A 288,358-nucleotide genomic window follows, 5' to 3' on the forward strand; every position below is an offset into this window, starting at 1 on the left:
CTAGGGGAGCAAATGAAGCCTGATACAGTGGCTTGTTAACTAATCACAGGGAGTTCTGATTATCTGGGAGAAACTGGTATCAGAAAAAGGCACTGAAAGTGAATGTATATGAAATAAGGGACATTTCATGATGAATAGCGGAAAAATAAAAGGTTTTATTGGGATTTTAGTTTAAAAGTGAAACAATTATGAAAAGAAGTTTATCTTACATTTAACTTAATTCAGATTCAAATTAAACTATTTTCCAATTCTTAAAACAAAGAATAAATTTTTCCTTTTTAGGGTATAATTTTCTGACGAAATTATGTAATAGTATTATCATAATATCCTTCAATTCACATTTGACTTTCATTAAAGGGTCATTTTTGCAAAAAATGCAGTTTGAGAGCTGCATCATTTTTTCCAGGGAACTCTCTTAAGCTTTTGTTATTCAAATAATTCTCTTTTGAAATGTCAATGCTATCATCATCCTTGTCCATTTTTTTCTCTTCAGTTGTTAACTGATCTAACTTTGCTAGGTCATCATTTGCCAATGACTTTGTGAATTATTTGAGTAGTTCACCAACATCATTTATCTATTTTGTATTTCTACATCTTTTGCAAATTTCTCGATTTCACTTTGAAATTTGGACTGTGCATTGTTTAATATTTGTAATAAATAAACACCTTTGCTGCAATTGTCAGGGATAGATGCTAAAATTAGTCAAGGAGGATGCTTAAACGGGGCCTAATTTTACTATGGTTAGTTCATTTAAGAATATTTTTTGTGTTATGGCAACTTTTGTCCCTACTGTATAAATCTGATAATGAATACTTGGAAAATAATCAGATCTCTGCATGTCCCAATAATTTCCATCTTTATTTAATTAGGACTCTTTTACTGTAGGCAACAGTCAATGATTTCAGTGCCCCAGTGTTACTGATGATATTTTCAACCAGAGAAAGTCAATATTCTGGTTTTAATAATATGCAAGAAAGAAAATTTGTAGTATTGGTGAACCAGATTGACCAAAGACTTTAACCTGAACTGAATCAAACTGTGCCCCATTCAGAACCATTGCAACTGGGCTTGCACTGATTGATTAATAAAGAAAAGGCATTCAGGAAAACACTGTAAGGTTGTTATATCAGGCTGTATAATGTGTCAAGGACTGTGAATGATCTGAGACTTTACTTGCATGCTATTTTCATGGATACTTGTAGAAGATAGGAGAATCCTGGGTCAGAGATGAAGGACATCACTATTCATTGCACAGCAAGCAGCATGAACTTCATGTTCATATCAGATCCCCCTTGTCTTCCCTACCCCTCCCTTCCCACAGAGTGATATAGAGGGGCCTGGATTAAAGCTGTGTGCAAAGTGGGTTTGCATCACAGCTGAGGAATCCTGCATTTAGGGAACCTGAATCTTTTATATTAAACCATTCAGCTTTTGCTTTAGATGGAAACATTTTTATTATATTAGTGGTTTTAATCACCTTCTCTTCACCCCTATTGGTGAGTGAGGGAGTCCTACTCTAGGATTCTGGGATGGTCAAACACATGACACGTGACACTGGATAGATGAGATTGACAACACTTTATTAGTCACATATACTCACAGCCAAGAGGAAGAGAATCCTACATGCCTTGGAAGGCACATAAAGTTGCATACAGGTGCTGAGTTAACAACCAGAGGTGTGGAAGGCAAGTTTTGTAGAATCTACAGGGTGAAGTGCCCCTTGGTTCCTCTGGGAAGATGTGATTGGTTTGTTTGAATAATTCTTCAGGATGGCAGATTACTGATACCCACTATGCAGGGATAAGCAGGAACTGGGTTTCAACCCCTTGATAAGGAGGGTAGTATGGCTAGGGGAGCTTATCTATGAGAGCAGAGTGGGAGGAAAACTTATACTACACCAGACAATAAACAAATCCACCCTTTACTTCAGAAGACACTATTTATATCATTCATGGTTATTTCCTTTATAAACATTCTTGAAAATATGGTCAGTGCCCCTGCTTGCAAGAGATGCAGAAATGGATAATTATCTACCAGCAAAATGTTGACAGCATGGAAGAACAAGTACATTTTGATCATGATAGTAATAAAACTAGGATCAGAAGAAATAAAAACATCTAATGAATCAAAGTCAATAATTTTTTTAAAGATTTTATTTATTTATTTGATAGATCACAAGTAGTCAGAGAGGCAGGCAGAGAGTGGGGTGGGAAGCAGGCTCCCTGCTGAGCAGAGAGCCCGATGCAGGGCTCGATCCCAGTACCCTGAGACCATGACCTGAGCCGAAGGCAGAGGCTTTAACCCACTGAGCCACCCAGGTGCCCCTCAAAGTCAATAATTTTGACAGTTCCTAATATGTGGGATGAGGCTGAACTATGCAAATAAATTTTTCCATTGTATAAAAAACTAGAGTAAAAATGCTGGCGAAGTCATACCCAAATCTCTGTATTCTATTTGACTGTCAACAAATGTCTTTATTTTTTATTTTTTGAAAAGATATTTATTTATTTATTTATTTGAGAGAAAAAGAAAACACATGTGGGGTGGGGGGGAGAGAGAGGGAGAAGCAGACTCCCCACTGAGCAGGAACCCAGGACATGGCTGGATCACAGGACACAGAATCATGACCTGAGCTGAAGTCAGATGCTTAACTGACTGAGCCCCCAGGTGCACCTCGATAGGTGTCTTTAACCATTCCAGGGCTGATACAGTAACCCTAACTTTCTAATTAGTTGAATAAAATCTTAACTCAGGGAAAAATAATAAGTAAAACATATCAGAAACAAATTTAGAAAAGAAAGGACATGAGAAAATTCTGTTATTTTCTCTAAAGCATGAGAATGCAACATGATAATCCACAACAAATTTCCATTCCTAGCTCAAATACTACCTCTTTTGAGAAGTATTTCTCATGTCCCCCATGTAAAATTATTTTTTTAAAGATTTGATTTATTTATTTGACAGAGAGAGAGAGAGATCATAAGTAGGCAGCAGAGAGCCTGATGAGGGGCTTGATCCAAGGACCCATGGATCCAAGGATCATGACCCAAGCCAAAGACAGAGGCCCAACTCACTGATCTACTCAGGTGCCCCTGTAAAATTAATCTTGTCATCTTATGTGAATTGAAAGGATTTTGTTTATAATAATTATTATAACAGCTATTACATTCCCTTGTACTATATGTTTTTTTAAAATATTTATTAACATATAATGTAGTATTAGCCCCAGGGGTACAGGTCTGTGAATTGTCAGACTTACACACTTCACAGCACTCACCATAACACATGCCCTCCCCAATGTCCATAACTTAACCACTCTCTCCCTACCCCTGCCCCCCGGCAAGCCTCAGTTTGTTTTGTGAGATTTAGAGACTCTTATGGTTTGTCTCCCTCCTGGTCCCATCTTGTTTCATTTTTTTTTCCTTTCCTACCCCCCAAGCCCCCCACTTTGCCTCTCAAATTCCTCATATCAGGGAGATCGTATAATAATTGTCTTTCTCTGACTGAGTTATTTTGCTCAACATAATACCCTCTAGTTCCATCCACGTCATTGCAAATGTCAAAATTTCATTTCTTTTGATGGCTGCATAGTATTCCATTATATATATATATATATATATATATATATATATATATATATACCCCACTTCTTCTTTATCCATTCATCTGTTGATGGACATCTAGGTACTTTGCATAGTTTGGCTATTGTGGACATTGCTGCTATAAAGATTTGGGTGCATGTGCCCCTTTGGAACACTACATTTGTATCTTTAGGGTATACACCCAGTAGTGCGATTGCTGGGTCATAGAGTAGCTCTATTTTCAACTTTTTGAGGAATTTCCATGCTGTTTTCCAGAGTGGCTGAACCAGCTTGCATTCCCACCAACAGTGTAGGAGGGTTTCCCTTTCTCCACATCTTCGTCAGCATCTGTCATTTCCTGACTAGTTAATTTTAGCCATTCTGACTGGTGTGAGGTGGTATCTCATTGTGGTTTTGATTTGTATTTTCCTGATACTGAGTGATGTGGAGCACTTTTTCATGTGTCTGTTGGCTATCTGGATGTCTTCTTTGCAGAAATGTCTGTTCATGTCCTCTGCCCATTTCTTGATTGGATTATTTGCTCTTTGAGTGTTAAGTTTGATAGGTTCTTTATAGATTTTGGATACTAACCCTTTATCTGATATGTTGTTTGCAAATATCTTCTCCCATTCTGTAAGTTGTCTTTCGGTTTTGTTGACTGCTGTGCAGAAACTTTTTTTAAAAATATTTTATTTCTTTTCAGCGTAACAGTATTCATTGTTTTTGCACCTCACCCAGTGTTCCATGCAATCCGTGCCCTCTCTAATACCCACCACCTGGTTCCCCCAACCTCCCACCCCCCGCCCCTTCAAAACCCTCAGATTGTTTTTCAGAGTCCATAGTCTCTCATGGTTTACCTCCCCTTCCAATTTCCCTCAATTCCCTTCTCCTCTACATCTCCTCTTGTCCTCCATGCTATTTGTTTTGCTCCACAAATAAGTGAAACTATATGATAATTGATTCTCTGCTTGACTTATTTCACTCAGCATAATCTCTTCCAGTCCCGTCCATGTTGCTACAAAAGTTGGGTATTCATCCTTTCTGATGGAGGCATAATACTCCATAGTGTATATGGACCACATCTTCCTTATCCATTCGTCCGTTGAAGGGCATCTTGGTTCTTTCACAGTTTGGTGACTGCGGCCATTGCTGCTATAAACATTGAGGGTACAGATGGCCTTTCTTTTCACTACATCTGTATCTTTGGGGTAAATCCCCAGTAGTGCAATTGCAGGGTCACAGGGAAGCTCTATTTTTAATTTCTTGAGGAATCACTACACTGTTTTCCAAAGTAGCTGTGCAGAAGCTTTTGATCTTGATGAAGTCCAATAGTTCATTTTTTCCCTTGCTTCCCCTGCCTTTGGCGATGTTTCTAGGAAGATGTTGCTGCGGCTGAGGACGAAGAGGTTGCTGCCTGTGTTCTCCTCAAGGATGTCGATGGATTCCGTTCTCACATTTAGGTCTTTCATCCATTTTGAGTCTATTTTTGTGTGTGGTGAAAGGAAATGGTCCAGTTTCATTCTTCTGTATGTGGCTGTCCAATTTTCCCAACACCATTTGTTGAAGAGACTGTCTTTTTCCATTGGAATTTCTTTCCTGCTTTGTCGAAGATTAGTTGACCATAGAGTTGAGGGTCTATTTCTGGGCTCTGTATTCTGTTCCTCTGATCTATATGTCTGTTTTTGTGCCAGTACCATACTGTCTTGATGATGACAGCTTTGTAATAGAGCTCAAAGTCTGGAATTGTGATGCCACCAACTTTGGCTTTCTTTTTTCAACATTCCTCTGGCTATTCGAAGTCTTTCCTGGTTCCATATACATTTTAGGATTATTTGTTCCATTTCTTTGAAAAAAAAAAAAACGGATGGTATTTTGATAGAGATTGCATTAAATGTGTAAATTGCTTTAGGTAGCGTAGACATTTTCACAATATTTGTTCTTCCAATCCATGAACATGGAACATTTTTCCATTTCTTTGTGTCTTCCTTAATTTCTTTCATGAGTACTTTATAGTTTTCCGAGTACAGATTCTTTTCCTCTTTGGTTAGATTTATTGCTAGGTGTCTTATGGTTTTGGGTGCAATTGTGAATGGGTTTGACTCCTTAATTTCTCTTTCTTCTGTCTTATTGTTAGTGTATAGAAATGCAACTGATTTCTGTGCATTGATTTTATATCCTGACACTTTAGTGAATTCCTGTACAAGTTCTATCAGTTTTGGAGTGGAGTCTTTTGGGTTTTCCACATAAAGTATCATATCTTCTGCAAAGAGTGATAATTTGACTTCTTCTTTTCCTGATTTGGCAGCCTTTAATTTTGTTGTTGTTGTTGTTGTTGTCTGATTGCTGAGGCTAGGACTTCTAGTACTATTTTCAATAGCAGTGGTGATAGTGGACATCCCTGCCGTGTTCCTGACCTTAGTGGAAAAGCTCTCAGTTTTTCTCCATTGAGAATGATATTTGCTGTGGGTTTTTCATAGATGTCTTTGATGATATTGAAGTATGTACCCTCTATCCCTACACTTTGAAGAGTTTTGATCAAGAAAGGATGCTGTACTTTGTCAAATGCTTTTTCAGCATCTATGGAGAGTATCATATGGTTCTTGTTCTTTCTTTTATTAATGTATTGTATCACATTGATTGATTTGCAGATGTTGAGCCAACCTTGCAGCCCTGGAATAAATCCCAGTTGATCATGGAGAATAATCCTTTTAATGTACTGTTGAATCTTATTGGCTAGTATTTTGGTGAGATTTTTCACATCTGTGTTCATCAAGGATAATGGTCTGTAATTCTCTTTTTTGATGGTGTCTTTGTCTGGGTTTTGGATCAAAGTAATGCTGGCCTCATAAAATGAGTTTGGAAGTTTTTCTTCCATTTGTATTTTTTGGAACAGTTTCAGGACAATAGGTATTCATTCTTCTTTAAATGTTTGGTAGAATTCTCCTGGGAAGCCGTCTGGTCCTGGGCTCTTGTTTGTTGGGAGATTTTGGATGACTGCTTCACTATCCTTACCAGTTATGGGTCTGTTCAGGTTTTCTATTTCTTCCTGGTTCAGTTTTGATAGTTTATACATCTCTAGGAATGCATTCATTTCTTTCAGATTGTCAAATTTGCTGGCATATAGTTGTTCATAATATGTTCTTATAATTATTTGCATTTCTTTGGTGCTGGTTGTGATCTCTCCTCTTTCATTCATTATTTTATTTATTTTGGTCCTTTCTCTTTTAATTTGAGAAGTCTGGCCAGGGGTTTATCAATATTATTAACTCTTGCAAAGAACCATTCCTAGTTTCATTGATTTGTTCTCCTGTTGTTTTGTTTTGTTTCTATTTCATTGATTTTTGCTCTGCTCCTCACTATTTCTCTTCTCTTGCTGGGTTTAGGCTTTCTTTGCTGTTCTTTCTCCAGCTGTTTTAGGTGTAGGGTTAGGTTGTGTATTTGAGACCTTTCTTGTTTCTTGAGAAAGGCTTGTATGGCTATATACTTTCTTCTCAGGACCACCTTTGCTGTGTCCCACAGATTTTGAGCAGTTGTGTTTATATTATCATTTGTTTCCATGAATTTTTTCAATCCTTCTTTAATTTCCTGATTGACCCATTCATTCTTTAGTAGGATGTTCTTTAGCCTCCATGTATTTGAGTTCTTTCCAACTTTCCTCTTGTGATTGAGTTCTAGCTTCAGAGCATTGTGGTCTGAAAATATGCAGGGAATGATCCCAATCTTTTGGTACCGATTGAAACCTGATTTGTGACCCAGGATATGATCTATTCTGGAGAATGTTCCATGTGCACTAGAGAAGAATGTGTATTCTGTTGCTTTGGGATGGAATGTTCTGAATATATCTGTGATGTCCACCTGTTCCAGTATGTCATTTAACCCCTTTATTTCCTTGTTGATCTTTTTCTTGGATGATCTGTCCATTTCAGTGATGGGGGTGTTAAAGTCCCCTACCATTATTATATTATTATTGATGTGTTTCTTTGATTTTGTTATTAATTGGTTTATATAGTTGGCTGCTGCCATGTTAGAGGCATAGATACTTAAAATTGTTAGACCTTCTTGTTGGACAGACCTTTTGAGTATGATATAGTGTTCTTCCTCATCTCTTATTATAGTCTTTGTCATAAAATCTAATTTATCTGATATAAGGATTGCCACCCCATCTTTCTTTTGATGTCCATTATCATGGCAAATTGTTTTCCACCCTGTCACTTTAAATCTGGAGGTGTCTTTGGGTCTAAAATGAGTTTCTTGTAGACAGCATATTGATGGGTTTTGTTTTTTTATCCATTCTGATACCCTGTGTCTTTTGATTGGGGCATTTAGCCCATTTACATTCAGGGTAACTATTGAGAGATATGAATTTAGTGCCATTGTATTGCCTGTAAGTTGACTGTTACTGTATATTGTCTCTGTTCCTTTCTGGTCTACTACTTTTAGGCTCTCTCTTTGCTTAGAGGACCCCTTTCAATATTTCCAGTAGGGCTGGTTTGGTGTTTACAAATTCTTTTAGTTTTTGTTTGTCCTGGAAGCTTTTTATCTCTCCTTCTGTTTTCAATGATAGCCTAGCTAGATATAGTATTCTCGGCTGCATGTTTTTCTCATTTAGGGCTCTGAATATATCATGCCAGTTCTTTCTAGCCTGCCAGGTCTCTGTGGATAAGTCTGCTGCCAATCTCATATTTTTACCATTGTATGTTACAGACGTTTCATCCCAGGCTGCTTTCAGGATTTTCTCTTTGTCACTAAGATTAGTAAGTTTTACTATTAGATGACGGGGTGTGGACCTACTTTTATTGATTTTGAGGGGGATTCTCTGTGCCACCTGGATTTTGATGCTTGTTCCCTTTGCCTTATTAGGGAAATTCTCTACAGTAATTCACTCTAATATAACTTCTGCCCCCCCTTCTTCTTCTGGAATCCCAGTTGTTTCATCTTATGGTATCACTTATCTCTCGAATTCTCCCTTCATGGTCCAGTAGTTGTTTGTCTCTCTTTTGATCTGCTTCTTTATTCTCCATCATTTGGCCTTCTATATCACTAATTCTCTCTTCTGCCTCATTTATCCTATCAGTAAGAGCCTCCTTTTTTGATTGCACTTCATTAATAGCTTTTTTAAATTTCAACTTGTTTAGATTTTAGTTCTTCTTATTTCTCCAGAAAGGGCTTTCATTTCTCCAGACAGGTTTCTCTAATATCTTCCATGCCTTTTTCAAGCACAGCTAGCACCTTAAGAATTGTCATTCTGAACTCTAGGGCTGACATATTATGAATATCCGTATTGATTAGGTCCCTAGCTTTCGGTAGTGCCTCTTGTTCTTTTTTTTTTGTGGTGAGTTTTTCTGCCTTGTCATTTTATCCAGATAAGAATATATGAATGAGAGAATAAAATCCTAAAAGGGTGGCAAAGACCCCAGAAAAATGTATGCTAACCAAATCAGAAGAGACCCTTAATCACAGGGTGAAGGACGGGGGTAAAAAGATGTTTAAAAACTTTTTAAAAAAAATTTAAAAGAATATATATATTAGACTGGTGAATAGAGCCACCCACTTGATTTTGGGTGTATTTTGGTCTCTTAGAAGAACCTACCTCCCAAAATTTTAAAGACGGAAAAACTTTTATATATATATATATATATATATATATATATATATATAATGGTAAACATGATGAAGGCATGGAATATGACTGTAAAGATGGAAATTTTATAAAAATTCTAAAAAAGGAATTGATAAGATAAGTTGGTTGGAAAAAGGAAAAAAAAAGTGGAGAGAATTTGCTCAGGCTGGAGACTAGAACAAAGCCCTGTGCTAGATTTAGGGTATATATTGATCTATTAGAAGAAATTATATCCCCAAAATTTTTAGGTGAAAAAACACTATATGTATACAAAAAATAAAGTTAGATACAATGAAGGATAAAATATGATTATAATAATGAAGGTTTATAAAGTTTTTTTAAAGAAAGGTATTGTTAAAATAAACTAGTTAAAAAACATTAAAAGAGGAAAGAGGAAAAGTGAAAAAAATAAGAAAAAAATAAAATTAAAAAAATTTAACTTTACAAGACTAAAGAATCATGGGGAAAAAGCCATGAATTTCATGCTTTGCTTTCCCTTCCTCTGTAATTCCGCTATTCTCCTTGATCAGTGAGCTTGGTCTTGGCTGGATGTTCTTGCTGATCTTCTGGGGGAGGGGCCTGTTGTAGTGATTCTCAAATGTCTTTGCCTGAGGTGGAATTCCACTGCCCTTGCCCAGGGCAACGCCAAGTAATCTGCACAGTTTTGGTCTCTGGAGCTTTTGTTCCCTGAACACTTTTCGTAGAGCTCTGGAGGATGGGAATGAAAATGGTGGCATCCTAATCTCCAGCCGGGAGGAGGCCGGAGCTCGGGGCCCCACTCTTCAGTGCACCCTTGGAGAAAAGCGGTCAATCACTCCTGTCTCCCTGGTCTCTAGCCACGCTCTGGGCTCACCTGGCCTGTGACTGAGTGTTGCTGTCTCTGGCACACAACCCCATTTGGAGTCTCCAAACCCAGCAGATTCTTGCCATGCTGCTCTTCCAGTGGAGAAAGATGTGTCTCCCCAAATCTTCCACTTGTGGAGTCCCTGCTCAATGAGCAGTGATCTGACTGTGCTGTGGGTCACTGTTTAAGGCAACCTCGAGCTGAGAGATCACTCCTCCACTCCGTCTCTGTAGTCCGCTTCCCTGCTCTGATACCTGCAAGTTCTGCTATACTCAGACACCCCCGATTCTTCTGTGACCCTGTGGGACTTGGGACTACACTGTCCCCACGAGGGCTCCACCCCCACTTAGCCTCTGGAGCAATGTCCCTCAGTGGAGCAGACTTCTAAATGTTTGGATTTTGTACTCTGTTGCTCTGCTGCTTGCTGGGAGCTGGCCCCTCCCTACCGTGGTCTATTTTCCTGTTGCTTTGGATTCACTTCTCCGCCAGTCCTACCTTTCAGAAAGTGGTCTATTTTCTGTTTCCGGAATTGTTGCTCTTCTTCTCTCCAATCTCCTATTGGGTTTGCAAGTGTTCGGAATTGTTTGATAACTATCTAGCTGAACTCCTGCGACCTGATGTCATCTCAGTCTGCTACTACTCCACCATCTTGACTCTCCCATTCTGTACTACAAGTTTTTTTCTTTTTTTAATATCTTTTACCAGCTATGGTTTCTGCCTCTAATCTGGTCAATAAATTTCTATTTCCAAAATGGATTTTTTCCCCACTTTTAAATGTATTTTTATTTTTTTCATTTTTGTATTTCTCATAGTTCTCTATAGGAAGTAGGTGTTCAATAAATGCTTGTTGAATATATTTGGACAAAATAAGCAGAAATATTTATATCCTATGTGTCTGTAGCACTTTTAAAATTGTTAAAGCTCTTTTTATTAAGGATTTCATTTGATTCTCACTGCATTTTTTTTAACAAAGGAGGGCTGGCTTTGTTAACCTCATTTGACAGATGAGAAACCCAAGGCACAGAGAAGGTAAATGAGTTGCTCCAAGTAACACATTTTATTGGGAATATAAATGAACACAGCTATTATGTAATTTCACCATGTTTATTTCTTACCTTTCTTCCTCCCTATTTTCTTTCCTTCATTCTTCTCTATCTAGAATCTTAAAAATATTATTACTTTTGTCTCAGTGAGTCCAATGATAGGAGTCCACCCTAAGGAAGTAATATGAAATAGAGTAGTTTTTTGGAGGGATGCTCATCACAATGTTACTTGTAATAGTGAAAATGTGGAAACAGCTTAAAATATCCAACTATAGGGAAGTAGTTAAGTACATATGGTACAGCTGTATAATAGAATATTTTATTTTTAATAATTTGATGTATTTTTTCAGATTGTTTTTCTCTTCATATGTATATATGGTTAACAATAGTAACTCAATATTGTGCCAGCACAGGATAGCGATTTAGATCAATGGAATAGAATTGAGAGTTCATAAAATTATCTTAATATTTATAATGAATTGATATTTGACAAGGGAGCCATGACAATTTTCTGGTAAAGAATATTCTTTTCAACCAATAGTGATAAACAACTGTATATCCACATACAAAAGAATGAACTTAGACCCCCTACATTACACCGTTCATAAAAGCTAACTCATAATGGATCATAGATTTAAATGTAAGAGCTAAAAGTATGAAACTCTTAGAAGACATAGGAGTAAATGTTTGTGACCCTTGGTTAGGCAGTGTTTTGTTAGATATGATACCAAAAGCACCAGCCATAAGAGGAAAAGACAATCCACAGACTGGAAGAAAATATTTGTGGAGTCATATATATTATAAGGAACTTATATATAGGACATACAGAGAACTCTTAAAATTCAATGATAAAAAAGATGAATACTGCATATAAAAATGGCTAATAAACACATGAAAATATGTTCAATGTTCAATATCATTAGTAAAAAAAAAGAAATGCAAATCAAAGTCACAAAGTTGCTTCATACATAGCGGAATGGCTATAATAAGAAAGATAGACAAACAAATATCGGTGAAGATGTGAAAAAATTGGAAACCTTATACATTGCTGGTACATAGGTAGGATGGTGCAGCCTCTATGGAAAACACTTTGATAGCTTTTCAAAACGTTAAGCATAGTTTAAACATAGGATTTAGCAATTCTCTCCCTGTTATCTACTCAAGATAGATGAAAGCCTATGTCCACACAAAATCTTGCACATGACCATGTTATTCATAATAACTAAGAAATGTAAAGAAGTCAAATGTCCATCAACTGATGAATGGATAAACAAAGTGGTATATCCATTCAATGGAATATTATTCAGTCATAAAAGGAATAAATTACTGGTGATAAAAGTGTTCCAAAATTAGAATATGGTGATAGTTGCACAACTCTGAAAATATACCAAAACCTATGGAACTGTACTTCAAATGGGTGAACTTTATGGTATGTAAATTGTATCTTATTAAAGTTGTTAATGATAGCATCATACATGCTTTCTATAAATGACTTTATTCAACTACCAGTTTATTGTTGATATATTTCATGTTAATAAATATATTTCTACATTTAAAAAATCTTTATTCCCTAGTAATTATAGAAATAACACACATTCATTGGGAAAAAAAGCTTCAAAGAATACAGAAATGTCAAACACAGAAAATCAAAATTTTCACATAGTCTTATTATTTCCTTAGAATTCTATTAATAGTTAATACAACAGTGTAGCTAGTCACTGCTTACTATTCTGTTGTATGGCTGTACCATAATTTACTGAGTTAATCCCATGTTATATTTATTTAGCTGTAAATTGGAAATAATTTCTTATAAATCACCCTGCTATTGAACATCTTTGTGCATACATGGTGGTGCAATTACTGTTATCTTTAGAATAAATTCCTACAAGTGTATTTGCTGTTTAAAGTGCATGTGTATTTTTTTTTAAAGATTTTATTTATTTATTTGACACAAAGAGAGAGATCACAAGTAGACAGAGGCGCAAGCAGAGAGAGAGGGGAGAAGCAGGCTCCCTGCTGAGCAGAGAGCTCAGCAGAGCAGAAAGCAGAGAGCTCTAGGGCTCGATTCCAGGACCCTGAGACCAAAAACTGAGCTGAAGGCAGAGGCTTAACCCTCTGAGCCACCCAGGCGCCCCATGTATATGTATTTTTAAGGTTTTAAAAATATATACTACTAAATTTTACCCCCCGCATTATACTAATTTGCACGTTAATCATCAATGTTTGTGGATTATCTTTTCTCTTGTATTTTTTCCCAGCCTTGGTTGTTATTTTTTTCTTAAAACATTTTTATTAATTTCGTATGTGAAAATGGAGTGTTATTTAATTTGAAATTATTTTTGATTTCTAGTTAATTTGTATCCTTTTATGAATTATCTGTTTAACCCTTTGTTCACTTAAAAAATGAAAGTGTTTGTGTTTCTTTAAGATTATATCCAATACAACAATATGCAGCCAATAAAAATGTTTTATGAAGAATTTTAATTCTTTTCAATGTTAAATAAAAAAGGATAGAGTATTATATGCATTTTATCAGCTCAATTATATAAAATATACTACACATTGGACATACTAAAAAATGAAATCATCTCTAGATGGTAAGTTTAGATACTTTTTATTTTCTTTAAATCTTGTATTATTCTTATTTTCTACAATGAGCATATATTACTTTGATAATTAAAGAAAATGTTTTTCTTTTTTCTTTCAAAGCAGAGCTAGTTTGTGGCAGAACCAGGACCAGACTTTTCATGTCCCCTTGCCCTCTGCCTTGTGCATCTAGAAAGGTATGGTCAGGGTAGATGGAGAACCAAGGGAGGGGAAGGAGAGCTAGGAGTTTCATGGAGAGTGTCAAAGGAAGATAATCTTATTCTTAGGAGATGCATGTTTAAAAACCTAGAATTCAAATGGAATGATATCTGCAACTTAGAAAACATATGCTGGAGTATTTGGAGTGTCATGATGTCTGGAGAGAAACCAGGAGGGGTAGAAGTTGACAGGGGGAGGCAGAAGGGGGAGATGAAGGAGGGATGATGAAAAGGTAGTTAAATGTTAATCTGTGAAGCTAAGTAAAAGCTATATGGCTGCTTATTGTAGTAGTCTTTAAAGTTATGTATTTTAAATTTTGAAATTTTTCAAAGTAAGGAACTTGGGGAAATAGTGAGGAAAAATAGGAGGAGGTAATTACCTTGTAAATGTTTCAGAGAAATAAGTTAGGATGAGCCCTGAGAAGTATCATTTGAATGTAGGGACCAGGAGGCCACAGGATATCTTAAAGAAATAATGATTTCAGAAGGGTTGAGTGGGGAGGGGACAAAGTCAGACTGCAAAGGTTGGCAAATTGAGTGAGAGGTAAGATAAGGCAGTAGAGTCTATGGTTGGGACTGCAATTCTGAGAAATTAGACAATGAAAAAAGAGAGATGTGAAACTGGCTTGAGAAGCAATAGAATTATGGAAATTTTCTAATATCGCTATTAATTTTCACTTTGCATGGTTACCTATTAATATATGACCTTTTATATCCCCTCTGCACATAGGCCTTTCCTGATGTATTAAATGATGAATTAGGGAACCAATAAAAATAAGTAAAATAATAATATGCACAATGCTACCATCTAGAGTATTCACGGAAAATTACACCCAGTGTTTGTTATTCATTCGGGAGGCTTGTTTAGAGTCTCTGGGTTCACGCATATGTTTGTGTGTTTTTTGCTTTGTGTAAGACATGTAGAAGGGTGCAAAGTACTCTTAGTCTAGTCCGTTGTTTGTGGACTGATAGTTTGATCCCTGAGTGAAACATATAAAATTTCTATGAAGTCTTAAAATTTGATTCAAACTAGGAGAGATATTTTGGTAATACTTTACCTCAGTAGTGTTTTGGAAATGAAATAAAACATTTAGAAGGAGAAGAGGAGGTCAAAAACAACCTTAAGTTCAAGAATTAAGGGGGTTGGGGCACCTGGGTGGCTCAGTGGGCTAAGGCCTCTGCTTTTGGCTCAGGTCACGATCCCAGGGTCCTGGGATTGAGCCCCACATCAGGCTCTCTGCTCGGTGGGGAGCCTGCTTCCTCCTCTCTCTCTGCCTATTTCTCTGCCTACTTGTGATCTCTGTCTGTCAAATAAATAAATAAAATCTTTAAAAAAAAAAGAATTAAGGGGGTTATTGTGTTTAGCTGGGAGAAAGTTGAAATTGCACTTGAAATTTCTTTTATTCTTCAGAAGGCTTCATCAATCTTTACAGCTAGTCTGAAGCCAAGTGTTACTGGATAATGGTGAAGGAGCACATATGGGAAAGCACTCTTGGGGAATGGTAGACAAGAGTAATTTAGGGTAGGCAGGCCTGGGCTCTTGACGTGTGTGTAGGATTTCAACTATCGAAGATGTGGGTGGACAGCAAAAGTTCCAGGCAGAGGGAATAGGGACAATACAAAGACACAAAAGCACAAGGCACATTTAGAGAACAGAGGTCAGTCCTAGAGTAGAGCTGTACTCTAACCTAGAGTAGAGAGCAGGCTAGAGTATGAAATGCATTAGGGAAAGGAGATGGATTGGCACTTATATGCATCTCCTCTCTCTTCAACCAGAGGATTTACTCCTAAGAATATGGTGGGGGTGTCCTTGTTTTCTGTTCCTTTCTAAGGGCCTGACACTTGGCTAGGTACACAGTAAGGGTGCACTTATAGCTCCTTAGAGTTTGGCTGTCAGAACTAAGAATGAGGGTGGATGCTGAAATTTAGCTACTAGAAACATGATTCTGGTGCTTGAAATTGGGCAAGTCAAACTCCCAACTAACAACCAGAGCAGCACTCCTCAGGCTTTAATATGAATCACCTAAGGATCTTGCTTATGTGCACAGTTTGACTCCATTCAGCAGGCTGACATGGGGCCTGTGAGCTTGCATTTCTAATAATCTCCCAATGATGTCTATGTTGCTAGTCTGGCGACCAAACATTGAGTAGTGAGGATTTGAAGACTTTCCACCCCCAATTCCTTGACCTTTGCAGACTCCACACTCCTAAATGATTGGGCACAACTAAGGATTCTTCACTTAGTATAGCTGATGGAAAAGCTCAAATTTAAAGTACCGTGTGAAGATTTTCTGCCACTAGAGTTGTTGAGGTGTATTGGTACTGGTATCATCTACTTCATGCCATTAAAAACAATTTTTTTAGATGAGTATGATTCTGGGCACTGGGGTGGCTAATCAGTTAAGCGTTTATCTCCTGATTTCCACTCTGGTCATGATCTCAGGCTTGTGAGATTGAGCCCTGCCTTGGGCTCCATGCTTTGTGAGTGGGGAGTCTGCTAGAGATTCTCTCTCTCCTCCCTTTGCCCCTCTCCCCTGCTTGCATGTGCAGGTGCTCTTTCTCTCTCAAATAAATAAATCTTTAAAAAATAGATGAAGGAGAGGAGAAGTGAGTTGGGGGGAAATCAGAGGGGGAGTTGAGCCATGAGAGACTGTGGACTCTGAGAAACAAACTGAGGGTTATGGAGGGGAGGGACGTGGGGGAATGGGTGAGCCTTGTGGTGGGTTTTAAGGAGGGCACGTATTGCATGCATCACTGGGTGTGGTGCATAAACAATGAATCTTGGAACATTGACACAATTAAATTAAATTAAAAATAAATAGATGCATATGGTTCTACGTGGTTGGACTCAGAGTGTAATTTAGTCTGTTTTTGAAAAGGATAAGCCGTTTTTCTCCAAGTACACTTATTTATTGATTGAACATCCCTTCTGTCTATATTTCACGTCTGTTTCCCCCTTAATAATTACAAGCCTATGTTTCTCAGTCTAATAACTCACACAGGGACAAACTCTAGTCACTGCTATTTTGAAAATGATTATTGTTATATATATATATATATATTATATGTATAAATATGGCTGCAACAATGTAAGTTGTGCTTTTTCTTGGTGCTTTTTATTTTTATTTTCCTCATCCTTTGAGCAGGCTAAGCTGTACAAGCTTAATATTGACTCTTATTGAGTCTTCTTTCCCATCCTGCAAGATGGCCAGTGAAAAAGCTGAGAAGCCAGATACTAAGGAGAAGAAACCTGAAGCCAAGAAGCCTATGCTGGTGGCAAGGTTAAGGAGGGTAAGCTCAAGGCTAAAATGCCAAAGAAGGGGAAGCCCCACTGCAGCAGAAACCCTGTCTATTCAGAGGAATTAGCAGATAATCCCCATCAATTATGCACTCTAGAAAGACCATGTACAAGAGGAAGTATTCAACAGCTAAATCCAGGGTTGAAAAGAAGAAAGAGAAGGTTCTTGTTACTATCACAAAACCAGTTCATTGTGATAAGAAATGGCATTAGCGTAGTTAAACTTCCCCTAAATGCCTACGTATTACCCTACTGAAGATGTACCCTGAAACTGTTGAGCCATGGCAAAAAACCTTTCAGTCAGCATGTGAGAAAACTTTGAACTAGCCTCACTCCTGGCCATTTTGATAGTCCTCACTGGGTGCCACAAAGGCAAGATTGTGCTTTTCCTGAAGCAACGGAGCCATGGCTTGTTACTTGTGACTGGATGTCTGGCCCTCAATTGAGTTCCTCTACATAGAATACTCCAAAATTTCATCATTGCCACCTCCACCAAAATTGATACCAGCAATATGAAAAATCCCAAAACATCTCACTGATACTTATTTCAAGAAGAAGAGGACTTGTAAACCCAGACACCAGGAAGGTGAGATCTTCAACACTGAAAAGGAGAAATATGAGAGTACAGAACAGTGCAAGGTTGATCAGGAAGCTGTGAACTTACAAATTCTGTCAGTAGTCAAAGCTGTTCTTCAGCTATAGGGCTACCTCTGCTCTGTGTTTTCTTCCACAAATGGAATTAATCCTCACAAATTAGTGTTCTAAATTTCTTACAAGAAACCACAATTTGTATGGAGTCACAAAAAACCCCAAATAGCTAAAGCAATTCTGAAAAAAGAAAAACAAAACTGGAGGCATCATGATTCCAGATTTCAAGCTCTATTATAAAACTGCAGTCATCAAGACAGTATGGTATGGTATTGGCAAAAAGAGACACAAAGATCAGTGGAATAGAAAAAAGAATCCAGAAATGAACCCACAACTATATGGCCAACTAATCTTCAACAAAGCAGAAAAGAATTTCCAATGGAAAAATGACAGTCTCTTCAACAAATGGTGTTGGGAAAACTGGAGAGCCACATGCAGAAGACTGAAGCTGAACCACTTTCTTACACCATGCAAAAAAAGAAATAAAAAATGGATGACAGACCTAAATGTGAGACAGGAAACCATCAAATCCAGGAGGAGATCACAGGCGCAAACCTCTTTGACCTTGGCTATAGCACTTCTTACTAGACACATCTCTAGAGGCAAGGGAAACAGAAGCAAAAATGAACTATTGGGACTTCATCAAGATAAAAAGCTTCTGCACAGTGAAGAAACAATCAATAAAACTAAAAGGGAGACTACGGAATGGGAGAACATATTTGCAAACAACCTATCTGGTAAAAGGTTAATATCCAAAGTCAATAAAGAACACTTCAAACTCAACACCCAAAAAAACCAAATAATCCAGTTAAGAAATGGGCAGCAAACATGAAGAGACACCTTCCAAAGAAGACACCCAGATGACTAACAGACAAATAAAAAGATGCTCAACATCACTGAAATACCAATCAAAATCACAATGAGATACTACCCCACACCGTCAGAATGGCTAAAAATAACAACACAAGAAACAACAGGTGTTGGTGAGGTTGCAGAGAAAAGGGAAACCTTGTGAAGTGTTAGTGCAGCCACTCTGGAGAACAGTATGGAGGTGTCTCAAAAAGTTCAAAATAGAACTACTGTATAATCTAGCAATTGTACTACTAGGTATTTACCCAAAGGATACAAAAATACAGATTCAAAGGGGTACATGCATCCTGATGTTTATAGCAGCAAGGTCAACAATAGCCAAACTAGAGAGAGCCCACATGTCCATCAACTGATGAATGAATAAAGAAGATGTGATATATACATATATATGTATATATGTAACATTATATATTTATTAATAATATATATATGTATTACTCAGTCAACAAAAAATTGAAATCTTGCCATTTGCAATGACATGGATGGAGCTAAAGTGTATTATATTAAGTGAGATAGTCAAAGACAAATACCATATGATCTCACTCATATGTGGAATTTTTAAAAAAAGATTTATTTGTTTATTTATTTGACAGACATAGATCACAAGTAGGCAGAGAGGCAGGCAGAGAGAGACGAGGAAGCAGGCTCCCTGCTGAGCAGAGAGCCCAATGTGGGGCTCGATCCCAGGACCCTGGGATCATGACCCGAGCCAAAGGCAGAGGCTTTAACACACTGAGCCACCCAGGTGCCCCTCATATGTGGAATTTAAGGAACAATACAGATGAACATGTGGGAAGTGGGAAAATAAAAAAGAGAGGGAAACAAACCATAAGAGACCCTCTTAACAATAGAGAACAAACTGAGGGTTGTTGGAGGGAGGTGGATAGGGGATGGGCTAAATGGGTGATAGGTATTAAACAGGGCACTTGTGAAGAGCACTGGGTGTTGTATGTAAGTGATGAATCACTGAATTCTTTTTTTATAAAAGATTTTATTTATTTATTTGAGAGAGAGAGAGAGAGCACAAGAATGGGGAGTGCCAGAGGGAAGAGCAGATTCCCTACTGAGCAGGGAACCTGATGCGGGACTCAATCCTGGGACTCCAGGATCATGACCTGAGCTGAAGGCAGTCATTTAACTGACTGAGTGACCCGGGTGCCCCAAATCACTGAATTTTAGTCCAGAAACCAATATTGCACTGTATGTCAACTAACTAACATTTAAAATAAATAAATATTTTTCAAAGAACCTAATTAAATAACTGACCCATTAAAAATATTGATTCTTAAAAAAATATTTAAAAATATTGATTCTTATCACTGAGAATGTCAGGATTAGTAAGAGTGGTCTACATGATGAAAATGAAAGTCATGGTAAATTGTTGCACATATCAATTGACTTCCAGTTAACTATACAACACCACATAGCCACATTTTAGCTGTGCCGAAGGGAGAAAAGCCTAAGTACATGATTATAGTCTTATTGAGAAAGATACCAGTCTTTAGGGTAAGATCAGAATTTTTTCTCCAAAACATATATATATGGGAAACTTAGGCCTAACAGTGAGATATTCATACAGTCTGAAATCTGCAAGCAAACAGAGGCTATCAATTTGACCTTCTACCTGAACCCTTGTCTATTCTCTTCTCTCAGTGTTTGGGATACCAATCTGCTGAGATATTCAGTATGACTTTACAATTCCTCATCCACCTAAATTTAATCTCTGAGGACAGCAAGATCTGTTCAGCAACCTTTAACCACCTGGAGGTCCACTTTCAAGTGTAGCTGAGGGAAGAGATTTTCTGCTGATATATACATGTATGTAGTTTTATATATTAAAATAAAAAGCATAGGAGAAAATGAGGGAACTTTGCTTTTGCATTTAAATCAATTTTTCCTTAAAGGCTAGAGCAATTGTCACACTTTCTTTTCTACCTAAAGGGTGTAGACTGCCCTAATCACTAACACAACCACCTAAAACCACACCAGTTTTCTGTGAGGAGGAATGAGCTTTTACTAAGAAGTTTCCCAAAGTGTCCTAGTGTGCTTTCTCTATAAGCTCAAGTCTAGAGGAAGTCAACTAAAACAAGGACCTTCTGATTCCTGGCTATTTTTAAATTCCATTTTCAGTTGAATGAGGATTCAAGTGAATGTTAATCCTCCTTTCCTCTCTTTCTGCCTTCCTTTTTTCTTTTTTTAAAAATTTTTAGACTTTTATTTATTTTTTCAGTTTTTTTCTTATTTTCACCTCTTTATTTATTTATTTATTTTTCAGCGTAACAGTATTCATTGTTTTTGCACCACACCCAGTGCTCCATGCAATCCATGCCCTCTCCAATACCCACCACCTGGTTCCCCCAACCACCCACCCCCCCACCCCTTCAAAACCCTCAGATTGTTTTTCAGAGTCCATAGTCTCTCGTGGTTCCCCTCCCCTTCCAATTTCCCTCAATTCCCTTCTCCTCTCTAACTCCCCTTGTCCTCCATGCTATTTGTTATGCTCCACAAATCAGTGAAACCATATGATAATTGACTCTCTCTGCTTGACTTATTTCACTCAGCATAATTTCTTCCAGTCCTGTGCATGTTGCTACAAAAGTTGGGTATTCCTCCTTTCTGATGGAGGCATAATACTCCATAGTGTATATGGACCACATCTTCCTTATCCATTCGTCCATGAAGGGCATCTTGGTTCTTTCCACAGTTTGGTGACCGTGGCCATTGCTGCTATAAACATTCCACCCCCAAACTACTAGAACTCATACAGCAATTCAGTAACGTGGCAGGATACAAAGTCAACGTACAGAAATCACTGGCTTTCTTATACACTAACAATGAAAATACAGAAAGGGAAATTAGAGAATTGATTCCATTTACTTATAGCACAAAGAACCATAAGATACCTGGGAATAACCCAACCAAAGAGGTAAAGGAACTGTACTCGAGGAACTACAGAACACTCATTAAAGAAATTGAAGAAGACACAAAAAGATGGAAGACCATTCCATGCTCTTGGATCGGAAGAATAAACATTGTTAAAATGTCTATACTGCCTAGAGCAATCTATACTTTTAATGCCATTCCAATCAAAATTCCACCGGTATTTTTCAAAGAGCTAGAGCAAATAATCCTAAAATTTGTATGGAATCAGAAGAGACCCTGAATCACTAAGGAAATGTTGAAAAACAAAAATAAAACTGGGGGCATCACGTTACCTGATTTCAAGCTTTACTCCAAAGCTGTGATCACCAAGACAGCATGGTACTGGCATCAAAACAGACACATAGACCAGTGGAACAGAGTAGAGAGCCCAGACATGGACCCTCAACTCTATGGTCCGTTAATCTTCGACAAAACAGGAAAAAATATACAGTGGAAAAAAGACAGTCTCTTCAATAAATGGTGCTGGGAATACTGGACAGCTATATGCAGAAGAATGAAACTTGACCATTCTCTTACACCATACACAAGGATAAACTCAAAATGGATAAAAGATCTCAACGTGAGACAGGAATCCATCAGAATCCTAGAGGAGAATATAGGCAGTAACCTCTTCGATATCAGCCACAGCAACTTCTTGCAAGATATGTCTCCAAAGGCAAAGGAAACAAAAGCAAAGATGAACTTCTGGGATTTCATCAAGATCAAAAGTTTCTGCACAGCAAAGGAAACAGTCAAAAAAACAAAGAGGCAACCCATGGAATGGGAGAAGATATTTGCAAATGACAGTACAGACAAAAGGTTGATATCCAGGATCTATAAAGAACTCCTCAAACTCAACACACACAAAACAGACAATCATATAAAAAAATGGGCAGAAGATATGAACAGACACTTCTCCGATGAAGACATACAAATGGCTAGCAGACCCATGAAAAATGTTCATCATCACTAGCCATCAGGGAAATTCAAATTAAAACCACATTGAGATATCACCTTACACCACTTAGAATGGCCAAAATTAGCAAGACAGGAAACAACAAGTGTTGGAGAGGATGTGGAGAAAGGGGAACCCTCTTACACTGTTGGTGGGAATGCAAGTTGGTACAGCCAATTTGGAGAACAGTGTGGAGATTCCTTAAGAAATTAAAAATAGAACTTCCCTATGACCCTGCCATTGCACTACTGGGTATTTACCCCAAAGATACAGATGTAGTGAAAAGAAGGGCCTTTTTTCTTTTTTGATTCCACATACACACGTCTAAAAATTACAAAAGAGCTTCTATGTTGAAAAATATTCAAATGTTATAGAAGCGAAGTTTCACCATCCCCCCTATTTTTGATTGCCACAATAAGTTTGGTTAATATCCATCACATCACACAGTTACATTTTTGTGTGTGTCTGTGATGAGAACTTTTAAGATGTACTCTGTTAGCAACTTTCAAATATACAATACAGTGTTAACTATAGTCTTCATGCTATACATGACATTCCCAAAACTTATTTATCTTATAACTGGAAGTTTGTACCCTTTGACTCCCTTCACCCATTTCCCCCACCCTTATCCCCCACTTCTGGCAACCACCAATCTGTTCTCTATTTAATCCCACTCTTCAGAGGTAACAGTTGTTAACAGATTGGTATAAATTAAGAATTTTAATATGCATACATAAACATATACAATCAGATCTATAAATTATATTGATTCATAAAAATTGTATGATATTTTGTATACTTTTCTATGTTTTCTTATTTATCAATATGTCATGACTACTTTTCTACATAAATACTTATAGATTTCCCTCATTGCATGATTCTGTAGTATCCCATTGTCAATCTATTTAACCAGTACCCATTAACAGAAATTTCATTTATTCTAGTTTTTTTCTCTATGAATTTATGCCACAACAAATATACTTGTACAACACAAAGGTTTTTTGGTAGCATAAATTATTAGAAATGGTAATCCTGGGTCAAAATGTCTACATATTTAAATGTTGATAGATTTTGTCAAATTTCCTTTTAAAAAGACTGCTCCAGTTTAAACTCTCACTACCAACATATAAGACAGCCCATTTCCTAGAACCCTTACCAATACCGTGTATTTTAATTCTTTAATTTTTTGCTGGTTTGAAAATTTCTTTTGCCCATTCCTTGTTGATTTAATGTATATTTCATTTACAGTTGGTGAGAGCTTCTTCCCATATTTTTGATGGCCATTTATGTCCTTTTGCAGGACCTATTTCCACCAGAAATTACAGAGGGAAAATAAGACAGCTTTTGTGGCAGGGCTCTGATAATGAGAAAGGTATGTCACCTATACTTACGCAGAAAAATAAAAAGATATGTTTCTTTTTATTAGAAGGACAAATATACTTTTTTAAATAATAAAGGTTGAAAGGAAAGTAGAATGCCTCACTCTGTAAAAGATACACAGATAGGCTTCATAGTATATTTCAGAGACACTAGAGAAATTGAACAGAGGAAAACATAGAAGAAATAAGGCTGCTGAGGAAACTGGCAGTATACTTCTAACCATTCATCTATTTGTTCATTAATTGAAAAACATTCAATAAATATTTTTGAGTACCTACAATATGCTAATCCCTGGTGGTGAAAAAGATCCTAGTCTCTGGAGTAAGATTGACTGGGTTTGAATTTTGACTCCATCTCTTACACTGTGATCTTAAGGACACAACTTAATGTCCTTGTGCTGCAGTTTCCTGATTGGTAAAATTGTTTATAATAAAAGTATGTACTATGTAGGAATGTTGAAAGGATTAAATGAGATTAATGCAAGTAAGGTTCTATGCACAGAGTGGGTACCTAACAAGAGTTATAGTTCCTGACAAATGGATTTTTGCTTCCAACCCAAAATCAACTCTGGAGATAGAAGCCAGAGGGAAGCATAGACTGCAGGGAAAATAACAACCACTACAACAATACCACTGTGAAAAGCCCTGGAGGTACTGAAAGTGGCCTTGTACTGATGTGTGTAAAAGGTAGATGGTTGTAGCCTGGTGCAAGGAACGGCCAGAGGCATTGGTGATGGGATAGGGCATAACACAACTTCTATATTATGCAACCATCAGAAAGGATGAATACCCAACTTTTGTATCAACATGAATGGGACTGGAGGAGATTATGCTGAGTGAAATAAGTCAAGCAGAGAAAGTCAATTATCATATGGTTTAGCTTACTTGTGGAGCATAAGGAATAACATGGAAGACGTTAGGAGAAGGAAAGAAAAAGTGAAATCAGGGGAAATTGGAGGGGGACATGAAAGATGAGAGACTGTGGATTCTAGGAAACATACTGAGGGTTATGGAGGGGAGGGATGTGGGGGTAATGGGTGAGCCTGGTGGTGGGTTTTAAGGAGGGCACGTATTGCATGGAGCACTGGCTGTGGTGCATAAACAATGAATCTTGGAACACTGAAAAAAATAAAGTTAAGATGTTAAAAAAAAATGAACACAACTTCTAGAGCCCTATTTCTTCTGCTCCCTTGTGTAACCTTAGTATAATTACTGCTTATCTCATTCATTGCAGAAACCCAAGGCAATAGCCCAAATAGCCTGTGTCAACAGGCTATGAGTAGATGGGCAATGCAAAAGTCTTAACTGGTGTGAGTTGATGAGCATAAGGATGGACTAACAGGTTGTCCTCTGACATTCATTCCTCCACTTGCCCACCCCCCCACCACAAACTTAGATCTGTTGGTTTGCAACTCAAGGTGACTGACCAGACAAGTTGCCTCATAAGATGTGAAGGATATAGGAGTAACAGTAGTTCTGTGGTATCTGGGACTCTTGCCTGGACTAGACTAGGGCCTGGTCTTTGGCCCTTTTTTGATATACATTTATTAGATACAGTAGATGATACCCCCAGGAAACAAGAATAAGCATACCTAGACTTCTAAGAAGGATGAATGAAAACTATAGAAAAGGACAACAATTTGAAAATATATACCATTCAATGCAGAATTATTGGAATGGATGGGCTAATAATTTAAAATATACAAAGTAAATATAGTTAAAGATTTAAGGTAATAAGTAATATGAAATAAAATAAGATAATTTAAAGGATCAATGAAAAATATTAGCCATAAAATATATATTGATCTACATATTTACCATTTCTGACACTCTTTATTCCTTTGTATGACCTCATTCTCCATTTCATAACATTTTACTTCAGCCTAAAAATATTCCCTTATCATTTCTTTTCAAATATATTTTTATTTAGAATAGATTCAGATTTATAAAAAGTTGCAAAGAGAGTATGGAGAATTTACATATACCTTGCATTCTGTTTCCCCTACTGTTAACATTTTATATCAGTTTGGTACATTTGTCACAACTAATAAACTAATATTGATACATTATTGATAATTAAAGTTTATACTTTTTTTATTTCCTTAGTTTTTAATCTAATGCTTTTTTTTCATTCCCAGAAACACATCCAAGCTACCACATTACATTTAGCTATCATGTCTTTTAGGTCCCTCTTGGTTGTGATTGTTTCTCAGACTTCATTTTTTTGTTTGTTTGTCAAATGACTTTGACAGTTTTGAGGAATATTGGTCAGGTATTTTGTAGATTGTCCCCCATTTGAATTTGTATGGTGTTTTTCTCATGATTAGACTGGGTTATGTATTTTTGGGAGGAAGTCACAAAGTGCCCTTCTCGTCACATCATATCATGGGTACATGCTATCAGCATGATTTATCACTGATGATATGAACCTTGATTATCTGTCTCAGGTTGTGTTTGTTAGGTTTCTCCACTATAAAGTTATTCTTTCTCCTTTTTCCATACTGTTATCTTTAGAAGGAAGTTATTTTCTGCAGCCCAGCTTTGAAGAGTGGGGAATTATGCTTCACCTCTTTGATGGGAGACTACATAAATTACTTGGAATTCTTTTATATGCGAGGTTTATTATGGGTATATCATCATATATTTATTTATTTACTATATCTTTTACTTACACCAATATGGACTTATAGATATTTATTTTTTGTTTTGGGTTATAATCTAATACTACTTTATTTTCTTTCTCACATCACTTCAACTTTGGCCACTGGGAGCTCTTTCAATTGATTGCTGTGTCTCTTTGACATGACCTCATCATTTTTTTTAACACTTCCTTACTTTCTGGTATTACAAGATGCTCCAGGCTCATTCTGTCTATTTCCATTTTCAGCCTTAGAGTCTGTCATTTCTCCAAGGAGCCCTGGTTCCTTTTATTGCAGAATGATATTAGAAACCAAGAGTCTGGGTACTGGGTGTAGCATTTCTTTTTGTGCAGGTTTCCTGGTGACAAATTCTCTCAGCTTTTTTTTTTTTTTTTTTTGCCTGATAAAGTATTTATTTGGTCTTCATTTTTGGAGTCCCCCTGCCTTCGATATAGAATTCTTCTCTGGCCTATATTTATTCTGACAAGAAGTACTCATTTTTATCTTTATTCCTGAATATATAAGGTATTCTTTTACTTCCTCCAGCTGCATTTAGGAAACTTTTTTTTTCCTGTATCAATTATAGCATCTTGATTATTATGTGGCTATACATGGCTTTCTTTGGGCTTATGCTGCTTGGGTTTGTGGAATTTTTTTGAATCTGTGAACTCACAGTTATTATCAAATCAGAAAACTTTCAGCCATTATTTATTCAAATATTTTCTCTGAACCTCCATCTTGGGACTCTAATTACTTCTAGGTTAGACTACTTGATATTGACTCACATGTCACTGAGGCCTTGTTCATCTTTTTTCACTTTCCACCCCCTTCTTGTGCTTCAATTTGGATAGTTTCCACTGCTGCATCTAAAAATGTACTCATTTTCTATGGCATCTAATTTGCTGTCAATCCTACAGCAAATTTCCATTTCAAATATTATATTTTCACCTCTAATGCTTTCATTTGTTCTTTCTTATAGTTTCCATTTCTTTCCTCATTATGACAATATTTTCTTTAAACTTTGACCTTTCCTTTAACTTTTAATCTTACTACTTTAATAAATATTCTAAATTTTTTGTCTGCTAATTCCATCCTCTCTGTAATTTCTGTGTCTTTTTATGTAGTCTGATATTTCTCCTGGTTATGGGTCATATTTTCTTATGTCTTCACATGTATAATAGTTGCTTATTAGATGCTGGATATTGTGAATGTTTTGTTGTTGAGTGAGTGCGTGGATTTTACTGTTTTACTTTAAAGAATGTTGAGTTTTGTTTTGGGAGGTAGTTAAATCACTTCCAGATCAGCTTTAAGCTTTCAGGGCTTGTTTGTAAGTTTTGTTATGGCAGGCCTAGGATATCCTTACTATAGGGCTAGGTTAGCTCTACTACTAATATGTGATCATTCTGGGGTGTCTACTTATATGTCTGGGTACTCTACAACATTTCTCTGCTCTGGCTGGCTGGAGAGCAAACACTTAGACCTATATGAGCTCTGGGAATTGTCTACCTTACAGCTCCCCAGCAGTTGTTCTTTGCCTATTCTTACTGGAATTTCACACTCTGCATGCACAACTCAGCATATATCAAAGACTAAAGGGAATCCCTGTGCCAATTTCTATAGTTCTTCTTTGTATAGCTCTCCTCTCTAGTACTCTGCTCCACTAATTATAGCTGCCTCAGCCTCGTTGAATTTTGATCTCTGACCAAATCAGCAAGATCACTCTGTTCTGCTTAGGCTTCCCATCCCTATATTGTTGTCCAGAAATTGCTTCTAGGCAGCAAGCTGAGACAATCATAAAGATTACCTCATTTGTTTCTCTTTCAAAAATCACAGTCCTGCATTGCCTGTTGTCTATTGTCTGAAAAAAAATTGTCTCCTATATTTTGTTTAGTTTTCTAGTTATTTGTGGTAGGAGGGCAAGTCCAGTGATAGTTACTCTATCATGAATGTAAGTGGAAATTCTATTAATAAAAATGTAATAATTGAAATAAAAAATATGACTGATGGAATCAATACCAAGATAAATTTAGCTAAAGAACAAATTAGTGAGTTAAAGATAAAATTGAAGAACTTTCCCAGAAGGTAGTAGGAAAGGATAAAGAAATAGAAAATGTAAAAGAAAAGCTATAGGATATGGGAGATGAAAGTAAAATACCAACATCAAATAAAAGGAGTCCAAGAAATAGACAAAATAAAAAATAGGAAGAAGTAGCTACTTTAAGAAATAATGGAGATAAATTTTCTAGAATTGAAAAATAATGAAAGACTTCATGTAGTAGAGTCATGGAGTGTCAAATAGGAGAGAAAAGGAAAACCTATACTAGATACTCTATAATGAGCATTAAGAGCATCACAGAGAAAATTCCGAGTGTCCTGAAAGAACAAATAGTGCATCTACAAAGGATCAAAAATCAGGCTGATCTCAGGCTTTTCAATAACAGCATTCGTTGTAAGAAGAAAATGAAGTGTCATTGGGAAGATTAATAGGTGAGCGTCACAGAGAAAAAGCCTGGGAGGGAGGGGAAACCAGAAGAAGAACTAAATTAATTGGTAATTGATTAAAAGCCTTCACAGCTATAGTTTAATGGTACAAAAGTTCTTGTGCATGTCTTCCAGGACAGAAAATTAGGCATGACTTTCCCGCACTGGGTGATCTTTCTTCTCTGGAGTTGAAAAGAATAATTTCATCTTCCATTTGTATTACATTTTACACATTTAAAATTATATTAGTATTTACTACCACATTTGAACTTTTTTGGAACAGAAAGCTCAAGTGGTACTGTGTTCAAATAGCATTGTTTGCCTTATTGTATAGACTAGTAAGGGAAAACCCATTAAAGTCATGCCATGGATTGCTCAAAGAGCCAAACCTAAACCCCTACATCTCTAACTCCCATATTTATGCTGTTCCTTCAGCATAGTGAAGGAGCATGAAATCTCAGTTGAGCTTGGTGGATTGTGAACTAATTTGTCAAATGGAACTTGCTTGGCCCTTTTGGGAAGGAGTGGGCATTCTTAAATGAAAAGGTAATTGTGCCATCCATGAGAAGCCTGTATTTGGCTTGTGTACCATGATTGTCCTCAGCCCTGAGATATGATCCAATAATGAAAAAACATCTCTTTTCCCACTTGGAGTTCTTGTTAGTCATTTATGTGGATAAGGTTTTATTGGGATAATTATTGTGAATGCAGCACACATGAAGAGTGCTTCCAATTGCATTTTTAGAGCACAAATGTATGATAATGAATTTCATGGCCACTCATACAAATCTTGTCTTGAAAGCTACCAGTAGGAAAACATTACTGTCTTGTCAGAGAAATGACAGAGAGGAAGAAACCCTTCTTCTAATTTTTCCTTCCTAAATATGAAGTGTCTCTTTCCCATGGAGCTCATAGAGGCCTTTCATGTTGTCAGCTATACATAAGCATTCTTTTTACCAACTATGCTAAGGTTCTAAAAGTTCCAGTGAAGGAACAAAGAGATCATAATTTCTCAGAAGCTGACCGAAAACTACAATCTCAACACCTCCTAATTAGGAGGGGAATGGAATCATGAATGCAACAGTGTGTCAGCTCTGTAGCTAGTGTCCTCTTTGGTAGGGTGATGAGCTTCAGAGAGCCTGTTTCATCGATGTAGAATGTGGTCTCCTGCTTTGTGCTTATGCTTTCATTTGTGTCTCCATTTGAAAGATGTGCTCTGTGAGAATCTGGAAACCCCTGTCTTCACTAGACACACATACTCATACACATACACACACTCCCTCTCTAGCAGAACCCTCATGCTATGAAAGCACAGCCCTTGCATAGACCATTGAAAATTAAAGCAGAAATAAGGACGGATGGGGTCTGAACTGTATGTTAGGAAATTTCAGAGTCCTATGTATCAAAATTGTAAACAAAACAAATACAAAACCTGATCTAATAGGGAAATCTAAAATGGGAGTTCCAGAGTGCCCTTCCAAAGATTAGGAGCCACTCAACTTGCCCCTAGAAGAAGGGGCCCCAGAAGAACCCTACTCAGAAGAATGTTCCCACATAACTCCACCCAATCTCATTCAGAGAATAAATGCTCCAGAACATCCCAGAAGATGCCAAGGAAGATGGTGGCAATCAACTGTGAGATAGTGGGCACAAGACCCAAGGGGCATGTCAGTTCCTTGGCTTGACGTAGCATTGTCAGCTACCATGGAGATATGCTTTATGATGAGTACATTCTCCCCCTGCCCCCCACCCATTATTTTAGACTATGGACCAGATAGAGGGTCATCTGGAAGTAGTACATGATGAATGCCCTGAGCCAAATCTTAAAGATACTCACAGGGAAGACAGTGGGGGCATGCCACCCACAACTTCAAAGCCCTTCTTCAATACTTCCACTCCAAGTCTCTGACCCACAACTCCTTCCATATCTGCCCCCACCCCAACCAGAAGGCTGACTGCTTGAAGAATGTCATCATGCCTCTGTAATGTCTCACCAAGAAGCTTCTGAACCAGGACATGCAGACTGGGAAAAAGTGGACATTCTTCTGTGGAAGATGCTCAAGCCACCATGGAGCTGTACAGGTTGGCTGAAGTGAAATGGGAACAGCACCTGGCCCACAATTCCCCAAAAGACTAGCAGCAGTGGGGACACTGGTGATGTGGGGAGGCAGAGGGAGCATTGCACCCAGGAGAAACAGGGCTGTGGACCAGTGAACAGCTCTAACAGCTCCACTTCTTTGCAAGCTTGAGGTGTGAGGGAGAGATTGGCTCCACCCTAGACTTAATATCTGTTGAGATTTCACCTCAGGTATTGTTTTCTGTGTCTGATTAAGTATCCTATGGAAGCAGTAAGCCTCTATGTCAGACTCAGCCCTATACTGTTTACCTCTTAAATGGTGCCAAACACAGATCCCAGGGTGCTATGCTCCAGTCAGGCCTTTTGACTCTCAAGGGGCAGGGCATACTGGGAAATGTAGTTTCTCAAACTGCCTTATCAGTAGGGTGCCTGATGACTCATTTTATGCCTTTTGTTCTAAGTAATTAGCAGCATCTTTTCAGTCTCAAAAGTACCCTGGTTGGTTGATCACACTCTGCATCACAGACACTGCTTTTGCTCAGAGTCTCCACCTAATCTGTTTTGGGATATCACCTATTCTTCCCACCTTGACTTACAGAAGAACCATCCCTGGTAAGGTTCAGTTCTCCTTCAGGTTACAGTAAGGCAGTAAAGGTAAGAGAGCATGACTTGGAAATCAGCTTCTCTGGTTTAGGAAAACAGTCTGTTTCCTAAAGTAACAGAGGATTTATTTAATTTACATCCTACTTGGTAGGTTAAAAAAGAATTTAAAGTGTTTTCATGGTTTTTGGTCTTTTATTTTGCTAAACCAAACCTCTAAAAACTCAAATTATTCCCTTGATAAATTTTTATAATGGAAAATAAAGTGAAATAAAATAAAATAAAATGGAGCTCCTAATTTAAAAGGTAATTAAAGTAGACCAAAGAAAATGAGTCATATGCACAGGTGAGTCTGAAATTCTTTTAGGAATAACTAATTTATATGTTAATACCCTTTGCAATTTTAAGATTTGAATTTTATTCTGCTTTACACTTGCAGCAGTGTTTTTTATTTCAATCAGGACCCTTTGAGTATATATTTATTACTGGGGGATTTAGAAGAAAATGTAAAACTCTTGCAGAGTCTGGCTAGCACCAGCTGAATTTTGTACTCTTCTTTTTAAACTCCAGAGTTGCTTACTTGAGTTACATGCTGGATTGCATTTGGTAAGACACTGTAGTGGCAAAGTTAGTTTTTGGGCCCCCTCCCCCAGCTTTCTTACTGTCTCTAATTTTCTCTTTGTGTTATCTGCCCTCCTCCTTCCCTGCCTTCACCCCAACCTTCCCCTCACATCTGGTACTGCCTGTTCTCTTTCTTCCTTCCTATTAAAATCTGTTCTGAGGAGTCACTCTAATATCAATCATTTATTGATTGATCGAATCAACTTTCCTCCCTTTCATACAAAGCATCCTGCTAAGCTTATCTCCACTTATGGAATTAAAGACTTTGTCTCTTATTTAAGAGGTTTCACATTTCATCCAGCTTGTAGGGAAGGTAGATTTTTGGTTATCAGACCTTAGGTATTTCAGGAATTGTTGGGTGATTGTACCACTTCAAATACTTTACAGTGGCTAGTACACCTAGTAGCAGTTCAGTGAAAATTTGCTAATTGGATAAGTGGTTACCTACCCCTCCTACCAATGAGGCTTTGGCCATTAGGTCTTTTCTTTGGATTTTCAATGTGTCCAGATTGGTATTGTGGGGCTTGGGCACATTGTGCATCCTGATATTATGCTGGAGTTTGATACTGAAGAAGGTTACAATATTTGAGAAGATTGAATCTTGAAGGATAATTCAAATGAGCAGTCACAGGACAGAATCAGAAAGTTAAACAGACATATATGAACCTTTGAGAATTGAAAACTGTTGAAATTGCTGGAAGATTAGATCATACTAGTCATTTGCTGTAAACCTGCTTGGCCTGTACCTTGAAAGAACAATTTATTTCCTGACTGTCAGTCAACTGTGCCTTGATTAGAGGGAGCAGGATCTGAGGAGGTCAGAGTCTGGGCTCTGGAATCATTTTTGATGATTTTTTTTTTTTTTTTTTTTTTGCCTAAAACACAGCAGGAAAACAAATGCAAGGTAGAGAAGAGATTTACATGTTTTTCCTTATTGCTCACATTAAGCTTATACTTCCATTTAAAATCTTTTCTCAGAAAGCTCTTGGAAAAATTGGCCCCTGAAGCATGCATTATTTAGAGTTTGGAATGTGGCTTTCTGGCAAGGTGTAGGTTTGAATGTGATTAGCAGACAAGCCCTGTGCTGGGCCTCTTGGCTTCTGCTGGCTGGCATTCATCCATACACCACCCAGCCTTCTCTGTGCTACTGCTAGAAATGTCCCTGCTACCGTTCAGACATTCTCCAGTACATTCCCAAATCTTCTTTAATTGTCATCTCAGAGTGGCCCACTTTCTATGCATACAAATCAATCACTGTAATTTTCCCTAAGAAATCCTGGGAAGAGGAAGTGTGGTTGAGCTGGATGAGAATATTTCTGCTCCAATCACCAAGCCTATCTTACTGATGTAGGGACAATTTCTACCAGATTTGGGGGAGGAAATGAGAAGAAAAAAAGGAATACTTTGCTCTCCCCTTGACAGAGGTAATTTCCTTAACTGCTATGCAACTTTTCATTCTCAACCTCTTACACTCCCATTCCTAAGAAAACCCCGAGTTGCTCTCTTTTTTGGCCTCATATTGTTTTTTAATAGAGTAAGGTTACAACTGTTAATAAGCTAGGGCTTTTGCTCCAGGGCTGTCAAACTAGCCCTTTTCAAGTCTGTAAAATTGTGGTATTGGAAACTGATCTAGAGTGTTTGTTGTTACTTACTATATGCTGCCGCCCACACCAGTCAGTGACAGTAACATGGTAAATGCTTTAAAATAATTTTTTTAACAATTGTTTAACAATTAAAAGAGATATGAAATCCCATATATTCATGTAAGTAGCTCTTCCTTTCATGTTTATGCCCAGCTGTAACTGGAGATGCTTTTAAACTACAAGCTTTTCATTAAGTAGAAAATATAATTATTGAGGGGAAGGGCAAGATGCTCCTAGTGACCTGTCTAAAGAATCCCCTTAACTAATGACAGCTTCTGTCAAATGAGAGCAAGAATTATACTGATTCTGAACAATATGAGGGTGGGACAATAAAATCAGGAAAAATTTTAGAGTAACATCACTGCCCTAATAAGTAGTTTTCTGCTGTGAAAGCTTGTAAGCCCTTTATTTAAGGCTTATTTGGAACTATAAAAGCCATTGCATTCTAGGCTCAGTAAGGCAAAATGATAATGGTGAACAATCTTAAAGATCTTTCTGTAAGAAGAAAGCTTACTGGAATGTCTAAGAATTTTGCAACATCATTTGAAATAAAATTTCATTTAATATAGTTCAAAATCTCATTCCAATGAGCTTCAAATAAGTATCCAAGAGAGTAATACAACTTTCTTTAGTATATGTCCTGCTGAAGCAAGCACTAATACAACTTTCTTTAACCATACTCTAAATTATCTGAACGTTTTTCTAAATTATATTTTTGCAGAAAGAGGTGTATCAATAGATAATCGTGTTCTAGTCTTTTAAAAAATAGTATTTCTAGTACATTGTGGGTTCACTATAAGCTAAACACAATCTCTAAGTCTTTTATAGCTACATCACTAGTCTGGGCTGATGCCATTGATAGTTGGAAAGATGACTCCGAGACCCAGCAATATCTTCAATCTTCAAATATTAAATTTTGTTCACTAATGTAACTTACTATACTCTACTCAGTAAGGTAGGGAATTGAACTCATAGGATTTCCAGATGTAAATTGTGAAGAATAATGGGGTTTCAGTTTAACCCCCAGGTACCCAGACAAAAAATAGCCACAATATTCTATTCTCAGACCCAATGAAAAAAGGATTGGACATGATGATGCATTATTGCATTGGAAGTTGCAAAAAATGATTGTCCATGGTTTGGAAATGGTTTTGTTTTATCGTAAATTTGTGGTATTAGAAACTGATCTAGAGTGTTTGTTGTTACTTACTATATGCTGCCGCCCACACCAGTCAGTGACAGTAACATGGTAAATGCTTTAAAATAATTTTTTGTCTAAATAGAAGAGTTAGCTATATCCTATATATTTTCTTAGAGATATATTTAGGGAGTGATGTACTTATTCTTAAGATGCTGATCCCACACTCTGGGCCACAGAAAGGGCTGGTATTGCTTTTCTTGTTCATAAGTCTTGGAAGGGATCACATGGTGCCTTGTATCAACACACAGTAGCCATGGCTGAGTAGAAATGGCACCATGGCATGATAAAACAAAGAGGTCTGGAGATAGTGTACGTGGTCTTCAAGGGATGTAAAATAGATCTTAAGTTCTCATGTGCCCTGGTGGAGAACACTAGAGTAAAGAAATTATAGGTGGCTCAGAAGAGAACTGGGGTTAAAAGAAGTGGATGCTGCGTGTAAGAATCTTACCATCAGAGTAATGGCAAGGTTCATGGTCATTAGCAGTAGCTCCTATCATGATTCCTCAAAAGCCAGATGGCCCTGAGACACTACACAGTAGTCACTTAAGCAAGACACACAATGATCAGGTATGGTTAGAGGCAAACTCAGTAGAAGTCAGAAAGGAACAAGGATCAACATGCAATACTGAGGTTCCTGCTCCAGCGCAAAGAGGTTATATAAGCTTTCCTCTGCACCCCAATGCCATCTTGAGGAAGGGGAAGAGAAGATATTTTGAAAAAATAAAGGCAGCCCTAATGGGAAGTTTGAACTTTAAATTGATTGAATATTAACTTGACAGATACTGGGAGAATTTGGGCTCCAAAACAAAATGAAGTCAGATATAGAACATTAGGTTGATTTTTTTTTTGTACTTGAGTCATTGTGTAAATTTATACTTCCTGTGACAAATGCATTCTCTAACTCTTTATTGACTAAGGCAAGACTCATCTGACTCTCCAACTCAGCAGTAAGTCTGTACTTTATTTTCCAGGTTTTCCTTTATATTTATTTTTTCCAGCTCTATTGAGGTGTAACTGGCAAATAAAAATATATATACATTTAAGGGGTACAATGTAATGGTTTGATATATGTATACATTGTGAAATGATTACCACAATCAAACTAATTAACACATCCATCACCTCACATAATTACTGTTTTGTGTGAAAACACTTAAGATCTACCTTCTTAGCAAATTTCAGGCATACAATACCATATTATTAACCAAGCTGTGTATATACAGTCACCATGCTATATATTAGATCTCCAGAACTAATTAACCTTATAGCTGAAATTTTTACCCGTTGACCAAGATCTCCTATTTACCATGTTCCCCCTAGTCTTTGGCAACCACCATTCTTCTGTGTGCTTCTGTGAGTTCAAAAGTCTTCCTTCTTATATAGTTACTCTGGGGGAAGTATGAAGGGAAATGAAATGACAAGAGGTAAGTTCTTTTTTTTTAAGATTTTATTTATTTATTTGACAGAGAGAGAGAGAGATCACAAGTAGACAGAGAGGTAGGCAGAGAGAGAGGGGGAAGCAAGCTCCCTGCTGAGCAGAAAGCCCGATGTGGGGCTTGATTCCAGCACCCTGAGATCATGACCTGAGCTGAAGGCAGAGGCTTAATCCACTGAGCCACCCAGGTGCCCTGAGAGAAGTTCTTTATTAAAATGCAGATTCCTCTGGAAGTAGTTACACCTTAAAATTGTGTCAATCAATATTAAATTATTAGTTAATAAAATAGTTGTCCATTAACTTCAGTAGAGGTTGCAGGGATAATAAGGACTAGGCAGTTTATAGAAGGTGGTTAAGAAGGAATTAAGAAGTGGGGTGCCTGGATGGCTCAGTTGGTTAAGTGTTTGCCTTTGCTCAGGTCCTGATCCCAGGGTCCTGGGATGGAGCCCCACCTTGGGCTCCCTGCTCAGTGGGGAGTCTGCTTCTCCCTCTGCCCCTCCCCCTACTCATGCTGTCTCCTGTACTTTCTCTCTCAAACAAAGTCTTTTTAAAAAGAAGGAATTAAGAAGTAGGTATAGGTTTCTTTATATCTCTGAGGTTGCTTGGATAGTATTTATCACTTGGTTCTTAATACACAGGAGAAGACTTGTTATCAAGGCAATACTATGAAGTAGTTAGGAGCACAGGCTTTGGAGTGAGACAAACCTGGGTTCAAATACTAGCTGCATCATCTTGAACAAGTGACCTAACCCATTTTAGCGTCAGTTTTCTCATCTGTAAAATGGGGAAAATATTACATACGACAAAGTTTTGTTGTTAGGAATAAGTGCAATCTGAATACTTCTAAGAATAATATCTGCAATGTAATAGTTGCTCGGTAAGTGTTTGTTCCCAGATATCCCTGGTCAAACTGTGTTGGACATCTTCCCTTTGCCTCTTTATCTTTTTCTGTCCTACTCTGTGTTCTGGAAGACTGACCTGTATAGATTCCATCACTGGATTTCCTTGTTCTCTGCCTTCCTGGTGGGTTAGAGCAATAGAGAATACTAGTAGGAGATCAGAGGGAGGAAAGTGAAGTTGGGGGTATTTTTTCATTTAGCTTCCATCCTTCAGGATGCCATGGGCTGATTAGGTTCTTCAAGGAGGGGTCACAACTCCAGTCAGAAAGCCCTCTCCATGGAAACCTTTCTTTTTCCTTCTGTTGCTTTTTCAGGCCTGAGGAGATAACTCCCCTCTAATATCTCCCAATATTTTGTTATCTCTTTTTGTGGTTTACCACACCTTTGTAAATAGTTCCTTTACTAAACTTCCCTCAAATGATTTAGTTTTAGCGTGCCTGCTTCTTTCTTGCTGAGACCCTGACTGGTACATTCTCTTACCATTTCTAAATATCTATGACAAATAGAAGGAAGACACATATACTGAGTCTGTCTATAAAGGCCTGAATTACCTGCCCCAGTCCTTCCTTTTAGATGCTGAACTCCAGTGAGGGTACAGTTTTGTCTAGTGAAAGAACACAAAGCAAAGGGTCAGAAGACTTAGAGCTTTGCTTTGATTCTGCCCTCAATTCTCTGAGCTTGGGCAAGCGACAGGGATCCTCTGTAAGTCTCAATTCTTCTGTAAAATGAAGGGATTGAATCAGATGACTTCTACAGTACTTCTGGTGCTTACTCCACAATGACTGAAGCTTTACATGGCAGAATTGTAGCAGACATTTTTTTTGTTCAAAGATTTTTTTTCATTTATTAGAGAGAGAGAGAGAGCAAGCACAAGTTGAGGGGGAGGGGTAGAAGAAGAGGGAGAGGCAGGCTTCCCACTGAGCAGGGAGCCCAACAGGACTTGATCCCAGGACCCTGGAAAGGAGACTGATGCGTCTCCCAATATTCCCTAGGAAAGAAAAGAAGAACAAAACAAACAAAACTAAACTAAAATTTAAAAAAAAAGGGAGAAGAAAGAGCGGGGGATGAGGGGAGAAAGGAGAACGAACAAAGTTTTACAAATGATAAGTGAAGGTTTTAAGCCTTCTAATCAATCTCCCTGCCCTCAGATTGGCAGATTAGGACTCTTGACATCTGAATGATTTATTATGACTTAAAGTCCATACTTCCAGCACTTCAGCTTGATTTCTTCACAACAGGAGGCAGTGGAAGGAGACAGATGATAGGCAGGAAACAAGACCAGTCACTGCAGAAATGGGAACTTAAATGGTGATTCTTCTATGTGGTCTTGGCAGACATCAGAATTTTTTATTGTTGCTATGGTTGTTTGGTTTGGACAGTTTGTGAGAGTAAGGGGAGGAGAGAGGGAGGTGAATATTTATATACACTTAGACAAAAAGAATAATCAGGGCATATGGAGAGGCATATAACAGCAAGGAGTGGTTTGGGAGAAAGCAGGGAGACTGTACATTGAGATCTATCATGTTCTAGCTCACTGTGCTGTGGGCTTTATATATGTTATAGCATTTAACCACTACAACAGCTATGTGAGGCAGAGATTATGATAATTTTAAAGAAGAGGAAACAGGCTCAGAAAGGCTAAGAATCTTGCTCAAGTTCACTCAGGTTTATCAGTAAAGGGAAAAACCAGTAACATTTGAACCTAGGTTTGGCTGGTTTCAAAGTCTCTACTTTTCAGAGACTGCTAAAAAATAATGTCACAAATTATATCTCATGATTTCAGGGCATACAGAGAGTTTAAAACAATTCATGCATTCATTCAAGAAATATTGTATATTTACTATATTCCAAGCAATGTTCTATATACTGGGATACAGTGGTGAACAAGTCAGATGAAATCCCTACTCTTACCTCCTAGGAACCTATCTCCTAGTGAGGGAGATAGATAATTAACAAGTATAAAAGTAGCAAGATATAATTTTCTGGTCACCATGAGTGTTTTGAAGAAAATTAAAGAGAAGAAATTGATTGGGAGGTGGTCATTTGTGTTTTCTCTGAGAAAGTGACACTGAAGTTAATTCTAGAATGACTCAGGAACTGGCCTGCAAAGACCAGGTAATAAGGAAATTTCAGACAGAGGTATAGCAAAAAATAGAAGGGGAGCCGGTTTAACTGGAGAGGGAAAGAAAGAGAGAGGGTGGTATAGATAACTGTAGATCATAATGAAGGATTTGGTTTTTATTCTAAGAATGATGGTGAACCACTAGGATCCTCAACTACTTTCTCCACCCAGGTCTTAATGGAGGGATTTCCTGAGAATAAACCTGATGACTTAGGATTCCTAATGTAAATCTTAGCTACCTCTCAGATAGAATTAATCAATATCCTTCATGACAAAAACACTTATTAATTGTCAATTTGTATATGGCACAAGTTTCTGGTTCAGTGGCTGCCACCCCATCTCTCTCTCTCTGTGTGTGTGTGTGTGTGTGTGTGTGTGTGTGTGTGTAGAGTGTGGAGGTAAGGGTGGTATGCATGACTACAAGATCTGGAAGGTCAAGGAGGTGGGTGGGAGTACCCACAGACCTCAGCAGTCCTCAGCCCATCTCCAAGGAAAATAACCTCTTTTCCTTAGTGCTTGTGCCTATTTCTTGGTCTACCTGCCTGAGTCCCTCCTGAATGAAACACAGCTTCCAATGAAAATGAAAGGAAGATGTTTGCATGGCTTTGAATCTTGCATTGACAATTGCAGCAAATGCATAGGATGTATTTACATGATGCTGGAAACAAATTACATAGGTTGTGGAGAGGAGATTGTTTACTCTAACAAAGATTGAGAGGCCTGATTTGATTTCTTAATTCAACCCAAGACTATGTGATGGTAAGATATGTAAATAATTTGCGCAGTGATGGAAGATTTCATCTTTCTATTAAAAAAATAGAAGGAAATAAGGGGGTGGTACCTAGAAGGGGCAGTAAGAGGGCTTCTACTACAGTAGTTATTGATCTGGGTGCTGGTTACATGAATATGTTCAATTTGTGAAAATTCAGTGAGCTGTACACTCATGATTTGTGCTTTTTATGTATATTTTATACCTCAGTAAAATTCTACAAAATGCGAACTAAGTGAAATGCAACTCTGAAGGCATTTTCAATATAATAAATCCAGGATAATTAATAAATACTGGAGTAGGAGTTTAGAGACTTAGGTTCAGTATAAGCTCTTCCACTAACTCACCTGAATAAGTAATAAAAATGCAGAGGTTTGAGGTAGCCCAATAAATGACATCTTTTCTTTTCTTCCTCTAGTTCTAAAGTGTTAGAGACAAAGAAGTAAAGCAGGCAGAGCTCAAAGAGCTTTATTTCTGATGGAAGTGCTAGACGAAGTGATTTAGATATGCTTACCAAGTAGCCTTCTTAATTCTGAACTTCAGAATTTGGCAGAGGTACCCATCTAGGATCAAGAAATTCAAGAAAACTGTAGGTCTTGCCCAGAAAGGGGATTTTATGGCAGCAAATAGAAGAGAGTTCATCCCCTCTAAGAGCAGATAGATTTCTACTGGCTACACATGGCCTGTTCCTGCTCCCAAATTCCCCAATCAGAATTCCCTCCTCCTGAGAGAGAAAAAAATGAGAGGCTGAAGAGAAGTCATCTGTGTTATGCTAGATATTTCTCCACTTGGGAACATGAAACCAAAAGAAAGGGTGTCCCTAGCCTTCCTTAACTGGCAACAAAAACAACTCCAGCCATGAAGATGATAGCAACTGCCATTTATTGAGCACTTACTATGGTGAGGCACAGGGCAAAATGTTCACCCACGTGCATTTTTACACATAGTATCTAATTGCACTCTCACAATAATCTCAGGAAATGGGTATGATTACTATCTCCATTTAATATATGGAGTAAGCTATCTGAAGTCATATAGCTAGGAAATGGTAGAGCCAAGATTCAAACATAGACTCCAAAAGCCATAACCTTAGACATAGCAGTAGCATAATGAAATGTAGAGACTAGCATTGGGCTGCCACATTTTAAGTCAGTACCACTTCCTAGTTGTGTATCCTTGGGCAGGTAACTTAATTGCCCATAGTTTTCCCATCAGTAAAGTGAAGATGTTCTTTCCCTTCTCTGGGACTCAGTGTCCTTACCTGTGACATGTATAGAGTAGATGAATACCATAGTTCTCAAAGTTTGACTTCTGGACTAGGAGCATCAACATCATTAGGAAACTTGTTCAAAATGATGATTGTGCTGAATCTGAAACTTTAGTTTGGGGCCCAGAAATTTGTGTTTCGGTGAGTCTTCCAGGTGATTCTGATACATGCCAAGGTTTAAGATCTGCTGATCTAGATGATCTCAAAATTTTCTTCTAGTTCTGCCCTTCTGACTTCTAACATCAATGTTACTTGTTACCCTTTCTTCTTGTTAGGTGTCCACCCACTAGAGAAGGCATTGCTTTACCCTGAAGAAGCTCTCACTGTCAGACTGGTGTTGGTGGTGTTGGGGAAGGGGCATAGAGATGCCTTGAGGAATGCCCTTTTTGATGGGGGAAAACACACTATTTTAGTGTCTTGGGAAGGCCCGACGGTAGGGCTTCGGTTAGGTCTGCCTCTTTGCCTCAGACTGTGCTAGTGATAGGAGAGGGGATACAGATTAAAGCCAAGTCCTTTGCCTGAGGTAGGAGTTGGTATGGGCTGTAGCAGCTGCCAGGGTGGCTGGGCTAGAGATATGGCACGAGGTTCAGACCCTTACAGAATTAAACTGTGGGACATGGTTAGGAGACCATGTTTTTAGCATTTCTTCTGACTTTCCTGGGCTTCTTACTGCCTTTGCTCTCCTCCCCAACCCCCAGACCCTAGGTGGCCTGAGCATTCTGACTTTCAATGTCAGTGAGGCAGAATTTGTCAGAACAGAACCAGGACCTCAGAAGAAACAGCAGGTAATTTGGAATAGTTAAAGGGCAGCTTTTAACTAAAAACATGCCTTTGTATTATATGGCAGTGGATAAAGTCCTCATTATCACCTCAACATAGCTAAGGGATAATATTTGGTAATTATGTGAAAGGTCTTTGACAAGCTTTAGAAATAGAGGATATTATTATTATGAAGAACACTGAATTGGACTCTTGGGCAAACCATAGTTTTCCAATAAAGCCAATACAGGGGTTTAGAAATGTCTACATAGTGTGCTTCTAGGGGTGTCATTTAACATCTTAGCACAAATTTATTTGTCAGATAAGTAAGCTGTTACTTTGGCAATTCAAGCAATGCCCTGACAGCATGGAACATGGGATAGGAAAGTTTTGCCTGGATGCTGAGGTAGAGGGCAAGAATCCTAGAGGGAATTGCAGGGATTAAGTGATATACGATGTACAAAGTACCTGGCATGGAAAAAGTACTTAATAAAATAAATTAAAGTAGGAATGTTTGGAATAGTTGGGAGCAGGGGGTACTGTCTAGGGAGAGCAGTTTGGAGGAAGGCGGGGGCACTGAGCAAGTGGTGACCTGAGGAATATTGGAAAGGAGAGGAAATGAGAATGGAGTACAAAGGGGAAAGGAGGAAACTAGTCAATTTGGCTGACTTGTTGAGGACTGTAAGGGCTATTCGAAAGCCCTTGGCGTCCTCAGGCTGAAAGGCCTCGGAAGGCAATTAAAAAAGGACAGGTTTGTTTTGCAGCTGAGAGGGTTATTTTAAATCTTTTGAATTTTACTCTAAGCCACCTTTGAAATGTCTATGCCACACAGGTCAGTAACCTGTTGGCATGAGAAATTACATTCTTTTCTCTGGAGCCTCCTGACAGAATAATAATATATTATAGCAAAATCAAGAGAATTAACATGAATCATGCAGCTTCCTTCTTAAAAGTTGTGCTTAGCTGTCTTAATGAAGCCAATTTTCAGTCCAATGCTTCCCTCAGGTGGAACAAAACACTGGTTGAAATCGGATCAGGGGTCTGTCACTAACTGTGTAACTTTGGGAACTCACATGGCCATTCCAGGTGTACCTTCCTTCCTTAAATACCAAATGGCTTCTAAGATCCTGTTTTGGATTTTCAAATCTTTGGTTCTCAGTAAGCTTGCATGCTTCCTCCTTCCTCCACATCATGGCTCACAGCTCCTCTATCTGCTTTCAGACAGTGAGGGAATGCTATAAAGTTTGCATACAGACAGTAATCATGAATGCATAAAAAGCAAGACAGGCCCTAAACACCAGTTGTCATCACCACCAAACCCTGTCACATCCCAGGGAAATAGAGCAAAGACTCCAGGAAGAAATTATGTCCTGATTCTAGATACCAAAATGTCACATTGTGTTGGCCAATTCCTGCAGATGTTGTCAAGCAAGAGGCATCATGAGACATTAAAAATTCTCTTTGTGATCTTAGACTGCCAAACATCAGACTTGGCTCTCTTCAGTTACAAACTGGGCTGCAGGCTGGTCCCTTCCTTTTTCCCTTCAACTCTCTGATGTGGGCTGAGGCCAAGGGCAGGGATCCTTGGCCCACTGGCAGTCTTTCATCTGGCCCATTCACAGGACTCTTCCAGAAATGTCTCTACAAAAGTTACAGCCACAACACAGTGGATTGTTTTCAGCAGGCTGCCTGCATGGCAAATGCGATTTAAAGGAACTCTTCAAATGATTGCTAGGACTTTGTCTGGGAAACTGTATAAAGCTGGTTTAATTGGGAATGCATACTTTGAAGAGTTTTAAATTCACTTTATGTTTGTTCTGTTTCTACCTCTCTTCATCTTTTCTCCATCAGCCCCAACTGTTTTAACTCAGTAGTGGTTCTCTCCCTCCCTTGGGACTCTGGTTTCCTCTCTGGCTCTCTCCTTGTCCTCCTGAGCCACCTTCCCAGCTGCAAGGCACTTGGAAAGAGACCAATGTGTATAGGATATGCTTCTTTATGCCCTGTCTTTTTTCTATGCCCACCAGCCTATCCAGAGCTCCCACTTCTGCCTCTCCCTTCGGTCTCATTTTGTATATCTTTGGGATTCTGGATCCACATGATTTATATGAAAGCCATTTTAGCTTAAAGGAAGAACAGAGTTCACAATGTCACATTTCTGAATAAATTGTGATTGGGCTGAGAAGCCTGAAATAGGCTGGCAGGAAAAGTGCCTTTGAATGTGTTTTCCTCTACCTGGAGTGCCTTTCCTAGCCTTCTAAACCTAGCTGACCACTATATCTAGTATTTCTGCAAAGCTCGGCTCAGATTTTACCTTTTCTGGGAAGGTTTCATTGAACCCTGCTTTACTGGTCTTGTCCCCCCTCTTATACACATCTAACAACAGCTAACATTTATTAAGTAGCTCTTATGTGCCAGGCATTTACATGTATTAACTCATGTAATCCTCATAATCATTTTTTAAGATAGGTATTCTATTATTATTCCCATTTTGCTGATAAAGAAACTGAGGCATTGGATTAAAAAAACCTGTCAAAAGCAACAAAGAAAGTGGCAGAACTGGAATTCAAACCCAGACCTCTGGGCTCCAAATCCTTTACTTTATTATCTCTCCCTTCCCTAGTATAGCTAATGTAGCATTTATTGCTACTAGTATAACTATCTGGTTACTTATCTATATCCACAACTAGATTGAAAATTCTGTACAAGGTGGTGTTTCATTCATTTCTGTATCCCCAGAACCTGGCACAGTGTTTAGTGCAAAATAGATGTTCAGTAACCGTTGAATGAATGAATGAATAAACAAATTTTGCTCAAAGAGAAAGCACAAAGCTTTAAGAATTAGAAAACTTGGATTGGTATCCTGGCTCTGCCTAGCTGTGTGATCCTGGGAGTTATACAATTTTCTTGAGTCTTAGTTTCTTCTTTTGTGCAGTAAAAATAAGAGATATTTCAAAGTCTTATCTTGACCATTGAATAAAATTATGTTTTTAAAGTACCTATAACAGTAAAGGCACTCAATACATGGTTTCATTCATTCATTCATCTATCCATTCATTCACTCAGGAAGTAATTGTTGTACAACTGATATGTGGCAGACACTACAATATTTGTTGGGTATACATAGTGAACAAAACAAAGTTCTCACCTTGTGTAGTTATATTCTAGTGTTGAAGAGGAATGAAATAAAGGAATAAACAAGTTAAAAATATGTATATAACATTTATACAGTGAATAAATAGAGTAACTGGAAGGCTGTTTAATATAGAAAGGATAGTCCAGAGAGGCATCTGAGGACTGCTGCTGATGTTGAGGCTTGAAAGATGAGGAGGAGCTAGCCCTGTGAAGAGCCAAAGATGGCTATTCCAGGATGAAGGAAAATATAAGTGCCTTGAGTTTAGAAAGAGATGAAATTATTCAAAGAAGAGAAAGGTGGGCAAGATGGTTGGCATCTAGAGAGTGAGGAGCAGAGAGGTAGAAAATGAGGTTGGACAAACAGGCACAGACAGATCCTTAAAGGTCTTGCTGTCCCTGTTGAGGATTTTGGATTAATCCAAATGCAAGGGGAAGCTTATAACTAGGTTGTAAGTGAGGGAGTGGCTTAGTGTGATTTATATTTTTAACAGCCCACTTTGGCTGTTGTGTGGCATGTAGATTAGCATCCTATTGAAGTAGTCTAGGTCAAAAGTTCAAGTACTGGAACTAGGGTGGTAGCAGTGGAAATGGAGAGGAATGGTCATATTTGAGATATCTTCCAGAGGTAGGACCATTATAACTGGCTAACGGATTGGATATTAGGGACAATGAAAATGGAGGAATTAAGGATGATTCTTATCTTTGGATTTGAGCAACTGGGTAGATGGTGACATAGGAATGTCTGGGAAAGGAGCACATCTGGGAGGAAAAACAAGAGTTATACTTTAGCCATGATATGAACTGAATGTTTGTATCCCTTCAAATTTATACATTGAAGCATTAGCCCCCAATATGATGGTATTTGGATTTAGGGTCTTTGGGAGGTGATTAACTTTAGCTGAAGTCATCAGGGTGGGGCCTAAGAAAAGGAAGAGAAGCCAGAGCTCTCTTTCATGCTCTTTTTCTCTGCCATGTGAGAACAAAGTGAGGAGGCAGCCAACTGCAAGCTAGGAAAAAAATCTTTGCCAGGAGCAGAATCTGCTGGCATCTTGATCTTAGACTTCCCAGTATGTGGATTTCTCCAGAACTGTGAGATACAAATGTTGTTTAAACCATCAGTCTATAGTATTTTGTTATAGCAGCCTGAGCTAAGACACATGTTAAATTTAAAATGCCTATTATATATCAGAAGAAATGTCAAATACAAAGACTTATGAGTTTGGATGTCATAGGAGAGGTCAGAGTTGTGGGATATGAATTTAAGAGTCATTTGCCTTGTATAGCATTTAAGATAATGAGAATGGGTGAGATTACTGAAGGAAGAGTATATAAGGACAATAACAAATAATAGTAATGGTGATGATGATAATAACAAATATGTATATAGGGTTTATTATGTTTTAGAAACTATTCTAAGTGTTTTATATACATATATATGTATATATACACACACACACACACACATATATATATTCATTTGATCTTTAAAACACCATGAAATAGGTGCTGTGATTATTCCTACTTTGCAGATGAAGATGGATTAGGCCAATTGCATAATTTCACACTAAGTAATAACAGATAGGATTCAAAACCAGGAAGTTTAGCTTCCAAATCCATTGTCTTAACTACTATGCTATTATTGTCTCTCAAAAGATGAGAACCAGAATTCAGCACCAGGGCTCAATCACATTTAGAGGGTAGGGAGAGGAGTACCCAGTGAAGGAGACTGATGAGGAATAACTAGAGAGTATGGTGTCAAAGAAGAGAAGAGAAAGAAGGTTATCAACAAGAAGGAAGTGTTAAAGCATGTTGAATATTTTTGAGCAGTTCAGAAGAGAATAGAGAAGTTTCCACTGGATTTGTCAATATAGAAGTCACTGGTGCCCCGAAAAGAGCTATTCCTTCCTTATTTTATTTTCCAGTTTCTGAAAGATTCCCCTCTTCAGTTACTACTCTGTTTGTCAACATTTATGATACCCTTTAATACTATTACTGACCTCTAGCCATGAATTTCATCTGCTACTAGGTATGTGCAATTGGAACATTTCATTTCCTATGAGACAATTCTAAGTGATGTTTTATACTCAGACTTTTATTCCACTGTCTTATTTTGGGGTGAAATGGTCTATTTCCTTGATTTTTTTGTTTAATTTCTTCTGGAGATATTTTCCCATGTCATCAAAAGAATTACATAAGAGGCTCTCTCCTTAGTCCCACTGTTCCCACTTGCTCAGCTAGTTCACTCAGAGTGAAAAAGGGGACAAGATTCCTGGCTGTTTCTGAATGGCAAACTGAGAGCTGTGTCACTAGGCAATTCTGTTGTATAGCACTCCCTCCCTACTGTTCCTATGCTTGAGTAATCAAGGGACAGTATCTGAAGGCTAAATCTCCCTCCAGCAAGGATAATGATTCCTGCTAGGCAGTTCAGAGTAAGGACAGGTCACATGACCAGTGCCTCTAATTAGCCTCTTGGCAGGCTCTAGTCTAGATTTCTTATTTAGGGCACAATGGTACTTACATAGGGTGTGATTCATTTCTGCTGGTGTGTCTGAACACATCTGAATACATCAAAAGGAAACATTTCCAGATGGAGTCCTCTTGAACACTGCTGCCTGGGGAGGGTGAGCAATGCCACACCTCAGCCTCAACAGGACAAAGCACTTGGAGAGAGAGCTTCCCCTTGCTCTCTGATGAGAAAAAGCAGTGCCCTAAATAGGATGTCATAAACCTGTGATTTCTCCCTCAAGCTCAGGAGAGCAGATGGCAGGAGAACAGCAGGGGATTGACAAATGCTTATCACTACTTTGCATTAACTTTCTCAAAACATGTCAACACTGGCTTTCCCTGGAGATCTCAGTCAAGGCATTGTTTTAAAAGGGAGCATTCATGAAGTTAAGTTCCTCAGTGAGCAAGTGCCCCATTGCCATTCCACACAGATTTGGAGCTCTTAGGGGTCAACAGGTCAAGGCACTTAGCTTTCCTTCACAAAAAATATCTTCTTCCTGTAGAAATGATTCATCCTAAGTAGTTACCCCAAAGCACTGATATATTTAATTTTCTTTGTACTTTGTTTAATTTTCTTTGTACTTCTTTGATCCTTCAGAATCATGGAAACCCCAGAGTATAGATGGAGGAAGGATTATCATTGGTGTTAAATATGCCAGAGAAAAAGAACGAATTATAGGAGAACCTATGATCCTAGAATAGTAGAATTGACTTACAGCCTGGTGGGAGGGTCAAGAGGATGGGAAAGGAGAGATTGTAAAAGCAACTTGAAAAAGGGAAATTGAAATGCTGAGAGGAAATGTGTGACAAAAGTACCTTCTAGGACTAGAGATGAGGCAGAGGGAAGATGGCGTGTGAGATGATGAAGGCCCACATGATTAAGAACAAGTAAGACACTCTCTACCACCATCCCTCCTATAGATCTAAAGATGGACAAGGAGAGATCTTCTGTAATTTTATTCCACCCACAACTAAAAGCAAAGGAGTGCATGAAGGGAACAAAAGGAAGGCGAAGGAGCCTTGCCATTAGATCAGAAATAGAAACATCTGAAACTTTCCACTGGAAAAACTTGGCAAGATCAGACCCTCGTGGGACCTTAAAGGAATCTCAGTTTAACTCTTATTGGCCTACATAGTGCAAGGGTGTGGTGTGCTTGGAAGAGCTTGTAGTCCCGGGAGAGAAACGTGACCATGAAAAGTTTCCTATGTGGGAGTTTAAGATGGAATATTCCTTTTTGTAAACTACTTCAGACTGGCTGGAAACTTGCGATCACAGTGAAACCTGTCTCGAGGTCCGCTCTTCACCTCTACCAAGTCCCACACTGTCAATGATGACTTTACCTTCTTTTGAGTTTCCAGGGAGAATATCTTTTTAAGGCCAAGCAATCAATTTTTATGGGCATCTGCCTGGAATTTAAGTTTAGAGTTAGGTTCTTTACAATAAGGACAGTTTATTGGCCAAAGTTAGACCCAACTCATCACCAACAGATTAGCCAATGTAACAGTTTCAGACTGATAAACACAAGGAGTAATCGACCATTATTTTCCAGAACTCCATCAGTGGGTCTTAGCCTCACCCAAAAGGAAGTAGGAGATGAAATACTGCTGGAAAATTTTGTCTAGGACCTGGCAGCTTTGTGCCTGCAAAATTAGTCAAGCCTCAAAATTTGCTCTAGACAGAAAAGTAGAAACCCAAGGAGTAGGGTTTCAGGGGTCACATTCCTAAAAATATATCACTTCTCCCACCTACTGGCAGATGAGTAAAATTATTTTAGAAGGTGACAGAGCCTTTCATTCCATAATCCAATCTTCTCAACAGAGGCCATGGCCACAGTTACACAGTTACACCTTTTTGAGAGCAGATTTTCTCAGTAGAAAGGACAGAGTCCAAGAGTTTTGCCTGCTTGAAAGTAAGAGTGGTGGGCACTGGCAGGGTGAGAAAGGAAAGTCTGGAAATGTGGAAGCCAAATTACTGACTTTACAGTTTTGCTAAGGATGACTAGCCCTTTTCAAGTGGGAATTTTAGGAAAATTCACCCCAAGGTGATGGCAAGATTCTTCTTCAAGTAGCTAATGCTCTCAGTTATTTGACATGTCATTACTGTGCCTTTGGAAAGTACTAGAAGGACCTCAGATATTTTACGTGCAAGTTATAACACTTCTGACTTAGCAGTTCTTTGAATTTCCCCGCAAGCTTCATGAACCCTAGAATATTTTTCTTCTTTCAAAAATGCCAATTTCTGATCAGCCTGTTTTGATCAGATGTTCTTTTTCCAAATTATTGTATTACTTCAAATAACCCATAGCTTATTCCCCCAAAATCAACCTATTTGGAGTAATTGCTAGTAGGGACATTGCTAGAGCTCTACACAGAAGCACTTTCTATTAAAGAGACATCTTTGCCTTTCCTTTGAGGGGGGAAAGAATTATAGCAAAGGATGGCTAATCTCCAGCTCCAGGATCTAGCACACGCTGGATCTCTTGGGCTGCCATCCATCTGAGCTCCTCCTCAGCCTCAGCAGAGAAGATTTACTGTTGCAGCTGGGCAGTGTCCTTGCTTTGCAGCAGAACAGCAGTCACACAATGAAGATGCAAACAAGAAAGATATCTGAAGTTCCTTTTGTTCAAGTAGACACCACAGACACCTCTATTATTATCTTTCCAGCTTGTTTCATGCAAGAAGGTTTTGTCAATTTTCATTTCAGATGAGCTGGGATGTACCAATACCAGAGGTAGAGGAAGAACAGATGGTTGGTCAGAGTTCACATGGGTTCAGGGAAAATTAGGGTGTGTTTGCAGCATTTTACAGTGTATGGGATGCTTGTGTGGAGGAACATATGTTGCCAGGAGTGAGACTTATGTACTCTTCTCCAAGTAAAACACTCGTCTATTGCGCATCCTGCTAATAGGCTTTAAGTGGCCAACAGTGCAAAAGAATATGCCAATGACAAAATCCCATCACCAGCTCCCAGAGGACACTTAGCAACCCTGCATCATCTCTTTTATTAACTTCTAAACAGCCCTGAGCTGTTAGCTGTACTGTAGTAGTAAGAAGAAAAGGAGATAGATGAAGATGGCCGGGTTACTGAAAAGACAGTTTGTACAGTATTTAACTCATCACTGGCAATGCTTCTTCCTGTCCTTTGAGTAACCCTTCCATTAACCTGATAGAGTGATAGGTTCAAGAATAAACTGAGTTGGAGAATGAACTCAAAACATTTTCAATTGTAGGCCATGACCTAGCTGATCCAGAAAAATCTCATACACAGTTGAGGCATAAATTGCAGTGTAATAAACACTGGAAAGTATAAATATTTGAAGATAAGGTATTAGATTAAAAATTACATGTCATGGGGGCGCCTGGGTGGCTCAGTGGGTTAAAGCCTCTGCCTTCAGCTCAGGTCGTGATCCCAGGGTCCTGGGATCGAGCCCCACATAGGGCTCTCCGCTCAGCAGGGAGCCTGATTCCCCCTTTCTCTATGCCTGCCTCTCTGCCTCCTTGTGATCTCTGTCTGTCAAATAAATAAATAAAATCTTTTCAAAAAATTACATGTCATGTTTTTATTGGAGTAAAACACTATTATGATTACATTGAAGGAAAAGTTTTAAAACAAACACGTCATCCACAAGCCCTCTAACACAGCAGCTATTTTCATTTCTGCATTTCCCTCTCTAGTCTGCATCCAATTTAATTATTTATTTTTTAAAAATTTATATTTTAAATGAAATTGTGTATATTTAAGGTGTACAACATTATGATTTGATATAGCTATGCACAGTGAAATGATTAATACAGTTAAACTTACCAATATATTATCTCCTCACATAGCTACCATGTTTTTGTGATGAGAACACCTGAAATCTGTTCTCTTAGCAGATGTCTGGTATTTAATTCAGTATTATTTAATTCAGCATTATTAACTAGAGTCATCATATGGTACATTAAGTCTTAGACTTATTTGTCCTACATACTGTAACTTGCCTTCACATTTTTATATAGTTGCAATCCAAATGAACATAATTTTATATTCTGCTCTTTTCTCATAACATCATATCGTAAACATTTTCAGTGTCTTCACCTAATCTTCACAGTCTTTTTCAAGTTTTTTGAATTTTTGTGACTATGAGAGTAGTGCATGATGATTATAGAAAATCTGGAAAGTATCACAAAGAATAAATTGGGGGAAAAAGCACAATTTCACTATAAAAAGGCAACTGCTAAAAACATATTGGCCTATTTTCTTCTAGTCTTTTTATAATTGATGTATTTCCTTTACATAATTGAAATTATAATATATATATTACTTTGTTTTATTAATATTATGTAACAAGCCTTTAACTATGCCCTGTGACTTAATATACATATATTTTCTAAGGAGTGCATAATTTTCCATCGTTTGGAAGTTCCCTAGTGTTAGATTGTTTTTGATATTTTCCTAATATCAGTGATGCTACAATGAGCACTGTATTAGTATAGTATAATACTAGTACTGAATTAATATAATACATGAGCATAGTATTCTTTAAGATAATGCCAACTGCTATAATAAATAGACCGACTAACATGTGATGGCTTAAATCAGAGAGAAATTTATTTCAAGCAATAGCATGGATTCTGAGTCAGGTCATGGTTCTACTTAATGCAGTCATTCAAGAATTCAGAGTTCTTCTGTCTTTTTCATTCTACCAGTCCTGCTAAAAACTGTGTCACTTGAACACCTATGCTCAGACTCACAGGAAAAGGAAATAGAGCAGGGCAGAAGTATGCCTAATTTTTAAGAGCTTTGGTCCAGAAGTAGCACACACTTTTGTTTGTTTTTTAGTCATACAGCCACACACAAGGAAATGAAGCTTGAACACGTAGCATAGCTGGGCAATCACATGCTTGGCACGTCTATTGCTATAGAGGAAAGAGAAAAGAGATTTGGGGAGATGGCGGCCTCTGCCACAAACATATTTATACATAAATATTTATATGTATTTCAGTATTTTTTTCTTAGGATATATTCTTAGAAAGAGAGACTAAGTATTATTCCATTTAAGCCACAACTACTTTACTCCTGCCCTCTTATTTTAACTCATTTTTTGGCCAACCCAAATGTCATTTCTTTTAGAAAAGATCTATGACTGATGTATCTCCTGAGCCCTTGCATACATGAAAATTTTTTATGTTTTCAAATATGAAAGACAACTTTCCTAAGGACAGAATTCCTGGGTTACAAATTTTTCCTCTTAATATTTCATAGCTGTGGTTCCAATGTCCTTTCAACTTTCATTCATTCAAAATATTTAAAAATTTTCCCCAATTTTATTGAGATATAATTAATATATAACATCGTATGAATTTAGGATGATTTGATGTGTGTGTATATATTGTGAAATAATGATACAATGTATGTATATATTGTGAAATAATTACCACAGGTTTAGTTAACATCCTATCACCTCACCATTAAAAAGATTTTTTTTCAGGGCGCCTGGGTGGCTCAGTGGGTTAAAGCCTCTGCCTTCGGCTCAAGTCATGGTCTCAGGGTCCTGGGATAGAGCCCCGCATCGGGCTCTCTGCTCAGCAGAGAGCCTGCTTCCTCCTCTCTCTCTGCCTGCCTCTCTGCTTACTTGTGATCTCTTGTCTGTCAAATAAGTAAATAAAAAATCTTAAAAAAAAAAGATTTTTTTCCTGTGATGAGAAATTTTAAGATCTCATCTTTTAGTAACTTGCAAATATACAACACAGTATTGTTAACTATAGTCACTGTAGTGTACATTACATCCCCATTACTTATTTATTTTATAACTGGAAGTTTATAATTTTTGACCACCTTTACCCATTTCTTCCACCACCGCCACCCTATTCTTGTCCCCCAACCCCTGCCTCTGGCAATAACAAATCTGGTCTCTATTTCTATGAATTTTTTTTATATTCCTCATATGGTAGGAGATTGGAAGGCAGGATAGAGAAGCCAGGGCATTGAGGATCTGTTTCCTTCTTGCCTCTGAATCTTATCTTTGATAATAGCTGCATCCCTTTAGAAATTTAACCCCTTTCAGGAGGCCTTTCTTCCACACTTCCACTTTTCTCATTGAAATAATCTCAAGCTACTTCTGACCTTTTCCTAGTTCCTGCCATGAATGTGATGATCAGAGTCACTGTGGGAAAGAGATAGAATTCTCAAATGGTTCAGCTAGGGATATAGTTTAATGATGAGACTATTTACAGAATTATGGGTGGAGTTAAAGAACCTGCAAAGGGTAGTGAGACACCAAAGTGTAGCAACAGCAGGAAGCTGTTACTATTGGTAGGCCTGAAAGCACAGAGAAAGAATGGTAACTAGAACCAGGTGAGACCAGTAACTTTGAGAGGGGGCTTCCAGATAAGATTGTCACAGGTAGAAAAACATAAACATTATTAATCTGTATGTCTGGGGAGAGGAAAGAGTTGGAGAAGAGTAAGTAGCTTGACCTTACTCTCATTCTACCCTCAGATGTCCTGCCATTTCCTCCCATTTTCAAAACCTAACTGAAAATTGGAAATCACAGAAGCACAGGTGATACAGTCTATGTAGGTCACCCTCCCACAATGCTGCTGGGAAGATAGGAGATAGATGTGGAGAGACAGATGGAGATTATCAAGCAAAATGGGTTACTATATACATTTAATGTTGTTAAGTCTGAGGTTTGTTCCTTTGAAATTAACTCATTTTTCTGCTTTGATGCTTATGGGATTTCTTTTTCTTGAAAATTAAAAACTTTGCTAAGTCTTTGCTAAGTTTAGAAGTGAGGATCTCTCAAATACAGGAAACTTTCAATACTTGACTTGAGTTTTTTTTTTTAGTTCAGCCTAATGGGCACTTAGATAGACATATCAAGATGCATAGAGTTTTAGAGTACTTTTTAGAATTAGAACATAAACTGGAGGTGTGGCCAGAGATCCAGGAGCTGGATAGTCTGTGGTAGCAAAATGTGTCTCTACTCTCTGGTATAATGATAGCAATTGTAAACATGTTTGAACACTTAAGGGCCAAGAACTTGGGTAATTGGGTTTTTGTTTGTTTGTTTGTTTGTTTGTTTGTATTGGCTTATTTAATGCTCATAAAACCCTCAGGAAGTAGGCATTATTATTTTTCTTATTTCACAGGTTGAGCAACTGATTTTCAGGAATCTAAGTAATTTATTCAAGGTCCAACAGTTGGGAAGTGATAAACAACATCAAGTTGGTGATCTTCTCAAAGTAGTATTTCTACTACTTAAAGGTGGTCTCAATATATAGCAATTCCCATTCCTAAGCAAAATAGTTGAATTTGACTGGATCCAGCTTTGAGAAGAAGTTGTAAAGGTGGAAGTAAACTATACTGTGGAACTCTCTGATTCAGGATAGCTCTCATTATGTTATTGGAGGGCAGTATAGTGGTTAATAGCATAGGCTTTTTAAATCAGACTGATCTAATTCAGAAATTCGGCTTTGCTACTTATTAGTTCTCTAAACTTGGGAAAGTTGCTTAATCTTTTTGCCCCTGAATTTTCTTGTATGTAAAATTGTGGTTTTACATAGTGTTGCTTTGAAGATTAAAGGAGTGCTCATATGTAATAAGCATTTAAGAATTATTGTTATTAATTCTGTATGGCTGTGATGATCCAGGATAAACCAGTGTGGGAATAGAATTGAAATCTTTAACATTTGGAATGTCGCTGCAACAGCAGGGAACCAGATACATTTTTTCCCCCCAAGGAGGATGCTTACTGGAATAGTCTGGAAGGAAAAACTAGATGTAATTTACTGGGATCCTTCTAGTTCAGAACAACTGTTAACTTTTTTGATGTCATGAGAATCCATTAGATGGACAAAATATGACTTAGACATTTCAGCTCGGGGTTCAGAAAATCAATTTCTCAAGGTTAACCTAACAAACTACTTGAGACAGGGACTTATTTAAAGAATTTTTGATATGGTATGATTTTTGAATTTGATATGAAGAACTTATCCAAGTGAAGAGTGATGACATAGAGGTCAATCTTATTTATTACTATAGATACAAAAAGCCCCAAGTGAAATATTAATAAACTAAATGTAGTAGTGTATTAAAAAAAAGAAAGCATTGTTATTAGTAGACTTAACTCTGGGAAGGGAAGAATGGTTCAACATTGCAATATCTATAAATGTAATTCACAATATTAACATATTAAAGGAGAGAAAACATGATAATTGCAATAGGTGTTTAAAAAAAAGCCTTAGATAAAATTCAATACTCATTCTACATTAAAAAAAAAAAAAACATGATGGAAAGAAATTTCCTTAACTTTCAAATAGGGTTTCTACTAAAAATATGTAGCACATATGATACTTAATGATCAAATATTAGACACATTCTCATTAAAGTCAGGAAGAACCCAGAGATGCTTGCTTTCACCTCTACTAATCAATGCTACTCTGGAGAACTTAGCCAATACAATATGGAGAAAAAAGAGAAGGAAGAGGTGGGGAAGAGGAGAAAAGAAAGATAATTAGGAAGTATTAATATTAGAAAGAATGGAAGAGTTGGTCATTAATTGCTTATAATAAGATCACATATTTAGAAAAATCCATGAGAATCAATGGGCAAACTCTAAGAGTTTAGCACAGTGGCTAGATATAATATCAATATACAAATGTCACTATCTTTCCAGTAAAAACCAATTAGAAAATGTCATGGATAACTGTCCAATGCACATTAGCAATAAGACTAAAATAACACAGAGTGACCTAGGAAAATATGAAATAATTCTATATAGTAATATTTATTAAGGATTATTAAATTACATAATAGCATATAAATAAATGGGGAAGAATGTCATTGGATTGGAAGGTGCAGAATTTTAAAGATGTAAATATTCTCCAAATTAATGGAATTCAAACAGAATTTCAAAAGGATATTAGAAGAAACTTGAATGAAATTCTTTTGGAAAAGAAAATGAGTAATGACTCTATCTCCCTACTTGATATTAAAATACTGTATAAATTTATAATAATCAAAACAGTGTGGATGTAGTTTAAGAAAGCAGTAACAGACTAATAGAATTCCCAAATAGCCTGTATTTTAAAATTGGAATTTAGCATTTGATAAAATGTGACATTTAAAATAAGGGGAACATGATGGACTCTTTAGTAAAAAATTTTTTGGGACAAAAATAATAATCTTTTCTTTTTAAAAAAGATTTTATTTATTTATTTGACAGAGAGAGAAATCACAAGCAGACAGAGAGGCAGGCGGAGAGGGGGGAAGCAGGCTCCCTGCTGAGCAGAGAGCCTGGTGCAGGGCTCCATCCCAGGACCCTGAGGTCATGAACGGAGCCGAAGGCAGAGGCTTAACCCAATGAGCCACCCAGGTGTCCCCAAAAAAAAGCTTTTATGAGCAAAATACTAAAGTTAACCTAAAACCCACAGTGGAAAACACCGACAAATTCAAAAACATAAAATAAATTAAAAATGAAAAGGTAAAAAGAAAAAAACCAAAAACCTCTGAACATCTCAACAACAACAAAACAATAATAATAAAATCTCACTGAAATCTAGGTCTCAAACTCATGGCTCATACATTCAAAGTACTTTCCTGCACAGAATTTCAAATAATTTTTTGGAATGTTACTTTAAATACTTTTTGTAGAATGTTAATACTTCTAGGTGGTCATTGTTGCTTTGTTCCTTAATGTCTTACACTTGGTAAGCATCATACAATTACACTACCTTCCTGGCTTTGTAATTGTTTCAGTTTGTGACCTGTGAAATAAAATGAAAAGAAAAAGAAAAAAAAAAAAAAACACTGGAGAAAAAAAAAAGACCGGAAAAAAAATTTACAACATATGTAAAAGACAACTGATTAATACCCATAATATACCAACTGGTTTACAAATCAGTAAGAAAACAAATCGTTAGGAAATTAACAAGGCTATGAATAGGCAATTCACCGAAGAGATACTAATGGCCAAAAAGCATATGAAGAGGTGTTCTTTCTCACTAGTAATCAGGATAATGAAAAATGGAACAAAAATCAGATTTTCTTTGCTCATTATGTTGGCAAAAAAATTAAAAAGATTGATAATGTGTAGTGTGATTAGGGTGTGGGAAACTGATACTCTCACACACTATTGGTGGGATCCATATGGCCATTCTGTTGGATAATTTAGCACTTATATATCAAACTTTAAAATGCAAATATACTTTGATGCACCAAATTCACTTATAAAAATGCTTGCACATCTGTACAAGGAGACTTATACAAGGATGTTTATAGTTTTAAAGGACTGTAAACTATCTAATGGTCCATCTGTAGTGGAAAGATTAAATAAATTATTGTACCTCCTTGCTCTGAGCTACTATTGTGCAGCTGTAAACAAAATGGAACAGACCTATCTGTACTGACATAGAGGGATCATCAAGGCATATTTTAAGATGAAAGAAATAGGTAGCATAAAAATGTATACAGTATGATCCAATTTTTGTGAAAAAAAAAAATCCCAAATTCTATGCATGTGTTTGCACATGCATAGGAAAAATTCTGGGAGGATATACACAGCGCTGTTAGCACTGAGATTATCTCTAGGGGAGTGATATAGAATGGAGAGTTGTGGTGAAAACAGGCTTTTATTTTTACTTTATATACTTCTGTATGGTTAACATTTTGAAAATTTTTATTGAGACATAGTTTGTGGACATTTTATGATGAGAATGCATTCTATTTTTGGGTTACCTGAGTAATTAAAAATATTTTCAAAAAGAGTAAAGGTAAAGGGATGGATTTGAAAGCTTTTCATATTCCTTTCCATTGGGAGATGAGAAAGTACAGATGGAAGATTCAGGAAGTATAGGAAGTGAAAGTAAGACAAAGTGAGATCACTCTAATTCTACTTTGGCACCATATATTTTTTAAAAGCCAATGATACTTCGATTCAGTAGTTTGTTTAGGATCTTTTATCAGCCAGAATTCAATCAGGAGTGCAGTTCTGTAGTATAAGAAATTAATGGTAATAATTAGAACTCAAAAAAATTAAAAGGAATTAAAGTGCTTACAATTGTGGGAGGAACATATTGCCAGACAGAAATAAAGGTTCGAAAAGAATAGTTCAAAGATCACTGTAAAGGCCACTAATCAGTTCCAGTGCAGGTGCAAGAGTTGGAACTTGGGGGGAAATCTGAAAGGTAGGCGTGTCAGGCTGTGAGAGTTGGGCTGTGAAGGGGGATGATGCAGAAGACTATGGAAGGTTGTTGGCTTTGTTTGGTTATACTGTCTCGGTGAGGTTGCAGTGAAGCATCTGGTGGTGAGCCTTGTGTAGGGAAGAAAAACTGGAGCTGGAGCAGGAAAACATGAGGACAAATTGGAACTTACTTATACCTCTGTTTCTTACTGCTTATAACCAAAGATGACATTTTTAGTGTAATGGCTATTGCTTTATTTCTATCTCTGAAATCTCTCACAATCTCACTTTTTGCCCACTCTAAGCAAACACTATCCAAGGAAAAGGATTCTGGGAAACATATCCAAGTTGACAAGAGAACAAACTGCCATAGACCTTATTCAATAATCACTAAAAGATAATAGGGGCATTACATAAACTGAAAGAAGGGCTGTGTATTCATACTTAAGTTGGATCAGAAAGATGTCTCTATTTTGTAGCCCTCTTTGAATTGGTCCATGCTGTAAAGCCCTTTTGGTTTTGCTTTGTGAATATATGGGCTGCAGTGTTCTTTCCAGAGGTCCAAGTTTAGCAGGAAGTGATCCATATTAATAATTCACTCATGGGGGCGTCTGGGTGGATCAGTGGGTTAAAGCTTCTGCCTTCGGCTCAGGTCATGATCCCAGAGTCCTGGGATCCAGCCCCACATCAGGCTCTCTGCTTGGCAGGTAGCCTGCTTCCTCCTCTCTCTCTGCCTGCTTCTCTGCCTGCTTGTGATCTCCGTCTGTCAAATAAATAAATAAAATCTTTAAAAAAATAATTCAGGGGCACCTGGGTGGCTCAGTGGGTTAAGGCCTCTGCCTTCGGCTCAGGTCATGATCCCAGGGTCCTGGGATCGAGCCCCACATTGGGCTCTCTGCTCTGCAGGGAGCCTGCTTCCTCCTCTCTCTCTCTCTGCCTGCCTCTCTGCCTACTTGTTATCTCTGTCTGTCGAATAAACAAAAAAATCTTTAAAAAAAAATAAAAAAATAATTCACTCATGTCATTCATTCAGTGAATACTTATCAGATACCTAATATGCAGTTGGTGCTGTGCTGGTATTGGGGATATAGAGTGAGCAAAACTAGATATGGTCTGCCTCTGTATAGTTCCCATCCATGTGGTTGAATCACAAACAGGTGGGTGTATAAGTGCAAGATATAAAAATTATAAGTTTTTTAAATGTTATTATGAATGAGTGTATTATGGTGGGGTAAAGAGGAGATTTAACTGGTCAAGGAAGATTTGAGCTACAATTGAATGACAAGTAAGAGTTAAGTAGGTGATAGACAATGCTGGTGGTCACAGTGGGGAATAAAGTTCAGAGTGTATGTAATTTTCTATGCAAGAGAAGGCATGGATATTCACTGAATAGAAGCTGAGAATGAAGAGAAACTGTGAGATTTTTTCTTTTTTCTTTTCTTTTTTTTTTAAAGTAGGCTCCATGCCCAGCATGGAACCCAATGTGGGGCTTGAACTCATGACCCTGAGATCAAAAACTGAGCCGAAATAAAAAATAGAGGCACTTAACTGACTGAGCCACCCAGGTACCCGCTGAGGAGAAAGTGGAAGATTTTGATGGCCAATGACTGCAGTTCTGTGGGAGGTGGTACTCAATGGGTTTCTAGGCTTCCCATTCACTTGGCAGATAGTTTGGTTGGATTTGCAACAGCTTTTTGGATCAGGAATAAACTGGAGGTTAGAGACTCCTACCTACAGTTCCATGGGAACTTAGAATGTCTCCCTCTCCTGTAATTGGGGTTGAAATGTAGGTCAAACCCCAATCATTTCTACAATTTCAAGCAGACCAAGCAGTTTCAGTGGGTGTCATGTAGCTGCCTCCTTGGTGGAACACATTCAAAGTGTATGTTAGCAAAGCTTCTTTTTAAATATTAACTTGAGGAGGTGTTAGGTTGCAGGTAGAGCAGGGTCCCCAGCTGCATCCTTAACTTGACACACAAATCTGCAGGTCCTTGACTCTGTGTGGGTGAGAGGGGGTCAGGGAAATCATGGGCTCTAGGTAAGATCCTATTAAACCCTCAATCTCTGATAGGGAGTCTGGATGAGGTATAGATTGGGATCCATGGTGCCAGGACAGGAGTGGAGTTGCCAAAACCAAAAATATGAACAGAGCTAAAAATTGTGCAGCAAAGTCAAGTTTCCAGAGCTAGGAGGGGAGTAGTCTGGAGGGTCACCAAATGCTCATAGCCAGGTATGCAGTTCTGTGCACAGATACAGGGACCTGGGGCCTATGTGGTGATAGTATCAGAAATAGTGGCTAAGGATAGTAGTAGTGATGGTGGTGGGCGTGTCTGTGACACTTGTCTAGAAAGACAGATGTTGTCTGCTAGGTGTTTTTTCTTTACTGATGGGAATATCAGGTGTTTACGGAATATCCACTTAGAAATGTCTTTGCAACTCCATGTGTGTCTGCAAACCCTTTGTTAGTTGTTGGTGTATGAAGAGATAAGGAACTTGAACTAGACTGTAATCAACTATTTTACTGTGCATACTTTTATTTAGTTCAACTGATTTTTTTTAGTAGAAAGACTTTCTCAAGGAAGGAAGTGGTATGTTTATATGTGTGCTTCTGGAAATGCTCCTTATCTTATAGCTGACTAGCATTTTGAATCACTCCAGCGATAACTCTGGGCTAGAGCAAAATCTAGGAGTCATCAATATATTTGCAGTATTTGAAAGTATGGAGTAGATAAGACTTCCCAGGGAGCATACAAAAAATGTGAATACAGCCAAGAACAAGACCCAGAAGGATATTAATATTTTTTATTGTTCATTTATTGAACATATACTGTGCTAAGCACTCTACATGCATTATTTCATTCAATCTTTATGATAACCCTAGAAGGTAAGGTAAGTATGATAATTCCTATTAAATATAGGAGTAAACTAAGGTTTATGGTTACTAATATTCTGTACCCAATGTCAATGTATGTGGGTTTCTCCACACCACCAAGCAATTCTGTGACACCAGCTGGGTGTCCTACAAATCAGCTCAATTCTGACCCTATCTACCTGGAGATAGCATCAGATCAGGTTAAGAGCCCAGTCCCACAAGACATCCCCCTTACCACATTCAGATGCCAATTGAAAGTCCAGGTTGTCACCTGTGCTTCTAAACCACTGACTATAGATTGGAGACTCCAATGGCTGAGGGCTCTCCTTGGGCTTAATTTGCTAGGGCTTCTCATAGAACATAGAGAAACATTTTACTTACTAGATTATTACCAGTTTATTATAAAAGTATATAGGAATACTTTAGGAATAGCCAGATAGAAGGTATGGGGAAGGGGCATGGAGCTTCCATACCTTCTCCCAGCCCACCACTCTTTTAGTACTTTCATATGTCCATCAACCCAGAACTTTGAACCTGTCCTTTTGGTTTTTTATGGAGGTTTGATTACATAGGCATGATTGATGAAATCATTGGCCATTGGTGATTGATTCAACCTCATCCCCACCCCTCCCCAAAGGTCAGAGGAGTGGGACGGAAATTTACACCTCTAACCCACTGAGCCACCCAGGTGCCCCTGAAATTTACACCTCTAATCACATGGTTGGTTCTCCTGGCAACCAGGCCCCTTCCTTAGGTATGGTCCAAAAGTCACCTTGTTAATGTAGCAAATGACACCTTTATTGGTCTTATCACTTAGGAAATTCCAAGGGTTTTAGGAGCTCTGTGTCAGAAACAGAACAAATACCAAATCTGTATTTCTTATTTTATTTATTTATTTATTTATTTTTTAAATTATTATTATTTTTTTTGTATTTCTTATTTTAAATCACAGTTTCACAACTACAGAGCCAGGAAGTGGCAGGACTGGGAATCTAACCCAAGCTCTCTGATTCTAGAACCTACACTCCTAATTGCTCGAACCTACCAGGAAGCTGGCTGGAAGGGGAGACCTCCCCAGAGCCTTTTACCAGCAGCAGTTTATGAGAGGGAAGGTGTTTGAGGGTAGAATCAGATGGGGGTCCAAAATGGTTCCCTGGATCAAGGTCTGAAAACAACAAAAAGGGAGTTGAAATGGGCTCATGGGAATTAGTGTCTGGGCACCCACCAGTTCCTAATACCAGAAGTGGGCTATTTAGTTTGTTTGATGAGGTGGGTTTGTTGCACAAATTCTCTTGATTTGTTATTATGGGTATTATGTGACTGAATAAGGATACCTCATTTAGAATGGAGCTGGTAGGCCAGAAGGGAAAACTTTGAAAACTCTCATGCTTTACTGAGACAGGGAAACTAAAGGGACCCCATGAAATATTGTTTTTTTTTTTGCTCCTTTTCCTGTTTCTGCTGCTAGTACCTACATGCATGCCTTAAGCACACATTATAGGACAGATGATGTATGTCCTACTTACAGAAGTGAAGGACTTAATGATCTCTTTGGAGTCTCACAGCACAATAGATAATATCTAAGGAGTCACCAGGTGGTGTCATCATTTTCCAAGATCACTGACTCAGCAAGACCCCTGGCCCAAGGGCATAAGTGACTTATGGAGAAACTCATCTTTGTTTCTGGGTTACTGAGAAGAAGCATGCACTGACCATCATCCTTAATAAAAACCCCAGGGCCCAAGCAAAGAAGGAAACTCCCTCTTCTTTCCTGAGCCTCCTAGATGCTCTGTCCACATCTACACTCTCTATGTCTTCAATTGCAATTCCTCTGTTATTCCTGAATAAACCCATTTTGCTGGTAAAATAGCCAGCTGATTTACTTTTAAGCTTGGCATTATGATGCATGGTGCCTGGCAGAGTGCCCTGCCTTAAAGGGCCAGAAGTGGAACAGATGGTTATTGGATGCTGGAAATATTTTGGTCATGTCAGACTGGCTTGGTTGGAATGTTGCAAGATCATCCACTTGTGGTAGGGCTGGGAAGAGAGTTTCTAAGACCTGGGAAGAGCTGAGAACCTGAGCTAGGAGAGACCTGAGCTTTCTCCAGCTTCAGAGTATCTTTGTTCTGTAAATGGACTGAGAAAGATTGGGGCCCTATGAAATAGGAATAAGTGGGCAGGCTCATTGGGTGTTTGGGCTTCTGAAAGACAATAAACTGCACCTTTCTGCTCTCTCAGCAGGCAAGAGGGAATGAGATGAGGAAAAAGCTGTCATAGAAGCCACATGCCTGGGGCGCCTGGGTGGCTCAGTGGGTTAAAGCCTCTGCCTTTGACTCAGGTCATGATCTCAGGGTCCTGGGATCAAGCCCAGCATCGGGCTCTCTGCTCAGTGGGGAGCCTGCTTCCTCCTCTCTCTTTGCCTGCCACTCTGCCTACTTGTGATCTCTGTCTGTCAAATAAATAAATAAAATATTAAAAAAAAGAAGCCACATGCCTTCCTGTGAGCCCAGAACAATAGGCAGCAAACCTGACTTTCTTCAAAGAGAAGAAACTGCCTTAATTTGCAACTAGCAACTGGTTCAAAGTGAATAAAACTCATCTCTACTGGGACGCCTGGGTGGCTCAGTTGGTTGGACGACTGCCTTCGGCTCAGGTCATGATCCTGGAGTCCTGGGTTCGAGTCCCGCATTGGGCTCCCAGCTCCATGGGGAGTCTGCTTCTCCCTCTGACCTTCTCCTCGCTCATGCTCTCTCTTACTGTCTCTCTCTCAAATAAATAAAATAAAAATCTTTAAAAAAACTCATCTCTACTTTATTTACTTCACACTTGTAAAACTACATGATACTGTATTATAGAGTGATTTTCTCTTACTACTCTTCACATGCTGTACCCCACTAGATACTTTATTGTTATAGCATTATGCTTAGAATAGTGCCTAGCACATTGTAGGTCTTCAATAAGTATCTGTTGAATGAATGAAGAAACAGAGAAATGGATCTTAGAGGAAGGAGGACATAAAGATACTTATGAGAAACAAAGAAGAGTTAGAAACACAGAATTGCACTAAACTATTTTGTCTCAAATCCCATCTCTGCCACTTATTCACTATGTGATCTTGGGCAAATTGTTTAACTTGTGCCTTAAATTCCTAATCTGGAGATTGGGGGAAAATTAGTATCTATTCCATAGGGTTTTTTGTAAGATTGAATCAGCTTGTAGGTGTAAAACACTTAGAATAGTGTGCCCAACACATAATAAAAGCAATATAAATATTTGCTGTAATAACTATTATTATTTTGAAAAGGTTAGTACAGGAAATACTGAGTACATGGAAGGAGACAGGTTAACATTCTCCAAGTAGTTGCTATATTGCAGAAAATCTGTTCCATGAATTACTTGTACTACTTTGTTGATTCTTCACTATAACTTTGTGAGCTCGGTAGCATTATTATTATCGTGTTAAAGATGAGGACACTGCATCCCAAGTCAGGCAAAGCTGAAACTGAATCCTTGTACTGTGTCTAAACTCTTCCCACTTTAGAGTACTAACTACAAGCTCCAGATCATAAGAAAGGGCTGTATCTGTTTTTATTTATAATTTTATTGTCATCTGCTAGCAAATAGTGGGTACTCAAAAATGGTTCATGGATTTGAATGAATGTTAGAGAAATAAATGCTTTGAGGAGCAGCAGAAAGGGAAATTCTAATTAAAAACTGAGGAAGAAACTAGGAAAGCTGTGGAGGCTGCTGGTCAGAAGTAGGACCAGAACAGACCAGAGTGGGCAATCTGAGCCTTTCCACACTGTAATGAAGACAGCTCTTGGCTGTTACAGTGTCCATAGGGAGCCACTTTGGGTTCTTGATCTGTGGCTAGAGATTACAATTATTTTTTAAAATTAAAAAGAAAAATATAGGGAGCCTGGGTGGTTCAGTGGGTTAAGCCTCTGCCTTCAGCTCAGGTCATGATCTCAGGGTCCTGGGATCGAATCCCACATCGGGCTCTGCTCAGCAGGGAGTCTGCTTCCCTCTCTCTCTCTCTCTCTGACTGCCTCTCCGTCTACTTGTGATCTCTCTCTGTCAAATAAATAAATAAAATCTTTTAAAAAAAAGAAAAATATAAATATTGAAATACATTGTCATTTTAAAAATACACACAAGAAGATTCAGGGGAAATGGCAGAGTAGGAGGATCCTATGCTCACCTCATCCCACAGACACAACTATATAACACATCAGTGTAAATAACCCAGAAAACAACCCAAAGACTGGCAGAACAAACTCCATAACTAAAGGTAGATAAGAGGCCACATAGAAGAAGTTATGAAGGGTGGAGATACAGTTTGGGAGAAAAATGGACTGTACCCAACTGAGGTCAGGAGAGAGCTGGGGGTATGGTGAAGGTCAAGAAATAGACTATCACATGGGCAGCCTGCTCAGGGAAGACAAATCCTCATAATATTTGGCTTTGAAAGCAAGAGGGGCCGAATTTTGTGAGTTCTTACAAGCACCATGATTTAAAGCCTGGAATTTAAAAAAATCAGCAGGCTCAGCTCCAGGAGAGCCAAGAGAGTGTTAGGAAGCTGAGTCTTCACCCTTAAAAAGAGATCATGACAAACAGTGCAGATGCAGCATAGATGCAGCAGATTGAAAATGCCTAGGGCACACTGGAGGGAGAGTTATTTGCTCACCTCAGAGCAGGGCCCAGAGAGGCAAGAATCACACGGAGATGCCACCAGGAACAAAGGAGCTGACAGGTGCCATTTCCCTCCCAGAACCCCCAGCATAAATACATGGTCACCTGTGGGAACCAACCGGGACAGTTCTGACACTTGCTACCTAACTTGTTTGCACCAAGTCCTGCCCCACATGCTTCAGTGGATCCACACTTTCTAGTCATGCTTGACTTAGTCTCAGCACTGCAGGTCTCCTCCTCCAGAAGACTGGCATGTACCCTGCCAACATCTTGTCTCCCAACCCAAGGCCTCAATTCTGGCAGTGGGGGTGGGGTGTCAGGTCTCATTTTGCAAGCAGAACAGGGCACACATTGTTAAAATGAAACCCACCTGGCCAGGGACCAAACACTGCCCACAAGAGACAAAGAGCCTCTCCAGGTATCTGGATTAAAGGAAAAAGTGGCCAGGACACAACAGCAAAACACATACCACACATATAGGAGATACTCCCTGAAGCACCAGGTCCTGGAGAATAGGGAACACTGCACTGCTGGGCACTACAGGACCTCTCCTTCATAAGGCCATTACCTTCAAGAGCTGGAGAGGTAGCTGACTTTCCTAATACACAGAAACAGACACAGAGAGTTAAGCAAAATGAGGAGACTAAGAAATATATCTGAAATTAAAAAAAAGAGGCTAAAATCACAGCAAGAGAACTAAATAAATCAGAGAGATAGTAGTATGTCTGATAGAAAATTTAAAATAATTATCATAAAGATACTCACTGGACTGGATAAAAAAGTGGAAGACAGTACTGAGACCCTAACCACAGAGAATAAAAGAACCAATTAGACATGAAGAACATAATATTAAAATTAAAAATACACTAGATGGAATAAATAGTAGGCTAGAAGGATCAGAAGACCAACTCAATGACCTGAAGTACAGAATAATGGAAAGTAATCAAACTTAGTAGGTGAGAGATAAAAAGTTATGCAAAATGAAAATAAACCTTGGGAACTCAGGGACTCCATCAAGTGTAATAATATTCACATTATAGGGATCCCAAAAGAAGAAGAAGAGAGAAAAGGGGGCAGGAAATTTATTAAAGAAATAATAGCTGAAAATATTCCTAATCTTTGGAAGGAAACAGATATCCATATCCAGGAGGCACAGATATCCCCCAACAAAATCAACCCAAGGAAGTCCACACCAAGACACTCAAAAAGTGGAGATAAAGAAAAAAATTTTAAAAGCATCAAGAGAAAGAAGACAGTTACATACAAGGGAAATCCCATAAGGCCGTCAGGGGATATTTCAGCAGAAACTTTGCAGGCCAAAAGGTAGTGGCATGATATATTCAAAGTGCTGAAAGGTAAAAATCTGCAGCCAAAAGTACTCTATCCAGCAAGGTTATCATTCAGAATAGGAGAGAGAAAAATTTTCTCAGATTAAAAAAAAAAAAAATCAACAAAAACTAAAGGAGTTCATGACCAGTAACCCTATAAACAATACTACAGAGGACTCTGAGTAGAAAGGAAAGAACACAAGTCAGAGTATGAAAAGTAAGAAACACAAAAGCAGTAAAAAATAAGTATTTCTGGGGCGCCTGGGTGGCTCAGTGGGTTAAGCCGCTGCCTTCGGCTCAGGTCATGATCTCAGGGTCCTGGGATCGAGTCCCACATCGGGCTCTCTGCTCAGTAGGGGGCCTGCTTCCCTCTCTCTCTCTGCCTGCCTCTCTGCCTACTTGTGATCTCTGTCTGTCAAATAAATAAATAAAATCTTTTAAAAAAATAAGTATTTCTGTAAAAATCAGTCAAGGGATTCACAAAATAAAATGATGTAAAACATGGCATCATTTACCTAAAACTTCTGTGGGAGGGAGAGGAACAAAGAATAGGTTCAAACTTATTTGATGATCAGGTTAATATAGACTGCTATATGCAGAAGATGTTAGGTACAAAACTAATGGTAACCACAAATCAAAAACCAGTAATAGATGCAAAGAATAAAGAGAGTGGAATCCAGGTATATCACTGAAGAAAGCCAACATACAATAAAAGAAAGCAAGAGAAGAAAGGATTAGAGAAACACTACAAAAGCAACCACAAAACAAGTAACAAAGTGTCAATAAATTCATATCAGTCAACAATCGCTTTGACTGTAAATGGACTAAAAGTGAAAGAGTGGATGAAAAAATAAGAAAAAATAAGACTCATCTATATGCTGACTGCAAGAGATTCATTTTAAACCGAAAAACATCTGCAGATTCAAAGTGGGGAGATAGAGACATTTATCATGCAAATAGATATCAAAGAATGCTGGGGTAGCAATACTTATGTTGGTCAAAATAGTCTTTAAAGCAAAGACTGTAATAAGAGATAAGAAGGACACTATATATAATAATTATAAAGGGGACAATCAAATAAGAAGTTATAACAATTGTAAATATTTATGCACCCAAAAAGGGAGCACCCAAATAGATGAAAAATTTAATAACAAACATAAAGGTACTAATCAATAATAATACAATAATACTAGGGGACTTTATCACACCATTAGGTCAATGGGCAGAGCATCCAAACAGAAAATCAATAAGAAACAGAGGCTTTGAATGACACACTGGACTAGTTCGATTTAATAGATAATATAGAGAGCATTCCATCCTAAAACAATAGAATACACATTGTCTTCAAATGCACATGGAACATTTTCCAGAAGAGATGACATATTAGGCCACAAAATAAGTCTCAACGAATTGAAAGAAACAAAGTCATAGAGTGCATCTTTTCTGACCACAATGTTATTAAACTAGAAATCAATCACAAGAAAACATCTGGAAAGACCACAAATACATGGAGGCTAAATAAAATGCTATTGAACAATGAATGAGTCAACTAAGAAATTAAAAAAAATTACATGGAAACAAATGAAAATGAAAACACAACAGTCCAAAACTTTTGGGATACAGCAAAAGTGGTTTTAAGAGGGAAGTTTATGGCAATACAGACTTACCTCAAAGGGGAAGAAAAATCTCAAATGGACAACCTAACCTTACACCTAAAGGAATTAGAAAAAGTAGGACAAACAAAACCCAAAACCAGCAGAAGGAAGGCAATAATATAGAATAGAGCAAAAATACATGATATAATAGAAACTAAAAAAAAAAAAAAAAAAGATAGAACAGATCAATGAAACCAGGAGCTGGTTCTTTGAAGAGATACAACAAAATTGATAAACTTCTAACCAGATTCACTTAAAAAAAAGAGGAGTTAAATAAACAAAATCACTAATGCAAGAGGAGAAATAACAAATAACAACCAATACCAAAGAAATAAAAAGGATTCTAAGAGAATATTATGAAAAATTATATGCCAACAAATTGAACAACCTAGAAGAAATGGATAAATTCCTAGAAAAATACAAATTACTGAAACCGAAGCAGGAAGAAATTGAAAATTTGAACAGACTGATTACCAGTAATGAAATGAAATCAGTAATTAAAACACTCTCAACAAAGAAAAGTCAAGGACCATAGGCTTCACAGGTGAATTGTACCAAACATTTAAAGAAGAGTTAATACTCTTCTCAAACTATTGCAAAAAATAGAAAAGGAAAGAAAGCTTCCAAATTTGTTCTAGGAGACCAGTATCACCCTGATACCAAAACCAAATAAAGACACCACAAAAAAGAGAACTACACACCAATATCTCTGATGAACATAAATGCAAAAATCTGCAACAAAATACTAGCAAACTGAATTCAATAATACATTAAAAATCATTCTCCACAATCAAGTTGGGTTTATTTCTGGGTTGCCACGGTGGTAGTATATTTACAAGCCAATCAACGTGATACAGCATGGAACCTGCTTCTCCCTCTCGCTCTGCCAATGGAAGCAAGAATATGAAATGGGAAAAAGATAGTCTCTCTTGCAAATGATTTTGGGGAAACTGGACAGATGTGTGAAAAGAATGAAACTGGACCACTTTCTTATACCATACACAAAAATAAACTCAAAATGGATTGAAGACCTAAATGTGAGACCTGGAACTATAAAAATCCTAGAAGAGAGCACAAGCAGTAATTTTTCTGATATTGGCCATAACTATATTTTTTCTAGATATGTCTCCTAAGACAAGGGAAATAAAGGCAAAAATAAACTACGGGGACTACATCAAGATAAAAACCTCTTCACAGTAAAGGAAACAATTAAGAAAACCAGAAGGCAACCAGTGGAATGGGAGAAGATATTTGCAAATGACATATCTGATAAAGGGTTAGTATCCACAGTGTATTAAGAACTGATATAACTCAACCCCCAAAGAAGAGCTAATCCAAGTAAAAAATGGGCAGAAGATATGAACAGATTTTTTTCTCTAAGGAAGACATCCAGATGGCCAACAGACACATGAAAAGATGCTCAACATCACTCATCATCAGGGAAGTGCAAATCAAAACTACAATGAGGTTTCACCTCATACCTGTCAGAATGGCTAAAATAAAAACACAAGAAATGACAATTGTTAGCGAGGACGTGGAGAAAAAAGAATGCTTGTGTACTGGTGGAGGGAATGCATACTGATGCAGCCACTGTGGAAAACAGTATGGAGGTTCCTCAAAAAGTTAAATAACTACCCTAGGATCCAGGAATTGCACCACTAGGTATTTACTCCCATAATACAAAAACACTAATTCATAGGGATATATGTAGCCATATGTTTATTGCACTATTATTCACAATATCCAAATTATGGAAACAACCCAAGTGTCCACCAATTGATGAATGGATAAAGAAGTGATGTATATATACAATGGAATATTTTTTAGCTCTAAAAAATGATATCTTGTCATCTGCAACCATATGGATGGAGCTAGAGAGTTTAATGCTAACTGAAATAAGTCAGTCAGAGAAAGAAATATACCCTATGATTTCACTCATATGTGGAATTTAAGAAACAAAGCAAATGAACAAGGGGGAAAAAAAGAGAGATACAAACCAAGAAACAGACTCTTAATTATGGAAAACAAACTGATGGTTACCTGAGGGGAGGTGGGTGAAATAGGTGATGGGGATTAAGGAGTATACGCACCATGATGAACATCCAATAATGTATAGAATTGTTGAATCACTGTATTGTACACCTTAAACTAATATAAAACTGTATGTTAAGTATACTAGAAGCAAAATAAGAAAAAAAACTCACACAGTAAAGACAAAGTGAAAATTCTTTGACCATCCTTTAACCGTTAGTTTGATGTGCATCCTCTTAGAAATTTTTCTATGACTTTCATTACATATGCAGAAATATAAATAAGTTTGGTTTTCTGGGTTTTTTTCTACATAAATAGTATCCTACTGTATGCATTGCTGGAGAACTTGCTTCTTTTTCATTCAACAACTTGTTAACATTTTTTTTTGTGTTAGTCTAGACAGATCTATCTCATTTTAAAGGGTTGCTCAGTATTTTATGTTGTTTGGATAAACCATAGTTGATACAAATGTTTCTCTTTTTCTTTCCTTATTTTCCTTTCTTTTTTCTTTTTCTTTCTTTGTCTGTCTTCCTCTCTCTTTGTCTGTCTTCTTCTCTCTTTGTCTCTCTTTTACTCCTTCCTTCCTCCCTACCTTCCTTCCTTTCTCTTTCTTTCTTTCTTCCTCCCTCCCTCCCTTCTTTCTTTCTTTCCTTCCTCATTCTTTCTTTCTTTCTGTCCCTATCTCTTTCCCTTTATTCTCTCCCTCCTTTGCTCTCCCCCACCCCTCTTTTCTTTCTTCATTATAAGCAGTTCTAAACTGAACAAACTTGCAAATTCCTATTTCTGCTCATGTGCAAGAATTTCTCTGAATAGAGATTTGAAAGTGGAATTTTTTAGCTGAAGAATACTTTCATTTCAAATTTAGTAGATAACTGCCAAGTTATGTAATTAGAGTTAATACAAATAGATACAAAAAATTGGTGCTCTCTGAACTCATTGGTCTCTCTACTATTGAATTTTTTTTTTGCCTTTTTCTGTATTGTTTTTCCTTAGCTTCTCTCTGAAGTCACTTTTCAAAATTTAACCCTATCTCAGCAAAGGTAGGAAGAAAAGTTGCTCAGCTTACACAAATCTCCGGGAAACTGAAGGCACAGGAGATGGCCCTAGGGACTGTATGATAACTGTGCAGTCCTGACTGCATGGGCTCTGCTTGGGAGAGGGTTTGTGAGACCTAACAATGGGATTTGTTTGGGGAGCGTCAAATGTCTGCAGTATTTGTCCCTTCCAGCTTAGAATGTACCTACATACACTTCTTTTGGAAGTCTTGGAGAACCCTTCACCATGGGTAATCCTTTATCACCCAACCCCCAAATCAAGAAAAAGGGAAACTATACATTTTACAGAGAATCGAGACATTATGAAGAACTTGTACCATCTTCAGCCCTAAAAGCTGCCCACAGGGTTTCTTCAAAACTTCTCCACAGATCTCTATTTATCCCTTTTATTGCTTCAAATTATACTTGTATTTTCTAGAACTTTGGCAGTCAAAATGATTGTAATAATAAATAAGTAATACATAATTTATAATTCATTGGTGGTATTTTTCTGTTAGAATTTTAAACAGCCTTATAGCAACTTTTATTTCTAGTATTTTTATTTGCATATGCCTGACTACATTAGCATACTTACCATTCATATACCTCTTAGTGTTTGCAAAGCACTTTCACATCCAACATTTCATTTACTATTTGCAGCAACTACTACTGTCCTTCATTTTATAGAAAATGAGGCTCAGGGAAGGTAAGTTAACTTGCAGAAGGTCCCATAGCCTGTGAGTGACAGAGCCATACTTAAACTCAGATCTACCTAGATCTATTTTCCTTGGTCATTATATTACAATATATGGTCCTCCTTTGAGTTAATTTGATTTTTTTGGCCTGGGAATATAAATGTAATTTTAGTTATCTCCTTTTGATCCTCTAAAGATGAAGCAACTGAGGCTTGCATCTTGAATTTCCTAAGCATGATAAACAAATTTTTGGTGAATAAGAGAAACAAATGGAAGGCAAAGAGTGTCTGGTAGCTTGGTACCTGGATTTTGAAGGGAAGTCTCCTCAGGTGTGACTGAGAAGACTGAACTACTGTCTAGTAGCACAGTCTGCCACTCACACTGCTGTCAGCATACAAACAGTGCTGCCGGGCAATGTTGCAGCTGTCATTTGTTGAGGCCGGCTCTGGAGGTGGCTGCTGCCTGGCTTTCTTGCTCAGAAGGCCTCCCTTTTGAACGGTGGCACACTTGGGACTGCTGCCTGTGTCTTTTCTTTGCCACTCAGAATAATGTCAAACTGAGGCTAAACCATAGAGTGTCCCTAAAGTCTTCTTTTCCACCTTTATAATACGTATAAGTAATATTTACTGAGTTCTTGCTACATTCTAGGTACTGTAATAAAATTATTACACTTATTAATTCATGTAATCTTCACAATAGCCCTACAAGGTAAGGATTATTACTATCAAATCCATTTTATAGATAAAGATGAGGATTCTCAGAAATGTGAAGTAATGCTGAAATTCACAGAGCTAGTGTGTGGTAGAGTTGGGACAAAATTCCAAGTCCATCTGATTTTAAGGCTTACACTCCTAACAACCTTTGTAAGCTTCTTTAAAAGCTCCCCCCTCATTTAAACAACTCCTGAAAGGACAATCAAACTATGACACAAAAGCTAAAATGGAATAGTAACAATGACTCTTTGGCATGAATGTTACGTTTTTGACAATGTACAAATGGCTTCCCAGTATGATTATAATATTAATTTTGGATTAACCTCAATTTGTGTCCAAATCTCAGTTCTGCATCTTCTCTCTCCCTTGCTTCCTTTAGCTGTAAAATTAAGATAAAAATAGTAGCTACCTTTTTAGTGTGGTTGTGAAATATAAATGAGTTAATACATGGAAAGCATTTAGAATTCTCCCTGGCCCATAGACAGAGCTCTGTGAGAAAGCTTTGTTAAGAAGATATAAGAGAAATCTAGATATTTTGTTTCCTTAGGTGAAGATGGGTCTTATCTAGGTCAAAGGGAGTAGTGGAAATGGCAAAACTTTTTGTCTCCTAGAAAAAGAACTGTTACTCGCTTGTGTCTATTGAAGCACCATGGGGTGTATTTGCAGCTATGGCTTGTCAGTTATGACCTGGAGCAGATTTATGGACCAATTATGTTTGTCCTCAGGCACTCTGTACATCGAACTCTCTTCTTCTCCCCATGCCTCATCTACACCTGTGCCTGTGAGGGAACCAAATATCCCTTAGTTTCACTGAGGAATCTGACTAGAAAATTTCCTCCATGAAGTTGCTTCCATTTGAACTGAGCCCTAGATGTTCAGTCTAAACTCCTGGTGGTATTTCAGGCATTAATCCCTGGGCACAAAAGGATTGTTTGAACCTCAGGGCTTCCAGGTACCTCTCAAACCATAACAAATGTTCAGTAAGTTGATTCTTTCTTTACTCCAGGCCTGTACACGGTGCAGAATGGACACACTGTATGAGGTCCCCAAGGGCCCCTTCTTCTTGAATAGTAAAAAGAGATTTTTCCCCTTGCTTGTAGATGTGCTTCAGGGAAGTCAGGGTTTGGAAACCCAGCCTAATCCATACTATCAGACTGTCAGGAGAATGGGATTACACTTGGCTTTGTAATTGTTATCTTTTATTAACTTTTTAGTGAAAATTTTCCCTTCATGGTAATTAGACCTAGTGATTAGAATCTCTGGAGTTTGCTGTTTAAGTACCAGCAAGTGTTAAAGTGTCTAGGATTGTGAAGAAAGCTGCAGTTTGAGTTGTTTGTGGAAAGGGAAGGTTTAGGCAGGCCCTCAGCTTCTAGGGCTGTTGATTTAGAACAGGCAATAGGTGCCCAGAGAGACTTGGGAGAAAAGGTGTTTATAGAGGCCATTAATGAATCCATAGGGGAGACTGAATTATTTCTCTAATAATGTGGTCCATTTATTTTTAAGATCATTTGTGAGTTCCTTATATCTTCTACTTTGTGGTGGAAAGAAAAGAAAAGGAATATTTCTGCTCTTTGGATTTTGGAAAATTTTGCCCTGAGGAAGACAGAAAGGCTCCAAAATACAGTAGGACTATAGGTATGGAAATTCCTTTAAAGACAAATACTTATTAATATATAAGGAGCTCTTAGAGATTCATAAGAAAAATATGAACATCACAATAGACAAAAAGACAAAGGGAATGGACAGTTTACACACACATGCACATGCACACACGCAAAGAGAGAAAATAATGAAGAAATAAACATGGCCAATAGTCGTAATGTGAAGAACAATGAACTCACATACTCTAATGATACCTAACACATTAACAACAATTAAAAAATTAAAAACAAATTGTCATAGCCAGCATTGGACAATTTAAAGGAGAAAGAGTTCTAGAGGAGTTATAAATTGATCTGACCTTTCTGAAGGGCAATTTGAGAATACATAACAAAAACTTTAATATATGCATATCTTTCACTGTTAGGTATTTATCTTAAGGAAATAATTAAGAATCTTCAAAAAGATTAAGCCACAAAAACAGTTGCGGAAGCAAAAATTGGAAGCAACTAAATATCTAAAAATTGGAAACTGGATAAATGAATTATGGTATAGGCATAGAATAGAAAATTACATAGCTCTCTCAAATCAAGTTTTTGAAATGAGAAAATGCTCATGATATCATATTAAAAAAAGAAAGGAATATACAAAGCTGTAGATATAGAATGTAATCCCAATTTCATGAACAAAAGTATATTAAAAGACAAGAATAAAATACACTTAAATGTGAACAATGATTATCTCCGGGTGGTGGGATGACAGATAATCTTTACTTTCTTCTTTTTAAGCTTTTATGTCTTTTCCAAATTTCATACAGTGAGTATGTGCTACTTTTATAATTAGAAAAAATGAGAACAACACAGAAACAGTATTTAAAAAAAGACATTTAAGCTTGTCTCTGAAAGCTAATCTTTGATTTAATTTTTTCTCTTCAAATTTAAAGAGAGTCATTTCCTTTTGGAAATGAGGAAAACATTTTAACTGGTGGGAAAAATTATATAAAGGCAAATTTTTTTCCGAGGTATGTGGGAAATATCCCAAGATAAAAGTATTCCAGTGGAGTGTATGTATTCCAGACTGACCCTTCTTTGAAAGGCTTTACGTTACTTTTAAAAACTGCTTTATTGAGATGTAATTCACATGCCATAAAATTTACCCATTTAAAGGGTATAATTCAGTGTTTTCTTAGTATATTGGCAGGATTATATAGCCATGACCATCTAATTCCCAAACATTTGTATCACCCTAAGAAGAAAACTTATACCTATTAGCAGTCACTCTCCTTTCCTTCCTCTCCCCACCAACTGGCAACCACCAATCTACTTTCAGTCTTTACAAATTTGCCTAATGTGCATATTTTATATAAGTGGAATCACACAATATGTAGGTTTTCATGAGCTCTCATTTAATATAATGTTTTCAAGATTCATCCATGTTTTAGCATGCATCAGTACCTTGTTCCTTTTATGGCTGAATACTATGTAATTTTATGGCAATACCTGCCAGCTTTTGTTTATCCACTCATCAGTTAATAAACATTTGAGTTTGTTTTCAGTTTTTGGCTCTTATGAGTAATGCTGCTGTGTACATTTGTATACAAGGTTTTGAATTAAAATATGTTTCCATTTCTCTTGGGTAGATAACTAGGTGTGAAATTGTTGCATCTTATGGTAACTCTATGTTTAAACTTTTGAGGAACTATCAAACTATTTTCCAAAGCAGCTGCACCATTTAGTATTCCCATGTGTTACCTCCCATCCAACAATTCTTACACATGCCCTAAGAAATACATTCAAAGATGATCATGTGTGATAGCATGCACTAAACAACCAAATATCAAATAAATGAGGGATCAGTTAAATCAGTAATGGTACATTTAGATTATGAAATACTATGTAGCCACTAAAAAGGATAAGGTTAGATAGATAGATAGATAGATATTCTTACTAGAAAAGATACTCAAGATATATTAAGTTGAAAAAACAAGTTGTAATATGGTATTATTGACTTGTGTAAAATTCAATTATTACACATGTACTTATATGTATATAGAGACTTTCTGGAAGTATACCTAGAAATTTGTTAACAGTAGTTATTGCTGGAGAGTGGGACTGGGTATATTGGTAGTGATGTGAAGTGTGGTGTGGAAAAGAACTTACTTTTCAACTTAAGGCCAACTTAAGGCCACTTCTGTACATTAAAATTTCAAGTAATGTGTATTATTTTATAAAAAGAAGAAAGTCTGCAATAGTAAAATTTAGTGTTTTCATTGGAAGAGATGGTTCCTGCAAGTGTACTGGGGAGGAAGTGCATACTTAGTAGTCCCAATAGCAGCTGATTATAGGGCAAAACCTCCCTATATCAGTAGCCCAGAGTTATTTAATCTCTTACAGGATATTAGGCCAATGTTTAGGAACTAACCATTTTTGTTTTTCCAATTACATCCAGATGCATAAATTTATGTTATCATGAAACGTATTTCCAGGCAAAATTTATGCCATAAACATTTCAGTAAAAGCAGAGCCCTCAAAATTAAAGTAGGAAAGATTGAGGAGACAACATTGGGATATATTGGTTGGTGACCATTTTTTTTTTGGTAAATTGCATTTTATAAAAAAGAGGCAGAACTATTTGTTGTATGACAAAAACTTAGAAATTTCTAAAGCCATTTCTGGGTTAGAAAAGAATCACTTGAACAATGCTAGACCATGGGACTATACACAGAATTTGATCATTTATTTTTTATTTATTTATTTTTAAAGATTTTATTTATTTATTTGACAGAGAGAGGTCACAAGTAGGCAGAGAGGCAGGCAGAGAGAGGAGGAAGCAGGCTTCCCGCTGAGCAGAGAGCCCGATGCAGGGCTCGATCCCAGGACCCTGAGATCATGACCTGAGCTGAAGGCAGAGGCTTTAACCCACTGAGCCACCCAGGCGCCCCGAATTTGATCATTTAAAATGAGCCAGCTGTTGACAGAAAACACAGATTTCTGTTTTTTAGAAGTCGTTGCATTAAAATCCCCTTGGTGTGAACCCCTGTGATGGGAGAGAGTAGGCACTAGTGCTTGGAGTAGTTGCCCATTCTTTCAATTGGAAAAAGTGGGTGGCCTTGGCTCTCAAATTAAGAGAGCCACATGAGATCTATAGCTTGGTGTCATAGGTAGAGTAAGGATGAAACTTGCTCTGTTAAATATCCTTTACAGTGGATTGCCTTCATTAATTCCTTTCATTTTTGTTTACACTTCCTTTTCAATTCAATTATGAGAAAATCGAGTACCTATGGGTGTGTCAGGTATTATGTTAATCTCTGTGGTGGATACAGTTATGAAGGAAACCAAGTTCCCATTCCAAAGGAACTCATTTTGGGGGTATTTACAGCTAATTTATTAAAGTTTGCCTTTTTTATTTTAATGCATATTTTATATGCACAAAACTTGTTATGTATTTGTTGAGCTTCTAAAGGCCTAAGATGCAAATGGAACACTAATTAAGTGGTCTAATTCGTGCCACGCAAACTGTTGAATTCACCTGGGAAATGGTACAATGCAGAGCTGAGGCATGTATTGTTACATTGTAGGCAAGAAATTTAAATCTGTGTTCCTCTGTCTCTGGCTTTCCTATCGTAAGACCTGGAATTCTCCATACCTTAGAAGAGCTGTGTTTCAATAAGGTCTTCTAAACATGAAGTTTTATTATGGAGATCCTATAATCCATTGACTTCTTATAGCAAAAAAAAAAAAAAAAAAAAAAAGAAGAAGAAGAAGGAGAAAGAAAGAAAAGAAATATGTGCATTTTGACTGAAAAAAAATGGCCTTCATCTCTAATATTACAAAAATTAAATAAACCTATGCCAAGGATTGCTATTCCTCCCACACCATGCTGGTGCTTCTACTAGCTCTACCTAAAATCAATTTTGTTTTATAAACAGCAACAATAGCAACAGTGGCAAACCCACTGGTAAAAGTTACTTACAGCCAAGAAGAGCACTAGTGCTTTTCTACCCTCCTTTACTTCATACACTATTCCTGCTGTAGGAGTACCAATTCCTAAAACTTTAACACATATGCTGTTTTTCACCAGCTTTGAACATCTTCAGCATTTCTAAATATATAGCCAAGATGATTCTATTATTATTTCTGGCACCTTTCGCATCACTTGAATTTACAGGCCTCTTTTCAGATGGTTTCTGGTGACACCTGTACAGTTAATTACAGTATTCTTGAGTGAGAGAAACTAACAGCATCCACGGGGTGGGACTGCAGTGTCCCTTCCTTATTTGGCAGTGGTTGCTCAGTTGCAGTTTCTGCTGGGAGAGGGTTCCACATTCTATAGCTAATACTGTTAATAAGCTGCTTTATGAGGAGCTGCAAATGCAGCACCTCCAGGTCATGATTTTTAAATTGCATAGTTCGAGAGACTTAAGGATGGATTTGGCCATTATACAAGGAGCTTGGTTTGCTGGGGGACATAGCCAGCTTAAATCAAAATGGAAGAATTATTCTTGGTGAGCACATTTGACTTGTAACTCTGAGAAAGTAACAATGGCAGCAATTCTCTGGATCTTGTGTATCTTACAGAAGTAATTTTGGGTTAAGAGTCTTGGCCAATAGCAACATGATTTCTGGTAATCAAATCCGTATGAAAGTTGGTGGGGGAAGGGAATGTTGAAAGGGGAAACAATTTTCCTGCCAAGAATTGCTTTCTCTAGGAGTGACACTTCTTCGGTATATAAACTTGAGTAACTTACCTGTCCCCTCTAAGCTCCAGTTTCCTTTTTGTACAGGGAAGATAATAATCCTATCTTGTAGATAAGACTGGGAAACTGAAAGGACCCCATGAAAAACTTTTTTTGTTGTTATTACCTCTATTCTTGCTAGCCTTATGCATACCTTATAGAACAGATAATGTATGTCCTCCTTGTCAAGGAGTTAATGACTTCTTTGGAGTCTTCCAGCACAATAGATAACATTTAAAGAGTAACCAGGTGAGATTGCTATGAATGTTTTCCTAACCCACTGACTCCAGACACCTTGACGCCAAGATCCCTGCCTTAAGTGACTTTGGAATACACCCAAATACTTACTTGCCTTTGTTTTAACCAGTTCCTGGATGCCCAAGAAGACATGCACACCAGGTCACTGTCCTCAATAAAAACTCCAAACCCCAAAGACAAGACTCACTCTTTGTTCTTTTTTGAGTCTCCCAGATGCTCTGTCTGTATCTGCACTAATTCTATGCCTTCAATAAACTCTTCTCTCACTTTCTCTTGGCTCATGTTAGATTTCTATCCTGCACAAAGCCAAGGATCCTCCTGTCATGTCCTGCGGAACCCACTCTGGGTCTTCAGACCCAGACAGCCTGCATTAGTATCACTTTCACTGATAGCTGTTCAACCTTCTCTATGTATTTTTCCTTATAAATTCTTTATAGTGAGACACCATATTCTAAGCAAGAAAAGGAGGTTTGAAGCCTTAATATTTGCTGTTCCCTTTGTCTAGAATGCAATCCTTTGATCCTCCCTCCCATGCCTGTGAAATAACCATGAAGAAAATGAAACTATAGTTTCTTTCCTAATCCTTATTTCACTTTCTTTAAAAAAATCATTTTCATTGCTTTTCTTAGGAAAATATTCTTTAAATGCCAAGCTTCTTAACTTGCCACTCAATGGTCTCTATAATCTGCCCACAACTTGCCTTTGTACATTTCCAGCTTCTGTTTCCCACTAACTTCCTGCAGACTGAACTCACCTCTGTTTCTGGGACAAGGCATGTTCACTCCTCCACTCACCCTTTCCTGATGCCATCCATCCTGCCCTCTTGGCTGCCCTTTCCTCATTCAAATGCTCCCAATTCCTCAAGGAGGAGCTCAAGTGCATGCCCATCTGATGTTTTACGATCTATCCTAGCTCAGAGTAGTTGCTCTATCTTTTGAATTTCTGGTTTTTATGTTCAGACCTATTCATGTTATAAATCCTTGTAAAGCTTCTTGTTTCACTGCCATGCATTGTTATTACATTTACTATGCAGATATGTTTTGAGCATATTCTGTGTTCCTGACCTTGTTCAAGGAACTGAGGATACATGAGTGAGCAAAGAGAGGCAAATTGCTGTGCTTAAGGGGAAATATTCTAGTAGGTGGAGATCAACAGATAATTATAAAAGAATAAATGAAATAATTTTAGGTAGTGTTGAGTACCATGAAAAAAATAAAACAGTGAAATAAGGGATCTCCATGGTTATTACTGTAGGCATGGGGGTATCTAGGGAAAGAGCATTTCAGGCAGAGGAAATAGCCAGTGTTAAGGCCCCAAGCCTCCTGTTTTTGATTAGCGTATGGGGTCTTAATAGTAAAGGGGTTAAAAGGAAAAATATACAGAGAAGGCCACCTAGGTATCTGGCTGTTGGAATAGCTGAACTTTATTTGCAGTGATTACTGCACACATTCCTTCTTTTATTTGCTTTATAAATTACAAAATTCTAGGCAACATGTTTCCAAAACATTCCACTTGATTATCATAATGACCCTTCAATTTCAGTAAGTTAGGTCTTATTATCCCCCCCTTTTTTTTAAATGAGAAAACTGAGAGGTTAGATGACTTGCTGACAATTGTATATTTAACATGTTTGTTGGGTGTGTTTCATTTTCCCCACCATAACAGAAACACCTGAAGTCAGGGATCTTAAAGGGAAGGTAATGAAAAGAGCTCTGGAGGCAACCAGATGAGAGTTCCAGTCCTGGCTCTGCCTTTTACTAGCTATGGAGTCTTGGGCAAGTTATTTTACCCTTTGTGCCTCAGTTTCCTTCTTTGTAAAATAAGGATAAGAATACCTCATGGGGTTGTGCAGAATGAAAAAGGTAATGCAGGGAAAGCCACTAGCACAGCATTTGGCACATTAATAAATGATCCCACCTGTTATTATCATTACAATGAATGTAATAGACAATGGTAAAATAGTAGTGTTTCCTAAGATCATAGTTCTCAGGAAGCTCTCTGTTCCACTTACATTACATGTATGGTACCATTAACTATTGACTGGTATTTTCCCCTGAACCTAATACCTTTATACATCAGTACATACCAGATCATTTAAGTTGTAGTGATTTGGTGTGAGTGATGCAAAAGAACCTGTAAAAGCAGAGCTTGGTATATAGTTGTTCTTTTATTAGTGGTTGCTATTATTATATAAGCCATTATTTTTATATTCCTAGGTTGCCTAGCACTATGATGAGTGCACAGGTGTTCAAATAATATCAAGTGAGTGAATTAATAAGTTAATTTAAAGTACAAAATGGCTTTGTTTAGTTGCAGCTAAAACAGAGACAAATAAGTTAAAACTAGACTTTGTCTATTGTTTCCTTGTGTTCTCACTGTGGTTTTGACTAACCCAAGAGGATAAAGCATGCCTCCCTTTCCTTTTTGTCCCACTCCCACTCTCAATTCCATTGGTCACTATGGTTAGTTCAGTTTTTTTGTACAAAGTGAGCAATTGATAACTACATGTTGAATGTATTACCAGTTCACGTTGTCTAGAAGTTCGTTTCTTTTTTTAAGGATTTTATTTATTTATTTATTTATTTATTTATTTATTTATTTATTTGCAAGAGAAAGAGCATAAGTGACGGGGTGTGGGGAGGAATAGAGGGAGAGGAACAGGCAGACTCTGTGCTGAGGGAGAAGCTTATTTCTAATTGATCAAATTCCACAGCATCTCAATGACTCACACCTGCATTACTGTCATTGTTTGAAGGGAAAACGGAGTCTGAGGGTTCTGGAAATTTGATGATGGGTCTTCATGATTTGGGTTTAAATTCAATACCTGATATATAGCAGGTACTCAACACAAAGCTAATGAAAAAAATGAGTGACTATTAAATTAATACATCTTTCTCTCTTGTCACTAGATGCTTCTTCTGTCACCATGACAGAGCAGGAAAGTCCAAGATTTTCATTTCTTTGTATTTCCAGTGCTTAGAGCCAAGGCATTGCTTAGAGGCTCCCTTGGGCAATGACATCCTAGTTGAATGCCATTAGGCAAGTCTCTCAACAGAAGCAATTTGGCCTTTAGGTCATCTGATGCCTTATTTTCCAATGACTGTTCTGCCCAAGGCAGTAAGCAACAATCTGCTCAGCCTTGGTTGAGTGGGCTTTTGTGCCTGTGATGCAGCCTACTAGACATCCAGCTGGGTGGGGCCACACTTCCACCTCCAGAGACAGTAGGCTCTGAAAGTGTGCTGTGATTGAAACTGAGATCTTTCTTGAACTAGCAGTGGAACCTGGTTAACCCCATTAGGTCTGCAGCTTGAGAACTATAAATAGAATTTGGGTCCCTCCATCTAAAAGAAAAGCAGCCATTTGTTGTCAGAATAACTATGTGCTAGTGGCCTAAGTAAGGAGGAGGCAATTCTGTTTAAGGATGTTATGCATGATTTAAAGGGTTTTCTATTGCTTATAATAGGTTTTCATTTTTTGCTGATTAAATTTATTTACTTATGAAGCTGGTGTGCAAGTTCCTGGTTGGGAGGGTGTGTGTGTGTGTGTGTGTGTGTGTGTGTGACCTTTTTAACTATATAGCACTTTAATGCAAATGAAATTTTGAGTGTGGGGGAGAAAGCAAAACCAACCTAATGACAATGAAATCATTTTCTAAATATGTTTACAATCAAATATCTCTCTCAATAATTTGATTTGTAGGAAATGGCAGAGTGCAGCATTTTATACAGAAGCTTTTCAATAATTCATTCTCATCTCATTGATGTTCAGGACTTTGGCTATGTTGGTAAGTGAAATAGGTGCTCTGGCATGGTGGAGAAATTCATTTGAGCCCTGAAATGTACCCACTGTTTGTACTGCCCATCTAATGTTGCATTGTCCCTGGGACTAAAGGCTTTTCAACCTTATGAGGTACTTGCAATTCCCCTTTCCAAGGTACTGAGAATATTTGGAAATTGTGGTTTTTCCTCATTTAATTTTTTGGTGGAATTTATATTTGTATAATAGTTATTAAGCTACCCAAATGATTAAACCTCTTCCGGAACTTTTGGAAAATTAATACTCTCAAGTATTAGCTTTTGGGAACCTGGGAATATAGGAAAGAGTGGGAAGTAGCAATTTAGGGTCTTCTACTAGTGAAAAGATAAGCCTCTCACAGGTCCACTGCACTTGAATACATAGGGAGTAAAGAGTCCAGGAGGCATTTGAAATCTCCAAGCTTGAGCTAGTTTCAAAAATAGTCTTTGCCCTGGGAACTTACATTCTTGTGGTGAGGCCGCACAGAATGTCTATAATATGGACTCTCTCTGGTTCTTGCGGGGGGAGGGGAAATCCTTATCAAGCTAGTTCCTGTTTTTTTCCTGGAGAATGGATAAGGAGGTGGTAGGATAGAGGGAGTGAGTAGGTGAGGAGAAAATGGCATGGCATACCCAGTCATCTCAGTTAGAATTCCAGAGACTATAGGCAATAGTGTGCTGAAGCTTTGGCACTGAAAGAAGCCAGACAATGATTACCTCCTTTGTAATAATAGACAGGAAACATGGAGTTTGCTATTGTGCTGCTGCTGCTGCCTGCTCTGAAACTTTGTGAAACCATTGATCTGCCTTCAATGAACCATAATACTATTGATTTGGTGTCAGATCACTGGTAGGCACTTGAGTGACAGCTTGAGTGGATGTGATGTTACATTTAAATTGTCCTTTTGTTGGCTTTCTAGTTGTCAAAATCTCTTGATAGAATGTGTACTGCCAAATGCCTGTACAGTTCTTATTAAAGTTCAAGTACCAAGAACATGTGCTGCATCATTAAACAAAATGGATGGCTCTTGGCCAAATTCTCTTCATAAAAAATGTATAATATTTGGTTATCCTGGTTTTCTCTGACTAGCTCAGAAAGGCACAGGATTGTACCCTTTTAAGTCAGAGAGGGTCAAAGCAAGTCATCCTTCACACCTGCCTACCTCCAATCTTATTCATAGCTGGAATTCATGCCATCTCAGCCACATTCTTGGCTGTGCCAGGACCAAGAAAAGGTTTTACTAGGCATGAAAATCCAGCAGGTTCAAAGTATCTTGGGCAATCACAAAGGAAGTGGGGAAAGAATCAGTGGTATTTCTTTGACACATTTTCTACAGGTTATAGTTCCAAACCAGGACTCCTATAAGCACAATATGTGAAGTAGTGCCCCAGTGAGAATGAGGTGGGAAAAATAGAGACGTGTGAACTTGTGGAGAACATTCCTTGGTCAATTTCAACCTGTCATTATTTGTATTTAGTGGTTACATATTGAGCACCTGCTAGATGCCAGGCATGTTGCTTAGTGCTAGAGATACATTAGTGAACCAGAATGACAAAACACAGTTTAAGAAGGAGAGAGGGACCGAATAAGTATAATGAAGAATCCTAGATGCAATGATGGAAAAATGGAAGCAGTGTGGTGGAAAGGACATGGGCTTTGAGTCTGGTAGCTCCACCACTGAATTTAAATGAGCTGTTTGCTATTGAACGAATTACTTCTTTCCTTTGAGCCTTAGTTTCCTCCTCTGTAAAATGGTGAAAATAATAGTTGGAACTGTTGCCAAAATTAAATAGGAATAAATATGCATGTAGAGTTCTGGCCCTGGGTTTGACATTACTAGGTACTTAATTGCAGTGAGAAGGAGGAATGGAATAGTGGTGGTGGAGGAAAACACAGTGACAAGTATACCAAGGCTCATGGGAAAAGGTGAAGGTTCATGGCTGGTTTAGAAACTGTTGCAATGGGGTGTGTAGATGGCTCAGTCAATTAAGTGTCTGACTCTTGATTTTGGCTGGGGTCATGATCTGAGGGTCCTTTTATCGAGCCCCTGTCAGGCTCTGTGCTCAGTAGGGAGTCTGCTTATCCTTCTCCCTCCTCTCCTCCCCTCACTCTCTCTCTCTCCCTGAAGTGAATGAATAAAATCTTTAAAAGAGAGAGAGAGAGACTGTTGCAGTAACACAAGTGAGAAATTATTATGTCCAAGACTAGAATGGTGGCAATGGGAATGGAAAGGAAGGGACAAATGCTTACAGTATAAAGGTCGAATGGATGGAGATAAATGTAAGGAAGATGCTAATCTCCATGTTTTTAGCAATGATAATTGGATAGAAAATGATTCTCTTTATGGAATAGAGAATAAAAGAAGAGGGGATTTGAAATAAATGAAATATGAAATGTCTGTCGGACATCCACGTGTGTATGAAATGTCCTGTAAATATGTCATTAAGTACATAAGTGGAGAGGTCATGTCCAGAGATCCAGGATTTGGAAATTTTACATAGATTGAAACTTCAGCTTCATGAAGAGAGTATGAAGTGATAAGGGAAGAGAATCAGGGACAGATTCATGGGGAACAATTTGGTAGCCTCCTTCTCCTATGTGGAATACCCTTCCTACTTTTCCAGAGAGGGTTTTATGGGGGTCTTTATGCCTTTTGAGAATTTTTCTTTTGTGTATCTGATTTATCAATCTCCCACAAAAGGAACAGGGAGCTGGCACTTAATTACATCTATTTTGTTGTTGTTTTAGCAGATGGGAACAGAGAAGTGTAGGGAACTATCATGAAATTGTCACAGTCACCCACCTAGCACCAAACTCAGGACCCTTCTTGTCCACCTGCCCATGTCATTTCCTTCTTTCCAATCCTTTTTGAAATGTTGTCCAGTCCTTTAAGTCTAGAGATGGCATTGTGAATTACTCATGCCTTGATTTCCTCATCTATAATGACATGGGTTATTATTTAAGGCTGTTTGTGTTGGAAGGAAGGCAAATGTTAGGGAATTGGAAGCTCTATTTTGAACATGAATTGCCGCTATAGACAGAAGAAACGAAAAGAAGTCTGTGGGAGATGATAACACTCTGCAGTTGGGAAACAAAGAAAGAGGGATTGAAGATAGTAGAGCTAAGAGAAGCGGACATGTTGTAAAAGACAGAGGAAAATACTGTTCATAGAACTCAGCATGAAGTAAGAATGCCAGAAGTCAAGAGTTGAAAGTGGAGGAGGCTGTGAGTACATGTGTGCATGGCAAGAAGCTTGTTTATTTCCCCTTCAGTTTATTCAGTTTGTTAATGAAGGCCCAGCAGCAGGAGATGTGCAGTCCATTTAGGACTGATGAGGACTCCTAATATAGGATTTACCTATACTTGCTGGAGGTGAAAGCCCCTGGTACTAAATTATTTCAAGCGAATGCAGGGATCTAGTTGTCTGGCTGGGCCAAGTCTTTGAATTAATGCTTCAGCCCCTGACAGTGGAAGTAAAATCCTGAACTGGATTTCCATATTTGTCTAATATAGACTCAGACAAGAGCCCAGGATGAAGATTGAAGCTTCTGTTTGTTTAAGGAGGCATGCAGAATTTCAAGGAACTTCATTTCCATGAATCAGTGGCTGAAATGTGACCCTTAATCACACTGTGAGCTTGAGTACGCTTTGCACTGGCTAGTGTCGGAGGGGGAACTTTAACCTCTTTGCCATTAACCTATAGAGAAATCATGCCTTACTGCTCTGGTACTTTTTTCCATCATCCCCAGTGAATCAAGAATAGCAACAAGAGGTTAAATACTGGTTGATGAGATTGTTTGCTTGGTTTCTTCTCCTAATCTCAATGCTGGGAACAGGTGCCTGTTGGGCAGCTCTGGAGTCCCCAGCCCACAGCCTCTCCACAGGGTCTTTCTGCTTGGCAGACCTGATATGGTCTGATAAACAAGGTTCACCAGCTAGCATCTGCTCTTTGGAAACTAGTCTGAGAGTCTCCCCTCAGTATCCCAACTAACTTGCTGCAGACAGATAGGAAGCTTCTGATAGGATCTATGGGTAAGGGTTTTTGTATATAGAAGAATCATTTAGCTCCAGACCCCCAGATTCTGAAGCTCATACCCTCCTCCTTAAATCTTTTTAACAATACTCCCATTGTTCACATGGTAAACAATTTCATTACCAGGTGCCTCAGTCCTGGCCAGATTAACACCTAGTAGCTCTAAGTGCTGAAATGCTCTTGATTTTCCCCATATGTAATTCAAATGTGAAAAATACCAAACTATAAAATAAGTGTAGAAAGTCTAAAAATCTTCTGATTTTGGCATAATGACTATTTTGTTTCTAAATAGCCAACATAATAATCTTTTTGAAATTTGGGGTAGGGCGCCTGGGTGGCTCAGTGGGTTAGGCCGCTGCCTTCGGCTCGGGTCATGATCTCAGGGTCCTGGGATCATCAAGTCCCGCATCAGGCTCTCTGCTCGACGGGGAGCCTGCTTCCCTCTCTCTCTCTCTCTCTCTGCCTGCCTGCCTCTCTGTCTACTTGTGATCTCTCTCTGTCAAATAAATAATAAATAAAATCTTAAAAAAAAAAGAAATTTGGGGTAAATTCAGATAATCTGGTAGTGGCTCCAGGCTGATTCTATCAGAATCAGGGTGGATAGGCTACTCCTGCAGAGAGAACACTTGAAGTCTATATGTAGATGATGTGGAAATGTTGGGGTTCGGAGCTGATGGCCAAGAAAGAATTCTTGAGACATCTTTGGTGTAAGAAAGGTGGCTTTAATAAAGCATGGAGATAGGACCCGTGGGCAGAAAGGATTGCACTGGGGTTGTGAGAAATGGCTGATTGTATACTTTGGAGGTGGGGGATGTAAACACAAAGGGAAATTTCCAAAAGGACTTTCATATACTAAGGAAGACTTACCAGGATCCTGGAGGCCTAGCTATTGTCAAGCTAAGGCTGTTTTTCCCTCTAGCAAAGCATAATGCTTTAAGACATTAGACATTTAATGTCTTAATTTAAGACATTAAGACATTTGGGAGTTTCCTGGAGGAATGTTATGTTATACTCTGCCTGCCTCAGGTATTTGTCAATGGGCTGCAGGTTATAAGGAAATTTAATTTTATCTACATTTCCTTCTGCCTTTGTTTCCCACAGAATTCCTGCTGAACAATGTTGACCCTTTAATCTTTAACGCTGCTAAGGGTGGAAGATTTCCTCTCTTGAGACTTCTTGAGACTTCTTCCTGCTGAATAGGGGTAAAGAGATGTCCCTATTGTTGGGTCGCAGGGCTCCTGGAGTGCAGGAGGAACAATAAAAATGACCTCCGGGGCCCTCATCTTCCAGCCTCCTCCCACCCCCTTTCCTTAACCCTTGACTCTCCCCCCAAAAGGATGTATGCCCAGGTCACGTCTCCATAGGTAACTTGATACCTATGCAGAAAACAGAAGTATCAGGACCCTCCCCCGCATACCCTCCGCTCACCAAATACCCTACCATATATGGATGTGAGCCCATTCCCTGCCTTGGCCTGATAAAAGACCCCCACTAACTCCTTCCCAGTGCGACTTCCCCAACTCGGCTTTCCAGAGTCGGGGAACCTCTCCGGAGGGTGCCCACCCTCCTTCCGGCACGACTTTCCTGGCTCCCCTTCTCCTGAGCCCTGAAACTTCACCAGAGAGTGTCTTTAATAAATCTTGCCTTGTGCCTACCTCGCCTGGTGTCATGTTTATCTCACCTATAAAACCTTACACCTATGATGTAGGAAATGAAGGCAGAAGAAAAATTTTTAAATTTCCTTACTACTTACAGCCCATTGACAAGTCCTTGAAACAGGCACAGTGACATTCCCCTGGGGACTCAACTGCCCGGATACTGACACTTTGCTAAGGGCAAAGGCAATCTTAGCCTGACCCCCAGGATCCCAAAAGTCTACTTTAACATATGAAAATTCCTTCAGAAACTCCTTTTATCTCTACCTTCCCAAGATACATGTTGGCAATCATCCCCCAAGTATATGACCCACTACCTTCCCAAGATACATGTTGCCAATCATCCCCCAAGTATATGACCCACCAACATATGTCCAAAAGGCTCATTGAGTACAGGGACAGGTGGGGCTAGCTAGGGAAAGATAGGTAGGGGACTATGTGATCACGCTCACAGAAATCTCAGAAATGCCGAGGCATAACAAAACCAGAGATAAGGGGAAAAACCAGACCATCCTGCACTGGGTGTCAGAGGTGGGGTCTTTTTATGGCCGTCACACTGTGACCAATAAAGAATAACCAGACCCCAAAGAAGAAGTAAGACATTGAAGATGTTATCACCAGTCCTTGCTCAAACCAAGATGTCACAAGAATGTTAAGGCCATGAGATCCCTGGTCAGTTCTGAATAAAAGACTATTGGTGGAAGCCCACATTGGCAACCCTTTGGGGACCCCTCTCACTCCTGAGGACTTTTTCTGAATCCTTGCTTAATAAAACTCTTATTGTTTTACTCACTCTCCTTTGTCCGTGAGAGTCATTCTTCCACTCCGTAAGTCAAGAACCTCGCTCTTCTGCTTCACCTACCTATGGGTCAACGCTGGTCAGTTGGGTAACTTATATATAGGAGTTACCAAAAGCATAGGCAGCCAATCCAACATATATGAACCTCCTTGAGCAGAAGGGATCGTCTGTCAGCTGGAAGTTATGGCAGTGAAGGAGTCTTGGCACCAGGCAGGGAGACAGCAGAAAAGACAACAAAATAAGGTTAATATTATAATGAGAAAGTGAAACCCAATAAAGACAGCCTTTGATAGTTGCCTAAAGTCTTTATCCAGTCTAGGAGTTTAACCAACCCCTAAAGGAAAGAGAGTTCATTTAAAAGCATCAGTTTAAGTATGTATATATTTTTTTAGCAATCTTGTTACATTTTTGTGATATCTGTAATATATATACAACATTCTGTGTTTATGCTAGCACATTTCTACCTTGTTCAGTTAAAATACCTAATGCAGTTTTGAAAATTATTTATTTATTTTTATTTATTTATTTTTTTATTAATTTTATTTTTTATAAACATATAATATATTTTTATCCCCAGGGGTACAGGTCTGTGAATCACCAGGTTTACACACTTCACAGCACTCACCATAGCACATACCCTCCCCAGTGTCCATAATCCCACCTCCCTCCCAACCCCCCCTCCCCCCATCAACCCTCAGTTTGTTTTGTGAGATTAAGAGTCTATACACAGAAAACTATAAAGTACTCATGAAAGAAATTGAGGAAGACACAAAGAAATGGAAAAATGTTCCATGCTCCTGGATTGGAAGAATAAATATTGTGAAAATGTCTATGCTACCTAAAGCAATCTACACATTTAATGCAATTCCTATCAAAGTACCATCCTTTTTTTTCAAAGAAATGGAACAAATAATCCTCAAATTTATATGGAACCAGAAAAGACCTCGAATAGCCAAAGGAATATTGAAAAAGAAAGCCAAAGTTGGTGGCATCACAATTCCGGACTTCAAGCTCTATTACAAAGCTGTCATCATCAAGACAGCATGGTACTGGCACAAAAACAGACACATAGATCAATGGAACAGAATAGAGAGCCCAGAAATAGACCCTCAATTCTATGGTCAACTCATCTTCGACAAAGCAGGAATGAATGTCCAATGGAAAAAAGACAGCCTCTTCAATAAATGGTGTTGGGAAAATTGGACAGCCACATGCAGAAAAATGAAATTGGACCATTTCCTTACACCAAACATGAAAATAGACTCAAAATGGATGAAGGGCCTCAATGTGAGAAAGGAATCCATCCAAATCCATGAGGAGAACACAGGCAACAACCTCTTCGACCTCAGCTGCAGCAACATCTTCCTAGGAACATCGCCAAAGGAAAGGGAAGCAAGGGCAAAAATGAACTATTGGGATTTTATCAAGATCAAAAAAGCTTTTGCACAGCAAAGGAAACAGTTAACAAAACCAAGACAACTGATGGAATGGGAGAAGATATTTGCAAATGACATATCAGATAAAGGGCTAGTGTCCAAAATCTATAAAGAACTTAGCAAACTCAACACCCAAAGAACAAATAATCCAATCAAGAAATGAGCAGAAGACATGAACAGACATTTCTGTAAAGAAGACATCCAGATGGCCAACAGACACATGAAAAAGTGCTCCACATCACTCGACATCAGGGAAATACAAATCAAAACCACCATGAGATATCACCTCACACCAGTCAGAATGGCTAAAATTAACAAGTCAGGAAATGACAGATGCTGGCGAGGATGTGGAGAAAGGGGAACCCTCCTACACTGTTGGTGGGAACGCAAGCTGGTGCAACCACTCTGGAAAACAGCATGGAGGTTCCTCAAAATGTTGAAAATAGAACTACCCTATGACCCAGCAATTGCACTACTGGGTATTTACCCTAAAGATACAAACGTAGTGATCTGAAGGGGCACGTGCACCCGAATGTTTATAGCAGCAACGTCTACAATAGCCAAACTATGGAAAGAACCTAGATGTCCATCAACAGACGAATGGATAAAGAAGATGTGGTATATATACACAATGGAATACTATGCAGCCATCAAAAGAAATGAAATCTTGCCATTTGCGACGACGTGGATGGAACTAGAGGGTATCATGCTTAGCGAAATAAGTCAATCGGAGAAAGACAACTATCATATGATCTCCCTGATATGAGGGATAGGAGATGCAACATGGGGGTTAAGGGGGTAGGAGAAGAGTAAATGAAACAAGATGGAATTGGGAGGGAGACAAACCATAAGTGACTCTTTGAAAGTTATTTAAAGCCTTAATGGTATAGTGAGTGGTGGTAGCCATCACAGACTCTATTTTGATTAGTAAGCAATCAAGTGTAATAAGAGGCATCTGTATGGAAACAAAAGAAAATATGTAAGTTAATGATTAGAGCAAATTATAAACCCAGTGTCTGAGTCTCAGGTGCTTGCCAGTGAGATTTTTAGATGTCAGGCTTGAAGCATCCTCAGATGGAGTGGGAACAGGCAGCAGGAATCAGATGGGTTTTTCTGGTTTGTAATTCAAATGTCTCTGGTGATCCTTGTGAATGGCCCATTTTAAGAAGGAATTATCAGCTAAGATAGGTGAACAGAAAACAAAGGGAAAATATGTAAACTTCATTGTTGTTTGAAGAGGAATTTGAGATCTTCTACAGATTCACAGGATTAAGAAGGCATGTTATTTGCTCATTGGTTTCCTGTGAAGGAAATACAGGTTTTATTCTAGATATATGAGCCCATGAAGAGTACCCCTCTGATTTTATTGCAATGGAAGTATATAATATGACCTGATATGGACCTTACCATTTTAGACTTAAGATTGATAAGCCCCTAACCAGACTTATTACAAAAAAAAAAAAAAAAAGAGAGAGAGAGAAAGGACCCAAATGAATAAAACCATGAATGAAACAGAAAAGATCACAACCAACACTGAAGAAATACAAACAATTATAAGAGAATATTATGAGCAATTATATTGCCAAAAATATTGCCAAAAAATTGGACAATCTGGAAGAAATGAATGCATTCCTAGAATTATATAAACTACCAAAACTGAAACAGGAAAAAAGTAGAAAACCTGAACAGATCCATAACCAGTAATAAAATAACAGTAATCAAAAATTTCCCAACAAACTGAAGTCCAGGGCTGGATGTCCTCCCAACAGAATTCTACCACATTTAAAGAAGAATTAGTACCTCTTCTTCTGAAGCTGTTTTTTAAAAAATAGAAATGGAAGGAAAACTTCCCAACTAATTCTGAGGCCAGCATTACCTTGATCCCCAAACCAGACAAGGACCCCACTAAAAAAGGAGAATTACAGACCAATATCCCTGATGAACATGGATGCAAAAATTATCACCAAGATACTAGCTTATAAGATACCACAGTACAGTAAAAGAATTATTCACTATGACTAAGTGGGATTTATTCCTGGGTTGTAAGGGTGGTTCAACATCTGCAAATCAATGTGATACACCACATTAATAAAAGAGAGGACAAGAACCATATGATCCTCTCAATTCATGCAGGAAAAGCATTTGATAATATACAAGCTGCTTTCTTGATAAAAACTCTGCCACATAGGTATAGAAGGAACATAACTCAATATCATAAAAACCATTTATGAAAAACCCACAGCATATATCATTCTCAATGGGGAAAAACCGAGAACATTTCCCCTAAGGTCAGGAGCACAACATGGATGGCTACTCTCACCACTCTTGTTCAACATAGTACTGGGAGTCCCAGCCTCAGCAACAGACAACAAAAAGAAATGAAATGCATCCAAATCAGCAAAGAAGTCAAGCTTTCACTCTTTGCAGATGACATGATAATCTATGTAGAAAACCTGAAAGACTCCAGCAAAAAATAGCTAGAACTGATACAGGAATTCAGCACAGTGGCTGTATATAAAATCACTGTGCATAAGTCAATTGTATTTCTCTACATTAACAATGAAACAGAAGAAAGAGAAATCAAGGAATCAATTCCATTGATAACTGCACTGAAAACCATAAAATACCTAGGAATAAACCTAACCGAAGAGGTAAAGGATCTGTACTCTGAAAACTATAGAACACTTACAAAAGAAACTGAGGAAGATACAAAGAAATGGGAAAACATTCCGTGCTCATGGATTGGAAGAACAAATATTATTAAAATGTCTATGCTACCTAGAGCAATCTACACATTCAATGTAATCCCTATCAAAATACCATCAACATTTTTCACAGAGCTGGAACAAATAATCCTAAAATTTGTATGGAACCAGAAAAGACCCCAAATAGCCAAAAGAATGTTGAATAAGAAAACCAAAACTGGTGGCATCACAATTCCAGACTTTAAGTTATATTACAAAGCTGTAATCCTCAAGACAATATGGTACTGGCACAAGAAAAGAACCCAGAAATAGACCTTCAACTCTATGGTCAAATAATCTTCGACAAAGCAGGAAAGAATACCCAATGTGTAAAAGACAGTTTTTTTCCAAAAAATGGTGTTGGGAAAATTAGACAGTCACATGCAGAAGAATGAAACTGGACCACTTTCTCACACCACACACAAAAATAAACTCAAAATGGATGAAAGACCTAAATGTGATACAGGAATCCATAAGAATCCTGGAGTAGAACACAGGCAGCAACCTCTTTGACCTCAGCTGCAGCAAGGTTTTGCTAGACAAGTCTCCAAAGGCAAGAGAAACAAAAGCAAAAATAAACTATTGAGCTTTCATCAAGATAAAAACTTTTGCACAACAAAGGAGATAATCAATAAAACCAAAAGTCAGCCTATAGAATGGGAGAAGACATTTGCAAATATCTTATCAGATCTAAAGGGCAGTATCCAAAATCTATAAAGAACTTATCAAACTTAACAACCCCCCTCCCCCAAATAAATCCATTCAAGAAATGGGCAGAAGACATAAACAGACATTTCTCCAAAAAAGACATACAAATGGCCAACAGACACATGAAAAAGTGCTCAATACCACTCAGCATCAGAGAAATACAAATGAAAACCACAATGAGAATACCACTGCATACCAGTCAGAATGGCTAAAATTAATAACTCAGGAAACAACAGATCGCTGGTAAAGATGCAGAGAAAGGGGAACTTTCTTACACTTTCATCCTAAAGTTGGTGTGACTGCAAACTGGTACACGCACTCTGGGAAACCATATGGAGGTTCCTCAAAAGTTAAAAATAGAGCTATCCTATGACCCAGCAATTGCACTAGTAGGTATTTATCCAAAGGATACAAACATAGTGATTCAAAGGGGCACAGTTGCACCCCAATGTTTATAGCAGCAGTGTCCTCAATAGCCAAAATATGGAAAGAGCCCAGATATCCATCAACAGATGAATGGATAAAGAAGATGGGGTGTGTATATGTGTGTGTATATATGGAATATTACTCTATCAAAAAGAATGAAATCTTGCCATTTGCAATGACGTGGATAGAACTAGAGGGTGTTATGCCAAGTGAGATAAGTCTGTCCAAAAAGATAAATACCATATGATTTCACTCATATGTGGAATTTACAAAACAAAACAGATGATCATAGGGGAAGGGAAGGAAAAATAAAATAAGATGAAAAGAGAGAGAGAGGTAAACCATAAGAGACCCTGAACTATAGGTAACAAACTGAGGGTTGCTGGAGGGGAGGTGGGTGTGGGAATGGGGTTAATTGGGTGATGGGCATTAAGGAGGGCAGTCAATGTAATAAGCTCTGGGTGTTATATACAACTGATGAATCACTGAATTCTGAAACCTCTGAAACTAATAATACAGTATGTTAATTAAATTGATTTTAAATAAAAAGTTTAAAGGCAAAAATAAAATGTTTCATTAATGAAAAAAGAAATCCATCATGGTCTAAGTGACAATTCAATACATGAAGTCTCTACAGCCATCTTCTCAAGGAAATGGTCCCTGTTTGGGTTTTAATTCAATTGGATACTGGTTTTGGCTGGCTCCAATGGAGGTCTTGCAGCCAGAAGTGACTAGACCAGGGATATGGATGGGATCACATTAGACCAGTGAGGAGGAAACCTCACATAGGAGTCTTAAGATTGGTAGCCATGACAGTCACTTAGGTGGCTGTCCCCTGCTCAACACAGACTTTGTGTAAGGACAGGAATAAGGAGAGGGTATCAAGTTTCTGGGTCTTATTACCATTCCAGCCATGATACTAACTTCCGGCCAAAATGCGGGCTTACTCCTCCCTATGGAGTAGCCACAGATTAAAGGATTGCGGCCTGCCATATAAAAAGTACTGCAATAAGACTGTACTCCTTGAAAAGCCCCTGAAATGAAAGTAAAGGAAGAGAAGAGGAATTACTCACCAAGTTTGCACTGAGGCTCAGAGTCCAGATGAAAAGACTCAAAGCCCCATGTAAGATGCTAAAATGATGTGGAAATGTTGAGATTCAGAGCTGATGGCCAAGAAGGAATTCTTGAGATGACTTTGGTTAAAAAAAAAAAAGTGGTTTTATTAAAGCATGGGGACAGGACCTGTGGGCAAAAAGGACTACACTGGGGTTGTGAGAAATGGCTGATTATATACTTGAGTTGGGGGAGGCAAACGCAAAAGGGAAGTTTCCAAAAAGACTTTCATATACTAAGGAAGGCTAACAGGATCCTGGAGGCCTACCTATTGTCAAGCTAAGACTGTTTTTCCCTCTAGCAAAGGATTAGGATAGTTGGGAGTTTCCTGGAGGAATGTTATACTCTGCTTGCCTCAAGTATTTGTCAGTGGGCTGCTGGTTATAAGGAAATTTAATTTTATCTACATTTCCTTCTGCATTTGTTCCCCACATCACAGAGATTCCATATTCCATATTCCAATGGCTACTACAACCTCCTGCCCCAACTCATTTTAGAGACTGTTCCCAAGAAATATGTCTTTGTAAGGTGCTTTGGACTGATCCTAGTGAGCCTATGTCATCACTCAAATAGGTTGTGCTTCTATTTAGGAAAGTATCAAAGAAATCTCAATTGCACAGACTGATCCAAATCTGAGCCACCTGATTCTTTCTTAATGCTCGATTAGAAAAAATCAATCTGGTTAATCAAATATGAGGATCATTCTGGCAATCCCCCAAATCTTCAAATTCACATCTTTCCTTGAATGCATTGCGTGACACCAGCTGTTGTTTGCAGGAACTTCTACCAGAATTTTTGCTTGGATGCCCAATTTTCATATGAAACAATTCTTCCTTTCCTTTGAGCAAAGCTATTACTGAGGTAGGTGTAGGTGGTTTGGGCTGAAAGAAAGGATGGATTTTCTCAGTTCTGCAGTGTGGCAGAACAATCCATCATTAAGCACACAGATGGCCCAAGGGAAACAACTCAAAAGATTAGCCCAAAGGGGTATTCCTTGATTTGTTCTCTGTGTTGTTTTTCTTTTCTTTCATTTTACTTGAGACAAAAGTATTGCTAATGGGAGATACACCTTTTTCCACAGGAGCACATGGAACACTGACAACCAACTTTGATGAACCAAGTAGAGAGATATAAAAGCCTCTAGCAGAAGGAAATTATAATCAAGAACATTCTGTTTATTCAACTTAACCTTAAAGTTCATTGTTGATTAGCCCTAAATAATGATACACCTATTGGTATACTTCCACTTATGTAAGATTTGAAGAAATTGAACAGGGCTCACTGTACTCTGTGTTCAGTTGCTAAACAAGTCTTGAATACATACAGAAGTACTTGAAGTAGCCCGAGACTGATCCCCCTTTCTCTGGCCTTGGATTTATGCCTATGCTAGGGAAAACAAGGGCTGGAGGTGTTTGGATGAATTCTTATTCTGGAAAACACTTCAAAGTCTTTGTTTCACTCACTGTGGCTCAATAAGCTTATTTCTATGTAAAGTACAGCACATTTTATTTTTCAAAAGTGATTACCTCTGAAGCATCTATTATTTATATTAAAGAATGCAATGTATATGTTGGGTTGGTTTATAGAAATCCAAACTCTAGTTTTGTAACATGTAATATTTTGCTTCCTTACAACTTTTCTTCTTGCAGGGAGCAACCAACCAGAAATATTATTAGTGAACTTGACTTGCATTTTGGAATGGGGAAAAAAAAAACTACTTGGATAAGTAGGTCTTCCAAACTGGTTCTGGAATCATAAATGTGGATCTGTAATTCCACAATATTTCCCCAAAAGGAGTATCTTATAGTTGTGTGATAGATATGGCCAGAGAAATGATCACTGATTTACTGATAAGAAAACTGAGCTATGGGCTGGTTAAGTGACATTCCTAGGTGGGTGGGTTGAATATTGCTCCTGCAAATTCATTTCCACCTAAAACCTGTGAATATGGCCTTATTTGGAAACAGGTTCTTCTCAAATGTAATCAAGTTAAAATGAAGCCATACTGAATTAGGGTGTGCCCTAAATCCAATGATTGGTGTCCTTATAAGGAGAGGGAGTTTTGGTGACAGAGACCTAGAGACCATAGGGAAGAAGACCATGTGATGGCAAGCAAAGTTTGGAGTCATGCAGCTACAAGTCAAAGAACTCAAAGAACCAGAAGGCAGAAGAGAAGCATGGAAGAGATTCTTCCATAGAGCCTTCAGAGAGAGCATGGTTTTGCCAGCACCTTGATTTTAGACTTCTAGCCTCCTGGACTATAAAAAAATAAATTTCCGTTGTTCTCAGTCTCCAGTCTGTGGTAATTTGTTACAATAGCCCTAGGAAACTAAAATATGAGTTGCATAGGTAGCAAGTAGTAGATCCATGGACAGGGTTTGGCTTTTTTGAACTCTAGTGAAGTTTTTGTTTTTTTTTCCAAGACATCTCAGTGCTTCCCTATGAGTGCCTCTTCCCCATCCACTCTCACTGTCCACAGTAAAAATAAGTTAGGGAAATCATTATCTTTGGGATTTATGGCATTTTGTGTTTTAGGGTATTCTAATTATAAGGATGTAGGTGACTCATTTGAATTTTGAGGACAGCCGTGTAAAAATCCCATTGCTGTCCAGAGACAAAACTTGCTATACTGGGCAATTTATGTCATGTGGAGAATATATTTCTCCTTTCTGGTTTCTCCCACTGAGACTATCTCAAAACAGAGCAGTAATGAGCACTCTCTATCTCTGCTGGTAACCTATGATACAATTATGATAATGATAATGATAAACATTTATTAAGCACCCACAGTGCAAGGTGTTACTTGTTCAAAATGCGTAAAAGACCTGGTCCCCACTATCACAGTGTTCACCGTAGTACTGTAGTATCGGCACAGTGTGGGAATTGATATTTTGTGGTCAGTTAATGCTTTGAACTGATGAGCTTAGAAAACAGACCACAATCCCTCATGCTTCTGGATTTCTTTTATGGGTTCTCCTGCTGTCTAATGTTCTTATAAGTACACTGTGGTTGGAGACCATAAAAATGAGACTCTGGAAAATTTGTAATTTCCATAATCATCAAAATACTTTGAGTCCACTTTTCTCACGAATTTACTGATGAGGAAACAGGTGATGACAGATGAAATGACATTCCCAGGAGTAGTGGGTTGAGTAGTACTTCTTTCCTCAAATTCATGTCTACCTGAAACCTGTGAATGTGACCTTATTTGGAGATAAGATCTTGGCAGATGTAATCAAGTTAAGATGAGATTATTAGTTATGTTGCTTTGGTTTTTGTTCTGAATAAAAGGAGTTTTCATAGGTCTCTCTGCTTCTAGAGTTCCTTGCTATGGCTCCTTTAAACTAGCAGTAGTTCTGTTCTAAGAAAGAGCTGATGATGGTCTCAGAACCATATATCTTAGAGCTGGAAAAGACCCCAAGATATCATGGCGTGCCACCTGCTTTAGGGTGACTTAGCATTCGCAGTTCCATTTTATAGATGAAATAATCAATAATAATTTCAACAGGTTGATAAAAGTAACACTTTTGATTAGTAGAAGATAAAATCCAACATTTTTTAGTAATTTCTTTGTGTCAGGCATTGTGCTAAGAATTTTATGTGCATAATCTCATTTAATTTATACAACAACCTTATAAGGTAGGTATCATTATTATCCTATTTTAAAGAAGAGAAAACTTAGACACAGAATGATTAAGTAAGCTTTTCAAGGCAGTAGTGTTATTATCAAAATCATGTATCAGCATCTATGTAGCATAGATACCATTGTGACCCAAGAAAGTCTGATTCCAGAGCCTAAGCATTTAAACACCACATTATACTATTTAATGGTTAGAGTAAGAATCAAGTTCTCTTGCTTTAGAGATTTAGTGAAGTGACTCCCAATCATTGTGCAAGATCTATGAATCTATATATACTCCAGACATTATCTGTAGACTAAAAAATAATGCAACCATCTAATATTTTTTTAAAGATTTTATTTATTTGAGAGAGACAGCATGAGTGGAGAAAGGTCAGTGGGAGAAGCAGACTCCCTGCTGAGCAGGGAGGGGATGTGGGACTCGATCCTAGGACTCCAGGATCATGACCTGAGCCAAAAGCAATCACTTAACCAACTGAGACACCCAGGCGCCCCAACCATCTAATATTTTTAAATGAATATTGGTTTTGTTTGGGTAAGTTGTGAATTCATTAAAAGCATTATTGAATTAAGAGTGGTTTCTTGTCACAATTCATTTGATTCAATTAGTGACTACTAAAAGAACAACCTTCTTTTGTGGTAGTCTAAAACATTTGATCTGGAAAGGAGTCCTTATATTTATGGAGAACATTATGAACCACAGGTAGAGTAATTTGGAATCAGACAAATCTCGGTTTGAGTCTTGTTTTCTGCTTACTTCCTAGCTGAGTGAACTTGGGCAAGTCCCTTAATTATCTTGGCTTCAGTTTCCTCATTTGTAAAATGATATTCTATAACTTATCTCAAAATATTGTTGGGAATCTCAGATGCAACACTTTACATGAAAGTATTTTATAAGATAATAGAGTTCTGTAGGAATATGGGAATATAGGGTAAACATTATTATTCCTCTGTGATGCTCAAGGAATCAGGTTTAGTCCTAAATACTGCCTTATTTCAATTTTACCCATAGCCATTCTGTATAGCTTTTTTTTTTGAAATAGAATTGCTGATTGAAAGGACATGTTTATTTTTATTTTTTCTTATTAAGACATTTCATTTTATTTTATTTTATGAAGGAAATTCTCTCTCTCTCTTTCTTGTCACTACCATGATGATAAGCTAGGGAACAAGTCAATTTCCAAGAAAATAATATTCATTCCTGATATGAGTTATCTTTACTTTCTAGTCATGCCTAGAATAATACATCCTTTGTGAGATAAAGATTTAGGGTGGTGAAGAGGAAAAGAAGATGGTATGCCAGCTCTTCTGTGGGTCACTATGAGTAGGTCACAGCCATTCTGGGAGACCCTACACCAATTTTTTTTTAGGTTGAGAACTAGGAATGGAGGAATGGAGTCCAGCCAAAGAGATGAAGAATTCTTTCTGTTTCTCCCATGTTTCTTCTTTCCCAGCTTTCTAATCAATTTGAGAGGCATTATTTATTGAAGCAGAAGTCCAGAAGTACAAAGTAGATCCATCCGTAGCCTTTTTGAGTGACTTGAAAACACAGTTGGGCCTACTTAGTAAATGCCATTATGAAGTGGCCAGCCAAGGTACTCCTGTCAATGAATCCAAGAACCTTGGAGTTGGGTCTGGTGATATCAGAGCTTGAAGGAACCTCATTTATAGCCCTGCATATATTTTAGTAAGACTTGGTCACTGCTGTGACTTTTCATTTCCCCTTTGATCTTACTTGTAACTGCTGAGCTGCTTCAAGGTTTTGCATGAAAAGTTTAGCCTAAGCTTCTGGAGCTAGAGCTGTGCTGCCACCACATGGAATTGTGGGGGATTTCAATAGCACTTGTCAACCTTCCTTCTAACAGCCAGTCATCCACAGACAGGTTTTGAATTCTGTCTGAAAAAAGTCCTCTTCTCTGGAAGGTTTCTAATACTTTGGGAGGTACTTGATTATGGAAGGGAGTTTGGTTTCTGAACTGTCAAATGAAATTTACAAGACTGACAGTAATGAATTTTTAAACAAACATCTTATATGCTTTACCAACCACAACTATCCATTATTATTAATAAAATGGTGCATTAGTAATCTAGGTCTGACCAGTGCTAGGGCATGATTAATCTTGTGGCCCAACTGTACTGCAACTCTTTTTGCTAACCTCTTGCCTGAAAACATATAGGTCTCAAGAGAGACTTAGGGCCTCCTTGTCAATTACACTAGGAGCACACAGTTAGTGCTTTATAAGACCTAGGAAGTACAGGGAAACTGGTTGGCTGCTCCATCCTTCTATTAACCTACACGGAGAGTCTTGAAACTCATGTCCTTGGTTCCATCTACATTGCTGTCTGAGTGCCACCATAGTCCATCCTTAGCAGACTTCAGCTGTGAGTCTTGGCAGACGATAAAGATAAGCTTAAGTGCTTGGTGTGCTGCATTCTTTATGGTAAAGGAAAGAGTAGGGGTTACCTTTTTACAGACCTAAAGCAATCATGTGGTAGCATCAACAGAGCTGTCGTTTGCTGGGTCCACTCTCAATGAGGCTTGCTTTATGTTCACATAGAAGAGGTCGGTTATTTGCACTGATCATCTGATTGCTCTTAGACACATTTAATTTCCATCATGCCAAGGCAAGTCCCAAAGAGAAATGTCATAGGCTTGGAACACACCACACTTCTAGTGCAGTCATGAGATCTGACAGAGGTAGAAATTGTGGAAGTACACAGGAGAGTTCCAGGACCTTCTGTCCTAAAGAGCATGCAAACCATAGCAATACATGGTTTTACAGATACACTGACAGTGTCGCCAGAATTAATCATTTCCTTTTCTACCACTAGATCTTATACTAACCTCTACCTCCTGATCTTTTCCTTATACTGTGTAATCTTTTGACAAAGCTCTTACTGCTTTTACTGAAACTTTTCTGGTCTAATTGGTAGCAAATATCTTGAAGAAAATCAGGTTTGCTCAACAGACCATCTCTTGGTGTTTAGTGAATTCTTATCAATGTAGACTGCCTTAGATGGTCTTTAGATTTCAAATTAAATGTTACTTTCTCAGAGAGGCCTTTTCTGATTATCTGTTCTAAAGTCGGTTTCTCCAACCTCTTTGGTACAATAGTTAAGAAAATATGCTCTAGAGGTAGACAAAGCCATTCCTGGTTCCTATGTTACCCAAGTTACTTAGCCTCTCTGTGTCTCAGTTTCCTCATAAAATAGGCATAATAATAGTACATACTTCAGAGGGTTGTTATGATTAGTTATGGTGTATAAAGCATTTAGAACAGTGCCTGACTATCATCATCATTATTTTAGCCCACGTTTGTGTCTTTCATGCCACTTATTTTAACTTGAAATTGTTGTAGGTGTCAGTTTGTCTTCTTTTTTCAGTCTCTCCCTCACTGTTACAAAATTTTCATGAAGGCAGAAACCGTGTTTGTGTATGTCTTGCTCATTCTCCTTTCCCCAGCACTTAGCACACAGTAGGAACTCAATAAACACTTACCAAGTAAATGAATGATAATTTAAGAAAAATTTCCTAACCTCAAATATCTCTTTCCTCCAAGTTCCTATTACAATAAAATCTCCTTACAGCAAAAAAGATTCTCAGATCTTCATCAATGGAATATTTTATTTCAGGGAACATTTGCTACAAACAAAATGTCAAGGCAACACATTCTGAACAGTCTTTTGTGTCAGTCTTTTCCTTTTCACTATTGCCTTTTCTTTCTCCAGGTACTTACAACTACATCTACTAATAGGATCCACCTCTAGGTCCAGGCCCAGAGCCTAAGGAAATCATCCCAAACATAACTAAGGTAAAGTGATTGAGGGTTTAGTATAGGGTATGATAATTATGAAGGTACAAGCACATTAAATTACTTAAATGTGTTGTGTAAACTGTAAAAACCTTTACCCTGGCATGAAAATGAAATGTGTTAGAGATGTATCCTGGGTGACTGTGTCCAACTCTTATTCACTCTACCCTCTGTCACAAACAGATAAACCTCTATCTAACAAACTCCACTTATGCTTGTTTTCTGGAATCTTCTTCAGGTATATCCTGCCTTCTTCTTTCCTGAAACATTTTGGAACTTCATGAATTCCCTGGACACAATCCAAGGAAAACACCCAATCACATCCAACATTCCATTATTGATACCAGCCTCCTCTGATTTCCATTACCTCAGGTCTCAGTGTTGCTGCCCATTCTCAGCAACTCTAAGTCCTGAACTCACTCTGTTTATATAATTCTGGTATATGTTGTACTGGAATTTGATTTGTGTAAAAAATTAGAGGAAGGTAGAGGAAGCTATCCTAATTTGTCATTTCCAAGTAAACCACAAATTGTAAAAATGTGATTTAGTTATTAATCTGTTCAAAAAACTTTGATGACACCACTGAACTCCAGCATAAAATTCTAAATATTTGTTCTAGTAACCAAGGCTTTGCACCATAGTGTCTACCTACATTTCAACATTGACTGCCATTACTCCACTATACAAAGCTTTTGTGAGATCTAAGGGTAGAGGTTTTCTCTTTGTTACTAGCAGCCTGGCACTTTGAATTGTATCTGGCACATTGTGGTGTTCAGTAAGTGTAAGAGGTAAAAATCACTGAGTTCTTTGTCCGAAACATGTACAACATGAAGTGCTTTAAGATATCAACTCACTTTACAGGTATCATCTTAGGTAATTCTCCAACTTTATGAAATAGATATTATATTAATTTGTCCAAGTTCAATCAACAAGGATAATGGTAAAATCAGGACTTGAACCCATATCCAATTTAGCATCAGAGCTTATGTCATTAGAAACTACACCACATCAGGGAGCCTGGGTGGCTCAGTGGGTTAAGCCTCTGCCTTCAGTTCAGGTCATGGTCCCAGGGTCCTGGGATTGAGCCCTGCATTGGGCTCTCTGCTTCCCTTCCTCTCTCTGCCTGCCTCTCTGCCTACTTGTGATCTGTCTCTCAAATAGAGAAATAAAATCTTAAAAAAAAAAAAAAAACAACACTACACCACATCATTTCAATGTTGTTTGTAGAATAAATACTCAAGCCAAACTACTCTTCATTGTTTCCCTAAAGCGATGAAGTCAATGCAGTTTATGTGTCTCTACAAACACCCTTTCTCTCACCTGAAAGACTTGCCCACAGCTTTTAGGTGCTCAGTCATCCTTTGGACTTAGTCTATACTAGTGATGAGCACTGCTTCTCTCATACCTGATAAGTGCTTCCTTGTATTTGTAGTTCTCCGTTTATATCCGCAACTAGACTCTAAACCCTGGGAGGGCAAAATTCACATCTTACACTGCTATTGAGTCTCAGTCTCAAGCATCAAGTGTAGACCTTTAGATCCATTAAGTAATATTTTCTGAGGGTGATGGCTTAAATGGGGACAAAAAATAAACCAAAGTTAAGTTCATTTTTAATTACAATTGGTAAGAAACCTAAATTACATAAGTGTGTATTAAAACATAAAACCCTTTCATGTGCAAATATTAGTTACTGGGATGAGAAATCGAAGGAGCAAGGAAGAAATAGTCATCATCATAACCATCATCCTTACAAGTAAATTTGCTTCCGAGGTTGAATTATCTTGTTATGTCTGCCATCTATTTCAGACTGATCTATTGGAAGTTCCAGAAATCAGAAATTAGTTGCCTAGACTGGATATAGTTATCGTGTATCTATGGAGTAATTTATATTTATAAAACTGTTTTATGATAATTATAATGTTCACTGGAGATCAAACAAGACTGAACAGGAAACCTGGGAGGACCTTCAAAGGCATCCTGATGACCAGGAACTGCCTCTGGTAGGAAATCTTTGGTTAAATTCTATGTAGATCTCTTTTTCTCAAAAGAGGATCAGATTTCATTGAGCTCCATGTTCCAAAGCTGTTCACGAACACTGCTGTTCTGGATCTGTGACAGCTATTTATTTCTCATGGAAAAGGGAATTAAATTAAGCATCTTTATTTTACTCTCCTTGGCTTGAAAAGTATAATTCTATATTGGAATGGATTAATGGTCCACTAAGTAATATTTAGAGCCCTGAGTTATAAAGGAAGGGAGGCCCATGTGTGAATCTTCTGTAATGTACAAGATGCAAAATTCAGAGTTGTGAATTCTCTTCTGACTCTTGTAGGTGATTACCTTTTGCTAGGATTTTGATCTGGTGGTTTCATAGAGCATGAGATCAAGTATGGTGCTCTGTTAAAAAAATATATATATGAAATGACATAATTATCTATTCTCTTCACATTGGGAAGAGGGGTCTGTAGAAGATGTCTTCATATACACTGACATTAAAGAAAGACTATCTAATTCCCGCCCTCCCCCGATAGCCCTGATCTCTGCTATGGAACATGCAATTTGATTACCTTGCTAGTGTTCATTTATATTGCATGACTAACAAAATTATTAATAGCTATAAAATTATTCAGGTCCTTAAAGATGCAGTCACTATGCTTCTTTCAATGGTCTCTCATAGCAGCAAATTCTAGGCTGATTAAAATTGGTCATCAATTTTCATTTTAAATATGTTTCCATTGATTTACTTAAGCCCATTCTTGCTCTCCTGAAATGGCATCAAGCATCAGAAGGGATTTACTGTCTCTCCCACCACATCCTCCATGGCTGGAAGAAGGAAGGCCCAGCTTTTCTTATTTCTCATCTTTGGTCTGAGTCTGTCTTTTTCACTTTACCTTTTCTTTCTGAATGACCCTGCTCTTGACCCGGAGCATGCAATCTGAGAGCTGGATGGGAGTGGAGTGTGGGGAGGATGTTCTGGAGCTCAGCAGATGGATCCCAAGAGCACAATGGCTTAGCAGCCCTCCTGTGATTGTTGCCAAAACGCCTTCCTGTTTTCAAAAGTGTCTCGTCCCCTGCTCCTTTGTTTTGCTTTGCTAGGAGACTGCAGTTCTGATTTTGCTAGGAACCAAATCTGCTGTTTCAAGGAAATGCAGCTGCTTGCTTTGGTGGGTGGCTTGAAAGAGAGAATTTTTCTACCCTCCCTCCCCAACCTCCTTTCCACCCCACCCTCATGTGAACTCTGCTGGCTGGCTCGTCATCTCACAAAGCATTGATTTCAGAAGCTGACTATTTGCTTTTGACTGTTTGGCTGGGGCTGCAACGAAATCATTGATGGATCTCATTTTGAGCTATCATCCTGTCTACTCTTTTTGGTCAGCCTTCCAGAACTGATTGCCTGCTCCCCCAAATGAAACTGCACAGTCAGACAGTGAGGCTTTCTCAAGTTCCACCTTTTCCCAGGGCAGAGAACACACAGAGCTACATGGGCCTCAAGCTGGGTCTGCTCCTCTCTAAGACTGTTAGTTCTCTTACCGACCCATCATTAGGCACCAGACTTAATTTGATCACTGCTGCTTAGGCTGTTACCCCTGAGCAGATATTTCTTGGTACCGATGTCACTGCACTTTGTGATCTTTCCTAACAGAGACCAATGAGACTCAGCCCAGCTGGTGTCTCCTGTGATACAGGACACTCTCTTTTCCTACTCTTCCTAATTCCCAGCTTTTGAGAGAAAGGTCATTGGTTCTCTAAGGCTATGCTGGCTCCAGCTGCAGGCAACAGACACAAATTAATATGCTTTTCCTCTCCACGTCCCCTGATAGGCACTGATAGGCAAACCGTTGGACCCCAAATCAGGATGCTTTCCCAGGTGGCAAGCAATTGTTTCCTTCTCATTCAAAAAAGATGCATAACTTCTCTGCTGCTAAAATGATTTTTCTGTCACTTCTGCTTTATCTGTTCCCTTTGTGGTGCTCTCTCTGCCTGCTTCTGGGATCTCCCTCTTTCGGTTTACTCTCCACTCCTCCAGGGCCTGTCAACCTGAACAAATATTATGCATTATGCTGTTAGTGGCATACGTGACATGCCTTTGGTTCTTACACTGCTAGCCCAGGTAATGTAACTGCGTCTGTCAAACTGGCAGTTCTTCATGCTTAATAGTTTTGTCTCTTTTTTAAGTTGACATTAACCAACTAGTAAGTTTCCTAGTTCAGTGAAAAATCAAAGCAGCTAGAACTCCCAGGGAGCTACACATGGCCTCTCCCGAGTTATGGGAGAAGTTTTAGAGGAACCAAGAATAAGCTTAGGGCTAGCTTGGTTACCTAGAACTAAAGAGTATACAACAGGTCTGGTGTCCTCACTGAGATCATCTTTGGCCTAAGATAGCTAGAGAAGCCCAGGAAGTTGGGTCCTCAGATTGACTTTTGTGTTCCTCCTCTTAATGGTTCTTTGGCTATTATTCTCTATTCGAATTTAAACGCAACAAGGTGTTAGAGCACAGAGTTCATACACTCCCTCCAGCTCCATCACCATATATCTCTAAGTCTTGAAAGATCTGGTTTGTTTTTACAGTCCTGTGGACATCTCCAAAAAGAACTCAGCTTCCAGTAAGACAGATAACAACTTAGATTTTTTTTTTTCCAATTTGGAAAGCTGATCTTCAAGACCTATAGAGTAGGGCTGATATTTTGGTCAGAGGTCTTTCAGCACCTTCAGAAGCCCTTCCTTCCAGTGATATGTATGCCTCTTTTTCTGTCTTTTTTGCTTCAACCATTCCAGAAATAGCAGAAGAGACTGTGAGAAAAGTCTAGTCTGAGAGTCAAAAGCCAAGCCCCTGTCTGGAGCTCTAAACTGAGGGAGTTACACATGGTACAGGGGTTCCTAGGACCTACCTACTAGGTTGCAGCTAGAGTTTGGGGGTAACAGTGCAAAAAATTTGGCTTGCCCTAAACGAGGGCATCCCTAATCTGTATATTTCTAATTCTCTTTCTCTCTCTTTTTTAGCATTCAGTTCATATTTCAGTTGGTTTTTGAGGTTCCTTATTTGGTGAGAGGTTTTTTTCCCCCAAGTTGTCAAGAAGTCTTTTTACTCTAGGGGTATGTGTGGAATGTCATTCTTGCCCAACTTCTTGGGATGAGAGAGGCAGCAGTGGGAAGGCTGGGCACAATCTGATCAGAGTGCTTTGAAGGGAGAGCTTTCTGTTTTCGAAGGTGGTGGTGGGGAAAATAACAGTTGGTATGAGTTTGCACCTAGGAAGATAGTGTTTGGGATCCACTTGGAGAGAATTCACATGAAAAGGTTGAGGCAATAATGCTGTGAGTCCAAATGGTGCTGTCAAAACATCACAAGTAGTCACTGCAGGGTAGTAAAGAAGGTGTTAGAGAGTGGTGTCATTTATTGAAATGTCTGCTGATTGAGCTTTTGCTAATTAAATAGTCCCCATGATGTGTGTTTATTTAGGGACAGTTACAAGTTTTGCAGCAGCGGGGGTTTAGCCCTGTGGGAAGTGCCTTTTCAAGACAGGAGATAAACATGGAGGGGGCTTGGACATTAATTGTTCAGGGATGCTGGCCTTGTCAAAATGGGAAGACTGGGAGTGATTAATAGCTTTCTGTCCCCCTTTCATCACTGTTCCTCATGTCTCTTGTGTTTCTTGGAAAAGGCAGGCGAATGGGCTGTGGTGGTGAACAATTTTAGCACTTAAGGAGTACTTTCTCTTTGTTTTTCTGCCACAGCTCTCAGGGTGTCACTGTTATCCTCTGTGCAGGGCGGGAGTGGGCTTGGGAGGAAGAGGGAAGAAAAAGTGTAAGAGACCTCAAAGACTTTTCTTGGCCCCCTTCCCTAGTTTTCATGGTATTTCAGAAGGGTCAGAAATAGCATCCAAGATGGTGGGAATTGCGCCCCACTCATGCCCTGCATGTCTACATCCCTGACTGCTGCTTTTAATGCCTATCTTTGTGACACCTGGGACAGTGTGTGTGTGTGTGTGTGTGTGTGTGTGTGTGTGTGGTGTAGTAGGGTGGGGGGACTAACCAGAAATTGGGCAATCATTTTGGGCAGAAGGGAACAGAATTTTAAGAAGCCACCAACATGATATACCTCATTCTATTTCCTCTTCTAGAAAAATCCATAGCATATAGAATTATATGCTGCTATTAAATTAATCAACTGAAATTTAAAACTTTACAAGGGCTAGGACCACTTAAAAAAATTCTCAGTCCCTAACACAATGCTGGGCACACAGCCAGCATTTGTTGATTTCACAAGGGAAGTGGTTAAGTTTTGTGTAGTGAGGTCATCTTGGCAAATCATTGAACTACTCTGCAGCTCTGCTTCCACATCTGCAAAGTCTCTTTACCTCCCAGAGATATTGTAAAGATTAAATAAGATGATGACTTTAATAAGGACACTTTCCAGTTTTGTGCTGTTTCATCCACTGTCATTTTTTATTTTCTCTACTCTAGGCATTATAACCCAAGTAAGGAGACCAGATATGCAGGCTGGAAAAAGCTTGACTTTGGTTATTATTATTATTATTTTTAAAGATTTTATTTATTTATTTGTCAGAGAGAGAGAGGGAGAGAGAGCGAGCACAGGCAGACAGAGTGGCAGGCAGAGGGAGAGGGAGAAGCAGGCTCCCTGCCGAGCAAGGAGCCTGATGTGGGACTCGATCCCAGGACGCTGGGATCATGACCTAAGCCGAAGGCAGCTGCTTAACCAACTGAGCCACCCAGGCGTCCCGGTTATTATTTTTTTAATAAAACTTTTCTTCCTAAGAGAACTTCATCAGGCATCTCTTCAAATTGGTTGGGTAGACAATGGGATGCCCATGAGATGCAATGAAAGCCAAGCTAGGAGATAATCCACATTTTTGCAGCAAAGGCAAAGGGATGGGATGAGGGGGTTGGGGGAGACAGAGAAAATGCAGTAATTTGAAGGCTAATCTCTTTGTAGCTTGAAGCAAACATTTTAAAAACACATCTCAGAAAGCTCCCTTAAACTTGTCAGTGCTACAGTCTTCATATCTTGGTACCTTAATACTTACCATAATTTTTACCTTTTTGAACAAAACCTTTTTACCCTATCCTTACTAATATCAGAACAGTAAGAATTATCTTCACATACTGGCTCAATTTAAATGTAAGGATATACCCATTTTGGTCTTCTTCCATTGCCCTTAAGCACTGTTTCGTGGTGTGGCTGAAATTTTAAAGATAAAAGAAGTCTTACTAGTTTTGACTCTGGCCTCAGTGACCCAGAGAGCTGGCCCAGGCTGCACAGCCCTGTAGTTTGTATCTAGCACCCCAGTGTATCTCAGCAAAAGTTGGAGCAAAAATACTGAGGACGGTCACTAGATGTCCCTCTTGTGTCTCTAAAGAGGCTGAGGAGGCGGGGATCCCTTAAGGATTGAAGTAAAGCTAGGACTGAGAGAACTTTCTTTTTTTATTTTTACTCTCCTTACCCAGAACAGCTCCCCCCGCCCCAAAAACGGTTTTATTAAGTTAATTAATAAATTCCTGATTGTGAAGGTGTTTTCTGCCACTCGTTTAGTCAATAGCATTGTTGGAGTATAATGATCAAGTGTGCCAAGTAGGGGGAAAAAAAAAAAAACCCACATTCTGGGAGCAAAGGGTGTTAGGATTATCTGTAGCAATAGACTGGGAGGATGGAAGAGCTAATTTTTAGAGGGGAGGTATAGCTATCACTTTGAGCTTGGGGGTGATGTGAAAGAAGGAAAGCAAAGGCACACTCTTCTGCCTCCCTCAGAGCCTGGCTTCCATAAAAGTGGTTTAGTATAGCTAGAAGTACTTGGGGTGCTCTGCCTGGAAAGGAGGAGCACCTCGGGTGTGAACAGTGGGCTGGAAGCAGGGAAACCGATGTCATATCCTTAGAGAAGAGCCCGTTTGTCTTTGCAAATGCAGAACATGTCTTTACAATGTGATTGCAATTACAAAGGTAATGACATTGTACGTGAATTGAATTCTCCTATTTATCTTTAAAAGACAGCAGAATATAGACATTCTATTAGCACTCCCCAAGGTAAGAGGTCCGCAGCCTTCTTATCTTATTGTGTGCATCTTTACAGATGCCACAGCAATGTTAATCATTTCACCTGAGTAATTCTTCCATTTCTCGTTACCTAGGGGATTGTTAATGGCCAAGACTACTTCTCAGACTCTTTGCTCCCGCTCAATCAAGCTGTGGAGGCGCCAGTTTACTTTTATTGATCAGCGGGTTCCTGACAGCCTTCACCACAAGGAAGCAGCATCATCCTTTTTTAACTTAAAGGGGAACAGATCGCCTTAGAGTTTACAGCTAAAAGCTTCTAAGCATAGCATGCAAACATTTTAGCATGCTGCTAATTGTTCTGTTTAAATAGTCCAAGCAATATTTTAGAAAGCTGCCAAACACCAAACTCACATCCCGTGATCAGATAGCAAACCCATTTCAAATGCCTTTCTAGGCCTTTTTAATTAGACTAAGATGCACTTCATTCCCACTCTACTTGCTGACATCAAAGGTAAATAACTGTGATAAATCAAATGAAGCTCATCTCTTTGCAGAGCTCTGAGATGCGCCCACGCTGCCTGCCATGTTGTAATTCTCCTCCACTACTTGCCCATTTTTACAACCGGGTCTGCAGAAAACAGGGAGGGCCACTGGGTTCCCTTGAGCCATAACTCTGCTGTCCACATCTAAGTGACCAAAATTAAATGATACTTATTGAAGATGCCCCAATTTTCTCCTTTGCTGTTTTGGTCTGAATTGCATCATAATTCGAAAGAGTGAAAGGATCCTCAAGCCGAAAGCGGATCAGGTTGCCAGCGCCCTCCCCTTGGTTTCAGATGCACGTTCATGGGGTTGTAACGTCACTCCTGAAATAATTCCTTTTTTAAGGAGGAAGCTGTCTTCTCCTTCACCCCCACCAAAGTAAAGGCTGCTAAACTAGCTCCTCTTGAAAGGAGAAATATATATATATATTTTAAAGAAGCTCGGTTGCTTTCTGCAAGAAGGTGGCATTTTTTGAGAAAACCTATTGTGTTTCCAAATGCCATTTCCCCTTTCCTTGTTTAATGTTTTTAAAAAGCAAAAGTGAGTCTCATTTTAGGCCCACAAGCTTGGACCAATGTCGCTGTGGCTAATTATGAGTTTGCTCACCCAAGACTCCCAAATATCCGAGACGACTCACTCAGAAGGTAGGTTTACTCTTCCAAGTATTGTGAATTCAGGAGCCGGTCCCCGCCACCCCCAATCTACGATGAAAAAAAAAAAACCCAAATACCCAACTTGTTCAGCCGGGTGTTTTTGATTCTTCCTGCTGGTGACCTTAATTAAGAGCCACAGAACAGAGCAGGGAGGACTCCCCCTCTGTCCTCAGGGCGCCTTAGTCCGGAGGCAAGCTGAATTTGATGTCAGCCCCAGCCACGCCGGCCTCCAGCTTCCCAGCACTGGCACAGGCCGCAGCTGTCGCCACCACCGCCTGAGAGGAGCTGGCAGTCCCCTGAGACGGAGACCTCGCGGGAAGGCTAGGGTGCCCCACACAAGGGCGCCAGCTCCAGCTGCCGGCCACCTACGGGGACTGCGCGCCTGCCTCGAAGCTCCCGCAGGGCTGGGGGCTCACCCGGCATGGCGCGGCACCGCGGCGTCCGCTCCACCCGCTCTTCTCCTGCGAACAGTTTATTTATAGGGAGCTAAATTCTCCAACAGGGTGGGGTGAGGGGCTACGCAATTTGTCCAGCCCTCTCCGCGGTTCAATCCCTGCGACACGGACCCCATCTGACCAAGAAGGAACAGATAAGAGCGAACCGAACCGGGCCAAAGGCCCTGCTCTGAAAGAATAAGTGCAGCGTTCGCCAGAGAAGGAGGGATGGAGGTGACTGTCCAGGAGGATGGCTGCCGCGGTTCTCAGCTGAGGCGAAGACTCACTGGCCAAGAGCCGGACGAATGACCACCTCGGGGGCGCTTTCTCCTTTCCTTTTTCCTTCCAGTACCCGAGAAGGAGAGGAGAGGAAGGTAGAGAAGCTGACAGACAAAACCCAGGGTGAAGAGACAAAGAGGGAGGGGGAGGGGGGTGAAGAGAAAGAATATGAATATGAATATGTGATGAACACATCGAATCACATCCTCATCTTTTCTGCAATCTACAAACATGAGAGGCGCGCAGTTCCCGTGGATGCTCAGCCTCATCGCCAGCACCCTCCCTCTCCACTCCACCGAGTCCTCTTGCCCCCGCCTGCCCTCCCCTCCAGGCCTCCTCACGCTCCCGGCCCCGGCCGGCCGAGTACCACTCGGTCTCGCCGGTGTGTAAGTTTCCTGCTGGCCCCGCCCCGCCCCCGCGCCTTGGCTCCGCCCCAAGCCCGGAGCCCGCTCGCGGCGCGCTGATTGGCCAGCGCCTGGCGTAGCCCGGCTCGGCTGCTCGGGCTCTCTCCGGCTCTCTCCAGACTCCACCGCCAGTAGTTTGCGGCATCGGGAGGAGCAGCAGCAGCAATAGCGGTGGTGGAGGGCTCAGGGGGAGACGGACCAGCGGGCGCGGACGGCAGCACAGCTCCAGCACACCATGCCGGACTTGCCCAGAGGGCAGTGGCACTCGCGTCCCTAGCCTGGTGCAGGCCCTTGGCGCGTTGCGCTCGGCGGCATTCCGGCTGAGCTCATTCATCGGAGATTCGAAACCTCCCACCCCTGCACGCTCCCACTCCACACTCACACTCCCCGCACCACACACTCACTCTTAGTCTCTCACACATTCACACACAGCCTGACAGAAAGCGAGCAAGACAGACCTCCCGAGTGCAAGAGCGTCCGGGAGGGAGGGAGCCCAAACGCAGCGCGGCCAGCGCCTTGTTGGGAGGATGGAATCAGGACGCTCCAGCAAGTAAACTTTGGCGGCGACATAACTGTCGACCGTGGCAGCTGCTGAGGAGGACCTTAGCGACATTCGACTGAGCTAGGAGGATTTCTTCCCGCGGCGGCGGCGGCGGCGGCGGCGGCGGCGGCGGCACGGCAGCGGCGGCCCTCAGAGCGACATCCCAGCCTAGACCGAGGGAGGAGGTGAAGCCCCGGGTACCCGCGGCAGCGGCCCCGCCTTTCCTGGCCGGTACTGTTGTCGCTTTCCCTCCCCTCTTCCCCATTCCCCACCCCCCACCCCGGGCCATTGGAAAGAACTGGACTTTGATAAATCGCCATCGCCCCGTTTTCGCAAACTTGACGTGGAGGTTTGGGCTGCGTTGGTAACTTTGATTTCCAAGACGCAAACACCCGCAGTCCAGCTGCTCTGTGGAGGGGACTCCACGCCCACCTCCAATCCTGGGCAGACGCACCCCCCAAGCCTTCGGAAGCCAACCTTGGCGCGAGGGAGCGTGCTCTTGTCTCAGCAGCCTCCCTGTCTCCCCTCCCCCTTCCTTCGCCGGCCACCGGCAGCCATCCGGCTCAGCTGGATACCCGGGAGCTGCGGCGTTTGACAGCAACTCAGAGTCCCACCTTTGATCATCATTTCTCCCCAACAGACCTTGAAAAGGCCAGCGTGGCCCCCCCGGACCTCGGAGGGCGCGTTCCAGGCGGGTTCTCTCTCCGCAGTGAGCCAGGAGAGCTGGGGGGAGGTCCTTGCGCATGCCAGGTGCACAGACAAGGCGTTCGCCAGCCCCAGTACTGGGGCGCTGCGGCGGGCCGGGCAGTGCCTGAGAGGCTGCACCCCCACGGCCCTCCGGGTCTTCGCCCCAAGTGCGGTCCAGACTCAGCCTTCCGTCGACCAGGCAGCTCAGACGGCGTCCAACCCGCAGCCCTGCGCCGCTGCGGCCGGTCGCGCCTGGCTAACTTTGAAGGGGGAAAACTGAGTAGCCGGGCTGGAGGGAGGGGGCTCGGGGCCGCGTGGCGCTTCCTTGGCCCCCCGGAACCCCCGGGCCCCCCGCCAACCTCCTCCGAGTGTGCTGCAACCTCAGCATTGGAGCCGGCGCGGGTGCCTTCCCCGCGCCGCCGGGCCGCCCTGGGCGGGACTCCTCCCGCGGCCTCCGGGGCCCCGGGGCGCGCGCAACAGGCGGCCCGAGTCAGCGGGAAGCTGGAGCGCCGGCGGCGTCGGCCTCGGAGGGGTGTGGAGAGGCGAGGCCAGGCAGAGCCCCGCGCAGCCATGGAGTCGCTCCTGCTGCCGGTGCTGCTGCTGTTGGCGGTACTGTGGACGCAGGCAGCTGCCCTCATTAACCTCAAATACTCGGTAGAAGAGGAGCAGCGCGCCGGGACGGTGATCGCTAACGTGGCCAAGGATGCGCGCGAGGCGGGCTTTGCTCTGGATCCACGGCAGGCCTCTGCCTTCCGTGTGGTGTCCAACTCAGCTCCGCACCTGGTAGACATTAATCCCAGTTCGGGCCTGCTTGTCACCAAGCAGAAGATCGACCGCGACCTGCTGTGCCGCCAGAGCCCCAAGTGCATCATCTCGCTGGAGGTCATGTCCAGCTCAATGGAGATATGCGTGATTAAGGTGGAGATCAAGGACCTGAATGACAATGCGCCCAGCTTCCCAGCGGCACAGATCGAGCTGGAGATCTCCGAGGCAGCTAGTCCCGGCACGCGCATCCCGCTGGACAGCGCCTATGACCCGGACTCAGGCAGCTTCGGCGTGCAGACATACGAGCTCACGCCTAATGAGCTGTTTGGCCTGGAGATCAAAACGCGCGGCGATGGCTCACGGTTTGCGGAACTTGTGGTGGAGAAAAGTCTGGATCGCGAGACACAGTCGCATTACAGCTTTCGCATCACCGCACTCGATGGCGGCGACCCACCGCATCTGGGCACTGTTGGCCTCAGCATCAAAGTGACCGATTCCAATGACAACAACCCAGTGTTTGGCGAGTCCACCTATGCAGTGAGCGTGCCAGAAAACTCACCTCCCAATACACCTGTCATCCGCCTCAATGCCAGCGACCCAGACGAAGGCACCAATGGCCAGGTGGTCTACTCCTTCTATGGCTATGTCAACGACCGCACACGTGAGCTCTTCCAGATTGACCCACACAGTGGCCTGGTCACAGTCACCGGTGCCCTAGACTATGAAGAGGGGCACGTGTACGAACTGGATGTGCAGGCCAAGGACCTGGGGCCCAACTCCATCCCAGCACACTGCAAGGTGACCGTCAGCGTTCTCGATACCAATGACAACCCGCCGGTCATCAACTTGCTGTCAGTTAACAGTGAGCTGGTGGAGGTAAGCGAGAGCGCCCCCCCGGGCTACGTGATTGCACTGGTGCGGGTGTCTGATCGGGACTCCGGTCTTAATGGGCGCGTGCAATGCCGTTTGCTGGGCAACGTGCCCTTTCGGCTGCAGGAGTATGAGAGCTTCTCCACTATCCTAGTGGACGGACGGTTGGACCGCGAGCAGCATGACCAGTACAACCTCACGATCCAGGCGCGCGACGGCGGTGTGCCCATGCTGCAGAGTGCCAAATCCTTTACAGTTCGCATAACGGACGAGAATGACAACCACCCGCATTTTTCCAAGCCTTACTACCAGGTCATTGTGCAGGAGAACAACACACCTGGCGCCTACCTGCTTTCCGTGTCCGCCCGAGACCCCGACCTGGGTCTCAATGGCAGTGTCTCCTACCAGATTGTGCCGTCGCAGGTGCGGGACATGCCTGTCTTCACCTATGTCTCCATCAACCCCAACTCGGGCGACATCTACGCGCTTCGATCCTTCAACCACGAGCAGACCAAGGCATTCGAATTCAAGGTACTGGCCAAGGATGGCGGCCTGCCTTCGCTGCAGAGCAACGCCACAGTTCGGGTCATAATCCTCGACGTCAATGATAATACCCCGGTCATTACGGCCCCACCCTTGATCAATGGCACTGCGGAAGTCTACATCCCCCGCAACTCTGGCATAGGCTATCTGGTGACCGTGGTCAAAGCGGACGACTACGACGAGGGTGAGAATGGCCGGGTCACCTACGACATGACGGAGGGTGACCGGGGCTTCTTTGAAATAGATCAGGTCAATGGCGAAGTCAGAACCACTCGCACCTTTGGCGAGAGCTCAAAGGCTTCTTATGAGCTTATTGTGGTGGCCCACGACCATGGCAAGACGTCTCTCTCCGCCTCTGCACTAGTCCTAATCTACCTGTCCCCTGCTCTTGACGCCCAAGAGTCAATGGGCTCCGTGAACTTGTCCCTGATTTTCATTATCGCCCTGGGCTCCATTGCCGGCATCCTCTTTGTCACTATGATCTTTGTGGCAATCAAGTGCAAGCGAGACAACAAAGAGATCCGGACCTACAACTGCAGGTAGAGCCAACTTTTTATCTTTCCTTTGTTTTGGGTGAATAAGTTGTATCTGTGTCTCTGTATGAAAATCCCATTGCTTTTGTTTCCTATTTAAATGCATGCTGTGTACACACTGCGCTTGTTTTTGAAGGGGGAAAAGTTTGTGGCAATCCAAGTTGATCAATTCTTTTGATCTGACAATTTGCTGGAAGACAATCATTCACTGTTTGAGTGGTGGATTCTGTCACACAATGATGATGAGCAGGAAAGCAATTATTTTAAAATTTGTGCAGCTGTCTCCATGAAGTTATGGCAGGAAAAGAATGAGAGAGAGAGAGAGAGAGAGAGAGAGAGTGTCAATTTTCAGCAGAACCACCAACACCCAAGTCCCACAACTTGATTTCAGGGACACAGGGCTTTGGGGACAGATACTGAAAGGAGAGGGAGTGCTGGTACTCGCCCAGTCTTGTAAGTAAACTGAAGAGAGCCTGTGAGTGGGTGTCTAAGGTAGGAAACAGAGTTGAGGGAAGAGAAAACAGGAATGTGTGGGAAAGCAGGTGATTAGTATTTTTTTTTTAAAGTGCGTTCTTGGCTTGTTTTCATCCATTACCCAAACATCTGGTTATGTAAGGTGAAATTCTACCGGTCATTCATATTTTCACGTATCTGGTTGATTGATGAGGTAGAGACCAAACATCTCAATGAGGGATAGGACTTTGCCTCCCAGATGTTGCAGTAAAAATAGCAATCTTCTGGAGCTGATGGTGTTTTTCTGTAATGTGGGATTCAGCTGTGGCATTAAGATCTGGTCCCTACCAGTGGATGTCACTATGGGCTATTGTGTTACAGTTTCTCCTGGAGTATATGCAGGGTGCATGTGTATGTGGGGAGGAGTGGCGGGATGAGAATAGAAACGCAAAAACTGGAAATGACAAGTAGTATTTAAAAAAAAATCCTGATAAACACATTAAAGGGTCTTGTTGAAGCCCTTCCTTACAATTGGCCAGAACAAATAAGAATAAGTATTTCTGGAGTCCAAGTTAGGATAAATACATGTAATTTTTTCCAGCAGCGTCTCATCGAAACAGTTGAAAAAAAAAAAAAGAAGTTGTTTCTTTAGTTTGCTGAAATTGAATGATGCTGCTGTTTCCAACCAAGGTGTGTGTGGTGTGTGCTTTCAACACACCTACACATCCAGCGTGTCTTTTGTGCCATCTGTGCTTGCATGTTAATCAGTCAAAATATGTTCCTGTAGGTCCAGTTTGTATTTGACACCATCTGAAATGCACACTTCTGTGAATCAGAGCCCCCTGAATATGTAACAGCCATGCAATTATTGTTTCCCTTTTACTATTCTCTGCGTTACACAAGTTAGTAGACAAACGCTAACCACACATGAATATCAATCAGGTGCCATAAAAGAGCAGCTGCAATGCCTCATAAATGCTTTAATCCTGTTACTAGTGAAATGGCCGTGACTTTTCTTTCCTTCAGCTCTGAGTCATTTCAGATGGGAGAAATGGAAATTAATATTGCTCTTACCTTTGAAACCTGTGACTGCCAGTGGCGATTTTTATAGGAGAAAAAATGAGGGGTCTGTAAAATTTTATTTATATGGAGATAATGATAGAGTGGACTCTTTTTAAGCCATTTCCGTAGTGTAAAGTAAATGTATAAGACCCTTTTCTTGATGAAAAAGAAATCATCTTGAAATAAAGATAGTGAAGGCTTTGCCACTTCTTGGTGATATATGACTAGAAGTGAGAGCTCTTTCTGAGAGCTTGCCAGGGAGATCATTAAACATGGAAGAGAGCATTTGAAATTTAAAAAAAAAAAAAGAAAAAAGAAAATCTCAGTGCTCTCCAACTTCACTCACATGTGTATTTTGTAAAGAGCTCTGTTCCCCATGATGGTTTGGGATTAATGAAGTACAGTTTAATTAAATAATTGGTCAATACAGAAAGGGCTGCTCAGTGAATGCCTCAGCCAAGTAATTGGACGGGGCATTGCCAAACTTATCCATCATGGGTAAACAAAATCATTAAAACTTCCCATTGATTCTATAAACAGATTAGAGAAGAAAATAAACCCTAGTCCTGGGGTCTTTGGGATTTTATCTGCTCTTAAACTCCAGTAGCATCAGCTGCAAGTATGCCTGAACACAGCGAAAGGGCGAGGGGAATGTAACTGCTCAGCCCTAGGAACATCCCTGGGATAGAGTAAGAATTTGCCTCGGGAAATATGCAATCTCCCTGTACGCTTAGACCTTTTAGAAAGCCTGTCTTTCCATGTATTAGACAAGAGGTTTTCTTTTCTCAGCCCCTCCTGAGCCTCTTCCTCAAGTGCATTCATTTATGAGACTTGTGAGGTGATCTGCAATTGCTGCTGAATTCGGCTCCCTTTTTGTATTCAGACAATTAGCTTTGTTGAGCAGGAAGACAGTCACAGTCTTTCCCTTGTAAAGATCAACCTGTATTATTTATTAACCCTATTGTTTTGCTGATTATTGACCAGAAAGTGAATTTTCAAACAATAAGGTGAATCATTATGCAAAGGAATAAATGACTTTTAGAATCTAGCTACAATTCAATGTATTTCTTTTGACAAGTCTCTTAATGCTTGGTGTCTTCGGTGTACGTTGCTGGCTCTGTGTCAGTGTTAATTAAATTGAGCTCTTTATGTTCCAGTTGCAGCACAGCTGCTTGTAGGTGCACCTGAAAGGAGAAGGATGCTGAATGCACTAACCTTTAAATTCCTTTGCAGTAATTGTTTAACCATCACTTGTCTCCTCGGCTGTTTTATAAAAGGACAAAACAGCAAGTGTCCGCACTGCATCTCGGTTTCTCCCATTAGCAAGGAGCAAGACAAAAAGGCAGAGGAGAAAGTGAGCCTAAGGGGAAAGAGGTAAAAAGCACTTCCCCTCATCCAAATGGGTTTGGCTCTCCACTTTCTCCAGGAGAGGAGGGGGTAGGGTGGGGAGTAGAAGGGAGCAGGGGTAGGGCAGGGGGAAGGAGGGTGTGGAGGAGAGAAGCTGAGGGTATATCAAAGGGTGGGGTTTGATCTACCCCACTGCAAAACTGATCAGGTCAAAGAGGTATCTGACTGAGAGTGTTTGCTACATAGGCAAATGCCTGGAGGAACTGGAAAGGAGATTATTTTTTAATTCCTTCTGTCTCCCCTTCTTTTAAATTAATACTTGCTTCTTATTTCACCCAGAGGTTCCGTTGGGTTCCAGGGGAGCTCCAGACTTGACCATTTTCATGCTTTCTCTCCCATAGGCTCAACTTTCCCTGTCCTCCCCACTCTTGCTAAGTAGCCACTGGCAATGAGAAATTGCACATCCAGAGTATAGAAACATTTTGGGGGGGGGTGGAGGAATGGGAGGTTTGTATGTTTTATATGAGAACTGTATGGCCCTTAGCTTGTTTTCACATGTACAAAGCACAGGAGAAACCTGATGATGTAATGCACCAGAATAAGAAGCTGGAGCAGAGAAGGGGTGCAACCCTCTGGGGTGCTTAATATTTATTAACCAATGCATAGTTTGGGAGAGCATTAGCAATACATGTTGCCTTTTTTTTTCTTTTTCTTTCTTTTTTTTTTGTGTATGTGTCACGTAGAATCGCCGAGTACTCCTATGGGCATCAAAAGAAATCAAGCAAGAAGAAAAAAATCAGTAAGAATGACATCCGTCTGGTACCCCGGGATGTGGAGGAGACAGACAAGATGAACGTTGTCAGTTGCTCCTCCCTGACTTCCTCCCTCAACTATTTCGACTACCACCAGCAGACACTGCCCCTGGGCTGCCGCCGCTCAGAGAGCACTTTCCTGAATGTGGAAAACCAGAATACCCGCAATACCAGTGCCAACCACATCTACCATCACTCTTTCAACAGCCAGGGCCCCCAGCAGCCAGACTTGATCATCAACGGTGTGCCTCTGCCTGAGGTGAGTGCAGCTAAGGGGTTCTAAGAGGTCCTCCCGGCTGGGTCTCTTTCCCATGTTGCTCCCCCAGACCCACTTAGGCCTCTAGGCTGCAGAATTCCCCTGCAGGGGTGGGGAGGACTTCTTTGCCTAAGCCCATTTCTGTAGTCAGTGTTTGCCAGCAGGGTCTCTTGGGGCAAAGGATAGCCCAAAATATTGGGTCTTTGTAGGGGTGGATGTTAAGGGTGGGAGCTCAAGGGGTCTGTACCTTGGAAGTCTCTGTATGGTGTTCTGGCATAATATGAATTTGCTCCACCTGTTGCAAATTCGGTATGCTTGCCAGCCAGCGGTACCAGTGTTCCAGTTAAAGTGGCTGAGAAAGAGTGGATCGACAAGCAGTGTTAAAGATGGGTGAACCCTAGAATGCTCAGGGGCCAATTCTCCAGTGCAAGAGTGATTTAGCTTCCTGAAGCCCCCTTTTGCTTTTTCTTTGGCCATATATGTGCTTTCCCAAGAATATGGGTGGGCTGGTTAAAGGGATGCAAACAAAAAAATTTTAAAAACCACGTTGCCATTTCTTAGTAGTTCTTTTGGTTTGGTGATGTTTGACAAACAAGGAGGTGGAGACTGTCACTAATAACAAACATTTCAGAAATTAACTATGATCTGAGTTGGCTCTGTTTCCCTTTACCAGGTATGAAGATTTTCAAATGGAAGCTTTTTTTTTTTAACACTGTGTGGTCTGATGTTTGTTGGCTCTTGAACAATTTCAGGGTAGTAGGGTGATAACATGGATGATGGTGGGTGGATGGGTGGAACGCTATAAGTAACAGTTCTTAAGCTGGTTTCATGTTCCATGAATTGCTTAAGTTCCTCTTTGGTTGGAAATTTGATGCACTGGGAGGCATATGCCCTCTTCCAGGCCACTAATGAAAGGAATACTGTAGATTTGAAAGGCACTTCCACAGGTTTTGAAGCACGTGCCCAATCATTGTCTCCTTTGAGCCTTGCAATAGTTATCTTGATAGATTACCCTTCAGTAGATGAAACAGAGTCCAGAGATGGTAAGGGAGTTGTTCAGACTCACAGAGCAGGACATGGAGAGACACACAGAGAGAGGAATGGGGTAGGGAGGGAGAGGAAGAGGGAAGTGCAGAGGCAGAGAAAGAAAGAGAGGAGAGACTAGATCACAGGGCTCTATAACTTTCCGGCAAGTGCCGTTTCAGTGCCACCTTCCTGCCTTGGAAATAATTCAGCCTGACCTACCTAGGCTATGATGCATATAAAATGGTCTCATAGTATTTGTATCAATTTCAGAGGGCAATTGAATCAATTGCTTTCCCTAGTTTCCTGAAAAATCATTCTCACCAGAAGTAATTGGACCAAACAACAGTGCTTTTAATGAGAAACTGATGATCTTCAGCCAGCAACAAAAGCACCAGTATTTTCAATCTATTAATCTATATATAAGGATTTATTGAAAATCCAATATCATGCCACGGAGGCACTGTTACAATTATGGACATCAGTATATACTACTAGAAACTAGATCATAGACTTTTTGGAGGACTACTTGTGGACTAATAAGAGTTTAGCCACGGAAAAGAAGAGGTAGTGCTATGTGGTGGAATCAAGTAGACCATGATTTTGAATCTGGGGGACATCTCTTGGTACGGAATCCTTCTGAGTCTCTGTTTCCTCATCTACAAAATGGGCACATCTGCCATGCAAGTTCGGTCCAAGAAATAGTATGGCATTGTGTAATGTAAAGGGTGTGACACATACGTGTTCCCTGAATCATAGATCTCCTCACTAGACAATAATTGGAGAATCATTTATAATGGCCTACACACCTGAGTGTGACCCCATAGACACTGTAACTAAAGAGGAATTTAAGTTGGTTTTGTATAGGTAACACCTACAAAGTGGTGTGCTTGGAGTATTCATATTGGATATTAAATAATGGAGGTAGAAGATGGCAACGTTGTGGGTTCAGGTGCTGACTGCTCTTGTTTTTGGAGGTAGACAAAATAATCATCATCTGAGGATGTGGTGATTATTTCTGTGATCAATTCAAGGCACTAGAGAAATGTGAGCCCCAGTGCTTATGAGATACTTACAGTGGGCAAGAGACATATGAGTGTGTGTGTCTTCATGGTTTACCAAAGATCTTGGTGTTCTTTTTTATTCTCCTATAGGCAGAATGAAATAAAATATTGCTTCAATTATTTAGAAAAGCCATTGAAAGTCTGAATTCTGATCTTCTCCCCAACTCACAAAGCCACATGCTCTCCTTATTTAACAAAATCACAGAGATATGTAGTGTCTAGGGCTAGTCAAGGGCCAAGGCAATGTGTCCTAGACACAGTGAGACCAAGTGTGTATTTCTAATATGCAGTCCTGTAGAGTTCAACTGAGAAACCCATTCAGAAAGAGGAGGTCATTTTAACCTGCATCTGTCACAAAGTTATGCATGGGGAAAATGACACTTCTCCTTTTCTTTCCATATCAGAAGTCCCTGAATGAGGACTAGGTAGAATACTTAGGTACAGTGAAATCTATAGAAGAGCAAGAATGGTTGATTCATACCTTCAGCTCATATTCATTGAAGGTCTACTTTTTTTCTGCTCTAGGGTTTGGTGTTACAGAAATAAAAAAGATCTTCTGTCATCTCAAGGAATGTACATTCTAACAGGGGAGACAAGCAAACAAATAGGTGATTTGCAGGAATGATTTATGCTGCTGTTGCATTCAATAGGATATTCTCCATTCCTAGGATAGTAATATCCTGATATATTTCCTACCTTCTCTTTATATTTTCCTATTAATTAATTAATCCATCCAAGAAACCACCATTTATTAAGAAGTTATAACAGAGTGGTAAGTGCTATGATGTGATAAAAATGAGATTCTATGGAGACTCCTGTATTAAATCTTATGTTACTTACATTCTTCTTTACATTATTTCATCAAACCATTCTTTTATCTGTTCATTAACCCCAATAGCATTTGTCGCACATTTAGAATGTGCTAGATACTGCACTACTTGCCCAGGATCCAAAAATAAAACACTTGATCCTTGACCCTAGGGAGTTTACAAGGAGGCAGACAAGTAAACAGGTCAATTCAATTCAGGATAACTTTTCTTTTCTGAGCATATGTTACATTATTACTCTCCAGATTGAGACCAAAGCACTGCACATTAGGTTTCTCTGCTGGGCTACCTTGTGACAAACCCACTCCCTCCCTTATCTGCAGAGTCAGTTACAGGGCTTTACAGTGGCTCCATAAAGGAGTGGGGAACTTCTTCCCTTGGAGCACTCCATCATACCTTATCACCATGGCATTAGATATCAGTAAGCATTATTAGAGAATCCAATGTGCTCAGCTGTGTGGCAGGTACCATGGGGATCCCAAATAAATATGAGATGCAGCAGCAGCCCACAGAGAGTTCAATCTGGTTGGGGAGCTAAGATCACCCAATGATTTCCCTGCAAGTAATATAAGAGAGTTTCTTTTTTTTTTAAATTTTTTATTTCTATTCAGCGTAATAGTATTCATTGTTTTTGCACCACACCCAGTGCTCCATGCAATCCATGCCCTCTCCAATACCCACCACCTGGTTCCCCCAACCTCCCACCCCCCCACCCCTTCAAAACCCTCAGATTGTTTTTCAGATTCCATAGTCTCTCATGGTTCACCTCCCCTTCTAATTTCCCTCAACTCCCTTCCCCTCTCTAACTCCCCTTGTCCTCCATGCTATTTGTTATGCTCCACAAATCAGTGAAACCATATGATAATTGACTCTCTCTGCTTGACTTATTTCACTCAGCATAATCTCTTCCAGTCCTGTCCATGTTGCTACAAAAGTTGGGTATTCCTCCTTTCTGATGGAGGCATAATACTCCATAGTGTATATGGACCACATCTTCCTTATCCATTTGTCCATTGAAGGGCATCTTGGTTCTTTCCACAGTTTGGTGACCGTGGCCATTGCTGCTATAAACATTGGGGTACAGATGGCCCTTCTTTTCACTACATCTGTATCTTTGGGGTAAATCCCCAGTAGTGCAATGGCAGGGTCATAGGGAAGCTCTATTTTTAATTTCTTAAGGAATCTCCACACTGTTCTCCAAAGTGGCTGCACCAACTTGCATTCCCACCAACAGTGTAAGAGGGTTCCCCTTTCTCCACATGCTCTCCAACACATGTTGTTTCCTGTCTTGCTAATTTTGGCCATTCTAAGTGGTGTAAGGTGGTATCTTAATGTGGTTTTAATTTGAATCTCCCTGATGGCTAGTGAGAGTTTCTAACCACATGTTACTTTGTAGACTTTGTAGTGCTCCCCTTCTGCTTCTTTCTTGGCAACTCTGCTATCATTTATATGTAGCCTTAACTGTTTAACTCCTAAGGTTTGGTGCTGCTTGCAAAAGTGTAGGTCTCTTCTGCATCAGTGTGCAAACCTAGCCACATCTGAATATTGTTGGCCCTAGAAACCAAAGGGAATGTGATGTTCAATGCAGTTAAGTAGGTAAGGTAAAGGGAAAGGAGTCTAGGGAATTGGAACTCAGCCTTTAGTATCACAGAGACTGTCATGCCTAGAATAACATATCATTATTTGCAGGTCTTCTGATGTTGGTCTGGAAATTGGCTATGTGGATTTTGTGGTTTTGTACACAGATTTGGAGAGGAAAAGTGGAGGATGTCTTTGCTGTTTACAGAAGACTTCTGTAGAATTAGTGAAGTCAGGTATCCCTTAAATATTTTAAATTGAAGGGTGAGAGTTGCATTTCTTGGCATCCTGGTATATTTAGTCCATAGATTTAGTATATGCATGAGTGAATCTATGTGTGGTGGGAGGAGAGTGAAAAGAGGGAAAAAGAGATTGAAAAGGAAGGGGAATGGAGAAGAGAGAATAATAATAGGTTTTCCAGTTTGCTAAGATTTTTCTAAAAATATTCCAACATTTTTAGAGTCTCCTTATTATGGCAAATACTTTTTCTTCCAATCTTATGAAATTGAGGCATGCCTACTGGGCCCCCTGGATGCTGGAACATGTTATTTGTACATCAGCATCTCTGTTTTACCCTTTTTGTCATCCAAGCTGTGAACATTGCTGGAGGAAGATGAAATTCATTTCTTCTACTGCTATTGGAGACGTGGGTGGGACCTCTTCCAGCTTTCGCGAGAGGTCAAATGGCTTAGACACCCAGTCTCTTTGGTGAGGCATTTTAAAATTTTAGTTTTCTAATGTTGAATGATTCTGAGCTGATACTCTGAGGGAATCATAGTGGTCAAAACTTTCCGAATTTTAGATTTAGATTTAGATTTTAGATTTAGGATTTAGATTTTGGTTTCAAACTCAATCTTGAGTTCTGTTTTTCTACCTTTTGCTAGCAAACTGTGGCATCTTCAGTATGAGACATTCTAAGGCTGTGTGTGCTCTGCTATGGAACTGAGTGGCAGAAGAGTTTGCAGACTAGGAATGTATGTGGCAAACCAAACTGAATGCTTCCAGTTATCTTACAGGAAGTCCCTATGCATGTTATCTTAGTGCAAATAATGAAACTGAAACATCAGTTAGGCTTTGAAGAAAAATAGGAAGAAAGAAACAGTTCAACATGCTTTGGTCCCTAAAACAGAGTTTTAAAGCTAGGGATTTGCAGGGATTTGAGTGAAATGGTGGGTTAAGGAAATAGAAAAGCAGCCCCAAACCTATCAGATGTCAGTTTCAGAAATCACTAGGAAATTGATATGTATTATGAGGCTGGTTTGAATAGCAAGGAAATGACACTGCCTCCAATGAAAACAAACCAACAAACAGTTAAGTGAGCGTTTTTAATTTTATTTTTCTTTTACTTTTCTTGTTATGACAGCATTTTGGAACTACCTAGGTCTTATCCCTAAGAGTCAAAAGTAACCCTCAGGCAGCAGAAGGAAGCAATGGGAACAGTGCAACCCGCATCTTTTCAGGTGCACGCACTCCACTTTTCTCTAAAAATCAAAGGCTTCACTTCTACTAGGAGACATTCTAGGGCCACCCATTGCCTACATTGTATCTTATTGGGCCATTCACATCTAGGGGAGGCAGTGTGTTTCCCAGTGGGGATGGGGTTGCAAGATGTGTTCCAGAATAAACCGTTCCTCTGTCGTCTCCATGCAACTGCTGCAGAACTGAGTTAGTTTACATTAGTATTTGCTAATTTATTATTATCATTCCTTATTGGCAATTAACTGGTTACCTTAGAGATCACCTCTCTCCCCATACACCTTCACTAAAGTTGAGCTCAGCCAGAGTGCTTGCTAATGATCCCGAGATTTCTCTCCCTGGGGGATTGGAGGCAGGACATTTTCCATAGAGGGCTCTGAGGCTTTGGAATTCTTCTTATTAGAAGACCACTTGTTTTGGGGTCCTGGTGGCCCTACCTGGTTTTTCTTTGATTGTCCATCAGACTTACAAGGTGGGAGGAGCTGCAGACCTCACCTTCCCTATCCTTGCCCTAGTCTTGGTTGTGGTTTTGGTATTTTGTAACCAGAGGCTGAAGCTAGGGTTGTGGGGAATTGCTTGTTAGGAATTAGAGGGCTAAGAAAAGGATGAATCCACCTCGTGGCAAAGCTGGAGTCTTTGAATTATGGCACTGCAGAGGATCTGAGGCAGCTGCTTGGAGTTTCAGATATTGACCCCTCTGCTTGTGTATCTCAGGTTTCAGGGCTTAGGGGAGACCAAGCTTGGCTGGATCGAGTGTCTCAGATGTGGGTAAATGAAGCCATTTGTACAAGAGGCCTGTGTGTGAGAGGCAGGATGCTGGCTCAGGAGCAGCCATTTTCTCCTACTGAGAGGAGGCTTAATTTCTTGATGTGTGACTGGCTGGCCTTTAATGTGAGCCTCATTTACTTCGAACAATTGAGCGGCTTGAAGTGAAAGTCCCAGAGGATCAGTTGTTTGTAGAGGGAAATGCTCTTCAAGTTACATTTCCTTTTTGGCTGTTGTGTAGTTAGGAGTGGTTTTTGTGTGGGCTGCGTGCTGAGGGTAACTCTGCTTCCAGTGGTTATACCCAGGCTGCGAGCGCCTCCCTGTGTCACCCCAGGGAATGGTGTGGAAAGTACTGCAGCTTCCTGGAGCACAGCTCTGCCAGTGTCAGGAACTGGGGCTCCCATGCAGACATCTCATTTGTTATATCATTCAGCATTTTGCTTAAAAAATATTGGCTGGGACCACACAGCTCCACATCATCCCTGGAAAAGATGTGAGAAGGAACCAGTATTTATACTCAATAATCATGAAAATGGAGTTACAGAGCGGACAGATGGCTCAACTAGGCACATAACATTTGGGGCCAAACCAGACTCCATTTTGCTTGATAGCAGTTCCTCTGGTGCAGCTTCAAAGTGATTTCTGTTCCAGAACTGAAAACCTGATTGGGTGACACAAGGGGACCTGTGGATATACCTTTGAACGGCCATTGCGTTCCTGAAAATCCTTGCTGCAAGTGAGTGTTTTGTAAATCAGACCCTGTTTTAACTGCAGTGATGGCATTCCATACTTAACCAAAACCCTGTGGTGGATTTGTTCGTAAAAGAAAGAGCCCCACATAATGTGAATAAACAACTCCTGACCAATGTCCTTTGTTAAGTCTGGATTTTTCACATGTCTTGTTTTTCTTAAAGTGAGATGCCTCACATGGGTGAGATTTACAAAACCTTTGAAAGGTGGGCCAATTCATTATTCTCTTGAATTCTCACTGGTTGGCTTACTTGGTTGAAGTTCACTTACTTAAAAAAATGTAATTATGTAATATTTAAAATACATGGAGTCCAGAGAAGACAGGTACATGTCACCTGGATTTAACAAATGCCACATATCATATTTGTTCTAAAAAAAAAAAAAAATTAACGGTTACAGCTACCCCCTTCCCATCCTCTTCATCTTCCCCCACTCTTTGTAAGTCTGTGGCTGGAAGCACTGAAGCCTATTGGGAATGTGTTTGGTGCTTTTTGTTTCAGCCTCCTGAGCTTACTTCTGAAAGACATGGCTCTCACTTTGCTGCTCCAGGTTCTAAATGCTCCCCAAGTCAATAAGCAGTTCTCGGATTCAGAAGAGCCTGGGAATTACTTTGCAAAATGAAAGGGCTCTCTTCTACTTCCTTTGAATTCAGCTTTTGGGGAGGTAGAGTATTACTTTTCAGAAAGAAAAAAAAATGAGAGTGAGAGTTAGACGGATGGACAGACAGGTGTTGGGATAGCTATCTTGAGTTTCGAGCAGACAGTTGGTGATCGAAGGAGGCGAGAAGCTTGATGGGAATTCTGCATTCTCCTTGAGCTACGTGTTCATGGACGAGCACCAGGCCTTCTTCATGTCAGATGCTTAAGCACGGCCTTGATGTGTGTAGGCTTTGGATGCTCCATTAAATCTCTGAGTGCCAGGGTGACCAGTTTTCAGCTTTTCCCACTGGGCCCCATCTGGCTGCTGTTCCGTGGCAAGCTGCTCTCCCTCACTGCCACCAGCACTGGCCTTGGTGGTCTCTGCTTTCTGGATTATTTTCATTTCTAAATCTGATTTCCAGAGCATGAAGGGCACCTCTTCTCAGATTGTGTAGTTTGCTCTTCTCAACAAAATGGATTCTCTGTGTAAGCTGGCAGGAAGATAAATTCAATCCAAAGGTCAGATTCCTCTCCCTTTAGAGGAGTGTGTGTGTGTGTGTGTGTGTGTGTGTGTGTGTGATAGAGAGAGAGAGAGAGAGAGAGAGAGAGAGAAAATTATATGCTTCTCTCACCTGCTTATTCTGCCTCTGTGGTGATGGAGCCTTTATGGGCTGGGCTGGCCTGATTATACACATGTCTATGAGCTTAGGCGCTCAGAGTCCTGCTCCCCCCACCCTTTGACACTCTGCTGGTTAACTTCCTGAGGAAAAGCTTCTAAGTCTAGTCACAATAGGGTGTTATTCCCCCACATGTGAGACCAGGGCACCCCAATTTGAAATAGCCCAGGAACAGAGTTCCTGGAGACTATTTTTAATGGAGAGTTCTGAGTAGGAAGCAGCCAAATAATCATTGCTATGTGTGCAACCCAGCTTAAGAAAACTTTATAGGGAATTTCAGCTCCTTGGAAATTGTTTTCTGAGGCTCAGTTCCTCTTTTTGTACCTTTTGGACATAATTCTGTTTCAAACTCTCCTCTAACCCTTTAATTCACTTGGCTTGAGGAAATCCTATTTGGGCTGCTGATGCATCCAGGTACTTAGCTATAAAACCTTATCTTTTCTAGGTGAGATGTATGAGCAAGGATCAGTCTGCATTCAGGGGGATTGATTTAACCTTTAAGCAACTTTTTTTTTTTTTTACAACCAAAGATGTCTATGATCTAGCATTCATATTTGAAACTTGACATGTTTGAGGGATGCAGGACTCTGAAAATGCAGGTCTGAGCAGAGGCATCTAGCTATAGGTAATGGTGAATGGCTTATTGGAAGATTGTTTTCTTCCTCTTTGCTGCCAGGCACCGTGGCCTATGGTGAGGACACAGGCACACAGCACTCTGAAGGTTGGCATTGACTCTGACCACGCCATACTGGTCATTTCTTTAGTGCATTTCTGTTTGCTCAAGTATAGACTCTCAAGTGATGGGGTATGCTAATGGTAATGTTTGTTCCTTAAAGCTTAGGGGAGAGAACATGATGGCATTAGCGTTAAATAAAAGCTTTTCCACGGGACTTTGCCTGATTAAAATTGCAAGACAATTTATGGTAGTTATGGCTCTTTAGTAACAATCTCAAATGCCACATAAGAAACACCAATTTTCTTTCTTTTTTTTTTTAACGATTTTTTATTTGTTTATTTGACAGACAGAAATCACAAGTAGGCAGAGAGGTAGGCAGAGAGAGAGAGAGTGGGGGAAGCAAGTTCCCTGGCGAGCAGAGAGCCCGACGTGGGGCTCGATCCCAGGACCCTGGGATCATGACCTGAGCCGAAGGCAGAGGCTTTAACCCACTGAGCCACCCAGGTGCCCCAAGAAACACCAATTTTCTGTATGGCTTCTGAGCTTGCTACTGGGGTGTATGTCTTTATGTCTCCAGGTCACTCTTTGAATTTTGCCTCTACTAAGGAATTTTATTTTCAAGGTGGAAAAATACAGGTGTCTTGTTGCAGTAAAAAAAATACAATAAGGAAAATGTCTGAAATGGAAAAAAGTTAAACTGTCTTTGCACAAAGTATACTTAAATTTTAACTGTCTTTGCACAAGCTATACTTTGTAGAGTGTTCTGACAGGTCAAAACTTTATAAAACTAGTAAGCCATAATACTATGGTACTGGCCATTGTTGGAATGGCATGAGGGGACTCAGTCTTTGCACTTCTGATCATCTGGTATCCTCAGGAAGAGATCATGGGAGGTGGAGAAAAACCCGCACCTGCCAAGGTTTGTGGCTGTGCACAGTGCCATATTTGGAGAATTAGGAATCCAAGAATGTGTGACATTTACATTACCTTGCTCTCCTCACCCTCTGAGTCTAGCAAACTCCATCAAGACAGTTATCTCTAATGTGTGAGCCACCCCAAGTCACTGTATTCCCAAAGATAACAATTGAGAACTGTAATTCTGGGATCAGGGAGGAGGTCACTAGCAAAACCGATGACACAGAATTAAAAACCTCGTAAAAGAAGAGCTTTAGTTCATTGAAATCTATTATCACTAAGGAAACCACTCCAAGACATCGAGAGTTCTGAAAAATCCAAACAAATGCCAAAATATATCAACCCTGAAACAATTACATGAGGAGATTGGGTATCTCCAAGTTCTTTTGCAGCTCTGACTGTAATTTTGTGAATTTTATAGGATTGGTTTGAAGGGCTTCCTGTAGCTGAGTGCATTCAGGTTTGAGCCCATGTGACCACAACAGCTGCTCCATAGGTGGTGCTGAGGTAAGGGACTGATCTATGATAGGTGATGAAATAGGTACCAGCCTTTAGCTTTTACATGAGGGCAACATATTCTGTGTCTAATGTAGGTTGTATGTTCAAAACTCAGTAGCCTCAAAAACAACAACAACAACAACAACAACAACAACAACTCAGTAGCCTCTCCATGCAAATAGGTTTTCTTTTAAATGAGGGCAACATATTCTGGGTCTAATGTAGTTTGTAGTCAAAACTCAGTAGCCTCCCCATTCAAATAGGTTTTCCTGTCCAGTGTTAAGTTCTGTCATAAAGGTAGCAGTAAGTATACTAACCTTGCTTCAGTTGGTTGGTGTTTGCTGTAGGTACGTGTAGCAGATACACCCTTCTTGCCTGGTAAACTAGACTTTTCAGAAGAACACAAATTCACTTAAACATAAATTATGTTGATTATCTTGCTACCTAAAATTTCACAGAGCTGGAAGTCACCGAGATCTCCTTTTTAAGTTAGGCATTCTTGAGGACTATTTCGTATATCATGATAAATTATCTAACCTTTCATACTGTAGAAGGCCAGCATTATGGAAATAAGCAGCTTTTTATTACATTCTAAGGTCAATCTAACCAAATTATGCAACTTTTAATGCAATTGCTTTGAAGCTTCCACTTTGAAAGTTTTCTCATTTTAATACCTCACACGTGATAAATATTTTAGCTACTATTCATGCTTAACAATATATTTCACTGATCATCATTCTCTGGCATGAGGGGCAGTTAGTTCCCCATGGCTTTGCTTGTTTGCTGTTTGCTAAAGATAATCACCAACGAGCCAGAATTCCGTAAAAACATGTATTTTTGTTGTTGTTATTTTTAATTTCAGGCCATGGGAGGTTCACTAAGCCCTACAGAATCTATAGATGTAGGGCACATGATGGTATTGCTTGTGAGCCAAAAGCGAGGTAGATTTTCTTCTAAAGTAGATTTGATTCCAGAATTATTAAACCATTAAACTCAATGCATGTTGGAACCTGGCGGATGGCATTGAGCAGGATTTGGGGCACTATCTGTAACAAAGCAATCTATTTTTTGCAGGGAGTAAACTGCTATTTTAGGGTCAGGGGAGGTCAGCTGGGGAGCCCTTGGGAAAGGTGTTTTACTTTTGAGCCCCCTAAAGAATATTTTTCAGGGGCTCCTTGAAGTCAGGGACCAATGCTACACAATTCCTTTTGTATAGTATCAGGCATTTTTAAGTTTTGTTACTTAGGAGTTTCGATAGTGCTTGTTAAACCCTGAACCTGCAGGGTGCTCATTTATTCTAGGTGAACCCTGCCCCTCTGGATATGATGATTTGCCCTCAGACTTTAGTGAATGGACTTTCTGTTTAGTAGTTAGGCTCTTAAAAAAATATTTTGGCTTGAAAATATTCACCCATTCATCCATCTACCAATTATTTGTAGATCATCCTTTGCTGACCAGCTCCATGCTCAGCTCTGAGGGATAGAAAAAGTATAAGGTACCAACCCTCATAGCTTATGTTATTACTGAGAAGACAAGATGAGAGGTTAAATACATTAAAAAAAATGGAGAAAGTAAGGATTATTTACTAAATGGTGCTCTGTGATTATATTATTGGAAAAAATAGGTTTTTATTTCTCACTGTATGACAACATAAATTCCACAGATTAAAGAGTTAAAATTTTAAGATGAAAATGCAAATAATAAAACCAATTGAAAAGGACTTCAGACACATAGAAGCAATGAATTGAACACAAAGAAAAAGACCAGCAGCTCTCTATGGTGAGTGCTCTGAAATGTGTAAGCCTGACGATTTACAGACTTATACCTTGGGGCAAATAATACATTATAGGTTAATAAAAATAATTAATAAAAAATTTAGAAACGTCTGATAAGCTAAACTAAAAATAAACTCTAAGCTGGGGAAATATTTTAAATTTATATAGCAAAGAACCTGTATTTATTAATTTTATAAATATTTATATAGTACTAACTATGTGCTAGTCAGTATTCAAGGTGCTGGGGATATGAGATTGAACAAAACAAAGTCCCTATCTTTGTTATGCACACAGACAAACAAGAAACAAATAAGTATATAATACGTTAGGTGATGATATGGAGAAAAATAAAGAAGGGTAAAGTTATATGTTCTGCCAGGAATGAGAGCTCTCTAGAAAGGTCAGGGAAGAGATCTTGGATAAGGGGACATTTAAGCAATGCCTTTAATATATAAAGAGCTCTTACAAGTCAATAAATAAGACAAATACCACAATATAAAAATTATGCAAAAGACACAAATAAATAATTCATAAAGAGTCTCTACAAATTACCAGTAGATACAAAAATATTTCAATCTTAGTAACTTAAAAATAACAATGGAATGCCATTATTAATTTTGAACTACAAACATTATATGTACCTATTAAAAAGTCTAACAATATAGGAACATATAAAATAGAAGCTAAAGTCTCCACAACTCTCTCCTTATTAATATGTTACCTTAGGGGAACCACCGACAGCAATTTGATATGCAAGATGTCTTATTTTTACTTATAGAATTAGGAAAAATTTAAAAATATATTAAGCATTGGCAAGGGTATGGTTCTCATATATTGCTTCATGTAGTATAATTGATAGAACTGAAATCAACATAATCTTTCTTGGGGACAGTTTGTCAATACATGTTAATATCCCTGAGATATCTACTTTCTTCTTCTGGAAGTTATCATAAGGAAATTATTTTAAATTTGCCTAGAAATTCATGTTCATGGGTGTTAAATTCAGTATAATTTATAGCACTGAAATATTAAAAATGTGCTTAATATCATCAGTAGGTGAATGTCTAAATACATTGTGATATGTACATTGCTAGAATACTATGAAGACATTAAAATAACATTTTTTTAAAGATTTTTATTTATTTATTTGCAGACAGAGAACACAAGTAGGCAGAGAGGCAGGCAGAGAGAGAGGAGGAAGCAGGCTCCCTGCTGAGCAGAGAGCCCGATGCGGGACTCGATTCCAGGACCCTGGGATCATGACCTGAGCCGAAGGCAGAGGCTTTAATCCACTGAGCCACCCAGGCGCCCCTAAAATAACATTTTGAGGAATATTTAATGATGTAAGAAAACTCTCTTTATATAACATACATTAATTGAAAAAAATCAGCAAACGAAACTGTGTATAGATTGATTCCAATCATTTAAAAATACATATGCATAGAAAAAAATACTGGAAGGAAAATTACCAAAGCATTAATAGTTATCACAGGTTGCAGGAAATCAGGCAATTTTTACTTTTGAAGTATACTTTTCTAATTTCCCAAATTTTCTATATTGAACTTGCAGTATTTTTGAGATCAGAAAAGCAATTACTTAAAAGAGATAACTACTGGGGCGCCTGGGTGGCTCAGTGGGTTAAAGCCTCTGCCTTCAGCTCAGGTCATGATCCCAGGGTCCTGGGATCCAGCCCTGCATTGGGCTCTCTGCTCAGCGGGGAGCCTGCTTCCCTCTCTCTGCCTGCCTCTCTGCCTACTTGTGATCTCTGTCTGTCAAATAAATAAATAAAAAAAATCTTAAAAAGAGATAACTACTATACTATACAGTAAATATTAAGGACCAAAAAGGTTGCACAAAATTATGAATTATTCTGAGGCAGGACATATCATTTATGTTCTTTATTTTCATTTTCAATCAGATCACACCTTTAAAATTTTTCTTTTTTTTCCTTTTTTGGAGGTCTCTGTCAGATGAGGTTTCACATTAAAAAATAATCCTTTTCTTTACAATTCATGTTTTAAATATGAGAAATAATATTATGAAAAATGTTTTTTCCTTCTTCACTTCTCTTGCCCATATGTATACTCTTGTGAAAGTAGATTTATCTCACCAGTGTTAGACATCTGGTTCACAAATTTCATTTTTAGAATGTGAGATTTTATAATAGTAACATTAAACTGTAATCTGTACAGAGTTTTAATAGTATGAAAATGATACAGGCTTTGTCTAAAGGTCGCTTTTAGCAAAATATATTTTTTCAGTGTCCTTTTTAGGACCAAGTAGCCAGTTTGAGGGAGAACATTTTTAATATTTCTCAATATTTGATTTCATATTTCGGCTTCTCCAATCTGAGGCATACAATAGCCCCCAACAATTTGGAACAAAAAAAGGAGGGAGTTAATGAGTTGGCTGTCACTGAGATGCTCAAAATTTCAAATCCAGCCTTGGCTAAATGCGCTGTTTTTTTACGCAAAATGGAATGAATTTAATCTTTTTTTTCATTCTTTCTTTTTTTTTTTTTTTTTGCTTTTTAATGCTTTACTGAATTCGACCTTTTAAGAAAGACACATTTATTTGATTGACTCCCATTAGTAGCCTAACTTTGTACAGCATAAATAAATTTTAAAAAGGCATCCTTTGAGACACCTCTTTAATTGATGGCTGTATAAACTTCTCATATAGTAAGTACTGCACTTAAATGCAAAATGTTTATTCAGTGGCCCGTGTAGATACCAGAAATATTTAGATATTGTAAAGAAAATTCTTATTAAAAAACAAACAAACAGATGCTTCACCCCCCTGCATAGCTAATAGAAGAGAATGTCATCTGTACAATGTCATCTTGATTGTAGGTGAAGTGTTTGCCTGCTACAGGAAAACATCTGCGGCCTAATTCTGTAGTCTGTCTCTTGGATAAATAAAGGGAGACCATGGCCTTTGGTAGAATTGTATTTCTTATAGGTGTAATCATTTAACTAAATGAGTTTCAGTTCAAATTACATGTTTTTTTGTGTTATAACATGGACTATTTGATAAAAATAAATATCTGCTTCTTTTGTGTGTTTGTGGGAGCACAGGAAGAAGGGACTAAAAAGTAAGGGAAATGAAGGAAAACACCACTACCTTCTTCCCAACCTCCCTCCTTTCTATCTTAGTTCTTTAATGTAAAAGTCCTCATATAAAGAAATATTGAGGATGCTTAAAACTTGGTTATGAAGCAACTTAAGAAAAGATTCACATTGTCCCTTTGTATATAGCTTACAGATGACATTGTTTGTATTAGGAAAGAATTTTCAGGAAATTAAAATATTTAATTGATCTTAAGCCAGAATTTGAAAGAAGTTAGTGTGATGAAGCAGAGTGTTCTGGCTGAAGAAAAGTAAAATGTAATACTATGCAAATTCATATCACCGCTTAAGTGAGTATAAAACTCCAGAAGGTGGTAAGGAGATTGAAAACAAGGAATTTTGTTTATTGAAAATCAATATTGGCAGCTGACAGTCAGTGGGGTTTTGTACTGGCTCTGAGGAAGGCCCCACTAAACACATGCTGCTGCATGGGATGTATGTGAAGGTCTGATTCTGAACTTGCTTATGGGCCCTGAACGGGCCTAAAGACCTCGGAGTTCTCCCCACCCTCCACTCTCCATGGCTGCTGTTGCTTAGGACCAGAGAACAGAATTGATGTTGTGGCTGAGATGTTCTTGTTTACTAGTGCCATTATGAGGGAGACTGAGCCACCTAGGGAGACGCAGATACCCAAAAGCCCCCTGCAACAAATGATAATCTCAATGGGTTGGCATGTTTGAAGACACATCTGTAAATGTCCTGACTGTGGGAATGTGGTATTCTATCTGACTTTTACTTTACAGTTATAAAGAAACCTGTTGCTCTAGGGGGCAAAAGTAAGTTGGATCCTATTATCTTTTATTATTGCTTTTATTGGTTACTTATTATGAAATAAATTTGTTTCCATTGTGAAAAAATGGAAAAGTACAGAAATATTTGAAGAAGTTGGAAAATCATCCATAATTCTACTGCTCAGGGGCAACTACCATTAACTTTCTTGTATGTGACTGGCACGAAATAAATGCCTAATAAAAGTTATTGTATTAATTTAAAAAACATTCATATTTTTACTCTTTTAAGGGTATTTTATTTGGGATGATTCTGTTTTTTCCCCATCTTAAAGGCTGTATCATAAGAGTTTTCTCTGTATCATTAGAAAATATTTCTAAGCAAGCTGTTTTTTTGGTGGTTGAATTGTATTCTGTTCCATGGATAAAATTTATTTTATTCAATCTCTAGTGTTTACCTTTTAAATTCTAATTCTTTAGATGTTGTCCTATTGTAATATCCTGTGATATCCTTATAAATAAATCTTATTGTGATCTCTGATTGTTTCCTTAGAATAAATTCCCTAGAAGTGATATTATTTTATCTGAAGGATTACATGTTTTAAGACTTCTGATATATAATTCCTCAAAAAAGTACCAATGTGCAGTTCTACCAACAGTATATAAGAGCCCATTTCACTATACTCAGAAAGCCATTATTATAATGCAAATATAGTCTGGTGAAGTCATAGGGAAGCAGGCACTCTCATATATTGTTCGTGGCTGTATAAATTGGTACCCAGTCCCATAGAGGGAAATTAAATAATGTCCTTAAAAACTGCAAAAGCATCTACCCTTTGACCCAGGAATTCCATTTTTAGGGTATTCATCCTATAGATATGCCTGACTATGTACAGAATGATGTAAATACAAGGTTATTCATTGATGTATTATTTGAAATGGCAAAAATAGAAACAATATATATGTTATTTTTAAAAATGAATATAATGTTTTGGAGTGCCTGGGTGGCTCAATCGGTTAAGTGTCTGCCTTGGGTTAGGTCATGATCCTGGGATCCTGGGATCGAGCCTGGTGTCAGACTCCCTGCTCAGCGGGAGCCTGCTTCTACCTCTCGTCTCCACTCCTGCTCTCTCTCACTATCTCTGTCTCTGTCTCTCTCTCAAATAAATAAAATCTTAAATAAATAAATAAATAAATAAACAAATAAAATGACTATATTTTTAAAAACGAATGTTTTACATATTGGTATGGAAGACTCTCTATATTGTTAACTAAACAAAAGGAAGATTCAGAAAAATATGTAGGCATAGTATCGCTTGGGTGAGAAAGAAGATAAAAGAGAATATATGTTTTATTGGTTTATATATGCATGAAATTGTATGAAAAGATAAGCAGGAATGCATACCTGTTGGGAAAATGGCAAATGAGAGGATAGGGAACAGGAGTGAGAGAGAGAATTGTTAGTTCCATAGATGAAAATGGATTATCTAATTTTAGTTTAAACTTGTGTTTTTTGAAAAAAAATCTCCTTTGTTGCAAAGACTTTTTTTTTTCAGGGTGTTGTATGAGTTTTAATTCAATTTATGCTTATTTTTTTACTTAGAGTGTTTTGCAAGAAATCATTATACACAAAAATTTAAAAATTTTATGTATGTATATATACATATTTACCAATCTCACATTTTTTCCACTCTTTATGAACTTTTTTATTATGTTTTTAATTCCTTAGGAATTCACTTTGGTATATGATGAGAAATGACAATGTAAAAAATATTTTTCTACATGGTTAATTGGCTGACTTTGTACCATTTATTGTTTATTTCTCTTCTTCACTGCTTTCTGATGCTGCTTCTTATTTATTTATTTATTTATTTATTTATTTATTTATTTAGAGGCAGAGAGAGAGAGAGAGAGCCCACACACACATGCACGCACACATGTACATGAGTTGGGGGAGGGGCACAGGGAGAGGGGAGAGGAATCTCAAGCAGACTCCAAGCTGAGCCCGGAGCCGGACACAGGGCTTGGTCCAAAACCCGGGGATCATGACCTGAGCCGGAGGCAGATGATTGAGCCGCTCAGGCGCCCCACCTCCCATTTTTTGTTTTTGTTTTGTTTTAAAGATTTTATTTATTTATTTGACAGATAGAGAGTACAAGTAGGGGGAGTGGCAGGGAAAGGGAAAAGCAGTCTCCCGCTGAGCAGAGAGAGGAATGTGGGGCTTGATCCCAGGACCCTGGGATAATAACCTGAGCTGAAGGCAGATACTTAACCGACTAAGCCCCCCAGGTGCCCCCTACTCCCCGTCTTTTTTGTTTTTGTTTTTGTTTGTTTGTTTTAAAGGTTTTATTTATTTATTTGACAGAGAGAGAGAAGTCACAAGTAGGCAGAGAGGCAGGCAGAGGGGGAGGGGGAAAGGAGGCTCCCCGCCAAACAGAGAGCCCGATGGGGGCCTCCATCCCAGGACCCTGGGATCATGACCTGAGCTGAAAGCAGAGGCTTAACCCACTGAGCCACCCAGGCGCCCTGTTTGTTTGTTTTTTAAGTAGGCTCCATGCCAAGCATGGAGTCCAATGTGGGGCTGGAACTCAGGACCCTGAGATCAAGACCTTAGCTGAGATCAAGAATCAGATGCTTAACGGACTGAGCCACCCAGGCTACCCCTCTGGTGCTTCTTAAAATCATAATATGTAAGTTTTTATATACACTAGGATATACTCTTTTTCTGAGCGACTCTTTAATTTTTTATTTAAATTCAATTTAATTAACATATACTGTATTATTAGTTTTAGGGGTAGACTGTCATGATTCATCAGTTGCATATAATACTCAGTGCTCATTTCATTGAGGGTCCTCCTTAATGCCCATGACCCAGTTACCCCATCCCCGCAGCCACCTTCCCTCCAGCAACCCTCAGTTTGTTCCCTAGAGTTAAGAGTCTCTATGGTTTGCTTCCCTCTCTTTTTATCTTATTTTTCCTTCCCTTCCCCTGTGCTCATCTGTTTTGCTTCTTAAATTCCACATAGGAGTAAAATCACATGGTATTTGTCTTTCTCTGACTGACTTCTTTCTCTTGCACAATACCCTCTAGTTCCACCCACGTTGTTGCAAATGACAAGATGTCATTCTTTTTGATGGCTGAGCTGTTTATTTTTTCCTACTGATCTGTTTGTCTACTTTTATACCAATATCACACTGATTAATCATTGATGGTATATAATCGATTTTAAAGGTGGTAGGGTTAGTTTCTCCTCATTCTTTGTCTTTTCACAACAAGTTTTTCTGTATTCTTTTAGATAAATTTTGGCATCATGTTAAGTTTTAAACACATTGGGATTTTTTTTTTTTAAAGTAGGCTCCACACCCAGCATGGAGCCCAATGCAGGGCTTGAACTCACAACCCTGAGATCAAGACCTAAGTTGAGATCAAGAGTCAGATGCTTCACTGACTGAGCAACCCAAGCCCCCCACCCCCCACAAATGTTGGGATTTTGACTGGAGATATGTCAAACTGATACCTAAATTTAGGAAGGCTTGACATGCATATAATATTTAGCCTTTTTTAAAAAGATTTTATTTATTTATTTGACAGACAGAGAACACAAGTAGGCAGAGAGGCAGGCAGAGAGAGAGAGAGAAGCAGGCTCTGCACTGAGCAGAGAGCCCGATGTGGGGCTCGATCCCAGGACCCTGGGATCATGACCTGAGCCGAAGGCAGAGGCTTTAACCCACTGAGCCACCCAGGCGCCCCATATTTAGCCTTTTTATCTAGGAGAATGACATCTTTCCATTTAGTCCCGTTTCATTCTAATGTCTTCAGTAAATTTCTATAGTTCTCCTTATAGTTCTTGTTAACCTTATTTCCAGCTATTTCATGGTTTTGCTGTTATTTTGATTGGGCTCTTTTTTTCCACTACATTTTCTAACTGGATAATGCTGGTAGAATATGTAGGAGAGCTCTTAGCATTTGCAGCTATATTTTAAAAGTAGCTCTTCTTGTTTTCTTAGACATGGTTTTCACTTGTGTGGCTATGCAAAAAAAAAAGGCAAGATGTGGACTTACACAACTGGTCATAGAAAGGACATCCTGGTAAGAACTTAGATTCTGGATGCAGACTGTCTTTTAGAACTCTAAGTATACTAGTCTTTAGCTGAGTGACTTTAGGGCAGTTATTCTCTGTGCCCTAGCTTCCTCATTTAAAAATGAGAATAACAGTACCTACCTTGTAGATGTTTGTAAAGATTCAATGTGAGTATTAAAGTGCCTAACACAAAATAAGCTGTCAGTAGATATTAAGTAGCTGTTATTATTATCATCCCTTTATGCCAAGGAAGACATAGAATTTGTACTCTCAATCCAGAAGGAGGCAATCAGATTCTTGTCTCTCTTAACAATGTGCTATAGAGGGCAACTCAATCCAACTTTGAAATTAAGGAAAATTTCCATTTGCTTCTATTTAATTATTACACATAAATTCCATGCCAGCACACTTTTTTGCTTTTAGTTATCTGAAGTTCCTTTACATGACAGTGTTTGTTCTTTTTCTTAGTGGTTCCTTCAAGGTTTCTCATTGTTCTTTACTATGATACTCATCAGTAGTTCGGTTATGAAGTTGGAGGAGGTCCTACATGAATCAGAGTTAGTTAGATGTGCTGGCAGGGGAGCAAAAAGCCCTTCTCTGATGTTATCCCTTTGTGTTTTCTTTCTAGAGTCAGTGGATATCAATTTAGGCCTTAATCTGGCATTTTTCAACCTTTCTCCTTCGTGACTCTGTGCTGGGCATCTCCATTAGCTGGGAAGCTCTGGAGATGGCAATTTCATGGCCCACTGGCTTAGGGTTGTGACCTGCACTTTAATAAATATTGCCCCAAGCCTTTCTTCTCCTGTGACCTGCTGCTTCTGCAGACCTGGGCTTTGTTTCAGGGCCACTGCTTTTTCTCCTTTCTTTCGTGCAAGTGACTTACAGATGCATTTTAAATAGCTGATTCATGGTGAGGAACTTTGGAGCTCAGGTTCCCAGGCCTGTGCCCTGTCTCAGACACGCCTGTCTCCCACCCAGGAAATCAGTTCTTGGTGTCTCTTACCTAGAGGTATTTTACCTCTTTTTTTTTTTTCTTTTCAATTTTGGGATGGCGTATAGTGGCCTAGGGCAAAGCTTCCAATTTCACTTTTGGCTCTTGGGGACCAATTTATACTGTTGGGGGTTTTAGGGCACTGCCAGGAGGCTGGTGAGAGGTGGTAAGGGAAAACAAAAACTTGATTCTCTATTATAATATTTAACTTGAATAAAATGTGTGAACCCTGGCAAATTGGTCTCACTGTAAGCAAATCGTTACTGCCAACAAAATAATAGGTAACTGGGTGCCACTATTTCCTAATCAGGTTTGTTTTTATGAGTGACTAGATATTGTTCCCTGTAGAGTTAGCAGTTGAGTAGCAATCACTCTGTGTTCATTTAAGTACAAGCTGATCCCCCCTCCTGCTTTTAGCTTATAAAGTTGTAATCCATGCACGTACAATTAAAAATGATACCCAAATGCAGTCCAGGGTTTCCTTTGAATTTGTAGCAGCTTTTGTGCTTTTGTGTGGAGGGAAGGTTGTTGCTCTGCTAGAAACCACAGACCCAGAGTAAACCTCAGCTGAGCTGTAGCTATTTTGGAAGACAAGTTTCTGGTTGCTTGTGTGTAATTGCCCATATTACATCATCCTAACCATTGTGAAATGTGCAAAATACGAAGCTTATTTAATGATTCATTTCAGGTGGACAGTTCCTTTGAAAGTAATTTTAGAAGGGTTCCCTGCATGAAACAGATTCCCTGCTTTGTTCTTGCTTTCTTGTTCAGGTTGAGGGTAATTCAGTGATTGATAACAATGTAGCAGAGAGAAGTATATCATAATACATTGAGCCTCATAAGCTTGACAGTCTACCTAAAACCTTCCATGGATTGTAGTTTCTCTTGGTGCAAGTGAGGAAAAGGGGAGAAAATTTCCCTCCACGTGAAATCAAATCAGCATTAATCGCCAATGAAATTTAATTTCTCTGTCACTGAGCAGCAGCAAAAAAAAAAAAAAAAATCTATTTTCAATGACCACAAGAAGCTTGGCTGCATATCACTCACTGGTCTTAGCCAGTCCCGGTTTGCCAGATTTTGCTGTCTTTTGTGAAGGTAGCTGTATGCCATACCGAAGACTTTAAAAAAAGTCTCTGTTGATGGATTGCATTAATCCATCTTTAATTCAGATACGTGAAATTCCACTAAGCTAAGACCTTTTGGCATTTGCAGATTAGGTAGTAGGTCCTGTTTACTCACATATTAGTAGAAAGAGGAATTTTAAAATAACATTTATCTTTGGCCATGGACCTTATATATTGCCCACAGACAGCAGTTTGGTAAAAGGCCTTATAGATAATATTTCAAAGTGAAAAAAAGATTGTTTAGAATCTGAAAGGTCAGACATGGATCAAATAATTCTGGGCCCTTTTATTGCTGAATAATGGACTTTGTAAATACCATATGCGACTATTAGATCAAATGAAAATACATAGAGTTCAATATTAATTGGTTCAGTATCAGCTGGTGGCCTGCTTGCAGAATATAATGAAATTATGTTATCAATATAATGTTTTATCGACTCCTTGGTTTGCAAAATTAAATAAACATAGCATAAACACTTGCTGTGTAAGTTGTAGCAGGGAACAGGGCTTTGATTTGGAATTTGAAAAGAGAATTAAAGGTGATTGAAGCAGAAAGCAGGCTCTGACATAAGATTTTTGCCAGCGTTTCTTGAAGTAACCATGTATATCTGGGTGTTCGGGAGGAATAAAAACCAAAGAACAGAGACTTTGCGGACTGTGTTCCAAAATGCTTTCTTAAAGCTTCTGCCAATATTAGCAAATCCTTTTGTTGAATAGTTTAACTTGTTTTGGTATGGATATTCACTTATTTCATTATATACTTTTTCTTTCCCGTGTCTTCTTGGTGTATTGCTCTAGATACAGGTTAAATAGTGGTGAGCAGGACTGACATAGTCCCTGACTCCATGGAGTGGGGAGACAAAACCCTAATATAAAATTATAGTCTTGTGAAAGAAATGGTCATCTCATCATGCAAGGGACAAATGGGGAACTTGATCTAGTCTAGGGGATTATGGAAGTCATATCTGAGTTGACACTTGGAGGGTGAGCTTGAGTTAGTGATGCAAAAAGCTGTGGCATGGGTACTGGGTCAGAGCTGACGAGTACCACGTGTGAAACCCTGCAGTGGGAAAGAACTTCAGTGGAGCCACAGGGAGAGGACCAGTGGAATCAGAGCAGGTGGGCAAGTGGAAAAATCTTCCATGCTGGGGATGGTGAGGCATGGATCTGAAATTAAACCATTGATCTAATCTCAGGGAGATTTTCCTCCGTCCCCCAGGCGGTTTGAATCTGAGGGCTGAAGTCCTGAACCTAGCCATTGGTTAGAAAAGTGGAAGGGGCTGGGACAGGTAGGGGTAATAGTTCACAGAGTCTGCTGTGAGTCCCGTGGGAAGCAAATTCGTTTCAGAAAAGCAGCCACGGATAGAGCTGATTTCAAAGGAAAGAAAGAAGCAGCCTGCAGCCAGCTTCAGACGGATGGTTTGTGGCTCAAGTCCATGCTTACATGTACACACGGGATAGTGGTGGTAAGCAGAGGAGCTCTGTCAGAGGGTGTTTGTGGTGCAGGCCCAGCATAACTAGTCACATTCACGGTGTGCAGTCAGTAGTTTCAAGGCGGTATTTATGATATTATCGTCTTTCTTGGCTGCTTTTGATAGAGAGGAAGACAAGGAGTTTTTCCTCTTCCCCATGCCTCTGAAGAAACAGACAGCAGGCCCCCCCGAAGAAAGGACTCGTTTCTTCCCTATTTCCTGCTTCCAATCTCTGCTTTTTCCCTCTTCCCTTTTGCTCCGTTTTCTTTTTCTGTGAAGTTCTGCTTGATCGTCAGCAGAGGGCGCACAGATGCACCAAAATCCAGCCTTTATTCCTCTGGCCACAGAAATTTAATTGTCTTTCTTTTCATCCTCACATTCCTCAAAGACAGGGATGCATCTTGGCCTTTTATCTTTGTAATATTTCTATCAAGGGCAACCATTCCCCACCGATTTTTAAAAGGTGGGCAAAAGCTACTGTCCAGATGAAAAAGAGAAAGATTGTGTTCCTGAGATCTGGGAGGAAAGTGTGTGTGTGTGTGTGTGTGTGTGTGTGTGTGTGTGTGTGTGTGTGTGAGAGAGAGAGAGAGAGAGAGAGAGAGATGGAGAAAGAGAGAGAGAGAACTATATAGAGGGAGACTGTGATAGAGCAGAGTTGCTAGTACCCTGCGTGACTTGTTCGGGAAGGACTCGTTTTGCCAATAGCAAGGTAGGCGGTCTGGGCTCCTCTTTTTTGCTTTCCCTGGGCTGTTGCTCTCAAAGCAGCTGCCCTGCTTCTTGACATGTCCTAATAATGAGGATGATGTGGCCAGGGGGAGATTCATCTTCTTCCCCAATCTGACTTCTTTATTGAATTTGCTCTTTGCTGAAGTCCAAAGAGGATTGTTTCCTCTTAACTGTGTGCTCTCTTCACTCTGCCCAAGGTCAGAGAATCCAGCTGCTGCTTGTCTGCCTCCCACATCACTGGCCATACAGAGCAATCCGCATGTCTGTGACAGTTCTATGCCTGATGTGTGAGAGGCAGACGAGCGCTAGTTTAAGCTCTTCCAAAGATGTCTTGTCATGGCAGTGCCGATGAAAGTGGAGACTTGTTTGTGTCAGTGACATAATCAGAAAAGACAACCAGGACCCAGCTGCAGGGAGTGAGGAGGTGTGCTGTTTGGTGTATGGTTTTCTGATGAAGGCCCACATACTTCACATTTGTCTGCCCCTAGTGCCAATCTCCTTCTGATGTCTTAACCTGACTTTTGTTCTGGTTTGCGCAAAGAATTCTGGTGCCACAAAGAACTGCTTGGCTGGTGGTAGTTATCCCGCTAGCATATTAATACAGATACAGGGCGCTTTCTAACCAACTGGCCTCATAATAACTACACAGGGAGACCAGGCCGGGTTTAGCATATTCCGCCTGTTGTAAAGCATCAGGCACAGTTAAAGCTCCTCATAAATACTAGTGATGGTTTTAAAAGGCCATTTTTCATGTAAATTTCCTTACTGTTAGCAAGTTTGGAAAAGAGCTGTATTGAAGAACAGGTTTTGTAGAAAGCAGAATGATTTCCCGGTAAAATGCTTTCTAGCTTTCCCCTTGGGGCTCTGGGGAGCCCCAGAGATCCACGTGGGTAGATTGCATGTTAACTGGCAAACCCAGTAGCTGTGTTCTTACTTTCCATGCCAGCAAAGTGCTAATACTCAGCACAAAGGACATTTAACACAGTAATTGTTTCTGATGGATCAAGTGGAGCTGCCAGCGTGCTGTCTCTTGGATGGCTTCTTTATGATGGGAACAAGCTTGGGAGTCAGGCCCAGGCCACTCCTTGGTCTGTGTAGTACAAATGAACAACTTAAAAAAAGTGTTTGTATAGCCAAGGTCATTCCTGCCCTTTCTCAATAGACTTGCAGTCCTGGGCTGAATGCTTATCTGGCTTGGTTTTGTGTCTTTGGAACAAAGGAAGCTTCCAGTGACCAGTCTGGTTAATCACCACTGCTTATTCCCTCTTCCCTACTATTTTGTATCAGGTTTCCTTCTACTCCGGTACATTGGATTTCCAATCACATCAAACCCTATTAGGCTGCTTTCCATTCATAGCAGATTAGAGTCCCTTACACCTCACTGCCTAGCGGGATTTTCTTCTCCACAATGTGTAGAGTATTAGGTTCCCTTACATGGGTTGTTGCTTGTTAAGTTGTGTTTGCTGCTGCGTAGTATTGAATTCTGTTTCTCATCAGCAGTCACTGGGTTGTTAATTACACACTTGCAGATTCGCTTCTTCTGCACGTTCTGTAATGTACAGCTCTCCACACTTCAGTGCTTTGGACAGCCATATCTGCTCACGGGTTTGGTTTCATTCTGCTGTGTGTTACTGAGCACCTGCCTGTACCCCAGATACTGTGCTAGATACTGCAGGGTTTACAGAAGTGAGTGGGGGATAATGCTCGCCCTCAATGAGTTTATATCGACTGGAGTGGGGATAGGGAAGGGCAGTGTCTATGAGGAACCATGTGCGTGAAGGCTAAGTGTTGGTTATACTGCCTTCCTAGTAATGGTTTATTTGGCATATTTAAAAAACCTTCGAAGGCATCTTGTTGCTTATAATCACTTGTAACTTGGTTATAAGTGCTTGGTTATAAGTATAAGTTGGTTATAAGTTGGTTACTTAGAACCAGCCATTATTATCAGCACTCTGTTCTGCGATGAAAAAAACATTAGGAAGCACAATCATGTGGAAAGTGGATATTTTACCTGTTTGACTAAAGATATTGGAAGAATTCTGATAAAACTTTGGTGTCTTTTAACACATTCAGTCCTGCTTTCATATGTACCTAGCATAATATTAGAAATCATGTGATTCTAAGAGATACCCATCAAGCATGGATAAAGTAATAAAAATTCATATGTACCCTAGTCTATAATGCGCATGTTACACACAGACTAGGGCCTAGCTCTATTTTTTTTCTTATGACACCAAAATATTGTGCAATTTTACTCCTCCTGGGAGAGGAGGGAGCCAAAAGTAATGCGAAAGGGTGTGAGTTATGGCTTCCCACAAGCGACAGAAGGGCATTACCAGTTGTGATCTTAATGCTCAAGAATCTCAACTTGGTGGTAGAATCACAGTCTTGTGTCTCACACTAGTGTATATATTGCCTAACTTCTTCTTCACAGAGCTTCTCATTCCTTGAACACTTACCATGCGGCAGGCAGTGTTCCAGGTGATTTATTATAGCATCTCAGTAATTGCTCACCATAAGCGAACTTTCTCTGTATTTGCTGTCATAAAAAAAAAATCTAAGTTTATTGGCAACAAAGGGATGTGTTTTGTATCTCTTCCTGCCAGCTCAACCAGAGTGCTTCGTTAATGCCAAATTTCTAATTGGCTGTGAACAGTACTTATAGCATAGTCTGAAGCTTGGAGTGACAAATAGTCATCTCAAAAGAAATGTAGTTTAGAAAAAAGACCTAGGTAATAAACGAAGTTATTTGATATAGGAATTAAATAAACACCAAGAATTTGGTTTAAGGCCTTTTTTTTCTTCAACACCAAAATATTGTGCCATTTTCCTTAAATCCCTGGAAGGGGAGAGAACCAAAATTAAGGCCAAATAGAAAGAAGGGACAGACTGGTCCCCTTTGCAATTTACACAGTCTTTTCTTTTTTCTTTTTTTTTTTTTTTTAAAGATTTTTTATTTATTTATTTGACAGACAGAGATCACAAGGAGGCAGAGAGGCAGGCAGAGAGAGAGGAGGAAGCAGGGTCCCTGCTGAGCAGAGAGCCCGATGCGGGGCTCTCCCAGGACCCCGGGATCATGACCTGAGCCGAAGGCAGAGGCTTTAACCCACTGAGCCACCCAGGCGCCCCTACACGGTCTTTTCTAAGTAGTCAAATATACAATGTTTTTAGAACCCAGAGTAACAATGCCTGTATTTCTTATTCTCCTTGTGTAAGGAGATTTTACTGGTATGGAACTGTGGAGCAACATTCAGAACTCATTTTTCAAAAGTGTGTTACTATTCCAACATGTGGACCATAACACTGCTGCATTAGAATAATGAAACATTGATCTTTCAACTGAGATGCCCTGCCCACTTACTTGCCCAAGGTCATCACCACTTGCCAGGGGGCTGTTTCTTTTCTGAAGTTTGTTCTTACTGCATAGGGCTTAACATGCACGTCTGGATACAGACTTATTTCTCCTTAGCATTGTCCCCTACTGTGTGTAATGCAGCATCCTCCTATTCTCACAAAGTATAGTACTTTCATAACTCAACTATTCCATATTTCATCTTCTTTTGAATCCAAGACTTGTCATAGCTTATGGATTATAGTTTCAGAGAAATAGTCAATTACAATGAACCCTGTTATTCCTTACATGTCTTATTTCATAGTACAGTTTCCACTTTCCCCTGTTGCTCATTTGTAGCTGTAAAGACTACAGATCAGTCACTTCCTCAAATCTAGCTACCCTCTTTCACATTAATAGCATAATGGTGAACATTCGGTACGTTGTCTGTGACTCACATAATCACCATGCAAAATGCATCATTCATAAATTGTTTAGTGCGACCTTTTGCACAGTAGCACTGATTATTATTATCACAGAAGCCCAGTAAACTAGACTGGTAATTATCAGGGATTTATTTGAATGGACAGCTAAGCTATTCTTGGCAAGTTAGTCAAAGCAGTTGTCATGACAGCTATACAAATATGTCTTATGAATTGGGTTAATTAGGGTAATTAATAACTGTTATTCGGGCCCCTTTCCCCAAGGTATTGCCTAAGCAGTATCAAAAGGGGAGAGGTGAAGTTTAAAAAAAAAGTTTGCCTCCCTCTTCTAAGAAGGCTACTTTTTAAACCAGTGCAAGCTACCCAACCTCCAAAGGTGGCTTTTATGGGGTTTTTGCCTACTTGTGAGGGTTTCAGAGTCAGTGAGCACAAGCCACACTGAAAAAAATTTAGTTAAAAAGAGGAGCTAAGTAATTTCCTAAGGCTGCTGATTTCTTTTTAGTCACCTCTGAGTGCTCCCGAGGGACCACCCCCCTGGCTTTGTCTTTTGGCAGAGTCTTGCTTTGTTTTTGCTCATCTACAACTTTCTTGCCTTGCACTCTAGCCTGCTCATTGTATTGGTTTTCTTTTCTTATTTTTCTCTCACAAGGAAGTTCTGAGTTTTCCTCACCCAGGGCTTCTGCTCCTCTGAAGTTTTCCAAGCTTTAATTCTGTTTGAGGACCTTTTTTTTTTTTTTTTTAATGCCTTGGGGGACCATCTAACATTGCCTGGTGGCGTAGTTTTGCTCTTTTTTTTTAAAAGAAAGAAAAAGGGGCTAGCTTTGAAGAGCTCTTTGTCTTTCTCTTCCCTGAAAAAAAAAAGTAAAGGTTAAAAGTCCAAGTTACTTCACTGTGCATTGCAGCGTACTAAGATGTTTTCTTTCTTTCTTTTTTTTTTTTCTTTCTGCTGGGACAAAATTCTTTTTTTAAATTAACATAAAATGTACTATTTGAAGATGTTTTCTTTATTATAGTGCAGGGAAAGGGAGAGGCTAAAAATGAAACTGGTTTTCTTCAATGAGATCGTCTTTTAAGAGGATACCATCATTCATACAAAGAATTCCAATATTTTCATAATGGCTTTGAGTACCAAATCGATTTTTCCCTGTTTCTTCCATAAAACAGGGGAAGTGATAGAAAGAGGGTAGGGGACTGAGGATGTTATTTGGACTCTGAATTTATGTCAGTTCTTGGGCTCAGTGCTTTTCATGTATTAGCTAACTTAATCCTCACAACAGCCCTATGAGAATGGAAACAGTATTACCCAGTTCTATAGATGAAGAAAGTAAAGTATATAAATGTTAAGTAATTTCCACAAGGTCACACAGAATCAGGGCGTGAACCTAAGTCTCTCTGATCCAGAGTCTGTCTTCTGTACCATCTAGCACAGAATTTCACAGAAGAGTGCTAGGCTTCTAGGACTTTACAAATTCCAGATACCTTGTTCACACTCCAAAGGCACATTGACTAGAAATACCCATTCTTTCTTGCTTCTCTGCCTCTTTGGCAACTGAGAATTCTGTCAGGGACTAGCATTCTGGCTGACCCATAATATTTAAGTTTGTGGACAATTCTGGTAAAAAGCTTTCAGTAGAGGACCGTAAGCTAATACCTTAGAAATGTCCATAGAACTTTCTTCCCTTGTCACAGTGGAGTGTCATGATCAGGAAAAGGCAGCTTTCTTCTCTGTTTTATATGAAGTTGCCTTGTTAGGGAAGAAAGGCTTTGTGCTGTCTGAAGCAGCTTGGTTATATTTTGAGGCTACACAGGACACACGGGAGATGGAGGTGGCTGGGGTCTTCTGGGTATCCCTGTCCTAGTATAACGGGACCAAGTCCTGATATCTACTTGGGCTACTTTAGGCCCATTTTTTTCTAGTATGCCTTTGTACAGTTTAGGATGAGTATTGTACTTGTGGTATTTAATTTTTGTGTGTGTGTAGTTTACCTAGTCCATAAAAAAAACCCATTCATTCAGTCAACAAATAGTTACTGAATACCCACTTCATTTCAGGGATTGTTTTCATGGTTCCAGGAAGAGTAGTGAACAAGACAGACAGAAATTTCTAATGTCATGGAATTAACATTCTAGTAGGGGGAGAGAAATAATGAAAAAAATTAGTGAAACATATGGTATTTTGGGAGATAAGTGTTGTAGAGAAAAATAAGGCAGCAAAGGGGGGTTGTGAGTACTGGAAAAATTTTGCAAGTTTAAGTAGGATGGTTAGGTAAGGCTTCAGTGAGATCTAATTACATTCCTTATCATTTCACACACAGACTCTTCTCCAGCCAGGCTGATAGTTCATTCATTCATTAGTGCCTACCCTACCTACCTTTGTATCATACCAGGCACAGGATACACATTTAAGAACAAAACAGACATTGCTCAAATCTTTATGGAGCCCAGAGTATAGTGCAAGGGACAGACAGAAAAAAAAATATTAACACAGATAATGACTTGCAATCATGATAAGTGTGGTGAAAAGCAGTACAAGGTATAACATGTACCATGCATAGAGGACAGTACACACATACTAATCCTAGCAGAAGAAAAACCACAGAGAAAAGCCCTGAACAAAATTTATTTTACTTTTTAAATTTTTTTGAAGATTTAATTTATTTCTTTGACAGAGATAGAGAGAGAGAAAACAAGCAGGGGGAGCAGCAGGCAGAGGGAGAGAGAGAAGCAGACTCCCTTGCAAGCAGGCAGCCTGATGGGGGGGGCTCGATGCCAGGACCCGGGGATCATCACCTGAGCCAAAGGCAGATGCTTTACTGACTGAGCCACCCAGGCGTCCTGACCCCTGAACAAAATTGTCTCATTGGTTTATACTGGGAAGGACCATGATAACATGATTACAAAACAAGTCTCGTTTGGTTGGGGTTGTGCCTAGGGATCCCTGAATTTGTTGGGGTATATTTGATTGCCATAATTGCATATAGATACCTTTAGCTCCAGCCCAGCTAATTACTGGCAGTTGATTTTAAACACACGGACATATATGACTCTATTTTCTGGGAAAACAAATAAATGTTTGATGTGGTGAATTGTAGGCCTGCTAGAAAACTGACTTAAAAGGAGGGAAAGCATTAATGAAGATAATGGCTGATTTTTAGAGCAGAGTACCTATTTGTTTGTTCTCCTTTCATTGTGCCTCCAAAGCTTCAAAACCCCCTAAAATGAGAGATTATAGGATAAAATGCATCCTTTTTATTTTTAAGCCATGGAGAGCAAAGTATTTTAATGAGGAAATATATTATATTACTCTCCTATAAACCCAGGGCTAATAGCCTGGCACTGGTACTTTGGGTCCCTAAAAAGTCCAACAAGACAAGCCAATTACAGATTCTGAAACATTTTTATTTTTAGTTTCTCGGAATAGTGATTCATTCTCTGCTATGGTACATTAACTGGGAAACAAGTTGAAATGAGATTTTCCGCATCTTTAGAATAATTGACTATATTTACCAAACTCTTAATAGAGGCAGAGAGGTTGGTGAGGGGAGGGATAGAAGAGCAAAAGATTCGGTAAGGGGAAAGTGCCTCCAAGAAGGCATGACTTCCAATAAAATCATGACTTTCAAATTGACATCTGTGGAATACAGTTTAGCTTCACCTTTTTTTTCCCTTTCAGTTTATTCTTCAGGTAGACAATAGTTTGGCTATTTATGCAGATTTCTGCCTTTATGTATGCTATGGTGTTACTTTGGAGAGCAAGAATAATTGTTTATAAACAAAGAGTGCCATAGGTCCTGCTGTGGTATTCTTCTCCATATCAGGATCTCTAACAGTCCCCAGTTGTCCTCTGTATCAGGGTACACTGGTAATGCTATTGGCCAGCCTGTTTGCTTTCCTTTTAGGTGGAGTTTCTTTTGTTTTGGGCTCTGCTTGCCTATCTGGTGGTCTTTTTGGAACTTCCAACCCAGTGCCAATCTGGAGCTGGTAATGCCAAAAGGAAGGAAACTTTGGGAAGGATAGAAATGTAATGAGGGAAGAAAGTTGAAGTTAAATGAACTGCTAAAGCAAATATAGTCTTAAGCCTCCTTAATGAAGTATAGTTCCCTGATTACAGGATGCATTAACCCCTCTGAACTCTCAGCTGCTTGGATACATCTGGAGTCTTAAATTCATTTCTGAATGTCTTATTTCAAGTAGCACACTGACAGACTAGAGTAAGCTTCAAAGAAGGTTAAGAAATGGGTAAAGGGCCAGGAGACCACATCACTTTTGGAACAACGTTTATATTGCTTAATTCTGATGGAGGCAAAAAGTCAGTTGCAGGAAGCCAGCATTATCATTGGGCTGCGCTGGGCAAATGTGTTGAAATGAAGAGACTAAAATGAAAACATCACAAAACTGAAAACATTCTTCTTTTTCATGTTTGGATTGTTAGTTAGTTTGAATAAAACTATGCAGGCATACCCTGGAGGTATGGCACGTTACGTTGCAGACCGTCCCAGTAAAGCAAATAGCGCAAGAAAATGAATCAAATGGATTTTTCTGTTTTCCTAGTGCATATAAAAGTTATGTTTTCCGGGACGCCTGGGTGGCTCAGTTGGTTAAGCAGCTGCCTTCGGCTCAGGTCATGATCCCAGCGTCCTGGAATCGAGTCCCACATCGGGCTCCTTTCTCGTCAGGGAGCCTGCTTCTCCCTCTGCCTCTGCCTGCCATTCTGTCTGCCTGTGCTTGCTCTCTCTCTCTCTCTCTCTGACAAATAAATAAAATCTTTAAAAAAAAGTTATGTTTTCCATTATACTGTAATCTATGAAGTGTGTAATCATATTAGGTATTAAAATGTATATACCTCAATTAAAAATACCTCATTGCTAAAAAATGCAAATCATCATCTGACCTTTCAGTGAGTCATAAATTTTTTTGCTGGTCAAAGGTCTTGCCTCCATGTTGATGGCTGTGGACTGATCAGGGTGGTGATTCCTGAAGGTTAGGGTGGCTGTGGCAATTTCTTAAAACAAGACAACAAGGGAGTTTGCCACATTAATTAACTTGTCCTTTCACAAATGATTTCTCTGTAGCATGTGATGCTGTTTGATGCATTTTACCCACAGTAGAACCTCTTTCAAAATTGCTTCACTTCTCTCAAACTCTGCTGCTGCTTTACCTACTAAGTTTATGTTGTATTCTAAGTCCTTTGTTGTCCTTTCAACAATCTTCATAGCATCTTTACCAGGAGTAGATTCCATCTCAAGAAACCACATTCTTTGCTTATTCATAAGCGGCTACTCTCCTAATCCATAAAAAAGCAAGTTTTGTCATGAGATTGCAGCAGTTCAGTCCCATCTTCAGGTACTACCTCTAATTCTCGTTCTCTTGCTATTTCTACCGCATCTGTAGTTACTTCCTTCACTGAAGTCTTGAACCTCCCCAAAGCCATCCATGAGGACTGGAATGAACTTCTTTGAATCGTCTGTTAATGTTGATATTTTGATCTATTCCCATGAATCATGAATGTTCTTAATGACATTAAGAATGGTGAATCCTTTCCAGAACATTTTCAGTTTTCATCGCCTGGATCCATCAGAGGAATCACTCACTATCTGTGGCAGCTATAACCTTACAAAATATATTTCTTAAATAATAGGATTTGAAAGTTGAAATGAATCCTTGATCCATGCACTGCGGAATGGATGTTGTGTTAGCAGGCATGAAAACCTCATGAATCTCATTATACATCTCCATTAGAGCTCTTGGGTGACTAGATGCATTGTCAATGAGCAGTAGTATTTTGGAAGGAATCTCTTTTTCTGAGCAGTAGGTCTCAGCAATAGGCTTTAGATATTCAGTAAACCATATTGTAATCAGGTGTGCTGCCGTCCAGGCTTTGTTGTCCCATTGACAGAGCACAGACAGCGTAGATCTGGCATATTTCATAAGGACCTTAGGATTTTCAGAATGGTAAATGAGCACTGGCTTAAACTTAAAGTCATCAGCTGTATTGGTCCCTAACAAGTGCGTCAGCCTAAGCTTGAAGCTTTGAGCCAGGCACTGACTTGTCTCTAGCTATGAAAGTCTTGGGTGGCATCTTCTTCCAATAGAAGGCTATTTTGTCTACATTGAAAATCTGTTGTTTAGTGGAGCCATCTTCATGAATTATGTTAGCTAGATCTTCTGGAGAACTTACTGCAGCTTCTACATCAGCACTCGCTGCTTCATTTTGCATTTTTATGTTATGGAAAAAGCTTCTTCCCTTAAACCTCATGAACCAACCTCTGCTAGCTTCAAACTTTCTTCTGTAGCTTCCTCACCTCTCCTAGCCTTCACAGAAGTGAAGAGACTTAGGGCCTTGCACTGGTTTAGGCTTTGGCTTAAGGGAATGTTGTGGCTGGGTTGAGCTATCCAGACCACTAAAATTTTCTGTTTCAGTGATAAGGGTCTTCTACTTTCTTATTATTTGTGTGTTCACTAGAATAGCACTTTCAGTTTCCTTGGCTAAATGACATAAGAGGCTAAGCTTTCAGCCTATCTCAGATTTTTATGTGTCTTCCTTACTAAACGTAATCATTTCTCGGTTTTGATTTGAAGTGAGAGACATGTGACTCTTCCTTTCACTTGAACACTTAAAGACCATTGTACGGTTATTAATTGGTCTAATTTCAGTTTTGTTGTGTCTCAGGAAATAGGGAGGCCTGAGGAGAGGGAGAGAGATGGGGAAACAGATTGGTGGAGCAGTCAGAACACACAAATGTATCAGTTAAGTTTGCTATCTTATATGGGTGCAGTTCATGGTGTCCTAGAACAATTACAATAGTAATATCCGAGATCACTGAACAACCATAACAAATACAATAATAATGAAAAAGTTTGAAGTACTGTGAGAATTAATCAAAATGTAACACAGAGACATTCAGTTACAGAATGCTGTTGTAAAAATGGCACTGATAGACTAGCTTGATACAGGTTTGCCACAAACCTTCAATTCATAGAAACTGTAGTGTCTGCAAAGGGTAATAAAGTGAAGAAAAATAAAAAGAGGTATGCCTGTATACTGTTTGAACCCAGGACCAGCTAATTATTTGACCATTACAAGAGCTTTCATATACACAGCACGGAAATTCAGTTCTCAGGTGTAAGGCCAAGACCTGATAGATCATTAGGTGGTCAGGGACATTTCCCTTCCCCTTCTAGAATGCTCTGTATTTAATCTTCTCATCATTAATGAACAGATAATCACCACTGCCAAAGTCAGGGTTGTAGAAAGGATGGATGGATAACTACTGTGCTGTCTTCCATCTTCTTGACCCCCTTTGCAGCTTTGCAGTGGTTTGCTTTTAGTGGAGTTGGAAGGAGTTGATATCTTCAAAAAACCTTGGATATGGCTTGTTTTCCTCCTAGGAATATTGAAAAGATGAACATGTGGTAGGAAATTTTGAGATTTTCCTGGTATATAGACTCCTTTTCCAAAAAAAGCACTTCCAGTAAAATAAGCCCAAATGACAGAAGAAATAATAACTTAGGAAAATAAAATTTCAGAAGGCAAATTTTATGACATGGTTGACTGCCATTGTACCCTCATTACTTTTAGAACGCAGGGAGAGGTCATTCATACCTTTATTTATTCTCTATCTTCTCTTGCCTTATTCATTTATATTTTCAAGCATAGTGAAGAAAACTCTGTGAGGCAAGAGATAAAAGTCGTCTTTGTTTACACAGAAACACGATGTGTACATTGTTGGCTCAGGTCTTGCAGTAGACAGTAAGCGTCTGCTTCAGAGTCATCCGTGCCCTGTTATGCAGGAAGAGAAGACACAGAAACATTGTTCTCAGAGCAGAGACGATGTTTCTGAGCAAGTCAAGATTTCACTTGTTTCTTCTCGTGACCTTCCCTCACCTTGGGCTCTGGATGGGATCAAGCTTCCAGGGATGGCTTGGAGTTAGTTGGTAAGTGATGGGGAGGGACTAGGCAGCTCCTGGAAGGCAGGATGGCTGCCCAAGAACTTTCAGCTGCTGGAGAAAAAGCAAGGTGTCAGGTAATCAGAAGAAGAATGGAACAAGCCTAAAATCCACATCTTCAGACTCCATAAAAAGAGAAAAAGTGCTTGCTTTGCTCCCTACCAAGCACATACATTTTATGGTGATCTCTTTTTGTAGGGCTGAGAGTGAGTAGGTCTGATGTGCTGAGGAAAATGAAGGTCTCCACCTACAGGCTGCTGCTGGAAAGAGCTGTATCTTCCTTTTCTACCTCTGACAAGTGGACTAGGGGAAGTTTTAAGAGGCTATCCAAGCTAGGGTCGGACTTGCTCAGGATTCATCTTTATGCAAAGGCTGCAAAAGGAATTTGGAAGTCATGAACATCTGACCACTGGAGAAAACCTTTACCGGCTCAAAAATCAGTCTCTGTGGTTTAATTAGCTACCCATCTGGACATTGATTTTTCTAGCACTTGTGCTGAATGTAACTTGTCTTCCAAACTTTACAGAAGAACCAACCCAAATCCAGCTGGATTTGTGGCTGTAGGGAAGTTGCTTGATTTTATTAAGCATGGCTTATGCTCTCTCTCTCTCTCCCCTGACACTCATACATAACTTGCAAAATCAAGAATTAGAGCTAGAGAGAAGCAAACTCTTCCCGGCAAACAAATGTTTTCTTCCATTTCTTCCAGTTCCATCTCTCGCTTAGATCTTATGTGTCTGAAGGCAGTTCTGATGGTGTTACCCCAAGGGACCTTCTAGGTTGCTCTCTCACCTATGCTCCACATGTATATACATTATACACATTACGTAAATACATTATCCACATGATAATTGTGCCTTCACTTACTTGTCCCCAACACTAGAAATGTGAGCTCCTTGAAGGCAGGACTAGAAATCTAATTCATCTCCATATTCCTAGCATCTGTCTACCCTAGGGCCTAGCACATAGTCTTAATGGTATTTGTTGAATTGAATTAGATTATTTCGGCCCTGAGCTGTGCTAGCTTCCATTTGTTCAGCAATAGTCAGCCATGGACAGCCGGGGAGCATGAGGCAAATCTTTTCAATTGTGGGGAGGGCTCTGAATGATCTCTTTTTGCTTTATATTCTAATCCTTCTATTGCTCCCATCTACCAGTTTCCACTACTGGTTGCCTACAGTTTGTGCAAGGAAAGGTCTTAAACATAGTGCAGGGTTTTCTGTGACTTTTATGCCTTTTGACCTGGGACTGATGGCTTTGTCATTTTACTCAGCCTTTACATAGTATGGTCAAATTTGGTTAATTGAGACTAACTTGGGGGCAGGCCATTGGGAATTCTAGATAAAAAAGGAATGCAGTTTTATCACTTTGGAGTTCTTAGAGTAATAAGAAGTAGACTAACAAAGCCCTTGCCAGGAAGTTTTGCCAAGTAGAAGTCCGTGGTCCTGCTTTAATGAATAAATAAGAATAATGTGCAATTAACATATTTATTGTTTGTAAATTGTTTCTAAAGTGCTTACAAATAATTTATGCTCTTGAGTAGTTTAAACACTTGCCTTGTAATCTTGTTTACACCATAATTTGCCTAGCAAGCTTCTAAAAAATAGATACAGCAGCCTAGCTCTATCTGAATGATCACAAAATATGAATCAGTGATGTCCAAACTACAGAGGTTTGACTCCAACACGAAAAAACAAGTAAACTTGAGAATGATGCTTTGAGGAAGTGGGCAGAGCAGATTCCTTCTTTTTTATTTAGATGTTGTTAGTGATAGAGGTAGGAGCTTAGATTTAGTTCCTTGGTCCTATTGAGAGAAGAGAAAACCTCTCTCAGAAGGAAGCAATAGTTGCCGTCATTCTAACCCCCTCTCAGTTGTCTAATGCCAATTTCCACTGAGGCAGTAAAATGTGCAAATTTACCTTTTAGATAATTTGCCTATGATCAAACAATCCCCAGTGGGCAAGACTAATAGAAGGTACTGGATTTTGATTGCAGTTTATCTCTAGCAATTATAGATGAGCAATTTAAGTGGCAACAAAGCAAGTCATTTGCGAGAATGGGGCCATATTTCACAGAGCTTTATCATTCGACTTTCTCTGGATCACTCAGTTGAAGACAGTCAGTTTCCTAGGGTGGATCACACATTCTCTTTCTACAGTATCCTGAGGAGCGTTATTTTTCTTAATGATAGGATATTGGTAAAAAATGATTTACAAACATCATTTGCACTAAGTTTCACTTTTTCTTCCCGTGAGAAATCTAGTTCACAGAGTATAAAACATTTAGTTTTATTCTTTGGGGACTTTTCAGGAGAAATAACAAGGAGGAGGAACTGGGCAAGTGGAAAAAGATGAGACCTGGCTTGGGGGTCAAAAGATCGGAGTTATAAACCCATGCCTGTGTTTCTGTTAACCAGCTGTGTTGTTTGGGGGTAATTGTGAGGTTCCCTGGGCTTATTTCCCAGTCTTCAGAATAGTGTGTGTGTGTGTGTGTGTGTGTGTGTGTGTGTGTGTGAGAGAGAGAGAGAGAGAGAGAGAGAGGAGAGAGAGAGAGGGTGGGCGGGGAGAGAGAGGCGCACGGGGGAAAGAGACTCCCAAAGATTTTTTCTTTTAATGTTCTATGGGTATATGGTTTTGCAATGGTCATCAGTTCAAAAAGAAACTTTTCAAAGCCTGCAGTAGACAGCATAGCATTGTCAGATCACACTAATGATGTGAAGAAACTGCAAATGACCATTTTCCACTAAAGCAACTGAAGGCTCTATCCTGATCTGAAGAAGTAATTAATATTGTATAAAAGGATTTTTTTTTTTAATTTATGAAGGATAGATCTCAGAAGGGACTATACGGATTGAAATCAAAAGCAGTAAGTCAGCCAATTGGGTCTCCATTTCCTGACTCCTCTAAAGTTAAACTGGGTGGAAGGTCCCCTGGTCCAAGAAGCAGGAGTCTTAGTTTCTTGCACTGACCCTGCCAATCCTAGGCTATTTGATCTTGAATTCAAAAACTCTCTGAGCCTCACTTTTTCCGTCTGTTAAAAAGGGGAAATGATAGTTTGCCTATATACTTCTGAAGTCTGTTGGGGTAGTTGGAAAAGGTTATAGGTGAGGGCTGTGATAAATAATTGCCACATCAGTACAAGATACTATTTAAGAAAATAACATTATAAGTTGGGCCATTGAGATACACAGCACTATAGGTATTTCTCATTCTGTTAGATTGTAAACATCCCCTTTAAAGTTGTGGATTGCATCATGTTTGATATAATGTATATTACGTAACAGTGTCTTAATATTAATAAACATGGATTCTAAATCTTTAGGGTTTTAAGTTGTACTTTGAAGGAATGAAAGAAATGGGAATAGAAAGTTGGCAAGACAGAAAGTTAGTTTTTTACTTAAGCCAGTTCTCCCCACTGTTTAAATTCTTTTTTTTTTTTTGCAGTGGAAATTGAAGTTTATTTATTTCTTATTTTTTTAAAGGTTTTATTTATTTATTTATTTATTTTAAATTTTTTAAATTTCTTTTCAGGGTAACAGTATTCATTGTTTTTGCACCACACCCAGTGCTCCATGCAATCCGTGCCCTTTCCAATACCCACCACCTGGTTCCCCCAACCTCCCACCCCCCCACCCCTTCAAAACCCTCAGATTGTTTTTCAGAGTCCATAGTCTCTCATGGTTCACCTCCCCTTCCAATTTCCCTCAACTCCCTTCTCCTCTCCATCTCCCCTTGTCCTCCATGCTACTTGTTATGCTCCACAAATAAGTGAAACCATATGATAATTGACTCTCTCTGCTTGACTTATTTCACTCAGCATAATCTCCTCCAGTCCCATCCATGTTGCTACAAAAGTTGGGTATTCATCCTTTCTGATGGAGGCATAATACTCCATAGTGTATATGGACCACATCTTCCTTACCCATTCATCCATTGAAGGGCATCTTGGTTCTTTCCACAGTTTGGTGACCGTGGCCATTGCTGCTATAAACATTGGGGTACAGATGGCCCTTCTTTTCACTACAACTGTATCTTTGGGGATAAATCCCCAGTAGTGCAATGGCAGGGTCATAGGGAAGCTCTATTTTTAATTTCTTAAGGAATCTCCACACTGTTCTCCAAAGAGCCTGCACCAACTTGCATTCCCACCAACAGTGTAAGAGGGTTCCCCTTTCTCCACATCCTCTCCAACACATGTTGTTTCCTGTCTTGCTAATTTTGGCCATTCCAAGTGGTGTAAGGTGGTATTTCAATGTGGTTTTAATTTGAATCTCCCTGATGGCTAGTGATGATGAACATTTTTTCATGTGTCTGATAGCCATTTGTATGTCTTCATTGGAGAAGTGTTTGTTCATATCTTCTGCCCATTTTTTATATGATTGTCTGTTTTGTGTGTGTTGAGTTTGAGGAGTTCTTTATAGATCCTGGATATCAACCTTTTGTCTGTACTGTCATTTGCAAATATCTTCTCCCATTCCGTGGGTTGTCTCTTTGTTTTGTTGACTGTTTCCTTTGCTGTGCAGAAGCTTTTGATCTTGATGAAGTCCCCAAAGTTCATCTTCGCTTTTGTTTCCTTTGCCTTTGGAGACATATCTCGCAAGAAGTTGCTGTGGCTGATATCGAAGAGGTTACTGTTTATGTTCTCCTCTAGGATTCTGATGGATTCCTGTCTCACATTCAGGTCTTTTATCCATTTTGAGTTTATCTTTGTGTACGGTGTAAGAGAATGGTCGAGTTTCATTCTTCTACATATAGCTGCCCAGTTTTCCCAGCACCATTTATATAATTTTTTTTAATTTAAAATTTATTATTATTATTTTTAAACATATAATATATTTTTATCCCCAGGGGTACAGGTCTGTGAATCGCCAGGTTTACACATTTCACAGCACTCACCATAGCACATACCCTCCCCAATGTCCATAACCCCACCCCCCTCTCCCAACCCTCCTCCCCCCATCAACCCTAAGTTTGTTTTGTGAGATTAAGAGTTACTTATGGTTTGTCTCCCTCCCAATCCCATCTTGTTTCATTTACTCTTCTCCTACCCCCTTAACCCCCCATGTTGCATCTCCTCTCCCTCATATCAGGGAGATCATATGATAGTTGTCTTTTTCCGATTGACTTATTTCGCTAAGCATGATATCCTCTAGTTCCATCCACATCGTCGCAAATGGCAAGATTTCATTTCTTTTGATGGCTGCATAGTATTCCATTGTGTATATATACCTGGATATCTTCTTTATCCATTCATCTGTTGATGGACATCTAGGTTCTTTCCACAGTTTGGCTATTGTAGACATTGCTGCTATAAACATTCGGGTGCACGTGCCCCTTCGGATCACTACGTTTGTATCTTTAGGATAAATACCCAGCAGTGCAATTGCTGGGTCATAGGGTAGTTCTATTTTCAACATTTTGAGGAACCTCCATGCTGTTTTCCAGAGTGGTTGCACCAGCTTGCATTCCCACCAACAGTGTAGGAGGGTTCCCCTTTCTCCGCATCCTCGCCAGCATCTGTCATTTCCTGACTTGTTAATTTTAGCCATTCTGACTGGTGTGAGGTGATATCTCATGGTGGTTTTGATTTGTATTTCCCTGATGCCGAGTGATATGGAGCACTTTTTCATGTGTCTGTTGGCCATCTGGATGTCTTCTTTGCAGAAATGTCTGTTCATGTCCTCTGCCCATTTCTTGATTGGATTATTTGTTCTTTGGGTGTTGAGTTTGCTAAGTTCTTTATAGATTTTGGACACTAGCCCTTTTTCTGATATGTCATTTGCAAATATCTTCTCCCATTCTGTCAGTTGTCTTTTGGTTTTGTTAACTGTTTCCTTTGCTGTGCAAAAGCTTTTGATCTTGATAAAATCCCAATAGTTCATTTTTGCCCTTGCTTCCCTTGCCTTTGGCGATGTTCCTAGGAAGATGTTGCTGCGGCTGAGGTCGAAGAGGTTGCTGCCTGTGTTCTCCTCAAGGATTTTGATGGATTCCTTTCTCACATTGAGGTCCTTCATCCACTTTGAGTCTATTTTCGTGTGTGGTGTAAGGAAATGATCCAATTTCATTTTTCTGCATGTGGCTGTCCAATTTTCCCAACACCATTTGTTGAAGAGGCTGTCTTTTTTCCATTGGACATTCTTTCCTGCTTTGTCAAAGATTAGTTGACCATAGAGTTAAGGGTCTATTTCTGGGCTCTCTAATCTGTTCCATTGATCTATGTGTCTGTTTTTGTGCCAGTACCATGCTGTCTTGATGATGACAGCTTTGTAATAGAGCTTGAAGTCCGGAATTGTGATGCCACCAACTTTGGCTTTCTTTTTCAATATTCCTTTGGCTATTCGAGGTCTTTTCTGGTTCCATATAAATTTTAGGATTATTTGTTCCATTTCTTTGAAAAAAATGGATGGTACTTTGATAGCAATTGCATTAAATGTGTAGATTGCTTTAGGTAGCACAGACATTTTCACAATATTTATTCTTCCAATCCAGGAGCATGGAACATTTTTCCATTTCTTTGTGTCTTCCTCAAATTCTTTCCTGAGTACTTTATAGTTTTCTGAGTATAGATTCTTAGTCTCTTTGGTTAGGTTTTTTCCTAGGTATCTTATGGTTTTGGGTGCAATTGTAAATGGGATTGACTCCTTAATTTCCCTTTCTTCTGTCTTGTTGTTGGTGTATAGAAATGCAACTGATTTCTGTGCATTGATTTTATATCCTGACACTTTACTGAATTCCTGTACAAGTTCTAGCAGTTTTGGAGTGGAGTCTTTTGGGTTTTCCACATAGAGTATCATATCATCTGCAAAGAGTGATAGTTTGACTTCTTCTTTGCCGATTTGGATGCCTTTAATTTCCTTTTGTTGTCTGATTGCTGAGGCTAGGACTTCTAGTACTATGTTGAATAGCAGTGGTGATAACGGACATCCCTGCTGTGTTCCTGACCTTAGTGGAAAAGCTTTCAGCTTTTCTCCATTGAGAATGATATTTGTGGTGGGTTTTTCATAGATGGCTTTGGTAATATTGAGGTATGTGCCGTCTATCCCTACACTTTGAAGAGTTTTGATCAGGAAGGGATGCTGTACTTTGTCAAATGCTTTTTCAGCATCTATGGAGAGTATCATATGGTTTTGGTCTTTCTTTTATTAATGTGTTGTATCACATTGATTGATTTGCGGATGTTGAACCAGCCTTGCAGCCCTGGAATAAATCCCACTTGTTCGTGGTGAATAATCCTTTTAATGTACTGTTGAATCCTATTGGCTAGTATTTTGGTGAGAATTTTTGCATCTGTGTTCATCAAGGATATTGGTCTGTAGTTCTCTTTTTTGATGGGATCCTTGTCTGGTTTTAGGATCAAGGTGATGCTGGCCTCATAAAATGAGTTTGGAAGTTTTCCTTCCATTTCTATTTTTTGGAACAGTTTCAGGAGAATAGGAATTAGTTCTTCTTTAAATGTTTGGTAGAATTCCCCCGGGAAGCCGTCTGGCCCTGGGCTTTTGTTTGTTTGGAGTTTTTTGATGACTGTTTCAATCTCCTTACTGGTTATGGGTCTGTTCAGGTTTTCTATTTCTTCCTGGTTCAGTTGTGGTAGTTTATATGTCTCTAGGAATGCATCCATCTTTTCCAGATTGTCAAATTTTTTGTGTAGAGTTGCTCATAGTATGTTCTTATAATTGTCTGTACTTCTTTGGTGTTAGTTGTGATCTCTCCTCTTTCATTCATGATTTTATTTATTTGGGTCCTTTCTCTTTTCTTTTGATAAGTCTGGCCAGGGGTTTAGCAATCTTATTAATTCTTTCAAAGAACCAGCTCCTAGTTTCATTGATTTGTTCTATTATTTTTTTGGTTTCTATTTCATTGATTTCTGCTCTGATTTTTATGATTTCTCTTCTCCTGCTGGGTTTAGGGTTTCTTTCTTGTTCTTTCTCCAGCTCCTTTAGGTGTGTAGGGTTAGGTTGTGTACCTGAGACCTTTCTTGTTTCTTGAGAAAGGCTTGTACTGCTATATATTTTCCTCTCAGAACTGCCTTTGTTGTGTCCCACAGATTTTGAACCGTTGTGTTTTCATTATCATTTGTTTCCATGAATCTTTTCAATTCTTCTTTAATTTCCTGGTTGACCCATTCATTCTTTAGAAGGATGCTGTTTAGTCTCCATGTATTTGGGTTCTTTCCAAATTTCCTCTTGTGATTGAGTTCTAGCTTCAGAGCGTTGTTGTCTGAAAATATGCAGGGAATGATTCCAATCTTTTGATACCAGTTGAGACCTGATTTAGGACCGAGGATGTGATCTATTCTGGAGAATGTTCCATGAGCACTAGAGAAGAATGTGTATTCTGTTGCTTTGGGATGAAATGTTCTGAATATATCTGTGATGTCCATCTGGTCCAGTGTTTCATTTAAGGCCTTGATTTCCTTGTTGATCTTTTGCTTGGATGATCTGTCCATTTCAGTGAGGGGAGTGTTAAAGTCCCCTACTATTATTGTATTACTGTTGATGTGTTTCTTTGATTTTGTTATTAATTGGTTTATATAGTTGGCTGCTCCCACATTAGGGGCATAGATATTTAAAATTGTTGTATCTTCTTGTTGGACAGATCCTTTGAGTATGATATAGTGTCCTTCCTCATCTCTTTTTACAGTCTTTGGCTTAAAATCTAATTGATCTGATATAAGGATTGCCACTCCTGCTTTCTTCTGATGTCCATTAGCATGGTAAATTCTTTTCCACCCCCTCACTTTAAATCTCGAGGTGTCTTCGGGTTTAAAATGAGTTTCTTGGGACGCCTGGGTGGCTCAGTTGGTTAAGCAGCTGCCTTCGGCTCAGGTCATGATCCCAGCGTCCTGGGATCGAGTCCCACATCGGGCTCCTTGCTCATCAGGGAACCTGCTTCTCCCTCTGCCTCTGCCTGCCATTCTGTCTGACTGTGCTTGCTCTCTCTCCCTCTCTCTGACAAATAAATAAATAAAATCTTAAAAAAAAATAAAATGAGTTTCTTGTAGGCAACATATAGATGGGTTTTGTTTTTTTATCCATTCTGATACCCTGTGTCTTTTGATTGGGGCATTTAGCCCATTAACATTCAGGGTAAGTATTGAGAGATATGAATTTAGTGCCATTGTATTGCCTGTAAGGTGACTGTTATTGTATATTGTCTCTGTTCCTTTCTGATCTACTACTTTGAGGGTCTCTCTTTGCTTAGAGGACCCCTTTCAATATTTCCTGTAGGGCTGGTTTGGTGTTTGCAAATTCTTTCAGTTTTTGTTTGTCCTGGAAGCTTTTAATCTCTCCTTCTATTTTCAATGATAGCCTAGCTGGATATAGTATTCTTGGCTGCATATTTTTCTCGTTTAGTACTCTGAATATATCATGCCAGCTCTTTCTGGCCTGCCAGGTCTCTGTGGATAAGTCTGCTGCCAATCTAATATTTTTACCATTGTATGTTACAAACTTATTTTCCCGGGCTGCTTTCAGGATTTTCTCTTTGTCACTAAGACTTGTAAATTTTACTATTAGGTGACGGGGTGTGGACCTATTCTTATTGATTTTGAGGGGGGTTCTCTGAACTTCCTGGATTTTGATGCTTGTTCCCTTTGCCATATTGGGGAAATTCTCTCCAATATACCTTCTGCTCCCCTCTCTGTTTCCTCTTCTTCTGGAATCCCAATTATTCTAATGTTGTTTCGTCTTATGGTGTCACTTATCTCTCGAATTCTCCCCTCATGGTCCAGTAGCTGTTTGTCCCTCTTTTGCTCAGCTTCTTTATTCTCTGTCATTTGGCCTTCTATATCACTAATTCTTTCTTCTGCCTCATTTATCCTAGCAGTGAGAGCCTCCATTTTTGATTGCACCTCATTAATAGCTTTTTTGATTTCAACTTGGTTAGATTTTAGTTCTTTTATTTCTCCAGAAAGGGCTTTTATATCTCCCGAGAGGGTTTCTCTAATATCTTCCATGCCTTTTTCGAGCCCGGCTAGAACCTTGAGAATCATCATTCTGAACTCTGGATCTGACATATTACCAACGTCTGTATTGATTAGGTCCCTAGCCTTTGGTACTGCCTCTTGTTCTTTTTTTTGTGGTGAATTTTTCCGCCTTGTCATTTTGTCCAGATAAGAGTATATGAAGGAGCAAGTAAAATACTGAAAGGGTGGCAACAACCCTAGGAAAATATGCTTTAGCCAAATCAGAAGAGATCCCAAATCGTGAGGGGGGAGAAAGGGGATTAAAAAGAGGTTCAGAAAGAAAAAAAAAATGAAACAATTAAAAGAAGAAAATAAATAAAGAAAAAATATAAAAAGGAAAAAATATATTAGATAAACTAGTTAAAAAACGTTAAAAAAGAAAAGGGTAAAAGTTTAAAAAAATTTAGCAGAAGAAGAGGAAAAAAAATTGAAAAAAGGAAAAAAAAATTAACTGCAAGGCTAAAGAATCATGGGGAGAAAGCCATGAGCTCCGGCTTTGCTTTCTCCTCCTCTGGAATTCTGCTGCTCTCCTTGGTATTAAAAGTGCACTCCTTCGTAGGTGAACTTGGTCCTGGCTGGATTTCTTGTTGCTCTTCTGGGGGAGGGGCCTGTTGTAGTGATTCTCAAGCGTCTTTGCCCCAGGCGGAGTTGCACCGTCCTTACCCGGGGCCGGGCTGACTAATCCGCTCGGGTTCGCTTTCTGGAGCTTTTGTTCCCTGAGCGCTTTCCATAGAGTTCCGGAGGACGGGTGAAGATGGTGGCCTCCGAGTCTCCGGCCCGGAGGAGCCGAGAGCCCGGGGCCTCACTCCTCAGTGCGCCCTCAGAGAACAGCGCCCAATTACTCCCGTCACCCTGGCTTCTGGCTGCGCTCTGAGCTGACCGAGCCTGCTACCCGTTCAAGGTAACCCCGAGCTTAGAGCTCACTCCTTGGCTCTGTCTCTGTAGTCGGCTTTCCCGTTCTAATACCTGTGTGCTCTTCGACACTCAGACACCCCCGATCCTTCTGTGACCCTGCGGGAAATGAGGCCACGCTGACCCCGCGCGGGCTTCACCCCGGTTAAGCCTCTGGAGCGATGTCCCTCAGCGGAACAGACTTTTAAAAGTCCTGATTTTGTGCTCCGTTGCTCAGACGCTTGCCGGGAGCCGGCCCCTCCCCCCGCGGTCTATCTTCCCGTCGCTTTGGATTCACTTCTCCGCCAGTCCTACCTTGCAGAAAGTGGTTGATTTTCTGTTTCTAGAATTGCTGTTCTTCTTCTCTTCGATCTCCCGTTGGATTTGTAGGTGTTTGCAATCTTTAGATAAGCTATCTAGCTGATCTCCCGCTACCTGAAGTAGTCTCAGCTTGGTGATCACAGCTTTGTAGTAAAGCTTGAAATCAGGTAACGTGATGCCCCCAGTTTTATTTTTGTTTTTCAACATTTCCTTAGTGATTCGGGGTCTCTTCTGATTCCACACAAATTTTAGGATTATTTGCTCCAGCTCTTTAAAAATACCGTTGGAATTTTGATCGGAATGGCATTAAAAGTATAGATTGCTCTAGGTAGTATAGACATTTTAACAATGTTTATTCTTCCGATACAAGAGCATGGATTGGTCTTCCATCTTTTTGTGTCTTCTTCAATTTCTTTCATGAGTGTTCTGTAGTTCCTCGAGTACAGATCCTTTACCTCTTTGGTTAGGTTTATTCCCAGGTATCTTATGGTTCTTGGTGCTATAGTAAAAGGAATCAATTCTCTAATTTCCCTTTCTGTATTTTCATTGTTAGTGTATAAGAAAGCCACTGATTTCTGTACATTGACTTTGTATCTTGCCACTTTACTGAATTGCTGTATGAGTTCTAGTAGTTTGGGGGTGGAGTCTTTTGGGTTTTCCATATAAAGAATCATGTCATCTGCAAAGAGAGAGAGTTTGACTTCTTCCTTGCCAATTTGGATACCTTTTATTTCTCTTTGTTGTCTGATTGCTGTTGCTAGGACTTCTAATACTATGTTGAACAAGAGTGGTGAGAGTGGGCATCCTTGTCGTGTTCCTGATCTCAACGGGAAGGCTGTAAGCTTTTTCCCATTGAGGATGATATTTGCTGTGGGTCTTTCATAGATAGATTTTATGAAGTTCAGGAATATTCCCTCTATCCCTATACTTTGAAGTGTTTTAAGCAGGAATGGATGCTGGATTTTGTCAAATGCTTTTTCTGCATCCATTGAGAGGACCATGTGGTTCTTCTCTCTTCTTTTATTAATTTGTTCTATCACATTGATTGATTTGCGAATGTTGAACCATCCTTGTAGCCCAGGGATGAATCCCACCTGATCATGGTGGATAATCTTTTTAATGTGCTTTTGGATCCTGTTTGCTAGAATCTTGTTGAGAATCTTAGCACCCATATTCATCAGTGATATTGGCCTGAAATTCTCCTTTTTGGTAGGGTCTTTGCCTGGTTTGGGGATCAGGGTAATGCTGGCTTCATAGAAAGAGTCTGGAAGTTTCCTTCTGCTTCAATTTTTTGAAACAGCTTCAGGAGAGTAGGTGTTATTTCTTCTTTGAAAGGTTGGTAGAATTCCCCAGGGAATCTGTCAGGTCCTGGGCTCTTGTTTTTTGGGAGGTTTTTGATCACTGCTTCAATCTTGTTACTAGATTTTGGTCTATTAGGTTGTCAATTTCTTCCTGGTTCAATTTTGTGAGTTTATAGTTTTCCAGGAATGCATCCATTTCATCTAGGTTGCTTAGCTTATTGGCATATATCTGTTGATAGTAACTTCTGATTATTGTTTCTACTTCCTTGATGTTAGTTGTGATCTCTCCCTTTTCATTCATAATTTTATGAATTTGGGCTTTCTCTCTTTTCTTTTGGATTAGTGTGGCCAATGGTTTATCGATCTTATTGATTCTTTCAAAAAACCAGCTTCTAGTTTCATTGATACATTCTACTGTATCTCTGGTTTCTACCTCATTGATCTCTGCTCTAATCTTGATTATTTCCCTTCTTATGTGTGGAGTTGGTTTGATTTGTTGTAGATTCTCCAGTTCTTTAAGGTGTAGAGACAGCTGGTATATTCTGGATTTTTCAATTTTTTTTGAGGGAGGCTAGGATGGCTATGTATTTCCCCCTTAGGACCGCCTTTGCTGTATCCCACAGGTTTTGGACCGAAGTGTCTTCATTCTCATTGGTTTCCATGAATTGTTTAAGTTCTTCTTTGATCTCCTGGTTGATCCAAGCATTCTTAAGCAAGGTGGTCTTTAGCTTCCAGTTGTTTGAGTTCCTTCTGAACTTTTCCTTGTGATTGAGCTCTAGTTTCAAAGCATTGTGATCTGAGAATATGCAGGGAATAATCTCAATCTTTTGGTATCAGGTGAGTCCTGATTTGTGACCCAGTATGTGGTCTATTCTTGAGAAGGTTCCATGTGCACTTGAAAAGAATGAGTATTCTGTCCCACTGTTTAAATTCTTGAGAAACATTGGAACAAATACAAGTCTAGGAAACACAGGAGACTTTTTAAAAAGAGCTTTGCCAATCTTGCATTTCTGATTCAGTCTATCAAAGGTACAAGTGAGGGGCACCTGGGTGGTTCAGTGGTTTAAAGCCTCTGCCTTCAGCTCGGGTCATGGTCCCAGGGTCCTGGGATCGAGCCTCGCATTGGGCTCTCTGCTCGGCAGGGAGCCTGCTTCCTCCTCTCTCTCTCTCTCTCTCTGCCTGCCTCTCTGCCTACTTGTGATCTCTATCTGTCAAATAAATAAATAAAATCTTAAAAAAAAAAAAGGTACAAGTGAGCTCTTCCTAACTCGTAGGCATGTCTAACATCTGCTGTTATGCAATTAACAAACAGTGGGTGAGCACCTGCTGTGTGCCAGGAACAGCGACAGGAAGTGAAGATTTGGAAACTAAAGATGTGGTCCTTACCCTGAAGGAGTTTCTACCTAGTTGTCATGACAAATAGGCAATACGATGTGTTAACACGATATGATAGAGATAAGTGTAGTCCTTATATTTCCTTTGGTCACTGAGTGCCTCACATATCAGAACTGCAGAGTCCTAAGTCACAGGCCAACAGTCTTGCTCTAAGGCAGCACTGCCCAATAGAACTTTATGTAATGGTGGAAGTCTATATATCTGTGCTGTCTGATACAGTAGCCACTAGCCACATTTGCCTATTGAGCACTTGAAATGTGGCCACTGTGAGCAAGGAACTACATTTTTAAAATTTTGTTTTTGTTAACTGGAATTTAAATAGCTACATGTGTTGATCTTATTGGACAGCATGGCTGTAAGGAATGGTAGAGTGGGCCCACAGTCAGGCTCCAAGGCAGTCCTGAGTTGAAATCTCTCTTGTTGTTCTGGATCTTAGAAAGCCCTAGTCAAGCTGTCCCCATCCTTTAACTCTGTTTTTCTATCTACGTACTACACTAGGCTTTGGATGGCTCATTTCTAGCTGACAGCTCTGAATTATGCATGCTAAAGTGCTTTACTTAACCCTGGGATAAGGTTTTTTTTCCCTTCCTTTCTCTCTCTCTCTCTCTCTCTTTTTTTTTTTTTAAAGAAAAGAGATTCTGTGACAGTTCAGTCATAACAGAGGAAGTAAATGAGGTGAAGGAAAACTAGTTTATAAAGGCTTTAAAAATGTCTAAAATTTTGATTTTCACATAATTTCAGATGGTTTTCTCTGAGTTTTCTCTGTCTCTCTTACACACAGACATACACACATACACGCAGACACACACGTATTCCAGGTAAGGTGTCTGCTGCAGGACATTGGGCTCCTTCTATTCCTATTGAATCAGTAATTAGAAAAGTTGGGTCCATATATATTTTTTCTCTTATGCCAAAACCAAGAATGTTCACTGCATTATTTCTTTTTCTGGTAGAACAGATAGGAGAATGAGCTAAAATGTCCTAGTAGGGAACTCCAGAAAGAAAACTCTTCATAATGTTGAACGGGAGTTTAGTTGGAAATAGAAATAAATATGCAAGGTAGATCCAGTTTATGACCTGATAATCAGAAGACCTGTCATTTGTCTAGTAGTACAGTCTTAGAAAGTACCTGCACATATATTATTTTACTTGATCCTAAAAATAAGTCTGTAAGATAGTTAGGACAGATGTTATTTCCATTTTATAGATTAGGAAATTGAGGCGAGGTTCAGTGATTTCTGCAAGGTCACAGATCTGATAAGAACTTTTTTTTCTTTTTTCTTTTTCTTTTAGTGTTCAATAAATTCATTAGTTGCCTGTAACACCCAGTGCTCATCCCAACAGGTGCCTCCTTAATACCCATCAACTGGTTATCCCCTCCCCACTCCCCTTCTCCTCCGTAACCCTCAGTTTTGTTCCTGGAGTTCAGAATCTCTCGTGGTTTGTCTCCCTCTCTGATTTCTTCCCATTCAGTTTTCCCTCCTTTCCCCTTGGTAGGGACTTTTTCTATTTTTACTTTGAGGGCTCTGTGTTTTGAGGCTTTCTACGGATTTTCTTTGAATATTCTGTGAACTTTTCTAACCTTATAACCATCTGCAGAAACAGTTGCCAGGGTGACCTATGGCCCTAATTGAAGTAGTGTCCACCAGGAACAAGCATTTTGTATTATCAAAATGCAAAGGTATAACATTCTTTACCTCACCACAATTATGCATAATGTGTGTGTGCACACATATGTGTGTGAATTAAGACATGACTACCCACACCTCTATTTACTGTAACCTCAAACAAAATGTTTCTTTGTTATCAAGTAGACACATTATTGAGCAGACTGGGAGGAAGAGTGTGCCAGTTTCTTTTGATAAAAGGGTGTAAATGGAGAAAGAGATGTCTCAGAATATTTGAAAGACCAGCAGGGAGCTGGGGAGGGGGAGGAACTGAGAAAAGGGGAGGGGAAAGAAGGTAGAAATCAATTGCACAAGCTGAAGAGGTATGACTGGCTGACAGAGTACAGTGTTATGTTTCTGACAGCGCTAATTTTTTTTTTTTCTAACAGGTAAATTTGGGATTGTTCCTGGTTTTTGATGCTGGGAGTCTGATGGTAGAGGGAGAGAGAAGTGTTCCTTCTCATTTTTTTCTGTTTTTTATTTTCCAGTTCTAATGAGAAATAATTGACATCCATCACTGTGTAAGTTTAAGGCATACAGCATGATGGTTTGATTTACATATATTTTGAAATGATTACCACAGTAGGTCCAGCTAGCATCCATCTTCTCATATAGATACAATAAAAAGAAAAGAAAGGAAAAAAGAAAAAAAATATTTTCTCCTTGTGATGAGAACTCATAGGATTTACTCTCTTGACTTTCCTGTATATCCTACAGCAGTGTTACCCATTGTAGTTATCATATTGCACATCACATTCCTCGTACTTACTTATCTTATACCTGGAAGTTTATACCTTTTGAATACCTTCCTCCAGTTTCCCCTTCCCCACCTTCTGCATCTGGTAACCTCAAGTCTGACCTTTATTTCTGTGTATTTGGTGTTGTGTTTTTAAATTCCATATATAAGTGAGATCATACAGTATTTGTTCTTCTCTGACTTATTTCACTGAGCATAATGCCTTTAAGGTCCAGTCATGTTGTCACAGATGATACGATTTCCTTGGTTTTTGATGGCTGAATAATATTCCATTGTGTGTGTGTGTGTGTGTGTGTGTGTGTGTGTGTAAAACAACTTCTTTATCTGTTTATTCATTGATGGGCACTTAGGTTGTTTCCATGTCTTGGCTTTTGTAAATAATGCTGCTGTGAACATGCAGGGATCTTTTCAAGCTAGTTTTCATTACCTTTGGATATATTCCCAGAAGTAGAATTGTTGGATCATATGGTAGTTCTATTTTTAATTTTTCTGAGGATCCTCCATATTGTTTTCCATAGTGGGTATGTATTAATTTACGATCCCACGAACAGTGCACAGGGGTTCCCTTTTCTCTACATCTGTGCTGGCGTTTGCTATCTCTTGACTTTTCCATGATGGACATTCTAACAGACATGAGGTGGTATCTTACTATGGTTTTAACTTGCATTTCCCTATGGACTAGTGATGTTGAGTATCTTTTCATGTACCTGTTGGTCTTCCATATATTTTCTTTGGAGAAATGTCTATTCAAGTCTGTTGCCCATGTTTTATTTGTATTATTTGTAGTTTTGCTATTGAGTTGTATGAGTTCTGTATATATTCGGGATATTAACCTCATCAGATATATGGCTTGCAAACATTTCTCCCACTCCATGTTTCTTTTCACTTTTTTTTTTTCTTTTTCTTTGCTGTGCAGAAGCTTTTTAGCTTGTTTTGGTCCCACTTTTCTTCTTTCTTTCTTTCTTTCTTTCTTTCTTTTTAAAAAAGGTTTACTTATTTATTTGAGTTGGGGGCAGAGACAGAGAGAATCTCAAGCAGACTCCCTGCTGAACATGGGGCTGATACAGGGCTTGATCTCACAACCCCCAAGATCATGACCTGAGCCAAAACGAAGATTCGGAGGCCCAACTCACTGAGCCACCCAAGTGCCCTGATTCCCACTTGTTTTTTATTTTGTTGCTTGTCCTTTAGATGTCATATCCAAAAAATCATTACCAAGACACATATCAAGGAGATTTGTTTCTACGTTTTCTTCTAGGAGTTTCATAGTTTCAAGTCTCATATTTAAGCAGTTTATTCATTTTAAGTTAATTTTTGTGAGTGGTATAAGATATAGGTCCAGTTTCATTTTCCTACATGTGAATATTTAATTATCCCAGCACCATTTATTGAAAATAATGATGTTGACCTTATATACTTGTCTTTGATTCTGAGCTCTCGATCCTGTTCTATTGGTTATTTCTCTGTTTTCCTGCAAGTATCATACTGTTTTGATGACTATAGCTTCATAGCATACATTGAAATTGGGACGTGTGATGCCTCCTGCTTTGTTCTTCTTTCTCAGGACTTCTTTGGCTCTTCGGGTCTTTTGTGGTTCCATAAAAATTTTAGGAGTTTTTTTTCCCTGGGTCTGTAAAAAATGTCATTGGATTCCTGATAGGGATTGCACTGAATCTCCCCTCATTATTTATTAGTCTTCCTGCAAGAGGTAATTGCTGTAGTTGTATTCACCACCCTAGAACCTGTCATGTTCAAACAGATGAGGTTATTTTTCTCCTTTCAGATAGTATACCCAGTTAGCCAGTCCTAATTACTCCCATTTCACTGCATTTTCTAGTGGCCCTAGTGCTGTGAGTGAAGGATATGGAGTGAAACGTCTTGAATTCTAGTTGTAAATGTGACACGGCTTCTTACTAGTAGAGGGCAAATCTCGTCACTTGTTCTGTCCTGCTGTTAGTGGAGTTAATAATATTTATTTAGCTCCTAATCATAGCAGGAGGATTAACTAGTTAATGTTGGTTAAGGGGCAAAAAAGGAAGGAAGGAAGGAAAGAAAGAAGAAAGGAAGGAAGAAAGGAGGGAAGGAAGGAAAGAAAACAGAAGAAATGACAAGTTTTGTGTATTATGTCCTTTTCCAAATGCTAATTCTTTTTTCAGGATGGTATTAATAGTGGCATTTGCTCTACTGCAGTCATTAAGCACCTCATGGATGTCTTGCTACTCGGATGAGAAGCAAAATTCTTCCGTTCTGTGTCATTAAGCTCTGGAGAAAATGTACCTACCTTCAGCCCCAGTTTTCAACTTGGGTGTCTGTTTTCTGCCCATCTAAAGATATTGGTTTCCCTTATTCATTTCCCTTACGGCTTCTCTAAGGTTTAGTAATTTTTCTCTCTCCTGAAACCTTTTTTATTTACTGTTACCAGTGCAAAATGACTACTTTGTTTCATCTGTGGGAGAAAACGATCCCTTTTTTATAACAGCTTGTTAAACATTCTGGAATACTTTGTGATCTAAAGTTCCATATAAATGCAAGATGTTTCAGTAATTGTTCTGTTTGTGCATTGCATAACCACATTACAGATTTCTCATACTCTGAAAATTTCAAGCTGCTGATAATATTAGCCACTTTGTGAGGTGTAATTATGGCTTTCCTGTGCATGGTTGCCAGCACTCTTATGTCAGATAGTAGCCTTTTGATTAATCTCTGTTTTCAGATCAGGTCAAATTCTAACCTGCCCTTAGCTCACACCCTGCATAAAATGAGAAAGTATATTAAGATTTGGGAGGACAGGTAGGGGCTTTTAGAGAATGAAAGTAAACACTTCATTACTTTCTTGAATCCTCTTCCTATTGCTTCTCACTTATTGTTCATAAAGCGATGCTAAAGTTTGAGCACTTTCTTTCCTCTGACACTGATTTGCTGCAATGCCTGTTGAAGTTGCTAGAAAATGGAGGCTACTGTGGCTTTCCTTCAGTGGTCAGGGCCCTTTATTTAAACTACAGACATAATTAGAGGGTTGCCAATGTTAGGCAACCATGGAGTCTGGTTCTGAGAAATACTTATTGTGCCTCATTAAATTCGAAATTAGTGCTTAAGAGATCAGAAATAATCTGTTTACATTTTTTTAAAAGATTTTATTTATTTATTTGACAGAGAGAGATCACAAGTAGACGGAGAGGCAGGCAGAGAGAGAGAGAGAGGGAAGCAGGCTCCCTGCTGAGCAGAGAGCCCGATGCGGGACTCGATCCCAGGACTCTGAGATCATGACCTGAGCCGAAGGCAGCGGCTTAACCCACTGAGCCACCCAGGCTCCCTGTTTACATTTTTTGTGACAGTAAATATAAGCAGATGCTGTGTATGCACATTATCTGACCCTACACATTCTACCAAACTGAGATATGCCCCTGTTTGCTGTGGCAGTAATTGAAATAGTGGCACCAAAAGAGAACTGTGGAGAATTTCATTGACCACAAACAAGAAAATGGTCTATTGTATTGTATCTAATTAGAAAACATCAAGCTAACACATTCACAATTTCTAAGATTGTATATTACTTGACTGTTTTTGGTCAGCATGATTACATGTTACAAGCTCGAGCATCAGGCTGGTACCAGGGAAATGAGTTTAGTATGATATGTCAAAGGCTGTTACTCCTTCAATCTTAAATAAGCAACTGGGTTTTAAGTGATGTATAATATAAACAATGAGATTGGGGTTGGAGTTGGATTTGGGGGGTGTTGTTTTGGGCCACAGGCACAGGGCCACCCATTGTTTTCTCTCCAAACGTTTTAAGTCTTTTCAGCTGACAAGGCTCCTCAATAGAAATTATACTCTGCAGGAAGTTAGGGATCCGTAGCAGCTAAATAACAGAGACTTGAAGCACTGATAAACTAGAATCTAGCAGAAAGGAGTAGACCAGTTCAGCTTCTGAGAGTGTGCTGGGCCTTCCCTAAGCCAGAAGGGGTCAAACATTGGCTGTATTCAGGAGAGGGCATATGTGAATCCCTGGGCCATTTCTTGTGGAAAGTCTTGTATTTGTTTCTTATTGTCAGTTGGGCCAGGTTTACCAAGTCATAGTTTCTGAAATTGGAGCTACCCCATAAAGTCATCACTAGTCATGTTAGGTTACCTTGTAAAGATGGTTGCCAATGCCTCAAAAGGACAGTTGAAATAGTCACCAAGGTCTAGGGATGAAAAGTGGCTTGTTCCTGGATCCCTTGGACTCTGTGACTAGGCTCTCCAGCTGGGACTGGAGAACTACCCTCAGTTAGCTTGTGCCAAATTTATCTTTGTCTAACTGCTAGACTATACTCTCCTGATTCACTCATGGAAAAGAACTGAGAAAGTCATGCTGAGGAAGACAGATGTAAAGCAGACTAATCACTTCCTTGATGTTACCACCGTGTGTTTGTTCTCTGTCTCAGTAGTTGGTAATGCCAAGAACAGTGCTCCTGGGAATTTTTCTTGCTGTCCTTGTTTTTGTGGCTTGTTCTAGCTGACTCAGTATTTAAATAGCTGTAGCACTTAACCTGTAGTGTTTGTTTTCTTGGCTCTTTAAGAGGGGAATAACAGTTGGCACCTGCTTGTAAAGTACTTTGATATTTGGGGATGAAAGGCACTCTGTGCCTGCAAAATAGCTTTAATACGTTGTAGTTACATAGTTGGGGATGGTGATTGGACTCCAGGGTTTGTTCCGCTGGCAAATGTGATTGATAGCTCTTTGCTTCTCAGGGTGAATTTTGTTTATGTGGGATGAGATAGCGTGGCTCACATGATTGGATTCTTCTTATTTACTCATAAGCTATTTTAGCATACTGAGTTCTTGTTGGTTTTGCATTTGTGCATAGACTAGGCATCAACTGGTTCCTGAAAGCTTTTTATAAGCAGATACTACTTTATGGTGCACTACACCCCACAGAACACTTAGAAAAAGATCCCAGAGCCTTATTTGGAAGGCTTTGCTCATCTATTTAATGGTATGGTGCTTAGCCTGGTCCTCCAGCAGGCTTTTGCCTCTGAATTGCACGGATGCCTGCAGAAAGCTGCTGTGTTTCTCAAGGAGGTCTTTGTAGTAAAACTGGCAACTGGGTTGCTCTTCTAAAGGCACAACTTTGGCCCAGTCAACAATGAAGGCAGAGAAAAGCACTTTCCCTAGGCTGCCTTTGTCATCTCTGGGTAGTGTGACCACATTGATGGGGCTAGTGAAACTTAGGAGTGAATGATGAAAGACGACTACGAGGGGAACTCTTTCAGCTTGACTTGTTGGATGTTAGTTAACCACATGGCCTGTGTTTCCCTGTAGATAGCCCTGTTTTGAAAGCCACTGGAATCCTAGAATTCTCTTTCACATGTAGAAAAGTAGCTGCCACACTTGTCAATCTGTGACTTAGAGGGCTGCAATCTGGCAGAGCCTTATCTCCTTACAGAAGTTTTATCTGCTTTGGTTTGGAAACACAATCTTGTGTCACTGTTGCCATTCCCAGAGATGTGGCAGGACTGATGGATTTAGATGGGCAGAAAGCACCAAAGTGTGTCAGCTTATCCCTGGCAGTTATATCCAGACTACTGTATATTTATAAGGTAATGGTTGGGAGTGAGGACAGAGAACAAATTGTAACTATAGAAGGCAGCATGGAGAATGGATGCTTTCTGAAGAAACAGGACCACTTGGCCTAATAGAATTGATCATCTGCTTTCATTGTGATAAGTAGCCTCCTTATTAACCTCTTCGAGTTCTTCTTTATTCATTCACCAATGCATTTTATGAATAGTGGCTAAGGGTCTAGCATTGTGGCAGTGAGGACTGAAAAGAGAGCGTCCAGCCCAGCTGGAGGATGAACTGACATACTACACATGAAATAATCAAAGAACGTATGGAAACACATTGCACAGTCTGTACACAGTGCTGAGAAAATGCTAAGTAATGTGGCATGACCAGTGATGTAGATATATTAAAAATGAGGTACATTAGATATGGGGGAGAATTAGAGGACTGATATTGGATGATCACTCAACTAAAGATTTAATTTAGATTTAAGGCTGAATCCATCAAGAAACCCCCTGTAAAGAGTTCCTGAAACCCTTGGGAAGAGAAGTGCTGTAATGAAAACAGGGGGAGGAAGATTATCCACATAGCATTTTGCAGAATGGGCTGGAGTAAAAAGCAAACACAGATGAGGAAACAGTGGCACAAGGTGAGGAAGGCCATGGAAATGGAGCTAAAGGAACAGATACATGTACTCCTTCGAAAAACTTTAAGAATTTTATAACCCATTTGATAGGAGAGAGAGGTTGCCTTTATTTATGATGTGAGTTTGTATGTGTAAGAAATATAAAGGCCAGATCGTCCTCTGTGAGTCACCTCCTCTCATCAAGCCATTATGGTGTTATTTAGCTCTATGAAGTAGCAATGTGATTCTCCAAGTTGTACTCTAGCAGCCCGTGTATAAGTATCTATGTGTATCTGCAGGAGAGTATGTGCCACTCTTTCTTTGTGTGTGTAGGGTGTGTGTGTTTGTGTATAAATGTGTGTGTATGTGTTTTTTATTTTTAAATTTTTTTTGTCCGAATGGCTGACATTTTAACCATCCCTGGTAAGAAGTCCATTAGTTTGTGACCTCCTTGCAGGTGCAGCCTATGTCTTTTTTTTTTTTTTTCCTCTTTCATCTGCAGGGGTTGGTGCATGTTTATTAAATGGATGAAAGAATGAATGAGAGCCTTTTGTTTTAGAGTTCTAGAATTTTTGGAGCTTAAAGGGAACACTGACATCATTTGGGTTATTCTCTTCATTTTAAAGATAGCTAAATTAAGGCCTGAAGAGGGATAAGGTGATTTATTCAAGACCATCAGTGAGTCAGTGACAAACATGGGGAGGGAATCCAGGTTATCCCATTATACTATATTGCTCACTGTAGTCAAAATGGATGTTTTTGACTGTTCATGAGAGAGAGAGAGAGAGAGAGAGAGAGGGAGGGGAAGGGAGGGATGGAAGAGGGGAAGGAGGGAGGGGAGAGAGAGAGAATGAATGAATGAATGAATGAGAATTAGGCCTGAGATGTGTGTAGGCAAAATTCCTGGGACCGTACTTGGTTTGTTTTCCAGTTCAGGGTAAAGATAGGCTATGGGCTTTCTAGTGATTGCAGCTTTAGGGATGGTGCTTTTTATTCCATCTTCACTAATTCCTGCTTCAGCTGCTGCTGTCTGAATGGATGAGTCTTTGCATATACATTCTAGCTGGAGGCCTGTTGGCTTTATTTTTATATAGAATTTATATTTTAATTTTTATGTGTTGGAGATAGGAAGTAGGAAAAAGCCATTTGTCAATTCATTTCCTAAAAATGCCTTTGTGAAGGGTTGTCATTTGAACATCTAAAACAGAAACTGGTTTTAGACAAGATTATGGGTCTTTTCATCATTGATCCATAAGTACAATTATCATTAATAGACATCAGCAGTTAAAAAAAGGACAGGGGTTTTAAAATCACTTTACTGTGCATCTGATTTGTAATTCTAGTTTTCTTGTTTGTATTGCTAAAATGATTAAGAGTTAAAAATTAAAACAAAATAATTAGATAGCAGATTTCAATTTAGATATTTTTCATTTTGATGATACTTCTAAAGTATATTTTAAAAAGGCTGTTCATTTTCAAATGAAAACCTTAAGGTTTGAGTATTCTCTGCTTTAATCTCAGTGTCTGCAACCTTTTGTAGCTTTGTGTAGTGACTGGGGATTTGTGCTATGGGCAAATATTCTAGTCCTGGGTATCTGCATTTATTGGTTTCTTTCTCCTTAGGGTTGAAGTCTCTCCTGGTGATAAATATGGTGCTGAGAGAGTCACAGTCACTCTTCCAGAGACTAGGATAAAATTCAGTGAACTGTAAAAGTAATGCAAAATGACAATTAAAGTAGGACATTCGGGTACCTTGGGGGCCTGACAAAATGGAAGAATTGGACTTGTGATGTGCCAGACTTATTAACATAGAGACATAATAGCATACCACCTACCCAGAAGTCTTGTTGGAAACCTCACATATCCAGAAGGGAGCTCAGAATAGGAAGTAGTAGTCAAAGAAGGCTCGAAAGCAGGTAAAAAACCAAAAAACAAGAACCAAAACATTACACAGAAGTCTCTATATTAAAGATCACTTAATTTCCCTCTTAGAACAACAACATTTCAGCTCTCTGCCCAGACCTTACCTCTTATTTTCCAGACAAAGTTTCTAAGAACACAGTAGAGTAGAAGGATCAAACTTGAAATGGAAGAGGAGCTGTTTTTGATATATTGATAGCACTGGGAAGTAATAATCCCGAGTGTTTGATAGCAAGGTGGTGAAGGACATATGTTAAAAATTAAAGGCAAGAACTCAAAAACCAGAGCACTTTGGGGTCAGTGAGTACCGGCAAAGCCTGCGTGGTACAGTGATTTATGTTCAGAAGGGCGCTCCTAAGTAACCAATAAACAAGGCAGAATGGTTAGGATTTTAAATCAAAGTTTTGGTCCTTGCAGAGGAAAGCCTTAAGCTATCTAAAAAAAAAAAAAAAATCCCAGCTATCCAGAAGTACTTATTCTTCAGGTTTTCAGAGAATCAAGGTGTTATTAAACCTAAGCCAAGTGAGAAAAGTCTGTTCTCAATGATTTCCTAGGATAAACACTTCTAATTAAAGAAAGGATTTGGGAGAAATATATTAAATGGTGGGAAAGTGACTCATTTTCCATTCCGTTGAGGATGGAAATAAAAGTTTGCTCTAGACCCATTTTTTAATGTCAAAATTTGTTTTTCAGAAGCAAATGTTGTTCTTGTCTCTTTACTGTGTTCCTGCGTTAACTTGGCTATCTCATTAGAGATGGGGACATTTCCTAGTGAAATTAATGTGACATTTAGAGAAAATTTTCCCTCTCAAATGTTTCATGTTATTTGCCATTTAGAATACTTAGAGAGGGGATTGGAATAATGTCAAGCAAATTTTGATTAAATAAGGCTAACCAGGAGCCAATATTTTCATGCAAAAAAAGAAAAGCTCCTTTATTACTTCTTTAAAAAGTGTATTTCTGCCCTGGTGTTTTAGCCTGTATTGAGATGACCTTGACAAATAATCTGACAGAAGAGATGCTGTCCTCTAAACAGCTGGGCTTGCATTAGAAAACACAGCACACAGAAAACACACAGTCAAAGCCTGTGGTTGGTCTTTTGCTCAGGACAGTTCTCTCCTCCGGATGTAAGTGAGAAGTACCCGTGAAGCTTTAAGAAACACCAGTGCTGGGGCCCTACACCAGGCCAATTACCCCAGAATCTCCTGAAGTGGGACCTAGGCAATAGTATTTTAAGAAAACCCCGAATTCCCTAGTTGATCCTAATGTGCATTAGGGTTGAGAACCACTAGCTTGAGACATGCAAACTATTCATTAAGAAAAGAAGTGTGGGAAAAATGTAACCTTTCAATGCACAAAAGTTGGGTTTGAGCACATACCTCGAATCAATATGAGCAAGAACAGTTGACATCAGTATACACAGACCCATAATAGGTTCTCTATGGCCAATTAGCTCAGTTGTTTGGAATGTAGTATTAATGGGGTCAGAATAGTGTATGCTATCAATTAGAATAATTCTGTTTCATAGGTTGTTTCCATAACTACAGTCAAGTGGCCTCACAAAGAGATCTGAGACCGATTACAAAAATAAAAAGACAATGGATGACACAACAGAGCCCCATCCACTATGGGAAAATTGGTTCTAGAAATCTACCTCACGACTAGTGCTTCATGTTCTGTAGAAAGCAGGGGATAAGGATTCCCACCATTTCCACCAAGAGTCATGATAAATTCAGTTGAACTTCCCATTTGGATTCATGTTCTTTTTCCCCCTATTTTATATGGGAAGAAAGTGAGGCATGCCAAAATTAGGTAATTTACCCAAGGCTGTCTAGTGGAACTAGTCATTGAACTCCTGAGTACTTAATCAGTTTCCTGTTTTAATTGGATAGAATGCTTTTTGGCAGGTGGAGACTTCCATTATTTAAATATATTAAATATATATTGTATCGACTATCATAAAAGAGCACACTTACCCAGCACAATTTTTGCCCATTATGTTGGTATAATAAATTAATTCAAGAAATGTTTGTTGGTTGACTGACTGATGGATTACCTCTTCCAGCAATGCTTCCAGCATTGTATTCCCAATGCAGCTTCAAGTTGGCCTTTTCTTCCTGTAATTGTATTTGCAAAAATTTCAGCATGCATTTTCTTATGAACGAATTAGAAATGAACTGACCCTTTTGATTTTTTACTCTCCCAATCCATTCCTTCCAACAGAACCAAAAATCACTTGTGGTTTACATTAAAGGGGATTTTTGTCCTCTAGATAAAAGCAGTGTGAGTGGATATTACAGAGCCCATCTTCAAATGAGGAGCATGTAGTGGGCATGAGCATGCCTAAGTAAGTACAAAACAATGGTGGGATTTAGTTTTCTTCATAATACTCTCTCCTCTTTTCTCCCACCTACCCACCACTGCCATCCCCACCTCCTCTAGATACTCAGGGTCCTTACCCTTACTGGTAGCTGTTTGGTGCTCATATGGTGGTTGGATTTGCTATCACCTATCCTGTTTTCTTTTCTACCAAACTCTTGAGTTCCTTGAAACCAATAGCCGCATCTAAGAGCCCCTCACAGTTAATGTCTGACAGGTAGTCACCTGAAAGCAACCTGTTCTTTAGTTAGCTAGATAGCTATTGTGTTTCCTTTTTTAGGCACTTTTAGTTGAAGTGACTTTGGGAGGGCCCCAGGGAATGGTGAGCATGTGAGGATGTCTGGTAGGCTAGCAGGAGGATGGAGATGCATTTGGGCATTTTCCAGTATCTACAGTGGCTCAGTGAGAGTAGTACTTTAGTGTTGGGATAAGATTAATTTTATCAGGACTTGCAATTACTTCAACATCAACGTTTACCTGCATTCCCCTCTTCTAAGGCTGCCCCCTTTGGGTGCTCTTAAACGTTTTCCCATTTCTTTCATCTGGCAGGTATTCTGCATTTGCTTTTGTAAAGCTGTTTCTCTTGCAGTCCTACTGTAACCAGATTAGGCAGTAGTGTTTTAATGATAGGAGCTGAGACAGGGTTTGCTTGCAGACTTCATGTTTCACATGAAAGGCTTTGGTACCCCCTGTGGACTGCCCTTCACCGGGTTTCAGGAATAATACTTGTTTGCCTTTATATCTGTGATAAAACTAAGGCCTTCCTGCATAACCAGTGCTGAGCAAAATGTCTTAAAACAAAGGGAAGTACAGAGTTTAAATCCACAGGAGGGGATTACCTTGCCTGCATTTCCATAGCTATGGAATAAATATTTTAACATGTTAATTATCTGCTACTAATAAAAATACCTTTGAACTTCCAGTCAATTTGATAGGCACAGAATTATATCCACTGGGAATGGGAAGCAATTAGTATCTGTAAAGATTGTGGGTCATGCTGTATCTTCCTCTAAGTGCTTGCATGGTCAGTAGCCATCCATATTCTAGGGGATGTTTGTGTCAATTTCATCTTAGTCTGCAGGTGAGAGCTGCCTCAGCAGAGCCCCCCAGGGCTCTAAGGAGGCAGCAGGCATTCCTCAGGCTGTTACCGGACTACGGCCTTGGTTTCTGATTCATTCATTGCTTCTCACCAGGCAGAAAAATTCCCCCTAAGTAGGACAGTTTGGCTCTTTTCATGAACTGTCTATGTAACATTTTTAATCTTTTTTTTTCCTATTGCAGACTGAAAACTATTCCTTTGATTCCAACTACGTGAACAGCCGAGCCCATTTAATTAAAAGGTATGTTGGTTTGCTTGCCTGTTTCTACAACCAAGCTTCATTTAATATAAAAAGCAGACCAGATTAAACCTTTTAAATGATGCCTTTGGTTTTTTTTTAAGATTTTTAAAAATTTATTTGAGAGAGAGAAAGAGAGAGAGACAGAGAGCGACTCTCAAGCAGACTTCCTGTTGAGCAGGGTGGCTGACTTTGAGGCTGGATCTTATGACCCCAAGACCATGAGTGGAGCCAAAATTAAGGAGTCGGGTGCTTAACTGGCTGAGCCACCCAGGTGCCCCATGATGCCTTTGTTTTGGGATTTTACAACGAATGCCTATCTGCTTATTGTAAGAGATTTGAAAAATTCAGAAAAAACATTTTAAAAAATCACTGATAATTCCACTATGCCAAAATAATCACTGTTGGCATTTTACCATATTCCTTTACATCAAAAGGTATGCATAAACACAAATTTTAAAAAACTGGGGTCGTATTTTTTTTTTTTTAAAGATTTTTTTTTATTTATTTGACAGAGAGAGATCACAAGTAGAGAGAGAGAGAGAGAGAGAGAGAGGAGGAGGAAGCAGGCTCACTGCCTAGCAGAGAGCCCGATGTGGGACTCGATCCCAGGACCCTGAGATCATGACCTGAGCTGAAGGCAGAGGCTTAACCCACTGAGCCACCCAGGCAGCCCCCTGGGGTCGTATTAAAATACGGTTTTATATGATGATTTTGAAATCTAATATTAGAAAACAGATACTTTCAAAATCATGTTGCTGTGAAAATTCTTGTTGCTCTGCACTTAAATCAAGAGAGGCCTTAAAGCAGTTTCTCATGTGGAACTTTCAATGAATTTCAAGATTGCGGTTATTCCATCAATACTGGAATCATCTTAAAGCTATGTTAATGGCAGATTAACTAATTTCTTATCTTTTAAGAATTTTGTAGATGAGGGAGGAAAAGAATCTTTGCATGAATTCCATATTTCTTAAAATATTTGGAAGTGTTTCAAATACAGCATTCAAAATTAGGATATGTGTGATTGGTTGGTCATAACTCAGTTATCCATGGAGTTGCAGAGTACGGAGCTGAAGACTGCCAAGGAAGTTTCCATGTGGTGGGGCACCAAGGTTCAGGGAGCCCACTAAGGAGGGAGAATGAAACAAAATGGAGAATTTATTGTGCTGAAAAACCAGGACTGACTATTCAGTTGATGCCTTTATTATTGCTTCATGCAGATATCCTCTTGAATGGTCCAGGGGTTATTTGCAGCTAAAATTAAACTCTGAGCGTGTTTGTTAAAATAATATAAATAAAATAGAGAGGGAAGCAGGGTATGTTAGAGCTACAGTAGAGAAGATGTGAAAATGCTATTATTTTGCCAGCTCTGATCCCATAAATTTATATCGCCAGATGAATAGGATTTGAAGAATGAACTGGCTTGTTGAACAAGCCACTTTAATTAATATTTAATTTAATTCATGATGTGCAGTAACCCCTGAAAACATGCTAGGTTTATCTATATTGGTCTGGAATTGCTTATGACCTTAAGTGATGATTGTTAATTATGGTTAATTAAAATGAATAGCCCAGCATTACCTGTCATAGCACAGTTTGAAATTTTTTCTGAGGATTTGGGAGGACTCCATTTTGAATATTTCCTTAGCTCACAGAATAAACTCAAAGGTAAGGAATTCAAAATTGTCTGACTGATTTGTTTTCATAGGAAAACAGCCCCTCTTTATGTGCACTGATTAGAGTAACTTCGCAGCAGGAATCTGCTTTATTTTCTGCTTTAAGACTGTTATTCCAAACCTTTTGGGAAGAATTCTGGTAAAAACAGTGACTTAATTTATCCTTTTTAAAAAAAATATTTTATTTATTTATTTGAGAGAGAGAGAGAGAGAGCGAGCACGAGAGGGGGTAGGACCAGAGGGAGAAACAGGCTCCCTGCTGAGCAGGGAGTCTGATTGTGACTTGATCCTTTGACTCCAGGATCATGACCTGAACTGAAGGCAGTCATTTAACCAACTGAGCCACCCAGGCAGCCTGACTTGACTTATCTTCACAGGTCCCTTGGGCTAGCTCCGGGTACTTGGGGATCCTATGACCAGGTTAAACTGATAACATGATCCTTATTTTCATAGCATGGCAGAAATCCTTCTCCGGGGGACCCTTCCTATCTTTGGTCAGCCCCGAATATACAATGCACAGACAGACTGATGAGATGAAAACTTAATGTTCAAACATTTCATTTTGGGGATATGTGTATTTCCACAGCAGCTTTGGGACTCAGGAGAAACCTCTTTGATTAATTACCTTATATGTTTTTGTTTACCACAAAATGCACAACCTGGACTTAATAGGCTTTTAGTGAAAAAGTCTCCTGATGTTGCCTGAAACCAAAAATAGTGACTTTTTACCAGGGGCCACTTTGATTAAGAGGAAACATCTGAAAGCTCAGGAACACATGCATTTCTGCCAGGTTCTGTTTTTGGAACTTTGAGGGCCTTGGAAAACCACAAAGGCCTTGGAATTTACGGGATCCATTGAGTTTAGACAAAGCACAATACCTGGAAAGATACAGGAAGTTTGGTGTGCTATGCTTTTCTGGGGACTAAGGTTTTTAAAATGTAAAATGTGTGGAAAATGTTAAGAGAGAGTGGTAACACCAGGTGATAAAAAACCTGCAAACTGTGTTCAAATAGCTCCCAGTAATGTTTGAAAGGGGTTTCACTGTATGTGGTTTCTTGAGGATCCATTTACACACATGGAAAAATCTCCCAGCCAGGAAATTCTGAATCTTGTTATCAGTTTTAATTTTACTATCAAGTCCTGTCACTTTTTTTTAAAGATCTTATTTATTTATCTGAGAGAGAGAGAGAGAGAGAGAGTAGGAGCATAAAGAGGGGGAATCGCAGAGGGAGAAGTAGATTCTCTGCTAAGCAGGGAGCAGGAAGGGAAGAAGTGGGGCTGGATCTCAGGACCCCAAGTTCATGACCTGAGCCAAAGGCAGATGCTTAACTGACTGAGTCACCAAGGCACCCCTCAAGTCCTGTTTCTTTGAATCCAATTTCAGGAGAGTTTTGAGAACTTCTTTTCCTATCCATTTTTTCTTTTCCTCTCTTCACTTCCAACTTATCCACGGATGCTTCTTGGACCCTTCTTTTTGGCATTCTCCAGCAGTCGTTACCTGTCTTGTCTAGACAGTTTACATCCAGGCTTCTTTTTCTCTCGCTCGGGTAAGCCAACAGAAAGAGAGCAAGGGGGTTTCCCTAAGCACAAATTCAAAGTTGAGAAGGATAAAGTGTGGATCTTGAAGGGAAAAGGAAGATAGATGGCACATCATCTTTGCACCACGGAATCTGGTGTTATATTTCCGTTTGTTTTCAGAACATCACCTGCAATCTGCAGGTTTACCCAAGGTTTATGTCAGGATTCCAGATTAACAAACCGAGACGGTTCAGAATTTTTTTCTGGATGTGCTTCCTTCCTGCTCTGTTTGTTTCCTTGGTGTCTTCTCAGAGCAAGGAAAGCTGGCAGTTGCACTTTGCTCCTGCTGCAACACTCTCTTTCCTTATGCTTGGTTTCTGTGCTGCTGTTTGATATCTACACCTGCAGTGCTTCTGGAGCAATGACAAGCAGGGCATGAGGCTGGAGCACAAAGAAAATAAAGCAGGAAATGAACAAGATAGCATAGCAGTGTGGTGAGGAAAATGAACCTCGACTCCTAAAGCATACAGATTGCTTTCCTTTTCCACCCAGATTGTTCTGGGGGTTTTGCCGCACCTGGTATCACGCCTTGTCTATAACAAGGGCTGGTACGTGTTTCTTGAATGAATGGATGAACGAAGTTGAAGAAAATCTCAGCATTTTTCCAACCAGAGTGAGCACTAAAGTTCCCTGTGAACAGCAATTTCTGGGGCTCCTGGGTGGCTCTGGCATTAAGCGTCTGCCTTTGGCTCTGGTCATGACCCCAGGTTCTGGGATCCAGCCCCACACTGGGCTCCCTGCTCAGGCGAGAGTTTGCTTTTCTCTCTCCCACTCCCCTTGCTTGTGTTCCCTCTCTCACTGTCTCTCTCTGTCAAATAAATAAAATCTTTTAAAAAACCCCAGCAATTTCTGACCTTTGATGTGCATTAGAATCACGTGGGAAGCTTGTTAAATGCAGTCTTTAGCTCCGTCCCTAGAGAATCTCCAGTTTTCATAGGTTCCCAAGGCGATTGTGATGCAGGGAGGAGATCCAGGAACCACTGAAGAATCATCCTTATATTCTCTAAATATAGTTACAATACTCTTTACTTTTACTTCTTCTCATTATTACTCTTAGATGGCATTCCTTGGGTATGTGGTGTCATCTATTAGGAAGATATGACCTGTTTCCTTTCAGATTATTCTAGCTTTTGGAAAGATTTCCAATATTTTAAAGGATAAATACGGGTCAGAATTTGAATAAGGTTTATTCATGAAGCATTTTGTGAGTAACTCTTATGTTCAGAGTCTTGCTCTGGGTGTTTTCAAACAAATCTATCCCTTTGTTGGCCACCAGCATGGTCATAGAAACATTTGAATTTACAATACCATTGCAAATGGGTACCCCTAATTTATTGTCCCACAAAAGTTGGTTTACAAGTTTTTCATCTCCCAAGAGGTATACAGGTAATAAAACAAGTGAAATCAGCATTTTTTTTTATGCCTAGGATAAATTGTTTTTTGTTTTGGGTGAGTAGCCATTTACCAGGCTGTTTCACAATTTGCAACATCTTGCTCATTGGGTCTTAAACTTTACCCAAATCCATTCATTAAGTCACTAAATGTCCTTACAAGACTAGAGTAAGTGGTACTTAGTTCATCACATGGACAAACTGATCTTTAAGTGGGTTAACTATTCTAGGGTTTGCAGGAGGGGAGTTAGATCTCTTACTTTCTTTTTTTTTTTTTTCAGAGAATACATAGCTATCACTTTGGGAGTCTTTTAAAAAAATTTTACTAAGTTTTTAATTTTAATTCCAGTATAATTAACATAGTGTTATATTAGTTTCAAGTGTACAATAAAGTGATTCAGCAATACTATACACTACTCAGTGCTCATCGCTAAGTGTACTCTTAATCCCTATCACCTATTTCACCCCCCCACCTCCCTTCTGGTAACTGTCAGATTGTTCTCTGTAGCTAAGAGTCTTTTTCTTGGGTCACTTCTCTCTCCCTCTCTTTCTTTGTTTTGTTTTTTAAAATTCCACATGTGAGTGAAATTGTATGGTGTTCATCTTTCTCTGACTGACCTGTTTCGCTTAGCATTATACTCTCTAGCTCCATCCATGTTGTTGAAGGTGGCAAGATTTCATTCCTTTCGTGGCTGAATAATGTTCCCTCATATACATATCACCTCTTCTTTTTTTTTTTTTTTCATTTTATTTTATTTTATTTCTTTTTAGTGTTCCAAAATTCATTGTTTACGCACCACACTATACCACCTCTTTTTTATCCATTCAACTACTGATGGATTGTTAGGCTGCTTCCAGAATTTGGTTATAATAAATAATGCTGCAATAAACATAGGGGTACGTATAGCCTTTCAAATTAGTGTTTTTGTATTTTGGGGGTAAATACGCAGGAATGGGATTACTGGATGGTAGGTTTGTTGTATTTTTAATTTTTAAAGGAAACTCCATGTTATTTTTCACAGTGGCTGCACCAGTTTGCATTCCTACCAGCAGTGCATGAGGGTTCCTTTTTCTCCATATCCTAAGCAACACTTGTTATTTCTTGTGTTTTTTATTTTAGCCAAGAATACCTGACTTTTTACACTCACACTACCAGTTCCAAGTAGCCAATCCTTCACTATTTTATTATGTCTCTCATTTCTACCTAAAAAACAAAATCTCTGAGATAGTTTGTAGTATTTGGATGCATATAAAATGGATGATCAAACTTTAAAAAAGCAGATCTAAACCAATTGGGTGAACATAAATAGTGATCCTTGACATTCAAATCACAGCAATTAATATTATATTTATTGTGAGGCTTTTGAGAAGCCAAGACAAAATGGTAAGTACACCAGAGTACATAGTTCTCATTTTTCAATAACGGAAGGATACACATTTGACAAAATTTCTTTTCCTGTTCCTGAAATCAAGGAGCAATTAACCTAGTGAACAGTGTCTGACTATAGTTTATGGAAGATAGAGAAACATTATTTAAATACAGATTTCCTGTATCAATCCTAGAAAAACACCACAGACATAATATTTAATTATAACTCAATGAAGACATTACCATATGGTGTAATGATCATATTAAACAATAACCATTTTTTGAGCTTTTGTATTTACCCAGTACTTCATGTGGGGTATCTCACTGAGTCCTCAAAATGGCCTTGCAAAGAAGGTTTTAGCAAATGCATTTTACACAAGGAACCTGAGGCTCAAAGACATTAGCTATCAGGCCCAAGGTCCAATCAATGAGGTGGCACAGTATGGATTGTCACTTGTCCTAATGACAGCACTCTTTCCACCATAGTCTGGAAATTCAGCATGCTGCAGGAATAGAGTTTTAAAGAACCTAAAGCAGTGGTTTACACCTGAGGATGATTTGGCAATATATGGAGACCCTTTTGGTCTGGGAGAAGCACTATTAGCATCTAATGGATAGAGGCCGGGGATGCTGCTGTACATTCTACAATGTGCAGGATGGTATCTGACAACAACAAATTATGCAGCCCAAAATGTCAATAGTGCCAAGGTTGAGAAACCTTGGTCTAAGGGATGGCAAATTGCATTGTCCTCATATTCCTCTTCAACATATGTCTCAAGCCTATTTTGGCAACTGCTGAAATGCACTCAATTCAGGGTTGATGTCTCTGGCTTAGAGCAACAATTTCGTGTTGTAGATTGAAGAAATTTTCATGTGCTCCAGGTACCAGAAATGCAGGTCAAAAAATTAATTTTGTTTTCAAAGTATACAAACCAGGTAGGTCATTTCCTTTCTTCTGAAATACAGGAGTCCATGTGGGCAGGACCAAATACTATTTTTTCTAAAAGACAAACTTTGAATCTGTTCAAGCTCTGGCGTTAGTATTTACAGGACACCACCACATCTGTGCCATAAAGCTAGAAATGGCTACACACTCTAAAGAGCCTGCATTTCCAATTGGTCTTCTTGACCATAAAAGAATTTTAATATGATTGGTTTTTTTAATAGAACTACATGCTGGGGGGCGCCTGGGTGGCTCAGTGGGTTAAGCCGCTGCCTTCGGCTCAGGTCATGATCTCAGGATCCTGGGATCGAGCCCTGCATCGGGCTCTCTGCTCAGCAGGGAGCCTGCTTCCTCCTCTCTCTCTGTCTGCCTCTCTGCCTGCTTGTGATCTCTCTCTGTCAGATAAATAAATAAAATCTTAAAAAAAAAAAAAAAAAGAACTACATGCTGGTGGGTCCACAGGGCTGAGGAGCTGCATGACATAATTTGGAGAAGCTGAGTGAGTTGGCTTATTGAATGATTTTAGTTTTAATACAGGTGATGCTCAGTGATCCTTTCTGAAAATAATTAGCAAACAGGTCAGTGCTTTACTCGCTCCTGCTCTTCATTTTCTTATAATTATGGCTTTCCAGTTAGTGCCCTTTTGATCCTTTCTTTTTCATATTCAGAGCAGTAAGCATTCTACATCTAGGTTGGTCATATATTAAAAATCTGCAGTGATTCCTTTTGACCAATGTGGTGAGTGACAGTGTATCTACTGTGTCCATGGCATAGTTCTTCATCATGTGTACTGAATGTTCTTACCGAAGCCTCAATGAGCGAGGCCTGTGGATGTACAAGGTTGAGCACATCAAACGAGTTTGCACTATTCTCTTCACAGGCTTCCTTTTCACAGGTATAGTAGGTCCGTTGGGACTTGTCCTAATTCACAAGCATGACACTCTCCGTTGTTGAGACAACACATTTTCTTGAGTCTGTCTTTGCTGCTTCCTCACTGATTGGGGAATGGATTCATCATTCACTAGGTATTTCAGATTCATAATTTATGGACTATGTTGCACATCTGTTGCATACTGTTGCACATCTATGGATTCTGTCAGGACATACAAAGTATTAGAAATAGCAAGTGGGGCCTCTATGGATGTACCTTAGGTATTAATCCTCTATTTTTTTTAAGGTTCTTGGATTGTATGTTTAGGGCATTGTATGGTGGATTGATTTAATAAATACAAGAAAAATTGACCCACAAACTCCTTAGCTGCAAGTTTTCATATTCTTAGCATAACTACACCCACAGTTTTATTAGAACTCACTCTCTGGTTCTCACTTTTGTCTTACTGTGCATGCATCGAGGCTTCTCTTCTCAGTTCCTTCCTCTTCCTGTTTTCTTTGAAACTGTCTCTCTGACTTTCTCAGTTAAAATTGATCTGAGTTCTCTGATCCTGATACTCCTTTTATTTTAATTGCATTACCTCAATTTCTGCCACTTCAATTGCAGGGGATTAGTAGACATCTTTGGAAAAGCAGTATACATAGTGGTTAAGGGTCCAGGCTCTGGAGCTAGGCTGCTTGGGTTTGGTCTTAGATCTGTTGCATTTTTATCAGCTGTATGAACTTGGGCGAGTTACATAACTTCCGTGTGCTTCTGTTTTTCTCATCTGTAAGTGGAAATATTTGTGGTACTTTTCTCTTACATAGTTGTGGTGATTAAAAAAAGTTAATTCATGTCAAGCACTTAGAATAATGCCTTATGTATAGTAATTGCTCAGTAAACATTAGCTATTATTTTACTTTAATTATAGAAGAAGAGGGAAGACCTTTTGAAATGGTGATATTCTTTGTAGGTGGTTGTTTCAGATTTTACCTTCTTCCACCGTGCCTGTAGTAATGTTGAAGATAATGGAATGAAAGTATTAGCTACATCAACATCCAATAGTGGGAACCTCTCTGCAGCATTAAGTTCCATTATCATTATTTTTTTTAGATTTATTTATTTATTTATTTACTTGAGAGAGAGGCAGAGGGAGAGGGAGAGAGAGAATTCCAAGCAAATTCCCCACTGAGCACGGAGCCTGATGTGATGCGGGGCTCGATTTCACAACCCATAAGATCATGACCTGAGCCAAAATCACAAGTTGGACAGTCAATCAACTGAACCACCCAGATGTCCCAAGTTCCATTATCTCTAAACAGAAATTCCTCTTCTTTCTACTCTTTTGGGCAATCTAGTCATGTTGGCCTCACCAGAGAGCTGACATCATCCTGGCTCTGAAAGATTTTAAAAATTAGATCACAGTTGTTAATTCTCATTCTTTCTTCAACCCAGCAGCTCTACCTTCAAGGACTTAGAGGGCAACAGCCTGAAGGACAGTGGTCATGAAGAGAGTGACCAGACTGACAGTGAGCATGATGTCCAGCGGAGCCTGTATTGTGATACTGCTGTCAACGACGTGCTGAACACCAGCGTGACCTCCATGGGATCTCAGATGCCTGACCATGGTAAGGGCTGGTTGGATGTAAGTCACAGCCATAGATCACAGAGAACCCAGAATGTTTGTAGGTATACTGTACTACTTTACTGTAATGAGTGTGTTGTCAAGGTGGGCACTGTGCTCATGCCTGAAGAGCATCTACAGAGTTGTGAGATGTCCTGACATCAGACCAGATTCTTCTTTATCCTCCCTGAGTGGATCCCCTAGGTTTGTATAATGTTCAGGCATTTTAAAAGCTGACTACATATACATATTGCATACATTCTCTTCGATAATAACTGCACTGAGCACATAGAAAATGAGCAGATGCCTTCTCACCAGGAGTAAATGCCTCTTTCTGCTTTAGTACATGAAATTTAACTGATCAGTCGAGTTGCACAGAACATAGCACTAATGAGACCAAAGGGGTGGGCTTTATTTCCGTATTAAGCTAGTTAACTTTACTCAGAGAGAGACTCTGTTCTCCGACCACAGATTGTATGCCCTTTACTGAAGAAAGTACCAAACTTCCAATTTTGTCTGTGGGGCTGCTATGCCAAATCCCTCTAGCTTCCATACACATGCCTGCCATTGATCATAGGAGAGACCGGTGTAAGAAAACATGACTGACTTCAAGCAACATTCTGGGCATATGAAAAACACCTCAGAACAAAGCTCAGGACTGGCTTTCTCATATATGAAGACAAGTCTGTTTTTGTGAATGCAGCCACACATGCTTTAGCAAGAGGAGCTATTTAAAACCATGCTGGGCATAAACCAGGGTATAAAAACATTAGCAGAGTTCTTCTAAGGCAGAGTGTTCAGATGGACTTGTGCACAAATGTCATTTTCAATGTTTTACTGATGCAAACATGCTGGGAAAACAGCCTGTCTTTTTCAATTAAGAACTATGAATTCAGCTTGGTGTTTAGGCTCAGTGAAGCTTCAGAATGCGTGGCTATGTCTTGAGAGAAGCTAGACGCAAGCTCAGCTGGAAGCCCCACTGCTAAAAGACTTAAAGAGGAGAAAACAAAATACGGTGATTATGTGCTGGTCTTCAGCTGTTTCATTTCACTGTAAACATCATTAAATGCTTTTGTTTTGGTCTTATAAATGAATCCAAAGGGGGAAAAATTGCACAATTCAAAAAAGGAAATGTTTTTCATGGAAAAAAAAGTTTGTCGCTGTAGATTCTGTTAAACGGCCTAAAATCCATCCCCTCCCCAGACAGCTCAAGTGTCAAAGTCTATAATATATAGAGGTCATTACTAATTATGCATTGCTTTCTTCCCTAATTGGCAAGTGGTGACATCCATGGAGATAACATACTTCCTGGGCAACCTTACTAAGACTAAAGATGAGAAAACTGAACATTTATATAACTGAAACAGAGACTGTTTAATTCTCAGAGGATTAGTAGTGGGTCACAGGGTACAGACCGGTATGTATCACTTACTAGCCTTGTATCTCAAAAAAGTGCTCTTTCATTTATATCAGAAAGGGTTTTAGTTAGATGCTTTTTAAAATGAAGTGAATCCAGGAAAGGAAATGGTCATAATTGATTCTCACTTTATGCCTGGCTAGAATAACTCTGTTTTAATTTTTGTCGCATTTTTCTAGAAAACAGTATCAGTGGACTATGCTTAATTTTTCTGAGGGAGTGTTTCTTACAAAATTAACAGATGCATAAAATTATCTCTATTTTGAAAATCCTGATATTCCCTATCAATCATGGGTCTCTATACATGCAAAGAAAAATGCTGTGCTAATATCCAAGTTAGAAAACACAGAAATCTACAGACATGAAATCCAAGGTAAGCCAATACAAGGGCACTTGGGTTTGAGATGCCCATCACAGCATCAATGAAACAAAGACGCCAGGGACTATTTTTTCCCCCCTCAAAGAATCTTTGAGACTTTCAGTGCAGGTCTGAGTTCAGAGAAGATTCCATTTTCCCTCATGATCTTTCCAAATTGGTAGTCCCCAGAAGATACAGTACCATATTGCCCTGGAATTAATATACCTAGAACTATTCTTGTTAGAATGGTTACGAGATCAGGTCTATGTGGTTAATTGGCTCAGTGATTGTCTTTCAACTACTCTGCCTCAGGATAAAATGAGAAGTACTATGTGAATCCTAGTTTGAGATAGTAAAATGCTATAAAATGTTAATTGTTGAAATTGTTGCTGTTGTTTGAGGTAGCAATAACTGAGGTGACACAATTTATGTGCCCAGCCTAGAGCTGATTTGGGATATAACAGTTAAATACTATTACGGAAACCTCACAAGTACTGGGAACTCATAAGGTAGAGCCTGAGATGTAAGCACGACAAAGGTTAATGACTCAACCAAACGAAAGTGAAAGAAAGCAAACTCAAGGATTGGCTTAAGATTTAGCCACTGCTGGAATGATGGAAAAAAATTAAGATATATATATGCAAACTGAATACTGAGAAAAAAATAAGAAATTGTTGCCAAAATGGAACAGCAAAAAGTGTCTGTGTGTACATGCATGTGTGTAATCATCACCTTCTATGTAGGAGAGTCTTGGAATAATGCCACACGTTTGCTTTAGAAAACTCTCATTATTATACAATCTACAATCTATATACATATATACATATACATTCTTACAAATGAACTGGCTGAGCTGAATTTCCTTGTTGCCAGGTGATTGAATTACACATTCATTTATCATTTGAGTGCCCTTGAATTAATATGTCTCAGCTTGTCCCCAGTAATTCAGCTCTTATTGTCATGGCTTCCCAGAAAAGAAGGTGATGGAGAATTCTTTATCCTGCACTTTCTACTTACATATAGCACTTTTTGGAATGTTATCTCTCTGTAGCTCTCAGAGTGCCTTGAGAACAAGGAAGTGTTGTCATTCAGCATATTTTATCACCTGATTTAATCTTGAGGTGATTTGGTGCTGAGCTTAAATCCTTTAACCAATGCCTTCTCTTCCTGAATTTGCCTTATTTGGTAAAATTACCAACTTCTGGCAAGGCCAAGAATTTTGCCTTATGCAACTGCAACAGACAGTCTCCAAGAAGAGTAACTGACCATTAGAGAGGTAGAGGTGCCAGAGATTCATGGGTTTGTTGCACAGTTAGGGATATCACTGAGTTTGAATCTCTTCCTCTCAGTTATTTCTGGGTTGAGTAGTGCTGGGGTTAATAGCTTCCTTCTCTTCCATGCTTCTTTGCATGACCATTTGTGATGACTTGGATATACCATTATGTTTACTTAAATATGTAGTCCTTTTGGGAATCATATCCTAGAACTATACATACTAGTCCTGAGCTCAACTAATTTGTTTCAAATCATACACGTTGTCTCTTACTTTATGATTTTAATTATTGATTATAAATCCATCAACTGAAAAGATGACTCTAATTGCACTAATGTGGATCTAGTTTGGAGTTCACGACAACACTGATTTGGTTTGTCTCCCATGCTAATTGATACCACATGGAAACAACATACAGAAACTCAAAATAACAGCTATTTGCTTTCGCATCCAAATGCATCCAAACACAATGTAATGATTGCTTTATTTCTGGAAATATAAATCCTTTTGGATTTTACTAAACTTGTTTATTTGGTAGTTTATCACCTGAATATCATTTAACACGTTTGTTGTGTAAAACATGGATTGAAAGAACTTGATCTGTGCCTAATACAACTGCTATTACAAGTTAACCATGAAAATGTTCTGTAGGTTTCACACTATGCATATTCTAGTTTCAATCACAGGTATATTAAGATGTTTACACTTCCAGCAGTCTGTCAGCAATGTGTAATTTTATTTCCTCTAGACTTTTAATGAAATTATGATTTAGTGACTGAACATCCTTTGCTTATCCTCTTACCTATCCCCCTGACTCACCTCTCATCTCACTAAATTTCCAAACACTCATTTCAATTAGTCTCTTGGCAAAACAGGGTGTTCTCAATGGAGAATATTCTGTGACATTGCAAAGCAGTGTGCTGCTGGTCTCCAGAAATGGTAGCAGGGACCAGATGTTCATAGAGTAATCGAAAATTCCATTTTATCAGAATAGCATTTGCTGTCAAAAACTTTTATCTTTACTTCAACAAAGAGGTTGATTAGATCCCCCTGGACCTGAATTAGCATCTTTGAAGCTAGATATACTGTTTTGCAATTCATGTGGTTCGTTATCCCCTGGTTGCTCACATAGAATCTTTTAAAAATGTCTTCAGCCTCATGCATATATATACACGGTGAAATGTTTAATTGCTTGAACAATGGAATGTATATGCGTATAGCGAATCTATATATGTGATGTTCAGCTGTTTTCATCTATCTCAGGTATACAGTATTCTAATGCCAGGTAGGAACAATCCATGAGTAGATATGTATCTTTCACCTGTTCATTCAAACAATAATTTTGAGTGCTCACTGTGTGCCTGTCTCTGGGAATTGAATGTGTCAGTTACTGTTATTATTGACTGTGAAAGTTCTCATCTCTTTAGCTTTGCTTATATCTGGGGTTTACTGAATTGACCAAGGTCAGCTCAATGATGAAATGAATAACTCTTTATGATTTTAGAAATCATTATAAGAATAGAGCCTGGTACTATTAAAAACCTTATTAATGTTGTGTCAACAAGGCGAAAGAAATAATAAAAGAAGACTTATAATCAAGATCTTATTTTTAATAAGAATATCATGAAAGACTCTTCCTTGATGCCCTAATTTGAACAATGTCACAGAGGTAATCATTTTGCTTTTAAACCTATCAGCTCTGAGGCCGAACTTCTTGCTTACTTTTAGTTAATTTCATTATAACATGATAGGTTTAATCTCTGACATGTCCAGTTACCTTGTTGGTTTAGAGGCACTCAGTGGTACTCAATGCTCGGTCTTCCTTTTCCTCTGATGTTGGAACTTTTATCCAGTCTCAGTCTCAGCAGTGGCTGGGCAGGTGGGAATAGAGGGACAGGTGGATGCTTTTGTTTATTTCAACTACATTGCTGCACCAGATAATTGGACTCCTTTCAAAGCGTTATTTACATTTTACTGCAAGACAGTTGCTGGAATAAAAAGTTGTCCTTAACTAATGGAAACATCCATGTTGTTAGCAGTTTGTTTGCTACCATTATTTTGGTATGGGCCTTTTGGTCAGAGAATTCTTTTAGGACAGTTGTCTTCATCTGCTTTGAAATAGGAACACCGTGCCCCCCACTTTTAAAAGAAAAATAAGATGTTTTCCTGATCCACTTGGAGCTTTTAGTTGTCTCATATTCAATGTCTATTTTAAAATTGATTATAATTACCTGTGGAAAGGGATTCATTATTCATCAAGAAAATAGATGTCAGGGGCTTTCTTGACTGGTTGACACTAAGAATTTCTGTATTTTTAAGCACTTAGAAAGCACTAGAGGATGGAAATTATATAAAGGGAGCACACTGGATAATTAAGAATTTTATTCTCTAGGAGTTTATGAACCAGTAGCACAAATAGTCTGGTATGGAATAGACCTCATAGGATCAGTGAAGAAATTAATCAAGATTATTTGAACTGGAAAGCAAAATACATTTCAAAGGACACTGATGTAATGGAATTCCTTTGGAGGAATAGTGGAAGGCAGGCCCTGATATAGTAAGCTAAATAAAATTAGGCTGTATTTGGGTGATTTGCTAGGTGAAGGTTTGCCAATTGCTTTATGATAAAGCAAGTTCCATAGGCCATGATAAGTAGGGACACTGTCAATAGGATAACAGATGAGAAGCAAATCAAGTTGTTTTATAGGGCTAGATCACATGGGTTGCTTTGCATACTCAAAAGTCCATTGAAATGTCAAGTTCCTCATCTTCTTTGGGTCTTTCTATTTAACGACATTTCTGTCCTATCATAAAGTGGTTAAGAATCAAAAACTCCATCAGGATGGGAAAACATAAATCTAAATTTGTCATTTACATATTTATGAAGTTGTTCTTTGTTTTCCCTTAACCCCTTTATTATGAAATAAATATGGGGAATTGAGTCCAGTCATAATTTAAAAAGCAATTTTAAGAATACCAAAATCATTTGTTATTCCTTTACTGTATGGGCAAAATACTCGTGAGATGGTTTTCCTCCTTTATGGATGCTTTTTGTCATCCAGAGTCATGTCTTAGCCTCAGGTATTTTTGGTCTCTGTCTTTACCAGATGGGTGATTGCCTGTTTACTTTGGGCCAAGGAAAGGCAATTTCACACATCTACTTTAGAATTGTGGCTTTTTGACAAGCAAGTCTTTTCAATTTCTTTTCCTCCATGGCTTATCCCCAGCAAATCCCCAAACGTGGAAAAATCAATGAGATCCAGACTGGAAAATGTTTGAGTTGGCCCTTAGAGCCATCATTAAAGTTGTTTTTTTAGAGACTTACACACAGCTCAAGGTAGGCAGACAAAGCCGATTCTTTTGCAACTGGGCAGAATGCAGTCCCATGAACCAATTATTCTGCCATGTAGGGAGAATACAAAGCAGTTCTCTATCGCTGGGCCAAAGAGATGATCAGTGAGATGTGAGTCTCTAGAATTGTTTTGGAGCAAACCCTTTGGGGTTGGACATTTGTGTGCAAGTGACAAAGCCAGGAGGATGTTGTGGGATTTTAGGTTTTATGGTGAACCTTGAACTTCTTCACTCGAAAATGTGCAGGTCTAAGAATTGTCATTGGAGGAATTTGCGAGATGGTGTGTCACAGAAATAATTTGAAAGGCATGGAGTCCAGAAGTGGCCAAAGGAGTTTATCAGAAAACAAGCTCTTTGTGGCTGAATTTATTCAAAGTTTTGTCTCATTGAGGTAGCCTCATGAGAGACATTTGTCTTGTGAGGAATCCTGGTAATCAGAAATAATAGTTCTACTTCATTATTCTTTGCAATAGTATAGACAACAAACTTGCAAGCTGTTAAATCTGAGATAATAGATACCATTTTATCATGTTAGTTCTTTTATTTACTTATTTTTATTTATTTGAGAGAGAGAGTGTGCATGTGTGTAGGGGGAGGGGCAGAGGAAGCGAGCAGAGAGAATTTCAAGCAGGCTTCCCACTGACCAGATAGCCAGATGCTGGCTTGATGCAGGGCTCCATGCAAGGCTTGATCTCACAACCCTGAGATCATAACCAGAACCAAAATCAAGAGTCAGTCGCTTAACCTACTAAGCAGGCTCAGGTGCCCCCTAAGTGAGTTCTTTTAAACCTTAGTAATAGCCACTTTAATGGCAAACGAGGCACTTCAGGTTCCTGTTTTAGTTTAACAAAAAGATTTTCAGTTTGGTGTAAGTTAGAACCTTAAACATACATTCATCTTCTCCTATCCCAGTTAGCTAAGGCTTAGGTTCTTTCTAATTCATGGTCTAGTACCTAGTGATGCAGGAGTGCCACTGTAACCTGCTTTAAATAAAAGCATAACTTGTTACCTTGCCCTTTTAAATAGATATCTGTAAACAAACACTGCTGTAATCACCTGGAGAAATTTGGTAGCCTTAGTTGATTCCAGCAAGGCAGCTTTCCAGCCATGAGTTTGCAAATTTAAAGCCAGTGCCAGAGATATGTTTTCCAATTTGGATGAGGCAGCTTTCTTCACTTCTAAGTTCATATAGTCTCTCCTTTCTATCCTTAGCTTGGAGAATAATAGATTTTTGACCACTTGCTTTCTTTCCTCCTCTTAAGAGTTTCCAACCTGTGTGAACAATAGGATATTCCCCCTTTTAATACATGGATAAGTGGGAAAAGAGGAATAGTATAGGTTCCAAGATATTTAGACTGGTCACACTGTTCCAAGGCATCACCATCTGCTGTTTTTAATCATTAAAGAGGCTGTCAGTTGTTCTGAGCATCCAAAAGAACGGTTTTGATTTTAATTTAATTTAAAAATCAGCTTATTGAAGAAGAAATGCCTCCAGCACGTAAGAGTCAGCTTGCCCACTGTTGATAAACCACAGCAAGTCAGATGCAGAAGTTGACCCACCATTCATATGCAAATGTTTACCATCTTAAACTTGGGGAACTATTATTTTTATCACTAGCTAGAAAATTTAGTCCTTTTATTATTTTTTTAGTTTTTATTTTAATTCCAGTTAGTTAACATATGCTACTATATTAAATTTCAGGTGTACAATATAGAGTTCAGCAGTTCCATACATGACCCTGTACTCATCAGGATGGAGCACTCCTTAATTCCCATCTCCTATTTAACCCATTCCCCCACCCACCTCCGCTCTCCTAACGATTAGATTGTTCTCTGTAATTATAATTCTGTCTCTTTCTTTGACTCTCTCCCATTATTTTCCTTTGTTTGTTTCTTAAATTCCACATATGAGTGAAATCATACAGTATTTGTCTTTCTCTGTCTGACTTCGCCTAGCCGAATACTCTCCTGATCCATCCATATGGCAAGATTTCATTCTTTTTTATGGTTGAATAATATTCCCATGTGTGTGTGTGTACTACCTCTTCTTTATCTATTCACCAATCAGTGGACACTTGGGCTGCTTCTGGATCTTAGCTAATGCTACTATAAACATAGGGATGCAGGTATCCTTTTGAATTAGAATTTTTGTATTCTTTGGGTAAATAGCCAATAGTGCAATTGCTGGAACATAAGGTGGTTTTGTTTTTAACTTTTTGAGGAACCTCCATACTGTTTTCCAGAGTGGCTGCACCAGTTTGCATTCCCACCAATAGTAGTGCAAGAGGGTCCCATTCTCTCCACCCTTGCCAACACTTGTTGTTTCTTGTGTTTTTTATTTTAGCCATTCTGACATGTGTGATGTGATATTGCATTTAGTTTTGATTTGCATTTCCCTGATGATAAGTGATGCTGAGCATCTTTTCATGTGTCTCTTGGCAACCTGGATGTTGTCTTTGGAGAACTGTCTGTTCATGTTTTCTGCCATTTTTAATTGGGTTGTTTTTGGGCTGTTGAGATTTTGTAAGCTTGAGAGACAGAGAGAGAGAGAGAGAGAGCAAGCAAATGGGCAGGGGCAGAGGAAGAGTGAGAGAGGATCTTAAGCAGACTTTGGCTGAATATGGAACCCAACATGGGGCTTGATCTCACCTTGACACCTGAGCAGAAGCCAAGAGTCTGATGCAGAACAAACTGCACCACCCAGGTGCCCCTCATATTTAGGTCTTTAATCCATTGTTTTTTAAATCCATTTTGAATTTATTTTTGTGTATGGTATAAGACAATGGTCCAGTTTTCCTAACACCATTTGTTGAGGAGACTGGCTTTTTCCCACTGGATATTCTTTCCTGCCTTTTTGAAGATCAACTGACCATATAATTGTGGCGTTATTTCTGGATTTTCTATTTTTTTAATTTAAATTCAATTAACCAACATATAGTATTCCTTAGTTTCAGATGTAGAGTTCAGTAATTCATCACTTGCATATAATACCCAGTGCTTATCACATCATGTGTCCTCCTTAATGCCCATCACTCAGTTACCCCATCCCTTCACCCACCTCCCCTCCAGCACCCCTCAGTTTGTTTCCTATAGTTAAGACTCTTCTGGATTTTCTGTTCTCTTCTATTGATCTATGTGTCTGTTTTTGTGCCAGTACCATACTGTTTTGATTACTGCAGCTTAGTAATAAAACTTATGGTCTGAAATTGTGATGTCTCCAGCCTTGTTCTTCATTTTCAAGATTGCTTTTGCTATGCAGGGTCTTTTGTGGTTCCACACAAATTTTGGGATTGTTTGTTCTAGTTCTGTGAAAAATGCTCTTGGTGTTTTTGGCAGGGATTACAGTAACCATGTAGATTGCTTTGGGCAGTATAGACATTTTAACAATATTTATTCTTCCAGTCCATGAGCATGGAATGTCTTTCCATATCTTTGTGTCTCCTTCAGTTTCTTTCATTAGTATTTTATAATTTTCAGAGTATAGGTCTTTCACCTCTTTGGTTAGGTTTATTCCTAGGTATCTTATTATTTTGGTGCAATTGTAAATGAGATTGTTTTAATTTCTCTTTCTGCTGCTTCATTATTGGTATATAGAAATGCTATAGATTTCTGTACATTGATTTTGTATCCCGTGATTTTGCTGAATTTGTTTATCAGTTCTAGGAGTTTTGGGTGGTCTTTTGGGTTTTCTATATATAGTAGCATGTCATCTGAAAATAGTGAAAATTTTACTTCTTCATTGCTGATTTAGGTGCCTTGTATTTTATTATTATTATTATTATTAGTTGTTGTTGTTGTCTGAGTGCTGTGGCATAGGACTTCCTTCCTTTTCTATTTTTTCGAATTTGGTTGAGAAGAATAGGTATTAACTCTTCTTTAAATGTTTGGTAGAATTCACCTGTGAAACCATCTGGTCCTGGACTTTTGTTTGTTGGAGATTTTTGATTACTGACTCAGTTTCTTTGCTGGTTATCTGTCTTTTCAATTTTTAAAATTTCCTCCTGTTTCAGTTTTGGTAGTTTATATCTTTCTAGGAATTTGTCCATTTCTTCTTGTTGTCCAATCTGCTGGCATGTTGATTATCATAATATTCTCTTATGATTGTATTTCTGTGGTGTTGGTTGTTAGTTCTCTCTCACTTGTGATTTTGTTTGAGTCCTTTTGCTTTTTTTCTGGATATAGGTTTATCAATTTTATTTATGTTTTTAAAGATCCATCTCCTGGTTTCACTGATCCATTCTATTGTTTGTTTAGATTCTTTTTTTAAAGATTTATTTATTTATTTTTGAGAGAGAGAGAGAGAGAGGATGGAGGAGCAGAGGGAAAGGGAGAGGGGAGAGAATCTCAAGCAGACTTCCTGCTGACCATGGAGCCCAATGCTAGGCTTGAGCTTATGACCCTGAGATCATGACCTGAGCTGAAATCAAAAGTTGGATGCTTAACCAACTGAGCCATACAGGCATCCCATGTCTTTATTTTTGTTTTGTTTTGTTTTTTAGATTCTATATCATTTATTTCTGCTCTAATCTTTATTATTTCTTTCCTTCTGCTTGTTTTAGGTTTTATTTGTTCTTCTTTTCCTAGGTACTTTAAGTGCAAGGTTAGGTTGTTTATTTGAAATTTTTCTTGAGTTAGGCCTGTATTGCTATAAACTTCCCCCTTAGAACGGTTTTTCTTAGAACTGCATCCCAGAGGTGTTGGACTATTGTGTTTTCATTTTTATTTGTTTCCATGAAATTTTTAATTTCTTCTTTGATTTCCTGTTTGACCCATTCATTTTTTAGTAGCATGTTTCTTGACCTCCATGTATTTGTGGTCTTTACAGATTTTTTTCTTGTGTTGACTTGTAGTTTCATAGCATCGTGGTCAGAAAGTATGTACTACAGTGATTTCAATTTTCTTGAATTTGTTGAGGTTTGTTTTGTGGGCTAATATGTAATCTTTTTTAAAGACTGTTCCATGTTCAGCGCACTTGAAATGATTGGGTATTCTGCTGTTTTAAGATGCAGTGTTCTGAATATATAAGTTAAAGGCATGCATTCCAGTGTGTCATTCAAAGCCATTGTTTCCTTTTGATGTTCTATTTAGATGATCAGTCCATTGATTTTAGTGGGGTGTTAAAGTCCCCTAGTATTATTGTGTTATTATCAGTTAGTTTTTTTTATGTTTGTTATTAACTGTTTTATGTATTTAGATGCTCTTACGTTGGGTGCATAAATATTTACAATTGTTATATCTCCCTGTTGGAATGTTCCCTTTGTTATTATGTTGTGTTCTTTGGCTCTTATTACAGTCTTTGTTTAAAGTCTATTTTGTTAGTTATAAATTTTGCTACTCCAGCTTTCTTTTCATGTGCATTTGCATGTTAAATGTTTCTCCATCCCATCACTTTTAATCTGCAGATGTCTTTAGATGTAAAATAGATCTCTTTCAAAGCATGAGAGACTGTGGACTCTGAGAAACATACTGAGGGTTTTAGAGGGGAGGGGCATAGGGGGATGGGTGAGCCTGTTGGTGGTATTATGGAGGGCATGTATTGCATGGAGCAATGGGTGTGGTACATAAACAATGAATCTTGGAACACTGAAAAAAAATTTTTTTTTCAGTAGTATTTATTGGAGTACTACTTGGGCATAAAAAAATAAAAAATAAAATGGGTCTCTTGTAGGCAGCATATAGAGAGTCTTTTTTTAAAATCCATTCTGACATCCTGTGTCTTTTTTTCTTTCTCCAGATTTTTATTTAAATTTGGTTAACATAGAATGTAGTATTAGTTTCAGATGCAGAATTTAGTGATTCATTAGTTATATACAATACCCTGTGTGCATCACAAGTGCCCTGCTTAATCCCCATCTATTTAACCCATCCCCATGCTCCCCTCCCCTCCAGTAACCCTCAGTTCATTCTCCATAGTTAAGAGTCTATTTCTTGGTTTGCCTCTCTCCCCTGCCCCCCATGTTCATTTGTTTTGTTTCTTAATTTCACATATGAGTGAAGTGATATGGTATCTGTCTTTCTCTGACTGGCTTGTTTTGCTAGCATAATACTTACTACCTCCATTTATGTTGTTGCAAATGGCAAGAGTTCATTCTTTTTTATGGGTGAGTAATATTCCATTGTCTTCTGATTGGAGCATTTAGTCCATTTACATCCAAAGTAATCATTGATATGTATTTATTGCTATTTTATTATTTGTTTTGTCATTGTTTCTGAAGATTTTCTCTGATTCTTTCATGTTTTGCTGATTTTCTTTAGTGATATATTTGGATTTTTTTTCTCTTTATTCTTTGCATGTTTATTACTGGTTTTGATATATGGCTACCATGAGGTATATAACCTCTTCTCATATAGCAATCTTTATTAACTTTATGGTCATTTGAGTTTGAACCCATTCTTTTCTCCTCCCCACATTTTAGGTGTATGTTCTTTCCATTCAACGTGTCCCTTTAAAAGGTTTCTTGCAGAGTTGGTTTAGTGGCCATGAACTCCTTTAGTTTTTGTGTCTGGGAAAGTATTTAATTCTCCTTCTTTTCTGAATGATAGCCTTGTTGGATAGGATATTTTTGGCTGAAGATTTTTCCCATTCAGCTCTTTGAATAAATCATGACAGTCCCTTCTGGCTTACAAAATTTCTATTGAAAAATCTCCTGCTAGCTTTATGGGTTATCCCTTTTAAGTTAGTGACTTTTTTTGTCTTGCTGCTTTTAGAATTTTTTCTTTATCACTCTATTTTGGAAATTTAATTATATTATGTCCTTGTGTCACTCTTATTGATTTTGATGGTTGTCCTCTGTGTTTCTTGAATCAGGATATCTGTTTCCTTCCCCAGATTAGGGAAGTTTTTGGTTATTTCTTCAAATAAAATTTCTGTCCCCCTTCCTCTCTCTTCTTCCTTTGGGACTTCTATAATATGAATGTTATTATAGTTGATGGAGTCCTAGATGTCTCTGTGTTCCTGTTTTGCATAATTCTTTTTCTTTTCTTTTGTTCAGTTTAATTACTTTCCATTACTCTGTCTTCTAGGTCACTAATTCATTCCTCTGCTTCTTCCATCCTGCTGGTCATTCCATCAAGTGTGTTTCTCCTTTCATTTATTATACCCTTTATCTCTACTATGTTATTTGTTATCTCTGTGTTAAGTGCTTTAATCATGTCTTCCAGTCTTCTGAAGTCCAGTGAATATCTTTATTGTCATTGATTTAAATTCTCTGTCGTAGATATTACTTATATCTGTTTCACATAGATCTCTGGCTGTGGCCTTGTCCTCTTCTTTCATTTGGGATAAATATCTCTGTCTCCTCATTTTCTCTGCCTCTCTCTATTTCTCTGTGTTAAGAAAGTCAGCTGGGTCTTCTCTTAAAAATAGTGATTTTATGAAGAAGAGGTCCTGGAATGCTTGCAGTGTGGTATCCGTTTTTCACCAGAACATGGTACTTCAGGAGAGTGTCTTATGTGTGTTGATTATGCCCTGCTGTTGTGTCTGAGTCACTTTTCATTTCCGTGCAGTTATCTGCACTGACTCTCTGTCTGTTGTGGTGTGGGCTTGCTCTCTGTGGTATTAGTGGGACCCAAGCAGGCCAGCTCTGATGGGGCATGCCTGCCAGGGAACTTGGGAGCAGGGTGGTGGTGTTAGAAAAATGTGCCCTGGGCCAGTAGTTCTATGCCAGATCCTCTGAAGTGTTCTGGTTGCTGGGGGCAACCAGCCAGGTGTATGAGGCTAGGTGCAACATGCAACACTGGCTGGGGGCATGCTGCTGGGCACAGTGTGGTGGTTTGTCCTGGTGCAGTGACTGGGGGGGGGGGGCTGTGGAGCATGGCTGCAGCTGTACACCTGGTGACTGTGCCCAAAGTGTGAAGCATGGGACGCTTGACTTGGAATGGTGCAAGACAGCACCTGTGGACACCTCACTGGGAGTGGCATGAGGCAGCTGCTGGGGATATGTGACTGGGTGAGATACACAGGGTGTCTTGGGTGCAGAGCTAAGTGTGACATTGTGGATGTGTATGGTATTTGGTGGCAGCTGTGCACCAGGCAGCTGGTGGGGTGCATGCTCAGCTTTCACAAAATTTGCCCTGAGCCCAGGGCTGAGGCCAGCAGGATTGGAGTGGGCAAGTCCTCAGGAGAACTTGTGCATGTGGCACACTGCTAGATGGATGGTTAGTTAGCAAGTGTCTGTGTAGTCCTGCCTCTGACATGTGTCTCTATGCTTATGCTCTGGGGTGGGGAGGAAAATGGCTCCTGCTAGCTCCCTTGTGTCCAAAGTCCTCCAAGATGTTAAGAAATCAGCATGAACAGATCTGTCTCTTGTTGCCCTGGTGTTGTGTAAACTGCAGTTTTTGTGTTGCCCCTCTATGCTGCTCAGGCTGCTCTTTCTTTAAGGGTGGTGAATGGCTATCACTGGTTCTCTGGGCTCCCCAGTGTTGAGTCGGCTGAGCTTTAAAGCTCCAGTTTAGAAGCCCCACTGGTTTTACAAGCTCATGTATTCCTATTCAGCCCCTCTGGTTTTTAAAGCTGTGTGTATGGGGATTAGTCTTTGTGAACTCCCTGTACAAGGGCCAGTTTCTAGGTTCTCTCTGAGCGTGCAGCTCTCCCCCTCCTGTGGGCAGCCTCTCTCTGTCTTTCTGTCCTTACTAACCTTCCAGATGCAGCTTCTTCTCTATATTTAGTTGTAGAGTTTGTTCTTCTGCCAGTATTCAGATTGTGTCCAGTTTATTGACTTGGATGTGGATGATATCTTGTTGAAAACATTGGATGGGGTGAGTTCAGTGTCCTCCTACTCCACCATTTTACCAAACTCTGAAAATTTAGTCCTTCTAATTCAAAGGGCCATTTTATTCCAGAGACATACTACATATGAATATCTGTTCCTTTTTTTTTCTGGAAGAAAAACAGATGCACCAAAGGTTTAAAGATTTTATTAATGTCAAAATGCAAATCAATGACTAAGTCAAGAGTAAATACCAAAGTGCAAATTCTTTTGCTTGACTCACTGACTATCAAACTGCACATTTTAGAAGTTGAGTGATTATCTGTGAGTGACCTATGAAGTCTGGGTTTTACTACACTGGAGGATTTTTGCTGAATGGCAAAATAAGCATTCAGAAATACAGTGTCTATGCCCAACATGGATTGTTAAGACCTGGAGCAAGAACTTTGTGCCAACTGTCAATTTAGAAGATATCATTGTGCCTCTCAGAGCTTCACCAAACCCTTTAAGATTTATAATTGATGTCAACTGAAGTTGGAGCCAAAGACAAACTTCCTCCTTTGACTACAGAAAACATTATTTTACTGTTGGACCCAGTTAGCTGTAGGATAGGTATATTGAATCACACTAGCCTTCTGCTAACATAGCAAGTGAGCACTTCTTGAATTCAGATGATGATCAATCTATGCAACTAAAGAGTCTGCAAACACATTTTGCTGCTGGAGTTGGCACCAAGAAACCACCATTCCAAACTAACCATCTCTTATTAATCTTTTGGTGTTTCCTTTGTGACACTACTTAGAGACCCATAAAAGTATCTGCTTTGGATCTTTGGTTTAAAATACAATTTTCAAAGAGATACAATTTACTTTAAGGCTTCCATTAGTATGGTGTTTCTCCTCATGAGGGAAAATGACTGACTTGGCATTAAAGTTAGTGTGATTAATCCATAATGTTCCAGTAATTTAAATGCCAGAAAAAGTTGCTTCAGTAGTTGGTGTAATTTATTATGCTCTCCAGATTCCAGTGGTACTGAAGTGGGTGGCAGATGTTTCTATCAGTATTGTATGTCCACAGTCTGAAGGTTCCCATTCCCAGCCTGTAGCCTTGCTTTCCAGACTGCTTATCTGCCTTTTGCTTTGGACTTAATTCCTCTTGATTGCCTGAGGGGGTTAGGCGTGTTTTGCTTCCTTTCTGCAAGATGATGAGCCAAGAAATGAGCATTGTACTGTTGGATGAAGGGAAGTCTATATTGTATAAGAGCTGTTTAGCTCAAAATGATAGCTTATCAAATAGGCCCATTCAACATTCAAACTATTACATTTGCATGGTAAATGCTTGCAGGGCAAGCATTTCTTGCTGCTGTAGTGCCACATTCCCATTCCATCTTTGATAGATTTCATACCCAGAAATAAGTGCATCACTGAGCAAAGAACATTGTGACTTAAGTGTTGAGTGTTGAACGCCTATCTTCATCCTGTGCTTTTGTTTCTCCATCTACACACCTTTAAGTGCCTCATTTCTCTTTCATTTGTCTTAAATAAAAATTACCTACGGGCTCCTGGGTGGCTCAGTGGTTAAAGCCTCTGCCTTCGGCTCAGGTCATGGTCCCAGGGTCCTGGGATCGAGCCTCATGTCGGGCTCTCTGCTCAGCCGGGAGCCTGCCTCCTCCTCTCTCTCTCTCTGCCTGCCTCTCTGCCTGCTTGTGATCTGTCTGTCAAATAAATAAAAATCTTTAAAAAAAATTACCTACAACAAATGACTTATATGATTCTTGCAGACAGAATCTCTGGATGAGGAATTGACTGTATATTAAACAAGTGAGATTTGCAACATTAGACATTGTTTTCTTTGATTCAGAATAGGATACTTCTTCCAGACGCTTAATATTAATTATCTAGGATCTTTTAGAGTTTAAGATACCAATACCAGAAATGTAGGCACAGAACCCAATATTCTACTTGTAGCATTACTTAGAGCCCCTTTGGTATCTTAAGTTTTCACTGTCTTCAATATAGAAAGTTTAAAGTGCTGAAATGTCCCCCAAATCATTGTAGTAGGAGTTCATGTTATAATGTTATAATATATTATTTATTCCTTACAGCAACTCTGAGAGGGAGACAAGCATAGAATTCCAAAAAGTTAACAGAGGAATGATAGCCATTTAAGTTGAGACTCAAAGTCAGAATCTTAACTGATTGACAAAGAAAGAGGAAATGGAAATGAGGAGTAATGAGAGAAGTAAGATACAAATATCTGGGGTTGCAACTGAGTTTGGCAGGGACATGAAGGGCATAATCTGGACTTCCCTTAATATGTACTAGCTAATCTTTTTATGTACTGAGTCTTCTAATTGTCACTAGAATCTTCCAGATAGATGATACACCATCAATTCAGGCTCTAAATAATATGAGCAAGTCATATTGAGTCAGCACAACTGCTTCTACTCTATTCTATTCTCAAGATTGACATCACTAGTCTGCCTATAAATCCAAAGGCAAGAACAGCATCATGGTGGCTAAGAGTTGAGATTTTGGAATAAGACAAATCCAAGTTCTATTCATATCTTTGCCACTTAATAACCATTGACCTTAGTCAAGTTACTTATTATTTTTTCTTGAATCTTCAATATTCTTATCTGCAAAATGGGAATAAAAAAGAAATTGCTGGGGCACCTGGGTAGCTCAGTGGCTTAGGCCTCTGCCTTCAGCTCAGGTCATGATCTCAGGGTCCTGGGATTGAGCCCTTCCTCGGGCTCTCTGCTCAGCAGGGAGCCTGCTTCCCCCTTTTTCTCTGCCTGCCACTCTGCCTGCTTGTGATCTCTCTCTCTCTGTGTGTCAAATAAATAAATAAAATCTTAAAAAAAAAAAGAAATTGCTTCTCAGGGTGGTTGTGAGATGATCCAGATAGGGTACTTCCTGGTACATAGTAAGTGCTCAAAAATTAGAAAAGGCTGTTATTACAGAGATTCAGTTAATGAAATATCCTCCTTGCATAATTTCAGGGACACCACCATCCAAAACCTCATCTCTTTGCTGCTGTCTGTGATCCCTTTAATAGAGGGTTAGGCATTTCATTTTACAATAACAGTTCAAACTTCAAGCAACCCTTGGGAAGAGGGAATGAATTTGTTCAAATTTACACTAAGTTGTTAAATGACTGTTGCTAGATTGTTTCTAAATTTGGAATTTGGCATACATGGGGGGATGGTTTCTAGAATATTGAACATTAAGAGTCTCAGAGGGGGGAAGCACAGAAAAGGGGTGCTAAGGGTGACAACCTTCTGAGTTTGCCCAGAGCTATCAATGTCCAAAGTAACATTGAGTAATTGTTACTTGATTTACTCACTGTCAAATGTCTAGATGCTGAAAAGCTGCCTTCACTATCAAATCATTTTTCTGAATTAGCCCAGATTCTGATTTGAGGAATTATAGAATGTCTACCAAAGGTTTTCATGAAACTTGAAAAAGAGGTTTGTGTTAATCTACACTATAAAATGTATGCTCTTAAGCACCTGTGGTGAGACAAGCAAAGCTATAATCCTTTCCTGGTGGCATTGACTCTGCTTTGCTCTCCCTATGTAAAAATGTACATGCCCCAACCCCAGCATCCTGATCCTTCTTCCCTGCTCTCCCTTTATTGCTTCACTGCTCTTAAATGGCTAATGGGTGGCAGATAACATTGTGATTCTTTTTTTTTTTGGGTTCCTATCTCATGCCCAGACTTTCATTAATAAATGAGGAGATACATTTTTCATTTCTAGCATTCCTTTATGAGACTGACGACCTTCTAGCATTCCTTTAAAAAAGTCACCCTTCAAAGGATCTTTCCTATTCCTTTTTTTTTCAAATGGACTGAAAACTGCACAGCTCCTACCTGAAGTGTCATATCTCCTTGTCATATGAATGAACTCACAGCAGATCCATGGGGACAGTGTCATCTGAGTAATGGTAGGAATTTATGTGTCTTTGGATTTCTGCCTCCTTTTGTAGTGGAAAAATGAATTTGTTAATGATAAAAAAATCTCAACCAAGGTCCCTTATAAAATCCTTTCTATATAAATGCCAGGAGAAGGCCACTCAAATATATAGCTGATAAATGAATTTTTTTTTTTTTACTCTTGCCTTGCTTAGAGCTGGTTGTCTTATATTAATATGTCACATGACTCATCTTCATTGGTTATAGTATGGTGAATTTAGGTGGCAGACTGTGGTTTTGTGGCATAAAATATTTTGGCTTGTAAAGGACCTTATGACATGTTTGTGTTTGCCAATAAATGGAGACAGAGAAAGAGGAAGGGGGAAAGACGGTGGGAGGAACAGAGTGGAGGGAGGATGAAAGGGAGAGGGAGAAGGGGGGTTCAAATACACAGAGAACTGTGTGGAATTAGGGATAGTCAAAAAGAACTTATAACATAGGGACAGGCACTGTTTTTGAAAAAGATTCTGAAAAAGTTTCATAGCTTGAACATAACATTCCATGATCAATGTAACTGGAAGTACATAATTTTTGACTTCCTTAAAATCCAAATCTATGTGCTATATGCAAAATGCTAAAAAGATAATTATAGCCCTAATATAATGCCATGCTGCCCAGGGAAAACTATGAATTATAGTTTTCACTCTATTATTTATTCATCACAAAGCCCCAGATAAGTTACTAAACTCTCAAAATCCCAATTCATATATTCATAGATGGGCTGATGAGCAGTGTTGCAATAATGTTGCTGGGATTAAAAACCAAAGTGATATTTATATTTGTATAATACCTTTTGTTAGTACAATATTATCACGAATCAGATAGGCTTTTTAAAAAATTATTATTTCTGTGTCCTTCTGCTTGCTGGCCTGTTGACCTGAGCACTTTCACTTTCAGCACAATCTAGTTTAGCAGAAAGAGAGCACTGACCTGAGAGTCAGGGGCTTTCAGTTCTCATCATATTACACAAATTAATAGTAGTGTGGTTGTACACATGTTTCTTGTCCTGTCTAATGTTTGGGTTTCTCATCTGTAGGATGGAGGATTCTGGTAGTACCTACATTACAGAGTGGTTGTAAGAATTAAATGAGATCACACATATAAGGCATAGAAAAGTGCCTTTTCTATAGTAGACAATCAAAGAATGATAGTGATAGGTGAGGCTGATGAAGTCATTCTTCTTCTTCGTTTATTTTCCTTGTTCACTTGTCCATATCACTTTCTCCTTTAAAATCTTATGCAAAATTGAAGTCTTATAAGAATAAAGTCTTTCTTGACTATCAGTTTGTCCTGATTTGTATTTTACTTCCCACCTCTTCAACACCTATATACACAGTTTATATCACATTAATTAGCTTTTTGCTTATTTTCAATGTAAAATGAGGTGGTTGATAATTGTTAAGATCCTTCAATTTCTAAGCTCTTTTTTTCCCCTGCATTTTCAGTTCTGGGCCCAATTTTTTCAGATTCCTGAGCACACGGCCGTTTGCCAGTGGATCTGTAATGAGTGCCATACTCAAGTTAACAGATGGTATGGTGTGCTTGCTTTGAGGGGTAATTGCTCTTTCATCTTAATTTCTTCCCTTTGGCATTCCTTTCTTGGAAGCTGCTCAGTGGTAATGTCATGAAGCATGGGGTGAAAATCAAAGTGAAGTCTATTTCAGAAAAAAAAGTACAGTTAAAAACTAAAGACCAGGGGCGCCTGGGTGGCTCAGTGGGTTAAGCCGCTGCCTTCGGCTCAGGTCATGATCCCAGGTCCTGGGTTCGAGCCCCACGTCGGGCTTTCTGCTCAGCAGGGAGCCTGCTTCCTCCTCTCTCTCTGCCTGCCTCTCTGCCTACTTGTGATTTCTCTCTGTCAAATAAATAAATAAAATCTTTAAAAAAAAAAAAAAACAAAACTAAAGACCAGTGGGGGCGCCTGGGTGGCTCAGTGGGTTAAAGCCTCTGCCTTCGGCTCGGGTCATGATCCCAGGGTTCTGGGATCGAGCCCCACATCGGGTTCTCTGCTCAGCAGGGCGCCTGCTTCCTCCTCTCTCTCTCTCTGCCTGCCTCTCTGCCTACTTGTGATCTCTGTCAAATAAATAAATAAATAAAATCTTTAAAACAAAACAAAACAAAAAAACCCCCGAAAGACCAGTGAAGAACTACCAAGGGAGGGACTTTTCACCCTAGTATTAGGGGCCAAATAAGTCAAAGGGTACAATGGACTTATATTATTTGTTCATTCCTCTTTTTCTAAGCAAGTTGGCTATTCCTGGTTGTTAACTGTCTCCATTTTCCATAAACAAAATTTAAGACTCCTCCTTCTCCTAACATGTGATATCTTTGTCTAAGTCTAACACTTGAAGCCAAATCTTGCACTCTTTCCTCTATGGGGTCAGTTGCAAACTGCTACCTTTAGTACAGACTTTTGTTTATCTTTTCTTCCCCATCCCTCTCTCTCCATACACTTTCTTCTTTGATGTTTCTTATGTAGCTCTTTCTCCAGCCCTCTCCCTTTTAAGTTCAGCCTTACTCTATCCTCTTTCCTTCTAGGGATAACTTCTCTTCTACCATTTTTACGAAAAATGGAGATATTTTCAATGACATTAAGTAAGAAATTTTTTGTTTGGTTGTAGTAGCTCAGCATTCCCTTGTGGAAGATTTTTATGGCTTCTTTTCATTTGGTACCGTTTTCTTCTTTATCACTTTTTCCCCTCTTCCCTCACAGCTCATAACACACTACTATGAGTGGAGAAGACCTTCAGTGAACAAATCTTGATCAGTTCATTGCTGTGAACACTACCAAACAACAGATGCCATCTGCCAATGTTGGATCCTCAGGGCAGTACTCATCTACCCCATTTTACAAATTCCAAAGGTGAAATAATTTACTCTTAAGACAGGGCAAGGATTAAAGAGAGTTTGTGTTTCCTGGCTTTGTTATATTAATCCAGGGCATTGTTCTACTTTTCCATTTGAAATCTCAAAGCCTACTGGACTAGCAGGAAGTTCTGAAAGGACTACCTCCTCCAGTTTAGAAAGAATGTTGCTTAGGGAAACTGCAGCAGAGTATAACAGCGAAGCCAGAAAGATTAGGAAACTGCAGCAGAGTATAACAGTGAAGCCAGAAAGATCAGGGAGTCAGAAGCATTACTGTGAGATAGAAGGAAATAACTGGTGTGCCTAAATAGCCCAGGAGGCATGTTTGATAATACCCAGGAGGGTCTACAGTGGTGCTAGCTGTATAGATACTGGCCTTTCACTTTGTTTCTTAGATTTTACTCTTTGAGTTGGCCTGCTGTGTTTTCTGTGTCACTGGCAATTCTGCTGACCACAGCATTTCAATTGAATCACAGCTTGAATGTTCTTGAAGTTTCATTCCCTCTAACCTTGCTGGATTCTTGCTTATGTGAGAGTTTAAAACTTTTTCTTTCAAAAAGTACCTGATGAAATTCAAGTCTTTCGCTTCTGTTCCCCTTGTCATTTCCTCTAATCTGGACTTTTATGGATTGAATGTTTTTATTACAATAAACGCTAAAAGTTTTGTCAGATGGCCCAGTCATTCTAGATTTCCTTGTTCTTTGTGGTACTGTATGAGCATTTTAGGGATGGTCATTTCTCAAAGATGATCTAAAAAATATCTCCATATTATTAAAACACCCTGTGATGACTCTTTACTGTCCAATAGGTATTGAAAAAATTCTTAATTTTTTCCCTTTTAACTGGGGTTTTTGTTGCATAGGGAAGGAAAACCCTGATTCAGGTATCTGGATTCAGGTCCTGAATCTGTTACTAACTCCATTTGTGATCTCGAGCAACTTACTTTCTCTCCTTGGGTCCCAGGTTTCTTATCGTAAGTGAAGAATTTGGACTGGGTTGATTTTTTTTTTAAAATTTATTTATTTATTTGACAGAGAGAGATCACAAGTAGGCAGAGGCAGGCAGAGAGAGAGAGAGAGAAGGAAGCAGGCTCCCCGCTGAGCAGACGAGCCAGATGCGCGGTGTGATCCCAGGAACCTGGGATCATGACCTGAGCGGAAGGCAGAGGCTTTAACCCACTGAGCCACCCAGGCGCCCCTGGGTTGATTTTTATATAGGGGCTAATTATTGCTGATAGTTTAGGACTCTTTATTTTTCATTTAGTATGAAAAGATTGTTGGGGGAGTAGAAGGGATTTTGGCTGGATTTTCCTCTGTATTTCTGAAGACCAGAATGGGAAATCTTAGTCATGGGGTTGTAAATATCATTCCATCATAGTGAGGGAAATTAACATGAAACAGTGGTGAAGCTAGCTTGTGTAAAACATTCTGAATTTCTTTTTCTTCTTTGACTTTTGTTTGCATGTGTTTAGCCTAACTCTGCTTTTAAGTGTGTGTATTTTTGTGGAAATGGTCCTCTTTTCCTTTTACGCCTGCTTCATGTTCTCATCATCCCTCTCCCTTACTGAATCATTCATTTCTGAATAGTTTGCAGTTTTCAACTTAATTAGGTCTTTCCCCTAAGTGAAGAACACAGCTGTTTCTTCTCTAATGCTTGGCAGCTGCCTCTGCCTTTCCCAAAATGGAATCATTAGCTCTTTCCTTCAGGTTCTTAGTTGGTCATTAGTTCAGGACTACTAGCCCATCTCCTGGTGCTAGAACTCTCAAATCTCATGGCCAGAGTTACTCTCATTGCCTTTGGTGCCTTTCAATCTTTTGGGGGTTTAATTCTTATGAGAAGAGATCTAGCAGTCCTTCAGAGTTCTGCTTGCCTCATTATCTCTGGTGATTCCATTGTTCAGCTTTTTGAGGTGCTGAATCATCTATGGGGAGAACCTAGCCTGATGTTGCTGATGTGGTTTTTTTAGAGAAAGAGAGGATAAGAAGATCCTAAATGTACTTTGTCCCTGAATTAGATGACCCCTATTTGTTCACTTCACAGATTTTGCATTACAATTCCCAAGAAGCATTCTTGCCCTTTGGTCTTTTTGTCTTACTTCTATGTGCCTGTGTTTCAGAAAGTGATTGCTGTTTTTCTCTAGATGCTCTGACTTTATCTGCCCCTCTGGCCTTTAATTTTATGGTTACTCATATCAATGGTTAATTGTCAGGATTTGCACGTATCATACCTTGCCCTTACATCTAAGCTATCAAGTCAGCTTCTGTGCTCTACTCCAACTCCCTTCTCACATTATACTCCCTGTTAATCAACCAAAAGCCTTCTGTATTGTCAGTTTAGCAGTGTTGTTACAAATGTGTTTGATGAAGCCTGGTTTTGCTTCCCCACCCCAAGTGCCTCATTCAATTTAATTATTCATACTTAACCTATTAGGTATCTTGTCAGTATTTCCTTTCTGAGGTCTAGATTTTAAATTTGAGTGTGTTCTGTGGGTGTGGTTATTTTTCTTAAGTGGTGAGATCTGTTGCAGCAAAGTCAGAATTAGCTTTGTATCTAAGAGGAAAGCAAGCACAGAGAGAAAGAACATTGCTCACATTCTCAGAAGGAGTATTCAAGGGTGAGCCCTTGCCAAAATTGTGTCAACAGTGTGACCATATCTATCTGCCTACATCTTCCCCTCCATTTGAGAGCACAGGCATCCAGTGCCCCTCTTGGGTTTTCTTAGTTTCTGTCACCATTAGCCTTTCTACTCAGGGCCCTGCATTCTCAGGCTTTCTTTGCTTGTTTTCTGCTTCCAACATATAAACTTATCTGTTCCATGTTCCATTTCTCCAAGGTCCTAATTATTTCAAGGGACCTGTGAAACTCACTGGTGTCCCTTTGCAAATAGCATTTAATATCTTTTTTGATTGAAGTATAGTTGACATTAACTTTTACATTAGTTTCAGGTGTACAGCATAGTGAATTGACAATTCTATACATTATGTTATGCTCACAATGGTAAGTGTAGTTACCATCCATACCACATGATGATATTATAATATTATTGTCTATATTCCTATGCTGTACTTTTCATCTCCATCATTTATTTTATAACGGACAGTTTGTGCCTCTTAATCCTCTCCAGTTATTTAATGTAATGATAATACAAAGAAAAAAAATCAATGGTAGCATTTGGGTCACCAAGGCAGCCCTGATGAGGGCGATGTCTTTAACATGGAGTCTCTCCTAGCATCCCTTCCTTGATATCCCACCATAGTTGGCTTACATGGTCTAAGAATAATGCCAGCTTGGACTCCCATCTATTCCCAAAGAGTCAGAGCTTCCTGATTAATAACAATACTTAACATGTAGTGAGTTCTTCCTTTGTGCCAGGAACTCTTTAGCTTGGTTTACATGCATTCCCACTTTATTTCTCTTATCATGTGATTGTTGGCTGAAATATGGGTTCATTTCATGTCTTTTCCTCCTTCTGTAAATTAGAAATCATTGGAACATTACAAACTTTTTAAATTTTCAAAAAGGTAACCCCCCAAAATAAACCATCCTAACACCCCCAGGAGGTCAGTGCTATTATTCCTATCTTACAGATGGAAAAAATAAAAACAAACCAAGGCACAGAGAGTAACTTTAAGTAACTTCCATATAATAGGGCTATAAAATGGTAGAACTGGGACTTAAATCAAGCAATCCTGCTCCAGATCACATAGTCTTAGACCCTATGCTACACTGCCTCTGGAAGAGAGATGGTGCCTTTTCCAAATGTGCACTTCGCTGAGAAGAGCTGGATTCAGATGTGCTGCAGGGCATAAGTAAGCTCTTTTGACAAGGAGCAGATTATGTCTTGAGTTGCTCCAGTAGAGGTGACTTACGTATATGTCATTTTTTCTTGAGAGAAGCTTGCCTTCAGATACAGTGCTGCAACAGAAAGGTTTGCCTTAGCTTTTCTGCACCCCCCCATAAAAATTAGCAGTGTTAAAAGATTTTCTTCACCAGTCCCTATGGTGTTAGGTCCTCATGGTTGTCAAATGCCTAGGACCAAGCTGACGCTCTATTTTCCCCTACGTTTGGAGCTGGGGATGAGCTGTGGGGAGGTCTCTTCTTGGTGTTGGTGAGCAGGAACACAGCAGACTCACAGTGGGGGTTCTATGAAGGGGAGAGAAGACTCACCCATACTCTCAAGGGTGAGAATGGTCAGAAACCCTGCCTCAGTGAGGTAGTGCCAACCTTTTCATTATAAGCAGTTTTTCCATGTAGTTGTAGAATGAATTGTTTTCTGAGGTGGATGGTTGTATTCCCTGTTATTACTGCTTTTCCTACTGGACTTAGATTTTATTGGCTGCTGCTTACTTACTAGCAGACAGAAAGCTTCACTCCGTGGGCTGCTGCAGTCATGGTAATGAATACTCGGCTCAGGAAGGGAGCTTTCTCTTTCTTTCCCAGTAGCTGTTATCCCAACACTGGGAATTTAGTACATTCACTTATTCATTTATAAACAGGATTAAATCCAGAATGAAACAGGGAGCAGTTATACCCAGTCTGTGCTTTGCATGATTTTCAAGGTCTGCACAGCTCCAGCTGTGTAAACATGATTGAAGAACTTAGGTATTGTGTAATGGAGGCTTGTAGTTTGGGATAGGCCCATCAAGGCTGGGCTGGAGCCAGACATTCTTCCACCTACTCCAGTCTACACCCTGTGTGTGGCTTGCTCAGCTCCTAGAGTCAAAAATGAAAATGGGCAGCTGGTGTTAATTATACTGTCTCATATTTTCTTAGCAGTAGGGGATGAGAACTAGGTTAGGGTTAGGACACTTTAAAGCCTACCCTCCAAGATGCTCCAGTTACGGTGCTAGGAAACAAACAAAGGGAAGGCATTGGACAAAATAAGAAAGCCCAAAATATTAAATATGACAATAAAAAATAAAATACCTAATAAAATTAGAGCTACATTTATATTTAGTTTGATTCTTTCTGTGATCACCGAAAGCAAGAGCAGAGAAATACAATGTTCAGAAAGGACCAGTTTGTTCTGATATCTGGACTCAGCTTTGTCATTGAGATTCATTTACATCAGGACTAGCTCAATAATGCTAAGACTTTTACTATATAAGCACTACTATTGTGGAAGGAAATGTGGTTTCTCCATCACAAATACAAATATTATGGATCATCCAATTCATAGAGTCTGGGGTCTGTCTAGTAATTGTTCTGTACCTCCAAAGAGGCATATGGGCATGCATATTCCTGAGCTCCAAGGTATGGACTTTCTGATGAAGTAGCAGGTTTCCATGCCTTGGATTCTCCAGGTTATTCTTGGGGAAGGTCAGTTATAGTTAAAACTAAGGCAGTTAGTTGGCTTTCCACTGGGTATGAATGCCAGGACATGGTTCTGATCAAGGAAGAAAATAAAACATTAACTTTTAAATGCACTGGGATGCTATTGCATTTGGGGGATAAGCCAGTAGGTTAGGTTCACTCCTAATACAGCTGACTATTGGAAAACTATTTTCCTGAGCAACTCCTTTTAAAGCAATGTCTCTGAGACATCCTTTTGCAGAATAGAAAGTCTCTGGTTTGGGAAGAAAAGCTGGTGTGGTAGAGTACTGAGTTTGGATCATACAGGAAGTGTTCAAGAATAGGATGGGGAGGAAAATTCAATAAATTACCTTTCAGTACAATATTGGGATGTCAGGGAAGCAAGACACTTGCTATAGAGTTCTAGGCTGTGATGTAAGCACGTACATTCCTTTGTTCTGGGAATCTGAAGTTGTGGGAATCTGAAGAGACATAAAGAGGCCTCTATACTAGCAGCGGGGCATATGGGAACCCCTACGTCTTCCATCATATCTAACCAGGGAGCAGGCAGGCCTTTCAGTACTGTCTATGTGGCATGCCTGGAACTCAAGACTAGGATGCCTATTAGTGCTATGCTGAATGCTGTAACTGTAACATGTGCAGAGCATCCTGTAACACTTAGATCCTGGCTTCTTGTCCAGTTCGTTAGGCATGAACCCTGTGGGTGCCATGATAGCACTGGAAACATGATAGCACTGGAATTCCTGCAACTGAAAAGGAAACACATTTGGCTTAGACTTCATCTACAATCACTTACACTTAAGCTATTGATAGTTGATTGGGATCTGTGGACTGCTGGGCTTGTGCCATGGGACTTCTAAGCATATTTGATGGATGGAACAGACAGGGAGGCTATAGATTTTTGGCAAGTTATAGTTCCCATTAGTCAGTATGACTGTATCTGACACTAGAGATTCCAATTCACCAAGATGAAGCTTACTTCTCTAGGCTTTGGCTGCTGGCCCAATGATATTAACATGAAGAACAGGAGAGAAACAGTGTTACATTAGACTATGAATTTCCAGTGAGCAAATCCTTCAGTAGCTTACTGAATACCCTGTTGATTTTTTTTGGGCAGACATAAAATTCATGGCAACTTCTTTAGAATTCGAGGGAATTGCAAGTTTTTGATTTTTATTTTATAATAAAAATTAACCATTTACCCTCCTAATAGGGAAATGTGGTCTCTTTATTATAGGGTGTACAGATTATGTTTGTAGTTGTACAGTTAATATTCCTCTCCAAGTTTTTCTTGTAAGGGGTGCTGGTAAAATACCTTGCTGAGGACATTCCAGAAGGAGACACAGCTGTTTCTCATATTTGGAGCCCTCCCTGCCCCCCCCCCCCCCCCCCCCCCCCCCCGCCAAGAATCATTAGGCTTATTCTGAAGGTTCCTTGGTGGGAAGGAGGAAATGTCCCAGAGAACAGATTTTTTCCATATTGGTGGATTTTCTGTCAGACTTGGCGGCTGCTCTTGTTTCTGATTTCCTCCCTGTAGCTTCCCTGGAATTGTGAGTTTCTAGGCAGAAAGATTTGATGTGACGAGGAAAGGCTACAAAGCTGGAGGAAGAGAGTCTGAACTGAATGGTTAAGACAAGGCTATTTTGGGCATAGCAGAAATAAGTTGAATCCTATGGAATGGAGAAAAGGGAAATGAGATGAGAAAAGAGGAATACGAATTAATTCATGAGAGCACTTCTTATTTATAGGTGGGAATAAAAGGTCCATTGAACTCCAGGGGAACCTTCCTTTATGTAGTGCCTGTGACTATGTTGAAATTTTGTAAAGACAATTCCATCTTAAATGCACTGGGGGAGCTGACAACCTACAGTTCGTGGATTACACTTACACCATCTAGTGCATAATCAATTTACTCTTCCCCAGCCCTGGAGAATCTTCAGGGTGTGGTCAGGAGAAAGTAAATAGAACAGATGGAAGATTTCCTCTCAAGAGAGTTCAAGGGCTTCCTTAAACAAAGGCAAGATGTGAGTGACCCCTTTCACACTCCAAACAACCTTTCAGAGAACTACCTAGGAAATTCTCTGGCTTCCTCACAATTCCCAAGTAATTTCTGAAACATTTAGGTACTCTGATTAGTTTTGCTTTTTAAAATAAAAGTTGGTTTATGTGTGCTAAAAAAAAAATCATCTGGACAATCTGTGTCTATTTGGGTGGTGCAGAAGAAAGGCGAACTCTTGTATCAATCTTTATTCCTTCTGTAAACACAGATGACCAGAAGGGAAGGCTGTTATTAATGGTAATGCAAACCAGAAAAAAGGCTATTATCTTCAGTCTGTTGAACAATACAAAAATGCTTCTCAAGCACTGTGTTCAGATGTTTCTTTTTATTAGCCGTCACACAAGGAATTAGACTCATTTCAAACAGTTCATTTTCCCACTCTTGTCTCTGTAAAATCATTACTCATGAGTGGTTTCTTTGTTGAAATACCGCTGACCTCCCATATTGGAATGGATAATAGGGCGTTGAACATATAAACTTTTCAGTTTGCATGAACTCTGGAAGAAGGGGGACAGAGATTCCCCAGGAGAATAAAATCATTTGTCAGTGTCCTTGTTTGTTAGTTACTGTCCTTTATAAGCATCTTATCCAGGAAGCTGTCAGCATTGCAATTCTGTGTTGTGTGTGTGTGTGTGTGTGTGTCTGTGTGCATGCACGCACGCATGCGTGTGTGTGATTAATAACAGGAGAGAGCTCTTTGAATGCCAGCAGGAGGTTTAAAATATGATTCTGCATCTGCCCTGCTCTTTTCTCCTTTCCAATCTTTTTCTACCCCCTGCCTCCAATCCAAGACCATTAGGATAAATATAGGAGTTGTGCCATGTCTTAATATATGAGCCGATGATGATCCTTAGCTCTTCAGCTAGGTGCCATTTGCATTTTGCCAAAGCTGATTATTTTATCTGCAGTTTTAATAACAAGCCAGATTATTTTCTGTTCACTAACCGATAGAAGCAAATAAAACGATTGCAGAGTGGAATTAAGAGGATAAGAAAGCTCTAGGGCCAAAAAAGTCTTTTTCCTTAATTAATAAGTTCAGTTTACTCTTAGAATATGTCTATGCTAGAATCCAACATCTTATATTAAACGAGTCTGTGCCTTCCCCCTCTTTGTAACTGCCAGATCGGAATCTCAGAGAACAGAAATCATGCAGGCTTGAATGAAGCTTTAAATTCTCTACTCTCAGTCATTTCTTGTTTTCTGAACATAGAACTAGATTTCTCAGGGCTTCTCTAGCCACAGCATGGCATTCCTTCATTAGGTACATGTTTTGCAGACCCAGTCATGAAAGATTGGCGTTTTATCCAACAAGGGGCAAATGCAATAAAATGGAGTTCAGGAGATGTAACGTTTTGGAAAAACAGATTATTCCAAGGCTGTAAAGATACATGATCTGTACTAAAAGGGCAGAGCATTTAAGTTTTACCAGACTAGTTTTAATAATCTTTTGATTTGTTCCATGGATTTTTTTGCAGCTTTATTAAGAAATAATTGACATATAATGCTCCATTGTTTTAACCTGTGAATGGAAATGAGTATTCAGGATGATGAGGACTGGTGGTGGTATCTGCACATGCATGTGTATGAATGTGTGTGTGTGTGTGTGTGTGATCTGTTTTTGTGCCTATAATCTAGGCTCACTATGCGTCAGTATGTATGTAGATTTTACTAGACCTGTATCAGAGTGTCTTAACCCCTGTCATCTCAACCAAAAAGCCTTCTGCTACTCTTACAATTCAGAGTTTGAGCCACCTCAGAAGAAGCCCTCACAGCTGTGGCCCAAAGAGATTCCAAGAGTTCTTTGATATTTCAGATGGAGCAACCATTTTTTCTTTCAATGGAGAGTTGGACAAGCTAAGGGCCAGGGGGTCAAACATTAACTGCCATGTGCTAAAGGTGTAAAGGACTTTTTCTTCCTAGTAAGAGCAGCAGGACAAGCATAGGATGCCTTCAAATGATCAAGCTTCCTCAAAGAATAGATTAACTGGTCTCACTTCTGAATTTGTCTAATTGCTTTTGAGGCAGCACCCTGAAAAATGGAACTTGCTTTCTACTAGTATGATTAAATGGACACTTGGAAAAAGAATAATTATGAGTATTTCTAAGGAAAAGAGCAAAATAATAAAACTGAGCATTGTCCATGAAAGATGGATAATGACAAGTAAACATAGAAGGTGGTGTTTGATCCCGTCAATTTTGGTATTCATTATTCATAGTTATTATTCATAAATTCGAGCACAAATGTTAGGCCTGCACCCCAATGACACATTTGCATTTTATTTTAAGTTGATTTCTACCTGGTTTTGCAAACAAGGATTTAATGGTTTTTCTTGTCTTTCAGTCTCCCTCTGTTGCTATAGCTTGTCTTTCTCATATATTGACTTCTTTCCATTTCACACTCTATCTCCATCATCTGTCTCATTTCCTTATCCAAGATTCATTCATTCCTTTCCTCCCCCACTTCCTCCCTCCCTCCCTCTAAAGTTCTAGGAGAAAAGATTTCTAACACATAAAAGTGATATTTGAATAGATTCCCCCTAGGCAATCAATTTACTTTTAATTTGTCTGAAACTAAGCTTTTCTTTGTTGCAATGAGGAAGGATTGAAACTGCTGTAATATTTATTAGCTTCCAGGAAGATATTTGAAATGAAATTTTTTTAATGATTGTGCTGTTTGCTGTACCCAGAAGCGGTGTCATAGCAATTACGGTATTCCAGATGGTTGCTGAAGTTACACTGAAACATCAAGATAATGCTAGACTTTTCTATGAGGCTTTTGTTGGTAACAAATAGTCCAACGTAGGTAGTTAATAGATATTAATCTTTCTGACACTTGTGTGTGCCTCCAGTGACTATTTCTGGTGACTTCTACCTAGCTGATGTCATGACGTACACTATCCTTTTTTTTTTTTTTTTTAATTTTATTTATTTACTTGACAGACAGAGATCACAAGTAGACAGAGAGGCAGGCAGAGAGAGAGGAGGAAGCAGGCTCCCTGATGAGCAGAGAGCCTGATGCGGGGCTCGATCCCAGAACCCTGAGACCGTGACCTGAGCCGAAGGCAGAGGCTTAACCCACTGAGCCACCCAGGCGCCCCGACTATCCTTTTGAATCATTGCAATGGACAGTGATTGGTTTACTGAGAACTTTATTTTTCAAATGTGAAAGAAATGATTGGAGAATTACTAATGTTGCTTCTTAGCTTCCCCACCCAGTAATAAGAACATTTTGGCAGTCAAGAATCTTCAAAGAATTTAAAAATTTCTGCTGCAACATTTTTTTGTCTTATGTATGGTATTGCCTGTTTTACAAAACTGAATGTCCTGGGACTTGACTGAAGGAAGCGTCAGTTCCTGTTAAGAGGAACACCAGCTTTTTTTCCCCTCCAACATTAAATTTTCATTAAAAAAGGAAAGTTTTTTTTTTCTCTCCTGGCTAACATACCCTGTTTCTCTTGCTTTCTATACTAGTCTTATTTGTGCCATCCTCACTACATATTCTTTTTTTTTTTAAAGATTATTTATTTATTTATTTGACAGAGAGATCACAAGCAGGCAGAGAGGCAGGCAGAGAGAGAGGAGGAAGCAGGCTCCCCGCCGAGCAGAGAGCCCGATGCGGGGCTCGATCCCAGAACTCCGAGATCATGACCTGAGCCAAAGGCAGCGGCCTAACCCACTGAGCCACCCAGGCGCCCCCTCACTACATATTCTATCTAATCCCCTGAAGCTCATGACCAACATAAAAGTGGCTTTTTTCTCAAACTAAAGATGTATTAGCAATTTCCTTATTTTCCAGGAAAGAGTAAAACCAAGTTGGCAATGACTTTAATTCAGCACCACTTGTAAGGATCATCTGAAGGTTCTGTCTTGCCAGCAGCATAAACTACCTGTAGAATGTGTGAAATTGTCTGACTGTTTTTAATCTACACAAAATCAAACAACTGGTTTGAACTCTTCACAGAAGTGACTAGGTGTTGTAGGTGTCTGACAGATACAGGCTAAGGGACTTAATTCTGTGGACATTGTAGAATGAAACCTTAAAAAATGGTTCCACTTTGCTCAGAGTTTCAGTATTTCTGTGTTCCTCCTTTGGGGGACAAGTTCAATGGCCTTCTGTGACACCTCATATTTGACTTGTAAACATGCCTTTTCATAGTTTCTAAGCACCCAGATGAAGTCCAGCACTTTGTAAGATAATTTTCTTTACCATAGAAGCCAAAATACAAACATTCCGGTTTAGTCAATTTCTGCTTGTCTCGGTCACTGTGAACACCTCTTATTTCTTAGTCTCAGTTTTCCAGGCAGCCTTCTGCTTCATTTCCTTGCTCCCCATGCATCAGATTTATACTTATATGCATCTTGAAATCTCTTATTTATGGGTTGAATTGAATTGAGTGCTAGTACAAAAATGAAAACTCCAGGGACTATTGTGATTGCCCAAATTGCAACTTAGATTGTATGACTGACTGTACATGTCACACTATCATCTATCATAAATACTCAGTTCTCAAGCACTTCAACTTCAATATGTTTTAACTTTGTCTCTTTGACCAGCTCAGCACTGAAGATTCCATTGAAGATAATTCAGTTGCTTTGAATTCTGAAAGGGGCATCTTTCCAATCTATTTTCATGTTGTACCGGGAGTAAGTGAATTTCAGGTGCATAGACTGTGAATGAGGAGAGAGGCTTATGTGCCATTTGGCATCACAGAGGCCAAGTGTTAGGTGGTACTTGCTAATTGATGCTGGTCTGTCAAATGGTCTAGAACAAGATTGGGGTCCATCAGTTTTTTTCGACCATCCTCTCCACCCCAAGCTAAAACTCAGCTTTACAGATTCCTGCTGTTTAACGGGTTAGCTATCCTGAAAATGCCAAGCTATGCTAATCGGGGCTGCCCTTTTTCTTTGCCTATCTGCTGTTTTTTGACATCTCTTTGTCGGCGTCAGGAAACTTGTGCCTACACCCTATCCCCCACCGTGCCCTTCCTAGGTATCTCTACCTCTAGACATCTGTAGCCTTTATTATTCCACAAAAACTCTCCTAACCTGGGTCCCCTTCACACATATTTTTGCTGTATGACCAAAGAAAGTCTTATGATCTCAATTTTGTAGTGGATTCTCTTATTTTAACAGAGACCTTTAATGCTTCTACTTGGCTGAATGAAAACTGAAAATTTCTCTCTGTTACAAGGGCTGGCTTTTGGATAGCTCTCCTTTGGCATCCATCAAATAATACTACATAGGTGTTCTGAGTATCATCACAGTTCTGGCATCTTACTCCTTCTGCCTGTTGTGTGTCAGACCATAGTGCTGTGAGAAGGGCTGCTAACAAGTTGGATGCTAGGGAACAGAAGAAGAAAAAGGAAGTATTAGGGAGGAACCAAAATGTCAGAAAATTCTGAAAGAAAGAGAAGAAGGGAGTGAGAAAGAGACAAGGCATTGTAGTGTAATTTGTGATTTACTTATTACACTAGAACGACTGCTGGTTAGCTTGGTGTCATTGGTTCATGAATCTCTAGGGATATCTCAGCCTTCACTGATGTGCCCTTGAATATTTTATAGATGGAACTCCAAATTTTCTTGCCAAAACTTTGGGTCCTTTAGGAAGTGAGTGTAAACTCCTTTCAGAATTACAGACTGGGAGTACTCTGGAAAGTTGTCATTTTGCAAAGTCCTAGGCTCTTATTGAACTTTTGTTAGTTGCTCTAAACACCCAAAAGAAGCCCAGTCCTTAATATGTCAATCAGATCAAAACCAAGACAGAATGTTTAAAGCCTGGATAATATTTCCAGCTCCTCTCTCTTCCCTTCCTCCTTCCTTCCTTCCTTCTTTCCTCCTTCCCTGTCTTCATTCCTTCATCCCTTCTTTCCTTCCCTCCTTCCTCTTTCACTGAGCCCATTGCTACTCTCCTTGCCCTGTTAAGTTACAGATGTTCTTTCTCTTGACTTTGCAGGCCTTAAAATGCTTTTAAGAACTCTTTCCAGGATAATTATTTCTTTTGGTAATTCCTGGCATATTTGGGGCATTAATTTTGCCATCCATATTTTCATTAGTTTTGCCAGAAAGAGTCAGCATCTGCAGTTGGTCTAAAAGGCTCACTATAGGTCCCATTTTTGGTTTCAATTTTATAGGAATTAGCAGCAGTTGTGTTTGATGCCAAGAAACAATGCTTGATATTTGAATAACACATTCATTTAATAAAATAGTTGCTTCTGCTTATTGCACTGTTAACTTTAATTAGAGTATAGGCCTATTAACTGTTGTTAAAATTGAAAACTCTGAAGCACATGACAAATATATTTTCAACTGCACATCAAAGCATGGTACATTTCTTTAAGACCTGCATATAGTATTTAGGAAACCACTGAGTGGCTAAAATGACACTTGACTTTAATATTTCTGAAGTGCTACATTTACTTTATTATTTCTGACACAGCTACCCAGTTTTCTTTGTAGGTTTTCTTGGTGTTTCTACTAAATAGAATAATAATTTCCACTATTAGGAGTTGTATCAGTGGCACAGTATCTGGTGTGCTGACTAAAGCTTTTTTTTATTGCTATCACTCATATACCTTTTTTTATCCAATCACATTAAACTGTTACTGAGTACCTGCTCTATGCTGGACACATTGCTAGCTTCTTTGGGTATGGGAGGGAACAAAATAAATATCTTTGTTCATTTAGGGTTTATAAGCTAACATTGAATATAAATATTAGACAACTATAATGAGTGTTATAAAAGGGAGTGGTGGTCTCTCTAAGGGATTAGGGATTCCCTGAGAAAGTTAAATTTAGATGGAGACTTCAGGGATAATGTATCAGTTATAAATAGTGTTCAACTGCTGGTAATAAAGACTTTCCTCTCCCACTAAAGAAAATGAATTGATGGCCTAACCAAGAGAGAGGCTTATTTTTCCTCTTATATGAAAGAAGTTCAGGTTTAGTGAGGTGGGTCTACAATATATTTGGTATCCCAGAGCTCTTCCACCTTTCTATTCTGCTGTCCATAGGCATGTGGCTTCCATTCTCAGGGTTGCTTCATGGTCGTAAGATGGATACTGTAGATCCAGCCATCATGTCTCCATTCCAGGCAGGACAAAGCAGGAAGGAATAAGGACAAAAGGGTCTCTCCAGCTACATCACCCCCCTCCTCCTATTAAGAAGTTTTCTTGACATCCTGCCTTCAAAACATTGGTCCAATCTTAGTTAAATGGCCATGCCTTTTGACAAGGGAGGCCAGGAAATCCAGTGTTTTAGCTGGCACATTGCCAATCCCAACCAATAAGTAGTTCTATTTCTAAATATTAAATATAGATATGGATATTTGGGTGCAGTTCATTAGGTGTGCTTCAGATGATTAAGAGGTAGGTAGACCAAGAGGGGATATTTCCTAGCAGTTATGTTTTCTTGATTAGGCACACATGAGAAATTTTGACAACACTTAACCTGTTCATAATTGGTGCTACCATCCCCTCCATTATATCTTACAAAAATTGTTTTTGTTGTAGATTATTTTGCTCAGGGGATGATGTATATTAAGCTAAGTGGATGCATGTGAGTACAATCCAGGAAGCTTTCTTGATTTACATATCACTTGCATATAGGTTATGTTATTGCTGCTACTTAGAAGTAACTAACTACTTGAGCTCTTAGGAACTGGAACTCACTTTAACTTTCCCTTTCTGCCTCATTGACTGCGGATCACTTTTGAGGAGGTAGCCCATAGCTCTTGTTAACTGTTACCTTGAACTTTTCTATGCTAGAGTTTTGTCTCTGATCATTGGTATCTTTGAGTGAAATATATCCAAACTCTGAATCACAATAAAAACCTGCAGCATTATTGAACACATCCACTGTGGCTGGATATCTATAAAAACCCAACAGAGCTTCTTAGCTCTTCTATTCCACCAGGACTTCGAGAGTTTTAGCTAAGACTAAGATGGCGTTTTCATCATTTTCTTTTTTTACTTTGGTTGGGACCATGTGTAGGCTCCTTCTAGTGTGGAAGCACATTGTTTGCCTACATCTGAAGAGATCGTGGTTTTATGAGGAGGGTAGAAATTGCTGCAAAAAGATTTGCTAATATTTGCACAAAATAATATATTCTCTCCTTTTTCTATTTGAATTACTTCCTTATCCATCATGTCTTAATCAGTGTTGTATCTTATGCCTTTTATTTGAGGCAAATTAAAAATTTTTTTTAAAGATTTTGTTTATATATTTGAGAGAGAACAAAAGCAAGAGAGATCACAGAGGGAGAGGCAGACTCCTGGCTGAACAGAGAGCCTGATGCAGGGCTCGATCCCAGATCCCTGGGCCAAAGGCAAATGCCTAACCAACTGAGCCACACAGGCACCCCTAAGATATAATATTTTTTTTTTTTTTTGCCAGAGGTTTTAGGTTTCTGTCGCCAAGGTCCCTAAGGACAGATTGTGACCAAATACATATTACCACCTAGATTGAAGTGATAGTATGTATTTTTTTCTCTGTATTTTGAATTTTGGTCTAAACCTGATCGAAAGAATGGCTTTGAGATTTGTGTGTTCCTCTTCTGAACTTATGTGTTTTACCTATTTATTTTTGTAAACCTTAGGGACAAATTCAGAATCAGGGAAGACCAATTTGCAAATTCATTATTCACCCCTAATTATGTATACATTTGAATTAAAGACATCTGCCTTCATTTATCTGGACCTGACAATGTGTTTGAATTTCCACAACTATATGTGGATTTTAGAGGTTTACATTTTGCTTTTTGTAGGCTCTGATCAAGATGTAACAAGGTATAGAGTCATAAATAGGCACATAAGAGGAATCTTAGCAGGGGGTTAATGAATTATTAGCTGACCTCTGTTTCAGCTGGAGCCTACATCTTGACAGTTAATTTTTTTGACAACTAATTTTTATGATACAAAATGGTTCCTCTCTACTCTCATACCTCCATCCCTAGCCCCAGCACTACATGATGGCAGGCACATAACCTCTACCAGTCCTATACTATTCCAGAAGTAGTTTATTTGCTTTTTCACATCTGGTCTGACTTCATTGCTATTCTTAAGGGGCTTTGTATTATGACTTTCTCACTTTTAATATGCAGTTTCCTTACTAAACTGAAGTTTTGGCTTTTGAAAAAGTAATATAACTGCAATATATTTATGAATGTAGTTTACCTTTGGCTGGAAAGACATTCTTCCTGCCTATATTCAACATGTTTTCTTTCATATTTCACATTGCTGTAAACACTAAAGCCAGGTTAGATTTTTGTTTTAAATTCAATTAGCAAACATAGAGTACATCATTAGTTTCAGATGTAGTGTTCAATAATTTATTAGTTGCATATAACACCCAGTACTCATCACATTGAACTGACACCAATGTCTTCGAGTGTTTGATACTAAAAATGATAAACAGCAAGTCACTGCCCTTAGTAAGGATTTAAAGAAATAAAGATATCAGATCTAAGCCAGGGGTGAAATATTGTGAGTAAATGAGTCTCTTAGATTCAAGTCTTTGGTTGCATTGAGTTAAGAGCAGTGAACATATAAGTTCACATACATAATCCAAAAAAACCACCTATTTTTTTAATCTTATATAGGGCTGGAATAGGCTTAGTGAGATTGATGTGTAGGCTTATGATCACAGTCCTGGGGAGGCTGAGTGAGTTTACCTTTCCTCTTCCTGGGTTTGGGGGGTAATTTATCCATTTAGGCATTGGTAAGTTGAAAGTGAGTACTGTCTTTGCAGAGAAGCTTCTAAGACTGAGTTCTCTGCTCTGGCCTGCCTAGATTCATAAGATCTTACAGGTGTCTGTTTCTGGATTCTCTCCTCTCCTTCTGTGTGTGGTGGGGATCCAGGTCTTCCCATGCTGTTCATTTGAAGCAGTCTAATATGGGAAAGAGCACTATACTTGCATTCAGTGTAACACATGGGTGGCATTCTCCTACTGAAATGTATTAAAAAAAAAAAAAACACAACAAACCTGCATCTCCAAATTGGAAGGTCAGCTACTTGATACTAAAAACTTAAATGAGAGCTGTATATTGAGCTCATTGGGATGATTCTGCTAGATTATAATTCCCCACTGTTCTACTTTAGGTGTGTGACTAAGTGGCCAATAATATCAGTCTGGAGGTCAGCTGGGATTTCCTCTTAATAGCTGGTCAAATGTCCATGGTTCCAAGGTTCGGAGACTAAGTCCTTCATGACTTGGTGCTATAAATTAGGAACAAAAGGAGAGGGATCTCATAGTCTTCTGGACATTTTTTTTTTTGCTGGCTTCCAGGACCCTCTTACTCAGATTTGTAGAAATAGAAGTTAATTGTTAAACTATTTCCCAATTTACACCTCCTTAATCTTTACCTCAGAACAAATACACTAATTCTTTAGAGCTATTTCTCGGAAAGTTATGATATGGGCTTCAGAGGAGATGGAGAAGAAAGAACAAAACATCTTTTTTGGAAACCCTGAACATGTGAATTCTGTCCTACTGGAGGGATCTTGGGTGCTTCCTGGGAAAACAGGGGATTTGGATGAAACTGATTGTGGGTGGATCATCTGTACTCTCCCACTGATGTTGGACTCTATACAAAGTAAATGTTTCTTAAGTACATTCCAGCATGTTTTCCTTACTTTCATATTTTCTGTCTCCCAGACATACACATTTGGAATGATGATAGTCTATCAGAGGGCAGTTCTGAAAGAGTTTGCTGGGAAGAGGCAGAGAAAAGGCTTTGACAACTCTTTATTTTGTAGAGGTGGTCATGCAACCCTAATGTGGAACTATGCTGGAATTCACAGAAGTGTTGCCCTATCCATGTAGAAGGCACTTTTCTTATTGGTGAAAATGCTTATTTGTTATTTGGCTTCATATCTGCAAAATTCTGGGTTGTTTTATTCTCAACCACTGAAAAGGAGCATAAAATGGCCATCTTTTTTTTTAAGATTTATTTATTTGACAGAGATCACAAGTAGGCAGAGAGGCAGGCAGAGAGAGGGGGGAAGCAGGCTCCCCGCTGAGCCGAGAGCCTGATGTGGGGCTCGATCTCAGGACCCTGAGATCATGACCAGAGCTGAAGGCAGAGGCTTTAACCCACTGAGCCACCCAGGCGCCCCTAAAATGGCCATCTTAAAGATCAGTTGGCAAGTTGTGTCCCAGTACACTGAAAGGGTCTTAACTTTGATTGGCTTTTCAGTATTTTAAACTATGTCAAAGGCCATTCCCAGAGTTCTGTTGAAATCTGGACTCAGCCAGGATTAGGCCTTGACATCTAGTGGCCTCCAATGCCTTTTCTCCAATTGGTGAGGTATACATCCAATTCAACCATTGTTTCTTGAGCCTCCCCCATATGTGCCCCTTTACCAAAATAACCTCTGATAGATGAGGCAGAACATTGCCTCTTTGCTATGCCATTTACTATTTAAAAACAAGAAGCAAACAAAGAAATACAAGTATATAAGGAAGGTATGTTATATATAGACTATATCAGGCAAAACCCTGAATTTCAGACTTCTTCCCCCAGCAAAAAAGCAATCACAGAATATATTTTCAACATCTTTTGGCATGCTTTTTTTTAAATTTTTGCAGTCTTTTCTTGTCTCCCCACCTCCTCAGATCCTGCCCTAAGGTTTTCTGTAAATGTTAAACTGCTCATATTTTGATGCTCTATATAATGTGATGAAAATTTTGATTAGGTCATCCTCACACAAAAATGTAATATAAATAAAAATGGATCTGGAAGATGAACAATTTTCCAATGGACAAGCAGAAATTAACCCTGGGTCCATGCCTTGATGAAAACCATGTACAAAGCCTCTCCAAGAGTCAAATTAAAGCCTTAACTCTAAATGAACCTGATTTGAGAAGAGGAAAAAATGTCTCAGCAATAATTATGAATTTCAACTGCTGAGATCTTCTATGATAGAGTTAAAGTAATCCATGAAAGATTTCTTTAAGAAATATGACCCTAATGGGGCGCCTGGGTGGCTCAGTGGGTTAAGCCTCTGCCTTTGGCTCAGGTCATGATCCCAGGGTCCTGGGATTGAGTCCCTCATCGGGCTCTCTGCTCAGCGGGGAGCCTGCTTCCCCCTCTCTCTCTGCCTGCCTCTCTGCCTACTTGTGATCTCTCTCTGTCAAAATAAATAAACAAAATCTTTTAAAAAAAGAAATATGACCCTAACAAAACTGCAGATAAAGATAATAAGGAGGGATGGCTAGTTGAGTATAATTAAATGATGCTCAGCCTATGAGTGAGGTGTGCATAGGGTCAATCAAAGCTTATGGGTCAGATGGAAGGAAAAGATCTCAGTATATGCCTTCTAATGGGAAATCAAGTCATGTAAATAACTTAGTGAGAAGATTGGCTGGTGGAACTGATGGCCAAAAAGAAGTGAAGTGATTGGGTTTTCAAAAAAAGCTCAATACCAATCTAAAATTAAGCATGTCTTATCACTGACAAGTAGGGTGGAAACACGGTTGGCAGGGCTGTTGCTCAAAAGTATGGCCAAGACTTCTCAGATACATTGACTATTGGATTTCCTGCTCTGCCTCTACTCCCTCTTCTGCTGGAACCAGTTTCAAATGCAGCTGATTTTTAGCAGGAGTTGTTGATAAAAATGCTGACTCTCAGCACCTTGACACTCAGGATTAATCTTTTTAAAAATACATTTTTTTCATCATAATGTGTTTCCTTTTAGGTTTTTAGTTTTGTCAGCAGTGAGAACAACAAAAAAAATAATAATAAAAGAGAGGAATATACAGGGCGAGATCTACGGCCTTTTAAAAATCCAATTCTTCACACCTGTCCCAAAAGGCAATAAAGGACTATCTAAAAGTGCCATTTCCCAAAAGGGCCCATGGGTACCTAAGAAACCAGAACACTGGGGAGTAACAATGATTCCTGGGAAAAGCTGATGTAATCGACATTTTATTCTCTCCAAACAGATCAGAATGAAGGATTTCATTGCAGGGAAGAATGTCGGATTCTTGGCCACTCTGACAGGTGCTGGATGCCCCGGAATCCCATGCCCACCCGCTCCAAGTCCCCTGAGCACATGAGGAATGTCATCGCGCTGTCCATTGAAGCTACTGCTGCTGATATTGAGGCTTATGACGACTGCGGCCCCACCAAGCGGACTTTCGCAACCTTCGGAAAAGATGTCAATGAGCCCCCGGCTGAGGAGAGGCCTGCCTTGAAAGGCAGGAGAACTGTCGATGTGACCATCTGCAGCCCCAAGGTCAGTGGTGCTATCCGGGAGGCGGGCAATGGCTGTGAAGCTATTAGCCCTGTCACCTCCCCCCTGCACCTCAAGAGCCCTCTGCCCACCAAGCCCTCTGCGTCTTACACCGTTGCCCTGGCACCCCTGGCCCGTGATCTGGAGCAGTATATCAACAATGGCCCATCTCGTCCGTCTGAAGCTGAACCCCGTGGAGCTGACAACGAGAAAGTCATGTATGAGGTCAACCCCACTCTGAAGGAGGGTCCTGACAAAGAGTCTCCTGGTGTGAAGCGTCTGAAGGATATCGTTCTCTAAAGCAGTCTCGGGGAAGAAGAGAGAGAAACCATGCTGGTTATCGAGGAAGCAGGAGCTGATTGTTTTGATTGCTCACCAATGGTTGGTTCTTGAGTGGTTGTTATTTCAGAGCTTTCCCTAAATGTATTGCTTATAAGTGACTGTCATTCTGTGACAATCCCTCTCGTTTCAACAGGCAGCAGGGGTGTTCAGTTGGAGCAAATTAGCTTTGGCTTGGGTTGTTCATGGGGCCTTGATGTTGGGGAAACAGAGACAAATTCAGTTGTGAAAAGTATTATGTATTAAGTGTTTGAATTTATATATTTTTCTATGTCAAAATTATAATATAAATTACCATTGTCTGTGGAGGATTACATTTAAAAACAACAACAACAACAAAAAGAGAAAGCTCTGGACACCTTTAATAAGCTTGCCACTGTTTTGTAGTGTAGACAAGTTAATGGTCATTTATTGTGTACTATTCATTGATTCAGTGATGTGAAATTGAGCCCCCAAAAGGTTGTTTCTGAAGCTTGAGTACTTTCCAGTGCCGCTACTTTGCTGTGGACACCCCTGCTTTAAGAAACCTTTTGCTAGCTGTGCTATTGTTGTATTTGATATTGCAAATTGCTATGTGTGTGGTGATAGCAAAAGGCTTTTAGAAGTTGGTGTTCTTTTTTCTTAAAAAAATAAACTATAGACAAAAACAGAGTGCAAAAAACTGAGATGGCCAGTGAATGAGCGACACCACACATGTAGATTGAAAACTTGGAAGATACTCACTCATGGAGGATACCCATGTACTGGTTACTCACCACCTTGCAGAGTATTTCTCCTGCCTTCAGTCTTCTGCCCAGATCAGTGATAGATCATTACAGAAAGTCATTTTTGGATATTCTGCTATCTAATTTGCAGTTGTCAGAACTACTGTGCTGAAAGTTTTATGGCATCAGTCTTTAAAATTTTCAGGCCCTGAATGGGAAAGTTGCTCCTGAAGTTATCAGTTTCCAGGCTTAGAAATTCCCTGTCTCCAATCATCTAAAACTCAAAAAGACTGAATCTATTTTGAGATCTAAATTAGCATCTTTTCCAACACACACTTCCTGATTCAGTGTTTCCCAACTATGATTTGAATTAGACTGCAAAGCATGTTGGGGGCTGGAATTGAGAACTCCATGTTGCTCTGTATTGTAGGATAATAAATAGGAATAGAGTAAGCAGTACAAAGTGTACATTTAGGAAAAGATAGGTGGCCAGTAACAGCATCACTAATCCAATTATTGTGCCTTCTAAATGGAGACACTTGGACACTTGAACTCATATTTTTATGACTAATACTTCTTTTTAAAATTAAAAATGTGAACAGGAAACTATTGAAAATCCTTTAGATTTAGCTAACTCTTTGCTGTAGGCTAAGAATACACCTTTTATTACTAACAAATTTGTTACTCACATTCTTTTTTTGTTTAACATTTCTCCAACTCCCCCATTTAGTGTTTATTAATATTTAGTAGCCAACATAGTATTCTTGCAGCCTAAGAGTTCATTATTTAAAACTAAACAGATATGTCACATTTACTCTGCCTTAGTCTTAAAGAAGTTGTTTCTAGAGCAACAAGTGTGGTTCTGTTCTCATTTGTTTCACTTTTTGAAATTCAAGAGTACCCAGAAAAAAGGCCTAGAGGTAAGAGCATGAAAATACAAAAAAGGATTTATTTTCTTAAGTTTAGTTAGATAAGTGAGCTCTTTTAAATGTTTTAGTTACTTTTGTCTGAGTTCCTGGCTTTATACATTACTAGGAATATTTTCCTTTATGGGAGGGAGGGTTTTGAGGGAGGCTGGTAGGTAAGGCAGTAGGGATGGGGTTAGGTAGGGGAGAATATTTCTGAAAAAGAACCTGTAATGAAGCTATAAATTCATCCTTATTTCTTATTCTGTGCTGAATACTACCTCATGCAAAATACTGGTGTGGCTGCAAATACCCCTTGAGACTGATGTAATTAGAGATTAATTACCGTAACATTTTCATTTTGGCTCATTTCATTAGCTCTCATATACTTTTTTCCCTCTCTGATTCATTTCATTTTAGCAGATTTTGAGTTAGGTATTTATTTGTGTTTTCAAGTGACTATTTGATAAACACATTAAAAATTATTTTTTCCTATAAGTTATGATGGCTGCCTATAGAATTTAGACTGTTCTTCACCTGATCCATCCTGATACTGTGTTGTTACCAACCAAGGTCACTTTCGAGTTAGATTTGACAGTTTTTGTACAGGTGTATTTCCTATTATGCTCAGAGAGAATGAGGGAGCTGAGAAGATTGTGGCAAGCGGGAATGTTAAATATTATATGGCTGTTGAGCCAAAGAGGGCACTGACTGCCATGTCTCTTACCAGCCAGGTTGAAAATGGTTAGAGTAGCAGTGGCATTGATTTTAATATTTTCCCCCATTTTTTTCAGAACTCAGTTTCAAGCTACAGACCAATCCCTTTTTTTTTTAATCAAAATACTTTTTTTCTCAGTGGGAAGTCAGAGATTTTTTTGGCTCCTAAACCCTTTATTGAGCATGTTCAGAGAATTCCCCTCTAAGGAAAGTATCTTTTTTTCCCTCTTTCTACAACTGTCTGATGTATACACACTCCCAGAAGCACAAGTGCATCCTAGGAGGGACTTGTAAGCTAGTTTTATAGACAAGATATGCTGCAATCAGGAATTCTGTGCAAGGATCCTAGATTTCCTTTTGGCTCATGTTTTTCCCTCCTTCTTTTCAATATGGCCGATGAAAAGCCACATAAGGCCAGAAAACCAAATATTCTTCCTTTTCCCTTCTCTAAACATGTTACACATTTCAATGTAAGGGAGCAGTTTCTGTTCCTAAATTCTAGGGAGTTCTATTCCATCTATTCTGATGTCCCTTTTGGGAAGGTGTTGGTGTTGAGGCATGACTTGCTTTTCTAAACAGCTGCATTGGGCACATCCTTGGGCAGGTAAACTTTTTCATGCAATATAAAGGCTTTAGTTTGCATTGATTGCTTTTTTCCAAGTATGGGAATATGCTATATACAAAGAATAGGAAGAAGAAGAGAGCCACGCTGTGTGGAATCTCTTTTTTTCTGTTCTATTGACTGATCTTTGACCCTGTTCAGAATGAAACTCTCTTTGATCCTCTTAAAGCCAGTAGAGTAAATTGTGGTCCACCTCATTGTCCAAATAGGTAATAGGCCAAGGGATCCTGCAGTTCTTAAAAGGCAGTTGTTCTTGAAGTATAGTCTTTGAATCAGCAACAACCACATCACCCGGGAACTTCTCAGAAATGATAATTCTCTGCTCTCACCCAGACCAACTGAAGCAAAAGTTCTGGCAGTGAGGCCTAGTAATTCATATGGATCAGATGCCCTCTAAAGGTTGAGGGCTTGTTAAAACACAGGTTGATGGACCCCACAGTTAGAGTTTCAGTGGGCCTGGGGTCTCCTGGGTCTCTTCCTGGTTAAGAATTCCAAGGTGATGCTGCTGATGATGATCCAGGGACCCTACTTTGAGTATCATTGCTCCAGAGTAAACCTGCCTAATAGAGCTAATTGCATGTAAGCTGCCCATTTAAGCTCATTTGTTGACATGGTGACCCACTGATCATGAATCAAAACTGTTAAGGGGTATACAATGTAGAACTATGAAAATTAGCAACACCCAGTGTATCATCCTGATAGTGTTCCTTCAGTATACACCTGACTGTATGATGGGAATTCAATTGAACTTTTCATATTGTTCTTTTGTATCATTGACAAGCAAGAGAAAAGTGGTCCACTTGAGGCAGCAAGGACAAAGGGCAGTTTGGGGAGAGGCAGGGGGTTTAGGGGATAGCTCAATTGGGCATCCAGGGTGGGAAAAGGATTATTATTGTACATAATAGGAGTTCTAGTTGGAATGTCAAATTTAGTCTATGGGGATCATTTTGATGTTGAATGTTCCCCAAAGCATCCTGACAAGTCTGGTCCACTTGGCTCTTTACCCAGGGTAATAAGACCCTAACTGACTTTGAAAACCTGGCATACATGAGCTTAAGAAGTCCATTGTATACAGTCCTAGTGTTTGCCTTCTCAGTAAAATTACATTTAAGGATGTCATTTCATGAGTCAAATTGTATCTGCTGACGCTGAAGTGTATTGAGATGTTGTTCTTTAGTTTAAGTATGTAACCAAGTAATATTAAAAGGGGATGTGTTGGGGGTGGGGCTGGGACTGGGTGGCTTTATATTGATAATGAAATATTCCAGAGCAAAACACATTGTCCTAATGAAGTTGTTGCAGCTCTCTTTGTTTTCTTGTGAGGCTGGAATTGGCCTGTGGGTCACTTGTGCAAAAGTGAGTTAATTTCACATAGAACTCATATTGCTTTTGTAAAACAAAGAAAATCAACCACCTTGTCTGAAATGTATATCGCAAGGCGCTCTTGGTAAAGAACAACCCACGAAAACCTGATCTTGATTGGAAAGCACTGTAGGTCATTAGGGAAAACTGATGATGCTGATTGTTGCTCCAGCTGTGTTGGCAATTAAAGATGACCTTGTTACTAACTGAAAGTTGCTGTCAACCTTAGCAAACAAACCAGCTAACACCATTACAGCACTGGTTAAGTAGATTTTTACTGGCACTGGCTGGCATTCAGCTGAGAAAGGCTAGGATACAAACTTTAATGACCAAGAGCCAGACTAGCTCAAGCTAGATATTCAGCAACAAATACCTCCTTGTGCTTTTTGAATGCTAAGGTATTGGTTGCAAAAGGCTTATGTCTTCACCCCTCTAGTGAGGGGAATGAGCCTGATGACACTATTACTGTTTACCTGTCAAACCAGGGTGGAAATTTAGAGGGATGCAAGTGCAGTATGTCTCATTAAGCAGTCTCTGTTGCTGATTATATGAAGATGAAATTGTTGTATATGCTGATCTGTATGTTATGTACATTTTCACAGTGATTGAATCATTGTAAAAAGAAAAAAAACAACAAAGAATCACCACTGTCTATTTTATGAAAATGATAAAGCAGCTTTATTAAATTATTACAGTTATGTTTTAAATGGTGTTATCTGCCACATTGTTTCCTTTTATCTGGTGGTTCTCTGTTTCCCCCTTTAATGTGTTTTCTCTGCTTCAAAAATTTAATGCATTTTAGTATTAAAGGCTATTATGGAAAAATTGTTGAGTGTTGGGTGAAATGTGTCTTAGAGAGCATTGGCTGGCTCCAGGACGGAGTAACTATTAGGCTAAGGAGGTAACCAGCCCTTGGCGGGGTCACTGGTGTTCAGGCCCAAAGGGTTCCTCTTGCATTTTCCACTTTACACCGTTGCCAACTCTCCAACTAAGAGGGGATTCTTCCTTTGACTAGGCTCCAGTCATTTCCTGAGTGCCTCCCCTCCTTCCCACCCCAGTTAATACCATTTTCTGAGGAGGGAGACCCATTCATATCTAGAATGGTAAAGAATTTTCTGGGTGGTACTTTAAACAAGAGCACTAAAAGTATTCCTTAAGAATAACCATTTCAGGCCAACTTCACAGTGGGACTTCTTTGAAGAATTAATTTGAAAAACGTGAGAAGTAGTAGAAGCTGACAGCAGGAGAAAAGAGAGTTTGAAACAAAGATGACCTGGCTGCCCCTTTGATGCCTTCAGGTTTGAACGTGAAGCAACAGGAGAGGCTCTGACTTTGCACATAACGAGGCTGCAGTATAAATCCTGATAATCTTTCTTTATCCAAACTGTTGTTCTCTGGGACTTAGCACTTGGACTGTAAGTATTCATTCTGGCTGCAACTGGCAGGGGAAAAAAAAATCCCAGTAGAGTAAAAAAGGGGGCATGGCAGAACAGTTCCAAAGAGTGCCTTTAGTGGTTAAAGACCAACTTGCTTCAGCACGACCTAGTCTCTCTGGACTATTAAAAAAATGATCTCAGGACGCCTGGGTGGCTCAGTTGGTTAAGCAGCTGCCTTCGGCTCAGGTCATGATCCCAGCGTCCTGGGATCGAGTCCCACATCGGGCTCCTTGCTTGGCAGGGAGCCTGCTTCTCCCTCTGCCTCTGCCTGCCATTCTGTCTGCCTGTGCTCGCTCGCTCTCCCTCTCTCTCTCTGACAAATAAATAAATAAAATCTTAAAAAAAATGATCTCAAGGAAAATCCATTCTTGCCCTGGATCTCCAGCTTCCTGTTACCTCTACCCACCTGTATTAAATTGAAAGTGCATCTCATCCCCCAGAATTAGCCCTAAAGCCATAGCAATAGCCAGATTATTGACGCTGCAGTTTAACAGGTGTTACATCAGAATGCGAGCACAGACCTGCTGGGACAAATGAAATCACATATACAGATGTAAATACAGATGTTCACACAGACAGATGTTCATAAAGGTGTATTGGAAGGAGGCTGATCTGTCACTAGTTTGGAGGCCATGAAGTCATAGGAGGCCATTATGAGTGCTTATTTGTTAGCTCACACCAAAAGTGCAAGGAAAAGAAGTGTCTCTTACCCTCTTCTATTTACCTTTTTTTTTTTTTTGGCCCCAGAAAGGAATGGAAATTCCTCCTTAAAATAAGATCCTTCAGGGAATGAGCAAGAAAAAGAAATCAGTTGTCACATGATGAAGGGCATTCATACATGGAACATGAGTACATTCAAGATCATGGACAGCTACTGTACCTCTGTCAAAAGTGGGATAGTTACCTGATTAGAGTCATAACCTCAAAGCTATTCAAGTTGATAAAACAAAACAAGGCAAATGATTAAAATAATACACTTCTTCATTTTGGTATCAAAGTACTTGTGACTCACCTCAGATGTCATTGATTTTTGCTGTGTGTGGGGTCAAGAAACCATGGTGGGAAACTTCTAAGAGGGAAGCTTCTGATAAGAGGTGACAGCTGCTCTAAGGATATATAAGACTACCTGTTTTCATTATTTTGGTTTTGGGGTATAGATATGCCACCACTTGTAAGGGGATGGGACCCTTAACCTGTGAAACAAAATTGTCCTGGATGGGATTGGAGAGGTGTTCTCTTAGAGTTTTAAGTCCTAACCTTCCTTTATGTTGGCACCTGACCTACTTGCATGTTTCACACATCCGTCATGTGCTTCTTTTGATGTGGAGGAGGATGACTGAGAAGTGATGTAAGATTCTCTTAATGACATGCAGTTATTGGCTTGCTGGCTATAACCCTACCTCGTTCTCTCAATGATCAGTGTGTTGGGGAGTCAGTCCACAGAGCCCTGTTGGAAACCTCTGCTGTTTCTGCCCAAAGGTGAGGGGGAAACTGTGGCAATGGCCCCAGCATTTCCCTACTTTCCTTCTCTCTGTGTGTCAGTGTCTTGACTTCCCCCCAGGTGCCCAAAGCCTTAATTTTCCTTAGATGTCCAGGTTTTCCAATATGCTCCCTTTTGCCCAACCAGAGTTTTCTCTTTTCTTGTGATTGTCTCCCCCACTTCCTTTTCCACTCTAGATTACCTGTAAAATGTAGCCACATCCCATTTTTCTAGAGTTCTTTTCTCTGCTGGGTTCAAGGAAGCCAGCATTTTATGTGCCAGACACTTTACAAATATCATCTCATTTTATCCTCACCGTAACTTTACATAGTAGATGATGATTATCTCCATTTTATATACACATAAATTGAGCCTTAGAGAGTTTAGGGGACTTGCCCAAGGTTACATAGCTACTAAGCAGCAGAGTTAGGACTCAAAACCATGTCTGTCTACTTAGAAATTATTACTCTTTTCAACTACTCTTAAGAGATAAGTAACCAACCTGATATGTTCTTCCTTACTAGAATATTAATAATGGATGCTAATGTCTTAAAACATACTGACATTTTAACTGAGATCTTTGAGAACCCAATGTCATGGTCCAAAGAAGTGATTGTAGCAATGGGACTTTTAAGCCAGAGGGCTTTTTATCAGCCTCATAGGCACCTTGCTACTCTCTCTATACCCAGTGTCTGTCTTTCAAGTTGCTTTAGTCATGCATGACAGGACTATGGCTCCTTTTAGAGTCTGTGCACTCTAGCTAGTCAACAGCCCTTGAAATGAAGGTCTGGTAACCCTATATTCATCAGTCCCTCTGAGTTTCAAGCAATCTGTCAAGGCTGGATTCATGTGTGTTACAGGTCAGCACAGCTGGAGTCAATCCCAATATATGTTCACAATAGGTTCTGGTGACTTTTTAGATCCAGGAAGTTGGTTGAGAACAAGGGAGGTTGAGGGCTATAAAGCAGGGTGATAGTGGTCATGGGGAGGGGAGGCATATCTGAAAAAGAAATTGAAACCCCAGCCTTTCACAAGAGAGGTATCAAGGAGTTAAAAAATTGCTGGGAAAATTGTCTGAATCAGTTGTGAGCACTTGGCTGCCAGAGGCCTAGGAATTGGTTCGCGTGCCTGCCTCATAGCTCAGGTATAATTGAAGAGGTGTTGATAGGCCCCTAAAGGCCCTTTTTCTGGTCCTTCCCAGTCAGCAAGGGCTCTGACAGAGAGCTAAGCCTGGAAGTGCGGTCAGATAAGGAAAAAAATGGGAAGGTAGGAATGATTTCAATTACAGGCATAAAGTCTTTGGTAATGAATTCATCAACTTCCTCAAAGGAGGTCTTGAGATAAAGAATTTAAAGATAAACCCATTTTGATATTCCTGTTGAAGTGTTCTTGTCCAGTTTGCCTTGGTGGCATAGCACTTTCTCAGTCTGGGATGTAGTTTTCAGGATTTTGGATGGCAGAAGTGAGTAACATGCAATGCTAAGCACTGAGATGCTTTGCCAACACTCCTCTAGCTTTTTTTTTTTTTTTTTTAGCAGAAAAAATATGGAGTTTCAGAGACTGAGACAGAAGTATTTTATATCCCCAAATTAACATATTGGAGCTTTTCAGAAAATGTCTAATAAACTCTCCTCATTCCCACTGCCACCACTGTTGTCTGGGCCATAGCATCCCTCATCTGGATGACTGAAATAGTCTCCTAATTTATCTCCTCTCATCTACCCTGCCTCTTTATTGCATTCTTCACACTGCAGCCAGAAGGATCTTACTAAAATACAATGCTGGTGAAATCACAACTCTGCTTTAAACCTCTCAATGATTTCTCTCAAGATGAAGTCCAAACTCGTTAACATGGACTAAGGTGTTTTTCAGTTTTTTGGATGGCTCCCTATAGTAAAGAATGCATTTTTAAAAGATTTTATTTATTTATTTGAGAGAGAGAGAGAGAACATGAGCAGGGGGAGAGGCAGAGGGAGAAGCAGACTCCTTGCTGAGCAGGGAGCCTGGTGTGGCATGACCTGAGCTGAAAGCAGATGTTTCACCAATTGAGCCACCCAGGCACCCCTAAAAAATGCATTTTGCATCATGACTTAGTATCACACATGTATAACTGAAACAAACATTTCACAAACAATACTCATCTTTGTTACCTGCAGTGCACTCTTGAGATTTTCTATTCACATCTGTATGCCAATGGTCAGCAAACTTTTCCTGTAAAGGGCCAGATGGTAAATATTTTAGGTTTTGTAAACCATAGAGCCTCTGTCACAACTGTTAAACTTTACCAATTCAGTCGTGTACACAAATAGTTTCATTTATAATTCCTAGGACTTTGTGAATCCTCCAATGATGCCCCTGGTTTTCAGATGCAAAGCACCCCACACTCTGTTCCAGGTAGAAAGCACTCTAACTAGAGACATTTCATTATCACACAGTGTCTTACCTACAGGTCCAGATCCTGAGCAGCTCCACACCATTGTCCCCTTTATATGTCACACTTCATATTTTTCTTATATTTCTTCTCCTTGAAGTATTTATGAATGAGGTATTTATCTAGTCTTGATAGCAGGCAACGAGAATAATTTTCATGATCACTAGAGAGAGGGAAAAAAATCCAATGAGTCACAAAACAAGCTCTATCCCTTTTCTCTCATTCTTTCTCGATATATATATATATATATATATATATATAATGTTCACATGTATGTATGTAAATAAGTAGGTACATACATATATATGAGAAGTAAGGCACAGTTTAACATAAATTCAATCTCTATCTCAACTTCACAAAATGAATCTTTTCAAAGAATGCAACTTCAAGGGAGAAAGAGGTACCCTTGTTTCAGAGCACAATAGTTTGAGTTTTTAGATTATATGGCCTACAGACCTTAAGCATTTTGAAGGAGAATGCTGAGGTTCAAATCTTGCAGCTAGCTGTGTAGTTGTTTCTTTATACAGTTTCTTTCCTGACTTCTCATTCTTGTGTTTACCATGCGTATTTAAGAAATTGGGCCAATTATTTTCCTCTTTAGCCTGCCTCTATCTTTCTCCTATCTTCAAGCATTAATCCATATCTGAGCTTCCTAAGAATTCTAGCTGTGTCCAACTGCCTTCTACACTGAGAAGTAGAAGGCAGTATCATTCATGTATCATTCATATATCATGTATCATAACTCTACCTCTACAACCTTGAGCCCATTGCACATGGCCTGAGCTTTGAAGGGTCTGGGGAAAGCATCACTTCTGAATGCTTGCTGAGTACAAAACTTTTTGAAGAATGGATTGACAGTAGATTGGACACTGGGGAGATTAAGTAGAAAACTCTTGTTATAATCTAGGCACAAGGTATGAGCACCTTAATTAGGATAGTACTAGAAAGAAAACTTGACAGTTCTGATTATGTGATTAGAGGTAAAAGGGCAAGAATGAAAAGAGTTGGTAAATGGAAGAATTTATAATGGTCTGATTAGAGGAAGGTGGTCATGTAGTATAATTTTCTACCTAATTCCTCAACCTGCAGCCCTACCAACACACACACACACACACACACACACACACACACACACACACACACACACCCCTCTGTGGTTTCTAATGCATTTGTTCATTCAACAAGTATTAAATTAGCACTTACTACATGATAGGCAGTCTGCTCGGTACTGGGGATATAAGAGTGAAAAAAATAGACAAAATCTCTGCTCTCATAGAGTTTATACTCTGTGGGTACCATAGACAATAAATAAGATAAATGAGTACAATACATATTTTGTCAGCTTGTGATAAACATTAAGGAAAGGAAAATAATCAAGCAGAAAAGGGGGATTGTAAGTGTCTAGGGGGGTTACTGAAACTTTAGTTAGGACAGCCATGGAAGGTCTCACTAAGAAAGTAATTTTTGAGTAAGACCTAAGGAAACTGAATTAGTAGCCATGTGGGTATCTAGTCCTGAGAGAGGAAGAAGGCATATCTAGGTTTTGAGCAGAGTAGTAATCTGACTAAAAATTTAACAGTATCACTCTGACCAATGCACTGCAGAAGGTCAAAGGCAGAAGAAGCAGGAAGACTGATTAAGAAGCTACTACAGTAATGCAGGCTAGAGAAAATGGTGGCTTGAACTGGGGTGATGGCCGTGAAGAGGGTAAAACATGATCCAAGCTGGATACATTCTTTACTGCCTCTTCATAGCCGAAAGTGGGAATATCATTATCAAAAGAAAATAAACACTGGAGAGTGACAAGAACAACTATAAAACGCTAGGGAGGCATGAGGTCCTGGTGGGTAAGACAGAATAGGGCCACATGGGAGAGAGAAGGCAGGCAATTAGAATGTTTGAAATGAGTTTTCAGTATCAAGTGCTTCTGATTATACAGAATGGACGATACAGGCATGTTCCATGCCTTTAACAGTGTTGATCTCTTGCAGCACTTTGAAATAATCAACTTGTTCTTTTTTATATGAATAAATTAGGGAGATACTTGTTCTTCTACAAGCTAAATGAGGCAAAAGGAAATTCTAATTGGCCCTGGGAAAAGTAATTAATGGGTCAGAACAGGTCTATCCATTTTTTTTTTTTTTGAGGAGTACTTCCTGCATGAATGGACTATAGGCAAATGCCCTCTCTTTTCTGCTCCCTGATCAAGTGTGGTATGCTAATTCTGGGGTTCAGGACCATCTAAGCAACTTAGAATTCCTTCCCATTGGCAGAAGGCTGGAAATAGAGTAAGGAGTATCTGCAAATTGGACCTTGAGTTTTTTTTTTTATGAAAATCTTCAAACATAGTAGTTGAGAGAATAGTGTAATAAATGTAATGTCCCCGTCATCCAGCTTTAAAAATTATCAGTACACTTGGGCTTTGCATTTCATGGAAAATGAAGGGAAATGTGAAACCTGGGTTAAACTCTGTCTTTTGGAATTTTGACATTTTGATCTCCCTGCAATCAGAAGGCTCAGCATATGATTAGTCTGGTCCAGAAATAGGAAGCATCTCCAGGTTTTGCAGACTGAAGAACATCTGAGGGGAGAGAGGGGAAGAAAGATAACTTAGAAAATTGGAAAAATTCTACAGAGGAAAAGTAGAAGACTCCGAGATTTTGGTGGAACACAACCCTCCAGAGGTTACAGAGGCATATTACAGTTAACTTCTTTCTCCCTGAAGTTTTCAGCTTTGTTTATTCATTCTTCTTGGGGCTTTTCCTCTTTTCCTTTTGATAAAACACTAATTCACTTTTATATTTTAGCACTGAGTTCCATGGGAAAATTAGTACATTTTGCCAATAGCTCCTTTTCAGTTACTGTTTTTTATACAGTGCATTTTGCAGTGCATTGACTTTTTGAAGTTGAAGCTCTAGGTTTCTTGAAAGATGCACAGTCTTTACTGTAGTGTTTCCCCATAGAATAAATCTCAAACTTAACTTTGCACCACCTTCACTACTCTTATCCATGAATTGTGATTGTGTTAGAGGAAAAAAAGTTTGTGTATTTATGTGTGTGTGTGTGTGCACGTGCATGGGGAAGGGTGCTTAGGAGGTTCTGGGATGGGGTGAGAGAGAAGAGGATGTACTTAAAAATGTTTCCACTCTTTTGGTCAGCAGTTGTTGCCAAAAAAGGATCATACTTACAAAGACTGGTATAATTTTGTTTATAAAACAGATATTTTGACACAAAGAACTCTCTGGTAAGGTTTTATCAGGGAAGGTCATGTTCATTTGCCATAGATTGGAGTAGTGGTGTAGAGGACTAGTCTGGACACTAGAACCTCCACCCAGGTGGAGCTTGAGTTGACCATATGGTAGTTTTGTTTTTCACTTGCTTAGTTTCAGATGGCAGGTCAAATATTTGGCCTGGATCAATCCCTCCTGAGGTCTGCAAAGGCAGCTGAAGATGTTTTAAATCCCTCCCAACACTTTGTCATGGAACTGCACCTGGCTTTGATAAACCATGGATTAATGTGATCAAAACAGCAACCTCAGTCAGTATATGTGCTGCCGAAGTGAGCACAGCAACCTCAGTCAGAAGGCAGTGAGAACAAGAAGGCTTTTCTTCCCAGGACTGCATAAGAGAATTGTAGGTTTGGAAACTGCAGGTTCCTAATGATGGTAGCACTTCTGAAAGAGGCTTTCCCTGTCTGTCCTAACTGAAGTTTCAGTAACCCGCTAGATACTTACTATCCCCTTAGCATTTATTACAATCCAACACAATATACAGATGTTTCCCAGCAATGTGACACAAGTAAGAAAGCTTTGCTAAGACTGAGGCTTTCATTTTTTCATCTGACAGCTCAGGCCCTACCCAAAGGAGGTGAGATTCAAAGACATTTCCAAAAAATAGATCTGCTATGCAGATTGGCCCTATTTGACATTCCTAGGTACAGTTGGCCATATGGGGATCAACTTCTCACATGGGGCCTTATGAATGGCATATCATAGAGTGGCAGAGCTTAAATAGTATTAGCCACAGTTTGTTGAGCATTTAGTATGTGCCAGGCGCATCAAAATGAAATATATATATTGCTATTTAGTCCACCCTACATGACAACAAGATAGTTGCTATTATCAGTATTCACATTTTGTAGATGAGAAAATGGAGGCTTGTAAAGCCTTTACTTGATTCAGGTTCAAACATCCAAAAAAGTACCAGAAATGGGCTTTCAAAACCAGCAGCCTTATCTGAAAACCCATGGTTTTAGCCAGCATGTTATGTTTGATTTCTGAGCTGAAAGAGACTTTAGTGGTCATTGAACTCCCTAATTTGACAAATGAGGGGAAAAAAAACACACAGGGAAGAGAAATGACTGGGCTTTAAGATCCACAAATACATGAGGGCAGAGATCATAACTATTTTCCTTACCACTGTAGGCCCCAGTGCCAATTTCAGGCCCCACTACCAATTTCAGGATCAAGCCTATAATACTGAATGGATAGACAATAAATTAGCAAAATGGAAGGTTTGAATCATGGATCTATGAGATCTCTTACATGCCTGACATTCTATTTCATTTGAGCCTCAGATACTTAATTGCTAAAGGTATGTACACAACATTTTATGTAGTAAGTGAGGACATGGGCATGAAAAATCAAATTTCAGTAGCTTTACAGTTCCTCATGATGGAGGGCTGGTACAGACTAGAGGGACAACATTAATTTATTCATTCTACAAAGAGTTTTTGAGATCCTAACCTGTGCTAAGCACTGCACTAGGCTCCAATGGCACAGATGTAAATGAGAGCTTATTTTCATGTATCTACAGGGTCTGTTCTAAGGCTTTATGTATGACCAACATTTTTGTAATGTGTATATATATATTTATATATATATATATAAAATTATATTTATGTGTAATTAGCATAATTGTTTTGAACACTTCTTGCATGCCAGGTATGTTCTGGGATGCATAATTGAACATAATTGAACAAAACAGACAAAAATTCATGTCCTCATGGAATTTATACTCTAATCTTCATGACACATTTATGAGGTTGAGTCTATCTTTAGGCCCATTTTATAGATGAGGAAGCTGAGACAGAGAGTGATAATTAACCTGTTCAAGATCTCACTGGCAGGAAGTGGTACAGCCAGGCTTAGGCTAAGGGAGTATGTTTTTTTTTTTTCAAAGAGTTTATTTATTTATTTGACAGACAGAGATCACAAGTAGGCAGAGAGGCAGGCAGAGATGGGGGTGGGGGAAGTAGGCTCTCTGCCGAGCAGAGAGCCTGATGCAGGGCTCCATCCCAGGACCCTGAGATCATGACTGGAGCCGAAGGCAGAGGCTTAGCCCACTGAGCCACTCAGGCACCCCGGGAGTATGGTTTTTTTTTTTTTTTATATTTCTTTTTTTAATCATTTTTTAATTTTTTTAATTTTAATTTTTTATAATCATTTTTTAAATTTATTTTCAGCATAACAGTATTCATCATTTTTGTACCACACCCAGTGCTCCATGCAATCCGTGCCCTCTCTAATACCCACCACCTGGTTCCCCCAACCTCCCACCTCCCCCACCTCTTCAAACCCTTCAGATTGTTTTTCAGAGTCCATAGTCTCTCATTGTTCACCTCCCCTTCCAATTTCCCCCAACTCCCTTCTCCTAACTCCCCATGTCCTCCATGCTATTTGTTATGCTCCACAAATAAGTGAAACCATATGATAATTGACTCTCTCTGCTTGACTTATTTCACTCAGCATAATCTCTTCCAGTCCCGTCCATGTTGCTACAAAAGTTGGGTATTCATCCTTTCTGATGGAGGCATAATACTCCATAGTGTATATGGACCACATCTTCCTTACCCATTCATCCATTGAAGGGCATCTTGGTTCTTTCCACAGTTTGGCAACCGTGGCCATTGCTGCTATAAACATTGGGGTACAGATGGCCCTTCTTTTCACTACATCTGTATCTTTGGGGGAAATACCCAGTAGTGCAATGGCAGGGTCATAGGGAAGCTCTATTTTTAATTTCTTGAGGAATCTCCACACTGTTCTCCAAAGAGGCTGCACCAACTTGTATTCCCACCAACAGTGTAAGAGGGTTCCCCTTTCTCCACATCCCCTCCAACACATGTTGTTTCCTGACATGCTAATTTTGGCCATTCTAACTGGTGTAAGGTGATATCTCAATGTGGTTTTAATTTGAATCTCCCTGATGGCTAGTGATGATGAACATTTTTTCATGTGTCTGATAACCATTTGTATGTCTTCATTGGAGAAGCGTCTGTTCATATCTTCTGCTCATTTTTTGATATGATTATCTGTTTTGTGTGTGTTCAGTTTGAGGAGTTCTTTATAGATCCTGGATATCAATCTTTTGTCTGTACTGTCATTTGCAAATATCTTCTCCCGTTCTGTGGGTTGCCTCTTTGTTTTCTTGACTGTTTCCTTTGCTGTGCAGACGCTTTTGATTGTGATGAAGTCCCAAAAGTTCATTTTTGCTTTTGTTTCCTTTGCCTTTGGAGACATATCTTGAAAGAAGTTGCTGTGGCTGATATCAAAGAGGCTACTGCCTATATTCTCCTCTAGGATTCTGATGGATTCCTGTCTCATGTTGAGGTCTTTTATCCATTTTGAGTTTACTTTGTGTACGGTGTAAGAGAATGGTCGAGTTTCATTCTTCTACATATAGCTGCCCAGTTTTCCCAGCACCATTTATTGAAGAGACTGTCTTTTTTCTACTGTATATTTTTCTTAAGACTACTTCTAGCTATTTCTATTGTCCTTCAAAAAGGAAGAAGAGCCTTTGCACTCAAGTGGCTGATGGGCTATTTGGGGAGATTAGGCAAGAAAATTAACTGTATAACAAAAATAGCAGTAGCTAACCCTTATTGAGGGCTTACTCTGTTCCAGTCTTTGTGTTAAGAATTTGACATATTTTCTTTCATTTCATTCTCCTAACGACCTAAAGGATAGATAACATTATGATCCCCATTTTACAGATGAAACGGTTGTTGGGCTCTACCTTCCATATCCTTAACTGCTGTAATGCAGGGGTCTCCAAATAAGTGTTTAAAATACGTCATCCAAATACACGAGCACAGTCCAACTTACAGAGTAACAAAGTTATAACCTCTCCACCCCAAGCCTTTGTTTTTACTTACTTTCAAACCACTAATGCCGTATTTTGATCTTTGGTAGCTTGTCCCTGCTGTAGGAGCTACATGCTTTGCCATGACAATCTTCTCTGAAAGGCCACTTAAGTTAGCTGCTCAGTTTCTGAGATATTTCTGGCCTGATGTCTCTAGAAGTTCTGCCAGATTTTACTGAAGCTGCAGTCTGCTGTTGTAACAGTATTTTTAGGGAATTAAAAAAAAAATGGGACTGTGTCCCTCCAAGAAGAAGCAGCACGGTGTAGTGGCTAAACTTGTTATCTTTAGACTCTTATGGCCTAGAGTTCAAATCCAGTCTACTATCTCTTTCTAGCTTGGCAAGTTACTTAAACTTTCTGTACCATAGTTTCCTAGCACTTAAAGCAAATTCTAGAAGCTTTAAGAGGAGGGTAAAGTCTATATTTAAAAAAGGACTAGGAGAACTACTTATTTTTTTCAGTGCCATGTGTGTGTGTGTGTGTGTGTGTGTGTGTGCGCGCGCGCGCGTACGCGTGTACCATGAGCATGAAAGTACAGACCCAATCTCACGGTCTCCAATTCCCCAGCCCAACTGGCTACAAAATAAAGAAGTATTCTTCCCATTCATTCAGGCACCCTTTATGATTTTCCCTTTAGAAAGTACCATATAATAGAATCACACATAAAACTGTATTTCATATCTATCCTTATAATGAGTTCACTTTTGACCACATTTGTTAAAATGAATATCAAATAATGATTTTCCACTTATTATCAAATGTTAGCCAACTTTATATCCACCTCTAGTTATCAAGTAACAGTTGAACATTAATATTTATTACTAGATGTTAGCAATTTTACAGAGCTTTGCTTCAAATGTTTGGTGCCTCACAATCTGTTGGCACAGAAAGTGTAACAAAGCAAATGACAGGAGAGCAGATGATAATGTAGTCTGATGGTTCATTTTTAAAAGGGAAACCTATTTCCAGAGAGAACATCTGTTCTTAATGTGGGGTGCAGGGCCATAGCTGGAGCTGCTATACTTTTAGCAGATGGAAGTAGTGTGGACTGGAAATCCACAGAGAATGGGATACTGAAGTTTGTCACCTCACCAGTTTGCTTCCTAGATAGTTCCTTGTCTAGTAGTCTTGAATCTGAAAATGCCAAATGAGTGTACATTGTCTTCTGAGTAAAAAGACCTTCCCATGTCTCAATTTCAATATTACTCTTGTCAAGAGACTCATGGCTCAGATAGTTACATGTTTCCTTCTACTGTATACATGGGAAAATCGCAGTCCCTTTGTTTGTGGATGCATTTGTGAGAATTGAATGATAAAGTCATGGATATATCACATATGTAAATAATCTATCAAGACAATTAACTTTCCCCTAACCATAGCAGGCTTGGTCCCTCAATAATCAATCTGGCCTTTGTCCAGTTTCACGTTAAAGAAAAAGCATTTGCAATATTCCCTTTCACATTAGACTGTTAGCCTCCTGATTATAATATGCTTTCTTTATTCCCTCTCCCCACCTTTTCTTGGTCGATAGTTCTCTTAAGATAATGAAATCTATTCTGTGTTAAGTTACTGAAAGTTCTAAAAGTAAAATCTTGTTATAATATGACAGGACTGTGCTAAAAGAATATTGTGTGTTAGTAACTTTCCATTATGTTAACTTCCTGTTGTTTCCAGAAGTGGAAAACACAGAGCCTTTGACAAAACAACTAGTTTTTTAACAGCCTCACTTAAACATAGGTAGTTGCATTCTGAGGGTTACATTTAATGGAATATATTTATATTTTGAAAATGACAGTTAAAATGTGATTTGGAAACTCTAAAACTCTGTGCCAAAGTGTCATTCCTATCTCTACCAGGAAAGGACAATATATTTAATATATTTGACTTAGTACCTATGGCTGATGGGCTAATGGACACTAGAAATATATAGAGGGATAGATTGAGATAAGAGAGGCTAGTAATTCACTCTCACTTATCAAATGATATTTCATTCAGAGTTATGAATATGCCATAATAAACACAGTGCTATGATTTGTAGCTGAGCATCAATAAAAGAAGATGAATATGAGTGGTGAAAAAAATAAGCAATAACTAGAAGAGTTCCAAAGATTACTGTAAGTAAAGACTTCATCACATAGCCTTCTGTGTCTCTGGGAAGAAGATATTTTTAACTCTTATTATTTTATTTTATTAAGATATAATGTATTATTTGCTTCAGGGCTTCAGGTCTGTGAATCATCAGTCGTACACAATTCACAGCACTCACCATAGCACATACCTTCCACTCCCCAAGGTCCATAACCCAGCCAACCTATCCCTCCCCAACCTCTCAGCAACCCTCAGTTTGTTTCCTGAGATTCAGAGTTTCTTATGGTTTGTCTCCCTTCCCGGTCACATCTTGTTTCATTTTTTTCCCTCCCTTTCCCTCACAACCCCCCATCAGGCCTCTCAAATTCCTCATATCAGAGAGATCATATGATAACTTATGACATATGATAACTTATCATATGCTAACTGATTGACTTATTTCACTTAGCATAATATCCCCCAGTTCTATCCACATCATTGCAAAGGGCAAGATTTCATTTTTGATGGCTGGATAGTATTTTCTTGTATATATATATACCACATCTTCTTTATCCATTCATATGTTGATGGACATCTAGGTTCTTTCTGTAGTTTGGTTATTGTGGACATTGCTGCTATAAACATTTGGGTGCGTGTGCCCCTTCAGATCACTACATTTGTATCTTAAGGGTAAATACCGAGTAGTGCGATTGCTGGGTCATAGGGTAGCTCTATTTTCAACTTTTTGAGGAACCTCCATGCTGTTTTCCAGAGTGGCTGCACCAGCTTGCATTCCCACCAACAGTGTAGGAGGGTTCCCCTTTCTCTGCATCCTTGCCAACATCTGTTGTTTTCCGACTTGTTGATTTTAGCCATTCTGACTGGTGTGAGGAGGTATCTCATTGTGGTTTTGATTTGTATTTCCCTGATACTGAGTGATTTTGAGCACTTTTTCATGTGTCTGTTGGCCATCTGGATGTCTTCTTTGTGGAAATGTCTGTTCATGTCTTCTGCCCATTTCTTGATTGGATTATTTGTTCTTTGGGTGTTGAGTTTGACAAGTTCTTTCTAGATTTTGGATACTAACCCTTTATCTGATATGTCGTTTGCAATTATCTTCTCCCATTCTGTCAGTTGTGTTTTGGTTTTGTTGACTATTTCCTTTGCTGTGCAAAAGCTTTTGATCTTGATGAAGTCCCAATAGTTCATTTTTGCCCTTGCTTCCCTTGCCTTTGGAGATGTTTCTAGGAAGAAGTGGCTGCGGTTGATGTCGAAGAGGTTGCTGCCTGTGTTCTCCTCAAGGATTTGGATGGATTCCTATCTCACACTGAGGTCTTTCATCCATTTTGAGTCTATTTTTGTGTGTGGTGTAAGGAAATGGTCCAGTTTCATTTTTATGCATGTGGCTGTCCAATTTTCTCAACACCATCTGTTGAAGAGACTATCTTTTTTCCATTGAACATTCTTTCCTGCTTTGCTGAAGATTAGTTGACCATACAGTTGAGGGTCCATTTCTGGGCTCTCTATTCCGCACCATTGATCTATGGGTCTGTTTTGTGCCAGTACCGTACTGTCTTGATGATGACGGCTTTGTAATAGAACTTGAAGTCTGGAGTTGTGATGCCACCAACTTATTTTCTTTTTCAACATTCCTCTGGCTATTTGGGGTCTTTTCTGGTTCCATATAAATTTTAGGATTATTTGTTCCATTTCTTTGAAAAAAAATTGATGGTATTTTGATAGAGATTGCATTAAATGTGTAGATTGCTTTAGGTAGCATAGAGATTTTCACAATATTTGTTCTTCCAATCCATGAGCATGGAATGTTTTTCCATTTTCCATTTTTCCATTTCTTTGTGTCTTCCTCAGTTTCTTCCATGACTACTCTATAGTTTTATGAGTACAGATTCTTTTCTCCTTTGGTTAAGTTTATTTCTAGGTATTTTATGGTTTTGGGTGCAATTGTAAATGGGATTGACTCCTTAATTTCTCTTTCTTCTGTCTTTCTGTTGGTGTATAAAAATGCAACTGATTTCTGTACATTGATTTATATCCTGACACTTTACGGAATTCCTGTACAAGTTCTAGCAATTTTGGAGAGGAGTCTTTTGGGTTTTCCACATAAAGTATCATATCATCTGCAAAGAGTGAGAATTCGACTTCTTCTTTGCCAATTCAGATGCCTTTTATTTCTTTTTGTTGTCTGATTGCTGAGGCTATGACTTCTAATATTATGTTGAATAGCAGTGGTGATAGTGGACAGTGCTGCCATGTTCCTGACCTTAGGGGAAAGCTCTCAGTTTTTTCCAATTGAGAATGATATTCCTAGTGGGTTTTTCATAGATGGCTTTGATGATAGAGTTATGTACTCTCTATCCCTACACTGTGAAGAGTTTTGATCAAGGAAGGATGCCGTACTTTGTCAAATGCTTTTTTAGCATCTATTGAGAGTATCATATGGTTCTTGTTCTTTCTTTTATTAATGTATTGAATTGCATTGATTGAATTGTGGATGTTGTACCAATCTTGCAGACCAGGAGTAAATCCCCCTTGGTGGTCCTGAATACCTTTTAATGTACTGTTGGATCCTATGGCTAGTACTTGGGTAAGAATTTTTGCATTCATGTTCATTGAGGATATTGGTCTGTAATTCTCTTTTTTTGATGGAGTCTTTGTCTGGTTTTGGGATCAAGGTAATGCTGGTCTCATAAAATGAGTTTGGAAATTTTCCTTCCATTTCTATATTTTGGAATAGTTTCAGGAGAATAGGTATTATTTCTTCTTTAAATTTTTGGTAGAATTCCTCTGGGGAGCTGTCTGGCCCTGGGCTCTTGTTTCTTGGAGATTTTTGATAACTGCTTCAATCACCTTACTGGTTATGGGTCTGTTCAGATTTTCTATTTCTTCCTGGTTCAGTTTTGATAGTTTATATGTCTCTAGGAATGCATCCATTTCTTCCAGATTGTAAAATTTGCTGGTGTATACTTGCTCATAATATGTTCTTCTAATTGTTTGTATTTCTTTGGTGTTGGTTGTGATCTCTCCTCTTTCATTCACGATTTTATTAATTTGTGTCCTTTCTCTTCTTTTTGATAAGTCTTGCCAGGGATTTATCAATCTTATTAATTCTTTCAAAGAACCAGATCCTAGTTTTGTTGATTTGTTCTACTCTTCTTTTGGTTTCTATTTCATTGATTTTGCTCCAATCTTTATTATTTCTCTTCTACTGCTAAATTTAGACTTTCTTTTTTCTTTCTTCCTTCCTTCCTCTTTTCTTCTTTCTGTCTTTCTTTCCTTCTTTCTTTCTTTCTTTCTTTCCCCCTACAATTTTTGTGTTATTGTCTATGTTTATATAATTGGCTGATCCCATGTTAGGGGCATAGATATTTAAAATTTTTAGGTCTCCTTGTTGGACAGACCCTTTAAGTATTACATAATATCCTTCCTCATCTCTTATTATAGTTTGGTTTAAAATCTAATTTGTCTGATATAAGGATTGCCACCCCAGGTTTCTTTTGATGTCTATTAGCATGGTAAGTGTTTTTCCACCCCCCTCACTTTAAATCTGGAGGTGTCTTTGGGTTTAAAATGAGTCTCTTGAAGACAGCATATTGTTGGGTCTTGTTTTTTTTTTTTTTTTTTTTTTTAATCCATTCTGATACCCTGTGTCTTTTGATTGGGGCATTTAGTCCATTTACATTAGGGTGATATCTATTGAAAGATATGTATTTAGTGGCATTGTATTATCTGTAAGGTGACTGTTGCTGTATATTGTCTCTCTTCCTTCCTGGTCTGTTACTTTTAGGCTGTCTCTTTGCTTAGAGGACCCTTTTCAGTATTTCCTGTAGGGCTGTTTTTTTAGTTTTTGTTTGTCCTGGAAGCTTTTTATCTCTCTGTTTTCAATAACAGACTAGCTGGATAAAGTATTCTTGGCTGCATATTTTTCTCATTTAGTGCTCTGAATATATCATGCTAGTCATTTCTGGCCTGCCAGGTCTGTGTGGATAGGTCTGCTGCCAATCTAAGATTTCTACTATTGTATGTTACAGTCCTCTTCTCCCAAGCTGCTTTCAGGTTTTTGTCTTTGTTACTGAGACTTGTTAGTTTTAATATTAGATGACGGGGTGTTGACCCATTTTTACTGATTTTTGAGGGGAGTTCTCTGGCCTCCTGGATTTTGATGCTTGTTCCCTTCGCCATATTAGGGAAATTCTGTGCTATAATTTGTTCCAATATACCTTCTGCCCCTCTCTCTCTTTCTTCTTCTTCTGGGATCCCAATTATTCTAATATTGTTTCATCTATGGTATCCCTTATCTCTCAAATTCTTCCTTCATGGTCCAGTAGTTGTTTTTCTCTCTTTTTCTCAGCTTCTTTATTCTCCATCATTTGGTCTTTTATATCACTAATTCTCTCTTCTGCCTCATTTATCCTAGAAGTAAGAGTCTCTATTTTTGATTATACCTCATTTATAGCTTTTTAAATTTCAACTGGATTAGATTTTAGATATTTTATTTCTCCAGAAATGGATTTTATTTGCCCAAAAATGGATTATCTAGTATAATCCATGCTTTTCTGGAGCCCAGCTAGCACCTTGATAATCTTCATTCCGAACTCTAGTTCTGACATCTTACTAATGTCTGTATTGATTTGGTCCCTAGCCATTGGCACTGCCTCTTTTTCTTTTTTCTTTTTTTTTTTTTTTTGAGGTGGGTTTTTCTGCTTTGTCATTTTATCCAGATAAGGATAGATGAATGAGAGAACAAATACTAAAAGGGTAGTAATGCCCCCAGAAATATATACACTAACCAAATCGGAAGAGACCTGAAACCAGGGGGAGAAGAAAGGAGAAAAAAAAGTTACATCTATCTATCTATCTCTCTATATATATGAATTTATTATTATTATTAGACTGGTGACTAGAACATAGCCACACACACTTGGTTTTGGATGTATTTTGGTCTGTTAGAAGAAACTGCCTCCCAAAATTTCAGAGAAAGAAAAGCTTATATATATACAAAAATAAGGGTAAACATGATAAAGTGTTGGAATATGACTATAAATATGAAAATTAAAAGAGATTCTAAAAAAGGAATTGATAAGAAGTTGGTTGAAAGAAGGAAGAAAAAAGAAGAAAGAATGTGATCAGGCTGGAGACTAGAAAAAGCAATGTGATAGATTTAGGTTATATTTTGATCTGTTAGAAGAAATTGTATTTCAAAATTTTACAGAAAGAAAAACTTATATGTTACAAAAAATGATGTTAAATACAATGAAGTGTTAGAATATGAATATAGCAATGAAAATTTTAAAATATTTTTAAAAAAACATATTGATAAGATAAAGTTGTTTAAAAAGGTTAAAATAGGAAAGAGGAAACATTTAAAAAATAGAATAAGAAAAAAATAAAATTAAAAAAATTTAACTTTGAAAGATTGAAGGAAGAATCATGGGAAAAGAGCCATGAATTCTAGGTGTTGCTTTCCCCTAGGCCAGGAGTTCCACAGTTCTCACTGATCGGTGAACTTGGTTTGGCTGGATATTCTTGCTTATGTTCAACAGGAGGGGCCTGTTGCAGAGATTCTCAAATGTCTTTGCCTAAGGCAGAATTTCCCCACCCTTGCCAGGGGCCAGGCTAAGCAATCTGCTTCTGTTCGCTCTCGGGAGCTTTTGTTCCCTGAACACTTTCTGTACAGCTTTGGAGGATGGGAATGAAAATGGCGGCCTCCCAATCTCTGGCCCCATAGGAGCCAAGAGCTCAGGGCCCCACTCCTCAGTGCACCCTCTGAGAAAAGCAGTCAGTCCCTCCCATCTCCCTGGTCTCTCTATCTACACTCTGAGCTCACTTAGCCTGTGATGGAACTTTTCTATCTCTGGGTCACAGCCCCGTTTGAAGTCTCCAAACCCAGCAGATTCCTGCAGCGTGCTCCCGCATCACTCCTCCTGGAGGAGGAAGGAGGGGGTCTCTCCGGATCTGCCAACTGTGTCATCCCTGCTCGAGGATTAGTGGCCAAATGTGCCTTGGATCACTGTTTAAGGTAATCCTGAGTTGAGAGTCCCCTCCTTGACTCCATCTCTGTAGCCGGCTTCCCTGCTCTGATAACTGAGATCTCTGCCACACTCAGACACCCCTGGTCTTTTTGTGACCCCTTGGGTCCAGAGACCACACTGTCCCAGCAAGGGCTCTACCCCCACCCCTCCCCCCCTCCACTTAGCCTCTTGAGTGACGTCTCTCAGTGGAGCAGACTTCCAATTTTGTACTCCACTGCTCTACTATTTGCTGGGAGCAAGCCCCTCCTGCCCCCCCACTGTCTATCTTCCCTAATATATCGCCTTAAACTCACTTCTCTGCATGTCCTACCTTCCAGAAAGTGGTTGCTTTTCTGTTCCTAGAATTACTGCTCTTCTTCTCTTTGATCTCCTGTTGAGTTTATAGATGTTCAGAGTGGTTTGATAACTATCTAGCTGAATTCCTGGGACCTGATAATATTTAGGTTTTCTACTCGTTCCCCTGCCCCTCTAACTCTTTAATTTTTAAACAATAAAAATCAAAACAAAGGCATTGACAATAATACTACATACACATTGCACCTTAAGTATTTGTAAACCCTCTTGGCCCTAAAAATCACTTCTTATTCAATAACACTTTATATTATTTAACAAAATCTTGATTGACTACCTATTCTGTGGAAAGCACCGTGCTAGGTGCTATGAAAAGAACAAAAGGATATATCATTATCTCTTTGACATGTAAAATGACAATGTTCAGAACCCTGTCCAATATGCTTTCTTCCTCACATCCTCTTTATAATTTGTATTTTTAACAATCAATACACAAGTGACAATCTGCAATATCAAGGCAGATTAAAGAGGCTGCTTATCAGCAAGCTGATTTCAAACTAAAGAGACAAGTAATGGTGCACAATTTGTGGAGCCCAAAGGGCTCCGTGAATCTAACTCATCCTATAGGACTAAGGACTAGAAGATCTCAGAAGTGCAATGTGTGTGTGAGTTTACAGATGCATAATAACCAGGTATCAGATCTGGGTTTGAGGTAAGACAGAATACCACAGTGTTTGCTGTATTTGTCAGGTGTATATAGTTACATATCCAAGTGCTCTAATCATTTGGATGTTGGACTCTCTTTACTTCAACTTGGTATATGATCTTTTAGTAATGTGTGGTTGCTCAAAAATATTTAGATATAAATTTTGGAATATTGAAGCATTTTGGCAATTTGCCTGTGTGTGCCTTAACATTTTTAAAAATAGAAAGTATCAATTTCTTTGAAGGGTTCTTTTCACTCATTTTTGGCATTTCTGATTCTAAACAAAACAAAAGATCCAACCTGTCTTGTACTGGACCTACTTTAAAACTGGCCCTGGGATTTTCCCTTTCTTCTGTAGAATTGTTTTTGGTGAAGCAATGAGAAATTAATCAACAATGGCTAGGGAAAAAAGCAGTGGTAAGAGTAGGAAGACAAATCCTAGCTTTCTTATTAGAGGTTAAGAATGGTGGTACTCATCAGTAAAAGTCAGAGCTAACATTTACAGGTACGTCCTGTGAGCCAGGTTTTGCTTTAATTATTTTACATGAATTTTCTCACCATAACTCTATGGTTTAGGTTAGTTGAGGCAACTGAGGCAAAGTGATTAAATTAATTTGCCCACCATCTCACAGTCTTAAGTGGCAAAGCTCAGTGTTACACTCAAATAGTCTGGTTTCTGAATCCAAGAGAGTAACCACTAGTGTCCCACCACTGAGACAGATGTGAGAGTGGTGTGGCCTGGTAACTGGCATTAAAAAAAAAATCTCCCGGGTGGCTCAGTGGGTTAATGCCTCTGCCTTCAGCTCAGGTCATGATCTCAGGGTCCTGGGATCCAGCCCCACATCGGGTTCTCTGCTCATTGGAGAGCCTGCTTCTACCTCTCTCTCTGCATGCCTCTCTGCCTACTTGGATCTCTGTCTGTCAAATAAATAAATAAAATCTTAAAAAAAAATCTCCCTGGGGATTCTGATGAGCTTCCAGGGTTTAGAAGTTCTGTTTGAAAGCAATCTGGCCTTACTTCTTTGAAAAAGAGCCAGTACTCAGGTCTGAGAAGAAAAGAGAGGCAGACAGTAGAGAAGCTCATGAGTCATAGGATGATAAATACCCTCCATAAGGTCAAAATGATTCCCATCGCCTCCCAGTGAGGGAAGCAGACACTTTGCATATGAAATGCACTGTTTATTTTCTTGTGCAGTGGTTTCAGTTACAATTAAGTGTTTCACATCAGACAAGGAATTAATAACAAATGATCTCCTCCCTCAGTGGTGCAGTAACAAATATGTAGTAATTTGAAGGCTGGGAAGAAAATTATTACTCCCAAAGATGCAATAAATATGATATGTTTAGAGAGTCCTTTGATGAAATGAACACTGAAGGTGCTGCTAGCAGTACTTCTGCTTATGAAAAAAAGTACTGTAAAAAGAAAAAAAGCAGCATTTAAAAATGCTGTCTGATCTGTCAACATTCTGTTAACATGTAATACCTTAAGGACACAACTTAGAAGTAAAATCTTCAGTGAAGCAAAAACTCATTCCTTCTTCACATCACAGGAGAAGAAACTAGAAAGCAGAACAACCAGGCACAAAATTTTGCCGTTTAAATCAACTTAGCAAGATAGGCTGCTTCTGCCTCTTTTCTTTCTTTGTTTGGTCTCTGAAAAGGGCAATGGCCAAATGTTATGATTTTCTTCAGCAAGGTACCCTAATGCCTGCCCCTAAGACCCATTTCCAGTCTATTATCTTAGCACTTATTCTGGGAGATCTGATATTTTTCCTCTCTCTGCTAGGCTCCCTGTTTCAAGGACTCCAAGGAAAGCAGTCTCTATATTCAGTTGACTCTGGCCCTGATCTAAAGCATTAGCAGAAATGAGAAAGAAGTCCAAGGCCAGGACTAGCTCCTACTGCCAGTGTCCCATCCTGGGGACAGTCCAAGTTTAGGTCTCTTCAAAGGGCCTTGCTTGCTTAATGCTTGCCACAACCAGCCTTTCTCTTGTGGATCATAGTAGGTAGGGTACCGCAGTGGAAGGCAGCAACCCCCCATGTTGAAATTGGGCTTTCACCTTGCATTTAAGAATTTTTTTGAAATATATATAAAGACACACAAGAAGTTGCAAAAATGAGCAAGGAGCTTCATGCACTATTCACTCCTCTTTCCCTAAAGTTATCATCTTGCAAAGTTATAGGTATAGTATTAAAACCATGAAATTGACATTGGTATGATCCACAGAACTTATTCAGATTTCACAAATTATAGTTACACCCATTTGTGTGTGTGTGCTGGTGTATGTGTGTGTGTGTGTGCATGTGTATGTATAGTTTTATATAATCTTATCATGTGTATCTGTCTTGATTGCTGTAGCTACCTCATAGGCCTTAACAGCAGAAAGAGTGATTTCTTTCTCGTTTTTTTTAAGAAAAAATTTTTTGCTTTTATTTTTCCCTCCTTCTTCTCATTCCATTCCAGAGTGACTCATCAGCAAATTTTCCTAGCCCCAAATTGGCTGTGGCTAAGAGTTCATGCTAGTCTGAATGGAGCTAGTGCATTCTGGAAGTGTACATAGGAATAAATTCCTTGGGAGGATATCCAGGTACATGGTTTAGATTTTTCCTTGGGGAAGAGAATGAGGGAATTGGAAGATTTATTTGGTTTGCTTTACCACTAGAAATGCAATCCCAAACATCTCACCCCAGCTGTATCACCTAGAAGAGTTGTCTGATTTTTCTTTCCTCTGTGTTTCTTTCAGTTATGAGGAAACTGAAAAACACAAGGGTTAAACCATTGGCCTAATTGAAAAAAACAAATCAGAGCAAAACAAAATACCTTTAACTTTCTAATATAGTGAAGTGAAAATTTGAGGAAAAATTATATCCTGGTGATGTGGTATGATTTGGGGTATATACCAAGTTGTCCTTAATTTTTAATGTTTCTCCCCAGCTGGTGAATACTGATATACTACTTCATATCTTTAGCATAAGTTTTTAAGTCCCTATAACATGCAGGTATCCATGGGAGGGCTGATGCTTTCAACACTTTTTGATAATTTACATCTTAGTATGAGTCTGTGTATTTCATCTTTTCTTGAGACTAGGTTTTCGTGGGGTAAAGCCTGTGACGACGCAAGGTACTAAAATCTTGAGAATGCCAGAAAAGGGCCCAGAATGGAGGGGTTGATGGCTTGAGGACAAACTTTGTTCTGATTATAGTATTTTCTGAAGCAAATTTTGCCTCAGACTCTCAGATTTCTGACCCAACTATGTAAATCATCCTCCTCTTTTACTTAGATAGTTACCATTATAAAAACAAAAACAAAAACAAAACCCAGATCTATCTTTGTTCTTCTTATTTTCTATGTTCTATTAAGCATTTGGTTATTCTCAGATTGTTTGAGGAAGTTTGAAATGGGACACTTGGAAGACTGCCATATATGTGAAAGGAAAGACCCCACTTAATACATCTAAACCAGTTGAATTCTATTTTAATTCAATTTAATTATATGTGGTTCAATTCAGTTCAATTCAATTCAATTTGATTTAATTCAACATTTATTGCATGTTGAGCAAATGCCAGGCACTTAACTCTGGTGATGAATGTGTATGTTAAACCATTACAGAATCATTTCTGCCACATGGTATTGATACCCAAGCCAGTCACTCACTTTTACCAGGACACGAAGTGGCATTAAAAAAAAAAATAAAGACAAAAGGCAGTTAGGTTAAGAACTGATGAAAAAGGGATTTCTGAATGGAACTCACATCTCTGAGTCAAACTGAGACGTGCTCCCTGGAGTATGAGTCCATGATTTCCTGGCTTTAACTTGTCTGACATGTCAGCAGTGGATCAGAGGGCTGCTGAGAGGAAGAGTGGGCTGGGACATCATAGTTCGACCAAGATAGTATGATAATGGTACATTCAGCCTCAGAGCAGCCATCTATTATTGGGATTTATTCCTGAAAATTGTTGTGGGTTGATGCCTTCATTACAAGCCTTACACTCTTGATTTCAGTGAGCTGCATAACAGGATTCACATTATGTTTTAAAAGAGATACAAGCTTGTGCTGACTTTATATCAAGCTGGGTAAGTGCAAATGGGTTTGAATCTTAAAACACCTTCAGTTGCTCCTCCTGTCATGTTGATCTATTGTGGTGCCTCGCTAACACAACAGTGGCCTTGCTTCAGAAAATGATGCTGGCTAGTTTTTGGATCCAGTTAAAATTTTGAAGCTGAGAAGGGAATCTGCATCAAGAAGAAGTGAATTTCTACATCATATACAAAACAGCCTCAAGTTGTTTCTCAGGCTGACTCAGAAGTGAATATCTGCCCCATGTAGAGACTTTTCAGGCAAAGTAATCTCCTTAATGCAAGAAAGTAATGTAGCTGAGCCTGGATAAATGGCCACTGTGACAATCCTGGCTAGTAGGCATCTAAAACTTCTTATGGAACTGCAAGGTATTTCTCATGCTGTGCAGGCAGAACCTGTGTGGTATGTGTGGGGTGTCCAGGTCCCTTTCCTGGCCCTCAAAGCACAGGTTATCACCTGAGAGAATCACTCATGGGGAAGCTGCACATCTTCCTCCCACCCCCAACTCTCCTGACATACAGTGGTGAGCCAGTAAGGTCAGTGTATCAATTTTGGGACATGCCACTGACAACTGCATGAGTGTGAGGGAGGTGAGGTGAGAGGCAGGCGTGAGAAATATGTCAGATCTTGATGTACAAAGACTTATAGGTTGTCCTGCACTCCTTGTAAAATGAGAGGGCTTTTAGTGGTAAGGAAAGTTAAAAACAGGCATGATTACTGATTTAACTGCCTATTAAGCAAGATCTTCTAAGTTGAGGTTTCCAAATCAGGTCCTTCTTTCTTGTTTAATAAGCTGCTTATAGGTAATGTTTATGAATTGAAGAGGCAGTGGGAAAATACTTTACTTCTTGCCCACCTCAGATGTAGCTCAGTCAGTAACTGGAATGTTTGGGGGGAAGGGAGCAGACATGGAGGCAGGAAACACTGTGGGAAGGAGAAACTCAGGCCAACTATTTGTAAAATCAAATCACATTACTTAGGAGCCATCCTAAACTCCTGAGGCTTTTCTAAGTCATTGTTTTTGCCTCCTCCTCACTTCTGGGGATTGCTTCCAGGACAGGGATAAGGGAAGTGTGAATCAGTAAGATCTGTAACATGTCAGCATCACTGGTCAAAAGGGTCAGCAGGAACACACACAAAAAAATGTTTGTCTTTCTTGGTAATCAAAGATGTGAAAGAACATTAAGAATCGCCCCCCCCCCTTAAAATAGTAAAGGAGGGGAAGGGAAATAATAGAGCTAAAAAAAAGTATGATGAAATAAAAACATTCAAATGGTGCTGGTGGTTGTAGAAGTTGGTACAACTCTTTTAGAAGATAATTTGCCAGAGTTTATATCTTTTGATGTAATAGTTTAACTTCTGGGAATCTATATAACTTAAGTGAATTATATTAATTAGGTGAAGTTTTAAGCACAGATATGCTCATTGTTACTTATTTCAGTCAAGTGGAGGACACAACCAAAGTGTATGACAGTGTGGGAATATATTTAAGTACATTGTGGCATATCCACAATGACTGCACTAGGCAGTCATTTAAAAATGTGCTTACAGGGTGCCTGTGTGTCTCAGACAGTTAGGTGACCAACTCTTCATTTTGATTTCTGCTCGGGTCATGCATGATCTCAGGGTTGTGAGATGGATCCCCACATCGGGCTCCGGCTGGGCGTGGAGCCTGCTCAAGATTCTCCCTCTGCCTCTGTCCTCCTCTCTCCCTCTGCTCTTCCCCCCTCTCATACTCTCTAAAAATGTGCTTACAAGGAGCTTTTAATAACATGGGAAAATACTTATAATATTACCAGATAAAAGAGAGTACAAACCATTATATAGAGAGTGAACTCAACCATATTTAAAAATATGTATTTAAATGCACAGTAGAAAGGATGGAAGGAAATGCAACTGAATCCTAACAATGGTTGAATTTGGGTGGTAGAGCTATGACTGATTTTTCTGATTTTTATTTTTATTTTTGCATTTTTTCAAATTCTCTACACTGAACATGTACTATTGTTATAATCAGGAAAGAATTTTATTCAACAAATATTCAGTGAGGGTCTGGGTGGGAATTGAAAATATTGACAAAGATGAATTTGGGAGATCATCCAAGAGTTCTATTTAGCTGTGTTCTTTCTATTTTTGTTTACCTCAGAGAGTTGAAAAGTAGTTATATTTAAGTCTCAGGCTATGCAGCCCTGCACAGCTCATTTTACACATTCTTCTGACTCTGTAAATGACTTTGTCTTAGGCCCCACTTGGGAAAAAAATACTGTTAGCTATCTTTTATTGAATGCTTACTATGTACTGGGCATTAAGCTAAACTCTCGGCATTTATTATTTCACTTAATCTTCACTAAAACTCTATGAGGTAGGTTATGTTATTTTTTAAAAAATTATTTATATATTTGAGAGAAAGAGAGAACGTGAGTGGGGACAAGAGGGGCAGAGGGAGAGGGAGAAGCAGGCTCCCCACTGAGCAGGGACCCCGATGTGGGACTCCAGCCCTGGACCCCATGATCATGACCTGAGCAGAAGGCAGTTGCGTAACTGACTGAGCTACCCAAGTGCCCAGGTTATGCTAGTATTATGATACCAATTTTATAGAAATGAAAATTAAGGCTTAGAGAAATTAAGTAACAATCTAAAACACACTGCATCAAAAACCAATGATGTATTTTAAGGTGACTAATGTAACACAATAAAAATTTTAAAAAATTAAAAAAAATAAAAACACAAATAGTCAACAGTAGACTAAAAATTTAAACCCATGTCTCAATTATTATATTTGACATACTTCTTGCTTTCAGTAAGTAGGTAGATAATAATTACAAAAAATGTTTCTGGTTGGGGTACCTGAGTGTAAGAATTAGTTAAACATCTGACTCTTGGTTTTCACTCAGGTCATGATCTCAGGGTCATAGGATCGAGCCCAACCCTGGGCTCTATGCTCAGCATGGAGTCTGCTTCAGACTCTCTCCTTCTCTCTGCCCCCCCCAGCATGTTTCCTCTCTCTCTCTCTCTCTCTCTCAAATAAATAAATAAATAAATAAATCTTCAAAAAATGCTTCAGGGGGGCATGGGTATCTCAGTTGGTTAAACATCCGACTCTTGATTTTGGCTCAGATTTGGGGCTGTAGGAACAAGCCCAGAGTGGGGCTCCATGCTCAATGCAGAGTGTCCCTGAGATTCTCTCTCTCCTTCCCCCTTTGCCCTTCCTCCTCCTCACTCTTTCAAAATAAATAAATAAAATCTTTTAAAAAATATTCCAGGTTGGACACTTCTGCCTGAAAGTACAAGAAAACTCTACTAACAGTTTAAGCTACAAGGCCAGTATAGTTTATTTATAGTCAAACCTGCAAAACTAGATTATTCCTGGGGTGTTTCAGCAGCTGTACGATTCCTGGGGCCTGGGTAGCCATCTCTGGGATTCTTTTGGTCTCTCTTCAGAGTTTCAAGATGGCTGAGGAAGTATTAATGCATCATGTGAGAATCATGTCTTCACATGTAAGTGCTTTAGGCAGGGAGAAACGGGAAGTGCTCTATTTTTGCAGGTTTTTCTTTTTACTATGGAGAAAAATCTTTCACAAAAACTTCTATATCAGGGGTGCCTGGGTGGCTCAGTCATTAGGTGTCTGCTTTTGGCTCAGGTCATGATCCCAGTGTCCTGGGATAGAGCCTGGCACCACGCTCCCTGCTTGGTGGGAAGCCTGCTTCTCCTTCTTCACTCCCACTGCTTGTGTTCCCTCTCTTGCTGTCTCTGTCTCTGTCAATTAAATAAATAAAATCTTAAAAAAAAACTCATTTTGGGAGGGCAGTTCTCCAATAGTCACTTGCATTTCAGCATGTCTTATGAGTAGAGACCATGACTGCCTTTGTTTTAGACTATTTTTTCAAGAATGTTTGTGTAGTAGATAGCCTTGGAAGATAGAGATGTCTTCTCACAGGGCAAAGAGCAGGACTGCTTACTGCCTATTATAAAAGATTTGTGCTTCCTAAACTCAGGATTCCTTTCCTATAACCTAATGTACTAAGTACACAGTGGTCATGTATCTTTGTATCAACTGTGGGAACTGGAGATAGGAGAACAGGCTGAAGAAAATGCTGATACTCTATTCAGTAATACTGCTGCGAGTGAAAAAGTCTTGTCTCTGGCTCAAGATTTGTGCATCTTCTGCCAGCTTCAATAACACTGGCAGGTTAATCTGTTAGCTAGTAAGTAGAGTAAAATTTAGACCCTTCACAGTTCTTGACAGTCTCATTGGTTAGGATATTTTTCATATGGCTACCCAGCTATGAGGAACCAAAGATAGAGGTTGTATGGCAAAGGAAAATGGAATAATCATATTTGGCTTAGGTAAGTTAGAATTTATTCCCTGGTGCTTGGCACATTGCTCCTCCAACCAAGTTTTCTTTTGGCAAGAAGTGGGGGAAATGGTTATTAAGTAGGCAACCAACAGTGTCACAAAAATGACTGTCATAAAGGGATAATGTGACATGTACTTTAAGACAATGAAACTGGAAACAGTAGCTGCAAAAGAAAAAAGAAAAGATATTTTGTTTGAGAGCTTGGAATTAGAGAAAACATCATAAAGGAGGTAATAATTTGTATGACCAATGAAAGATAGAATTTTTATAGACTATGATGAGAATGGCCGGGCTGGTAAGAAAATATTCCAAGCAAGGGAATAGCATCATTCAAGGTATACTGTGAAGAAAACACATGGCATAATCAGGGAGAAGTAAAGGTGAATTAATTTGTACTGTAAAGTCCATTCATCTAAGTATTATACAGAGTAAAGATGGAATACTGTGGTTTATAATGAAATCTGTGAATTTGGAAAAAATCATTTAGTCATTGTCTCTCAGTGGTGTCACATGCAAGATGAGACTGTTTTTTAATTTGTAGAATCATGGCAAATAATACAGATAGTGGCTCTGAAGTTACATAGAGGCAAATGGCCAAAAAGGTATCATTACTATAGTTTATGCAATTAAAAGGTCAAATAAGGGGCACCTGGGTGGCTCAGTCAGTTAGGTGTCTACCATTGGCTCAGGTCATGATCCTGGAGTCCCAAGATTGAGCCCTGAATCATCAGGGAATCTGCTTTCCCTCAGCCCCTCCCCCTGCTTATGCTCTCTCTCATGTTCTCTGTCTCAAATAAAATAAAATAAAATAAAAATAAAAGGGCAAACCAGTTGAGAAATATCATTAAATAGCTTATCTTACAGAAGTTCCCATCCTGTAGAGAGCAGCAAGATACATATGAGGAACCAGAAGCCTGGCTTTGAGGCCTAATTTATTCCCTCTTGATTTATTTTCTTCACTTACAGAACAATGGCTATGAATTAGGGGTTTTCAGTCTGGTATTTTATATATTTCTAGATTAGGATAATTATCCCTAGTCACATACAAAGAGTCTGTTCTTTATTACCTCTACTTCCTCCTACTTAGCACACATACATATCACACGCTAGCAGTATGATGCATAGACATACTAAGACATGCACTTTGATATTACTAAATAATTTTTTTTAGATTTTATTTATTTATTTGGCAGACAGAGATCACAAATAGGTGGAGAGGCAGGTGTAGCAGAGGGGAAGCAGGCTCCCTGCTGAGCAGAGAGCCCAATGTGGGGCTTGATCCCAGGACCCTGAGATCATGACCTGAGCCGAAGGCAGAGGCTTAACCCACTGAGCCACCCAGGTCCCCCTAAATAAATATTTTTGTGTCAAACTCATGTTGAAGCTCTGCATCCCTTATGGAGTTTATTTTTAGTTTACCCCTTGTATATATCTAATCATTCTGTAGAAGGTGAGGTCAAGATGACTCTTAGTTTTAATTTACTCATTTATGTATTTATTTTTATTTGAATATAGTTTACACACAATGTTACATTAGTTTTAAGTGTACAACATAGTGATTCAACAAGTTATACATTATGCTATGCTGACCACAACTATAGCTTCCTTCTATCACCATACAACAGAATTAAAATACCATTGACTATATTTCCTATACTGTACCTTTTATTCTCATGATTTATTTATTGCATAACTAGAAGTCTGTATCTCCCACTCCCTTTCAATCATTTTGACCATCTCCCTACCCTCTTAGTTTTAGAACTGGCATTTTAATATAAGTTGGGTTAGTTCCTTATCCTATGAATTCCATTAGAGTGGAAGCTTATTTCTAGACTTTTCCCTATCTGCTATTTTTAATGCCCTATTAAATGCATTATCAATTTGTGTGACCGGTGATGGCTCCATAACTCAGCTCATAGAGGAATTAGGGTGAGACAAACCTCATGCAAAATCTCCAAGTCATCAGCTTTCAGGTTTCATTTTGGAGCTTCCTTTTTCATATCCCTCAAAAACCTGTCACTATGGAGTGTTCCTTTAGTGAAAAAGGGCAGGAAGGAGCTCAGCCAGTTTGGAGTCTGTCATTCTTTATGCACTCATTTGTGATAGATAGAAAATGGGAGTAGGCAAGGAATCTTGCTCTGAGAGCAGAGAAATGAGGCCTGTGAGAAATTCATTCAGGGGGGAGGAGTCAAGATGGCGGAGAAGTAGCAGGCTGAGACTACTTCAGGTAGCGGGAGATCAGCTAGATAGCTTATCTAAAGATAACAAACACCTACAAATCCAACGGGAGATCGAAGAGAAGAAGAACAGCAACTCTAGAAACAGAAAATCAACCACTTTCTGCAAGGTAGGACTGGCGGAGAAGTGAATCTAAAGCGACGGGAAGATAGACCGCGGGGGGAGGGGCCGGCTCCCGGCAAGTGGCGGAGCAACGGAGCACAAAATCAGGACTTTTAAAAGTCTGTTCCGCTGAGGGACATCGCTCCAGAGGCTTAACCGGGGTGAAGCCCGCGCGGGGTCAGCGCGGCCTCATTTCCCGCAGGGTCACAGAAGGATCGGGGGTGTCTGAGTGTCGCAGAGCACACAGGTATTAGAACGGGGAAGCCGGCTACAGAGACAGAGCCAAGGAGTGAGCTCTAAGCTCGGGGTTACCTTGAACGGGTAGCAGGCTCGGTCAGCTCGGAGCGCAGCCAGAGGCCAGGGTGGCGGGAGTCATTGGGCGCTGTTCTCTGGGGGCGCACTGAGGAGTGGGGCCCCGGGCTCTCGGCTCCTCCGGGCCGGAGACCAGGAGGCCGCCATCTTCATTCCCGCACTCCGGAACTCTACGGAAAGCGCTCAGGGAACAAAAGCTCCTGAAAGCAAACCCTAGCCGGGCCCCAGGTAAGGGCGGTGCAATTCCGCCTGGGGCAAAGACGCTTGAGAATCACTACAACAGGCCCCTCCCCCAGAAGATCAGCAAGAAACCCAGCCAGGACCAAGTTCACCTACCAAGGAATGTAGTTTCAATACCAAGGAGAGCGGCGGAATTCCAGAGGAGGAGAAAGCAAAGCATGGAACTCATGGCTTTCTCCCTATGATTCTTTAGCCTTGCAGTTAAATTAATTTTTTTTCTTTTCTTTTTCAATTTTTTTTCTTCTTCTGCTAATTTTTTTTAACTTTTACCCTTTTCTTTTTTAACATTTTTAAACTAGTTTATCTAATATATATATATATTTATATTTATATTTATATATATATAATATATAATATATTATATAATTATATAATATATATATATATATTTCTTCCTTTTTATACTTTTTCTTTATTGGTTTTCTTTTCTTAATTTTTTTTTCTTTCTTTCTGAACCTCTTTTTATCCCCTTTCTCCCCTCCATGATTTGGGATCTCTTCTGATTTGGCTAAAGCATATTTTCCTGGGGTTGTTGCCACCCTTTTAGTATTTTACTAGCTCCTTCATATATTCTTATCTGGACAAAATGACAAGGCGGAAAAATTCACCACAAAAAAAAGAACAAGAGGCAGTACCAAAGGCTAGGGACCTAATCAATACAGACATTGGTAATATGTCAGATCCAGAGTTCAGAATGATGATTCTCAAGGTTCTAGCCGGGCTCAAAAAAGGCATGGAAGGTATTAAAGAAACCCTCTCGGGAGATATAAAAGCCCTTTCTGGAGAAATAAAGAACTAAAATCTAACCAAGTTGAAATAAAAAAAGCTATTAATGAGGTGCAAACATAAATGGAGGCCCTGACGGCTAGGATAAATGAGGCAGAAGAAAGAATTAGCGATATAGAAGACCAAAGACAGAGAATAAAGAAGCTGAGCAAAACAGGGACAAACAGCTACTGGATCACGAGGGGAGAATTTGAGAGATAAGTGACACCATAAGACGAAACAACATTAGAATAATTGGGATTCCAGAAGAAGAGGAAACAGAGAGGGGAGCAGAAGGTATATTGGAGAGAATTATTGGAGAGAATTTCCCCAATATGGCAAAGGGAACAAGCATCAAAATCCAGGAGGTTCAGAGAACCCCCCTCAAAATCAATAAGAATAGGTCCACACCCCGTCACCTAATAGTAAAATTGACAAGTCTTAGTGACAAAGAAAAGATCCTGAAAGCAGCCCGGGAAAAGAAGTCTGTAACGTACAATGGTAAAAATATTAGATTGGCAGCAGATTTATCCACAGAGACCTGGCAGGACAGAAAGAGCTGGCATGATATATTCAGAGTACTAAACGAGAAAAACATGCAGCCAAGAATACTATATCCAGCTAGGCTATCATTGAAAATAGAAGGAGAGATTAAAAGCTTCCAGGACAAACAGAAACTGAAAGAATTTGCAAATACCAAACCAGCTCTACAGGAAATATTGAAAGGGGTCCTCTAAGCAAAGAGAGACCCTAAAAGTAGTAGATCAGAAAGGAACAGAGACAATATACAATAACAGTCACCTTACAGGCAATACAATGGCACTAAATTCATATCTCTCAATACTTACCCTGAATGTGAATGGGCTAAATGCCCCAAACAAAAGACACAGGGTATCAGAATGGATAAAAAAACTAAACCCATCAATATGTTGCCTACAAGAAACTCATTTTAAACCCGAAGACACCTCCAGATTTAAAGTGAGGGGGTGGAAAAGAATTTACCATGCTAATGGACATCAGAAGAAAGCAGGAGTGGCAATCCTTAGATCAACTAGATTTTAAGCCAAAGACTATAATAAGAGATGAGGAAGGACACTATATCATACTCAAAGGAACTATCCAACAAGAAGATCTAACAATTTTAAATATCTATGCCCCTAATGTGGGGCAACTATATAAACCAACTATATAAACCAATTAATAACAAAATCAAAGAAACACATCGACAATAATACAATAATAGTAGGGGACTTTAACACTCCCCTCACTGAAATGGACAGATCATCCCAGCAAAAGAGCAACAAGGAAATAAAGGCCTTAAATGACACACTGGACCAGATGGACATCACAGATATATTCAGAACTTTTCATCCCAAAGCAACAGAATACACATTCTTCTCTAGTGCACATGGAACATTCTCGAGAATAGATCACATCCTCGGTCCTAAATGAGGTCTCAACCGTTATCAAAAGATTGGAATCATTCCCTGCATATTTTCAGACCACAATGCTCTGAAGCTAGAACTCAATCACAAGAGGAAATTTGGAAAGAACCCAAATACATGGAGACTAAACAGCATCCTTCTAAAGAACGAATGGGTCAACCAGGAAATTAAAGAAGAATTGAAAAAATTTATGGAAACAAATGATAATGAAAACACAACGGTTCAAAATCTGTGGGACACAACAAAGGCAGTCCTGAGAGGAAAATATATAGCAGTACAAGCTTTTCTCAAGAAACAAGAAAGGTCTCAGGTACACAACGTAACCCTACACCTAAAGGATCTGGAGAAAGTACAAGAAAGAAACCCTAAACCCAGCAGGAGAAGAGAAATCATAAAGATCAGAGTAGAAATCAATGAAATAGAAACAAAAAAAAAAAAACAATAGAACAAATCAACGAAACTTGGAGCTGATTCTTTGAAAGAATTAATAAGATTGATAAACCCCTGGCAAGACTTATCAAAAAGAAAAGAGAGAAGACCCAAATAAATAAAATCATGAATGAAAGAGGAGAGATCACAACGAACACCAAAGAAATACAGACAATTATAAGAACATACTATGAGCAACTCTACGCCAACAAATTTGACAATCTGGAAGAAATGGATGCATTCCTAGAGACATATAAACTACCACAACTGAACCAGGAAGAAATAGAAAGCCTGAACAGACCCATAAGCAGTAAGGAGATTGAAACAGTCATCCAAAATCTCCAAACAAACAAAAGCCCAGGGCCAGATGGCTTCCTGGGGGAATTCTACCAAACATTTAAAGAAGAACTAATTCCTATTCTCCTGAAACTGTTCCAAAAAATAGAAATGGAAGGAAAACTTCCAAACTCATTCTATGAGGCCAGCATCACCTTGATCCCAAAACCAGACAAGGATCCCATCAAAAAAGAGAACTACAGACCAATATCCTTGATGAACACAGATGCAAAAATTCTCGCCAAAATACTAGCCAATAGGATTCAACAGTACGTTAAAAGGATTATTCACCACGACCAAGTGGGATTTATTCCAGGGCTGCAAGGCTGGTTCAACATCCGCAAATCAATCAATGTGATACAACACATTAATAAAAGAAAGAACAAGAACCATATGATACTCTCCATAGATGCTGAAAAAGCATTTGACAAAGTACAGCATCCCTTCCTGATCAAAACTCTTCAAAGTGTAGGGATAGAGGGCAAATACCTCAATATTATCAAAGCCATCTATGAAAAACCCATCGCAAATATCATTCTCAATGGAGAAAAAGTGAAAGCTTTTCCGCTAAGGTCAGGAACACGGCAGGGATGTCCGTTATCACCACTGCTATTCAACATAGTACTAGAAGTCCTAGCCTCAGCAATCAGACAACAAAAGGAAATTAAAGGCATCCAAATCAGCAAAGAAGAAGTCAAACTATCACTCTTCGCAGATGATATGATACTATATGTGAAAAACCCAAAAGACTCCACTCCAAAACTGCTAGAACTTGTACAGGAATTCAGTAAAGTGTCAGGATATAAAATCAATGCACAAAAATCAGTTGCATTTCTCCACACCAACAATAAGACAGAAGAAAGAGAAATTAAGGAGTCCATCCCATTTACAATTGCACCCAAAACTATAAGATACCTAGGAATAAACCTAACCAAAGAGACTAAGAATCTATACACAGAAAACTATAAAGTACTCATGAAAGAAATTGAGGAAGACACAAAGAAATGGAAAAATGTCCCATGCTCCTGGATTGGAAGAATAAATATTGTGAAAATGTCTATGCTACCTAAAGCAATCTACACATTTAATGCAATTCCTATCAAAGTACCATCCTTTTTTTTCAAAGAAATGGAACAAATAATCCTAAAATTTATATGGAACCAGAAAAGACCTCGAATATCCAAAGGAATATTGAAAAAGAAAGCGAAAGTTGGTGGCATCACAATTCCGGACTTCAAGCTCTATTACAAAGCTGTCATCATCAAGACAGCATGGTACTGGCACAAAAACAGACACATAGATCAATGGAACAGAATAGAGAGCCCAGAAATAGACCCTCAACTCTATGGTCAACTAATCTTCGACAAAGCAGGAAAGAAAGTCCAATGGGAAAAAGACAGCCTCTTCAATAAATGGTGTTGGGAAAATTGGGCAGCCACATGCAGAAAAATGAAATTGGATCATTTCCTTACACCACACACGAAAATAGACTCAAAATGGATGAAGGATCTCAATGTGAGAAAGGAATCCATCAAAATCCTTGAGGAGAACACAGGCAACAACCTCTTCGACCTCAGCCACAGCAACATCTTCCTAGGAACTTCGCCAAAAGCAAGGGAAGCAAGGGCAAAACTGAACTATTGGGATTTTATCAAGATCAAAAGCTTTTGCACAGCAAAGGAAACAGTGAACAAAACCAAAAGACAACTGACAGAATGGGAGAAGATATTTGCAAACGACATATCAGATAAAGGGCTAGTGTCCAAAATCTATAAAGAACTTAGCAAACTCAACACCCAACGAACAAATAATCCAATCAAGAAATGGGCAGAGGACATGAACAGACATTTCTGCAAAGAAGACATCCAGATGGCCAACAGACACATGAAAAAGTGCTCCATATCACTCGGCATCAGGGAAATACATATCAAAACCACAATGAGATATCACCTCACACCAGTCAGAATGGCTAAAATTAACAAGTCAGGAAATGACAGATGCTGGCAAGGATGTGGAGAAAGGGGAACCCTTCTACACTGTTGGTGGGAATGCAAGCTGGTGCAACCACTCTGGAAAACAGCATGGAGGTTCCTCAAAATGTTGAAAATAGAACTACCCTATGACCCAGCAATTGCACTGCTGGGTATTTACCCTAAAGATACAAACGTAGTGATCCGAAGGGGCACGTGCACCCGAATGTTTATAGCAGCAATGTCTACAATAGCCAAACTATGGAAAGAACCTAGATGTCCATCAACAGATGAATGGATAAAGAAGATGTGGTATATATACACAATGGAATACTATGCAGCCATCAAAAGAAATGAAATCTTGCCATTTGCGACGACATGGATGGAACTAGAGGGTATCATGCTTAGCCAAATAAGTCAATCGGAGAAAGACAACTATCATATGATCTCCCTGATATGAGGGAGAGGAGATGCAACATGTGGGGTTAAGGGGGTAGGAGAAGAATAAATGAAACAAGATGGGATTGGGAGGGAGACAAACCATAAGTGACTCTTAATCTCACAAAACAAACTGAGGGTTGATGGGGGGAGGGGGTGGGATTATGGACACTGGGGAGGGTATGTGCTATGGTGAGTGCTCTGAAGTGTGTAAACCTGGTGATTCACAGACCTGTACCCCTAGGGATAAAAATATATGTTTATAAAAAATAAAATTAATAAAAAAAAAGAAATTCATTCAGTACAGAAGTCAGATGCAGTGGGGATTCTTACGTCTTGGTGGTTACTGCATTCTGGTTCTCATGAAAGCCTAAAAACCTCAACAATTAGCATTGCCACTCATGGCACTGTCTGAGCTCCCACTGTGTGCACACCACTCTTCTAGCCACAGGTGAGGGGGAAGAACAGGATGCATGATTACAAGGAGCTTGCTATGAACTTGGGGAATATTTTGCATAACAAATGACTTATAGTAACATCTGCAAAACAGTATACAAATGAATGTAAATTAATACAACACAACTAGAATAAGGATGAAACATGGAAACCCAGAATTAAGACCTGTTCATAGTGAAGAAGGGTTAATAAGAAAAGGCTTCCCAGAGGAGAGTTTTAAACAGAATTTTGAATGAAGGAGGCCCCTAACACATACACATAGTCTTCCTGGCACCATTCTTTCATGCAATAAGTATTTGGCATCTGTTGTAGCATGGCACTATGGAGGATTCTCTGGGGTATACATGCAGGTATAAAGCTCCACCTCTGCATTCCCTCAGGAACTTCCACTCTGATAAGGAGGTTCACTTCTCCCCCACTCCTGAAGTTTCCTTCTACGTGAAGTGACATCCCATTAACATCATACTCTGGCCTGTCTCTGCTCCCCCATTCCATCCTTTCTTGAGGAAAAGGTGTAACTATTTTGATTAGTGAGTTTGAGAATGGGTGTTGGGCAGGTATAGCTCAGCAGTACCCTATACTTTACTTGAGATCCTTGTAGCTTATGTCTTTTGAGATACATTTCAGCCTGCTCCTGCATGCCTTAAGTCATATATGTGGAGGTCCCCACATGGGAGGACTGCTGACTTCTAGTGCCATTTGTGACAGGGAGTTAAGTCTATCTAGTTCTAGTTTTCAGATTTAGGAAGGTCACATAAGCTATGTCCTTGACTTTAGACTTCAGCAGGAAAAAAAAAAGTGATATTTTAGTTTCTATCATCTGAATTCTTTATCTAGAAGGCAGTTGACTCAGAAGTCAAAGGAGTACTATTTATTTGACCTAGTTACTCCAATCTACCAAAGTATAATAAGAAGTATGAAACAAGTCCATATATAATAATGAGAAAAGGTGAATGTGATAAGCACTGTCAATGTGGCCTGGATCCTTTAAGATTTCTCTCTTAACTCTGCAGAACCTGTCACCAATATATAGTCTCTACAGAATTGGTTGCAGGGTGGCCACTTTTCACTTGCTTTCAACTGTCTCTTCACTTTCTGATTGTTGACTTTCAACTTCTCCCATTTCTTGTATATTCTGTTGCCTACTTGACATCTCCATTTGGATGTTACACAGCTTATTCCAACTTTAAGTGACCAAAATTGAACCCATGAGTCTGCAGAACTCCACCTCAACCTGTACCTCTCCCAGTTTTCCTCATCTCAGTAAATGGCACCATCATCCATCCAGGTGCTCAAGTGAAAGATCTTTTTGTGGTCAATATTTGTTTGGTGGTTTGATCATGCCTGTATCTTGGGTATCATCTTTTTCCTTTTTTTTGGTACTATAATAACTACTATGCCTCTCAGGGTATCATGCACATAGTGGGCACTCAATAGATATTTGTTAAGTAAGTATATTTTATTAATTAAACCTGATTATAGCCTTTTCAACTTAATGCAGCAGTTTGTCTTTGGACCTTTGTTTTTTTCTGTTTGAATTCTAGCATCATCTTGCCTTTCTCTAACCAAGACTAAAATGTGCTTTTGTCCTATAACAGTGCATATATATTACTTAGAAAATTCAGAGGAGGGGACTAGGATGGGAGAATTATGGATAGTTCATGGAGGAAGAATAATTTGAACTGGGCCTTGAAAGCAGGATTTTGGTGTGTGGTGAGTTAGAGGCAAGGTAATAAGACATTACTAGTGAAGAACTTCACTAAGGGAAAGATGTAGAGAGAGTTAGAGAAGCTCTAAGTATTTTGGGAACACAGCCAATAGACTGATCTGTGAACAGGTATATTGGAAGCTACAATTAGAAAGGTAAGCTACAGGCAGTTTGTGGAGAGAAAAAAGTACCTAAAATTCATCTAGGAAACATGAATCTGCTTGGTAAAACTGTACAATATGATCTCTTCACTAAAACTGTTAAACTATAGAGAGTATGAAATTAAAGTCTGTTCTATTAGGTTATGACCAATTTTCCTGTGAGATGAGCATGGCTGAATTTTGAAGAATTTCAGAGTAATATGCTACTTCTGGCAATATTAATATTTCTTGTAGAATTCTTCACATCCTGACCCTCTTGGATTTGCTGTGAAACTCTGCAAGTGCAATTATTCTCCTTGTCATCTCATGAAAACACATGTTTCAGGTTCATCCATTCTGTGGGCACTCCAATTTTCCCCTGGATTCTGAGGGCAATTTCTGGCCTAAGACAGTAGAAATGCAGTGCTGGGGGGTGTACTTTTCAGTTAAAAAGACTCCACTGGCCTCATCATCAGGGAATAACTAGTGTGTAATGTAGAACAGTGTGAGAAATTGTTCAATTTCAGGAAGAACAAGCATTGAAGAGAAAATGGATCCATTTTCCCAGTTCCACACTTGAATACATTTGTGCTGGCTGCTTGCTTTTGCGAATTGGAGGCCACCCAGCAAGTTGCTGTTTTTAGCAGTGATTATTTCACCAGACTCATTTACATCTCTATTTTTGTGGAAATGCTTTCTCTTTGGGGTGGGCTTCCCTGGGACTGGGGATGTTCCTCAGACTACTGGGTGTGGGCATGTATAAGAGTGCAAGGAAGGAATGTCTTCCTCATTTCAGCCCGACTTGGAAGGACTAAAGAGCTGCCTTCTTTGATGGGAAGAGTTATCATATGAGCAAGTGAGTAGACAGTTTGGAGCTTCAGAAGATAGATCTCAGACTAACTGGCAGAAGTTCCGAAGAGGCAGACTTTGATTTAGCATAGGAGCTTTGTCGCAATCAGCTGCTCAGAAAGGATGAACTGCCTAGTCAGTTAATGACTTTTGTGTTGAAATGATGTGGTAGAGAAAATTCCTGCCTTGGGTTGTGGGAAGTAGGATAACTTCAAAGAGGTCTTTCCAAGCTCTGTTCATCTATGAATCCTACTGCCTGTATATAAAATTCTACCCATGTTCTAAGATCAAGCCCTAATCTCATCTTTTGCACAAGGCCTTCTGTAGCACTTGTCCATTCTCTGTACTTGACACCAATTATTTGTGACCTTATGTTGTTAGTCCAAGGTGTCAAAAACAGCTGTCTCTAGATACATAGAACACAAACTCCCCTATATATAATAGTCTTCTGTAACTTTTAACCCATTTCTGAATTTTACCCTAAGCTTGCTCCCTACCCCATCTGTTTGGCAGTCTAGGATAGGGTGGGAGCCAGAGAAGTGATGAGGATATAGACATCACACATTATGTGTTTTGCACTTACCTTGTTCAAGAGCCTGTCCTAAGCCTAAGTGAACAAAGTACATTAGTGAAGAAAATAGAAAAATATCCTTGCCCTTATGGAGCTTACATGCATATCAAATACCTGCACATAGGAAGAACTCAATATATACTAACTTCCTTCTTAAATCTCCTCTGCTAGTATGACATCAAAGAAGTAACATTTATTGAACATCTACTGTGTGCTGTGTGCTTACACATGTGATCTTATTCAATCCTTGAAACAACCCCCAGAAGTAGATCTTCTCTTCTATACTCTTACATCAGAAAAACTGAGGATTGTAAGATTAAATATTTTATCTATGACCAAATTATAAGTAGCACAAGCATAAGTCAAACAAAAGTTTGTCTAATTTCAGACTCATGCTTGTGCATTAGGTTGCTTCCAAGAAGCATAATGTTTCTTGGTTATTTTATGGGTGGTAAGTTTCTACATAGCAGATCATCTTTTGTAATACTAAATTATGGTCTCTAAAGACATGATCCTCACATTTCTGTATGTGTAAGCATCCCATTGGAAGCTTGATAAAAATGAAAATATTAGAATTCAATGAACCCAGTCATATTGACTTTAACAAGGACCTACCTACAAATAGCTTTGATATCCACAAGCCACGGAGCATACCTTTAAGGACATCAGGTCTTTTACAGCTGTAACACTTTGTGTTTCTATGAGATTTTGACTAGTTTCAATTTTGTTGTTTATAATGTGTGAGAGAACTTTTGAGATTCATTAGCAGTCAGCGTAGTCATTATTATCAACTCTGCCACCACCTTCAGCACCATCAGATATAGTTGTTACCCATTTGTAAACCACTTTATGGAAATTTTGTTCTTCTTGGGGAATACGTGTGCAAGGGGTAGTCTTTTGTCTTCTGCTGGTGCTTCCTGGCTGGTTGGCTAGCCCATACAAAATCAACAAAACCAAGCAGTTCAAGGGTGGGCTTTATAAAGCCATTAAAGTCAATTAGTGATTTGTTTTTAGACCATATACCTTGAGAATAATCAGTATTATGGATTTGGACTACTCAGCCCCACTGAAGGCCTGGTTTTTCCCACTCAATGAATTTACTTTTTATAACTGTGATGCCACCCCCAACTACCTTTTGAAAATGTTGCCTTTAATGGATCCACTGTTGACAAGAGAAGGTTTGTGCTTTGGGGCTTAACTGCTGAACCTTTTGTTTTGAGAATAGGGTTGATTGGGTGTTGGCAATGGACAATATAGGATTTCAATAGCTGCATCTTGGAATTTACATGCTTTTCCACTCAACGACATTATAAGAGGTTAGAGTGTCTCTCACGTTGTCTTAGCATGGTTCTGGGCCCTCAATATACATTTGACTGATATTCACAATAATTGCTAACATTTATGGGTTATTGACCATATGTCAGCCACTATAGTAAATGTTTCACATGCTAATCACCTTGTTTAATTCTCCTAACAATCCTTGTCTGTACTTTTGTGGTCTTCATTTTATAAATGAGGAAACTGCCTGGAACTTAGAGGGCTTAAGCAACTCAAGTGTACACAGCTAGGAAGTGGTAGAGCTGGAATTTAGACCCAGTCCAATGGCAAAGCTTTCCCCTCTATTTTCAGTCTGTGTATTTGATGCTTTATAAAAATGAAAAGGCAATATCTTAGAGGTGCTTGAACAT

General features: G+C 39.3%; 1 protein-coding gene and 2 pseudogenes across 4 annotated transcripts; all 3 read left to right on the forward strand.

Moving 5' to 3' along the window:
- The first annotated feature begins 17,097 nt into the window (after positions 1–17,097).
- On the forward strand, positions 17,098–17,956 carry LOC125092157 (60S ribosomal protein L6-like; annotated as a pseudogene).
- Positions 17,957–24,656: 6,700 nt separating this feature from the next.
- On the forward strand, positions 24,657–31,222 carry LOC125091466 (interferon-stimulated 20 kDa exonuclease-like 2; annotated as a pseudogene).
- Positions 31,223–115,509: 84,287 nt separating this feature from the next.
- Positions 115,510–241,959, forward strand: PCDH19 (protocadherin 19). 4 transcript variants are annotated; one of them, XM_047716516.1, is made up of 6 exons: positions 116,273–119,319; positions 122,062–122,202; positions 122,919–123,246; positions 187,923–187,981; positions 197,263–197,435; positions 239,691–241,959. In XM_047716516.1, the coding sequence occupies exons 1-6, from the start codon at positions 117,173–117,175 to the stop codon at positions 240,278–240,280; spliced, it is 3,438 nt and encodes a 1,145-aa protein (XP_047572472.1). In that variant the 5' UTR covers positions 116,273–117,172; the 3' UTR covers positions 240,281–241,959. The 4 variants fall into 4 exon arrangements, with proteins under 4 accessions (XP_047572470.1, XP_047572472.1, XP_047572469.1 ...); XM_047716514.1 differs by lacking the exon at positions 122,062–122,202 and having other exon boundaries at positions 115,510–119,319; XM_047716513.1 differs by lacking the exon at positions 122,062–122,202 and having other exon boundaries at positions 197,266–197,435.
- Positions 241,960–288,358: the final 46,399 nt, after the last annotated feature.

This window comes from Lutra lutra, chromosome X (genome assembly GCF_902655055.1).
Source record: "Lutra lutra chromosome X, mLutLut1.2, whole genome shotgun sequence".
NCBI lineage: Eukaryota > Metazoa > Chordata > Mammalia > Carnivora > Mustelidae > Lutra > Lutra lutra.

Coding starts and splice junctions, on each gene's coding strand:
- PCDH19 (XM_047716516.1), top strand. CDS start 117,173: ATGGAGTCGCTCCTGCTGCCGGTGCTGCTGCTGTTGGCGGTACTGTGG. Junction 122,203..122,918: donor GTGAGCCTAAGGGGAAAGAG/GTAAAAAGCACT, acceptor TGTGTCACGTAG/AATCGCCGAGTACTCCTATG. Junction 187,982..197,262: donor CGAGCCCATTTAATTAAAAG/GTATGTTGGTTT, acceptor TCTTCAACCCAG/CAGCTCTACCTTCAAGGACT.